The 288,358-nt window shown below is 39.1% G+C and overlaps 1 protein-coding gene across 2 annotated transcripts; it reads right to left on the bottom strand.

Moving 5' to 3' along the window:
• Positions 1 to 112,855: 112,855 nt before the first annotated feature.
• Positions 112,856 to 227,450, bottom strand: CCDC91 (coiled-coil domain containing 91). Of its 2 annotated transcripts, none has more exons than XM_066549871.1 (13): positions 227,353 to 227,450; positions 204,509 to 204,551; positions 204,325 to 204,403; positions 199,182 to 199,339; positions 196,291 to 196,458; positions 194,156 to 194,260; positions 175,384 to 175,461; positions 165,794 to 165,901; positions 152,639 to 152,731; positions 152,394 to 152,462; positions 150,546 to 150,722; positions 138,578 to 138,691; positions 112,856 to 114,060 (listed from the first exon to the last, which is right to left on the bottom strand). In XM_066549871.1, the coding sequence occupies exons 2-13, from the start codon at positions 204,536 to 204,538 to the stop codon at positions 113,941 to 113,943; spliced, it is 1,299 nt and encodes a 432-aa protein (XP_066405968.1). In that variant the 5' UTR covers positions 204,539 to 204,551; positions 227,353 to 227,450; the 3' UTR covers positions 112,856 to 113,940. The 2 variants fall into 2 exon arrangements, with proteins under 2 accessions (XP_066405968.1, XP_066405969.1); XM_066549872.1 differs by having other exon boundaries at positions 227,304 to 227,413.
• Between the last annotated feature and the right edge of the window lie 60,908 nt (positions 227,451 to 288,358).

Raw genomic sequence — 288,358 nt, 5'->3', positions numbered from 1 at the left:
ATCTGTTACAGCGTCTGGTCTGCACTAGTGGGTGGGGTAAATGAAGGTTTCATGTAGCACCAGCTGTGGGCTCCAGCAGGATTATGTTTAAACCCCTCTATGCTGTTTTCTCTACCTTCTATTGTTGCCCCACATTCTGCTGTGGTCTGCAGCAAGGCTGGGGAGGAGGGCAGGACAATTAGATGCAGAGCATTAACAATCATAATAAGAAGAAGAACTGATGCTGAATGCAATTCCCATTTCTCATTACTATGCTACTGTAGCTCTGGTTTGGCTGTCCTCCTGGCCTTGGCAAACACGATCCACTTCATCTCCTGCTTCTCCTGTTGGCCGGGCTCCCATCCTCCTCTTGGCTCCTGCAGCCAAACTCCTGGCTGGCTGCAGTAATCCCACATAATATTTCACGCAAATTTATATGAAGCCCGTTACAAAGCTCAGCAAGGAGACACTGTTTCTTTTTCTTGATACAATTAATCACTTGTAGCTCTGCTCCAAGGACCAGCCAGTCTCCTGTGTGACTGCTCCTTTCTGTCAGCTGGGCTGAGAAAGTGCAGTACCACCGAGGGCAGGGAGAAACCCAGCTCTCCCTCCCTCTCCCACAAAACCCCAGGTGAATCACTCTCCTGAAAAGGCCCCCTGCCTCTCTCCTACCTGTCTCACCCAGTGCTGGAGGGAGTGCTGGCAGAGACCCCCACCTTGTCCTGCAGCACAGCCTCCCTCCCTGCAGCCTCGGCTGCCCCTCTGCCGGCTCTACACCTTGGTGAGCACACTCCAGCTGCTCCCCTTCCTCGTCCTGTGGCTGGGAATACTGCATGGGATTGCTCTTGTCTCCTTTGGTTTCCATTGCTTCATGCTCTCTAGTTAATCTTTTGGTACACAACTCCTTCTTCATCCCTCCTTTCACTCCCTTCCTGCCCGGCTCAGTCTTTTCAAGACTCTAGTGTTGTGGCTGTTTTGGGTTTTTTTTGGCTTTTGTTTTTGGTTTGTTTTTTGTTTTTTGGGTTTTTTTTCATTTTTAAATACCCCAGAAAGTTAACCCACAGTCTAACATTTCTGTGGCTAAACAGAAGACCCAAGTCTCTGGGCTTGTCAATCCAGGACCTCACACTACTTCTGAAATTCAAAGAATCAGGAAAAGAACCAAAACTCTTTTCAGCTTGTAACTGTGGGTGTCCACTTCTTCACTTGATACTTCCTTGCCTGAGTCCATCTGACATGTCTCCCACTTTCTTGTCTTCCTCCTTGTCTCAAGTATAGCAACAAGAAAGGAATTAACAAACATATGCTTAAAAAACCCCTATATCTCCCTTTTTAGCATCAGGCCCAGAAAGCAGCTGAAAGATGCAAACTGATTTCTGCTATTCCTACAAAATTTGGGTGGTTTTTGGGTTCAATAAGATATAGTAAAGGAAAAAGTAGTTTAATTATGTGTTTAAGAATTCTTAAGACAAATGCTAGAAAAATTGTCTGTATTTATTTTTTAAGCTAAGTACCCAGAATGTCCCATTTTCTCTCCCAGAACAAACTCAGGCCATGTGTGGTAAAATAAGGGAACTAAATGAGAAGTTGCTTATTTCCCACTCCACAGATTCATTATGGGAATGTTCTCTATCCTCTGAAGCACAACCACTGATTGCTGTTAAGTGAAATACTCTTGCCCAATAGCTGTGGTTCCTGTGTTCAAAGCATATTTACAAGTTCCCAAGGAATTTGGGGAACAAATCTATTATATTCCAGAAATATTTTCCAGTTGTCACTGGCTTACCTGCCAGAGAAGTATTTCCTCTCAGCAGAGAGTTATCTTTCACTGGCTCTTCAAGTTGATGCATTTCAGGAACCTGTTTGCAGCCTGAGATTAGAACAATAACAAAACCAATGGGAAGGGAGGTTGCAGTCACATCTATCAGGCAAAATAATTTCTGGAGGTCAAATCTGCATGACAGCTTTCTCACACCTTTCTTTTTGTTTTTATGATACAGTAATTTCCTTCTAAATTGATCCAGTATCTGGATAGCTGAACAGACAGCAGTACTTGATAGCATCTATTTACAAATTATGGCATCACAGTGAATAAAACGTCAACAGAACAAACTCTGGGAGAAAGCCATGGTATGAATCTGATATTTATCCAACAGTTTGTCCTCTGCTCAGCAACTCTCCAAACCATTGGCTTCCAGAGCATGAGACTGCATACCAGTGGAAAGATCACACCTGGAAGAAATAGGCACCTGTTTCTTACACTTTTTTTTTTTTTGGTAAGTAGATAAGAATTTCCACTGCCAGAGACAAGATATGGAGCCTGAGGAACCTCTTTTGCCAGCCTCATTTTCTTATTGCCAAAGCTACAAAATCATTGTGTGTGTTGTTTCATTTTGGGTTTTGGTTTTATTTCTTTAGGTTTTTGAGAGTTGGGTTGTAGGCTGTTTGTTTTTCAGTCAGCAGCAAAATACTTTTCTGTCAGTTGCCTTTTTTTTTTTGGTTATTTGGTTTATATTTCATTCCCACCTTTTTCAAATTTTGTAAATTTACATTAAAAATAAAAGAGATAACTACTTTCCATATCTTTGTAGAGCACTATTTACCACCTTCAGGAATGGTCTACACAGGAGACTTCTCTTTGAACAGTTAAAAGTAGAGAATTGAATTTTCATAAAAGTTAAAAGTAGAGAAGTGAATTTTCATAAAAGGGGAAGGAATTGAATCTGAGATATAAAGTGTCATATATTTTCACTGAGGTGTTTCTGGAAGATAGCAATTTCTTACCACTCTTTTAGTAAGAAATACCACAATCTTTTACTTTAGACTTAGACCTGACCAAAATTGGGTTTAAAATGGTTATTACAGGACCTTGAAGCAGACAGAATTTTGAAGGAGACTTGCATGTATATTTTCCTTTTAGCAAGAATTCCCCTAGAACACCAAAAGGAATTCCAAAACTCCAGAGCTAGGGTTTATGAGAACCTAAATTAAAGCAGGGATCTTTTTACAACATAGAGAACGAAGGAGTTCAGTTAACAAATATGAAAATACAGGAATTTGACAATAATTCTCCCTGCCCATTGGAGGAGGTGATAATTTTGCTCAGGTTAGCTCGTAGCATGTCAGGATTTTGATGTGCACCACTGCTTCCTGGGATACAGCAGCTCTGTACAGGCTTCTCTGGGTCCCTGGGAACAGCTCCTCTCTTCCCATCACCTGGGAGGCCTGGCTCTGTGCCTGCTGCCTGCTCTCCTCAGCAGCCCATCATTTTCTCCCTGACTCAGAGTTGATGTTTGCTGTCCCCCTACCCCAGGATTTATCTGTTCAGATTCTCCCAGGGGAGGAGCAATATTCCCAATTTCCCTCTTGTCCAGCAGTCAGGGAAAGAAAAAGAGGCAGCTCTCCTTTCTATTGCCCAACCACTCCATCTAAAAGATATACCCCAAGGAAGACTGTCTTGTACTTGGAAATAACAAGTTGCCAACAGACAAAACCAGAAACTTCCTGTTGCAAGACAAAAGAAAGAAAAAAAAAAAGCTTATGTTTTGTTCTTCTAAAATAACACGTTCTATAGAGAACACAGCTTGATGTCCCCTCTTGCTTCCTTTAGCTTTCAACTTATGTATCCTGCTCTAAGTATCTTTGCAGGATAACTGCCTGGTAACTGTGTTATTTACTGGAAAGTTCTTCAAGTGAGAAGATGATGCCAGTGCCTGTGTTGTCTCCAGTGTTAGAGGGAAAATTACAATGACAAGCTGTGGCACCTTCATTCCTGCACCTATGCCCTGAAGCCTGCCTGAGAGCACCTTCAAAGGTGAATCACAAGAGGCCTGATCTTCCCAAAAGAATTTCAAAGATATTTTTAGGATGTCTGAGGTTTTTTCTTCTTGTGTGGTAAAGGGAGAGATAGCATTGCACAAGAATCTGTTGATCTCTCAGCTGGAATCGAGCAGTAATTGTCTTTGAACACCACGGCTGGGGCTCCCGATTCCTGCGGAGTGAGTGCTGCCAGATGTGCTTGACCTGGACAATGCACAGGGAACTGAGGAGGGGCTACTGGATCTAAACCTGCCAGTACAGTGCAAGAGGAAGTAGTTAGCCCACCCTCTATTTTTGAGCCAACTGTGTGTGATTTCAGGGCTACCCAGAGATTTAGCTTAAGTGCTCTCTTCTTCTGTACATCAAAGCTGTGAATCCTGGCTGGATGATAGAGAGAGCTGTGGCCTGCAATATGATCCTGCATCCCCTTCAGACATGCTAGGAGGCCCATCTGTTTACTTAAATTTTTTATGAAAGCAGTTGGGAGGAAGAGCTTCTATTTGGCTGGAGAGATTTATTTATTTCCTCATATCTATAAAATTAAGTACAAAAGAAGTGAAGAAATGCCACTCTTCTGGTGATAGAAGTTACCAAAAGAGCGGTCCCAGGATCAGTGACAACACCAAAACTTCCCTACAAAACATATCCCACCATTATTTGTTTCTGGTGAGTTACCTCTACAAAATGCCCTTTCTGCTTCTTTTGCCCTGAGGTCATAATATTTTTTTTCCCCAAGACAAAAGCTAAGCTGAATCAGGCTTCCAGGATGCTCATTAGCAGGATCCTGGGGAAGACTGGAAGCAGGAATACACAGTACCTCTCTGAGCAGAGGACAGCAGAGATGTGCTTTCACAAGCTCTATCTGATATCATTTGATAGTAAGGGACCATGGTAGTTCAGAAGAGGGACAGGAGTTTCAGAGGACAGTGGCTGCAGAGCAAGCACCTGTCAGGACTTTCACTAGAAAGCACATTCTAGAGCAGCTCATCACCAGCTGCACTGCTGTACTGCTGCTTTTTCAATATTCTGGGAGCCACAGGCTCTGTTGGTGAACCTCGAGCAGGTCATGTCATGCTGTAAGAATTTGCAATCCCATCTGTCTCTGGACTCTGACAGAAAACTCCCTTGGGCATAAGCTCTGGAAATTTGAGATATTACTTCTCCCATGGATGACCCATCCCAACACAGGGCATTGCTGCTCTGTGGCAGAGATAAAACAACGAGCTACAAGTTGCTTTGCATCATCTCCACCGACAATCTATTGCACCCAGGAGAAGGAAAGCTTGAATTAATTGGACCCTGCAATGAACAATCTGAGCCAGAGACATTTGTCCTGTCCCACCACGCCCTCTGCTTGGCAGCCAACCCTGCCAGATGTCCCTGGCCTGGGAAAGCCACGATGCACGTGAGTCTGTGCCTAGATAACTGAGCAGAGGCAGCTGGCTGCTGCACCAAGGACTCCACGACAGTCACAGAGCTCTAATGAAACATCACACTTCCCTGTACATCAGCACTGCTTCAAAGAGCTTTCTGGGAAAAAAACAGAGAAGGTGTTGCCATGTTTCCAGTAAGAACAGGAGTTCACATTTGTTGAGATGTTAAAGGATTTTGGCCAGAAAAGAGCCTGTAGTTATTTGCACAATTTTACTTGTACCAACTCCCAGGTATAGATACTTTCGTGGAAACTCTGGCTACATAACAGTATTAATTTTGTCTGAGTCCTAAGACTAATTTTGGGAGCTTTCAGAAACTTACAGGAAGTACCTTTCATTTTCATTTATGTATGGATTGATTGTTATTTTTATGTATTAAACAAATAAATGGAGACACTTTTACTTTGTCTCTACTAGATTTCATGCTAAGAAAGAAGGGGTGGTGGAGGGGATAAAAATCTTGGCTGAGCTAATTCAAAAACAAGGCTCATGGAAACCCAGAAGTTGAATGCTCTTTCTAGAAAACCTGGTCTTAAGAGCCATGGGCTCCTCTGAGACTGCCTGGGCTACTGCTTGTGTTGTGGCAAAGCAAACAAACAAAGTAAAGATGAGAGGGTCCACTGAGATTTGGGTCTTTCACTGTCTCTTTCATGAGTAATGAATGGGGTGACCGCACAGACTTGGAAAGCCCTGCAATGCTTGAAGCTGCTGCTGACTTTCAAACAGGCAGAGTGCAGGTTTATCTGGGATTCACTGACAGTGTTGGGGAGTCAATTTGAGGGGCTTCACGGCAAATCAGGAGGAAAAATTTAACTGCTCTTTACTCTCATCAGTGGTACATAAGCAGAAACTGGAATTATACAAGAGAGTCCTAAGAAACTCCTGGAAAGGCTCTCTCCCCATCTTGGCTGCCTGGAGACCCTTTTATGAGTATTAACTCAATTCTCAGCAGCAGTAGGGAATCTCCTGTTCAGCCTGAGGTGGCCATGTATTCCAAGGTACTTTCCTAAAAATCTGGGTCGTCTCAGCCCCCCTGAAAGGAAAACTTTCTACTGAGCAATGACACACCAGGTACAAGGAGCATGTGTTGACCAGAAAAATGACACAGGGTCTCCAAACACAAGTATTATGTGTTCCACTGCTCATGGCCCTATCTTCTGTTTTCTCCTTGAGTTCTCTCAGCCTGGTGCCTGAGATCTGTGATCATGGCTTTAAGAACTTACTGGAGCAAGTTATTCCAAGTTACATGTGGAAAAATGAGAAGAGCTGTTTACTAGGCAAAGCATATCTAGTCCTGCCCTCTATGCCTACCTGAGAAGACCAGACAAATCCTTTTGACTGCACATTGTGGCTACAGCAATGGCTCCCCTTTGCTGCCAGAAAAGTGCTTGGATATGGCCTCTCTTTTCCCATTTAAATTTTTTCCTTTCTGCTTCATTGCCTCTCCTGAGAGAGCATTAGCAAAACTTTAATGATCGTACACAGGCTTTGAATGTGTCTTTGTCTTTAATCAAGACACTCTGTTCATGAAGGTAAAATACATTATTTTTTTTTTTTTATCACATGGAAGATTATATGTTATTTGAGATACTTGTGAAGATGGAAAAGTTTCTAGAAGTGCCTTGTGTTGTAGAGTTCAAATACGTACTTTAAGGGTAGCAGAAAGAGAAAATGTCTGTCTCTGGTGCTGTCATAGTCTGGTACATTTCATGAGCAGCAAATACATTTTTCAAACCACTATGAAGAATAAAAAGTCAGAGCTGATAAACTTAAAAAAATATACCATGAAAGAAATCCAGCAGTAGAAACATGCCATGAGAGAAATTCAATTCCCTTTGAAGCAGGCAATGGTATCATAGAAGGAAAAGTATAAGAAAGATAGAGAAAACTGAAATAAGTTATTAATGACTAAAGAAAACCTAGCCCTAGAGCTGAAAAAAAAGGAGGCTGCATGCTGAAAACCGTACAAGTTAGAAGAGGAATTAAACCAAAACCAAACAATAACTTTGCAGTCTTCTCTGCTAGCACAGAGCTTGTCCTGACCACAGTGCTCTGTGCCCTGTGGGAATGCAGAACAATGGAGGGCTTTGAAGATTAGTGGTTGTTAAAGTCAGAAGGAGCTTGTTGGACTTTCCACAGATAATAAGTCACGGATCTTCGGCCAGCAAGAGGCCACAAAATGTCACTCAATACGAAGCCTAAAATATAAAGACTGAGGCCTTAGATTTGTTCTGTTTTCAACTAACTATAGGTTTCCTAAAGGAAATTAGATAGCTATATATAGGAAATATACAATATTCAGAATTGCCATTTATGAAGTGAATCATTATGACTAATCCTGAATGCAATAGGCTGGCCTTGGGTATTCTTTCCCCAGTTGCAAATGGAAAAGATGTTATGTTGTTTTGGTTTTTGTTTTGTTTTTTTCTTTTTTTTTGGGCGGGGTGTCAGAAATATTTGGCTTTCAGAAGAAAATAAAATTTGCTGACAGTCAAAAAATTTTGAGACCAAATTTTCAGACAGTTTTTTGAAGAGCTTCTTTTCCCCTAAACACATTCAACCTATAAAATCGCTGAGCTCAGATGACTATCAGCTAAATCTCTTGATAGCTTAGAGGTTGATAATTATTCATGTTTGCTGTGAAAGTAGTAGGGAATGGTGGATTTTTGCTGTGAAAATACTAAGGAATGGTGGACCTTTGCTGTGAAAATACTAAGGAACAGTGAATCTTTGCATTACTGCTGCTATTAGGAGCACCCTCTAACTTTTGAACAGGGTGATGGGATTACACAGGTGTTTTCAGTTCCCAAAGGCTTGGGAGCAAAAAGAGACTTTGCTCATTACAATTCTGAGAAAAGACAGAAGCAACTCATTAAAAAGCCCCCTCAAAGCAGCCTGATTAAAAACCTATTCACCTGGAGAAGGCCGGGATGAGCCCTGTATGAAATGCTGAGGAAAATCGCAGCTCTGTAGACACCAGGATGTGACTCCAATTCCTGCTCATCCTTCATCTGTGCTCAGCTGGAGTGGACATGGCCACCGTTCAGCTGTGCAGTGATTTCAGAGCAGCAGTTTAGTGCTGGGTGATAACGAGCAGCAGGTGATTATTGGGTGCTGTGGAGGATGAGGAGCAGGTCTAGCTGTGCCAGGCTTCCTTCCCTGCATGAGAAGCTGACACTCAGTGCTAGAAGAGGCTCAAAATGCTCCTCTCTGTCACTACTCCGAGGTCCAGGATACAGCAGAGTCACTTCTTCTGCAGTGCTTCTATGACTTCCTGCTCTCTGGATCAGGTGGATTCAGAAAAAGGATGTTTTATGTTATCTGGCATGCATCCATTTTTCTCTTCCCAGATTCCACCTCAGGTGGATGATTTTCTCTGAAAAATGGCATGTGAGTTTTACCCTGAATGAGATGCACAAGGCTGGTGTCCATAGTACACAACATTACTGCAAACTGGATAGGAAGCCAACTTTTATTTCTTAGAGCTCGCCGCCTGCCATGACATCTTGACTTGTTCCACATGTTCCTTGCACTATAAACAGAGCCCTGAGTAACCTGACACAGTGTCACAAATTAGAATAAGAAATACTGCTTTAATTAAAGCACTAGAGTGAATTTGTTCAATAATTAGCAGTTGGATTTGTCGGGGAGGTGGTGGGGTCTGCTGTGTATGTTCAGAAAGGGACCACAGGCTAAGACATACACCACCTCCCTTGAGGGCATGAAGTAAATTGATTAAACAGTGCCACAGGTCATGCTGAGATTTATAGGCCAGGTCTCTAATGTGCTTTTTGAATGAAAGAGTAAAACCCCTATGGTTTTCACTTCAAAACTTTTGGCAAGCTCCCTATTAACTCCACTCACACGCCAGCATGGTGGGCAGCACTGGGAGGGTACTTTATTCTAAGGTACTAAAAACTGTGATTAGGCAATGATTTATGGCTTTCCTTAAACTCTGAAGTGACTTTTTTTAACAGGAGTATTTTTGGCTGGGCTAATTGAACTAAAAGTTGACTGATTTATGATTTAATTTACAAAACCTTTTGCCACACCTTTAATGATGAAACCACTTTCTTTTTTTTTTTTTCCACTGAGGCATATTTTCCATTACTGCTATGCCAGTATACCATTAAAAAAGCAGTTCCATCTCAAACATCACTGAAAGGCTCCATTTCTTCATGGAAGCTATTTAAATTATATATTTAAACTCATCTCTCCTCACCTCCCTCTCTCCCCAAATGGTAAAAGAAATTATTCCTAACCCATTTTTAAAGCTTGCATGAAGCCTGAACTTCTGTCCTGCATAGAGCCAGTCAGTGAGATTAAGGCTTGTTTCATTATTTTCATTATTTTCTTTACAGAATATGTGAGCTTCTCATGCTATGATACATACCCCAAGGGGGTGAAATCACCCAAGAGCAACCTCTTTAATGCACCACTTCAAACTGCTCTAAAGGCATAACAAAACTGTTTATTGTCCTAAAACAGCTTAGCGTGGAAGCCACCAAACTTTCCATTTATTGATTTCATGGTGGTTTGTCTGAAGTGAGAGGAGAGCAAAGGCAGGAGAGCTCTTTGTCTGTTCCTTTGGCCTCCAAATTGAGCTCTGGAAAGTCAGAATTGGGATGGCAAGTGCTCTGCTGGAGAGTGACAGTGACTCATCCCTACCTGTCCTTTTTCCTGGCAGCTGAAGCAATGAAGGGTGACACAGAATGGACTCTGCAAAGGCTAAAATCTCCTGTTTCCACAATTTCAGTTGTATCAATTCTGTGTCTTGAAAAATCCACCCAAACCTTTGGAAATCTCCCCAGTTTTAATTCTGCTACGGGCATCTCGGATACCATGGAATGCAATTCTACTCTTTTTAAGACTTCTCACCATTTACTTCTTAGAGTTTCTCAAGCTTGCTGCTATAACCTTCCACATTCACCATTGAAGCAAGCAGCCACAAGGATCCACATTTTTTCAAAGTCTACCTGATTTTTTTAGTTATATTTTGTGCTCCAGTAAGATAGCACTTGAAACACATCTCAATGCTGTGTCAAATATATAATATCACCAGTGAAATTAACAGGGTAATTGAAAAGCAGAGCAACTCTGCTCCAGTCAAACTCCCTTAGGTGTATGGAGAACAGCAGATAATATTTGGAACAGCACATTAGTCTGTATATGTGAACAAAAGACATCAACTTCAAAGACACCCCCAGATGATAATCTGATTTTTTAAAGTGATCGTTTTCATGTACTCGCTGTTTTCAGTAATTTCTGGCTATTTTGTTACAGAACAATATTAAAACATGAGAAAGGGTAGGACAATCAAAAAGGTTAAAAAACAAAGCTATAAAACTTGTTGTCACTCCTCTAAGGAAAGCTCCAAAACTGTAAAAAATGTGCCTGGGGGAATGTTGAAACAGGGATTTATGTCAGAACATCTTGCAGAGCTTGTCAGAAGTCACAAAAATCAGTAAACAGATCTGTGGCACACATAATACTCCAAGGCAATGATCAGTATTTGGAGTAAGACAATAGAACTCAGAGAGATTTGACTCGCAAAGATTCACATTCATCAGATTAATTGCTCACAGCCAGAATTGACCAGGAGTCTGAAAATGATTTTTTTTTTTTATGGTTCATACAGAAAGCTGTTTTATCATTGTAATAAAATGGAACAAGGTAATAGAAACTACATATGTGAAACTATAGACATATATAGAAATTATAGATAACTCACAGTTAAGATTATGAATTAAAATTAAGTAACATCATGGAAAAAAGAACCATTTCTGATATCTCCTGGGCTAAAAAATGAATGATAAGTTACAAAAAAAAGAAATGGCTTTTTTTTTATGAGGGTGAATTTACTGAAGTAGGATAGGGAAGGTTTTCTTTGAGAAGTGTGGAGAAGAGACCACTCAGATGTCCCATGTTATGCCCCTTGTGAGTGTAAAGGAGATATAAGGAAGGTAGTGTTGCAGGCAAAGTCATTCTCTGGGGATTAGGCAAATGATGGAAGAATTTACAAAACAGATACACAAACTGGTAGAGAAATTACAAATAGCCCAAGCATGCAGTCCTCCCCATGTGTTTGGAGATGAGCCTCATGCCAAATATTTTCCTGTCTTCTGTGCCTTTCTGTGCCTGTGACTGTCCTTTGAAAATCAAAGCATCCACCTGTGTGCACAATAAGTTCCATTTTTGGACAGCACTCCTGAGGCACTGTGGCAGTAAAGCACAAAAGCCAAACTACCTGGGTACATTCCCAGAGCTGTACAGCACAAATAGAATTCATAAATGTACCAACTGCTTCTGTTGGCATGGATATCCATGCCTGAGGGAGACCTTGAAGGCATACCCAGGGATGATGGTGCAGGAATCGCTAAAACAGTGCTCCTTGGTTATTGACATGACTGGCAAAAAAATCTGGAAAATCATTAAATGTTCAATCTGATTATTAATTACTGCTTTTGTGCCATCTTCCCTGGAAAGGAGCATGTGAGGACACTCCACTGCCACAAAGCATCAGTGTGAAATTTTTGGAAGCAGCTGTGGGAGGCTCTAGCACACAAGAACAACTGCAGCTCAGACAGCGAGTGAGACTCCCAGTCTGTGTTTGCTTTGCAGGTATCCATGGATCCTTATGGTGGGTCCCTTTGCTGTGGCTGTTCTGGGCTCATTTAGAAAGGTAAAACTCAAAAACAACTGAACTGAACAACTTGAAGACCTGTCTGGCTCATCAGTGTTAGTGAGATTTAAAAATCAGATTGTCTGGTAAGAGTAGTCTTAATTACTGCACAGTTATGTGAGGAAACAAAATCAACAAATCTTCAATGCTTGTACCTTTTAATTAAAATCCTCAGAAAGTGCGTCCAGGATAAAGAACAGAAATGTCTTACTCTATGAATGTAGGTAGTTAACTCTTTTAATTTAATAATAACTGAACTATTATCTCAAACTTGGCATTATTTATAAAGCTTGACTTTAGAAAGTAACATAACTTGAAGATTTTTGCTCCAACCATTCTCAAACTTCTTCACAGAGAAAGGATAATCTCTTTTTTATCCTTTTTGTGTGTGTGTGTGTGAGAGAACTCAAGAATGAGGAATGGAAACACGTTTCTTTATAGCACGAGTAAAAGTTATGAAAATTTCAGCTTCAGAAAATAAATTTATGAGCATCTGAAAATAATAAAAGAATGAGTTGGAACTTGACCAGAGCAGATGTTCTCATCACCTGTTACATTTAACAAAACAAGATTCATTTTAAAAAATCATGTTTGCCTCCTGCTTCTCTTTAGAGATTATTCTGTGATGTTGCAGATGTAGGAGAAAAGGGGAAGTACAGAGCAGCAGATTTGTGGGTGTCAGTCAAAAAGGGCCCATGGAGTCTGTAAAAAGAAGTAGTGCTGTTGGGCAGAGAGCTTAAATTTGAACTTTGGGAAGTTAGTCCCATTACCTCTGATGCTGTTATGACTTCAGCCTTTCTTGTCAACAGCTATGCTCAGATCTCAAATTTTCAATGTAAATTTTGCCCCAGTTTGATTTGGTAATTTTGAAGGATTGTACAGGCCAATTTCATACCTGTGAAAGACTATGTAAGTCATATTTTTTAGTTCTAGAGAAACTAAGACTGATCTTTTTTTTTAAACAAAGCCCCACTTTCTATAAGGTCTAAATAAATGTTATATTTTCATCAGCCCTTTTCTAGAACAGAAATAGAATAGATAGAATATTGAAAAAGATGCATAGAGGGAGAAAAAAAGGAGAATTCTGATCACAGGATTTGTCTAGTGATGGAGAGAGAAGATGATCAGTCAATATTTTCACAGGACTTTACCTCCAGTGAGTGGAACAAATCACATATTTTCCACCCAAGTCATTTTAAGGAAAACTTTATGTCAAGTGAATAACAGTATTCATCATAGAGTCACAGTAATATTTTTTAATACATTTCTTTAAAAATGTAACTCAACAAAACTTCTGGGATGTTTGTCGAAAACATCTTAAATTTTTCTGAGAAAACAACAACAACAACAACAAATTATCTTTTATCCCCACTTTTCACAAGAGAGAGGTTATCTCTAGCAAGAGGCTCCTTGAGCATACGTGCTACCACGGTTGCATACATCTCCAACATGTACATCTGGGCAGGCACGGGCAGATTTAGCCTTGGGCAAGACACACATTCACATCTCAGAGGGCCCTGAGAATGCACAAGGCATTGGATCATGCTGCAGAGCAAGCAGCATGGCTCAAGAGCAAGTTCTGAGCAAGAATTACCCAAGTGGTAATTTTTAAAGTTTTGTCACCATGATGTTTTCTGAAAAAATCCTCTTTGCTCAGGATTTTCTCCTGAGAAGCTGAGAAGCCTCAGAGGGGAATGAAAACAATAATTATCTGATGGCTGCTCCTGTGTTTGCTGCTTTGGAATGTGGCTTGGACATTGTTTACCAACAGGTGAATGTTTGATTGGTTTCATGTGAATTGTTTTAATTTAATGACCAATCATGGTCCAGCTGTCAAGGCTCTGAGGAGTCACAGGCTTTTATTATTCATTCTTTCCTACGTAATGTAACATAACATAACATAATATAAAGCTTCTGAGAACATGGAGTCAAAAGTCTCATCTCTCACCTTGTGCTGGGGACCCTCACAAACACCACAGTGTTTGATGGCACTTTTGCTGATAAACCTTACCAGGGCCATGTTTGCCTTAGAAACTTTCTGTAGGACACAGAAACATGGAATCAACAGCACCACATCAGGCAGACCATGGCACTGAGTCTTTCTTCAGACACCTCCTAAACTCAGCAGTTTTATTCCTGTTGCTGCCACACTTTATCTGTTTGATGTGAGAATTTGAAATCTAGAACCTCCTTCTAACCTAGAAGCTAAATACTATTTATTAAAAGGTCTTGCTACTAAGAAAGTGCAAAGCTGTGTTCTCTGTTACTGCTAGTGGTAGTCCTGAGGACAGTACTCAGCCAGCCAGGCCCAAACAGGGAAATTTAATAATCTAGAAATTTTAAGATAGTTTAATTCTTACAGGGACCATTTTTCATGGTGGATAAAAGGTTTGAGGTGAACCTGATTTTGTATTTGAACAGGGAGAGCCACCTTGCTGGACTCAGAAAAGAGGAAGGAAATTGTTTCATGAATAGAAAAAATATCAAGCAGGGATGTTCTATACAGAGATAGGACAAGGGGAAATGGCTTCAACCTTACAGTTATTAGGTTTAGGTTGGATATCAGGAAGAAATTCTTCCCTGTGAGGCTGGTGAGGCCCTGGCACAGGTTTCCCAGAGAAGCTGTGGCTGCCCCATCCCTGGAAGTGCCCAAAGCCAGGCTGGACAGGACTTGGAGCAACCTGGAATAGTGGAAGGTGTCCCTGCCCATGGCAGGGGGTGGGACTGGATGATCTTTAAGGTCCCTTCCAACCCAACCCATTCTGTGGTTCTCTGAGGATTCCATGAATTCCTGTTCATAGAGGAAGGATGGCTGCGGGTAGAAATGCTTTGTCATTCCACAAACATGGCCCCAGAACCACTTCCCCATGGATTTCTGACTCAGCAAAGCATCACATCATGTTCATCACTGTACACAGATTTCACTGGTGGCCTTTGCTGTCACATGATTTATTCTTGCAGCTGAAAAAGTGAGAGACTTTTTAGTTAAAAAGATGAACACATTGCCATAGCTGTATGGAGATCAAAAGAGAAAATATTAAGAGCAATCTGTGATATCCCAATATGGCAGAGAATACTTTTGATAAAGATCTCTCCATAACAGTTCATTATTAGAAGCTCTTATTTTTTGATTCCAGTCTCAGTGACCTTTCTCATTTAATTTCTGCATCACTCTCCCCACACTCTGAAGAAAGAATTTCTGATTCCTATTTTCTAGTTGGGAGAAAGGAGAATGCCTCCAAAAGACATTCAGACTAGATTTTTCATGGGATCTTTAAGTGCTCAGTTTTGGAATTTAGATGGGCATCTTTGAAAATGTTTCTGGGCCATCTGTGCACATTTATGTGACTCTGTATGATAACCCCCCCCCAATTTGGCTTGAAATGAATTGACTGCTATTATGAAGAAAATATTAAGCAGAACAAGGCAAAAAACCAGTCTCCAAAGTCCACCACCAGTTCTTTCCTGACACTGTATTTCTCAAAGAAGCAGAACATTTAAAAACCTTTGTGTTTGTGTACCTGTGTGCCTGCATTTGTCACTGTCAGCACTACTGTTTTATAAAAATCTCTTAAGAAAATAGTAAGTCAAAAAAATCTCTGCCATACTTTATAGATCTGACTGGTTGTTCAAGGAAATAATCAGACCCAGTGAGATTCAAAACATGTATTTTTAAATAGCTTTAGGAGGTTTTTTGGGTTGATTTTTGTTTTGGTGTGTGGTGGGTTTTTTTTTCTTTGCTTGTTTTTTTTTTTTGTTTGTTTGTGTTTTTTTTTTTTTTAGTTAGTTAGTTAGTTAGTTTCCTCCAGATTTTAATACAGCTTGGAGATGTGTCAGCTTCTTGCATTTGTGCAATTTAAAGACTAAAAAGTTTCTGGGATTAGCAAGACATTCCCAGCTAGATCACAGAATCTTATTATGTGTCAAAGTTTGGAGCAGTGAGAAGAGCTAGTTGCTGAGCCTTGGCTGCATCCTGTCTATGCTCTGGGCAGTTCAGGGTGTGTGTACTTGTGTTTGTTTTATGCATGTCTGTCATAACTTGCTTTAGGGATTCAACCAACCATTTGTTTGCAACCTAGCTTGGTAATAAGTAAGTCAGAGGAAGGAGGAGGTTCAGGGGGGAAAAAAGGTAAGACCCTACAGAAAGCTGAAAAATATAAACACTAGAAGAGAAAGAAATTACTTAAAGGGTTTACACCATGGAGTAAAAAGATTAAATTCAGCTGGGAAAGACTGATGAGAAATAAGGAAAATATTGTTGCCATCAAAATGACATTTAAAAACTGCTCTGGACAAAAGTATTACTACATGTACAGAATGAAGGCAGTTTATTTAGATAGCCTGATTTTTTTATCCAGCCTTTATTATAATTATGGAGACACATATTGAAACTAAGAGATTCAAGGCCTCTTTCTTTCTCACAGTCAGACTACTGTCCTGCAGTTGTGCAATTGCTACATCATCCAGGTTTGCTTCATCATGCAGCCTTTACACATGGCATATTTGCCTGTCAATCCATCTATGGAAAAACACTGGCCAGCATCCATCTCTTACCTCACACAAAAAAGGCTCTGTGATCTAAATGTTTTCAAACATGCATAAGACATGGAGTAAGTGCCTTGCATGATTGCTCTTCAGCTTGCCCCAGGGTTTTGCAATCCATCTATCCATGCCACAGCCCCTTTTCAGCTGGGCAGCTGTGCTGTTATGGCTGCTGTTGTCCCTTTTTTAGTCCCTCTACAGTGATGGTTTTGGGGGAGAAGCAGAAAGCATGTCTGTCCTTTTTCATGAAAACATACTCCAGGATATGTTGGTGGCCAGGGTGGTCTACCCCTTTGTTCATTACCCTATGCAATATCAAATAAACCAAGAGTCTCTGTGAAGTTAGATGAACAATAGAGCAGGCACAGCAGCTTGGCCTGCTGGCTCCCTATCTTTGTCTCAGCCAGCAGTCACACTGGATGCTAGAAAGAAGAAGTAAAGTAGCTCAAAGCAGAGACACTTCTTCAGAATACTCTCCCACATCTCCAGCAGAGATGTTTCCTGAGCCAGAGGCAGTGGGGAATGCTCTCAACTTGTTCTGCAGAGACTGACAGCAGAAGCGACAGTGATACACCACAGCTCCCAGGCACCCTGATGGAAGTGAGCACTGAGTGAAGGAAGGAAGGAAGGAAGGAAGAGAAAAAAAGATGTCCTTTCCTACAGCATGCAAAATGGGAATTTCACTTAAGTACATATACATATTACAAATACATATACATAAAATTTGGGGAGGTAGATGACGGGAAAAAAAAAGTGAGAAATAGTTGAGCCTATTTGCATCTCTTGGTTCTACCATGAGATGTTTAAAATTTTTTGCATATTCATACATACAGTAATTGATGCTTTCTCTAGCCATTCTGGATGTTATGCTGTCTTTTCTGCACCTTCACACATAAGAGCTCACACACATATTTTAAACATATAGAACTTATACTTCAGTCTTCCTGCCTAAAATGTGCTTTATCTGTGTCATGGTTTTCCTCTATTTTATGATGTCACAGAGCAGAAAGAAATTTTTATTGTCTTTTGCAAATAAAACAGTGAAAACTAGACCAAAGGCAAGTGAAGGATCAGTCAGAATTACAAGGTGGAACATTGCATAGGTTCATCTCCTTCAATTACAGAAATTTCCATCTTGTCTCCAGATGGAACAGTAATGGAAAATTTCAAGTCTGGCTGATACCCTGGCTGCCTGAATGGTCCAGGACTAAACTCTGACTCTGCAGGTATGGGGAGAAAGGTGTTTCATGTCCCAGGTTTCACTTGTTATGTGTCTATTTGAAACAGAGCAAGTCAACATCTGGAATAAAACTCTTGTAAATTAATGGAAATAACTGAGAAATGATGCTGGTGTCCTCCTAACACAGGTTTATATTGTTGTGTTAGTAGACTGTGCCCTGAACTTGTAAGTTCAGCCAACCATGTCTATAAAATGCAGAAGAAGAGGCTCTACTAAATGTTTCAGTGATTAAAATGTAACCATTTTAATCAAGTGTGGAGGTAAATATTGTTGAGGAAGAAAACTAGTTATGCTCCTACAGATACGCTTGATGGCAAAACAACTGCCCCAGCTTGAAACAGAATCCTTGATATCAAGCCAAAACTCAGAGAGATTTGTCCTGATTTAGGGGTAAGTAGTTTCCAGAGCATGGCTGAGGTGGCTGTTACGTGTGGGGCAAAAGTTTTAGCGAGGTGAGCAGCAGAAAAGATGACACTTCAGCCTAGGATGCAGAGTCAGATTTAATATAGGCTTTACCTCTCTTCACAGCTTTGCTCAAAACCTTTTAATGTATCAGTTGCAGAAATGGGAAAAAGCCAAACTGTACTGCTCGTTTCTGTGTCCATTGGCTTTTTTACAGAGGGCACATTCAGTGTCATACTGGGGTAATTTCCTAAGAACTTCACACCAGACCCAGATGGTGGATTTGAGGAGGGCAAGGGGAATGAATGTCTCCTTATTCCTCCAAAGTGCCAAGAACACTTTGGTTTCTACTGCCCAATAACCAAAACAATACCTAGCAGGACCTTAGGTGTCCCAACAAGCTGCTGTAGGAACCTGGGTACACACAAAGCTTTGCTGCACAGCTCACCACGATCCAGCACCTTAGGATGACAATGCTTGAATAGCCAAACCTCATCTGGTTGACCAGCTGGACTCTATTTCTTAGCCAAGGCAAGCTCATTACCAGTCAGTGATCACTCTAGGTAAATTTTCATCATTTAAAATCAGGAACAAATGTCATGATACAATAAGAGCTATATCAGGCCCACTAGGCCTCATTCCCTAAAGCACTGTTTTCTTTGATTCCTTCTCTGAAAGAAAACTGAAGGAATTAGGGAAGATCATGATGAAACAGTGTGATTTCGTTATCTCTTGTCTAGATCAGAAGTTAAAACCTAAAGCTGCATTTATTATCTATCCAGTCCTTTTGTTTTAGGAGCTGGATGTATCGCTGCTATGAAATGTGTTTTCTTTCCAAAGAATTATTTATCCAAATATAAACAATAAAAAGGCAACAGTTTTAAAGCCTTTGATATAATAGGCAAAGTATTATCAGCTTTTTCCCCCCTAATCTTCTATCTATGATGGTGAACCTAATGAAAATCAGATAATTTATTGATGCCTCCTTCATATCCAGGGGGATAAGGAAGAAATTTTGCTATTAAAGAATGAAGTGAAATTCTTCAACCCCCCTGCATTGTACACATCCTAGATTATTTAGAGCTCTTTAAATCAAAACAAAGATATAGAGTAGTGGGTGCTTCATCATAAGCATTAAATGATTCTGTTTGCACTGCATCATTTCTTACACTGCAACAATTAAACTCTCAAAGACCTGCCCAAGCAAGCTTTGAGCTTAATTGGTAGAAAACTTGAGAGGAATTCTCTTGAGGGGCAATCGTTTGTCTCTTTGGAAGTCACTGAGGAATTAGAAGGGGATTTATTGTGAGCACTGTGCTTAGAATAGGAAATAACCACATGGTACCAATGGGCAGCCTATTTCTGAGGCACAGCCATGTCCTGGGAATGGGGAGACAGAAGGCAAGCAAGCAAGTACTCTAAAATATGGATTCCATTCTGTCAGTCCAGCCATGCTGACATCTAACTTTGGTGGTTTTCTTGTACTTCAGTACTCTGAACCAGTTTGCAAAGAGTAGAGTTAGAAGTTTATTTTTCTTTTTATTTCTTCGGTAGGGAAAGAAGGAGGGAAAAGAAAAAAGGAGGGGCAAAAAACCAGCCCAAAATGCAGTCAGGGCAAAACAGATTGGTACTTTTGGGAAATGCCTTGCTTATAAACTCGACCTTAACAGTGATACCACTTCAGTTCGAGGGACATGAAACATTGACACAGCACAATGAAGCCTTTTAAGACTGGTTCCACACTTCAGCAAGAAACCAAGGCCAAGCACCATGCATCCAACTGGTAATTTTGTGCTTCTGTGCATGTTAAAATACCCGATATGCCCCTGGCACAGGCAAAGCAGGTTTGATAGCATCCGCAGGAAGGAGGCCACTTATTTTTTCATGCGTAATTTATCACCACAGGTATTTTTGCCTACCTATGTGTCCTCTGCTTAAACTCATGGCAGCACGTACGTTTGCAGCTGGACGTGCTGTTGCTGTAGCAATCATGCTCCACCCTTCAGCTCACTGGCAGATCCTGAAACAGGATGTCAGCATGAGCTGCCTCTCTGCAGAGCTACTGTCTATCAGAAAGAAACAGTCTTGAGACACCATGTGGGGCACTTTTTGAGAGGAACAGGGGTAATTACTTAGGATATTTAAGTATAACATTAAATATTTACTTCTCCTGAGAAAACATTTAAAGTGGCAGTACTTTATACAATTCTTGCAAATGCAAACTCACAATCTTGGCCAGGACATTTTTCTCTTATTCTTCATAGAAGTAGAATTCTACCAGATACATATTCCAGATATAAATTTAATATATATCTGCATTTTCAAAGTTTATTGCTTCTCTTAAAGTTTATAGCCACCTTACCAAATTACAATTTTTGTGAAGCAAAAAGAACAATTCTGAAGCCTTCTTTTCATCCCAGTCTTGAACCTGTTTGACAAACCTCTGTGAGCTTTTGAGGGAGTTTAGCTTCTGATCGGCATGACAAGATTTTTCATTCACTTTACTTTAGATGTAGGCACACATACCCTGTAATGATGGCTGTGCAGTTGATTTTGCTTTCTCTCATTGCTTTTGCCTTGCCTTATCATGAAAGGTCATGGGATGGAGTCGTAATGATTGTTGCAAAGGAGCTGTGATGCACTTGGAACACAACTTGTGGCTCCAAGTATGTGTGCATGTGCACACACCCCTTTGCTTCAGACATAACTCACTGTTCTTTGCAAGCCTAACCAAATCTCACTGCACCCTCTTCCCACACACTCCAAGTACTTCCAGTCTGACATGTTATCTCCATACAGCTTCAGTTGTGAACAGTCCCCACCTTGTATTACAGACTTTAATACCTGGTGTCTGTGGTGAGAGGGCATGTGACAAGGAATAATGTCATAACATGCCTATTATGTACCTTCCTCCACCTAGGAAGATTTTCCTCCATCTATTATTTTGGTGATTTGGCCTGTGTGGGAAGATTCAGGGAGTGTTGAGACATGGAAAGTTAAATCTCCAATTATCCAGAGGTCGTGACAGTCAGCCAAATTGTGTGCTTCCCTTTCCACCTCTACACCCACTGCACTGTCCTGCTGCTGACCCTGAAATGGAAAGACCACCCTCCTTTGAAATGAAATGAAATCCTCAGAACTTGCTCATCCTTGGTCCTCTCCCAAAAGCTCATGCTGCCAAACATGGCTAATTTCTGCAGGAGTTTCATAACCTGGTGGGCTTCTACTCTCTTGCGACCTGAGCTGAGGTCATTGCATTCATTTCCATTTACAAAGTTGTCTTGCGATTAAATCTATGTTGTCCCAGAGGCAAATGTGTGTCTGAATTTTTCCCACTGTGTATGCACTGCCCTCCTCACACAGATGAGGTTTTTCTGGCAGCCTTCTGTCATGTTGTTATGCTTTGAATAATTATTTTTTTTTAAAACTTCTCTGGTCCAAAGTTCACTTTTTCCTCTTCTCTCATACTCTCCCCCCCTCTCTCCTTTTTGACTCCACAGCCATCCTCAACCCCTCCATTTTATCTCTGTGTTATTCTTGGCCTGTCTAGGTACCAGTTGGGAGCTAAGTTAATTTAGGTACTTGTCTGCTTGCCTGTCAGGTTCTATCAAGAGTAAAAAGAATGGCAAGTTAATAAACCCAAAATTATGTCAGGCATGAAGCAAGCTATTAACCCCTGCTGTTTATCTGGCAGCAGGTGCAAAAAAGACCAATAAAAGAGAAGAAATACAGTCTTTGACGTGCACACACACAGACACACACATGCACATGCTCTGAAAAGAGGGTGAATGGCTGCATGTTTCTGTCAAGTGGCCAGCACAGGATTAGCTGGTGGTCTTAGGCCAGACTTTATGGGGCAGGTGTCCACGTTAGAGAAACCACAAGCACCATTCACAGGCTCCTTGGCAGCTGCAGTGCGAGGCCTGAGGCGCGCTCTCAGCGCTCCAGGCGAGTCACCCGGTAGGAATTCAGGAGTGGAAGTGGGGAGGAGAAGAGGGCAAGTTTGTTGTGCCGCTGGTCAGTCACCTTTAAGAAAACACGTGGGCTCCATAGACAACAGCCTGGTTTTGCTAGGAAAAGGAGAACCATGGGGGTGGCCTGGTCCTTTGGAGAGTGTGCTGTGGACTCACGAAATTTGGAGTGAGCACTATTGTACTAGAGACAAAAATGCCAAGCAACACTACACTGGCTTCTGGTATCATGAGGATTTTGTTCAGCTCCATTATGAAAGATAAATTAAGCATTTTCCAATATATTTTAGGTAGTTCAGAACAATATGTATTGGGATCAATACTAAAAAATTAGGATGTTCTAGGATGGCAAAGTTTAGGAATAAAATGGGTTTGGAGATGTCTAGAAATCTACTCAGATTCTGATGTAAATAAGGCAGATGCACCTAAATGGGAGGAAAGCAAATCCTCCCTTATTTTCATCTTGGTTTTCTTTATTGAGCTTCACACCTGTAATTTCCCTTTCTCTTCACCATGAGAAGCGTAATGTCCTGCCTCCCAGGCTTCAGGGCATGTACTGCTCAGCCTCCTTCCCTCAGAAGATGTGTTATGGGTTTCTCTCTACTCATACCTTCCTTCTCTACTTTTGCTCCTGGAAAAGAATGGCAAACTGTGTCTTTCCTTATAGCTTTGGACAAAGTGCCCAACATGATCTTGAGTGGGACTCATACCCAAGAAAAAAGCTGTGACTTCAGGCAACCTGAAAAGCAGTGTACTTTTTGTTTCTGAGTTCTTTTCTCCTTCCAATGTCTTCCTATTTATGAGGAGTTATCCTAGGCAGCTGACTGACAAAATCAGAGCCTTGCAACTCAGTGAGAACATCTTGGTGATATCACTGCCAATGCATCCAACTTTTCAGGACTAAACTACTGAACTGCGTCAACAATCCAGATTTCCAGTGGGTTCTATGAATGCAATATCAGCATTTAACAGCTGGGTAGTTACTGGAAAATTAAGGCCCTAGTATGTGGAAAGACTTCGAAGGTTTGGCATCTGTAGTGGGTGGCAAAACACACATAATTAATTCATAGATCACAGCATGCCTTTCAGCAGCATTGCACATTATGTTTGATTATGTATTTTATCTGTGTTTATATGTGTATTTATAACCCTATAAATTAGACTTGCATAATTACGTATAATCACATACCTTTGTTTACATTCTTGACTGGGAGTTTCGAATAACCACTGCTGCACTTTTGAAGTCTCTCACTCGTTGATAAGGATATAAAAATTCCAATACTGTCTGGAAGTTTATACACAATAGCTTCCATTTAGACACTGGAGGGACCTACTGAAAACATTGCCATTTTATTTGGTGTTCAGCTGCATTTAAACCACGAAGAGTATATTTGGTGTTTATATATATTAAGCTCCTACTTATTTTTAATATTCTAATTAATTCTTAAAACCTGACAGAGGACTGATAATCACTCAAAGAGAAACCACAATCTAAAGAATTTTGTTTTTTTCAAGGTTGTTCTTCTCTTTATATTTGTTATAACTTCTTCTTAGTTGACTTCCTTGACCTTATTGGTTTTTCTTTTGTTCCTTAGTAATTTCCTATCTGGTCATGCTAATCTTGCTTTTACTGACACCATGGCTTAAAAGTGAAGAAATGTTGTTCTTAAAATTCGCCTGATTCCAAGTATTGCTGTTCAGAGTGATGACATATTTCAAGCACTTAATTAATAACACCTGTCTTGCAAAATAGGCATTTGATAAGGTGACAAAGTTTGCTCGGAAGGCAAAAGTGGTGGAGCAACTACAGTGAAGGCTGCCTTACCTCAAGAATATAAACTAGCCTGGTTTTCTAAGGAAACAGACTTCTTTACCCATCACACCTGTTGGACCATCTGCATCTTTCTGTCAACCTTTGAACCCAGGTCTGAATCCATCAAGTAAACCTTGTGACAGAGTGATAATGGTCTCATTATAGACATGATGGAACAGAAAGCTGTTATTATTTTGGAAAAAAAGTTTATATTTTGGTGACAGAAGGAAGGAAGACACCCTGATAGAGCCCTAAAGGGAGGACTCAACCTTCACTCACTGCCTCTGCTGAATGTCACAAATAAGAAGAAGCAGTCAGTCAAATGACAAGGAAAGCCATAGTACGGCACTCTCACTGTACTACCCGTCTCCTGCTGAGGTAGCAAGGCTCCCAAAAGCACGTAGGAGGTGAAAAAGGATGAAGATGACATGGGATTGGCTAGTTTGGGAAAGGTGGAATGGGTTACGATCACTTTTGGGAAAGTTTTTCCAGGCAGTGGGGAAGGTTCCTACAGTGTGAGGATGTAGGGCATACTGGGTATGCATTAATAAGAATCTTTAGGCTTCATTAGTCCTACTGCTCAGAGACCAGCTTCTGTTTCCAGGCTGCTGGGCTCCAGTTCATCACCACGCCGTGGTGGGCGATTTGTTTTATGCTGCTTAATGACAATAGTTGCAGCAGTGGGGCTGTTCACTGCTCACAGGCTTGCTGCAGAGCGGTGCTGGAGGATGGCCACAACTGACCGCAACAAAGAGCTGAGCTGTGTCCCACAGATAAAAGATATCAGTCCAACATGTGTAAACAAGCCTGGTGTCTCTTGCATTGAATTCCACTCTTGTTCAACATATCGTTTACAGCACCAGACCTCATCCCTGTGGAGTAATTTCTTTCCCACTCGGTCTGCTTCTGATTAGTGTAAGAGAATGACGTATAGAAATGACACTGTAATAAAGATGATGGATAGTCAGTGAAGCAGCTGCAGATTAGGAGAAAAGGAAGCTGACTACTGAAGACTGGCTTAGCAAAAAACAAACAAAAAAAAAAAACCCACAAACAACAATACAAGATTCCAACTGTGCATACAAAAGTCATTTGAAATTCTCCTACTGGTATTCTAATTGGCATGCCACTCAGAGCATGTAGCACAGTAATTTCCCAGTGGAAACAAACTACCCAAAATCATGTTAGGGGGCTAAATGCCTTTTAGATCTGGCCTTTAGATCAAGCACTTACCCTGAAATGCCTTCTCCTCTGAAACTCATCCTATTCACAGGGAATAGGAAAAAAAAGATGAAACAGCTTTGAAAAACCCAAACAACATTCTCTTTAGATAAAGCTGTTAGACTAGGGTATTAGTAAGTCTGTGGCTTCCTTAAGCTCATACATGGATTTTACAGACCAGGCTGAGTCAGTCTAGCGTGGGATGACTGGATGACTTTATATCCTTAATCAGATTTTTAGTGAATAGTTATTTTCCTTCTGATTGCACCTGAGGAAAAGCTTACAAGTGTTTGCACCACCTTCTAAGCAAACAAAATGAATTGGGCAGCAGCAGCCTGGAATACTTTACTGTATGACTGATTCTGTGGGGCCCTTTCCTGCTTTTGCTGTCTTTCACTAAGAGGTACCTTTCATTTCAGAAGGTGGCTCAACATGCCATTTTGAAAATGGGGAAGTGGAGTAGAAGAGAGGATGAGACAAGGGTGGGAGGGGGGCCACAGAAATTTTTACTTGATGAGTCAAGTAGCTCAGCTGTCCAAAAATTTCCCAGAAGATAATCACTGCTTATGTCTGTGTGAGCTCCTACAGAAAGGAATGGAATGTGCCATAGTTTTCCATAAAATCCTCCAAAAACAGGATTGATCCACTGCTCTGTGCAGTGTTTATCCCCTGGTTACAGCAGACTACATCAGTTTTAAGCCATAGCCTGTTTGTTTGGTTTCTTGAAGCTGACATACATTCTCATAAAAGGATTTGATATTATATTTCTTTGCAGCAGAACTGGAGATGATGGTAGCTCAGTCCAATTTTTTCACTCTTTTTAATCCTCTTCAGTGTACTGAAGTAAAACAAGATCAATCTCAATCTGCCATCTCTGGATGTACTAAAGAAGCAATTTTGTCTGACCATGCAAAGCAAAGAACCACACACCACGCTCAAAAGGAGGGCACACCCCAGGGACAGGAGGTGTCAAATTATTTTAAATAAACCTATTTGAAGAAAGCAGTTTAGTGCCTGGTAAAGAAGCTGGCTTGATGACCCAGTGATGGACATCTGATTGACAGGGCAATCAATCAGGCATTAATTTTCCAACTGCATCATGAGGGATGCTGTTGGGTAATTTGTTTCCCCTGTGAATTGTGAGTCTTTCTCCAATGGAATGACTGTAGCTAAGATGTTATCCATTCATTCTTGCACTTTCTCTTCAGATTTCTTAACACAATAGTTTATGCTAATGATATGAATGCTATATGAAGGCAAAAAAGATCTTTAAGGTGGTTGTGCCAACCTTTATTTCAGATACTTTATTGGATCGTTATCATAGATTTCTGCTTTTAAGTCATTTGTTTATCTGAACTTAATTAAAACATGTTAATTTAAGTCACTTCAACTAGTTGGCTCCTCATCCCAGAGCTGTAATAAATTTTGACATTTTACTGGGGTTTTGTGCAGTTTACAAATTTTCTGTAATTCCTTATTATGCAGCTTTAATAGTTGAGACATTGCTAAAGGTTGTTAGTGGTTTCTCTGTTATGATTTTAAAATCAAAACCAGTGCCAGCCAATGTGTCATGTGTCTCAGCACATGTAACCAGTCCCTAAAGTAAACAGATCTTCTACTGCAGCACACATGAACAGTGTTGCAACAGCCCTGGAACAGCACAGCAGCTAGGAACAACTTGCTGTTTCTGGAGCAGTGCATATGCCCCACTGAAATAAAAAGATATTTATAAATAAGACACAGATTTTTCAGTTTCAGGATTCCCAAGAGCTGTTACAGAGCAGCTGAGGGTGAAAAAATATCATTAACCATTTAATCACTAATAACTCCAAAATCCTTTTGATGATTCTGTACCTCATTAATGAGTCATTTTAATCAGTAACCTTTTGGTAGCCAAAATGTCCGTGTCATTCATGGAAATTCACCTCATGATGGTGGCTGATCAAATTTTGCTGCCATTACTGGTTTTGCTCAGATACAGAAGTGGTCAAAAGTGAAAAAAGCAGCTTACACTAACATCTTGTTTAAAAATAATGTTTGCACTACCCAGCCACTAAACATTCATTTGTTTCATTTTCTTCCTATGCAGCTGTTGCAAAAGGTCCATGGGGTGGGGAGTGCTTTTCTTCTGTGTTTTATTCTGAAAGTCTGAAGTAAAGGGAAAGTGTATCAAGGTGCCAGAGTGTGAAATTGTACTAATGATAATTGTCAAGAGGCTGCTGACTTTACTGGACTCCAGGTTTTGCCCCATGATCTAAACTGCACTCCTCTGAGGTGCTTCAAAGATCTCTTTCAGTGATCACATAGCAGGTTCCCAATACAACTTCTTAATCTACTTTTTGAGAAGCCAAAACTAGGCTTACAGATGTTCTCACAACTGACTGGAGCAGAACAAGTGGGAGAACAAAGATTGTTGAAAAAAAAACCACGTGTGCCTTTCTTTTCAGGAAAGTTTGTGTTGCATCCTTCCACCTCTGTCCTGCTCCTTAGACCAGCCTATTTTTGGAAGTGGAGGGACAAGGAAAGTTTGATGATTTTTCTGGAGCAGCTGCTGCAGAATTTGATCCTAACCTCAGGAGGTAGTTTACTCCCATAAACCATCCCACTCAGTCCTGCAGAACAAGAAAGGCTGAAAGCCTTGAATAAACTGTAAAATTGTTGAAACAAATATTTCAATGGTTCTTAAGCTCTACCTATGAATCTTTGTCAGGTCATTCATTATCACTGTTTGCCCACTTAGGAGAAGAGAATGAAATAGATCCCAGTGGCTCAGTAGAAATTATGTGAGCCTTAGTGACACACACTGTCTCATTTTCCTTCAAGGAATATCGAGTGTATCACTGGATAAGCCACAAGCACACACCATGATTTTGGAAAGTAGGCAGGATTGCTCCAGATTCCCTCTGTACCATAACATTAAAATTTTACACTGCACCTCCTGTACAGATAAAATGCTGCTGAAAACCAGGGGCGCTTATTTTAAAAAGCCACTACCTCTCTGTAAGGGAAGTCAAGGGTGTCAGAGCTAAGACCACCAGCCTGAAGTTTTCAGAGACAAGGACGGTGACACCACAGGGAAGGTGCTCAACCTGTACCAATACCTAAGTCATATCTTGTTTTTGAGATCACAGGTACCTGACAGCTTTGAGGTCACATGAAACTGCTTAAGAACCTACCTACCTGATAGTGGGGAAGCTGCTTTAGTAACTTAGGCATAGTCCTGTGCCTCATATTTTTCAAAACCTTGCCTGATGACTGTTGGCAAAAATGCTGTGCTTTCAGTAAGGGAGGTGGAGAGGGTCATAATTTGGTCATCAACATTTGATGCATCCCAGAAGAGGACCTAAAAAGGTATCCTGCTAGGAGTGATGTGTTGTTGTTGGCTGTCCTTGTCCCCAGCTGGGATTGAAATGGATTCAGCATTTTAGGAGTGAGAATAAAAAAGTAAATTGTCAAGTCCCTTAGCTGTTTTTTTAACTTGGTTTTAAAAATTATGAACTACTGCTATTTCAAGTCTGAGAAGAGACTATTTGGTATGTTTGATTGCTTTGAATAATTGTTATTGAGAATTTTTCAGTGGGAAAAAGAACATGGTAGATGCCTTATTTTGCATACTTATATTTAAATAACATAAGGCACCTTGCTGCCTTTCTGAACTTAAGCTGCTCTCCATCTAGATGTAATTTGTAGGCAGCAAAGCAGCCTAAACAATCTAAAGTGTCAAAACAGAATCCATTCTTCCCACACCTTCTAAAACCTGACCTCCCCTAAAGTTCTTCACCTTCTCTGTCTCTACAGTGCCATGTAAATAGCAGAAAGCCTTGTTTCCCTTTAGTTTCCAGTTTCTTTCTTTAAAGTTTTTTTTTAATTTTAGTGTGCTATTAATACATTATTGATGAAAGATGCCAAGTCAAGAGTGATGGACAGGCAGGTCAGTTCTCTAACAAGACCAAGTCTAGTTTTTGCATTTCAAGATGACATTCTAAAATGATGGCCTGAATATATCCCCCTTATCTCACACTTTTCCACATAAATCCATTTACCCTTTCTGTCCCCTCAGAACATATGCCCTGAAAAGGATCAGACAACTTTGTCACAGCTGTGTGCAGCCCCCAGGTCACAACCTTGCTCATGCATCTCAAAGGTGAAATATGCTACAGGGTGGCTGAGGCAGCGTGGACTGGTAAAATCAAAGGGCTACGAGTTCAGCTGGTGCAAGAAATGGACTTTTCTCAATTATTTGAAGCTAATACAGAGTAGAAACCAGGTTCATAAGTCCTTGGAAAAGTGTAAGAGACATGAGTCTGCGTTGGGGTGGCTTCAGGTCTAAAAGATGATAGTTATATTTTTTTTTCAGAAGGATAAGAATTCACTTACTTCTTGAAGTGTTGAATTGACTGATACCTCTGCACATTCACCTACCTTTGACTGTGGAACTAAAAGGAGTATGTAAAATGGTAAAAAAAAACAGTTGTGGGTTGAATTGCCTTCCCCATGTTGCCTTTCCTTCAGAGGGGTGCTGTAGCACTCCATGATACATACCTCCATGTGAAATCTCTGGGTGTAGACTCTGAGATGGACTGAAGAAGCAAACTGTTCATGTATAGGTCAAGTTTTACTGTTGTACTACTTCTTATGGCATAAATGCAGATAAATCTTAAAGAACTCCTTCTATACTTTTTTTAAAAAAACTTTTTCATTGTAGAAGTGGGCTCAGTGGGACTACATGCACTACAGAAAACTATATCTGAAGATTCAAACCAAACCTAGTTCAATTAAAACTTCAGGTCAGCTCTAGGTAGACAAATTACAATTAGAATGGTAACATCCCAAACTCTTTGATTAGAAGATGTTGTAAATTGTGGTCAGTACTTGAAATATTACATTTTAATCAAGAGAAGGAACCAACAGGAAGCTTTGTTGTCTTAATAACATCCCTGGGCATTAATGTTAGTGGTGAGTACTACCTCTCTGCCGGATGCTGTAGTTTGTTTAAAAGGTCAAATGGTGACAAACACTTGGTTTGTTAGATCTGAAGAGATTCTGCTGTGAAATAGATGCATAATAAACTGCTTTGAAATCTTTGACCTGAGTCAGAGAACAAAAATAACTGCAGTGTGAATATTATACATGGAGTGAAGACATAGAAATAACATAGAAATTTCCCACCTCATCTGTCCACCCACAAGCTCCTCCTTCTAGTGGAGAAAAGGGAAACTTATTTCCTTTTTTTCTGTGCCAGTAGTCAATCTTGTTTTCTTTGTATGACAGCAGATGTGTTGGGAAGACAGTAGCCTTGAGGAGCAGAAGCTGTGACTGTCTGTGTCCAAGATGCAAAGGCATTATCACAGCTTTTCAGCTTGGGGCTTCTTTTTAATAATTTAAATGTGCATTGGGTTATTTGGGAGTAGGAAGACTTCACATGGGCACAGGGAACATTGCTGGGTTGCATTTGGAGATTAGATTCTTCCTTTGTAACCTTGTGTACAAGGTGCAGGAAAAGTCACAGAGGAGACAACCAACTATATCACAGAGTGAGAAGTGGGTGGGATTCTTGGGGCTGCGCTGTGCAGGGCCAGGAGCTGGACTACAATGATCAATGTGGGTCCCTTCTAACTCAGGATATGATTCTATTCTATGATTCTAGGTGCTACAGAGGTTCCTGGGCAAGTACAGCCCTATTTGCATGAGAACCAGAGTCTGTTTTAAGTCTCACTCCACCACTGAAACTTGTCCAGTTTGAATTGTACCAACAAAGGAGCTCTGCTTTGCTCCCCTCCTCTATGTGCAAATTTCCCCTGCTAACCTCCTCCACCACCCGCTGTGTTTTCCATGTCTTTACTGAAAGCAAAACACCCTCAATACAGAAATAAACCAGCAGCAATCAGTGGCAACACTAGATATCTCACTGCCCATCTCTCTGCCTCTGGAAGCGTTCACTTTGCATCCCAAAGTCAGGCAAAAAAGGTCCAGAAGTTCAAAGATTGTCCTGGGAAAGGAGAGTCACAGCAAAAGACTGTGAGACACAGACTGAAAATGTGTTAGTGTACTGTCTGTGAGCAGAAGGCAGTGGTGCAGTCCAAACATGTCCTCAAATCAAGAGAACATTCTCTGGTGAAGGCATGGCATGGTAAGAATAAATGTACAGACCTCCAGCTCCTGTCAAGACAACACGATTAGGATTACCGTCCCTTTCTTAAAATTGACACAAAAATGTTGTAGGTGATGTCCCAGAATGTTAACAAATGGAAGGGGCCTTAAAGACCATCTAGTCCCAGCCCTCTCTGCACAGGCAAGGACACCTCCCACTAAACCAGGTTGCTCAAGGTTTTAGCCAACCTGATTTTGAACACTGCCAGGGATGGGACATCCACAGCCTCCCTGGGCAGCCTGTTCCAGTGCCTCACCAACCTCCCAAAAAAGAACTTATTTCTAATACCCAGCCTAAATTTCCCCCCTTTCAACTTGCATCCATTACTCCTTGTTCTCCCTCTGCAGTTCCTGATGAAGAGTCCTGTGACAGTGTTCACAGGGGTATTAGGATGAGGGAAGAGATGAGGATCTGACTCCATGTTTCAGAAGGCTTGATTTATTATTTTATGATATATATTATATTAAAACTATACTAAAAAGAATAGAAGAAAGGATTTCATCAGAAGGCTAGCTAAGAATAGAAAAAGAAGGAATGATAACAAAGGCTTGTGGCTCGGACTCTCTGTCCGAGCCAGCTGGGCTGTGATTGGCCATTATTTAGAAACAACCAACATGGGCCAATCACAGATCCACTTTTTGCATTCCACAGCAGCAGATAACCATTGTTACATTTTGTTCCTGAGGCCTCTCAGCTTCTCAGGAGGAAAAATCCTAAGGAAAGGATTTTTCATAAAAGATGTCTGTGACAGAGTCCCTCTTCAGCTTCCCTACAGGTCTCCTTCAGATACTGGATGGCTTCTATGAAGTCCCCCTGGAGATTTCTCTGCTCCAGACTGAACAGTTCCAATTCTCTCAGCCTTTCCTCACAGCAGAGCTGCTTCATCCCTCTGAACATCTTGGTGTCCCTGCTCTGGCCTGGCTCCAGCAGCTCCCTGTCCTTCCTGTGCTGGGCCCCAGAGCTGGAGGCAGCTCTGTAAGGTGGGAGGTGGTCTCACCTGAGCAGGGCAGAGGGGCAGAATCCCTCCCTCCCCTCCCCTGCTGCCCATGCTGGGGGCTCAGCCCAGGACACAGTTGATTTCTGGCCAGCTCATGGTGAGCTTTCCATCAACCATCACCCCCCAGGTCCCTCTCCCAGGGCTGCTCTCCATGACTCCTCTGCCCCGGCTGTCGGTGTGGTGGGGATTGCCCTGACTAGGTGTAGGACCTTGAATTTCACTTTGTTGAACTACAGGTGGTTCACACAGACCCACAACTCCTGCCTATCCAGGTCCCTCTGGATCCATTCCTTCCCTCCAACTTGCCCACTGCACCACACAGCTCGGTGTCATCGGAGAACCTGCTGGGGGTGCCCTGATCCCATTGTCCGCGTCACTGACAGAGCTGTGGAGCAGAATCAGCCCCAGCACCAGCCCCTGCAGGACTCCACTCATCACTGGTCTCCATGAGATGAGTTAATATCTGGAGTTACTGCCACTTCCAGTCTTTTCTGACTTTCCCATCTCTTTTCAGTAGCTTGCCTGTTTGAAGAATGCAAAGATATTAAAAAATCAGCTGCAAGTAATTTCTCCTTAATAAAAACAAACAGAAATTCTGAAATTAATCCCAAGGCAGCAGCAGGCTATGAACTAAGATCTAGTTCAAAGCCGGATCTCTATCTGCTGCTACAGCCAGTTCAGCCAAAATAAATCTTTATTTTCACCAGATGCTACATGCGGCTTAAGTATTCCCACACATCTGCACTGGAATAATGTTCAGAAAGAAGGTAAGTCCTTTCTTGGACAATGAAAATGCAACTTTTGTGAACTGGTCTTATGATGATCCTTTATTTTCCAGTCTTTTACACAATCCTCTGGCCTTTCAGGGATTAGCACATTCAACAAAGGTGGGGTCACCTCCCAGACAGGCTTGACTGTTGTGCCCAAATGATTTCTGGTCATGATCCAGACAGGTTACACTGAGCCAGCTGACATACACAAGTGCAGTTGAGTGAAGCAATGTGACAAAGCTAAGGCAAATAATTTTGGTGTGTTAGTCACATTTTTTGAAGGGCTTCATGAACTGAGACTTCTAAATTGCTCTTACTTTTTACAGAGAAAGAAAATGTTTCTGGTTTACTGGAAGGCCCAGTCCTCAGTGTTCTTTTTCTCATTATGATCTTAAATTGAACTGAGAGCATTACTCTTCAGACCACCACAGCTCAATAAATAAAAAATAGAGAAAGCCTGAAGGCATCCTTAATTGGCTTGCAACCTTAAAAAAATTAGTTCTCAGAATATATTTTCTTTAAATCACTAGTTTCTTAAGGAAGAAATGTTGCTTTCAGGACAGCAGAAATGAAGACAGAACCTGGGAAAAAATGTATTACATTTTACATTAGGAGAGGGAGTGCTGGAATAGCATTCAGATGTATTGAAAAAGAGTTTCCAAGACTTCTTGTTCATTTTGTTCTGCCCCACTACTCCAGGATTTTCCTTTCCAACATGCTGCTGGTGTTTGGTGCTTCACCCCAGGTTTAAGTATGTTAGCACTTACCTGCCATAGGGGTATGAAAGTGAAGACAATGATCTCTAATTTGATGTTGAAAGGAGGAAACAATGAAAAAATATGAGGGTGAGGTAAAAAAGATCTGACTGCCTCAAGGGACATGTCAGTACTGGAGACACTGCACAAAAGAAAGACAATAGATTTAAAAAAAAACTGTTTGAATGATGTGAACTTTGTTATGACCTTTAATTCTTTAAGTCTGTCTATTGAGAAAATCCGGAAAAAAAAAAATCCAACAAAAAAACCAGGCCAGAAAACCAGCAATTTTGACTGACAGCTTTAGCAGTGAATGAAAATTCCCAACCCTTCAGTGAGATGTGGTGACTGGAAAAAGTAAATATTAATGGAAAAGTTATAATGAAGGACTTCAGGGAAAAGAGGCAGTTGTCATCTCTCCAAAATGTCTGTTGAGTACTCTGAAAATGCAAGTTTCAGAGTCCCCAAGCAAGACTTCCAAGCCTCTGGAACAGCCCAAGCCACATGAATGTTAGGGAAGTGTACAAAACCACTGCTTTCCTTTGGCCCATGCACCTAGAGTTGTTAGAGTTTCCTGCCTAGAGAAAAAGAATCCACTACAGGGAATTCAGGAAAAATAACTGCCTGGAACCACTGTAGCTTTTTTCCCAAAACTATAATGATGCCCAATTCACAAAAAACCCAAACATGATAATGGAAGTATTTTAATCAACAGCGGGGGATTTCACTGATTCCAACACAAAAATACTGCATTTGTTAGAAAATCCTTCAGAAATAAAAATATGTCCCCACAGCAACAACAAAATATAAATGAACATTTAATTCTTTCTCGCTCATAAAATGTCATCTTTCTATGAATCACTCTTCCTGCCTGTGTTGTGTACTAGATATGAGGCCACATCCTCAAAGAAGCTCCAAGAAAAGCTGGTACTAAAAAAATGGGTAAGCACAAGGAGAGGGAAGACAGACTGCAAGAAAACAAAGTACCAAGCCCTGCATTTCTACTGAATGTGCTTATTTGCAAAGAGTTTTTGATATCAACACATTGCAGTGCCAGAGTGTTGCTGGTGAAAGCTGTTTGCAAATCACCGCGGGCAAAGAGGTGAATGGCAGCTCTGGTTTGCTGAACCCGTGTTGTCCTCGACAGCTATGAAAGCTTCCATCCCCTCCTCATCCAAAGGAGTTCAGTGAAAATGAGGTATTCAAGGGATCATCTATTGTAGAGTCACAGATTGTGCTGAGCTGGAAGGAGCACTTGCTTTAAGAATGCTTTTTTTCAGGCTTTTGTTGGTGATCCTTATTCCCTCTTCGTCATCAGATGGACAGCTGGATACTCGATGTTGCCCTGATTTTTTAAGTTTTTGTAAGCCTTCTGATGTTTACATTCTTGTAATGAACTTTCTCACACACTTTCTGTAAATAACTCATTGTTTTGCATTCTTTTATGGAGGAGGAGAAATTTGATGGACTGTTGGTTTGTCCAGTGTCATTGGAGAGGTGGCACTTTCACCCTCCAATCCTCTGTCACTTTTGGAAAACTATAAATGTTGGAGTCAGATAATAAACTTCCCTTTTTTCTTCACCTTGAGAGCAGCGGTGTGCACTTGTGTTCTTTCGTCTCCTATAGCAACACCCTATCCTCTGTTTCCTGAACTATCCCATCATGCCTGCCTCAAGCTTTCTTTCACTTTATTTAATTTCTATAATTTTCCATCTCCTCTACCGTTCCCCTCTTCCTGATGGTGTCTCTTCCAGCTTGTGCTTCATACAGGCCAGAAACTACTTTGGAAATATCCATCTATCCCTCTCCCACATGGAGTTAAACACAACACTAAAGGGAAATCTAAAATTTTTTTAAATTTAAAATTCTGTGGCCTTCTGTCTGCTTCGACCAAAGTTCTTGAGTGAAAAGTTTGTTGAGAGGATGAGAGGTAGCACGGGGATAGCTTTTGATTTCTTGCTGGGGAATGCATAAACAGGGGTTGAAATGGGAAGCTGCAAAAGTGTGGCAGCAAAAACGCGTCTCTGTGAAAATCATGTGTTCACTGATGAGAAATGAGGGGCTTGCCAGGAGGTCCCAGCAGCCTATTGATGCATTGTCAAACTTTTCACCCTCGCCCTTCCACCACACCCTATTTTAAATCCCTGCTCAGATTATTTTTATTTTTTTTCAAACAGCTCATGATTTTGTTGGGCCTACAGCTCAAGGAGATTGTGTTGCCACTAAAAACACACAGCTAAACACAAGCGGGTAGGATTCAAAGGAACAGAGCAGATATGTTTATTTATCATATATTAAAAGACTCTGAATACAGATTAATGTTCCTTATTCAATAAATTTTTTTATTGTTTCACCTGCTATACAGTGGGAATTGAAAAGGCTCTCTGGCCTCCAATCTGGCTGTAGTTGCTTGAAGTGTCTGAGGGTTCTCTGAGGAAATATAAACTAAGAAACCACCCAGAGTAACACTCCCCAGCTGCCCTCTGAAGGTCAAGGCTCCCTGTGGGGCTACTCCAGGCTCCCCCAAGTCACAAGAGAGCTGCCTCCCATGTCCCCAAAGACAACCACACCTTCTGCTGGCGTTTGCCTGCTTGGATCAGAGAAGGTGGCACAGATAGGTCATGAATTACATTAATTTTACATTAATTACAATTCATGTAATGAGCCAGGACCCTTATCCTGGACTCCCCAAAACTGCCCTTCCAAGTACTCATTATTATTTTTTTATACATGGGTGTCTTTTTTGATGCTCTGATGGATTCTCTTGCCCTTCTCCATGCTGACCATCTGGAGGCCAGAAGAAGCAAGCTCAAATATGTTTTTTTCTTTGATTCTTGCAGGCACGCAGGACAATATTTATGGAGTCCCAAGTGGTGCGTGTTGTTCAGAGTTTTCTGTTAATTATCCTCTCTTATACTATTACATCTTCCCTCCAGGCTCTCATTCCTTGTTTTTTTCCAAGTCTGTCTTTTATATGTAGTTAGCTCTTCATGGCTCCTCTATGACTTCTTTCTTTTTCCAAGGCTATTATTGAACCTCATTTTTGTAATTTCTGGGCCATCTCCCTGTTTCCAGAGCCTGTGTTGTACTATTCCTAATGCCAGAGTGAGATATACTGTATTTGGTAGAGGAATCTTTTTTAGTATAATATTAAAGGGCTCTGCATGCAGCCATTATTTTGCTTCTGTGAACTCAGCCTAAGCAGAAAAAAAAATGCAGATTCATATTTCACTCCATAGTGAAATATTTCCCACACCTAAACCACCCTGCAGACACATTGCCCATTGGGCACACATGGAGTCTGTATACTCCTTTTTTTTTTCCTGATATAAACTGCCAGTTGTCACCTGGTATCTGGCCTTGGGATTGGCTGAACATTCCTTGGCTTTATCTGGAGAAGAATAATTCATGTCATGATCAGACTTCTAATGGTGAAGGGTATTTCTAAAGTAGAATAAGGAAATTTCAGCAATTAAAATCATTAGACCTAATACTACTGAGAATGGAAGCCAGGATTTTTGTTAGAAGAAAGCAGTTTCCTTTTGCTTTTGCTCTGGGACTAAAGAATATTGAATGAGGCAAGCAGGTTTTTACAGAAAAAAAAATCAAACCATAGCACAAAAACTAATGAAATGTCACATTGGGGTTCAACATCTCTGTAACAACAGTCCTGCCCAACTGGGAAATCATATATATAAATATATATTTTTAAAATACAACGGAAAAGGAATCTCTTGTGAACTTTTGAACCTTTAAACTTTTTTTTTCAATAAAAATATCTAAATTAACAGAGGAAAAATAAAGTTTCTAAATAAAGTCTTCCCCTAGGATGGCATTTTTGTCCTGCCAAATTAAACTAACCAAAACTTTTGTTTCTCTAGCAATTTAGCTTCCCAAGAAAAATACACCTGCAGCTATCAGGAGCTTTGCTTGAACATGCAGGCCTTCTGTTTCATGAACAACATTTGAGGGCACTTCTGCATTGTGGGAGGTTTCAGCCAAAGAAAAGGACAAGCCAGACCTTCCTGGCTGAAACATCTGAATTTAGAGGCAGCCTGAGATGTGTTCCAGCCTTACTGGGTTAATAATTTGCTCTGCAGGCAGCCTCTTTGATCCTTTCAAAGCTGTTGCTGAAGCAAGGCACAACCTGCTGTGAGGGAAGTGGGACCTGGGGTTTGAGAGGCAGGTCAGTGGTCCAGAGGTGAGGCTGAGACATGGGCTCCCATCCTGCCTCCCATCCCTATGCCCCTGCACTGAGAAGATCTCACCCAGGGCTTCACTGCTTTGGTGCCTTTCAGCATCTGATGCTCTTACAGCTTCCTTTGACAAAGGCATTGAGTTACAATGTCTGCCTGAACTGATAAAAAACCCCACCGAAATCCCATCAAAACCATATTTTCAATCTGGGTGATTATAGAGGAAAACCTGGGAGAGGAGATCTAAAAATCTAGAAGTCAGAAGGTCATTGGAAGGGAGAGTGAGAACTCAGCTTATGTTGTATTTGTGGGGTGCCCTGTGGCAGGAAGGAATGATGCATCTGACTCCATGTTCTTAGAAGGCTAATTTATTATTTTAAGATACTGTATTATATAAAAGAATACTATATTAAACTATACTAAAGAATAGAGAAAGGATACAGACCGAAGACTAGAAAAATACTAAAGAAAAACTCGTGACTCTCTCTTCCAGAGTCCCGACACAGCTTGACCATAATTGGTCATAAAGCCAAAAACAATTCACATGAAACCAACAAAACAACCACCTGTTGGTAAACAACGTCCAAACACATTCCAAAGCAGCAAAACACAGGAGAAGCAAATCCAATAAGTATTGTTTTCCTTTTTCTCTGAGGCTTCTCAGCTTCCCAGGAGAAAAATCCTGGGCAAAGAGATCTTTCAGAAAATATGATGGTGACAAACTTATGTTTTTAATTTTTTTTTTAATTTCACTACTTTTAAGCCAAATTTTCTTATTTTCTTATTTTTAATTTTTTAAATTTCAATTTTTTAAAAAAATTATTAAATTTATTTATTTTTAAATTTACTTATTTTTAAATTTTCTTATTTTGGGGGTGCTCATGTTTTACGAAAGTTTCAGGTTAGCAATGCTGGCAAAAGCAAAAAAAAATCAATATAATTAAATAGCTCTAATTTATCTGAAACCCTGTAAGCAGCCTTTTCAATATATGTTTTTCTTCAATGATGTGACCTCTTTGAAAGAGATGTACAAAGGGTTCATTGAGTTAATTTTCCAGTTCTTGAGTTTATTTACCATTCTTCAAGGCCTGATCTACAGAAATGAGCTCCTGAACTCAAACTGCTGGGGGAACGCAGTTGTGATTTACTCAAAGTCTCTCTCCCCATTTCTAGGCTGGATTTCACAATATGCCTGAAGAGCAACCTTCAGTGTTTATTATTGTACAGACTAACAGGGCCAAGCCTGCTTGGTTCAGGCATCAAAATCCTGTTTGTTCTGAACCTCCCCTTTCTCACTCAGAATGCCAGAGAAATGTTGAAGGAACTGTTTGAATGTTTCCTGCCAATCTCCCTGCAGAAGTGAGGAAGTAAACAAAGATGGAACATTGATGGGCCTTTGTGAAAACAGCAGTCATTCTTTTCTGGAGTGAATGACTCTGGCTTCTTCATGGTGAGCTCCAAATTTAGACCTGGAATTCCAAGAATAAGCAATTTCTTACCAGCATTTGCTTATTACTCAAGCCATTCTCAACACTCCGCCTTCTCTCTTAACACTGCAGCTACACACAGAAATAATGGAATCACAGAATGGCCTGGATTGGAAGGAACCTTAGAGATCATCTACCTGCATCCCCTGCTGTGGGCAGGGGCACTTTTCACCAGAAGAGATTGCTCCAAGTCCTGTCCAACCTGGCCTTGGACACTCCAGGGATGAAGCAGCCACAGCTTCTGTGGGCAACCTGTGCCAGGGCTTCACCAACCTCACAAGGAACAATTTCTTCCTGATATCCAATCTGCATCTCTCCTTTTCTAGCTTAGGACTGTTCTCAGTTATCCTACCACTATGTGTACCAAGTCACTCAGGCTAGGAGCCCACACAGATTCCCAGCAGGATGTATTGTGTGATTCCCAGCAGGATGTATTGTGTAATTCCCAGCAGGATGTATTTCCATGTGTGCTGCCTCATTTGCTGTGGGGGGCTGCATCCCACCTTGTACTGCATCCATCACATAAACAGTGAGTGCAGCTTGGGGTGGGGGAGCAGCTTTCTCAATCTGTGACATTTCCTGGGCAGGGGTCCAAGCTTCACTATGGCAATGGCCATTCAGACTTAAGATTTTTCCTTTCCTAATCTTGAAGCCATCACTCCATATTTAGAAAAAATTTGTGAAGCACAGTGAAGGAGAAGTATGGAACTTCCCTCAGAAATAATAGGTCAGCTCTGAAGATGTTGCTGTCTAACTGAGACCTGCATTGACCCACATGACAGAAGTGCTACAGAAATAAGACTTGAGTCCTACAAAGGAATCGGGGCTTGTTTTGTCCAGGCACAGGAGTGAAGAACAGTCTTGTAGCTGCTGAAGCTGCCTGGTACAATGCATGCAGCTCTGAGGGAGCACAAACACTTGTGCATCTGTTCATCTCCCCCCCTCCTCCCCATTCAGAAACCTACCTGTCCCTCATCTTGGCAGCCACTCTCTTCAGGTTTCAACCATCTGATTCACGCAGCAAAAAGTCTCCCCATAGAAAACATACTGGCTGAACCACTTTGTTTTTCCTAGAGCAGTGCAAACAGTTATTGCAAGGGGAATTTCCGGAAGATTGTGCCTGGCAAGGAAAGCTCACTAAATAAATACATGATGTTAATTATCCTTTGCCTGTTTCAACTGAGCATTTCAAAGTGCTTTGCAAACCATTAATTAAGCTGCAATTTAGTACCATGTGGTAGTTAAATATTATCAACACTGTTTTCTGCAGGTGGGATGCTATGACACAGAGGGTGAAATGATCTGGATGAAGTCTGTTAGCAGAAGACCTGAGCCCCAAACCTACTAATTTTGTTCCTCCAGCTCCCTGCTCCATTAGACCTTTGTAACTGTAAAAAGATGTGGTTATCTTGCAGGCAATGATGGTTTTGAGCCCTTCCTTTGACACACCTCCCATCAGATGCTGCATTAGTTTCTATATTCTCCCACCACCTTAGCCAGCCTTCTTCCTTAGTTTAATCACCTGAAGCCTGTTCTCAGTGGAAACTCTAAATGAATGAAAGGAAAAAAAGAACTGGAAAAATTAAGGACGTTCAGCTTTGAGTATTTATTTGTCAGAGGGACATTTACAGCAAAGACAAGACCAGGTGCAAATGCTGCAGAACTCCTTGTGCATTCAGCCATCCCTCTTTTGTCCTGTTGGTTTGTACCACTCTGGGCCATATGGATATTTGGATTAACAGAGATGGGCAATATGGCAGATGGACAGATGTGGGGAGCCACTAGTGGGGCTCCAGGAGGAAGAAGACAGCTGTGGGATCCTTGACAATCCATCAGGATCGAGCTGAGCTGTGTGTTTAGTATCCTGGCCTGTGTGGGATCTTTATTGGAAAAGATCAACCATAATAGCAGCATGCAGCACCTGTGCTCTCACTAGGGGAAGAGAAGGAAGTGTGCCTTCCAAGCCAAAATGCACAGTATTTTACCTGGCAAGAAAACCCCAAAACATTGTATCCCTTCAATTGTAAACTCTGGGTGAATGTGCTTATACATTCAGAACACGAGGCAGATGGTAACAAACCACATGCTTGTGGATTATCCCACTTTTTCCACATTTGCATTCTCAAAACCACTTTTGGTGCCCGTGGTTTAACCTCTGTTTCTCTAACTTCTGTTTATGAGTTGAATGGTCACATGTCATCATGTTGAGTGGGAAAGTGTGTTCAGGGGATAAGGAGGCAGAAGTGGTTCCATATGGGGAAAGAAGAGACTATGCCAAAGTATTAAAAAACATATAGAAAGAGGGGAAAGCAAATGTAAAATCTTCTTAGGAGATCTGGAATCTCAGATGCTTGTGGCCTCCTAGGAAGAAAATAGTTGTCTGCACCCGAAAGGGAAATTTATGATTTGAAATGCTGATAGTGTAAATTTCAGTGTTTGGAGAGGAATGAATGTTAAACAGATTTACCTTTCTCTTCTCTAGGCATGGTTCAGGCTGAAGGCTGAAAGATTCCAGTCAGAGGCCACTGAGGCACTGTGAAACTACCAGCTTCAGTTCTTCCAATTTTAATCTATTGATCAGAAAAAACAAACAAACAAACAAACAAACAAAACCCACAACAACAACAACAAATACAAACAAACTGACAAAAAAAACCCCAAAAAACAAAACTCAATAAAAAGCAACCATTAAAAACTACCAAAAAAAGTTTAAAAAGTAGCTCTCTTCACAATAGCATTATAAAGTTGCTGGCATGTTATTTAGTGCATGCTTGTAGTTTCTTGAGAAAATTCTGCTAGCAGAGGAGTCTTTGTGCTTCAGGGAAAGGCAAACAAAACACAACGGATGCCCTCTATTGAGAGAGCAGCAAGGGTAAAATTTATTATAATAGTGGATAGGAAATGAAATAGCAAAAAACTATGAAAAAACCCCCAAACTAAGGAGAAATGGCTCTTTTTTGTTTGTTTGCTTTTTAAATCTGGTGTTTGAATAAAAAGCAGAAAACAGTATATTATTCTTGGGCAGGAATTTAATATTCTCTGTCCTGGCAAGGCAAGCTTCAGAACCCCTTTTGCCACCAGTTCTACTATCTTTATTTAGAAAGACCAACAAATGAAACATGATTGAAAATTCAAACCCAAATCATTCTTTTACCATATAAGCATTCATTGGCATTGTGTGCCATCAAAATTTGTTAAAAGAAAGGATATTTCAATTACCAAAAGTGTCTGAGGTAACCAAACTTTTATTAAGTGCCATGAAGCAATTTGAGAAGTCAAGATTTTTAGAAGTAGGGACCCTTCTAAAAATCAAGTGTTTCTAACAGAATTCCAGCTGGGCACCTGAATATTCAGGTCAAAGGAAAGGGCATTGGTTTTGACAACCAATTATGTAATCATAAGCCAGGCCCAAAACAGCGTTCAAAGACTGGATCAGCTGGCATTTATACAGTTAATTGCTGGTGGTCCTGAGGCTTGCAGGCTGGATTTGGGAGTGGTTTCAGAAGTGAGACTAAGAAAAGCTGCTTGTGGTTCCAAAGCACTTAGCTCTGCCTTCAAGGGGAAGCAGACTTTGCAATAGTCTTTGCCAATACAGCAGATGATGCGTAGACATCGAGCTGAAATTCCAATTTCTCTTTGCCATCAGCTTCAGTGTGGCCAGGATTCAAACCCAGTTATTTTAGGGACACATCCAATACTCATTTTATCAACTGAAAGACTCCCATTGACTTAAATGGGAGATGGATCTCAGTCTCAGAAGTCAGTAAACTCACAATGGCAGCTCAGGAAAAAGTGTGCCACTTCATTAATTCAGAAGTGGAAGTAGAGTGGATTAGACTGGAAACGGGGGAGAAAGCAGAATGATACTCACAGGTCCAGACTACTCCAGTTATCCCCAGGGTGGCAAACCCAAACTTGCTTCATCCCCACAAAAGAGAATTGGATTTCTCACAGCAGGCCTGAAACTTTCCCTGAGGCAGGTTTAAACCTGCAAATTGTGCAGAAACACTTTCCATCCAACAAGACATCCTATTACAGACCTGTTCTATATTCTGTAAAGCTGGCTGTGGGTGGCTTTCTGTTGACTTCCTCCCCACAAGCTTTGCTGCCAAGTCAGAAAGACGAAAAATCATTTATACTTGCATTCACCAAGTGATCTCCAAAGCAACTTAATACTGGTTCAAGTCTTCCTTGTCTTATAAATCGGATTCTTTCTGTAGATTGTTTACCTACCACTTCTAGTGTGTCTCCAATAAATTAAATCCTGCTGAAATGGTAAAATATATGAAAGATATACTGAATGGTCTGCAGGCTGTACAGTGGAGCCATTATTTTAAGAGGAAGTAGGAAAGGCAATCATAAAATTTTGAAAAATTATGCAATAACTTTGTAGTTATTGCCCATCTGTATTCATTACAATGATCTACTTCACAGGCGTATAAATAGAACTGGCAAGTAAAAGATGTGCTGTTTGCCTCCAGACATGGCACTAGACTTCAGCAAATGAAATTCAACTGAAGACTTCAGAAAAAGTGCTGTAAGTGTTCATCCATAGATGGAGACTAATCACCCATGTCCCCCAGCTTCCCCTCCCCTTCTCCCCCCTCCCCATTTTCCATTCCCCCACGCTCGCTCTTAGCCCCAGTCAGGACACCTTCGTAAGAAAGATGACAAAATTCAATTGCTTCATTTGCAGGGCAACCCTGATACACTACATGACTTCATTCTCACAAGGCAACAAGTCCCATAAATCACACCTACTGAGTGCACCCATTAGTGCTCCAGTATGACAACTTTATGCCTAATACTCTCCAAACAAGGACCACACAAAACTAAGACTGTAAAATTACTGTTGACTCACAGCAGCTTTTATAACATGCACTCAGCTCAAAAAGACTTAACTTATATGGGGTTTAATCATATTTGGGCATAGGAGACCTCTCACTGATTCAAGACAACATATGTTTAAAAAAGAAGAAAAAGAAGAATATATTTGGCTTAGCTCTTTCCCTTGCAGATCTCATCAGGTTAATGGAAAAATGACTGCTTTATTTTGCAATGAAAGAGGATTCTGAGAAGTGTTTCTTCCTAAAATTTGGGGGGAAAAAGGTATTTTATGCCACCATAGGTTGGGAAAGGTGTAGGAAAGGTGCTGTTTCTGGGCTGGGTGCTTCACTGGTGTGTATCTGCACAAAGCCATGGAGGCAGCAGGGGCTACACACCCTTTTAAGCAGTCCTGGTGCTACCAGGTGATGTGGCTTAATCCCAGCTGGCAGCTCAGCCCGACACAGCTGCCTGCTCCCTCCTGCTCCCCTGGGTGGGGGACACACTCAGAAGAGCAAAAGTGAGAGAACTCCTGCACTGAAATAAAGACAGTTTAATAGGTGAAACAAAAGTTGCACACACAAGCAAAGCAAAGCAAAGCAAGGAATTCATTTCCCACTTGCCATGGGCAGGCAGATGTTCAGCCATCCCCAGGAAAGCAGAGCTCCAGCACTCCAAATGCTGACTTGGGAAGATAAACTCCATCATCCCCATACCTGCTTCTTCTCCCAGCTCTGTATGCTGAGCACAATGCCATTCCAGTGGTCCGGAATGTCCTTCTGGACCACTGGGAACAGCTGTTCCACTGTGTTCCTTCCCAGCTCCTTGTGCAGCCTCAGCCTCCTCCCTGGTGGCACGGAATGAGATGCAGGAAAAGCCTTGACACTGTACAAGCCCTGCTCACCAATAATGAAAACATCCCTGAGTTACCAGCTTTGTTTCCAGCACGCATCCAAAACACAGCCCCACACCAGCTACTACAAAGAAACTTGAGTCTGTCCCAGCCAAAACCACCACAAAGGGTACATCCTGCCCCAAAAATATTTGCCCTATCAGGCCAGTGGGCAACCTCCAAGGCAATGGCCCCACTCATCCCGACTGCGTGTACACAATTGCATTGTGCAGCTGCAGCAGTGTGCTAACACCAGAGAGGAATGAGCCCTGGCTGGGGGAGCTGACTGATACTATCCACACAGTTAGAGGAACAGCTGGCCTGAAGCCCTGGGAATTCAAAAATATCCCATCCGATCAACCCCGCGAAGCCGGGAGCCTCCAGAGCAGAGGCTGTCACTGCAGCCTCCTGCGTAGACAAAGAGTGCCTGTGAGTGTATCCAAGGATTTCCATGTGCTTCAGAGCAGGGATCCCATTGCTTCCCTCCAACAATGTGACATGCGTCACTGAGAATCTCTTATTTCTTTGCACAATAGCTTTTTTTACCCCACCCTCCCTACGGCTACAGAGGAGACGGAGAGGGTGAATCTTATATCCTGTCCAACCAATTTCCTTGCATTTGGAAGGCAAAACCAAGAGGTTTACATAATCAGGGTAACATACAAACCAATTGAAATTACAATAGTACTTTAGAGTATATTCCTTGAGTATTCAAACCACAGGGAAAAAAAAATCTCTTCCACTAAACTACAAGGGACTGACTGAAACCCGCAAAAGCTGGGAAACATGGTGAGGTCTGACTGAAAGCTTGTCCTTACTTCACCCCTGAGGAAAAGAGTAGAGAGCAGAGATAATACTGGCTGCTTTCTGGTGGGCCCTAAACTTATAGCAAATTACCACAAAATAAATAGGAGGCTTGCCACCATATCCTCCTCCCATTCCCACACAACCAGACTCTAATTCACAGGCATGCAGGGCAGCTGCTTTCTCTCTGCCCAGGACTTCATTGTCACAGGCATCAGTCTTGGCTCTGCTTCCCTGTTCTGTAAGTTTCCAGTTAGCACCTGCTATGCTCTTCTGTCTCCCTGCCCTTTCTAAAAAGGGTTCTGATAGCACCAACTCCAAAGAAAACAATGCCAAAAATGTGCAAGGAGAACATCTTTGGATTCCTGGTTACCTGTGGATTCTTCCCCAGTTCCCAAATTCCCCATTCCCACCATCTTTATCCCATCCACAGCATCATTCCTGCTTCCCCTCTCCATAGTGGCACTCTGTATATCTTAGCAATAAGCTGGGGCAGTGGTCCCACCTATTTTAGGACAGTGCATGTGCTGCCTGCTCAGCTGGTTACTGCTTTTTAAATGCACAAGGAGCTAAGCTAAAATTACCATTTCCTCAGTAAAAGAATTATTCTGAATCTTCTTTCTTTATCCTGCCACCCCTTCTCATGAGAATTCACATGCACCCATCTTCACTTTCATGCCTCTGCCAAGCTGAGCTGAAATGATTAGTGACTTCAGAAGTTGTCATGAGGGGTGGATGAACACACTGTATGCTCACAGAAACCTATATCTATAGGAAACCAACCTAAAAATAGCCCCATCACACAAGCCTTTAAGACCAGTATTAAATGAACCAAAACTCTAGAGTTATGCACAGATGCCACTGCAGACACAGGGTGTTTTGTTTTCATCTAAGATTCACGTAACTAAAGCCATTCACCTGTGTAAACCTCCCCAAAGTGTCTCTGAGTCTTCTGAGATGGCTACCAGGGTGAGCAGTAAAGGAGAAATTAGGTTCCTTTGGGTTTTCCATCTAAAAATACATTAATGTATTTTTACACATGTATGAATCATGTACATGCACATGTAGAGCCCTCCTTATTTCCTTGTAATTGCAGGTTCCAAGCTCTTCAACATGTTCTGTAGTTTTTTCTTACAAACTACATTTTCTACTCTCTAAGGTGTTAAAGTACTTTTACTTCTGTTTGTCAGCTGTAGAGCTGAAAACCTTTGAAGATCAGGATCCTATAAAATAACCAGTTTCTTTGGCTTTCAGGAACATTAAATTATTTATATACATAAAATAGAGAAAAGGAGAAACTAATAGAAAAGAAAGGAGTTTCATGTAGTTCCAGATTCATCCAGCTCCAGATGAATGCCCTGGTGCCATCCTCTTCCATCCATCCCTCCTTTAATGAACTACAAAGCAATTAGCTGAGAGTGAAAAGAAAAACCCCAACCAAAATATACAGGAAAATGAGATAAAGAAAAGTTCCAATTTTACTTGTACAGTTTTCCAGTTCTTTGTTACATTTGGTCTAGATTCAGCTGTATTCTGAGGACACTTCAAATCACCGTAGTAAATTGGAGAGGTCTTGAATAAGACAAAGTAAAGAGGCCTTGGAGAAGACAAAACCTCTTTCTGCCTTCTCAACCCCTCCCGCTATTTAAAACTTACTTTTGTCTAATGAAAATCAGATTGTAAACCTCCATGAACCCCCCAGAATAACATCATTAGAATATGCTTTTTTCTATGATGCTATCTTCTGAAGGAGGGGCAACATGCTGTACAGATGGAAGCAGCTTCAAACTCTGCTTGAAGCTGCGGGAACAAAAGTCTCCCTGCAAACAAAAAATCATAAATTACATTTAAAAAACAATATTTCACTTGCTTTATGGGTTGGCATGAGCCTGCAGGCCCACAGTTTGAGTCATTGAAACCATGGGTGCACCCCATAAAAGACAACCCAAAAGTTCTGACACTGAAGCATAATGGTTAGTGCTGCTCAAATATTTCATCTGTTTTTCTCTGTTTTTAAATGACTACATGAAAAAATACTTGAGGGTTTTTGTGGTTTCTTTTTTTTTTCCCCTCAGAGCAAGAGAGTATTGTTTAGCTGTTAGACAACAGAGCTGGAAACCTAAGGACACATGGAATAAATAATACAGAAATTGGTATAAAGCCCCTTATATCACATGTGGTCTTATCTGTAATCAGCTCTGCCTCAGAAAAAGAGGCAGTTTCCAGGTTGGAAAAATTAGTGAAAAAGAAAGGGTTTCTTCATTTTAGAGAAGAAGTAAATAGCAAGGGACTAGAGACTATAGAATGTCACAGCCAGTTCAAAAAGTGAGAACAATCACATTCAGGAACGTCAAAAAGCAAGTCACTTAAATATGGTGAAAATAACCACATTTTAGCAGAACATGTGCTATGTAACTATGTGCTTGAAACAAAGAATTTAGCAAGATGAAATCAAGTTATGCCGATAAATATACCTGAATAACAGCCGTCTCGCTGTCATTTATGGATAAAAGGCTTAACAGTATAATTGTTGGGATTGGAGAGCTGGATTAACATGATTAGTTTTTCACATGTTTGGAAAATTTAAAGGTCACAAGAGATACCCCTGCATAGTGTCACTTATGGTGTCACCCCCACCCCCTCCCACTGAACACAGACACTTGAGCTGCAGAATTTCCGGTCCCAAGAGAAGGTTCTGAGCATGGTGAGGGGAGAGCAGGAGAAACTGAATTGCTGTCAGTGCCTGAGGAAGGCCCTTGCAAAGACAAGGAGGGGAGGAGTGAAACTCTTATAAAGGTGTGGCTGAAGTGCCAAACCACAAATTTAGAGTAATAGGGTTCAATCTTTTTGAGTGCATGCCCTTAAAAACGTTTGTGTGAAAGGGGACTGGGGAAAGACATGTACCAGAAATACATTATTTGCCAAAACCTCAGTGCTTACTAGGATCTAAGAAGAGTTCTCAAGAAAAGCACGTCCTGCAGGGATTTGATGCTGGTTTTTTGTGCACCATACCCAGATCTTCTGGAAGATGAGAAACAATGCTTCACATAAATCTTGCCTAAGATCCTGTTTTTTCCCTACATCCTGCCCCAATTTTTGTGTATGTTCTGTAGCTTCAGCTGATATTTTTAACTCTGCCATTAAGTGAACTGGGAAAAGAGGAAAGAAATCACCACTAATCCAGGGCATTTATGTAGAGAGGAGGAAGCACTCCACTGTGCTTGCTGTGATGCAGATGAATGTATAAATAAATGTGCCATGCCACTGTTGTTGAAACCAAAGTTTATTAAACCAGATTCCTAAATCCCAAGCCTGGCTGAAAACCAGTTTTCTCCTAAAAGTTCTTTTAATGCTGTATTTCTGTATCAGCATTACTGCTTTTTCTGTTCGAGCCTTTTGAAGTAATTTTTTCAAGCTTTTTTTTTTTGGATGAAGGACATCATGCATATAGCAACATGTAACAACAACAAAAAACAACAGAACAGATGAGGTTGGAAGCAATATTCTTGCCTAATTCTTCTAAAACAGAAACTACTTTCTGAGTGTCTGACACTGCACTTTCAGAGACCAAAGCCCTTTCCTTTGATGTATTCCAAGGAATACATCAAAAAGCAAGGGAAATACATTATTTGTCACAGTACACCCTCTTGAAATTAATTTTGTACTACTTAAAACACTACTTGTTGAAAATACTTGTTATTTAATATTTAAACCAGTTTTCATACAACCACAGTCAATCATAGAACTGTGGAATAATTTGGGACCTTGAAGATCATGCAATTCCAACTCCCCTGCCACAGACAAGGACAGTTTCCACTAGGACCTTGATGTACCTCGTACATTCTAGAAAATTCTCTTTTTTTTTTTATTATTAACTATATCACATTTTTGTTGTGTTTTGAATGCTCAGTTTATCAGCAACTTGTATTTTGGTGTATAGTTAGAAAAAGCACTTGCTTAAAAGAAATTTTGGAAAACACAGCTTGTAGGTGAGATAACTTCAGCAGCTGGTGTTACCAGTTAGGAGGTGAAATTCTCCACTTCTTTTATAACACCAGAGTTGTATTAAAATTTTAGTTTTTATAGGAGGCAACAATGGATTTATGTAATACCTTTGATCTCAAACTTCTGCTCTGAAGAGGCTAGAAGTTCTTTATAAGAAAGGATCTTTCTGTCCAAATCCTCTCAAAATTCTCTGCACATACATGTCTATGTAAACACAGTATGGGGTTTTCATGCTGCATAGAACTAGAAATAATTTTATTGTATTAGATGAATTAATTAGAAGAAATCTGTCAAGAAAATGCACCAAATTTATTTGAAAAATGAATTCAGACTTTGAACTCCACATCTTTTTCCCATTGTTTGGTATGGAATATTGAAAGTCATACCAGTGTGGAGTGCTATGGCCTTGGGCTTGTAAGGAGAAAGAGATTATAAGAATACTTATGGAAAAGTGCTGCATAATTATGATAATATCTGATCCATTAGAAAATCACATCTGAAGTGGAAGGAAATACTTGTGGGTATTTGTTGAAGGACTTGTAGACAAGTTTTAGAAACAGGAAAGTGAAAATAATGAAACCATGGGATTTGCAGGATGACTCAATGGATTGGGCAGAATACATCCCTTCGGAGGAGCACAGCTTGCTTTTAACTGCACTGCCCAGGCCAGTTGTCTCCCAGCACATCTTCCCAGCTGACAATGAGATTAATAGGTGAAAGCCAAAATTTATTTAGCAGGTAAGAGCGAAAAACTGTTGGTTTCATCCATGGAGAAGTGGTTTTCATGTTTGAACCATTGTATTGGACTTACAGGGAAAGGTTTTGGTAGATCCACCTGCAGCCCATGGAAGGCAGGAGGATGCAGAGATCCACCTGCACATGGAGGGAACACAGGTGCAGAGATCCACCTGCAGCCCATGGAGGGAACAGGGGTGCAGAGATCCACTTGCAGCCCATGGAGGAGCCCATGCTGGAGCAGAGCCATGCCCAAAGGATGCTGTGACCTGTGGGAAGCTCACTCTGGGGCAGACTTCTTCAAGATTGTGACCCTGTGAGGGACCCACTCTGGAGTGGCCTGTTCCTGAAGGACTGACCCTCTGGAACAGTTTGTGTAGGTCTGCAGCCACTGGGAAGGACTCACACTGGGGAAGTCCCTGGAGGACTGTCTCCCTTGAGAGGGATCCTGCACTGGAGCAGGGGAAGAGTGTGAGGAGTCCTTCCCCTGAGGAGAGAGGAATGGCAGAGATAATGTGTAATGGACTCACCAAAACCCTCTCTCCCTCTCCTCCTGCACCACTGTACAGGAGGAAGTAGAGAAAATTCACAGGGAAGCTGGGCCTGGGAAGAAGGGATGGGTGAAAGAAAGATGGTTTATGGTTCAAGTTTATTGCTTACTTTGCAACTCTGATTCACTTGGTAGTAAATTAAACTATTTTCTTTCTCCAGGTGCAGTCTCTTTTGCTCATGATGTTAATTTGTGAGTGCTCTTTCCCTGCCCATGAGCATTATTTTTTCTGCCCAGCTGAGGAGGGGAAATGATGGACCAACTTTGGTGGATACCTGGCATGCAGACAGGGTCAAGCCACCACAAAAATTTTCTTTGTGTTTGTGACATTCCTAATGAGAGGCTCAGAGCCATGTCACACTGTGGGAAGGGATATTGGTACATTGTATTCATTAGAAGATTTACAGCAAGACTTGCCCATTTTTCCCTTGATGTGCATTATGGCTTCATGACACTCAGGAATGAGCTTTCCCTAACCTGGCCTAACCAAGTTTGTGGTGTGCAAGGGCTGTGTTATTCTCCTTGGAGTGCTATTGGGCAGCCCAGTAATGAGCTGTGGATAGGGCCCCTTAGCAAGTCTGTCTTCCTAGACTGCTTGGGAATTTCCTTTATTTCTGACACACTCCACCTGTCCTGCCTGCCCTGGCTTGGTTGGCTCCTTCATCTGAAACAAAAAAGTCCTCTCACTTGCTTTGCTGTAGTCACTAGAGAGTTAAGAGTCACAAAAACAGGGACTGAGGTGCATTTGGAAAGCCCTTACTAAAAAAAGCTCCAAATTCCATCTGCTTCCAGTAAGTTTTGCCTCGTTGACAAGAGCAGAGAGGTGCAAGTGCCCCTTGGAGCGGGGTGACTTCTCACTCTTCCAGCAAGTGGGGGCAGGACAGTGAGAGAAGTAACTAGAATTCAACCCTGGTATTGGGAGAACCATCCTTTGAAGCATAAAAGAGCATGTTTGAAGAGGGGAAAAGGTTCTGGCAGATAAGCTTTAGGTAGGGGTAAGTTTGTAAAATAGCCCTGTAGGCAGACTGGTGAAGATTTAAAAAGAGATGGAAAAAAACCCTATTTGCAATAAACAGCTATCAAAATTTGAAAATATCCAAATGCTTACAGGACTGGTAGGTTTTTTTAATTCTCAGTCATGTCAGTGGTAGTGGGGCTGCAGAATCTGTCCCTATATGTGGGTAATAGCCTTTTTAATTCCCAGTATTTTTTAGGGGGATAGAAGAGGTTGGTCTTTCTGTCCCTGTGTAAACCTGTGATTCATCCATCATGTCAAGAGCATCTTAATAATAAATATACCACCATGGCTGGTGTTTTTCGCTGAATTTGGCAAGCCTTCTTAGAAAGAAACGAAATGAAAATTTCAGGAATTTCCAATTGGGCTTGAAAGCTGTGAAAGACGAGTGATGACTGCTATCAATGGAAAGAGTTATGAGCTGCCTAGTTCTTCTGTTTTATGGAATAGCTTAGCCATAGCACAGGACCTACTTCTCTGCCACTGTGGCCTGGGCCTGGCCATGGCCTTAATTTTTCTGAGGATGTTATTCATAAATGTTCCCTTAATCAAGCTCAGGCCCAGAGTTTTACTGTAGAGGCCAAACTAATTGCCAGGATACACGAGAAGCCAAACCCTAGAAGGTAAAGCTAAAATTTGTGTGTCCTGGCTCAGAGAACCACTATGTTTCAAACCTGAAATAAAAAGTGGGTTTTTACATTTCTTAAATAGTTGATTTTTCCACTTTAACAATTAGAACTCTGTGCTCCTCAAAGAATTTGCACTGATTAACTACATTTCCTTCATTTTTTAAATTTGACCACAACAAAATCTCACTTTTTAATTTTTTTTTTTTTTAAGAGAAAGAGGCAAGGATTTATTCCAAAATTATCCCTGGCTAGTGTGCATGGTTACCACACTGAAAGAGACAGCAGTTTTCTGGGTGGAATGGCCTTGCCCTGTGTGCCAAGACCCACAAGGAAGCTATGCCAAGGACTGTGAAGATTTTTATGTCTCTCCTGCCATCATAAACACAAATGTTATATCTCTCAACGAGACAGCTGGCATGTACCCCATTGATTACACCCTTTAATTGAGAAAGGGAGAGGTGAATGATTTTCTGTATTCTTTTCACATGTAAAAGCTTCTAGAGGATTAGCAATCTCTTAGTTCTTGATCAAAATGCAGGCTCCAATGCAAAATTCCGTAAGATTTCATAATAGCTTCTGTTCATAGTATCATGAAACCCTTCTGCTGGAATAGTCTCATCCATCCTTCAGGAGCTGAAATGCTATTCAATAACTGACATAACATCCATGGTGGAGTTTTTCAGTTCTAAATCTGCCAGCTCTCACTTCTGTGACAGTGGGAAACATTTTGCTTGGTCATCCTCAATCCCATGTGTAAGAAGAGGTGAGATGAGGAGGCATGAGGTGCATTGCCTGGACAGAGGAGGTGAGGAACCAAGAGCCTTTTCTTCTCTGTATCATCCCTTGGTTTCATAAGAGAAGGGCACAGCTCCCAGCAGACCATGCCTCAGATCTGTGGGCACCACCTCTCCATCTTGAAAAGTTTTGCTGCCTGGGCCCACGGCCATCTGGGATATGGCACATCCAAAATATCCCCTGGTTGTGAGATGGTTGTGAAAGAGCAGCTCTGGAGCAAAACTGTCTGCCTGTGTGGGGCTTCCTTTTCTTGGGAACCACTTTTATGCTCAGCCCCTTGCTGATCACTTGAGTTATGTTGCTGGTACATCACTGCCCAGTTTAACACTTTCCAAATTTTGGCCCTAATCCTGCAGATTGAATTTTCTATCTTGGTCTCACACCCATCTTGTCCCTTTGTACTTTTTGTCCAGTTTGAGCTATGAGAGTGTATGGGATTTTGTAACCTTTAATAAATGAATGCTACTGATGCAATAGGAATTCTAACCTGTCATCAGGAAAGATGCACAACTCAGGAAACCACTAGGCAGATACATTGGATAGATATTGTCATCCCAAAGGAAATATTCCTACCCACACCATTCTTCCACAAGGCAAACTTGAAATATTTCACTTGTCCTCTGGAGCTCTGAAGAAGATTCTTCTGTTCTGTGCAGATAGTTCAGGGCTCTGAAGGCTGGGTCGGATGAGGGAAAGCTGAAAGATTGCAGCCAATGAGGAAAAAAGCTGTAAAGAAACCCCACCAAAACACAGCAGAGAGCAGCAAAAAGCACTAAATCTATTTCCTTTAATATCAAAGCCAAAAGGAATTTTGCCATAGACTTGACAATGTAGAAACATGTTCTCATCAGCAGTTCTTAATTTATCCTTGCCTGTATTCCAGAGCAGTAATTTAAGATTTTGCCACTAGCTGCAGGATTGGATATGGTTTGAGTATCAGGAGCCATTTGCAGAAGGCATGAATTAGACTTTATGCATGTCAGGAGCAAGTTCTGTTGGAGTTAGATCCAAAGCATTCATGCTGGAAGTTGGGTTCTTCTACAAAAAAAGTCTACCTGAGGCACTGCTGCTTTTCACTGCCCTCTCTATCTTAAGAAGTGGTGTCCAAATTTAAAATATTAATTTTGCAGTGATCTCAGATAGATGAATCTTAACATTGCAGATACTCTTCCCACAAAAGGTCTACAGATAAGCAAAGATCAGTTTTAGTGCCTTAAAACATCTTGGCAGCACAGACAGGCTTTTGTCTTCTGCCCTTATGCTGCCACCTCAAACCCACTCTCCCACTCCTGCAGGGTCATAATGAAACCGAGGAACTAAATTAAGAAAAAGCTGTGGATTGAAAATTACCCATCAGGGAATATAAGAGTTGACTGAAAAGGATAAATCAAGGAAGTCCACAAGTAATTGTGGCCAGAACAATAGGGCAGTCAGGGAATGGAAATGAGCAGCTGGTGCTGGAAGGAAGGGAATGGAACGGCTTCAACTGATTTTCTCAATGAGAAAAATGTCTCTGGAACTGTGATGTGACGCAGTGTAAGCATCACTGACTTCAAAGCCTGCAACTTTGGGCACCATTTTCAAGATAAAGCCACAGGTCCAGGGGGTCAGAAGTGTTACTCATTTGCCACAGAAGTAAAAGTATAGATTTGAGCTCAGTATGCAAATTGAAATAAACCATTTAAACAGTCATTTTCCCTCTTTCAATTTTTTCATGATTGAATATCACAGAATCATAGAACATCCTGAATTGGAGAGGACCTACAGGGATCATCAAAAGATGCCTGAGGACAGCTTACAAAATTCTCATCTCTGCTTTAATTCAAAACATTTGTGAATATCCTCAGCAGACTGGTGCTGTTGTGGAATATTGCATGCAGTATAGATAATTTCCATGTACACTTACAATGTTAGACACTACTGGCTGCATGGTTGAATGGAAAATTGAAAAGTCACACTGCTTTTGGCTATGCAGTGAAACATTACTGTGGACAGCTCAGAATTCAAACTACAGTAAAAAGAATGTGTTTTCCATGAGAATTCTGCTGGGAAAGCTCAACCATTCAATGAAAGTGTACAATGAGGGACATGAAATGCAATTTTGAAGTTAAACAGATAGCTATATGACAGACTAAGTTTTGTTATTCATTCAAGTCTATAAACATACATGATATTATAATAAGAGATGAATAGGAGAAACATTGTGTTGTTGTTCCAGATAAGCACTCAGAACTGTCACTGCTTATCCATTTATGCGGATCATTTGGGCATGGAAAAGCTGGGTGGGGAATTGCATGAGATCAGGGAAGAAAAGAGGAAATCTCATGAGAAAAGGGCTACAAGAATTGCTGCTTCGAGAGTTTTGGCAGTTTCTCAACCCAGAAGCGCAGAGCAAATGAAAACCAGCAATAACAAACTGCCAATACTGTTGGGAATTAACCAAACTGCCGAGAACAGGGCAGCTTCTGGGACCCTACGCACAGATAGAGGAGGGCTTGTGGCATGCTATGCTCTGCTCAGTTGCTGGTATAATTGTCCAGGGATGGTGTTTACTGCCGACTCACGCTGGCAGACAAGCCTTATTTATTCCAAGCATGATACCACAGGGCTTGGAGTGTGCTGTCTGCAGCAGAGGAATCCTCCAGAGAGAGATCCAGGAGCAGTTGAGCTTGAAAAGAATAGCTGGACTCTGTCCTTACTGTGTCTGTTGAAATGACAGAAGTGAGGGGGATTGCCTCAACCTGCAGCATGCATTCTGTTCAGAAAGGCTGGGAGCTTCAGCTGCTTTACAAACACTTTCCTGAACTATATCACTCATTTCTAACAAACAGATGAATCATTTGCAAAAGCAGAGCATGCTTTTTTGCTGTCTACTCTAACCTTTTGCATCATACTAGCACTGATTTAATGAGCTTCAGTTGCTCTCCCTCTGACACATTCTCCTGTTATGTTGGAAAGGGAACTTTGAACACAAACATTCTCATGTGTTATTTGTTTTACCTTTGTCCTGCATTGAGTAGAAATTATTACAAGAACTATAGGACAAAGAAACTCAGAGTCTGAGGGTGACTCATGGCAACCTGGTAACCTTCCAGTTTGGTCTTCAGGATCTGGTGATGATCTCTTGGTAAGAATCCTTCACAGATGGAGCTGCCATGAAAGGAATTTGTCCTCACATTGGGTCTTATTCTAGAATGACATAGGTTGGCACAGCCCCAGTAAGTCTGACTCTCTGGAGAGAGACTCTTGGCAAGGGCCTGGAGTGACAGGACAAGGGAGAATGGCTTCGAAATGACAGAGAGCAGGTTTAGGTTGGATATCAGGAAGAAATTCTTCCCTGTGAGGGTGGGGAGGCCCTGGCATAGGGTACCCAGAGAAGCTCCACTTCCCCATCCCTGGAAGTGCCCAAGGCCACGCTGGATGGGGTTTGGAACAATCTGGGATAGTGGAAGGTGTCCCTGCCCATGGCAGGGGGTTGGAAACTGGATGATTTTTAAGATCCCTTCCAACCCAGAATCATTCCATGATTCTGTGATCCAACCCCAGGCAGAATTAGCAAGACAAGGCCAGCAGCAGGAGGGGAGAAGAAGCCTCCTACAGCATTCATGTAGAGTCCTGCAGCCAAGTCCTGTGAGCAACCAGGAACAGCCAGGACTGGACACATGATGGGATTAGAATTTTAAGTGGAGCTGCTGGGGAAACAGCCAGGAGGAAGATAGGCAGAAGCTTTTGGTGCTTTCAGGGTATGGATACTTGGGTTACAACAGAAGACAAATCTTTATGTGAAATTGTGATAGAAATCTTAAGCAAGCTGGCAAAAATATGCTGCTGAAAATTTGTCTCTCTAAAAAGAGCAAGATGTTCTGCCCCTAAGTTTGATGACAGGTTCATAGTTTAAAATAACTTTAGGAAAAATGGTTAATTTAAAAATTGTACACAGAGCTAAAACCACATCAGTTTCAGGGTATGTAGCACACTGCCAAGTCATCAGCACAAAAATGGCACGGAACAGCGGACAAGGACTGCACACGTTAGTCTGACCTTCCAGTGTTTCATACTTTCACAAGTACAGCCTAATGAAATAGTCACTTCATGAAACTTTACTACCATTTCTACTATTTAGATCTGAAAGGACGTGCCTTATGCTTTTGAACAGGCATTACAGTTTCTTCATATGACAGAACAATGACCTGCAGCTTCAATATCATTACCTTTAGACAGGAGTTAATTTTTTATTAAATAAAACTCCAGTTCTTTCTCATGGTATAGATTCTGACTCTCTAAGAGTCACTTGGTTTTGAATGAGAAAGATTCTCCCCATATCATCCTGGAAAGACAAAGTTTTCACAACATGTATTTCAAGCAAATGGGAACTGTCATTTATGTTGTTGCTGCAGTATTTTCAAACGAAGGAATCAAAATCAAAGGAACAAGAAGAGGGAGAAGAAGAATCTCTTAGCTAGCATTTCTGTACAAAATTGATATAAAATCATTGAAAGCATCCCTCAGAAGAACTAAATTAAATTATGTATACTGTCTGAAATAAACCTCTCAAGTATTTTGGAATATCACTTCTGCTATTGATATAGAGTGTGTGGGGTAAAGGACACTGCTGCTTTTCTTTATATTAAGGAATAAATTCATTAATTACCAGATTCAAAATTTTTCTGATGAGCTGGTGTAATTTCAAACAAAGTCTGATACTCGGCATGATTATTGTTTTGGAGACAGAGTAAATCAGGTGTAGAAACTGTTCTGTAGAAGACATTAAGATGACATCTCCTGCCCTGTAGGCATCCAGCACTGGTGTGTCTCTAGGAATACTCACAAGTGCACTTGTGGCTGTTTTCAAAAGAACTTCTGACGGAATTTTTGTGCTATTTGTAAGCCATCATCAAGCTGTGGCTTTAACTGTTCTGTTTCTCCTCAGGTGAGATGGGTACATTTCCTCCAAACATACATCTGCAAGTTTTTCCCCCCTTTGGAATAGTTCTGCTCAAACAGATTCCATCATCATTCAATACAAAAGCCAATATACCAACAATTTATGGGAAAAGAATAAAACCCATAACAGGAATTGGGTTTTATACTTTCTTTACACCATGGCAGAATTAGTGATTCATGGGTTACATAAGGTTAGCACTTCAGCCAGTTATGCGTGTGACTCCTGTTTGTTCATTGTTATAATAATATATATACATCAATGAACATAATATTATATATTATGTTCATTGATATATATATATATATATCATTATATCAATGAACAATTGGTATAATTATATATATATTAATGATATAATAATGACTTCTTAGACAGGACCAGAATACATTTGAAATATTATAAACACATTGTGTTGCTCTCCACCTATTGCATGTGAGACTATGGTGGTCAAGGTGCCTGCCACACTTAAGAGTGGAATTGGTATTGGACCTGAATTCCCCTTCCTGCTGGTGGATTTCTTTACTTCCCTTGATCACTGTGCTTTTGTGCTGCCACAAAATCTGATGAGAACAAGTTGATTTTGCCTCATAGGAATGCTTTGGAAATGTCAAGCAGTTTGCGAGTTTAAGGAAAGCCATTTCTACCCAACTTTATGTTTACCCCCAATAGGTTTTTCTCCCCATCTTACTTTGGAACTGTCATGCTTTGCATCAAGTACTGATGTGGCCTTGCCAGACACAATGACCAAGATTTCTTTGCCCTCTTTGGTTGCCAGCTGCTGCAGTTGGTTGAATTTTGTACCTCTACTGAATGCCTGGCCTAGAATCCGAAGGCTGGCTGTTATCCCTCCCCTGAGTGGAATAGATTTAATTACTAGTCCTGCAGAATAACAGGAAACCCGCAGAATTTCTTACAATAAGAAATCATAATAATTTTACCATCTGCGGAAGTTTTTTGAGCCACAGCCCTCCAAAGGCAGAATTTCTGATTTAAGTCCACCAGGTATTCACAGCTTTAATTTAATTAAAAACGGTAAAACCTTTTACTCCACTGGCCCTGGGCATGAGAAAACCTAAATTACCCATGGTTTCAAAACACAGAAAGATCAAATGAATTTCAGGTGGTCATGGAAAAAGATTGTTATTCCAATAGCAGACCTCTGTAGTTGCAGATAATTAACCTTAATTACTCTGACGTACTGTTACCAAAAATATTTGGCTGCCTATGATGCTTGCAGTGCATAGGTTTGACAATTGTGCTCACTTGGGGCTGTGTGGTTTGATAGCTAAACATATTTCACTAGCAGACCTGACACAGAAATTTGATTGTGCAGCATGATAGCACTTTAGCAGCCATGCTCAGGCCAACAGTCCACCTTCCAACATCTCTGTGTCTGAGCACACTGAGCTCTACATGTTGAGGCAAATTATTCAGAAAAAAAAAAAAAAAGTGGCAGCTTCATTTATTACTCTTGAGGGGTTTTTTTTGCCAACAAATATATGCTATGTATCACCTAATTCTTCTTCTTTACTAGCCTGGCAGAATGAGGAGGAAAGCAAGTTTTTCAAGTTCCAAATACCAACATGAAAAGCCTGGAAATCAACCCTGTATTTTACTTCAAGAATATGAAAAAAATCAATTTACTTTACAAGAATATGAAAAAAATCAATTTTGCCTTTAAAGAATACTGGGATAGTGACACAGGAACAACAAAAGTCACACTGCTCCCAGCTAAGACCAAGAGCTTTTCTATTGCCATTCTGAAGTTCTAATTTTCTTCACCCTTTTCCTCCTTTTATGAGACTCCATTTCAAAGGCTGGCATGTCGGGCTAAACCCCAAATTTTTATGGCTAGAGCAGAATTGAGATACAACTGTTATGTGAAATAAAGTGGTTTGGCAGAATACGGTTAGAAATACAATTTTAGTACTTAATTTCTTTCTTCTTGTGATGAGTGGGATCCAGTAATAGAAAGAGTTTGGGGTTCAAGTCACATTCCTGAGACTGACTTAAGACAAAAAATGGAGCACCTTCTGTTGCTTGCAGGGTATTTTAGGTGCTTGGTCTCTGTTTATGTTTTCCTCTGCTTTCTAAAATGTTCCCAGCGGCAACTGGGGTTGTGCTACATTCTGTAATTTGAGCTGAGGATATTACACCCCAGGCCACACTTACCTCTCCACCTGAGTGCCTTCATTAAATTTTTTTGTCTTTTCTTTCAAATTAAGCAGTTCTGAACCCCTCCTGGTGGGTGCCAAGAAAACTCATTCCTTCTCATGGCCACAACACAACTGTAGAACTCAGGCCCCTAAAACACCAAAACTGATACACAACTATAATCATCACAAGAAGAGGATCAGCCTTGTTTTAGAGTTCTTATCAATCTTTTCATGCGTTTAAGCACCTTCCTCAGATAATTCTCATGAATTTGCAAAGAATATGTAAGTCTCAGAATTCTGTAGTCTCAGAAAGAAGAATTCAGTAAGAATTCTGTAAGTCTCAGAAACAGATTAACTCAGGACTTTTAAAACCTGCATTATTAATATGCTATTTGGTTTATGACATTATGGTAAACCCTAGTTAAAGCTTTCAAGTTCTGAAACCAAATCAGAGAAGAATATTAGTAAGATTCTAGTAAAAGCCTTGTCTAGAGAGGAAAAGTTGCTTGCCACTCACTGTTGGCATCAAAATGAACACAGATAACAGGCTGCTGTTTAGATCAAACTGATGAGAATAAAATGTATTTGCAACCCTGTTCTGGGACAAATATTGCAAATAGCTTGCCTTTTCCTTGGCCTGCAGAGAAATTATCTTCAGTGTTGGTTGTGATGTTATTTTTTAAAAAACAAAATTTGGAAGGATAAATGATAAATAATGGTGAAAAAAATCCACCCTAACAAAAAAACTAAACAACACCCCCACCAACGAACAAACAATCAAACAAGCAAAACAAAACAACAAACCCAAAAAACCAAACCGGTGACTGGATAAGGAATAGTGGCCATAAATACAAACCCAGAAAGTTCCACCTCAATATGAGGAAGAACTTCTTTCTATGGAGGGTGGCAGAGCACTGGAACAGCTGCACAGGAGGTTGTGGGGTTCCCCCTCTGGAGACATCCCAAACCCACCTGGATGTGCTCCTGTGTCACCTACTCTGGGTGACCCTGCCTGGGCAGAGGGGTTGGACTGGATGAGCTCCAGAGGTCCCTTCCAACCTCAGGATTTTGTGATTCTGTGAAATGCGTGCAAGAAATGACGCTACTGCAGCAGTCCTCATGCTTTTTTTGGTTTGACTTTTGATACTTCCATGGGAAGGTCATGCACAGCCAATCACTCCTGTGGCTGCATTTTATCCATTGCCTGCATATTTCTTCCAGAGAAACAAATGGACTTAGAGTAGGAAGAACTGGCTGTTGAATTTGACCCTTATTCAGGGCTCCTTTCCCATGGTTCCCAATGATCTAAGCCCCAGCATGGCTTTTCAAGGTGCATTTCCAGTGGTGATCTACATCTTCATCTTATTTACAGAAAGAGGAAAAAAACGAATAATTTAAACCCTCAGGGCTGAGTTCTGCCATCAGCAAAGATGTCTCATCTTGTGATGCAAATTGTTATATAATACCAGAATATCTTAAAGTAGATGTCACTTTGAAATGAAAGTGACATCTACACATGCATTCCAGAGTAACTGATACACCTTTAAAATGGAATACTTATTTAAGGTCATTATTTATTCTAGGCCAGAATGGCTCCAAAATGGTTTTTGATACATGTCAGAGTGCGCAGCATCTTTGGGACAAAAACTTTTGTATTAATATTGTACAGTAGAAGGGAATAGCAGCTTTTGGATTATTATAAAACAGTGTGATAATTGAAACCTGAATTAAGTAGTATGCACATAAAATTATTTGTGTTGGGTACGGCAGTGCCCATTTTTGTTTCTTTCCCATGAGTGAATCATATGAACACAATTTGCTGCCACGAATACTCTCAATAAATTTTGAGGAACACTAAGAGAGCATTCATAAGATGGAAAATCCTCATTCTGACAGATTGAATGAATTCAGAATGAATTCAGAATACTCATTCAGCGCAGACCTACTTGAGACCATACAATGCCATGTGATTCATGCATGTAACTGAAACTGGAGAACAAAGATTATATTTCAATTTTTAACAGGGAGTGTCTGTCTACGACATTTATAGATGTGGCTTTACAGCACAACCAAGCAGAAGATGAATGGATAGCCATTGAAAATTCCTCATGGATGTGCCACAAAATGTAAGAGAGAGTAAATTGGGTGAATAGTGGTTGTTCACAAAGGAATAATATAGTACTTGACAGCAAGGCATTGATTCAGACAAATAGGGGAATTTGGAGGCTGAGAAAAAGGTAGAATTACGTGGAGTGATGCAAAGAAAGCCTGGCTTCCAGCAGCCTTGCGTCTCATAGTTGAATTCCTTGGTGTTTAAAGAGAGAAGGGCTCATAACCCACCCTTTCCCTCAAAAAGGCTCTTCCTAACCATTGTCAGAACACTTGGTGCAAAATTCTTATGGGTAAGACTGTGGCTGCATGTCTGTGCTCAGCTCATGGTTTCTTATCTGGATTAAAAGAGCGCCAGTAATCACAGAATCGCAGAATGGGCTGGGTTTGAAGGAACCTTAAAGATCATCTCATTCAAACCCACCTACCATGGGCAGGGACACCTTCCACTAGACCAGGTGACTTCAGAGCCACATCCAACCTGGCCTTGAACCCTTCCAGGGATGGTGCAGCCACAGCTTCTCTTGGAATCTACTGGATAAAAATATGCACTCACTTTTGTGGGGTTGGTCTCGGATGCACCAGTGAACTGTGCACAGCCCAGGAAAAACCTGGTTTAAATTCTGGAGTCATTCCTCCCAGGGATGCTGTGGGCCCAGGCAGACTCCAGCTGCTGTCAGACACATGGGATTCTTGGGATGTCCTGCAGAGGGTCAGGACCTGGAGTTGATGATCCTGATGGGTCCCTTACAACTCAGGATATTCTGTGATTTCCTTGACATGGCTCTTGTTTCTGCTGACACGCAATCATCCATGAACCCTCCACAAGTTAGTAAAAAATTGTTTTAGAAGGATAATTCGTTCTAAGAAAGAGGTGGAGAAAAAGGTATAAAAAAAATGTTTATTTCAAATGATAAACTTATGCATCCGAACTCTGAGCTGGCATCACCACGAGCCTGGGAATGAGATATTACTGCTCTTTGGAGAGACTGTGCGATTTCTGTTGGGTATTTCTAAGCATAAATGTTCCAGGCTGGAGAGATTTTCAAAGTTATTCATTAGGCTGGTTGCTTCTTGGGAGGGCAGTTAATCCCTTCCTTTACCTCTCTTCCTCTCAGCCTCCCATAGAGCTGTCTCCAAACAGCCAGGATGCCCTGCCTGGGTTTTACCACATGGAAACTCACAGAATTCCTCCACGGGCTTTCCTGTAGGTGTGGAGAAGAGCAGACACGATGGAATGGTGGCAGGATTACAGCTCTGGAGCAGTGCTGCTCATGGAGGTGATTAGAAGCATGTTTTCTACCACCTACAAGAGTCACTCCGGGTATCCTGCTGGACAGATTCCATTTTCCTTAATACATCCTTCCATAACAAATTTATAAGGCCACCAGAGGCCTGTTAGCTAGAAACAAATCTCAAATCATTAGGATGCTACAGCTATTCACTCTTTATTATGAAAATAAATCAAAAGCAGGCTTTGAGCAAAAGAAAATCCCCATGGCTGTAATAACCACTGCCAGGTCCCTGAAGATGCCAATGCCCCAATGCCTTTCACATTTCAGTGTAAGTTTGGGCCACCGGATGCTCAGTTTTTCAGTTAAGGACCAAAACTCAGCTTCGGGTAAATTTCCCAACCTAGACAATGAGATTATTGTTCTTAATGAGAAATTGTATTTAAATTTGCATTCATATTTACTTTTAGAGTGCAGTGGTGCCGGAACTGGACTGTATCATGCTTAAGAAAAAAAAATAAATATGGGAACTGGATTGATAACAGAGCAAGGGAGTCACATGAAGATGCTGACAATTATGCATCATATGCTTTTTTGTTGTCTTGCCTGTATACTAAGGAATCACATTCCCTGATCAACCCCAATCTCCAGCTACCTACAGCTTATAGGGAATATTTTTGTACCATTGTCATTGAGAATAGAGAAAAAAATAGGAGGGTCTTTTTTTTTAATCAGTCAGAAAAGTAAGTATATTCAAAAATCCACATGGGAACAGTTCTTGGACCTCATATGCTGCTCTCAGGAATAGAAAGGCTTTAGTACAGTACATAGTAAAGTTCCCAATGAAGCAAACCAGGTTTTTGCTGGTTCTGGGGTACTGAATGCAGGTCTCCTCCCTTCAGAGGAATGTTAATAGTGCACTGTGAATTGCAGACCATTTACCTACTTTTATACATTTTCAGGATGACTCTTCCAGTTCACAGAGACACCTCTGGGCCCCCTCCAAGCCTTTCCCAGTCTGCAGCAGTAAAGTTGAAACCATAACCTCCTCTTTTACCCTCTTTGTATTTAAGTCTTTTTCCAGTCATTTTTCCAGCAAGAGCTGGAAAGCTGCAATGCCAAGGGAACACTGGTCAAAAGTGAAAGAGAGAGATAAATTAATTTATTTATGATTATTATGAGAGCCCCACTGATATCAGTGGGTGTAACACTGTAGAATCAGGAAGGATTATTTTCACCTCCACTTTAAACTGAAGAAATCTGAGTATGACAGTGCTTACCAGAACAAATAGAACCACCAAAAATTGTGGGTAAGATTATGTCCTGTTTTAAAATTATGTCCTGTCAGAGCCTATTAACCCTTTATTATCTTCAAATATTCTGCCTATAAGCAAAATACTTTGCTCAGCTTTGGTAGTGAGCATTGTAAGACTTTTGTATGGGATTTCAATCCCTGCTTTGAAGCAATTATGGATATCTCAAATATTTGAACTTAAAAAGTGCAGTTGTCATTTGAAGGCACTCAGGAATTCCAGGTTCTTTACATACTTTCCACTATCCATGTGAAGAGTTCCAGTATCCATATGAAATAAATAAAGAGATTGTTGCTGTGGAGAAGTCTGTGCTAAGTGACTGGAAGTTGATGGCAACCCTGCATTTTAATACCTGGCACCAAAAGAAAATATCTGATTATCAGTGTCATTGATTGCAGATGGCTTAACAGCTACAGTTAATGAGACAGGCAGGTTAATGTGCACCTTGCTGCACTTTCAGAAACAAGAGCCTTGTGAAGAGATGTTAAGAAGGCTGAAAAATCAAAGATGCTAAAACACAGATAAGGAAGGTTGGAGTTTGGACCATACAGAAAACCTTCCTTTCAATTCAGGATATTTCAAAGGAGTAGGGGCTTGCTAAAGTTTTTAAATTATTTATATAGAATACAGATTGCACTGAAAACCACTTTTTTTTCAGAATGCTGAAGAGAATTGTGCTTAGACAGGCACCATCTACTAGACAGAAGCAGAATAATCAGTGTATCTGTGCGGTACATGTGTCTAATTATGAGGTAATTCCCTTCTCTGCTTCAGTGCTCTCTCACATCTCAAGTCATTCTAATTTTACTCATCTTTTTCATCACAGCAGCATTTTATAGGAAAAATCCCAGATAAAATTCTGTACTGTACTGAAAGATGTTTTGTATCCATAATGTGACTTCAAAGGTGAAAACTGAGAGAGGTCAAAGAAGTATTTTCATTGTGATACAGTCCCATTGGCTGTGTTAAAAACTCCACACCCAAGGGTTTAGTGCAGCTTGGACAGATCTTAACAAAAGTGATGGCAAGCAGGAATTTGCAGTCAATGAGGACAGGGAAGTGAGCATTAAACAGACTTTTATTTCCTACAGTAATTCACATTTTCTTGATATTCCACCTGAATTTTTTCAGTTTTCTGTAGGGTTTAGATTCTAAAAGCTTCAACCTTGTTTTTGGAATTTGTAAGTTTTATTTCTACAGCATATACTCCAGAAAAATATCACATACTGACTATTTTATCCTCTTTTGCTCTAATTTCCTCCATATAAACCCACGTAATTTATGTAGATATAATTCTAGTTTCTATTACAGTCTCTTTATTCTATATGATGACTTAAATCCCACAACTTTCAGAGAAACTTTATATTCCTAGTCATTGCTATAAATCATGACCCTGTTGGTTGAGTACACTGAATATATTCTGTGCAATAACTGTTGCCTGATTATTTATAATTTAACAGTAAGTCTAATTTTATGAGAAGAAAGCTCAAGAAAACAGATACAGTCTCTTTCTGAGGGTTAAATAATTTCAACTTTGTGTCATTTTCTACTCATAATCCTGATTTAGACACGTAAACATTCTGATTGTGAACAGAATTGTAGGATTTGCTGTAAAGCTATTTTTATTTTTCTGCCCTCTGAATTGTGTGACTATAATTTAGGTACCTTGGAATGATATAATTTAAATAAGGACAAAAAGAATGATAATTTAAATGAGGACAAAAAGAATGATATAATTTAACTGAGGACAAAAAGAATGATATAATTTAAATAAGGAAAAAAAAGATGAGAAAGATAAGGAAATACTCAGCATGTTCTTTAAAATAGGGGGTAATAGTAAATGTAACATTAGATGCAAGGTAGATGCAAACATTACAACTGTTTGAGTTTGGTTTGGTCTTTAGACATTTCTCAGAAGGGTGACTGACAGATAAGCAAACTCCAGAGCAAAAAACATGTTCCATACACTTCATTATGAAATTCTCACCTTTATTCCTCAGATATGAGTAGCCTCTAACAGCTCTGCTACCAGTGCCTATGAGAATGGAGCACTGCTGTTATTTACTTGGAATCTCATGCATTTGATTTGTGGTTTCCACCACTTCTCCAATCCCTCCATTTGACAGGGCAGAGAAATAAAACAGAAAGGATTGAAAGACCAAGTTAACCAAAAATTTACAGTTTAATGCTGGAGTCCAACAAATTGCTGGCCAAAATTTCAGTTTCTTTAAATAAACAAAAAATCAAAAAAAAATTACACCATCAAAGAAATGTAAAGTACTAAAGTTAATATTGAAAAGGCTGGAATTGAACAGCTAGGTGATGCAGTTGACAATATAATACTTCATTGTGTTCATTAGTGATGATAGTAGTACAAGCAGTGCTAATATTTTGATTATGGGATATAAAAAGGAGGTAACCAGGATGGGAATGCCATTATGAAACCTACTGTACAAACAGGGCAGGACACTATGACGCATGGCCTCCTGCTACTTACACTGCTCAACAAAAATTATTTTCATGCTCAGCTTCTTCTGAAAACACACTGCTGAGTGCAAGGTGCTGGCTCTGTAGGTCGAGGCATGGATTTCCAAAGCAGTGTAATTCTGAACCCACCAAATTATGAGCCCAGATTCTGCACATTTTCTCAGTGTTACGTGTTGACAGAGTGTTAAAATAGATTTTAAGCACAGAAACGAAGTGATTGTCTGGCTAGGTTTTCCACAGTAATATTGTGTCATAGATGTGAGGATACATCCTTAGACTTCACATTTTTGACTGTGGCTGAAGGTGATGAGCACACCCTGATGCCAGATTTTATGATGCACTTTAGGTCCTGCAGCCATGGGAGATTTCTTTTTTTTTCTTTTTTTTAATTATTGCATTCCTACTCCTGTTCCCCTTTCCTATTTGAATGCATCAATACTTAAGGTCAAAGAGCTAAAAGACAAGTAAAAGAATGCTAAAACATTCTTCCAATCTCATGATTCATAAGTCTATCCTGTGATTCTGGGAGGATGGACTTCTGAACTTTCAGGCACTTAGATTTAGCTAATTCCAAGAATAAGAAAAAGTGTCTGTATGTAGAAATAACATGCTGGGATGGGACACTGCATCTTTCTGCAGGCTGGAGCTTATGGTGCTAAAATGCCACAGATGCCAGAAGGGAATCTGTACCCCTTGGTAAATGCCTAGAGCTAGCTAATTATGGGAAAGTGAGCAAGCATGTATGTCTTTGTAATTATAATGGTGCATGCTGAAGCAAGTAGGTGCTTAGAGTAGGAAAGTCAAATCCATTGGGCACACAATATCTCTTAAAAATTTGCCTGGAGGAACAGTAGAGGCAACTGACTAAATAAATGTGAAAAGAACTTATAATCTGGAGAGAGAGGAAGGGTTTCTCCCTGTTATCCAGTGGCTTGCAGCTGTAGAAGACAGGACTTGGTGTCCTGCTGTGTGGTTCCTTCAGGTGGTCTATCCTATCCCATCTGACTGTGGAGTTTGGTGCTGCACCCCACTGAGTTGTAGAGGACAAAAGGCTGTTCAAAAACATCTGATAAGCAGCTTGAGTTCTGCTTCTTCTACCCATGGAGGTTTTTGTTAGGGGAGCCAAGCTGCCAGTACCCTGAGATGCAGGAGACTGGGTATTCCAGAACTGGAGCTGTGCTGGGTCTGGATTCCTGATATGAACTGTGGACTCTCTTGGTTGGCCTGATGGCCTGGCAAGTCATGGTTATGAAGAAGCTCCTTTCCAAAGAAGGCACTTCGTCCCTTGTGTATTTCTGGTACAGCTCCACGAATTCATAAGAGTATTTAAGGCCCAACACTTTCTTAAAACCTTTTTGCAGGCCAAAAGAGTGAAAGAGTGAAATCATATCAAGGGCTATCAATACAGCTATTAAATAAATGATTAAATTTATTTGAATGACTGCAATGTCCATTCATTCGGGTTTCATTGTGGACTGACAAAAGATGGCAATGGGACCAGTTGGAACTGGAAACTGTCAGCCTCCAAATATGACCAAAACCAGAAGTTTTTAAAAGAAGATTTCTTTTTTTCAAAAAAAAAAAACTAAGAGAGTACTTACATGATTTTAATTTTGTTCAGAAAAACTGCTTAAAAAAATAAATTGCTTCCCAATATCTGAAATTCAGTCCTTTGAGAAATCAAAGTGAAATCACTTCAAGCTAGTCCAAAACTAACTGTGTCGATTTTTTCTCCACTCAAATGTATGCAGATGCAAAAAAGAAGAAAAATCTCAATTAATTAAAAAAAGTAAGCTGGCTTTTAGATGGTCATGTTGGCTAATTTCAGTAGTTATTGTGATAAACAGAAGTCCTTTTTTGTTTTTCTGAGTGGCTTTGAACATGAAAGAAGGCATGGGTTGAGCCACAGCAGCACATGGACCTCACTCCAACCATGCTCTGCTCAAATGAAGCTCTGATGACTTATATTTATAATGCCTCTTACTCATTTGCATTTTGTATAAGATAAAATTCCATCTTTTGTAACAGAAAAAAAAAAGGAGAAGGAAGAGCATTTGCATGGATTTTTTTAAAACCATCCTTTTTTTACTTTGCCTGACATGAAGCCAGGTGCCTGATTACACTCTTAAGAACACATAGGCTAGCTTGGGACAGGGTTGTTCACATTTCATGTCTCTGAGGAAGAGAAAATAATTGTCTTCTGAAAGTGGGAGATATCTGTAATTCAGCAGAACTACTATTTCTTTGTCCTAATAGTTTGGGGTCAAGCAAACAGTACTGAGCCTCCCCAAAAGACCATGAACAGTGGTTCAAGCACACCTTTTTAGCTCTTTCTTGGAAGTACAGGTTGGCAGCTGTTGTAATTAATCAGTCAACAGGAACAGCACTTTAACAAAATTAGCCTCTATATTTGGCTGTTAATAGCCCAGTACCTCTGTCTCTTCATGCAAGCCAGCATCCTCTCTGGGCAGTGATGCTACACAGCACACACCCTCTCTGAAGTCACCTCTGTCATGACTTAAGTAGCTCTAAATATCGAGTTTGCACCGCTATGGAGCTCTCCCAGCAGGTTCCAGGTACTGTGAGTCACATCACACGTGGAAGGAGTAGCTTGGGTACTCATGCATAGGAATGATATCCTTGGTACAGGACTTATGAGGTTCCCAGCCAAAAAGTTCCCTTATTCCAACTAGCAACGATGCAATAATTATTGTCAACTAAAATGGAACAGCTTCTGGAGGAGGAAAGCAACAAAGGAGTAACCAAAGAGATGAGAGATTCCTCTATTAGCTGTAAATTTTCTGACACAGATACTGTGGCCAAACTGTGGGTGTACCAAGCCCCTTAATTCTTGTGTAGATTTCTATTGGATACTTGCCCTCTGTACTTCAGAAAAAAAAAAAAAAATTACTCAGACTATATGGCCAACTGAATGGATTACTTTGTCTCTTGCACTTTCACTCCATAAAAGATTGAAGTTTGGGACAGCCCTGGGAAGATTGGCACCTAGCAACATTTTATTTTGAAGTGGATAGTGAGAGAACTGAAGTCAACCCTTTAAGTGTTCTGTTTGGGATATTTTACGTGATCTCCTAGGAAACCAACTCTCATTCTACAACCATCAGTATGGAGCCTCCAAATTTTACTTTTACCTTTGGAAACATGCAGGTTGTCCCTGGAACTCTCCTTCTCATCCTCAGCACTCCCACTTTTGGTATAATTGCTCTTGAGAAATAGAATAATTTTTCAAATTACCCAATCTTTTGCTCAACTACCAGCCAATGCAGTCTGGCAGCAAGATGCACACTTCAAGTTGGAATTTTTCAAGTGTGAAAAATGAGCTCAGAAGTATTTTTTTCAGAAGTGATTTTTTTAAGTTGTTTATTTATATATATATATATATATATATATATAAATCTTGGCTATGAACCCTCTGAATAATTTCTTTAGAGGTTTTTTCTAATGTAATTATATTTGTAGAGACAAAAGAGTCATCCTTGAAGGCATTCAGGGCTGTATAACTGGATGTTCCTGCTCACAGAACACACTGTAACAGGTCTCTTTCCTTGGCCACAGATCTTGGAATGACACAAAGCAGACCTTCTTTTTTGGAACCTAGAGGGACATGTTAATTATTTATACCTTTCCTTAATGGACCACCACCATGGTAAAGCTATGAACCAAGCTGTGAAAACACCATTGACTCATATTAAACTCATGTTTAGACAGTGGAAGATGTAATTTTTAATAAGCCTCACCCTGTCTGTGTTTTTTTTTTTTATTTATGAAGGTTACTTTAGTAGCCATAAGTCTATCACTTGGAGCTGTAGAAATTGTGGTCTAAATTCAAGTGAAACACTGCCTCCACTATCAACATTTCTTAAACCATTTTTTTTTTTAAATTAGAAAGCATTTTCGAAAAAATACAAAACACGGTTGGTTATCATCTAAAAAAGCCTTCCTCTCTGGATTTATGGCTTATTCTGAGCATGAAATGGAGCTGGCACAGGCAGCACATAAGAGAAGGACAGGATGTGAAAAATCTCATTTCATTACAAATGGACTTGTCTGTCTTCTGGCTGTGGAATGCTAACAATGAGAACAATTGGGGTGCCTCTGGCCAGTTTTCAGACAGGCACAGATGAATGGAAGCAGCAAGGAATTTCTTTAGTGAGGAGGAATGAATTCATAGCTGTCAGAAAGAGGGAGTCTAAATTTGGAAATTGGAAGTATGACCTAAACACCTGTTTTCAAGCCCAAATCTCATTAAGAATGGAAGCTGGAGGGAAGCAATGAAACAAATGGGAAGAAATTCCCCTTCATGGAAACATTTTCAAAGACAAGTCCAGGATGGGAAAACTATCGAAATAAAACTTTGGCTTAGAGGAGGTCAACAATAAAAAAATCCCCTTACCTTCACTCCTGGAATATTGCCCCTCTTGGACAATTCTAGGACTGTAAGAGCTGGAACAGGGCATGCTGAGTAAAGCTTAGGCAAAAGCCTCAAAAATTCCATTATTATGAAGGGATATTAACTTAATGGCTTTACCAGACCGACCTCAGAGGAATTTTAAATTAATTTGCCTTCCCTACAGCAAAACCAATGTGTTGCAGTGGATAAGTCCCTGTACTTCCTGCAGCTGGTGTGACAAAGCAAATTTTAAAATTGGGGAATGCACTGTAACAGCCTGGATGGCAGAGGCTGCATGGAGTCAGCAGCCCAACAGGCCTTGGGTTTTGTTAACAGAAAGAAATGTTTTATTCTGTGTAGCTGAGAAGGAGTGCATCAGTTTGAGAGTTGAGAGTTCAGGGCTGAGCCTTAGCCTGAGGGTCAGACTTCAGCTCCCGTGTCCCATCTCTGAGTTTCCAAGCTGAAGTGAGAAGCCAAGGTGTGAAACCCCCAGGCAATGCCCTTCTTTGGAAAGCTGATCCTGCTAAAAGCCTGGAGAGAAGGAGCAATACCCTAAGTCTGCCACTCAGCTGGGGTGCTCTTGAGTGATACCTGGACATTAAGTGTGCAGAGGGTTGGGTTGGGTTGGGATGGGGTCAATTTTCTTCTTAGCAGCCTCTATGGTGCTACAGCTTGGCTGGGACACTCACAGTGTTGATAACACATCAGTGCTTTAGTTCTTGCTGACCAGCCCTTTCCCAGCCTCACAGCACAGTCTGTCCCCGCTCTCCATGTCCAGTGAGGAGGCTGAGGGCACACAGACAAGCAGTTGACACAAAGTGGCTGAAGGAATTGTCCATCCTATCCGACATTATGCTCAGCAATAAAACTGGGGGGCATTTTTTCCAGAGTACCTGTTGCTCCAAGGCTTTTTGGGTATGAGTCTGTTGGTGGTGACTGCTTTTGCACCTCTTGTTTCTTTGTTCACCTTTTCCCCTCACCTTTATTAAAAAAAAAACTGCTTTTCTCTTGACCCACAGGTTTGTCCCTTTTTCCCTTCTGATTCTCTCCTCCATTCTGCTTTGGAGGAATGAGAGAGACAGGGTGGGGGCTTAAACTGCCAGCTGAGGTCAATATGCCCCAAAACACAAAGTTCCTATAACCTTGTTTTTAATGGCATGGAATGAATTGGGTGTGTAAAACCTTGTTTATCTGGGCTTTTTGTTGATTTAAGGTAGGGTTAGGTGATGAGCAAAATGTCACAGACTGTAAAATGAGAAGTGCTTCAAAAGTACGTGGAGCAATTTCATCAGAAATTTACCTGTCTCTGGATTTTTGAGAATGTTTAGGAATGATTTCCATGGATGCCATTAATGATGTTATTGCTATGCACCTTGATGACCTCAGGGGCTGATGAATGATAATATTCAGTTCAAAATTCTTCCTCTCATCACAAGCTTGAAACAGTGACATTTCCAGTTTTGAGTTCCTTCATTTGAATACACATCTTGTTGAACTGGACAGCCAAGGCGCCCTTTTACTTACAGAGCTGGCAAAGCAGAGTAAAACTTATGGAATTCATCTCTTCTTTCAGTACATTTTGCTGATTACCTGAATGAAGACATTTTAAAGATGCTAGGTCAACCCCATCCATGAGGTGGAAGCAGCTTCCTCACTTGAACTGCCTGAGCCAGATGAGCAGCTCCTTACCTCATGGCCAGTCTCACAACTTGTGTGATCCCATTCAGCTTTCACCCCTTTGATATTACCAGCATTAACAACAACCTCTCCTCTTTAAACTAGAATTAAAACCTTTATTTTTGTTTTTATTTTATTTTAAGAACAACAAAGCACACGTGCCAGCAGTGGATAAGACACGGGCCAAAATCTACAGGCTTCTGGCACTGTGGCCCTGCTTCTTCCAGCTGAGGAGTAAGAATTTGACACCTTTGAAGCAGCAAGACCTCATATTCTGACAACTGCAGCCTTGTTCTACAGCTCCAAGCCATTCGAACATGTGACAAAAATCACAGTCAGCAACATCCATAGTGGATTTTTTTCCCACCTTAGCAGTTCTTTCTCTCCTCTGATGTGGGATTGGAGATATACTCTGCGGTATCACTGTTAAGCTTTTCATTTATTTTTCCACGCTTACCTACACAGAATGAAACACTCCTTTTTAGACACCAGTCCAAATTATTCAAGAATACTTTTGACAGCTGCCAAGTAATTTAGAATGATACCTTCTTGACACCTTCTCAAAACAGGCCTGACAACCCTGAAGAGTAAAATTCCCTCACTTTTAACCATTCAGTACATACTGAATTTATCAAGGCTGTCAATTTCATTGAAGCACTCTTTTTTTATTCTTCTTAGTTGGGTGAAGGGACTTCATCTGCCTCTGGGCTAAAATGTACTTTGCTATTTACAAATTATTATAGTTTTCCTCCAGTTGTCACCATGAAAATCTACAGTTTGGCTGGTGAGAACTGAACACAATGGGGAGTGTTTTAAAGGATGTATTTTCTTTCAGAGAATGTCCCCTTGAAATGCTTGATGGGTTCTGCAAAAAACAGGCAAGGTACTGAACTGATCTAACTAAAAAGTCTTGCTTTTAAGACCCTGATTGCACCACTTTTATACTTACAGTGCAGGAACTACAAAATCACCTGATTAGTTTAATTCACCTTCCTATCTGGGTTACCCCTCATTTTTATTGCATCATTCTGGAGTAATTTAAAAAAAGTAATTAAAAAAAATCTAAAAAAAAAAATGACGTGGGATGCTGGTTGATTGCTTTTGCAACCCTGAGAAGTGGTCTATGGGTAGAGCAGGAAAAACCTGGCATGTGTTCAGAATGAAGGCTGTCACAGAGGGTGGCTCACTATCAATAACTATTAATAAAACATGTAACTTCAAATGGAGCCCTCACAACGATCCTGTTAGAGGGCAAGTAGCCAGGAATGCTTTTAGGTATGTGGTCTTCTTTTAGTGCATGTGGCCATGAGCAGAAACCCTTGGGGGCATGAGTATTTGGTTCAGGAAACAACCCCAAACTGGAAAAAAAAAAAAAAAAGCTGCATCACTTACCTAAAACAATATGCCCCTGTGAAATACATGGATATATAATACCTAGGCAGCATAAACCATGTGTTCATCATTATGGATAAATACATCTCTCATCACTAGACATTTCAGAAAGTAGATTAAAAAAGAAAGCCCCAAGCAGTGTTAAAAAAAAGCTAAAATTAAACAAAGCCAAACAAAAACCCAGGAAGGACCTGTCAGTGCTGCAGCAATTAGCTCTTCTACCTTATCCCTCAATCCTAAGCCCCTAATAACCATAAGTCCAAGAAGTAGGAAAACTATATTTTTTTATACATATAGATATATGTATGTATGTAGTAATGAGGAGCAGGGCTAGGCAGGCTTAGGTTTAATTTTTTGGTGAAGGCATTGCTTATTGAGCTGGTTTCTTGAAGGAAGTTCAAGTTTCTTTGAAGGAAGCTGGGAGTTGACGTGGAGGTGTTAGGAGAGCAAGACAGCAGCTTGCACTTCAGGGCAGCCCTTGAGAGCCTCAGATCCTGCTCCCTAACAGGGACACAAGCTTTCATTATTGCAAAGGGTGTTACAACCAGAAGTGCACCCAATCCAAGCAGCACTCCCAGGCCACCAGCAGTGAGAGCTCCAGAAAGAGCAGAAAGAGGAAAATTTGGTTGCTCTGTTCGAACAGACGTGTCAGACTGATGGTGACTGCCCGTCCCCCTTCCCTGCTCCCTAAGAAGTGGAGCCATTAGAAATCATGTTTCAAGCACTTGGTGTGGCACAGGGATCTGTAAAGAGCTCTTCAGCAGCTGGAGCAGGCTGGCACCTGCCCTTCAGGGAGCAGGTGAGGCCAGGGCTGGGGTCAGCCTTGCCCCAGGTGATGCTGTCCCCTCCTCATTCAGCCCCAAGCACTTGTAGGCATGGTGGGGCCAGATGTCTCAAAGACACACAGAGATCATGGTTATCAACAAGCTGGGATATACCTCCCTATCTAATCTCACTCACAAGACAAATTTGCAATACCTAATCAGATTGCTCCTCTCATTCAAGAACTCAAGGGCCAGACCGAAGGGGCTGCTCACCACCACAGGATCCCAGGAACATTGCCTGCAGTTCCATTAAGTATTGAACTGACAAAAACCAATCCAGATCTCTTATTCTTTAATTTCATTATGACAATTTTTTTGTTTGTTTTTTGTTCCTTTCCTTTTGTTTCTTTCCTTTTCAAACTGCAAATATGAAACCTTGAGGGTACACTCTTTAGAAATACAAACATTTCTGGTTTTGTTGCCTTTGGGCAATAAATGCAGCTCACTCTTCCCATCTACAGACACCTGTCCTAGTGTATGGCTAGTGATTTCATAAAACAGAGTATAATTTTTTCTACACACATTCTTCTTTATATAGGGATGATTTCTCACACTGCCACACATACACACCAAAACCTGACACAAGGTGGTAGTGGAGAGAAGGGAAAGAGGACGGTGAAATTTAGAAGTATTGTAGGGATCAAATATTTTATGTGTTTTCCGTGTAGAAAGCTCCCAGCAGACTGGAAATTAAGAGTCCAGCAATATGAATATGATATACAACTTTTAAATTTATGTGAAAAGCTTGAAATGTTTGAACCAGAAAAAATAGCATTGATGAAGAAATAGTGTGGGAGTCAATGTTCTGGACATTCCCAAGGAGTGACTTTGGCACAGGATGAGAAGCATGATTGCAGAGAACTAGAAAATGAAATTTAAATCCTCAGAGTTGCAACTGGAATAAGAACTTAGTAATCCTAAAGTTGGAATCCCTTTGGTAAAATAGCATGGAGGAAAGAAGAGCAAGAGGGTTGAAAGAACATGCCACACCCAGCAGAAGAAGGGGAGTATCTCCTCAATGCTTTTAGAAGGTTTCCCAAACTAGTCAGCACCTTGGAACAGCTACGTGCTGTCTAAAACTGTGACACAACAAAGCACATCATCTGCACAGATATCTGGGGGAATTGTTTGGAACAGAAGCTTTGGTATTTATTTGTTTATTTGGCACCAAAGAAGAAATTTGAGAGTAGAGATACTTGAGACTGATGGTACATTTTGTAAGCTTCTTAAAAAGAAGATCAATTCATATTATAGGATCATTAAGGCTGGCAAAGACCTCTGAGATCATCATGTCCAACTTTGGACTGAACACCACCAGGTCAATTAGTCCAGAGCACTGAGTGCCATGTCCAGTTGTTTCTTGAACAATTCCAGGGATGGTGAACTTCACCACCACCATGGGCACCCCGTTCATCCTGTGCAAGCATTGCTCAGTGCTCCTCCCTCAAGGAATAGACAAAGCTGAAATAACTTACAGACTTTCTATCCTTTTATTTTTTATACACAAATGCTGTTAGAGAAGAAAGATGAAAGCAGGGAACTTTGAACCAGGAGTAGGACACAATGAAGTTAATCATCATTTTTGGTTCATGGGATGATTAATTCACTGGCTTGGGACAGGTCCCAAGAAAACTCAGTCAAGGTCCCAAGAAAACTCAGTCATTTGCTCAAAGCAGCTATTTCTGAGCAGATCTGCTGAGCAGGTGCGACCAGAACTGCTTATGGAAGGGTTGTAAGGAAGTTGTGACTACCCAGTTTGAGAGCAGCTCATGATGTTTCTCTGGCATACCAGAGCCCTGACGAGCTATCAGCAGATTCCAAAATGGTTTTGTTTGCCTTTCAAACTTTTTCACAGCCTGTGCTCCAATCCTGGCCGTTGCAGGTGCCCTGGTAGCAGCACACATGCTCACTACAGATAATTAAAGAGCAGCTATACCCATGCTTTGAAGTGAATGGTGTTAACTGGTCTCTTAGGTGCTCACTTCTTTGAATATGACTGGAAATATGTCATTTACATTACTGTAAATATATAAATATATAAATATATGAATATGTCTCCCTTGGCTGCTGAGTCAGCACTGCTGTCCTCATACTGGGTGGGACAGACACATGGGAGTCCCTGACGCAAAGAGCTCTAACAAACTTGAAGCTCCTTCCTTCAAAAGAAGACTGAACAAATGTACTGAGGAGAAGAGCTCTGTAATTAACTGGACGAAGTGCATCAGACTCAGAAGTTACCTTAAGACTGGGAGAGCATTTGGAGAGAGTGTAATACAATTTGATCTTGGCTTTGCTAGTTAAGCATGTGTTTATGGCCATTGTTGGAGGCTACTCCCTTGCTAGATGGCTTCAGATGATCCTTAGTGCAGCCATTCTTGAGCAGTCCCTTGGATTCCCTGGAAAGAGAGATAGATGTAGCATGACTTAAATGTAACATGTGTAGACAATGCTTGTGCACATGGGATTTGGCTTGAGACTGAACAGAATTTATGCAGGAATAGTCCTCAGATGCAGAATCTGACTGGCATCAAGGAACTTCACTATTTTACTACCGCCCTGTGCAAAACAGGTAAAAAATATGCTGATTAAACACTTCATGTTCTGAACTACACTAAGCAGATGGATACAGTTAATAAATTATTTAATTCTTGGTTTTGGCATCTGAAAGAAATATTTAAAATGCTTAATGGAAGTGCTTTCTACTTATGGGTAAAAACTTCTAAAAGGGCTGACTCTGAAATATTTGAGAAGTTCAGTTTGTATTAATGTTTAAAGGTTGAATTCTTACCTCAAACCTTTTGGATATTCATGGGGAGTGGATTGTATGTGAATGAGTTTTCCCATGTGGTTTGTAGGCCTTTTGTTTGGCAGTGTTAGGATTACCACAGGAAGAGCTTTTTCTCATGGCATTTTGGCTTCCGGTCACAGGCGCAGCCTGGAAGTCAGGAGGCGTGGGAAATTAAAACAAGAAGGGAAACAGTTAACCAAAATTCTGTGAAAAGCCTTTGGATTCACTGGAAATTGTGGGAAGGTCAGTCCTTATTGTATCCAGAGCCATTCTCCCATGCCTAATAAATTACAGGACTAGGACAACCCAGTTCAATGTGTAAAGAAATGCTAAAATGTCTTATGTCTCTCAGTTTGCAAGCTGAGGACTTTTCAGCCACCCTGTAGCCTCTAGACCAGCTGAGACAAATGCTTAACACCCTAATTAAGAGAATCCTTATTTTTTTCTCTTGGGAATCCATATCATAATTAAGTTTGTAGTGCCTCAATGCTTTTTTCCCCTCTGGTACTTAGCAATATTGGCTAATTATATTGTGTTTTAATCTAGTTACTCCTCTGAACTCCTTTGGGTTTTATGGATTTAGCTTGTTCTCTGTATAGTAGGAGAACATATTTTCATTCTTACAAAATCCATAAACTATGATGTGCAATAGACTACACACAGAAGCTGAGACAAATCAGGCAACAGAAGTCAGTTGCTCAGTTTTTGAACAAGTATTTTAACTCCAAGTTTATCCATGTGCTGTTGGAAGACCCAGTTTGGTCCAAACAGTTGTTCAAAACCACATGTGATTTAGAAATCATCAACCCTGCCCCACTCTCATCATTATCTAATCAGATGCTCTTGCCTTGGGAGCGTACCCTTCAATTTTCTCCTGAGAGAAGATTTGCTTTATCCTTTGTGCTGTTTTTTTGGTTGTTTTTTGGTTTTTTTTTTCTTATTTTTCCTTTTTTTTTTTTTTTTTTTTTAAAGATTGCCACAGAGCAGCTTTTCCACCAGGGCACAGATCATTCTGTGTCTTCCCTTTATGATTCCCACTTCTGCCTTTTACTGAGTATGAAAACAACCTCACAGTAGAAAGAGAGAAATAAAGGTAGCTTAACCTTCAAGTTTAATGGAAAATTGAAATAAGAAGTGTGAAAACTTCAGCTGCATAATCCAGGTCATTTGGAAAACTTGAGTTTTCTGTCTGAATTAGAAGACCTTTTCAGAAGGGATTTCTAAATTAAGTTGTCTCTTCATCAGTACCCCTTGACCTCATGGTATGGTTCTACCTTCGTTTCAATAAAATCAATCACCCAAATAAGCAAGATACCTGTTTTTGTGTGGAGGGAAGTAATTTTAGAGAGGTGAATTTTGGGTGTGCAAAAGCATAGATCTGATTTAGATGCATTTATTTCCACAAGTATGTCATCTGGAAGTCCAGCAAAGAACAATTGGTTTCACCTTCAAGCATTATCACCAATTTCATTCCATAGAGGGTAATGTTTTAGTAGTATTTGGAAAAGTAAATGATAGAGACAGTATTTTCCTCTTAAAAAAAAAATAATATTGCATATTATGTTAGGGAGAGCTAACTTATATTCAAACATCCTAAGAGTTGTTAAATAGAGGAAGTCCACCTCATATATGAGTTGAAAGAGAGTGAGGAGCATTTCAGTAGACCAGAGTTTGGGCTGTATCCAAAGGTTTCTGCTCAGCAAAATGAGTTAAAGGGATCCTGTTCAGCCCTGTTCTTCTTTCCCCATAGGAAACACGGCATCTTCCTCTTACATCCATCCCCAAGCTGTTAAAATCAGCTGTTAAAATCAGCATAAGCTCCTGGCTGCGAGATTCATTGGCCCAGAAGAAAGGGAAGTGGTGGTACAGTTACGCAATGACAGTTTGCCTTGGGAAATTTTTGGTCCTTTTGATTAAACAACTCAGCATTCGTCTGTCTCCTGGATTTATTGCAACAACTGTCTTTTAAGGAAGACTTTATGGTGATGGGATATTGCTCAAAGGAGGCAGGTGAGATAAGTGGGTCTTTGTTGGGGAAAAGGTGTGGGAGAGAGATGATTTCTAAGTGCTCTGTTTTGGTCTCAAATCCCATGGCAGCTGGAATTATTGGTGTGCAGAAATAATAGATTTTAATCAAGATTTTAATCTTTAATCTTTGACATGGAATTGACAGTTTCGGAGAGGCGTCCTTTTCAACCGATTTGCTATAAATCAAATATTCATATATGGAAATAGCATTTGTTTAGAAACTGCCTGCTTTTCCTCAGCAGACATAAGGGCTCTGGTTTCAGAGCATCTGTCTTAATATGTTTATCTTCAGAGACATCCAGAAAGTTTTACCACAGAAAAGTGATATGCAGAGATTAAATGACTCTCCCAAAGTCATATAAGAAGTCTGTGGCAGAGCAAGGAAATGAATCCACATCTCCTGAATCCTTGGCTACTATCTTAGCCACTTCTTTTTTTCCCTGCAAAACAAATTTTATGTTAGAATTTAAATTTCTGGGTGTACCTCAAGTCTCATTGGGAGTCCGACTCCATACATTTAGTAGGGTCACTGTAAACTTTATCCAAAGCTCTTCTGACTCAGAAAGTGGAAAAATAAAGTAGGTCTTTTATGTAACTGTGTCAGAGGCAACTTAGACAGCAGCCAAGCCTTTCAAGGAAAGTGGATTTCCCTTGTGTGTTCTGGCTTATAAATCCTGTCTCTTTTATTTTAGGAATATAATTGTTGCACCTTCCAAAACAACACACAAGGAGCCAACTGCAACAGTCAGTGTCTTGTGTGCCTGTAATGGTCTTGGCCAATGCAAGGAAAGACATTTAAAATTAATGAAAAGGAAAGAGAAAAACCAAAACAAGTGGGTTTAATCACTACAAATAACTCACTTTTGGCAAGACATCATCTGTTGGGTGTACATAGATGAGTCATTTTGTCTCTTGTGATCACTCTAATCAAAGGGGAGGACTGGACCCTTCCTGATGCTGATTCAGTCCTCCTGAGACAGGTTTCTAAAATAAGTGTGATGAATCATTTTCTAGCAGCTCCCATCTCCCTTCACTGACTGTTGAGCACCTTACAGTCCTTGTGTCCATGACTTGGACACAAGAGAAAAGCCAGACATTGTTTCTGTCATGTAGGTGCAGTTGCAAAGCTTGTCCTAAGTTGTAGGTAAAGCGATTAAGGCATCTTTGTATTTTTCACTCTGATTTGCTCCAGTCACAACTTCATCTGTAGGCATTGCCTAAGAAGAAAAACAAAACAAACCAAAACACAGTGAATGAAAAATGTCCAAAATCTTTAAATTATGCAGAAAACATTTGCTTATACACAAATATCCAGACTCATGTACACTTAAAATTCCTTGTGAAAGCAAAATCTGTTTAATCACTTAGCTGCATTTCTTCTTCAGTCAGTTAATGAAGGAAAGTGATAAACATGAAGTAAAATCAGAATCTATCCTGAAAAGCCACTGTGTTGTGGAATCTTTTAGTTCTCCAGGAAATCTTGTTTGTCCCTTGTCAATACAGAGAAAGAACATCAAAACTCATGAACAGATGAGCTGTTGCATCCTTTTACAAGGACATCAGTGATCAGCTGCTTCTGCTGCTTAAGGTAAATAAGTTCTTTTAGGGAAATGAAAAGAAGTACCTTCCTCTAATTTCCCTTCACTTTCCAGGCTAGCTTTCACCCATCATTATCTTTTTTAAGGTATCCATTTAGGGCATTTTTCATTTTAGAATCTTTCTTCAACCATTTGATTTGAGAAGAAATATCTTACCATTTATACTGCCTAATGTCTAGCACAACAGCACTTTGATATTTCTGAGTGCTACATATTTGTTATTAATTATTACTAATATAAAATAATATACTGGAATGGATTTAACAAATAGAAATGTTACTATTAATAAATATGCTAATAATTAATATTTTAATAAAATACAGACATAAAGGAAATGAAAAATCCAACCTAAGTGGTAGCAGTACCCACAATGCAAAAGCCCATTGCCACACCAAAACCCAGTTTCAGTCCCATGATGTTAGGAGTCTCATTCCTGCTTTGAAACTCTGTAGGTTTCTGTAGGGATCTAATATCAAATGAACCTTTGAGAAAACTTCTGCAGAAGTGCACTTAGGACAAATGTGATTCTCTCCCTTTAAGTTCTAGGAACAAAATTGGAAAAAAAAGATCATTCTTTTTCTATAATGATTGTCCAACTGCAGAACAAACACACAGTTCTTTGCTACTAGTTGTTCAAAAACCCTGTTTTCCTAGGGAGCTCTTTCTGCTTTTTTCTTTTGCATTGTTGACATTTTTGTCCTTCCTTTCCTAGCTGTTCTGCTGGTGCAGGTTCTTGCACCTGAGCAGCACTGGGAACCACCCACGCTGCCTCTGATGAACTCACCAGCCAAGCTGTTGATTCCAAAACATCCTCTGGCCTCAGGATTACCTTCTGGCAGCACAAGACCTGAGCTCACATCATTGGGCAAAGACAAAACAAGAACCCAGCTTAAAATAGCAGATGATGCCATACAGATTGTCTGGATTTTATTTTTAACTGGGCCAACCTTGTGCCAGTGGAAGTGATGGCTGAGATGTCCATTTAAAGTCATAAAGTGATCTGGGCTTGCTGGTGAGGACCATCTCCCTCCAGGCTGTGCCAGGGTAGCCCAGCCCAGAGCTACTCCCAAGCCTGACCTTCCATTCTTTCTCGTAGCTTTCTCTTAGTATCTCTCTGTATCTTTGACCATATCAGCTATTTACAGTGTGCCTCAGTCCCAGCTCATCCCTTCTGCCTGCTCTTCCTGTCCTGTCTGTCTCCCAGATCCCCTCTTCTCCCTCCTGCTAATTCTTCCTAGCACTCTGACACAACTGCAGGGAGGCACTTCCTATCCCACTTTGGAATAAATAATTCCCAGTGATTTTGTCTGCAGCACTGTTGGTTGCTTGGAGATGAAACTGAAGCATTCTAATCCCCAACGGGAAATTATCAAGCCTGGAGAAGAAAGAGCAGATGTGTACAGCACTTAGAGTGCACCTAGGTTCTCTTCATTAGGAAAGCAACAGGCTTATCCTCTTTTTCAATGAAAATAAAGTAGGTATCCTTTCTTCAGATGACAGATATTAAACTGTGCTGATTGAAGGAAAGCATAGTTTTTTCTTGCAGGAATAGATAATTTGCACTAAAGAGTATTTAAATGATTGTCCAAGGATATCTCAGAAGCCTAATTAACATTGTTTTTAAGAGAAAGTGGGGCACCAAGAAACTCTAGAGGTTTGATAAGAAACTGTTAACAGTTTAAAATTCAGTTGTGACAGGACAAGATGAGCCTGACACTGATCTTACCAAAATCACAGAGAGGCTGATATGTGACACTATCCAAAAGGAATGAAGAAATTGTAACATTAAGATGAAAATTATGCTGTCATAAAAAGCTTGTGATTGTTTTCTGATTATTTCTTTTCTTTTCAAGACTACAGGGTGGATGGTTAGAGATAATTGTGTAGACATAATTCTTTTAGTACTCCCCAAAAAATGTAATCCTGTGTGACCTGTTTTTATATCTGAAAAATCAATAAACAACGCCAGCAAAAGGGAACATCAATGTAGCTCATGCAAACACAGAAAAAGTTAACAGATTACATCAGTTTTTGTGAAAAATAGGATCATCATCCACTGCTGCTAATGCTGGTATCCCATGGGCTCCTTTTCCTTGCTGACTGCTACTTGTTTTTTTATCAGAGTTCTCAAAAGCTACAGGCAAAATAAAAAATATGTCCATTAACAGGTGTTGGAACTGCAAGTGATGCCATATTAACCTGGGAACAAATTAACAGAGATCGCAGAGCAGAGTGAGCTTACTAAAACAGGTGCATTCTAAACCCTGTGAACAAAGAGAGGTAATCATGCTTTTAAAATACCCAAATCAATGATGTGTTGAGACTGTCTTTGCTGATATAAATTTTGGTTACAAACGGAGCAGACAACTGAGTACAAAAATAAATGGAATATTACTCTTCCACCTGGCACCAGGGAGAGCTTTTTGGGAGTCATCTGCCCAGTTGGATGTCTACCCTGGCAAAAGAACATAGAAAAACTGGAAGTGTTTAGAAAGAGCTGTGACAATGACCTGAGATTACAAATACTGCTTCAGAAATACCACAGCCTGAAAGCAATTTCATGTAATAGATAGCCTTCTAATCCAGGACAGGACATAAACAAGATTCAGTGACTGGAAGCTGCAGTTAGACATAATCCAGACTAGAAATTTGCCTTTTTAACAGGGTGACAACTCAGCCATTGGGATTATGGTGCTTGTCTCTCAGTTGAGAGCTTGAAACACAGCCCAGGCCTGGACACTTGGCCTTTGTCAGCCTGAACTCTGGGCTTGAAGCAGAAATTTCTGGGAGAGATGCTGTAGCCTGTACTATGTAATAATCAGTATAATCTATAATTTTCCTGTGCAGCATTTGAGAACTCTGAGAAACCCAGTTTACTTGTTGTGGAAAACAGGACCAGAATTCTTGTGTCTTCAGGAGATAAGTGGCCATCGACTGAAGTGCACTTTGCAGAACCAGAGAAGGGGAAGAATTTTATGAGGAATGTGCCCCACTGGATTGTTTAAACTCACTGCATCTGTGGCAGACCTGAATGAGGTTTTAATATACATTAAAATGATTCCGTAGGCAGTTATATACTGTGAAGCCAAAACATTTCCTTTCCTCCCCCTTTCCCTCCTCCTAAGCCCTAAGGCTTTTGATTTACAGTAGAAAAATGGAGCCAGTAAATCTATACTGTTCTATAAACAGGGAAGGACAATGTGTGTTAAAATTCTGGGCAATTTCTTGTAATTGTATGTACTTAAGTAAAATTTACATGACCATTATGGGCTGCTCTTGGGCAATGGCTCTTTGTCAGCCTATAGTGATTAGCACATTGGTGCTGCCAGGACAAAATTCTGTCAGCACCACAAGAAGCAATTTCATCAGGTTTCTTTTTACACAGGCTTGCAGTTCGCACTGGCCCTGCAGCCTACTAGAATTTTTTTTTATTTTTTCTTTTCCCTAGCCATGCAGTCTGACTCTTCAGATGGAAATTAAAACAATTTCAAGAATGAGGAGTTCTATCCTGTTCCTAAAAATAGCCCTGATCTTCAGCAGGGGGTGTGATTCCTCAGCCATGTGCAACAAAGATGACCTCTTTGTCAGGTCTAGCCTGCAGCAGGAAGTGTCTGCTCCTGGTCTACTTTTACATGGGTTCAAAAATAAACAGGCAGTTCCTCTGGCTGGCCTCCCTCTCTGAAGGCAGGCAAGGAACATTCTGTACAAGCAAGCACTCACAATCATTCGAGGGGCCAAGCCTAATGAGGTTAATTGACGCATCAAGGACGTGTGTTAATCGTTTAACTAACATGTTCATGGGTTGCACAGCTACATATTGTGTCAGGGCACAGTAAACAAGGTGCTGTACATTTGGGATGACCTACGGACGTGAGTTGAAAGAGAATGCATTTATTTTTGCAAAATGGAGTCTTTGTGCTCAGATCTGAAACTTATGTAACATGCCAGGGACACCAGAATATATCACTTTTCTAAAAACAGTTGAGTAAACCAGAAATGTGTGTGATATTTTACAGAAAAAAAAAAAAGCGAATTTATAAAAGGGTCACTTGAGTTCTATATGAATTACATCTTTTAGAAAAACATAACAGGGAAGGGAAAATTTTAAAGTTAAAGCAACATGAAAGTCATGGCAATGTGAACATGGTGGAAAATTAACCCCTCTTTAAACAATCTTTAGTATCCAGGAATTAGAAAACTACATTACAGCAACAGGCTTGCTGGAAGAGCAAAATTTGAAGTGAAGAATGGGTGTCCAGTGTCCCATTCTGGCAATGCAAAAGAATTAGCTGGAATAAAAGAAAAACGTACATTAAAACATGAGAGAGATGCTCAGTACTCTTAGAACAGGAACCTGGGTGGGTCACTTTGACAATCATCTCCATTAAAATGAGTGGTGGCACTAAAAATATGTTGATGTGTGATCAAAGTTCATCTCCACATAGATGGAGGTGCACAAGGAGGAAAAGACAAGGAGGGGAGCCCAGGCAAAACCCTGCCATGGACGCTATCCCAGGAGACATCAGCCCCTCGGTGCCTCATCTGCACACACAGCGAGGAACAGAGTGGGAGAACCCCACAAACCTCCTCAGAGAACTGAAGAAACAAACCTCCTCAGAGAAATGAAGCCTCAGGCTGATCCCTCCGAGGGCAGGCACAGGGGACTGCCAGCCCCAGCACCCACCAGTGACACCAGGTGGGATAAAATCACCCAGAGCATCTCTCCAGGCCACCTCACAAACGGAGGGGTCACACCCTGGGGGAATGGGACACTTTACAGGATGCAGGGGAAGGGCATCTTGGGTCTGTACCAAACTTATGGGGTGTTTTGTGAAGGAAAAAAAAAGCTGGGAAAGGGAGAAATCGAGGTGGTTTGGGAAGGAGGAAGTGCGGAAATTAGGGAGGAAGCAAACAAAAGGGGCTGATGTAGGTGGTTTCTTTCCCATATTCTTCTCCATCTGTGCCCTCTACCTGGCCATCCCAGCCTGTCCTGCCTTCCCAATACACACATTGCTCCTGAGGGCTTACCTGTGTTTGGAGGTCTGAGTGGCAACCACTGAGAGGAGACCACTAGCCCAGGTCAGAGGCACTGCTTGGTGCTTCTTATGATGAGAAGCAAAATCTGCTTTCCCTGTGAGGAAAGTAGATTTTCTTCCAACAGCTTTCTTCCAACAATGTTAAAATTTAATTCAAATAATTTCAGAATTTAGTTTCCTGGAGTAATGATTGAATAAAGAACTCAAACGTGAATTTCAGTAGAAGAGACATAGAGAAGTACCCAGAAAAGTGAGTGTGACTGTAGGGACATTATTCAACGATTTTCTGGGTCTCTCTAAGTATATTTTTCTTTTAAAAAAAACCCAAAAAAACCAAACCACCCAGTGATTCTGGGTCACTTGGCACATCATATGGAAAGCATTTAGCAATAAATGTTGGTGTCATCATATAGACATTTGAACAGAGAGTGGTAGAGTGAGTCCCTCCTCTGCTGCAGTCTTCAAGTGTGAGCTTAGGTCTGCTGTTTAAATTCTTCACACTGTGGTTGTCCCATTTGTAAAGGTGAGATGTAACTCACAGTCATTTTGTTTGAGGCTAAAAGATGGTATGGGGTGAGCTGCTGAAAGCTGTGCCACTGCGAAAGACACAAGTGTGTAGGTAAAATGACAGTCTGCATAAAAAGCCAAAATCTTTACTACTGAACTCTGCAGAGGGAGGTGCTTGGACAAGCTGGACAGATAGAGAACTAGGTTCTCATTGTAGGTTGCTATTTTTATAAAGTTTTTAATTATTTTTTCTCCACTTAAACATTCTATTTATCTCCATGTTTCCCCGTTTTTTCTTTCCCATTTTTTTCTGGCACTGAAGCCACCATTAGGCATTTGAGCCAGAGAATCACAGATCTAAACTGTTTCAAAGGCTGGAAGATGAGGGATGAAAACAGAGTTTTGGCTCCTAAAATGTAAGGTCAGCTGGGGATTCAAATTCCACTGAGTTTCGGATTGTGTGATTGTGAGATTCCAGTTCAAGCCCATCTCTCTAGTCATAAGGTGGAATTCATGACATTAAAATTCTTTCCACAGCACGAAAGGGATGTCATCATAAACACTACATTATGACTTCCCTACAGGTTGCTGCAGAAGAGGAAACTAACCCAGGAACAGCAGAGACATTTAAAAAACATCATGACCTTTGAGTAACAGAAAACATGGGAAAATCTAAGTCTTAAAGAAACTAATTTGATTCTGGTTTGGCACTCTGTGCAAATCCCTGCATAAAGAGAAGTTTAGGCCAGGGATTTCTACTCTGCTGCCTCTTTAAACTTCAGGCACATTTTTGCATATAAATCTTCTAAATCTGAGGTCTTCATTTACCCTAAATCAGGCATTGATGCTTCTGAAGCGTAGCAATTAATTAGGAGAGTGTCATTGTGAGAAAGGCAACCACAGTAACACTCACGGTCTGAATCTGGACATGGAAAAAATAACAAAGCAGAAACAAAAACAAAGAAAAGAAACAGAGTCTGTGTTGGAGCCTTTCTAAAAATCATATGCAAGAATCCAGATGGAGAGAGTGCTGGCTGCTGTACATGTCTAACATGATCAGCAGATAGATGAGTGGCTTGGAGACGTGAGAAGTGGGCAAGAGAAAGTGCCAGACTGCTAGCTGGGATTTCAAGGAGTGTTTGTGGTAAGCCACAGCTCAGATCTTTTTTTTGCTGTGGCCTGAGTGCTGTCTTAGAGACCATGAATGGAAACTTAAGGACCAAATATTTTGGGCCTGGTCATGATTTCAAGATAGCGCTCCCATTTTCCAACCTGTAAGCCATTTCCCTTTTAAAATCTTGTGAGCACCACTGAATCAAAAAAACAAATCAGTTTCACTTCACCAAAATGCTTGTAGCACACAGACTACAGTATTAAGAAATAAAAGGTCTGCATAGGTATTCTCCTCTTCCCAAGTTTTAAACTTTTCTTGAAATAATCTTTCAATTTTCCTCAGCCTTAACTGCCCCAGAGTCTGGGCTGGGGAAAGTCTCTTTCTCTTTGCATCTCCCTACCCTGCTGCTATTGGCAATGCCCTCAGCCTCCCAGCTTCTTCTCCCAGTGGACATTTTATGTTTTAGTGATCACTTTCAGTCTGTGAGATTCTGTCCAGGCTTGCCCAAGTGGTTTAGACTCCTTTCTTTCCCCTTTCACCAATGCTGTTATGTAAGGAGGCAGTGAAAGACAAACCTGGTAAAATTCCTGCTGTGAGTATGTGTGGTCAGGCTTTTATGGACAAAAGTGGTGGTTTCCTATTCCCAGACTTGCTAGAGTGCAGAATAAAAAGGATGAAAGCCAAAAAGGACATGCTGTGTTTATGCCATCCAAAGCATCTCAACCCTTTGGTTGGTGGCAGGTCCATTGACCCAGCCACAGACTTTTTGTTATTTGCTCATAGAGAGAAGCTGCAGTTGCAATTTGACAGGTGATAATGTCACCTTCCTTGCTTTCTGTACTCTCTGGAATATCCAATACTGCTGGAAACATTACTTGACATTCTGATCTGCAGCAGAACCTGAACTAACCCAGAAAGTGAGGAACCAATTGGCCTACAGCCTTTGCTTTTTAATCTGCTAAAAATTCTCTACCAAATGGGAAACACGGAGAAAGGCAAGGTTCCCAGATGTTGGAATGATGTTCCAAAACCCCAGGGAAAAATAGCATTAAGGCCTGAGCATTTACTGCAGATGTCAGGTTGTTTTATAGGCTTGATTCAAAGCCCATTAAAGTCAACAAGCATCTTTATCTTGACAGGTTTTGGAAGAGGCCAATGCATGCGAAGGGGTCTAAAGTGACAGCTGGCCTGATCAGGACTGATAAAAACTCTTTAGAAAGTGTCATGGAAAGGGATTTCCAAGCAGAACACCCGTGGAGTATTTCTGTCTCTATACTCATGCCATGGGTTACTCTGATCCAGAAAAGGGCCCAGCACTCTGTGTCTCAGTACTCCAGCACCATCTACGAGCTGGATAGGGAGAAAAGCCCTTTTCCGGTTGGATTTCCCCTTCAGCACAGCTTTATGTGCCTGTATAATAGGAAACAGCCCTTTCTATTTCTGTTCAAGCTCTGGAGGCTTGGATTTTCCCCAGAATTTTTGATTAACAGCTGAGCCTAAATCAGATCTGCCTGGGGTCTCCTTTGCCTTACTTGACACATCATAATATCCTTTCATCTGCTATTCCAAGCCAGTCCCTGGTTCTGTCAGGCAGCTCACTCTCTCCAAGGGAGACCATATCAGTTCCTCTCTCTTTCTTAGACCTTCCTGAGCTGTTTCAAAGCAGGATTTCCATCACAACAGGGAAAACCTCTTTGTTTGACTGCCTCTGAACCAGACTCCAAAGGATACCGGATTATGCAGGGTGTGAGATGGATTTTGATAATCAGCTTCTGTGTACTCAGCTGCACTTCAGGCTTACCTGGGTGGCTCAGGGGCCAGCACAGTAACACCACAGCAGTGGATTTTCACAGTATCTCATGTAAATTAAAGCACTCCTGCTGCACTAGCTGGGATCTGTACATCATCCCTCTGTACATCATCTGTACATCACCATCAGTCATACAGAGAAAATCCCTCTGTGTGGTTTGAACTTGAATACATTCTTTTCTTGGAGGTGGAGGAGGCAAGGCTGAACCAAATAAAACTCACTTGCAGTTTTATATGGGCTGCCATTTAATCATCCCCGAATTAACTGAGTCACAGGATTTTTTCTGCTCTATTTCTGTAAACTTGGTACAGCTTGATAGGACTGGCAATGTAAACAGCAAAAACTGTAAAAGGTGAATGGCAAAAATGGTAAGATTACTCATGTGTGAATTGCATGAGTAGGAATGCAGCCAGGGCAAAGCCAAAGCTCAGATGGAGTTGAAGCTATCAAGGAAGGTAAGAATCAGAAAGTTTTGTGTGTACATTGGTGGAAGAAAGGGCAAAGACAGCACGAATCCATTGCCCAGTAGGTTCAGGGTCCTAGTGACAAGCTACAGGGAAAAAGATGTAATTCACAGCTTACATTTCACATGTGAGACCTGTCCTCAGGCCTCCTGAATTTCTGAGCCTCCTATTACAGTCTGCCAGTATCCACTGGAAAAAGAGCTGGGAATCCTCTCACCCAACAGAGGCAGGTCCATCACAACTCATCAGGGGCATCCCAGCCTGCTAAAGGAGCTGGCTGATGTCACTGAGGAACTCATTTCTATCCCCTTTGACAGGTTCTGGCAATGAGGGAAAATTCCTAAGGCCTGGCAAAAAGCAGGTGTTGCACTGACCCCAAAAAAGGGTAAGAATGATCCAGGGTGTTTGTAGCTGGCCATCTGTCCTGGTATTTGTAGCACAACTTCTGTCCTTGGAAAAACTGGCAGCAAATGCTCTGAGAAGCTACTTTTTAAACACATGAAGGATGAGAAAATAACTAGAGGGAGCTGGAATGGATTTACCAAGGGAATGTGTTGCCTGCCCAGCTTCATTGCTTTCTACAGTAGGGCCTAACATTGTGGGCAACGGGAAGGAGAGGAATACTGAATGCCCTGATTTTCATCAGACCCTCAAAGCAGCCTCTTGTAGAACCATAATGAGTTATGGGATATTGTGAGATACAGCTGAATGGGAAAATTGAGTAAGCTTTTACTATTACTCTTTATCCTTAGAACTCAGCATGTCAGACCCTGAAGCATTGTCTAAATGGCATAAACAGTCTGTTCCAGATTGCAAGGCAAGATGTATTCCATTACCATCTCTGTGGCAGATTATCTTTTGTCAGTGGGCAGTTTGCCTTATCTCTCTCTCTGAGTGACCACAATCACTCCTCCCTCGGGATGGGACATCTGCTGATAACAGGCCATTGAATGTCACTGCACAACTGATAAGAACTACAGCATCCCATGGTGAGATGCTCCACCCAGAGGGAGGAGCCAAGCATTCCTACCCAGATATAGTCCGGAGGTTTCTGAGACGCCAACATGGCTTTCTCCACTGGATTTCCCAGAGGAACAGCTGTCTCTTCCACTGGATCTTCAGAGGAAGACTACACCCTTCTCTACAGGATCCCTGCTCCAACAGAACCACCCCTGACACTCCAGGAGGGCTGCAGCCACATTTCCAATTGGACTGCTGCCAACACCCTGACCCACAGGGTGTCAGGTTGTGTTCTGACTCTGTCAGTGTTGTTCTAGTGTACTGCATTCTTTATTTTATCCTTTTATTTTTTCTTCCCTATTCAAGAACTGTTATTTCCTGCTACCATATTTTTGCCCGAGAGCCCCTTAATTTAAAATTTATAGCAATTCGGAGGGGTGGGGAGGGTTTACATTCTCCATTTCAGGGGAGGCTCCTGCCTTCCTTAGCAGACTCCTCTCTTTCCAAACCAAGACACAGTCATTTTGCACTATTCTTCATTGTGGGACAAGATGGACAGTGGCTGTTCTAAGGAAAGTTAAGACCTTCCCAAATACAGAACTGCCACCTAACTGGAGCCATGTGGAGACAGCAGTAGATGAGACTAGAAAGACAAGAGTGTTTAAAATGCTTTGCTTTCTGGTTATCCTCAGAGAAGACAACATATAAAAAGGAAATTTGGGCCAGAATGATTTGACAAAGCACTTATTTAAGCTGCACAAATGTCACCCAAACTCATTCCTACCTCCAAGTAAGCGCCAGTTAAAGCCAGAGGGACATAATGCTGACAGAAAACCATCTTCTTCCCGCTCTATAAACCCAAGTCCAGCATTGAGGAAAGCTCAGCCAACCCCCAAGCAGTTGTCCCCACTGAATATTCTTCCAGAATGTCACATTTATGCTTTAAATGATGCTGGCCACGTTTTCTGACTTTTTCCCCTAAGGATACACATCTGTCCATCCTGCCTCCTAATGACTCATGGAAGTTTCAGATGTTTCATTAACAAATCCATAATTGACAATTACATTGCTCCTTCTTACACAAAAAAGGGCACTCAGGTAATGACTTCAACCATAAGCTCACTCAAATTGACGGGAATGTAAACAGAGGCATGGAACAAAACTATGGAAAGGAAAAGAGAAGGAGGACATTACTGTAGCGTTAAATTTTGTCTGGTTATTTAAACAAAAATAGGGAACTTTTCCCAAAAAAATGTGTCTTCTCACTTCACATTCAACACTTTCATTACATAATGTCAAATATGTCAAAACATCTCCAAATTCCTTCATGCTGACAATCAGATTATACTTAAACAAAGTTTGTGTGTGTCCTTCTCTGGCAGATATCAATTAAACGTCACTGTTTTAAATGCTGTTTTTAGAACTGGCTTTTATTTGTTGCCAGATGAGGTCACAAACTGCTTCCTGTCAGTTTGCTAGACATTTTCCTACAACTCAGAACTGACAGCAGATGAGCTCTCTGTTGTTTGCTTGATTGCTTTAGGTAAAACGAAGGGTTTGGGGAGATGAGAAGCCATGGGACACTGGTTAAGAGGTTGGGAAATGTTCATCCTCTCAGCAGTCCCTGCAGTCCAGGAATGTAGCTGCTTTCTCTTCACAGAGAAAAGCAAGGCACAACTTCCCAAGAATATTTCTGGGACTCACATTTTCTGAACCTCAGAGAAAGAAAAACCAGTTCTTATCTCATTTAACACAGCTCCTGTGTTGTTCACAAGTAGAATGCATTGTAGAAAATTGTTTACCTGAAGGGAATTAGTAATTAGACTCTAGTGTGAGTGTTTTGATCCACTGACCAGTAGAATGCAAGTGTGTGTGTTAGGACTGTTGGCTGACAGTCACAAAATTCTGTACAGTTGAGTTGAATGCTTGTACAAATTCAGTTTAAATGTAGTGTAATATAGTATAGAATAATATAGTATAATAAAGTATAATACTCTGATAAAATAGAGTAAAATGCATCACTTTCTCTCCCCTTGTTAGGGATTACCTTTTTCCCAATACAGGAAGATTTCAGCCACTCCAAGTTCCAAGCAGACAGCTGTCTCACTCCAGGTGTGCATCTTTCAGGATGTCAGGCTGCTTTATCACTGCTTGCCACAGCACAGCCTTCATACCCCACACAAGTTCCTCACCCAGAACCACATTTCTCTATAATGCCCAATTTTTGCCCAGAGGCAAAGTACCAGAGAAAGTTCACAGTCCTGTGCTGCAAGTATGGCCTGATGATGTGACCCTGGGATACTTCCAAGGAATTCACTTCTCCCCATCCCAGCAAGACTGTAGCACCCCATCACTCTCAAGGTGGGTGTCAGGACACTTCCCAGCATTTACCCACTCATACCTTCCATGGTCTGTTCATGTGAGGACCTTCTGTTTATTCCCCAGAGTCCCTGTGTAAACTAACACTAACTCTTGATCCCCTGTGGTGCAGGCAGCCCATAACTCTCCCAGGCCTGGGAGTGAAGGCTGTGGGAACATCTGCCAGCTGAACCAGATGATATCCCCTGTCACACCCACTCTAGGACTCTGACAGACCAGGTGAAGTGTGATATTGGCATCCACTACATCTGCACAGGCTGACACAGTACTTTAAAATGTCTGAGACATCAAGATGAGACCCTAGTTGACAGCATGAAAAAAACCCCTGTTTTTAAAAACACAAGAAAAATTAATTCCTCAGCAAATTACATTCTATTCACTGGGAAAGGGAAAGTTTTTCCCCAGTACTTTACTATCTGAAAAAGGCAGTTAACCAAACACAGCTCCTGGTATAAAGTGCAGATCAAAGCTTCTCTGAAGCAGCATTTACCAGATTGATTCCATATGCAAAACAAATTCTCAATGGAAATGGCTTAAGACTGCAAGTGAATGGACATAGTACAAACTAGTTGGGTGACCAGCTGATTGCAATCAACTCATCCAGATGAGATTTTGTGGGATGCTGTAGTGAAGACAGAGGGGTTTCTATTCAGTCTTTTTGGAGAGTATGCGATCTTGAAGAAACTCTCATTGCTCGTCTCTGAGCAGGAGAGCTTAGATGGCATTGTTCTTCACTCCTGCCACAACAGTGGTCTCTGCAAGAATGAAGCTGAGGAGCTTTCAAGAAATCAAAAGTATAAAGTGATATTTATGCCGGAAGGGATAGCAATGCAGTACTTTCCTTCAGAGTGCTGTGCACACCTTTGCAGACAATTCACCTTTTTCCCAAAACAGCTATCATACCCAAGTCCATGAATTGAAGAGGAGATGATGAATCCAACCTCACTGAGGGCAAAGAGGAGGGAGATCTGGAGGGATTGCAGCAGCTGTGAGAAGTGTATGCTAGTTCTCACAGGCAGAGTCAGACTCTCAGAAGCTGCCAGCTAATTCCAACATCCAAAGGAGGCTTATGAAGATGGTGAAGGGCTAGAGGAGAAGCAATATGAGGAGTACCTGAGGTCACTTGGCTTGTTCAGATAGAGGAGATTGAGATCAGAGCTCACAACAGTTCTGCAGCTTCCTCCTGAGGGGAAGAGGAGGGGCAGGCCCTGAGCTCTGCTCTCTGGGACCAGGGACAGGAGCCAGGGAACGGCTGGAGCTGGGTCAGGGGAGGGTCAGGCTGGAGATCAGGGAAAGGTTCTTCCCCCAGAGGGTGTCGGGCACTGCCCAGGCTCCCCAGGGAATGGTCACGGCCCCAAGGCTGCCAGAGCTCCGGCAGCGTTTGGACACCGCTCTGAGGGATGCACAGGGTGGGATTGTTGGGGTGTCTGGGCAGGGATTGTTGGGGTGTCTGCAGGAATTGTCGGGGTGTCTGGGCAGGGATTGTTGGGGTGTCTGCAGGAATTGTCGGGGTGTCTGTGCAGGGATTGTTAAGGTGTCTGTGCAGGGACTGTTGGGGTGTCTGTGCAGGGATTGTCAGGGTGTCCAGGCAGGGATTGTTGGGGTGTCTGTGCAGGGCCAGGGGTTGGACTGGATGATGCTTGTTTGTGCTTTCCAACACAGGACAGTCTACAGTTCTGATTCTGTGAACCCACTACAATCCCCACCTCTGTGTGTGCCAAAGCACTTCCCATGGTTTGGTGCCTGCCATGCTGCTGAAGCTCTTCCCACTTCAAACCAGCACCGTGCACCAGCACAAGCCCCAGCTTACAGTTCCCCACCAAAAGGATTTGGCAGAGTGCACATCCTGAACTTTTAGGTCAAACACACCATTCCCACATTCCTTGCAGCTCCCCTTTGGTTCCAGGCTGTGTGGAGTTTGTGACAGGAGTGCATCAGCTGTTTATGGACCACAGTGGATAGCTGCGTAAAGATAAACCACATAGAGCTTCCTTTGTCTCACACACATACCAGGCTTTTCAAAAAGTCCACTAAAACACACTCACACATCATGAATTCGGGATTTTAGGAGTATTGGGGATTATTATGTTAATGCTCTTCACTCACTGACTCCCACAACTTCTCAGGATCTGGATCTCTCACTGAAACCTCCCCATAATCAGAAATTAATCTTTTCACGTTTTCCCAAGCAGTTTGGTTGTACTGGAAATATTTTTAAATTATGAATATACTTGACTTAAAGTTGTCTTTGTGCTCATTTCAATCACTTTTAAATCTGTCCCTGAATTCCCCTTGGAAGTGCATATGCAGTGACAGGGTGACTGGAGAAAACAGCAGTGCTGGTCTGAACATCTGTGAGATGGGAGAAAAAAGAAAAAAAGTTCAACTTACCCCTCCCAAAAGAAGTGACAGATGTGAGTAAGAGGTACCGCTCATGAGACACCTCTGTGGAGTAAACATTTTGGAATAATATTCCAGGCAACAACTACAGAGGCTCTAACAACAGATTGACCAGCCATTTATTACATTTCAAACAAAATGACTCAAAGGAAAATGTTCCAAACAGGCACCACTGGGCATTTGACTCAGCCCAAGCAGTGTTTTAACTATTTCTCTGCCACACAGCATGCACGTGTCTCCTGTAACCCACGCCCTTCTACACAGTCACAGCACATCTGAATAGTTTTCCCACCTACTTTCTAAAGCCTGTAGCCATCACAGGGTGCTGTTGTTTTCTCTCAGTGTGGGATGCCAGGTCCAAACTAATTATTTAGCCATTTTAAACATTTTTTTATTTCATTTCTTTTCTTTTCCCCCCCCCCCCTTTCTTAAATAACATTAGCATTCTGGGTTAGCTGACGAGCTAAAACCTGGTTTTAATTTAAATATAAATAAAACCAGAAGTGACTATGTGATTGTACTAAAAATAAATTGGTTTCTGTTCTAAATGTTTCACTGATCTTAAAACTGGGGGAGGAGGGAAATGGGACAGGATGTCCAACTCTTTTTTAGTCTGAGGGTGCCTCAAATCCGTGGCATTCTGTCTCTAGAGAAATGGGTCATTTCTGAGATACTATCACTTTATCTGGAAATGTATTTACCACACTTTACCAGCACATCTATTCAGAATGTGGTTCAGAAGTCATGAGGGAAATCACACACTGTTAAGACAGAGCATTCTTGAGTGAGCCCCAGTTATGGCAAATTCAGCAGCAGAAAAAGAGGCTGTGGTGAGCGCAGTTACTGAAATTTTCCAAATAAATACAGCAAACAAGTTGCTCCAGGAACAAACTCGTACCTATATGATTTATAGCAGCAGGAGCTGGGCCATGCAGGCAGGATGAACCCAATGAACCAGCAGTCACAGGCCACCCATGGGCTGCAGGGCTGCCTTCCCTCCTTGTACCCAGTCCGTGACAGAGCGGGACAGACCTCATCTGCTCCGAGGTGTGTGCGGCCTCTAGCAGGGCTCAGCAGCTCCCACTGCCTTGCAGGCTGCTGATGAGCTCCTATGTGGGTTAGTATCAACAAGGAAAAGTATAGGGATCCTATTTACAGCCTGCTGGCAGCAGATAGGTTAAAAAATAAAAAAAAAAAAAATTCCTTCTCCAAAATCAATGTTTGCTTTACTGAGGGCCTCCTTAGGTGTACATTGGAAACAATTCTGTCTGTCTTCCACCACAGTTCAGTCACCCTACAGTTTAGTGTGCCAGCCAGTAGTAGTTAGCAGTCCAGAATCAACAGGTTTCTGCTGTTTAGCAGTACCAGACCATACTGGCCAAAAGCAAATGGAAAATATTAAATGTGACATAGCACCTGATGAATGGTGATAAAGAACAAAAAGTAAAGTAGGGGCTGTGGGCACCTTGGCTTTTTTTTTTACCCTATTTGTGGCATGGCACACTGGCACACACCTCTGATGTGAAGAGTGCTTCAGCAGCAAAACTCTTCCCTGCAGCATAAATTAGCTCCTCTTCTCATTCCTTCTCATCAGCCACTCTAAGCTCAAAGGATGTCACAGGACTGATTGCCTAGTGCTGTCACTGTCACCCTGTGCAATCATTTCATCGCTGGCAAAGCCACTAAAAAAAATTGGTGTGATCTCTCAGTTAATGTCCTTTGGTAGCAGGAGCTTTACCCCTGCTGTTCAAAACCATGGCTTGCCATCCAATGCACAGAGGATGAGGAAGAAGTGCAGTCTCTGAACACAGGCTGAAAGTAGGACCTGTGTACCTTGGCCCCTTTCTGATTATCCTTTCCACACGTAGTTCTCTGTGCCTGACCCTCTGCACATGAATTTTTCATTGTGAGAGGCTCCCAAGTCCAGAAACTGTGTGTTACTAACTCTTGGCATTCTGATTAAAGGTTAAAATAATTTTAACCTTAAAATTTTCTTTTTTACCACTTTAAGTCACGTTATGGGGTTCAAGGGCTACATACTCCATGTCCATTCTGACCTCATTCTTTGGATTCTACGTGCTAATGGAAAGGTGCTATTAAGGCCCTTGCTAAGAGGTGTCTGTTTTTTCTCAGCAAGTCAGTGGAGTGACCTTTCAGATCCATAAACTCTGTCCTGTTAGATTTGCTGCCTGCTTTTCCAAGTGGCAGATGCTCCTCAGACACTGCATTCCATTACAGGAATGTGCCCCTTGTTGATGGAATCACAAAACTATCCCTTGTCCCCTCAAAAAGGAAAGCAGCCCAGAAGTTTCTCTGCTTGATTAGGTGAAAAAGGCATTTCATAGGCTTGGAGGACTTCACCTCAAACTTAAGCTAATTGGACAGGAGCCAAAAAGTCTCATTTGGGCAGTTTACTAGAAAAATAAGAGAACAAAGAAACTAATCGCTTTTGTAAGGTGTTTTACCAAGAGCAAGAGGCTCTTGCACCTAGAGCGGTTTTTTTCTGTAAGGAGTTTGTTATTTTGCCTTTTATTAAAACCTTTTTGTTTCCAACACTGCAACAGAAGCCGTCTTGCTGATTTTATACCTCCAAAGGTAGTTGAGCTATCTTGGGTGAGAAATAGACCTCCAAGAGCTAATGAGACCTGGCTTGAGAAGGCCCCTATTACTTTCTGTGACAAAGGGGTTTGTGCAGGCACGGCAATCTCTGTGTTTGCTAGCACAGCCCTACACCAGCAAACATAACCAAACAGCTCTGACCCTGCTGGAGATGTGGTGCTGTTTGGTGAGGCTGCCAGATGCAGACACAGAATGGAACAGGTGATGGATTTCTGGAGCTGGTCATGAAGCTAAGCAGCCCCGGGCAGTGAAGGCAGGGATGTGTCACAGACATCTTTTATGAAAAATCCTTTTTTTTAGGATTTTTTCCTCCTGAGAGGCCTCAAAAATAAAATGTAAACAATGATTATCTGCTGCTGTAGAATGCAACAGGTGGATCTGTGATTGGTCTCATGTGGTTGTTTCTAATTAATGGCCAATCACAGTCCAGCTGGCTCGGACTCTCTGTCTGAGACAGAAACTTTTGTTATCATTCTTTCTTTCTCTATTCTTAGCTAGCCTTCTGATGAATTCCTTTCTTCTATTCTTTTAGTATAGTTTTAATATAATATATACAATAAAATAATAAATCAAGCCTTCTGAAACATGGAGTCAGATCCTCATCTCTTCCCTCATCCTCGGACCCCTGTGAACACTGTCACAGGGATGGACTTTGATTGATGTGATTTCATTAGAGACAGAAGGAAAACCAGTTACTGGCTACCTAGAAGTTATTTTCCAGCATTAGGTCCCCTGCTGCATGGCCTTGTCTAGGGTCAGTGGAGAAAAGTGCCGTCCCAGAGACGGAGTGAAGCCAAAGGGACTCTGCACCACTCAGGTGGAGCTCATTGCAAGGTCAGGCTGCCAGTGTGGGAGGGTTTTTGTACCACTGGAATCTCGGTGTGGGAGGCTGGAACTCCAGTCCCTTGAGCAAGGAGCAACCCATGCAGTGCAAGTTGACTACAGGAGGAGAGTGTTTGGAAAAACTCCTCCCTTTCAGTGTGCCACCAAAGAAGCAAAACTGCAGGCCAGTGGACAGAGAGGCTGCGTTGCTAAAATAGTTATTTCACCTCCAGCTCACTGGTGGCACTGCACACACCTTCCCCTTGGTGCTCTGCTAACAAACAACACGCTCCTCAGGGCTTGACCTTCTCCAGGCTGGCCAGTCCTGCCAGGGCTTCGTTTACGCGCCTGGCACGAACTTCAGCGAGCCACACTGGAGCAGGAAGCTAAAATAGGCTTTTTTCTCCTCAAAAAGAGAAGAAAGGGTTTGTTGCAAATCATTCCAGTACTATCAGAACCCCTTTTCCTACCCACCCCCATGTCTTACTAAAAGGAATGTGCATGGTTATTATACCGATTCCATGTTGTCACAATTAGATCCTGAAAAGAGTGTCAAATGTGCTTTTCCACATAATTTACTGCTTCCCTGTGATTCATGAAGCCTCTTTTCACATGAATAATTGGTCACTTCTTGTTTATGTATCACCATGGTACACAGTTTCTAGCAGGCAAAAAAAATAGGAGCAAAGCTGACATTTAATCATTAGAGCCACATGCAACCTTCCCCCCACCCTCACTCCCAGCTCCTTGCTTTTTTCCTCCTCCCATAAAAAGAAAGCACAGATATTTTTTTATGGAGGAAATAGTTCCTAAAAACAAAATCCCAAAAGTTTTACCTTCCGTAGCACTCATTAGCAATTTTTTTGTTCTGTGCTTATTTTGCATTTCACATTTTCCAGTGTAAAGAAAACAACTGAAGAGTCCCTTACAAACAAAGTGAGAAAGTGGAGAAGGAGGAATGTTCTGAGTGCATGGCTGCTGGGAATGGCAGCTTTCCAAGTACCAATTTGTTTATTTCTCAGGGGAGATACAGTCAGGACATCACTTACCAATGGTCACCTGAATAAGAAAGCATCTCAACATGTTCTCAAAATAGCATTTCAGCCTCTAGACACTTTAATGACACTTAGTTTTTACAGTGCAATAAACTGAGGTACAAATTAATTTATTTACAGTGAGTCCCTGCTCAAGCAACTCCGCAGTCAAGCTTTGATTTGCAGACCTCCTCCTCTGCCTTCAACTACAGCTTTGTAAACAAGCCTGCATGATTAGCTCACTGTGACAACATCTGTGATGGGTAAGTGTGGATCTCTGTGTGTGTGGATATTGGTGCTTCCTGCGTGGAAAGTTGAGGACCACCTTGTGCAGTATTTTGACAGTATTAAAAAAAAAAATAAATGAAGAGACAAGTCTATTTATCTTGACAGCATCATACCACAGCAGGCCAAAAACAGATCAGAAAACAGGAGTCAGCAGGGACACTTAACAGCATAGGAAAAAAATATATTGGCTTAAAAATATATTGGCTGTCAATCCAGCCCAGTAGGTCATGTGATTCTACAGAATGAATGCAAAAAAACTGAATGCAAAAGAAAAGAGAATATTTGTTGAAAATATATGAGGATATTAATCTCCTTTTTACCACAAACCAAAGCAACATCAGGTTTTAAGGCTGGAGAAAAAACAAAAAAGCTAAGTGGTTTTTACCTCATATAGACATGAGACAAAACCAAAGCCTCAAGATCTGATTTTGTTAAAAAAACAGAAGGGTGAGCTGTGAGTTTTTGTTTTGCCTTTTTTTTGGCAGTCAGGTAGAAACAGAAGGGATTGAAACTTTTGTGAGTTTTGGGGGTTAGGACAGAAGAGGACAAAGGAGAGAGAAAAACAACTGCTCGGAGTTGACTTTTCTGATTCAAGTACACCTTAGCAGCACTCAGTGGAAAGCAGACTCAGAAGTGGAAAGAATTTCTGGATCCAGATCAAGACAGCAGAAATATCTTAATCTTTGCTGGGCCATAATCTCTTGAGAAGGCCTGTGAGAATTTGATCCTGTCATTCCCAAACTAGAATCTTAAAACTGATTTGGACCAGAACTATAGTTGGTTTGAAAATATTATTACTTCTTCCTGTGGAAAAAAAAAAAAAGGAACAAAAATGGAAAATAATTCAGCCAAACCCAAAGTGCATGGACTCATTACAAGCTCAGGAAATCAACTCTATTTAAATCCCTTTCAGCACCACTCTCCAACTGTAATAGTGCGTGAGTGGAAGCAAACATTACAGAGAAGTTCATCGCGGTCTCCTCCTCTCTGTCCCCATCCCAACCCGAGTTCTGCATCTCAATGGTCACTGTTTTTTCTTCCTTCTGATTAGCCTTGTCAAGCCTTTCTCTCAGCAACCACCATTTTTCATTCTTTTCGGTATTGCTCACTCCAAGGTTTCTGTGATCTTCAGTATCTCACCCTTGCACTCTTGTCTCGGTTCCTCTCCCAGCTTTGCTGATTTCCCTGGTGCCAGCTCCCGCCTCCCTGCTTTGCTGTCCCCTTACTTTGTCTTTTCTTACCCCATCTTCTGACCTTCAGGATGGAATATCTCAATGCTGGCTGAGTTCACCCCACTTTCTGTTTGTGGTTCTCCCGTGCTGCTGGGACCCCATCATCAGGAAATGTGTGCTGAGGAAGGAAGGACTTGGGAAGAAGGAGCAGCCTTTCCTCTGGCACTGGCACTGCATGCCAACCTCTTCCTCTAGACTATGCCCTTCCTCCCTGCTTCCCCTGTTTTTATTTTCCCAGCTTCTGATGGCAATAGAACAACAGTGTGAGATAATGAATGAGCTGTGGGAGACTCACATTGGTTTTCCAGCCTGGTTGGCACCACTGGGGTGAGGATCCACTTAAAGGAGCTGTCACTGAGGTTCCAGTGTCAATGAGTGTCTGGCGGATTGTCTTTGGCTGGCTCTGGATACGCACCGAGCTGCTTGCTCACTGTCCTTCCTCAACAGAACAGAGGGAGAAAATCAAGAAGAAAAAGCTCATGGGTCAAGGTACAGGGAGCTCATCTTGCTGTCAACAAATAAGGTTGATCTTAGGGAAAATGAATTTAATTTGATGGCAATTAAAATTGAGTTGGATGATGAGAAACAAATTGAAAAAGCTTCTCTCCCTGGCTTGTTTTTTTCCCCTGGGTTCAAATTCTCCTGTGGAGACACACAGGCTGTGTCTGACACAAGGCAGCCTCTGCGATTCCTCTTCACCAAAACTTTGACACCAACACCCAGCACAGGATGTGTTTTACTATTTTATTATTTTGTTATTATAATGCTCCAGGTTCCAGCATCTAGAAGCTCACCTTTTGCTCTGAATCAGCTCTAACTTCTGCAGGTGGATTCACTGATCTATGCCTCTGCATGTTGCTGAAAAGATCGAGGAGAATTTGTATAACTGCAAATTAGTAAATTTGTTTCTTTTCAGAGACTAGCAACATGTTTCTTATTTTGGTTATAAATGTGACAAAATAATGTCTTATTTTGGTTATAAATGTATTTTAATTTCATGCTTAGTGCAGTTTTCGCCTGTGCCATTTCTTGGCCTTGGACTGTCTTTATGTTTAGGCAAATTTTCCTCAGATGCTCTTCATTTCCCTTTAGTGTTTGATACTACTTTCTTTAAGGAAATAAACAGTTTAAACTAGCCCTGAAAGTTGATAGCCCCTGTATGTTGATAACTAAAAATCACTTTTTGCAATAATTGGGTTTTTTTTCTGTGCCTGACAGGTAACTCTCAGATACTAAATTCACTTTGAAAAGAGCGAACGTCATGCATGAGTAGAACCCACATGGCTCAGAATCGTCACAGCAATCCATGGTCTGATCTGGAACTGGTGAAAACACCTTTCCCAGGGAACAGTGAAACCCTGACTACCCTGAGCAAGTTTACCTAGTTGTTTTTCAATTTTCCCCTAAGCTAATGATGATGATGATGAGCCATTTGATCCACCTTCCTTTTGCTCCCTGCAGTGCTGCTGTCCTTGGGAAATGCATAGCAGCAAACCCACTTCAAAGGACAAGACTTTCCAGCATGACCATTTATTCATATTTTCCATTATCTTACATGTCAAATATTGCAGCATTGGAAAAAAGAATATTCATATTTCGCATTATTAACTCAGTCCACTAATAAATCATTATTTACCTACAGTACTAAATTAAATCTGTTTACACTGTTGATGGATCATTATTCTTCCACCATTTTTCCTTTTTTTCCATTGAAAGACACAAGCTGCCTTTTGGTATTGATTTGTACAATGGGAACCAGTAATTTCCTACTACTTTTCCAGTCAATTCAGGGTGTGAATTGCATGCTCTGGATGCTCTAATGAGTCAAAGTTCATTGCATTGTCTTTGCCTTAATGAACTTTAAAAGGGTACAGTAATCTTTGAAAATTTCTGTCTATGTCTGCTGAGAACCTGTGATTAGCCACTTTTATTTATGTTCTTTGTTTTTAACCTTAGTTTAGCTATCCATAGGGTAACCAACAGGGAAAAGGATTACTGCTTTTCCTTAGCAGTACCAAGCTTTCCTTCTATTAATTGCCAATCATATTTGAAACACAATTGCTGCGATTTAAGTCATAGATCCTTATATTTTGACCACTTTATCTCTACACATTTTATCTTGTTTCATTGTGTACTGGAATGAGGTAAGACTTGGAATTTCTAATGTGTAGAAACCTTCCCTTAACAGGACCATTGACAGAAATCTGACACGTGGAGCACTTGTCAGTTCCCATGTTTTTGCTTTACCTGCATCCAAGCTGCCTAGCAGCCTGTCAGCTTTGTATGGAATGAGCTAGACAACATGGGAGTGATTAATTCAGGGTCTGCACGATTTTATTCACATTTGTGGCCGACCATCAACTGGTACTAGTGAGGACTCCACGCTCCAAACACAAAGGCTGCTGGTCCAGAAGCTGCAGCAGAAGCAACTGGACAATTTTCTACGCAAAGTTAAGTCCCTCTGTTTTCTAGTGTATCCTACAGCAGCAACATTTGTGACATTTTCTTCTGCATAATCTTAGTAAAAAAATGTTTGCTCAGAGTTTTGAGGTTGTATGATGTAGGACAACTTGACAGAGTGGCACATTGCTATTGCTTGTGCTGTCTCATTAGTACCAGAAGGCTGCAGGATCTGAAATGAAGATGTTGTTAGTGGAAAGCCACTGTGCAAATTAGCCCCAAGCCCTCAGCCTGAGGGGCAGGTGAAGTTATGGCCACATAACTGAAGGACAGGAGAAGCAGGACAGAAGTGTGACAGCTTCCTTCAGGAGAGCCACATTCCAGCCATGGCTACTCACCTGGTGATTTTATCACAGAATTTATAACATTTGATGTTTTCTGTAACACCACACCTCTTGCAATCCCGGACATCTCAGATCCCAATAAGGGGGAAAAGACACTTTACAGTACTTACATTCCCAGTGGAAAGCTTGAATATTAAGGAGTTCAGAACCACAAAGCACAATAAAAAAGCAAGATTATTTATTATTAAAATGACTAAAGCCACTCTGTGACTTTTAAAAAATACATTAAGATCTTGTTGGCATATTTCATGATAATGTTTGACGGGGATTTTCTAGCATTGTCAAGCATATATATATTGGAGCACTAGTTTACAGGCCATTTAATGAGAGGAAAATACAAGATAGAAAGCGAGCAATTCCTCAGATCTGTCAAAAGAACTCCACTAATACACCACCTTGCTACCAAATCTGAACCTAAAGTTGAATGATATGTGATACCATTTCTGCAAAAACCAAATCCCAAATTCCTAAATTGAGGAGGAAGCATTCTGTCCCATCAGACAATTTTAAGCATTAAGGACAAAGGACTTGTGTTTGAAGATGTGCAGTAAGATCCACACCGTACCTGTCACTAGAAGAATGACAAAAGTCTTGCAGTACTGACAACCTCCTCCTTCTCTGTGCAAAGACATGTCGGAAATTTTCACTAATAAAAAAGAACAGAAAATTCAAGAGTTTTCCAAGTTTTCATTCATTATAGTATCTAAAGTGAGTTTAACACAATGCACAACAGGCAGCTACAGAAAATTCAACATTAAAAGGCCAAGACAGTAGCAGAGCATCTCAGTAAGCACTGCTGTGTACTAGATGTATCCTCACTGTGCAATTGTGCTAAAAATCTTCCCTCTGAGACTGAGAACACCATAACCTATGCAAAGTGGGGGAGTTGCCCCTGCAAATTTGGAGTACAATGACAGATTTGGCTAGAGAAGTTGACAGAATTGTGTCTTTGGAGATGGAAGCACCATGTTCCCAGCTGGACTCTAGGCTGCAATACTTTTCAGTGGTTTTGTTCATCAGAGAGTCCTTTCTGAGGGTGGTATAGCTGACTTTCCCTCAAAGCTCCATTGTGAAGAAGGCAAAGCATTAGCTAGAAACAATGAGCAAAATCCTGGCCTTGGTATTTAACAGCAGGAGTAAAATCCACCAGCAAACTTGGACTTGTAAAGTCAGTACACACATCTGTTCTGGTCATTTTCTGGATGCTTTCATAACAGTATGTATTCTTTTCAGAGCAGAGTTTCTTTTTGTGAGAAACACAACTCACCAACAGGCTTTCTTGATTAATAAAACCAAACCAGTTGGCACTCCAGTTCTGCCTTCTTTAAAGGAAAAATGCTTCTCATGGAGCTCAACAACAGGAAGTCTACAAAGTGTGGATCAACTCTTGCTATAAGACAGAAAAGCTTTTTTAAAGTTATTAACTGAAATTTCTAAGCTGTGTCCTGGAGATGGTCGTGAATAAATTTTGCATAATACCAAGAGTATATGAGGGACATAAAAGACTTTAATCCACTTAGCAGTTTAACCAAGAGGAAAAATTTGATCAAAACATATAAGTGCTACAGACAACTGAGTTACATGATTCCTCTGTAAAAACCAGCATGAAATTCTGGATGCGTATAATTCAAAATAAATATCAACATTTGGTCCCAACATACAATCAATCAATCAATCAATCATCCTTTTGAATATTTCTTAAATGTTGCGGAGAATGACTGTGTCATCCCTGCCTTCAACTCACCTGTTCTTCGAAAAATTTGTTGAAGAAAAATCGTGTTGAAAATGTGCACACACATTGTGACTATGACATTTATATTACCTATTGATATGGCCAGATTGAGTGAAACTTGATGCTCACCCTGCTTGTGATAATTCCTATTCTTCTGAGTAGTCTTGTCATTCCTGTGACACCATCAGTACCTTCTGCACTTGCTGTCTGGAGCTTACAGGAATTTCCAATCTGTGCAAGTGAAATATTATTTAATCTGAGAAGCAAACGTATTTCTGATTCCCAAGAAGATTATTAGATGATACATTATCTTATGACACAACATCTGGATCCTCTTCCATTTTATTTGGCAGACACATAAAGACTTCTCTATTGTGTATACAACTTTGTTTTTAATACTAGTGTGGCAATCAAGCAAGAAGATGTTCATCATCCTGATTCAGCTCCATAGAAGCTCCTAAAACATTCTGCTCAGGATGCTCAGGAAATCATTAACATTTGTCAGACTAATGTATTTCAGTGCCAACCTTGCAATGCTTCCAAGTTTTAAAAAGAATAAACTACCATTTTTAAAATTGATTTAATTTAATTTAAATTATTTTCATTTTATTTTGAGGTTTTGGATGTAATTTTGAAGTACAAATTCTCATGTCATATTATTTTATGACCAGTAGTGTAGTAATAATGACACACAAGTTTTTCCCTCACCAACATCTCCAGCCAACACCATCAACAGAAAAAGTGTTGACATTTTCTTCAAAGAACTGATCACAAAATCTGCTCTTAATTTCTTGGTATATTACCAGAACCATACAAAGACAGAACTGTATGCATTATATTCATCAAGGTCACAATTGCAAGAAATGTGGAAGACATTTGAGCTGTAAATAACCACCAGCAGAATTCCTGCTGACTTCCTGGGAGCCAGTGCTTCCCAATCATGCTCTAAATATGTAATCTATGATCATAATAAAAGACTGGGATGTTCAAGTAATGGAATATTTAAAATTATTGCTGCAAAAATAGAGACTGACCATATATCACTATGACCAGCCATCTTCTGGAAAATTTATGCAGCAACATCGACGTGAACACTTAACCAGTGCCCTAATTTGGTAGTAGCACAAGAACTGGAATATCTTTCAAAGTTCATTCATCAAAAACAGTTCTGTTTCTCCCTGGATTAAAGAGCCAGCATTGTGCAGAGGGGGCCAGTTAGAACAAGTTTCTTTTTAAATGCAGAGAGGCATTTGATGAACATCAATGGGCCACTGCTGAAAAAAGAATGCCATCTGCTTTGGCTTTTGAGAGAAGACAAAATATTTTAACATGAAGAAAGAGACCAAATACCAATGATTTGACTTCTGACAGTGTTCTATACCTATTACTACAGATTCATTATCAAATCTGAAAAAAAAAGAGATCAATTTCTAGCAATTTTTTGGCAATAATATTTTTAGGATATGTGTATTTATAAACATCTCATTGTTTTACTAGTGTTCACTGCTGCACTGTTCAAAATTGTCATCTGAAAAAAAAAGAATATTTTGAGTGTATTCAGTAATAGTTTGTGCATTGTATTATTCATTCCAGATAATGGAAAACATCTAAAAATGCTGGTTGTGTAAGTCTGAAATGTGAGGAATTACAGGCAATATAAGCTAGTGTGAATCTTTGATGCATATTAAAATGGTTACAATTACACAGCATTTAAGACATGGATAAAACATCAATACCACATCTACTACAGAAAAACATTGTTGCTATTATTGCTACTATCATAGGATAATAACCATAATTATAATTATTATCACAAGAATGATATATCATGAATGGTGAACCAAATACAAAACCTGAGCAACTCAGCAAACACAAAACTTGATAGTGCAACTTGGGTGGTTTTCCTGTGATGTTCTGCTGTTCAAATATGACTCTAATTCAGAAGCAGGACTATTAGCTTTATGTAGGCTTTAAAATTAATAAACAATGAAAACAATGGTAGCAGATGAATCTTCTTGAAGCCTCAAAAGAACAATATTCTTGGACAGAGCACAGAAAAGAAAACTTTTTTTTTGTCAATTCCCACAAGAACATTAAATTGAATGCAAGGCATGAATTGTGCCCATGTAAAAAGTGTTTTCCAGCGTTTCTTTGGCACATTTATGGACCATTGATGAAAAAAGCATGCGAATGACACAGATGTTATAAAATCTTTCTATACAGCATTCAGGATGTCCACATAAAAAAAAAAAATTAAGACAATCTCATCCACACATTATGTCACTCCTGCAATGGAGTTTCCAGTACCTAAACTAAGCCCATTTGATAACTGCAAGGACACTGTATGTGATCTAAAAGTGAGCATAAATTCTATGAGTCTCCCTGATAAACAATTTATATTGGTGGCTAAGTCCTTCCAGGAAATAAGACCAAATCTTACTCATATTCCCTTCATCAAAGGAGTAGAGAAAAATCTGTAAGCTCAAGCGTGGGCACAGGAAATAGAGGAAGAGCAGGGTCTTGAGTGTTGTAAGGGAGTTTTGGTGTGAAAAGGAATTAGGCTCTCTAAGGTCATGTCTGCATGGATGATTCCAGACAGTTGGGAATTAACCTCACCATTTACTGAGCTGGCAGGACATGACACACTTCTGGTAAGAAGCCAATGTAAAGATGCATAAAAAATTCAAAATACTAAAGTGACCTCAGCCTCTGGAATGATTACTGCTTCTTCTTTGTTCTGCCACCTAATGATGGAAGTGAAGGAATTCAATGCTTCAAGGAATTCAAGGGTAATTTGTCAATGAGATTCTTACAGCAAGGCAAAAATTCAAATATTCCTGTATTGACAGTATACAAAAACATTGCCCATTATTCACTTTTGTGCATGACTTTCACACACATGGTCTCAGAGCCAATCTAGAATCCTGCAGTGGAAGCAGAGAAGGAGACAACAGAAATCCACAGAAATATAACACAAATGCGTTGGACTGTATGATGCCACAATGTTCAGTATTAACTCTGTGTAAACTACTGGCTACAAATCACACAAATCACAAAGTCTAGAACTGCTCAGTTCTACACTATGGAGTAAAAGTGTTAAAATAGAGAGTGACCCTGACTAACCTCAAGGAAAGACAGCATTCTAAACACTAGATCTACTGTTGCCCTGCTTTTTAAGTCACTTCTAATACACGCTGTCCAACACGTCTTTATATAACAAGATTTATTGTTTATTTCTAATATCAAGTATATGACCATAAAGATAAAATGTTTATTATTTGAGGTTTGTTGATGTTCTAGTTCTTGCATTTTGGTTCTGAGGATTCATTCCAGGGTTTCTTGTTCCTCACAGTACAGTCTTGCCAATATTTAATACTACAGCCAACCAGGCCTCAGAGGCAGATGAAGTTCTACCCTACAGACATACAACATGGTATTTTCTCTTTCATGTCATTCTCCAGTCTGTATGTAGGATAAAGAAAGAATTAAAAAAAAAAAAAAAGAAAAAGATTGGATTTTGCAAACTTGCTCCTGGCTTTAAACTGAAAGAAAGCATGTTCACATTGGATATTAGGAAAGAATTACTTTCTGTGAGGGTGGTGATGACCTGGCACAGGTTGCTCAGAGAAGCTGTGGCTGCCCCACCCCTGAAAGTGTCCAAGGCCAGGTTGGACAGGGCTTGGAGCAACCTGTGATAATGGAAGGTGTCCCTGCCTATGGCAGGGGGTTGGAACTCGAAGATCTTTAAGACCTCTTCCAATCCAGGCAATTCTGTGATTCTGATTCCCTTCTCCCATATTTCCACAAACTGCACTCTCTTATGGTTAGACAGAAATAATGAAAAATATCCCTAAGTTTTAAAGCTTTGGATGAGGTATGGAGAAGGTGGAAGTTATTGTATGCTGCAAAGCTCACCTACTGAATAGGTCTGGTTTTGCTGTATATTTGCTCTCTGAGACTTGGAGTTTTGAATGTAATTTCAGCTCCCAATCTGGTCTTGCACATCTGTGGTCTAGTCTGTAACTTAGCTTGCAGGATAGAGAGGAAAATAAAAGGACTAAAACTGTCAGAGGTAAGGAAAAAATACATACAGTTCTGTGTGACCATCACAATATTCAAGAGCTGAAATTAAATAACACATTCAAGAGCTGAAATTAAATAACACATGATCTAATGGGAAAGATGCACCACAGTTGCCAGTGAAATCTTACTGACTCCAATCATAAGCTTCTTCAAAAAAGTGCTTTTACAAAGTGTAGCAAGTCAGAATACAAATCTCTCCTAATTAGGAAAAGGCTGATAAACATGGCTTTGAAGGGGAACACTTGGATGTGTTTAGTAAAAAAGGAATACTTTTTCCTGTACAGGCCTAGAACAAAAACATTAAGTTCATTTAGGAATCTGCTCATACCACATTCCCACAAATAAACACACATTGGGAGAAAGCACTGGTCAATCAATTTCCTTTTACAGTACCTCAACATTCAAAAAATCCCATGGGGACATCTATGTCATCTTTGGTGCAGTTACAGAAACAAAAATTTCACTGGTTTAGGAACAGAAAATGAGTAGGTAACTTGTTAACTTGTTAACTACAGGATTTTCCTGTCAGCCAGAAAAAGTGCAAACTGATCAGTCAATCAAGTATCAAATAGAAGACTGGATTTTAATCCGTTTGCACGGTAAGGTCATCATCTAGTAAAACCAGCACTGGTTACTTCTTCAGTGAACCCTTGTGTATACAAAAGACAAAACCTTTGGGTTTGATTACAAAAATGAAACACAGAAAAAGACTTAAATAAAAACCTTAACTCTCTGCAGTACATATTTCATATTGTCAATACACGTGCAACCATTTGGTGTTCCTTATTATTGTAAGAAAGCAATTTGTGAATGGTGCTGATGAAAAAAATCAGCTTAACAAAAAACCCCAAAACACCTCCAAATAAGAAGAACCACACTTCAAAAATATCCATAAGCTCAGCGTAAGAGAGATCGTTCTTAGTTTATTTATGTACCTAAGCATGAACATTTATTTTCCTCTATTTCATTCAGAGCTCTTTTACAGCTAAGGCCCCAGTTCTACAATCAATAGAGTGTAGGCACAGAAATTCCATTCCATCTATTGTCAGCAGGACTAGAAAGACCTATGAGTGATCCAAAGTCCAGTAATGTCAGTGGGGAATTTTTCTACTTCCTGCGATGCACTTAGAAAGGGCATGTGAGGTCAGCAGGCTGCACTCCTTGTTCTGTCAGAAATTCCACTGAGGCAGTGCAGCATCAGTCTCCACATAATTACATACATCTTCTTCCTGAAACTGAGGTCAGTCACATTAATCGTAATTTCATGAGAAAATGACTTTTGGAATTGAACTAGCTCTGTAAAACAGAAATAAAATACATACTATACATTGGTCATGGCAATTTTTTATGCTACGCTAAACAGATGTACTGTTTAGTTTTTAAATTTTTCTGTTCCTAGAGGTGGATTTGTTTATAAATGACTTAAAAAATGCCTGACAACACTCTTATGTTTCAGTATTGATTCTTCTGTTCTACATCAAAAGCAGTAAGAAATAATAAGCTACTCAGGTTCACCTGAGGCAATGGACTTGGGTAGATATTTTGGAAATAGAGATGGATTTGTACCTATAACCAACTAAATGTTTGTCTCCATTTTTTAAAATATCAAAAATAATGGTGAATCACATTAACACATGGTGCCAAATTTAAAACAGACATAACAGGGAAATGTTAAAATTTCAGACATAACACAGAAAATTTTGACATGGGCTACTAGAAAATGTAATGAAAGCAAAGCTAAATAAAACAAATCCTAAATAAACCAATTTTCATTCCAAGGATTTTTTTCCCTCTCATATTTGCTATCTGATAATAGTAGTAAAATAAATAAATAAATAGAAGAACATGATCCACAAACATTTCTATCAAGAATTTCAGATCAATCTTGACTCAACGATACAATCCAAAAAGATTGGAATATATTCATCATTTGCTAGATGAAGATTTGCAGCTTCACAAATCACACTGTATCATCAGCACTGAGAATGTTAGTCTCTGTTTTCTGCTGGGGTTGGCTCTTCCTTTAATAAAACATTTAACTGTTTCTGTGCACATGAAAGGAAAAGTTCCAAACTATGCAGATTTCTCTGACGGACAACTTCATCAAGCTGTTGAAATAAAAGAAAAAATAATAAGATCAATCAACTTTAAGAAAACCTGGAAGCAAGTGCTAGGGTTTGTCAGCAAAAAACCAACCATATTAAACAACAAAAATTCAACAACTAAAGAACCTAAGTAATTTCAATGTGCATAATTTAATAACAACTTTTCAGTGGAGTATTTGATTTTCTCCAAAATAAAATGTACACAAGGCTAAAAGTAACTTTAAAGCTGTCAAATTCTACACAATCTATTTGAGAATGCTAAACAGTCTAACTGCCATACTAGGTAAATCCCCATGGAAATTACAGCTGTTGCTTTTATAGAAACACTGCTTTGGGTTTAAAGTGATCACTACATATGACTGCACATTCAAAATTTCAAAGCCTACTTGTAATTTAAATGGCAGCATATGAAAGTAGTTCCCAGAGGAAAACTTCAACATATTTGCTATTTACTTTGCTTGTTCCTACATTTTATCCCCTAATGTCAAACAATGTGAACTACATATATATAAAAATATACCCTTTCTGTATAGACAATCTTCCCCACCAAAAAAGTTAAGAACACCATAGCAAGATTTGGCGGAGTTTATCACATAAATGACAAAAATATGGTTTACTGAAAAGCATTTGAATTTTTTAAAGATTAATTAATAAATAAAATGCACTGCAAAATTCCTTCCGTTTGAATGTTGAAGTTCAGACATCTAACAAATATTATCACAACTGAGGGAGGTTTTCAATCTGACGATCCTTTAATCGGCCCAAATTCAACTAAATACCCATATAATGACAACACAGGGTGAGACTGAAAAGTAGTGGTGCAAGGCTAACGTGGCATAAAAATTATGCCCCTCAAGGGAAAGGAAGTAATGGAATTTTGAAGAAGTCAGCACTTCTGCCAGATTATTTTGCACAGGTTCATATGCAATGGAAAATGGAAAGTTTTTCAAAAAATGTATCCTGACTCATATATTTTGGACTCACAGCTTTAATTACAGCTTTCAACTAAAACTGATCTGTTTATCAATCAGCAGTCCTGTTAATTGCTCTAACAGTCACTCGAATGCCCATTTCGTTTTACAGCAGATAGCCTTTTTTAAAAAACATCAACACATCAATGCAAGGCAAGGATAGTGACAGCTTCCCACTTCACTTTGAAAATGCACTCAGGAAAAAGTTGCAGCGCTGTGATTTAATACACAAAGGGAAACATTTTTATGACCCTTTGCTTTTCTGCTCCACAAGTTCCTCTAATTTATGCAAAACTGGGTAGTTAGAATATTTTGGCAATTTCTTTCAACAGAGATGAATGTATCAAATCCAGTCACCAGCAGAAAACACACGTATTTTCTAAACACCACACAATCATAAAACTCTCCCCTTAAGTAATAGAAGCATAGAATCACAGGATGGTTTGGGTTGGAAAGGACCTTAAAGATCATCCAGTTCCAACCCCCTGTCATGGGCAGGGGCACCTCCCACTGGAATCGGTTGCTCAGAGCCCCATCCCACCCAGTCTGCCTGTGTTTCTACTTCTGCTGTTCAAAATTCTGCATCTCTCTGCAAAAGCAGGCATGAGGGCTCCATACACAGCCTGATAAGAACCTGGCCCACTGATTTACAACAGATTTTAAAGCAGATCTAGTTCAAATAAATGTAAAAAAAGTCTGTTCTTCATCTATTCAACTAACAGCTGCTACTGACAAGAAAATAGAAGAAACAGCAAACTAATCTCTAAAGAAGCTGTATCTGTAAGAGTGTGGAGCAATGGAACAAAAAACCCTCACTCTGATGTGCTGGTGCATTTTCTCTGATTTGAAAAGTGTCTTGCCTCCTTTGTATCTTCTGGACCAAAACATTTTGCTTGGGAAAGCTTGCAGATTTTTATTTCTGCTTGTGATCCAAATTTCTTTGGGGAATGAATGGACAGATACAGCACAGTTCACATAATATCATCTGTCACATGTTAAGAAAGAACATGAGATACCTCTTTCTCCAATTAATATAATTCTCACATGATGTCATCAGATTCTCTTGCTTCTGGCAGGTATATCAATTGGAGAAGCTCAGCATGAAACTGAATTTTGGTGGTTTCCTTTTATTGCATGTTATATCATTATACTCCTAGACAATTCTTTCTTGAGCTTTGACCAAACTCTCCATTTTCTTTTCATGCAGCCTTTCCTTGCAAATTCTGCTTTAAAGGGACCAGAGTAGCTCACCAGATGTGTGTTCTGATATGCTGCTGTTCAATTTTTTTACCTGCAATCTCAAAATGTATAGGATTAAATTTATTTCACCAAGTACTAAAGTAAATGTTTAATGTGTGTAGTGATTGGCTGCAGCATGAACAAACCAGAATTTCCTCAGGCTTGAGCAAGATTTTAAAAGTCTCAAATGAATTAAGTACACATTTGAGGAGCCTTTGTTGAACTCAAGTGGTTAGTTGGCAGTTTCCATTTGTGCATAAGAAAAGTTTATTGCTTGTTAAACATTTATGTAAATGCAATAACATAAATCTTGAGAATTTAGTTCCCCCTTGTTTGCTCAGTTTATGAATATGCATTGCCTTGAGCAGAGCATATAAAAATCTTCAATGCTACAGTAAAGACAAAACAACCCAGAAAGACATGGGATCTTCACGTAACACAAAAAGAGAAGTAATGATTCTGTCTTTGAAAATGGTACATTTGAATCTGTTCAGAAGGAGAACATGCTTGTTCATGGGAAAATTGGCTTGGCTGGGAAATAGAAACAATGAAGCTTTGTTATATAATATATTGTTGAATGAACTGTTAGCAATGGACACAGCTTTCTCGAAGAGTACCTCCACATTGCTGTGCTCCTGCTTGCATAACATACCACAAAATGGGAAAATTTATAAGATAGTTTAAATCTCACTTTTCCAAACAGTCTTCTCTCGGTATTTTTAGCTTCTGCTCCTTTCATGGAATGACCTCATGATTTAAACAAACATAGACGGACATCTGGCAAATTCAAATGTGACTTTTATGCAAATGTAATTGGTATAAATAACATATTTGGGCTGGAGCATTCACACAACCAAACCAACCCAACTGTTCTGATTCTATGCATCAAGTTGGTTCAAATCTGCCAAGAAAGGGCATTTTCCTATACCATACTGTCACTGTTGTCATTGCTAGTCAATATTTCTCTCTCACTCTATGAAATCTATTAGTTCAAAGTTCTCAAATTATTTAGACTCTGTCTAGTTGATGGAGCTTTAATTTGCTCAAAGCTTTAATGTTCCAGAACTTCATCATTTTAAGTTACCCAACAGTATATTTTAATTCTGTACAGATTTTTTTTCCTTAAGAGCCAGAAGTTGTCTCTCTAGGCACTAGTATGGATCCTGCTGAGAAAGTGGATGTATGAGATTTGGAAAAAAACCCTTCTTGAATTCCACTCCTCACATTCCCACTATCCTTCAGATGTTTCATTTACCAAAAATGGCCAGAGTCTTTCAGGACCATCCAACACACTCAGTACTGTTTGTTCCCCTCTCTTTAAAGCTTCAGTCCACTTTTCAGATCTAAGTGCATTTCCACACTGCTTCTGGCCAAAGGTGCCTGGATGGGACACCCTCAGATGTGGGTCTCACCTCAGTCACATCCACAGGCCAGCCAGGATTCTGTACCTTAGGGCCATGCATGACCTGAAGGCACAAACCCCAGCAGAACTCCTGAGCAGATGCAAGAATTGGACTTGGGAAATGGAAAAAAAAAAAAAAAAGAAGAAAGAAAAGGTACTGTGTTACCACCAGGAGAACGCTTCTACCCCAGCCTGCTCTATTTCACTTTAAGTCAACCCATCCCTCGAAGTTCCCCTGCATCACTTCAGCCACCCATAGCTCAAAGCAAACCACGGTTAACCACCATTCTTAGCTCTAAATTTTCTTAAATTTACCTTACCTTTCAAATTCTCTGTGAAACAGGAAAAAAGTCTACATGTGTAATGCCTAAAGTAGAAATTAGTTTCTTACACAAACAACTGAGCATGCACATCCTTCATCCCTTCCCCTACTTGCAAATAGGTTTGTTTTTCATACTTAGCTTCCTCTATTAAATACTCACCAACTTTTTTAAATGCTTCAAATTACTAGAGGAGAAACCCAGTCAGAACTCTATAAATAATTCCTGTATGTCAGAATAATACTCTCCCTTTCTAGTAATGAACAAAATAGCACATGGAAAATATAACTTTAGATTGAACACTGAAAGATATGAGATGAAATCCTGATCTCACCACAGTAAAGGTAGATTTTATTATTAATCTCACTATGGCCTGAAGTTCACCCAGAAAAGTGAAGAAAACCAAATTAACGTTAAATATGGCTCTTCAGTTTTCCTGTCTGTATAAATATGACTGTTTAAAAAAGTGTATTTTTCAAAATTATCTCTCAGATAACACAACTTCCCAATATCAAATATATTTTCAGCTGTAGGAATTTATTCAAACACACATTGAAAAATTTACCTATACTTCAAATGAAAATTAGAGGATTAATGTATTCAGTAGCAGCAGCTCACTACACTGGCTCTGTGATACTAACATGAGTAAAAACTGCAATCTTCTTTTTATCATGAAATTCAACAAATACCATGACCAAACATTAAAAAAAAAGAGGAAAGATGTTGAAGAAGAAAATTTTTAATTGTACTTTTATTACTGGTGTTTTTGTAGTTGACCACACACAAAATAAATAAAAAGTTATGCCATTATATTGTAATGAAGCAGAGCAATTTCCCTAAGATAATAAAATCAAAAATAAGTTTTTGAGTCCTGTTATTTTTCCAGGAAAAATGCAAAGAAGTTAATAAATAAACTATTCCAGTAGTGATATTTACACTTATGTTCATCCATACAGGAGGAAGGGGCAGTGGGGGACTTAAAATCCTCAAAAATATCCTTGTTACTCAAAGAAAATATTGTTCATGCAAAGATGGAAAAATTCAAATGCAAAATGAATGTTTTGGAGACTTGAAAACATGGATATGGATGTGTGAAGAGAATAGGTTCTGAAGGTGGATTTAAGGGACTGATAATAAGGATTTTCATTTATTTAGTGTTTACAAGTAGCTGCTGGTTGGCTCTTGAAGAGGATTCATCACCAAGGTATTTCTTTGAAGTTAAATATTTATTAGCCACGGGTAATTATTCATAGACAACAGTCTGGCATAATTTCATATTTTCCAAAGGACTTACAGTATAAGCATTCTTATATATTTTCTGTCCCCTCTCTGATGAATGTTCAATAGAAAGGGGACATTTTGACATCAGAGGTAAAACAATTGAAGCTTTGTTTTAATAATCAGTAAAGTAGTTTACCTTAGTTAATTTAGTCTTAATTTCTCTAGGTATTTTTACTGCTGATAAATATACTAAAGCTTTGTCTCTTTGCTGTTTGCAAACAAACTGATTTCCATTTGCTATTATTCTGTATGGTTTTGTATTATATAAATTTACTAATTAAAAATTTTCTCTCTAAAAAAAAGAAAATAGAAATTGAAGAATGATGACAGGCATACTTCAGACTATGTTTTTTTATAATTTAGTTAAATATCTTTGTGGAAGAAAATTAATATAAGACTAAACTAACAGTTCCTATTTTTACTTGAAACGACTCTGGAATAATTTTTCATTTTATTCTATGGTTCTAACTTAGCACTGTTTGATCAACACTTAGATGTGTCCATGGAGAGCAGAACACTAGTAAAAAGTGCTGATGATGACAGATTGCTTTTCTAAATACTTCTATATTTACTTATTAAGGACTAGAGAAACAAATTTAACTCTCTTTGAAATCAGTGAGATCAGGAATATACATTACTTAAGTATAAGGCACAAATTATAGTGATGCTTGATTTGTTCATGTATATAAATATTTTACTAAAAAATGTTGTCAGTGGCACTTCTTCCTGTGTGCAGGGACTTGCTTGAAAACAACAACAGGTAAAAATACCCTGGGTTGCTCCTGGAGCAGGGAATCCAGATGTAACACAACTTCTTGCTTAGAGCTAATCATTGATGTTGCAACTGAATTTGCCTTTAGGTATTTCTGTTTCTCCTAATTACCTGTACATCTGTACCTAACAATAATTACCTAACAATAGGTAATTATTTTAAATTGATTTTGGCATCAGTCTGAGCTATAAATTACAGTTATGGTCTTTCTGAACAATGGTCTGAACTTCAATTCTAAGTGAATAAATCGTTGCATTTTAAATATGTGATACTTTCTAAATATTTTTAGAGACAAAGTATTTTTGGAAAAATAATGGCTTTTCATGTATGATCAAAACCTTAACTTTTGCAGGCTCCTGCTGGCCCAGTTGATGGTGAAAAGCACTACTGCACCTTAGTGCTAAGATTCCACTGTGCTGGATATTGGCCAACAAACACAGTCCAACAGATCCTTGCAGTGTAATTAAACACTCATCAGTGTCTTTTCACTGCTTGATTGGTCCATGCTCCTCTTCGAGGAAAATTCAAAGACAAGGGCTTTGCTTTGTACAATTTTTATGATATATGGACAGGTTTTGCTTGGGTTTTTTTCCCCACCACAATTAACCCGCTCCAGTGAATGAGCCTGACACGATTCTGAGTAGAAATTCAGAAATTCAGCCACATGCTAATATTTTCTAGTAGAACTATGGGTTCAGAACTCTCTCTCGGTGCACTAACATGAACTTCTCCCCACAGATTCAACAGAAGGCTTTAAAAAAATTCCCTAGCACATTAAACAGACCATAAAGAAAAATTATTACCTTGAGGAACCTGCAAATCTGAGAGTTGGATGAGGAAACAATGAACTACTTCCTCTCATTTCTATAATGGATGAGAAGGAAAACAGATCCATATGGTACATATGTGCAGCAGAGCTTATTTTAGAGTTAATCCCAGGACAGGACATTTTTGTCTGTCCACCTGTGAATTTCTACTATTGATAACACTTACTAAGTATATAAAAACAAGGTTCTTCATGGCTGTAATTTATACAGTATCTTCTACACATTAGAAAGTCATCAGTGTTCAAGACAACCTCTAGGAAACAGTGATGTTTAATAAATTATATTGCCATGTGAAAATGTTTTGGTTTTTTCCCCCCTTTAAATAAATAATGCTGCAACTTGTAAACCTTAAGGATTTTACACTTGGAATTTGATCATTAAAATAATACCATATGTTGGACACATCTTTAAAACAGATTTGCCTAGTTTGCTGAAGGTGGTGGGAAAACAGCCTGTCAAACCTCTCAGAATCTCCACTGTCTCCCAGCTGGACCCAGGAATGTAAGAAAATACTAACTTTTCTTCATATAAATACAAGAAATTTGCTTTCAATCAGGGAAATTAGATCAAGTGCAAAAAGAACTAAAAACCATTGCAGCATCTGCTCAGACTTCTGTAGAAGGTGAAAAAATATGCATTTTCTAAGCCCACAAAAATAATAATGAATATTTATGTGCATTAGCACATGAAACATCTCTGTAGTGACCTACCTACTTAACAGGTTACAAACATGGGGTTTCTTCTTCTCTAAAAATTATTTATAGACTATTGCCATACACTAAAAAAAGGAGTTACCATAATTGCTACTATAATTGCTGATTGGTCCAGCAATCTGATTGTTGTGGTTTTAAGTCACGGGTTCAAGATTCTTAAAGCAAACATACAGAAACACATGCAAACAGTGTCTTCAAAATCTCTGACTGACTAATAGTGAATATTTGGCCCTGGTAAATGCCTACACAGCTTCTGAAACACAATGGATTTCAGTCTTGACAAGGCAGGCATGAGCAGAAGACTAACCACAATGTGGCCTAATTCATCACATCACTTGCTCTGATATGAAAAAAGAGAACTAGAACTTTACAACAGCATGTAAATAAAAGATTTATAAGTGACTCGGACTGATTTCTATCCAGGCTTGTCAGAGCCTGAATGCTCACAGAGTGTAGAAGTCCTTAATAGTTTTCTCCTAATCTCCAACTGTTTTGAGTAACCAAATCAGTCTTGGGCACTATCACATCCTGTTTTAATACAGCTACAAATGACTTGGCAGAGATTACACAGGGCTTCTGTGGAGCTTCATAAACCCAAATTGCCACCTTTCCAGGAAAATGCCTGAAGACTATCAGACTGTGCTTCCTGAAAAGCCCTGAGTGCAGGGCTGGGTGATAGATCTGGTATCAAAGATCTGTTTCATTTGTCAGTATGCAAACATGTTCCAAATTAATCCACAGTAACCGCTCTTGGTTAAAAGCAGCAACAATCTTCCTACACATAAAAATTGCTATTGTTATCCAGCCAAATAAAAAAATGTTATCTGATGGGCTCATGTTGAGTCATGCTCACAGAATTGCCTTACAGTACCCAGATGGTATCTACAGAACTGGATTAATTAAGCCTAACTGAAAAGCAAACAGCAAACACAGGCATTAATAAGAACAGTATTTTTGTTACTGTGAATATGTATTTTGCATTTTCTGTGAATAAGTATGTGAAATAGAAATAATCATTGCATCACAAGTGTTTGCAGTGCATACAAATTGGGAAAAAAATACCCTAATAATGTGCATGACTGTGAAACCACAGTTGTATAACTGCTACTCCATTGCCATGGGTGCTTTCTAAACATCTCTTCATGAACAGAAGGCTCAGCAGGAGCACAACTTCTTTGCCTCTAAGAAGGGTAACAGGTGGTTGATAACACACATGGCAGAGAATCACTCCTTTAGGCTGGGAGGTGAAAAGACTGTTATATGGAAAGCTGAAGCTAAAAATAGCATAATGAGTCAGACTGTAATTAATCTGCCTAGATATCAAGGAGACTGCAGTTGCATCATGGTTATCTGAAGGTTCCTGTGACATTTTGACACTATCTGCCACAAGCTCTAAAGCAAAGTGTCCCCTAACAACATGCTGGAATTTGGTAAATAGAAGCAGCAGGAGAAAAATCCCACCTCTTGGTTCTGAGGAACACTTGGTTTAACAGCCAGGTTTTCATTTTAATGAAACTTTAAGATGTGACAGGATGAAACAGGACATTCTAGAAGTCATGGGCAAAGGTGATATCACATGAAATACAGGTATCTTTCTAAAATTACCATTGTAAGTTACAGATGATGGATTCACATGAAGAAATGAAATGGGGAAAAACAGCCTGAAGCAGATCTGTGATAAATTTAGCATTAAATCTGTGGCAATATACATGCATTAGGACAAGCAATTATACATTAAGGTTCAGGGAATAAAAAATAATGTCCTACTATTCAGACAGAAATTTTTGAGCCCGCATTTACTACTGGACTTCTTCAGTATTGAGAAGATTGAACACAATGTTTTTTACTGACAGTAACATTTTACTGGAAAACTCAGTTTGGAGTTTGAAGCCAAGCTACTGCAGCAAAATTCAGGGCAGCTGCTGGCAAAACAGCTCATAAAGTTGCAGCTGCAACACTGTCATCAAAGGCAAGACCTCCTTGTTTCAAAACACACTCAGATTGAGTACCCAGGCTCTCAGCACGTCATCACTTACAACACCACAGGCAGGAGGATTCCAAAGGAGGAGGGAGAAATAAACAGCAGGACACGATAATCTGCAGGTTTTCTGCTCCATGCTGCTCCAAATCCTTCCTGCAACTGCCAGCCAGTGGAGACTCCTCAAGAGCAGGGATAGAGGGCATTGCCCAAAGCAGTTTCCTTTGGGAACCTGCCTGGCTGTTCTGCTGCTTTTCCAGATGCAAGGCTTTGCTGAGAAATTACACCCAGAACATAAAATTGTTGTAGGTCACAATACAAAGCAACACTCCATTTTCAGAAGGCCTCAAGCCCTGTTTTATTATAGCATGCATGCTTTTGGTACATTCCTACAGAACTCCTAAGTTTTCACTTTACTCATTGATCAGGAAAGACCAACAAAGTGCTCATTGGAATAGACAGCTGCAGATTTCTCTTATTTATCCTTTTTACTTTCTTGATTTCTATGTCAATGACCTTGATAGAAAATTCTTTCAGGGATAAACATGGATCCTCTTATCAAACTTCTCTCTGGCTCACAGAAGTTGCTGTAAAACCTCTTTCACATACAACCACAAAGAGAACAGCAGTTTTTCACATCAGCAATATCATGTTTCACATTAGTAAAAAAAAAAAAAAAAAAAGGCAAAACAAAAAGAAGAAACTGCTGTTCCTTAGCAGGCTGGGGTGGAGGGAAAGGGCAAGGGAGAGAAAAATATACTTGACCAAATTATATGAGTCAGTAGCCTGCAGCCAAAGCAGAAAAATAACATACATACATATTAACTATAAGTCATTGAAGCATCTTGCTGAATTTCTAACACATAGGTAAATATTTGAATGCAAAAAATAAACAGGAAACCACATCCTTTTGCTTCATCTATCCAATCTTCCTATTGCTGTAGGTAAGAAAATTTATTTCTTTACACATTTCTCTAGCTTCATAGACAACTCAATTAAGTCTCAAATTTTGATCCCACTGGCTTTGCTGTAGAAATTCAATTGCAGGAAATAATTATAGAAAAGATTCATCAAAACACATATGGTAAGGCCAACTTGTCCATTTACTTTTTAAAGATCTGAGTTCAGCAAAAAACATACCTGAAAAAAAAAAAGAGCAAAGAAGCTGCAAAATTTGGGGTAAAAATACTCTGAATTTTCCTGCATATAACCAACTACGAAAAGTCTCAAATAATTCCCCAGCTAAAGGAGTAAGCAGATAAAACTATTGAACTTCAAGTATCTCCACATAAAAGGACTTGGGTGTAAATGAGAAGCAGCACAAAAACCCCAAACAAACCCTGAACTATGAATATTCCTCAGCTGTAGGAAAACACAGCTCAGAACGTAATAAACCATCCTTATACACAAAGTTATCTACTCATTTTACTTGTGCAGTGAACAAGAGAAAAAAATAATTTGCCCTCAAAACTCTACAGCCAAGACAATCTGCCAAGTAATGTGACTTTGTGGTGGTTCTGCAAGAACTCTGGGCTTATCCTATCCTGACACATGGACAGAGAAATTCTACAGAGCACCTTGTTAAAATGACTGTGATTTCTGGATCATTGCAACACAAACACAGAGACCACAAAACTGCCCCTGCATGTCATGGAAACAATGGAGAAAGGGGGCTTCTGTCTTCTGTCTTTGTCTCTTTGGGCCTCAATTCATCAATTGATAATTGAATTCCAGTGTAATTAAAATGGTATCACAAAAATCTAGCGATGGAAGAGACAGTGATCCAACTTCTGACCTCTGCACTGGGAACTTATAATAAAATCAATCAGAGTGGAACAATTGCCTCTTCTCTTTTTGCAGTGTGACAGCCTTGCAGGTGCATGCCAAAAAGCCTTTGCTGAGCACGGCCATCATTAACTTTCATGACTCTTTAGGATCCCCTTGGTGCTAAAAGAATGGTACAGCAGGGACTTGGAAAAAGCCAAGAAGTTGACCTATGACTAAGAAAATAAAACTGCAGATGATATTCTTAGCTTTAATTAATCCAAGTGATCATATTGAAATGATTAAACTTTCCATCTAGTACAAAGCAATGTAAGAAAATTACACCAACTGAAAGATCAAATATATAATTGCTGTTATGTTACAAAAATACCTAGTTATACATTCTCATAAATTCTGAATCAAGAAATGGCAGTGAAAAACAAATACGGTTACAAGCATATGGCTGAATTTGAAAGACAAAGACAGCAAATAATTAAGGTTTTATTTTCATAGGAATGACAAAAAAGTCCCCAAAGTCCTCCTCCTTCTCCTCAAAACATTCACTTACTCAGTCCAATAGAATATTAAATGTTTAAGCTTCAAAATTCAGCTGACCTAACTTCCTCACTAGGATGGCAAGATAAGGGTATTCATGTTCATTTGCACACATGGATGCCTAGATTTTTCTGGGGTTTGTTGTTCTTGTTCTTTTTTTTTTCTTTAAATTACCTACTCTTGGTTAATCAAAATATCTCTTGAAAATGCCCCTGGACAAGAGTCACAAGTTCCACTAAAAATGGTTAATCCCACACACACCTAATCAAGAACTTTGAAGTTTTTTCTCTACTCAGTAGCAAAACCTATTTTGAGAAAGTCATACAGAACACAAAACAACCGATCTTCAAACAGATGATCTGGTTACAATTCTCACATTTCCAGAAGTACACCATGAAACTCTAACACTGAGGGATGGATCAGGAGTAACACAGGAGAGCCTCACTTGCAGGGGGCCAGAGGTGTGTAAGGATGCCTCGCTTTCTCCTGTCACACAAATCCTTCCTAATGGACCACAGAGGCATTTGGGAGCCTCCTCTGCCTTCTTATCAAATACTTGCAGAACAGAGGGATCCTGGATGTCAGGTCTTGCCTTTCCCTGGACCTCAGGTGGTGCCCAAACACCTGATGATGAGAAAACCACACCACTCTCCACTGACAGATAGATCTGGGTGACATTAGCACAGCGCACACTGCAAGTCTTTATTCCTGTGAATACTCTGTATCCACAGAGCCAGATGAATAATTATGTGTTTGCAGAGCAAATCCAAAGTTACTCTTACAGTAATTAAGATGATACACATTGGATTAAAAACACAATACATCTCAATCACAAGAGTAGCTTTGAAGTAGTGGAGCATCCAGTCATCTCATTGCTGAACATTATAATTCATCCTGTTATTTTTTTCCCTTTTTGGCTTTGATAGCACAATATTTTCTCAGTAATAACACCACTTGATTTCAGTTTCAGCTGGAATCTCGCCTGACTAAAGAGTACAGGCATAATCTCAGCCTTTGTAGATTAATACACTGTGGCACAAAAGGATATATGAAACAGTTTTAACTTAAGTAAAGAATTTCAAACTCTGGCAATTTTACACTGAAGTAATTGCAGAAAACCTACAATAGGCTATGATGTAGTTTCAACTAAATTGCTTTCATCAGCATAAATGATCACTCAAAGAGTTTGGAAATTATAATTTTGGTTATTTAACAATTTTCTTTGTATTTCAATGAAACTAAGTGGCATAGAATTGTATTTTTTCCCCCTTTCCATTTGTTAAAACCAGAGCACTATAATTTCCAGGAAAATAAACATTTACTTGAATGCATTATGTTTTGCTATTGAAAAATGGCAGAAAAATGCCAAAATGTCCTCTGAAGAAAAATGCCTGATAGGCTCAATCATTAGAAATACTGCATTCCTCCACAGGAGACTATAATTTCCTTTTAATATCAATCAATAGAAATACTACATTCCTCCACAGGAGACTACAATTTCCTTTTAATATTTGGAAACAATAATTTCAAAGCTTATAAAGACCTAAAAGTTGAGGAAGAAATGCCAGGCTCACTTCTGTATCCCCTGCAGATACATCAGACTGCTCCAGGACCCTTATCCACAGAGGAGAAAAGGAGAGCCAGGTGCACCACACTCATCTTACACTACAACTTCCCATAAATCCCAGGCTTAATCCTTTGGATTTATACTGCTCTTTGAGCTGGGTAAAGGAGCAGCGTGAAAATGCTCCTAAAACATCAATGTTAATATTTCTTTAATCCTATTAAAGCCACAAAACAGGCCCAGCTGAAGGAGCAGGAAACTGAGCTGAGGAACTCTCAGTGACCCCATCACTGGAGTCCTCTTGGCACTGACCTGTTGGTCACAAGTTCAGCCTGGGCATGGCACAGATGCCCTGACATCAGGTGGATTCAGGACATCACCGTGGGGACCCCTAGGACACACGGGATGGGGCTGAGCTCTGCAGTAACACAAAGTTTTGCACTGGTACCTTGCAGCAGCTGAGTTATTAAAATAGCTGATGCACAAACAGAAGATAGGACTAGATATTTTTGAATTCTTGTTGCTTTACGCAGAAATTTATGTTCCCCAAACACAACACTGAATTCAGCCCAAAATGATACAACTTCATTGCTTTTCTTTAAAAGTCAGAAGAAAGGGGAAAAGTTGAAAGAAAAATACTCAAGGTGACACCACACTTTAAAAACTGGGAAACTGGTCTGTTAAAATGTGTTGGTGGTAACGTTTAGGGTTTGGACTCCCATTAATGGGGCCCCAGGGAAAATATAAACACTCTTTCTGAAATTAAATCTTGAGTTTGCCCACCGCAGTCTTGTTTTCAGCTTCAGCTGTTGGCACGTCAGCCTGCAATTGAGGCCTTGCATCAAATGCCAAGCCAAACATTCAGCAACAAGAATGGTAATGACACCCTATTTTGTTCTAAGGCACATTAAAATATAGCAAGTATTATAAAAAAAAAGGCAAAAAAATCACTCATTTGAGATTAATAACATAAAAGAAACTGATTTTTGTAACCTCTCTCACTTGCACTTGTCTTCAAATAATAAACCTTCAGAAGAAAGCTGTGCTTGACTCTTGAAATCAAGCACACTTGCAAAACAGTAACACATATCAAAGTTCAGATAATAACTGCCTTAGGGCATAAGCTTCACCTACAAGAGTTCAAAACTAAATTCCCTTGTTTTGATGCACGATTTTGCAAGTGACTTAACAGGAATGGACCAATAAATGGAAGTCACTAATTTGTAACATAAGTTTCTCAGGTGGGATCATTCCTATCCACAGAGATATGACATACTAATATCAGAACTCTGTTACTGGAACACCTCCTACCAGCATCTCTTTAAGTTATCTCTTACATTCCCACATTCTTTTCCTAAACACTGGGTCAAGGTGAGAGTGTGTTGCTCCAGCTATTAGGTTTCCCTTTCTCTCTCTCTCTCTCCCAAATCTCCAGCCTTCTGCAATCTCTCCATGTAGATGGATCTGGAGTAAGGGATGCAGTGTAAAATACAGCCCCCTGTTCCAGGTGAGGGATTGGGATCTCTTGCCCAAGAAGGGAACAGTCAGCCCTGCCCATCCTAATCCCAGCTCCTGTGATGTCTCATGATGCATAGGAACTGTCTCCTACATGCAAGAAAAATTGCAGTTTGGATCTACAAGGGATATATGGAGCTTCTAATACAAACACTGCTCTAAGACACTCAATCCCTGATGTGAATCTGGGTTGGAAATGGATCTGACTCAGAGAGCAGACTGTACCCATGACTCAAACCAGGGATTAACAATAATTTACCTGTCATGGGTAGGGAATTTGAAGAAGCTGCCAATTTACCAAGGAGACAGAGGAGAGGGTGCACCAGGAATTGGTACAGGGACTTGTTCCACCACTAATATACAGTGTTAACTTGAATAATATAAGATACAACATACTGTAGCCTGCTACCCAATAAATGGAGTGAATGCCAAGCTTTCTCCTTAAAATCAGCCCCTCAATGTGAATAACAAAGTGGTACCAAGCAGGTGTCAATTCATGGCCTAACCAACAGCACTGTTATTTGCAGACCAAATGGATTTCTTTAATCAGAGGGTGGTGAGACACTGGAGCAGGTTGTCCAGAGAATTTGTGGATGCTCCATGCCTGGAAGTGTTCAAGGCAGGGTTGGATGGTGCCCTGGGTCCTCCAGTGAGAGGTGTCCCTGCCCATGGTGGGGGGGTTGACGCCCAACATGACCTTCCAGGTCCCTTCCAAAACAAACCACCGTGATTCCATGATTCAGGTCTGAAAGCAGCAGATTTGTGTGTTTGTCTGCCTCCCTGGAGTAAGGAATTAGAAAGAGGGCAGAGCCTTATGATAGTTCTAAGCCAGAGCCAAAAATGGTTGCAGCAGACACATTTAAAGCATGCAAGCACATCAGTCCTCGACAGGAATCACATCAGCACTCCTGCTGGAACCATAAAGTCAACCATAAATTTAAAAAAAACTGAATATTAGATGTAATAACCTGCAGTAACTACAATACCAGTCCAGTTACTGAAGTTAATGTTGTACTATATGGGAACAGCTCTTTTCTGTTCAAGACATTTGTAGGTAATTTAGAAGCCTTCCAAAGCAATAGTTTCACATTCACATGGAGTACTTTTCTGAAAGGCAGGTATAGGGGTTTCCTATTTTATTTCCATTCATCATCATGTCAGTTGTGTAACTATCTACTTTATTAGAAATAATTTAGCAAATTTACTTAAAAGAAAATGAATACTGGATGTGCACAGTTGAAAAAAATTAGGCAATTTAAGTAAAGCAAAAGCACTAATTTCTAATCCAAATGAGATTAGCACCCGAAGAATCTGAGCTATTGGGTTTAAAGCTACATTAGGATTCATTTTTCAAAGGAGATTTTGTGGAGTTGCAATGGTTACTGCCAGTAGATGTATCACAGAAAGAGTTACCATCATGTATGGAAGCATAGAGAGGAAAGCAAAGGTGCAGTCAACAACAGAAGGTTCAAGGACTTCTCATCTAAATACAGATGTTACCCATATAATGAAAGCCTAGAAAGCATCCAATTCAATAATTTCAGGAAAGACAAAATATAGATAACCAGTAGTTGAACTCTGTGTATGTCAATTCTTAGTTGGACAGAAAGCCAAACTGCTGTTTAAACTACTTTTTAATTTTAAAAATTTGCTTTGATTGCAGTTAGGACAGTAAGCATGAAGATTGGTGTATGGGTAAGATGAAAATGGGTCCAGCCTCCTAACACTTCCTCAGTGGCAGAAACACCAATTACATATAGAGATTTTTCTACAATGATAAAGTCTCGTTTGGATGTAGGAAATTAAAAATCAATAGCAAGAAAAAACATGGGGTATTTTTCTGTCTGATAAGAGGGGCCAATAAGCCACAGTTATTTCCAATTAAACTGATGTTTGAAGGTGTTTTCTGGTAGTAATATTGTTTTCAAATCCTTCTTTACAATCATAACCAGTTTCAGCCACCAGAAAGACATCTTATTTCTCTTCTACTGACCTTCCTCATTAGTTTGATCTAATTCTTACTACAAAAAGGGTTATAAATTACAAGGTCTTTATAATGACTATATGACCTATATGATAACTAAGGCATTTATGCCAATATTGTAAAGAACTAAAATGTTATTTCAAGTGCAGCGCTTGAAATGTAAAGGGAGAACTTTCAGTCAGGTTTGTTTAAGAAAAACTTAAGAAAATTGACCATTTTCTGTGACGGTTCTGATGGATGAATAACAGAGTAACTATGTAGAAGTGCACACATCTTCTCATGAGGTCAGATTTCAAGAGTGAATTACAGACAATTCCTCAGACAATTTGAAAACCCAAATGAATTTGCAGCAGCCTCTCCTCCACAAGGTGGATAAATCTAACTTGAGCTTCATGCATTCTTTTTCAGTCTTTACCTTACAGAATTAAATGTAAGACATTAGTTTTCGCCAGAAAATCTTCTCTTAAAATATCAAAGAATGAGGAAATTGCACAGAAAATATTTCACATTTTAAGGAAAAAAAAAACTACATAGATAACAGGGGTGATAAAAATTGTAAAATAGATCATCTTCCACAATCTGTATTGGTAAAGGTGCTTTCACAATAGATTTAAACAGGCTTTGCTGATAAATGAAAAAATCAAACATAAAACCCCCCAAGAAGTTGTAAAAGTGAATTCATGATAAATCAGATCTGTGTGAATATAGTTAATTATGAAACATAGCACATGCCACTTAAAAAAACCTGGAATAGGATTTTTTGTACCATAGCCAACCCCAAAAGTCAGAGTATCAGTTAGAAGCCTACTCAAAAGGTGGAAACAAAGGTTTACTTGTTTCCTTCAGACAAAACAAGCATACAAAATACACTCCAAAAACACAGCATGCTATTAGAAATAACCCTGAAAAACAAGGATAACCATGGAGGAAATCAGCAGTTTTAATTTGAATTACTGTCAGATTGTGTCAGGTATGTCCTGCTGTCTTGGATATAACTGGATCACTATTCTTCTTCCCTTCAAAAGCATTGTGACTACACCGCATCTGTGCACTGAATGAAATGCACAGTTCCCCTTTCAAGGGGTAAATACTTGTTGCACTGCAGAATAATCCCACTGAAAGTGGGGAAAGGTATGACTTGCTCTTGGCTGGAATAGGCTGACCTTCTATAAAGGTGTTTTATCAGGGTAAAACAGCATTTTCCAAATATTCCACGTCTTTTTCAGAAAAGAGCAAAAATGACTCTGGTTCTTCTGGTTATGTGGCAAAGAGCCAAGCTGCCTGTCCTGGCACATCCCACACATCCCTGAGATGAGTCTGGAATTCTGTTTTCCAAAAGCACCTGCATTATTACCAAACTAAAGGGGTAATTCCTCTATGCAAAATCAAAAGAGAAACTTGTTGGATTTTTTTTGCTTCCCTGTGAGACAGACATGGCTTATATCAGCTTGCCAGTGATTCTTAAATATAAATACTGTGGTTGAAATAGGCCCTTATTTTCTGTAGTATCAGAAAAAATTATCTATTAAACACAAAAGTATCTCCAAAAGTATCTCTCTGGCTATTCTCAATTCTGCAGTATTTTGGTAAACATTTGTCAGAGAAATGTTTAGTTCTGTTTTCTTCTAAAGGTTATGAGGCACAGCTGCAGAAATCATATGGGAGCACACAGTAGTACAGAGAGTTTTGTTATAATGGTCACATCTCTGCTCTCAGAATCCGACCCTTAAATCAGGATGGGAGTGCATTTATGGCAAGTGTCTGACCTTCAGGGAAACAGGGGCTGCATTAAAAACAGATCTGTCATTCCAGTGTTACTCAGGCCCTAACATGTAGTTTTTTCCTGACAGACCAAAATATGTCCTTTAAAGCCAACAAGAACTGTGTACAATTAGCAGACAAAAGGTGACTGATTAATGTCCTCCCCTTTGCTGTCAGAAAACAAGCAGAAGATTTTCCTGAGGGGAGATGAATGTCAATGTAATTAGGAAAAATTAAAATTTGCTTGTTGGCTAGCTACTCACCTCATGAAGTGAATCTTTGTGATTTAGAGAAGTTCTTTAACTTTTCCTCTTGTAACTTACTCTCTCCTTTGTATACCAACTTCAAGAATTATTTTTTATCTCTATACAGCTAATGGTCACAAAAATTAATTAGGCACAATAACGCTAGATCACTTTTTTGGTCTGCTATAAATACATAATAAATAAATAAAACATATTGAATTAATATTTTAAGCAATCAATTGGAGTGAATAGGCAGTCAATTACTGAACTATGACATTTATAAACAACTTGCAACCTGCACCACAGGCAAAATACCTGAATATTATAACAGAATACTTTTTTAAACCTCTATTCTACAAGACTTCCTAACATTTGTGTGATTTTAGAATTAACAAGGCTTAGTTTTAAACAAAGAGTTTTGTTGAAAGTTTTTAACATTTGCAGATTATGTTCAAGAAGTCAGAACACTGTCCAAGTATGAAAAAATAAGAAGCAGAGCACAGAATTTCTTGACCTTTCTAACAACAAATAATTGGATACACAATCTTAGTTTGAAGTACAGTAGTGACCAATCAATTGCCTTGATCATCAGAATTTTTATGAGACACCTGGAAATATAAAGCTCTACCAGAATTCTCTGGGTGACATTCTGGTCTGTATAGATGTCCCCTGACAAACAGAAATATTTGCTTAAGTCAGTATTACATAGCTTTCAATATTTTCATTCAGTTATTAAAAAAAGTATAAAGTTTGTTTGTGTCTTTTACCTCCTATCTGCAAATTGATTTAAAAAGTAGTAAAAGTAGTCTCAGCCAGTCATATAAAATGTAAATATATTTCAGGAATTGTCTTCATAAAACAGCAGGAGTTACAGAGAACTGCACAACATCTGTAGGTTCACAGTATGAATGCAAAGAAAAGGCCAGCACACAGCCTCAAAATAAGATTAAGAAGCAAGGAGATTAATACATTGCAATACTGATATTATTCTATTCAGATTTTGCTTAGCTGCTATTTTACTATTTATTTTCAAGCTTATTTTCAGTTCAGAGATGAAGCATTACTCTCTTAAGTCAGCTGGCTCTGCTTCTCTCAGACCAGTGGATTCTCAAAATTCACCTTACTACCTTAGAGCAATTCTTGTCTTTCACTCTCCATCTCCCTGGGCCATCAGGTGCAGACAGCACCTCCTTCACATCCTGGACCAGGGAGAGGAGACAAAGTGCAACCAGAGGATGAGGGAAAAGCTGTGATCTGGGCCCCCTTTACACAAGCAATTATCACACTTCTCCTTTGCTCACATATGCTTGCAGCACACCTCCAAAATTTCAGTCGACCTTGGAACCGCAAACAACAAATGTGAAAGTTCCTTGGAGCTCTTACAAATTGCAAATTGAGAAAAAGCTTTGTTTATATCCACTTACTTCAGCATCAGCCAACTGAAGCAAACTGTTTTAGCAAATGGGCCAAAGCCCCACGTGAACTCCATAAAAAGTGGAGCAGGGATAGGCCCAGCCTATCTTTTTACTCCTAACAGAGGAGCATGTAAACATTAATCAGATTTTAACCAAAAATATTACAGAAGCAATGCAGTTGTACAGGTCAGGGAAGGGCACTGCTATGCTTCTGCTGTGCAGCCCAGGGATCAGGGTTTGGGAGCTCTACTCCTAAACCAGAATTTACAGGACATTAGGCTCTACTCCTTGCTGTGATGCCCAGGTAACAAACACAAGCTTGGATGTACACACCTACACATGAGAGCCTATGTACAGACATGTACATATATCCCACCATATCAGCAAGATGTTTCAGCAAAATAAAACTATTAATCCTTTAAAAATACTAGTGTTTGTTTTTATACTGAACGCTTGTGGAGGTATTTCCTTATATGAGGTAGTTCAGCTCTGGGTTTTTTTTAAGGATTAATAGTTAACAATTAATGCAAAAAGCTGGCAAACACTTCCTGCACTCACTAAGGCACAGCCTGAGGGGCTGGAATGTGGCAATTAGTGCATCTTGGGGCAATTAATATGCTGGGGTTCCTCACAGGGCTGGGTGCTTCCAGAGCACTCAGGTGATCAGAAACCACAATGCAGAGCCAGAGCTTACAGCATGGTGAACATGAGGCAACAAAAGACAATACTGATAAATAGGTCAGTGAATCTTGAGTTTACATCAAAACAGATGGACTTTGGACACTCAAAGACAAGTGCTTCTTTACTCAATTCTAACCAAATTGAAAGATTTTGCTTCCCTCTACATCTGCATTTCAGACAGAGCTCTATAGCACATGATATGCATTGAATCCAAACCAAAAATAACATTTATTTGTATGACAGAAGTGCAAGCAGTAGCTTGCCACTTAGCCCCACTTCAGTGCTGTCCTGGATTGCCAAGCAAATTGTATTCTATTTGCCATCTGTATGGCAGCTGTCCTCTGTTAATTGGGCAGTTTTTTCTTTATCTCTTCCACAACCACTCCTTCCTCTGGGGAGACACCTGCTGATAACAGCTATTGAATGTCACTGCATGGCTGATAAGAACTACAGCATCCCACTGGGAGATGCTCCGCCCAGAGGGAGGAGCCGAGCATTCCTACCTGGATATAATCTGGAGATTCTGCAACACCAGCACTGTTCCTCCACTGGATTTCCCAGAGGAACAGCTGCCTCTTCCACTGGGTCTTCAGAGGAAGACTCCACCCTTCTACAGGACCCCCTGCTCCAACAGAACCACACCTGACACTCCAGGAGGGCTGCAGCCACATTTCCAATTGGACTGCTGCCAACACCCTGACCAACAGGGTGTCAGGCTGGGTTCTGACTCTGTCAGTGTTGTTTTGTATTACTGCATTGTTTATTTTATTTTTTTATTTTCTTCCCTAATAAAGAAATGTTATTCCTGCTCCCATATTTTTTGCCTGAGAGCCCCTTAATTTAAAATTTATAACAATTTGGAGGGAGAGGGTTTACATTTTCCATTTCAGGGGAGGCTGCTGCCTTCCTTGGCAGACACCTGTCTTTCCAAACCAAGCCAAGTGCCTTTCTATCTGTGTGCTACCCTTCACCTCTGTCCCCTCATTGTCCACTCCACCAGCAATAAGTTGAAACATTGTTTTGCCTTCCTGATATTTATTGCAGATGAAGGCAAAGCAAGACTACACATTCAAATATACCTTCAGGCAATTTATAAAGCTAACTTTTTGGACATAGTGTGGATGGACCTTTGCTAGGGAAAAAAATTCTGGCTAATGTGCATTTGAATTTGATTCAGACAGATTCTTCAAGGTGTTACAAATATTCAAATAAATCTCTACAAGTTCGATAGCTATGAAAAATGTCTCTGAACAGACAGGACAGCCTGACTCCAGCTCAGTTTTGATGCCTGCTTTGGAATGGTGGTGGCTATGACATAATCATGATATAACAAAGAGTTAAGTTCCTGATTGACATTTCCTTCACATCTCAGATATCCACATTCCTAAGGTGTTAGCTGTGGAAACATTAAAAAAAAAAAAAACCAACATTTTTCTACTATAAGAATCTTCATTTATTATAGAACAGAGAAAATAAAACTAATGCTGCAGTATATAATTAGAACTGCTGCCAACATAGTGCTATGTATCTGTAAAAACCTGGGTTCATATGGCACAATTACAATGCATGCCACATCTTCCTTTATTGTATGAAAATACCTGTTTCAATCAGGATTTTTTTTCTTTTTTTTTCTCTCTTTATTTTAGCTTTAGTGTTCTTTTTTTGAAGGTGGAAAGACATGCTAAAAAATTCTCCCCTAGTTTTGGTGACTTTTTTGCCTTCAATACAGAAGAAGTTACATTTGTTCTTGTCAGCATGATGCTATTGTTGCTTTTTGTTAAGCAACTTTTTACTAATTCAAATAATCCCCTGCTAACCAACTACAAATACTGCTGTGCCCATGGTTTGAAGGGTTCTACAGATTGTCAAACAGATTTTCAAAACAATCACGACACAGATGCAAGTTGGTACCTGGGATGCCCTGTCAATCTAAAAAACCCCAAAAAACTCTCCAAATCCTAGACAAGGCAATTTACTTGAGTTCTTTTTAGGAATTCCTTACATAAGCTGCTACTTAGCACAGTCCATAAAGTATATTTATACTCTTACAGGTATGAGTTTTGACCATTTCCTCTGTCTCTTATGCAATTATATAAAAGCTATTATGCTACATGATTTGGAGTTAAACAAGTCTTTCACTTCCAACCTGAGTACAGGCAGTCTTTATAAATCTTATGCCAGAAATATCTAGTTCTCCTTATGTATGATTTTTTTTTTAAATTAATGGGTATGTATCAACTGATCAAAAAAAAAAAAGGTTGGCTGAAAAATTTGAATATGCTCTATGAAATGAAAGGAATTTATGCTCCTACCAGATAAATCAAAGATTTTGTTTCTTTGAAGGTGATATTTTCATATATATCTGCACTGGAGGCCTTACTGACCCATTCATTTATGACACTTATGATAAGTTATGATAAGTTATTTTAATAGCAGAGCTACTTTCACCTTCCCCACAGCTTATACTTCATAAACAACTGACTTCAGATATGCTCAAACATCCTTATGATCATGTTTTGCACTGGATTCTGTTTAAATTGTCTTTCCAAATAAAACAAATCCTGCTAAAAGGAAATGTCTCCATACACAGCATAATGGAAGGAACTCACCCAGCTGCAATCCTAACTAGTAGCAGAGTGAAACTTCTGAAGGTAAATCCTATTTCCCATAGTATTATTAAACATATAAAAGCAGAGAATACAGAAGCAGAGGCCAAACTCATTATTTCTACTTCTATCTCAGGACAACATTCCCCATTAGATTCAAGCTGAGTGATTTTGTTTATTGAGAATACTGAATTTTGATCTCAGGCTGCTACTGCCATATGAAAGAGGTTTTTAAAAATTATTTTTTGCTTATGTTTTCATAAAGAGCTTCAAAGGGGAGAAGCGTGTTATTTTTTTCTCCTCCTACTGAAAGCAAATCAAAGTCTCTTGAGCTACATTTTACTGTTTATACACAAGCATTAAACTGCCAGGATATAGCATGAATAGAAGATCTGAAAACAACTTTCAGAACATGGCAACATTTCATAACAAGACCAATGCACTGACTATAAATCACACTTAATAGAATACCAGTACATCTTCAGGTTCTCAGATAATATGAGTAGAGAGGAAAAAATTAATGGCCTTTGTGTGCATAAAAACTGCACAATAAAGTTCATTTGTGAACATAAAATAGCACCTGTTATTTGTACTGAAATGTTTTCTATGATCTGAGCTCAGATCACAATTTAAACGTGATAGAGAGCATTTATGCCCCATCTTTATGTTACTTTATGTAATAAGAAATGCTATAAATTTTAACTGAACCATTACTGTCTGCTTTTCAGCTTGTAATGGACTTAAAAGTCTGCAAATATACAGGAAGAAAGGTATCATAATAACAAATTGTTTGAAAAAATGAGTGAAAGATTTGAAGACCTAACTCCTGATTCTGTTTTCCTGTGAATTTTAAGAGAGGTCTGAGGTTTAGCAAACTTTATCAATTTCTCAGTTCATGATGAAACCCATTATCCACTGGTAACTCACCCTCTTCTGCTCTTTCATATATTCCATCAGTTCCTCTGTTGTCCTTTTCACTGCTTCTTCAATTGCTTTTTCACTTCGTTTCTGCTCCTCCATTAATGCTTCCTTGACAATTTCCTTTCCAAAAGAAAAGCATGTAAGTTTACATGAAAAAAAAAAAAAGTCACAAATGTGATAAAAGGTCATCCCATTTGCTCCTGCTAATATTTATTGCCTCTTATTGCCACTCTTTTCCCAGTTATAGTTATCCTAAATGTATGCAGTAGCTTTATAAAAATCAATAAATTTAGTACTAAAGGGTAAATAAGAGAGAGAGAAAAAAAAAGAGCGAAATAATCACTTTAAAGCTACATTAATAGAAATACAATGTTCCCTGAGAGCAGAAAATAATTCAGGTTTTACCTTCCATCAGGAGCAGGGATGGCAGGGATTTACCAGTTGCTGTTATCAGGCCAGACAACTTCAGCTGGAAGAGACCTACAAGATCATCTGCTCCAGCTGCCTGGGCCCTTCAGGGCTGCCCAGGAATTAAATTATTAAGGGATTCTCACAAGCCTCTGAAACACTGACAGTCTTAGGCCATGACCAGCTTTCTGGAAGCCTCTCCCAGTGAGGAGACCACCCTCTCCTAAAGGAGAGCTTCACAATGTCCAGTCTGAACCTCCCCTGATGCAGTTTTGAGCCATTGCCACAACACCAACCTCAGTTTCTAATTATCAAAGCTTTGTGTAAACTTATACAAAAACTTGCCAAAATCGTTAATTTGCTTCCAAACTTTGGGAATTGCCAGGGACATTCTGTACACAGCAGTAAAGAGCAGCAAAAGATACCCAAACCCCACCCCCTAAATTAGCATTACTCTACATCAAATGCATTACAGCAGAGAAAGCCAAGAACCACTTCTTAAAACATCCCTCTATCACCTGCAGTATTTGGTTAAGGAAACAAATTTCTGGGCTAAAGTCACAAAACTGTCCCAAAACTGAAGTCCCAGCTTCCCAAGGCCACTCATGGAATAGGCAGTGACATTATTAATCTAAGTGTTCTGTTTCCATGATTCAGGAGAACAAAATGACAAGACTCAGCTTCCTTTAAATCCTGAAAATGCAACATTTTCAGAAAGCAAAAAAAGCACTCAGTAAAAGCAATCACATGATCTTAAATGATTTTTCAGGGAGATCAAGAGGAAGATGGAGAGTGCTTCAGAAATCAGAGAAAAATTGGCAATTCCTATATATTTGTTCTAGACATTCCAAATTGGAAGAAACAGAAGCACTAGTGGTGCACCTGAAGAATTACGCAGAAAATGGAAAAAAAACCTCAGTGGTTCAAACAGGAACACAACATGACTTCTAGTGTATTTATTCACATGCATGATTTATGATTTTTTTTTTAATTTTTAAATCAAAACTTTTAGAAAATCAAAGGTAAATATAAATGGATCCCTTATTACTCTTCACTGGTTAGACATAACACTGCACTACCCACAGATTTGTTTACAGGCTTGCTTGACTGCAGAGCAATACAGACATTTTATGATACATATTTACAACTTGGATTTGGGGGAGTGGGGAAGGTTGGCTGGAGGACAGGTGGACTTCTAAGGTTTTGGAAATACAAGATATTTGTGAAGTTGCATAATTCATCTGTATATTTCACAATCTGCTATTAGTGTACAAAATTAATAATTCACCAAATTGGATCAAACTAATTTTTTTTAAAGTCCTTTCAGTGGAAGTTATTCAACTGAAAAAGAAGGCTCTATTTCTTACCTTTAGTTGTTTGCTCTATTTCAGCCAAAATGGAATAGTTTCTGCAAAACTACACTTTTGCTATTTTTATAACAGAAAATGTCTAAAATCCCAAATTTAAAATGTGTAACTTTGTAGTCCCCACTGTTCTGGAATGCAGTACACATGAAAATCAGTTGTGAAAAGTGATTATGATTTTTTCTTTTTTAATTCAGTTTACCAGAGAAAAATCCCAAGAAAAAGGTTTCTTTCACTACAGAACTCTGGCAAGACTAACAGAAAAAGTAGCAGAAAATTACATATTACAGAAATATGCTGTCCTTATAATTATAGTCTCATGCCAGTTTAATTTGTCAAAAGGTCCCAAAATACTGTCTTGTGTTAGAATGAAAAAAAAAATCCCATAATCTATCCCATTAAACTCTTCAAAACAAATTACAGAATTGATAAAGTGCTATATCTTAATATCTAGAAAATTTTACACCCATAAAATACTTACAATCAATTGATGTTAAGTATCCTTAATACAATACTTGAAACACTACATAATCCAAAAAAGTATTTGGACTATAAAGTCCAAATAAAAACACAATTAAATTCTACAAGTCTATTAATAAAATGCAAGAAAACAGAAACCACTAGCAATACCCTTATGGAACACTAGTTCATTACACTGACATTAAAACAGTAAAAGTAAAATTGGAAAGAATTCTTTTTCATTTCCCCTGGAATTGGCACAAGTCCCCAGGGCTGTGGTTAAATCACCATCCCTGGAAGAATTTAAAAAATGTGTAGGTGTGGCACTTGGGGACATGAGTTAGTGGTGGCCTTGGCAGTGAGGTTAATAGAGGGACTCAATGATCTTAAGGGTCTTTTCCAACCTAAGTGATTCTGTGATTCATCCGCCACATTCTAGTTATCCAAATTAAGTGCTGATGTATCTTCCCAATTTATAAACAATTCTCTCAGTGTTTCAGACACTGATCACCTCCTGTTACCACCTTAAAGTCACCTCAACACTTACTGTCACCAGAGAGGTCCTGTGGCCACCAGACAGGCCAATCTCATGTGACTGCACAACAAGACTCCTGCTTTAGTGGGCTTCATCCCAACGTTTGGATTTACCAGACTGCTGGCAGCTGTCCACAACACTTTTGATTTGTTGGGGTTTTTCTGTGATTATTCACAGGATGAATCATACAGATCTGTTTTCTCTGAGATCCCAATAGCTGTTTCTCATCTGAGCTGAAATGTTACCCTGCTGACTGGATTCAAGAGAAATCAAACAGTTCCATAAAACACACAGCTTTTTGCACAGGTTATGTCTTAAAAAATATAACCCTACAACCTCTGACCATGCTCCTGAACTGGCTGATGTGGTTTGCACTGTCCCATGCCTGCAGTTCAAAATGGTCAAACTTAGAGTCCTGTGAAACAATGACACTCCAAAAGACAGCTTTGCTGTGATATCAATAAATGGAAAGAAAACTCTTTTATCCCTTTCACTCAGTTCAGAAGTCTTCAAAGAGCAAACACTGCACAACAGTTCCCTAGTCAACTCAGTAGTTTCCTTTTGATCTCATCATTTATATTAGTTTTTCCTTCTGTGACAAGAATCCTCACTTCTTTGATATGACCTTCCACTAAGTTCTCTCCTCTAGGTACTCAGTCACTGCCTGTCTTTGCGCTATTTCTGTCATTAGAGTAAATTATCAACTAATATAAAGGTATTTAAATTCAGCTATTACCTATTACTGTTGAACAAAGCCTTAGCAGCAGGTACATTCTCTCAGCATGTGTCTACCTTTCCCTCATCTCTTTGCTCTTTCCTCTAATGCTATATCTACCTTTAGATTCTAGCCTAACTTAGATTTTGGTTGCAAAGGTAAAAATTGTCCCTTATTTATTCTTTAACTAGAAAGGGTAGAGTGGTATCTGAGCCTCTTAGTGCTGTTTTAATAGACTCAAGAAAATGGAAAAACCCAGTTTCCTGTAAGAAGGTAAGGAAGAACACTCCATAAAATGGCACTTGAGGTGCAATTTCTCTCTCTCCTCCCTTTATTTTTTACATATTTGATCAGTGGCTGGAGTACCAAATTAGAGTCACAAAGTTGTCTTCGTTGCATGACTCACTGCACATGTGCTTGACATGACACCAGTTAGAAGATTAAGAATACCTAATCAAAAATAAAATACTGATATTCAAATACTCAATTGACAAATCACAGTCAACCCTGTATTAGAAATGACAACCACACAATCACAACATATAAATCTGTATGAAGACAGAAAGAAAAAGCAGTGTACTTGATACACCAGAGAACTCCAGACAGTATTTAAAAAATAAAACAAGCCATATGTTGCTTTGCAATTTTATAGGAAAATTCTTTTGTTTCCACACAAGGATCAGGTGGCAGCACTAAACTTTATCTAGGAAATGCAACCACAGACTGCAATGTTAGTGGTTTTTCAGAAAATAGTAACCCTCAAATTATAATGTCTGTGGTTACAAACTACTACAATCTACTTCTGAACTCAGACATGGTTAAGGTCTGTATGCTGTGAACTATTCCTTTTCCAGACTTTGCTAGCATATTAAAAATAAACTCATCTAATGGCAGGGATCTCTTTCCACTCAGCCCTACTGAGCTGTGTCCTTCCTCACACATTCAAGATTACACAGAATTTTCTTCTAATGTGTCTCTGCAAACACTGGCTATACTAAAGTTTCTGCAAGATGGTGGAAAAACAAAAATGTAAAACTGAAAATAGTGGTTTGCTGCATTCTTGAGAGAAATATAAGCACACACTCCCACTGGAAGCTGAACAATAAAGGCAAGAGGAAGAGGAAAAGAGGCCCTTTGAAGAGCAAGTTCCTCTCCAGCACATTGTGTGATACCATGTTATCAATTGACTATTCAGTTAGGAATTGGGAAATAGAGGAAAAAACACCAACAACTTCTTGTATGAGTCCACAAAATGCTGAACATAAAGAGCAGTGTTACCACAGTCCAGGCCTGCTACTGAAAAACCATTTTATCTTCCAAAAATTAGCACTGAACCAATCAAAATCCTATGGAGTCGTAAAAAGTTATTTCTGAAATTATATTTAAAAATATGCCACTTTGCTAAGTGCTTCAGAAACACAATAGAGGGAATATTTCAAATTCAGACTCCTCCACAGGACTCTGCAACCCTTGTAAAAGATGAAGAAAATAACAAGTGGACAAAGAGAGTTGATAAACGTAATAGTTTGTATTCTCTTAACTGATAATGCACACAAAGCTCTGTATATCATAAACACTAAACAAAGAGCTTTGAGGATAAAGAAATTAAACTTCAAGGAAGTTAAATTATCATTGCATCATGTTAAAATCCTCCCTAGTAAAAAAAAAAAAATCATAAAAGAAGGGCAAGCAATGCCAATATAGGTAAAAGTTGATCTTCTGGTAACAAACACTATAAACAGAGTGATTAAGAAACAGGAAAAAGAAACAACAGCAAACCTGAAACAGAGGCAAAAAGCAGTTTATAGCCTGTTTAACAGAGAAAGTGTGATGGAGTAAAGGGCTGGAAACTTGCAACAGTAATTATAGCAGTATTTACAAAGGAGAGGAAAAAATGCATTAATAAAAATAAAGGAAAAGTGGGAGCTTTGAATATTGAATCTTGTTTGAAGATCGTATCTTTCTTTTTAGATATGATATTTTATTTCTTACAGATAAGATGCCAAATACATGTTGTAAACAAAAAAATTATATTTACAATTAGATCTGAAACAAAACCATGATTCAGTTCAGAGCAACAAGCAACAGGGTTGTTCTTGAAGATGCAAAAATTATTTTGGAAGTGGGAAAGGAAAAAAGAAAGACTAAGAAACCTTAGAGTGATAGTGGTGCATTTATAAAGAGACATCACAGAGATTTATCAGGGTTTTCATTGTGTACAGAAATAGCTCACAAAGGGGCCATGGAGGAAAAAGTCAGTTAGGCTTCCAAATTTGATATGAACAAGAGGCAATCTTGCACAGAACAAATTTATTGGACAATGAAAAGACAAGACAGATGTATAATCCCCATATATTTCCTCTTTTCCCCTTATAATGTCCACCAAAAAATTCCTTCAATACCTACTCATGTGATGCATGAGAAAAAGTGAATTGTTTTTTTACAGATTACAGGGCTAAGAAAAAGCCATTCAATAGCTAATAAATCTGACTGAAAGCTACAGTGGGAAATAACCTTTTAGAAAACCTTTTTTCCTTCTTAGTCCTTACAACTTTTTCAAATGCAGGCCAGTGGGGAAAAATATTTAGACAAACAGTAATTTTCAACAAGAATTTAACAGCTATTTTAGCACTTGTAGAAAAGAAATAAAAGCCACATCCTTGGGAACAAAGGCAACAGCTCCATGTTTTTATTTACATATCTTTTGTTCCCTTACACATCACTGGGTATGGAAATCCTTGAGAATTTCAATACCAAATTCCTTCAGGCTTGCCAAACTACCAGCAAAAGCACTCCCTCAAGTCGATGAGAACCAAAAAAGTTTTGATAATATAGAAGGTTTTATCTAAGCAATGGCATATGCTGATATTCATAAATCCACGGAAATTCATTAAAAACCATATAAATAATAAAAAATTCTTTTTCAACTATCTAGATGTTTGCCAGTAAAATTGCATTAATGCTTTCTAAGACCATAGATTACAAATTTATTACTCTGCAAAGAACACCACAACATGAACCTTCAGAAATGTGAACATACTCAATTGTCTTTAATTCTTAAAGACTTACTCAGCAAAGACCACTGAAAAGTTCCTTTTTTTCTTTTATTTTTTGGTAAGTGTTTCAGTTAGCTTCTCTTGCAAAAATATTTTTTCTTTGTATATCTCAGTATATCTCAGTTGTGGCTTGGCTGAATGAGACACCACAGCCTCAGTTTTCCTGAAATACTTTCCCATTGGTAAGATAATTTTGCCTTACTGCTTTTCCTCATGTCCAAGAGGAAGTAGAGTTTATGTTAGTTCTTTTAATAAATTAAAGGTTTTTTTTTTTTTCTTTTCTTTCCTAAATATTTTCAGCTTTCAGAACACTTGAGCACTTGATTCTCTAATGGATCTGCTGTGTGGATTATGGCAGAGATGAACTCAGGCTCTTTTTCCCTGGAGAATTAGGGTAAACTACACTAGAATATATACAGTATTTTAAATTTAAGCCTTCAGGAAATGACAAAGGTGATTCTTTGTTTCAAATTCCTTAGCAGAATTATTTATTTCAAGCTATGAGATGGATTTAAATTTCCAGGGCTCATCCTGCAGCTGCTGGCTTTCCTTTTACTTTTAATGAATTTATTTTAAAACAAAAATAGTGGTGCATAAATTCTCTTCGGTTTCTTTTGTCAATTCTCTTCCACACCACCATGGATTTCACCTCCTTTGTGTAGCTGATTATTTGGCTCTGTAAAATGATAACAACTGCCATGCAGAGAGCTCTGTGCATTATAGCTATGGGAGCTACTCTTCCTTCCCCACTAATTATAAATTTCATACAGCAGCCTTTATTCAGAATTGTATGGATATCACCATCCTATATCCCCAAAGAATTTTTTGACTTTTGACTCAGTTTTTTTCAATGAGTAAAAATAAGTATAAAGAAGGATAGAGAGAATTGTCCATTGTTTTTTTTTCAGTTTAGAGTTGTACCCCAGGAGCTCCACTGCAATTTTGGATTCTGGGGTAGAAAGCTTCTCCCTCAGCCAAACAACCTCTTACATTTTCTCCATACCTAGAGGAAGACCACTTTTATTTAAATAGGTGTTCTAGAAAAAAAAAATTCTAGTGGAGGAATTTCACCACTCTCAACACTGACAACTACCAGACATTAAACTCCCCTTGCAGGGAAGATGCCACTGTAAAAAACACCAGGAAAAATAGAAAAGAAAATACTGGAGACATGCCAAGCTACATCTAGTCTGTTAAACAGATGAGTTCCCAATCTATGATGAGTTTTCAATGCGTTGAAAGAGGATCACGAGGTCCTGTGCAAATGAATAATATCTTTAATCAAAAGACTACTAGATCTTTTCTAGGAGAGCTTGTTCTTCCTGATTTAAAATGCAAGTCTGCTCTTCCCCCAAACTGAGAATGCTCTTCTAAAGTAAAAAAAAATAACAAACAACCAAAAAACCACAAAAAACTCTTATAAAAGAATGAAGCACCTGAAAAACACAATTATAAAATCTGAAGATGCTGCCAGTCTCAACCAAAATGGAAGTCATCTGGACTTTTACTACTTCACAACCTCAAAAGCATGCTCTAAAAACATTTTTCCATTTCCTTAGTGATGTAAAATATCTTATTTATCCCTTTATAGTTGTAAGGCTTCAAAAAATAATACCTTTAAGTACAAATACCATGTCTCTAAGTAAAGACCCCAAGTCACTGGAACAGTCAAAGCTTTCATGAAAAGTTTTCATTAAAAAAAACCCAAAACAATATTCGTGTTACTGTAATCCTTGAATTTCTTAAAGACAAAGCAAAGAAGGTGGTATGTCAAGGTTGCTCCATCAAGTTGAACTATTAACTCAGTATGTTTTAGTTCCTACTTTCACTGTAAGTTTATCTTTACCTGGCTGTTTCATATTTGGTAACAAAATATTTGATATTAAATGTGATTTATTTATTAAACTGTCCCTAAATCTCCCCATTTTTCTCTGGCAATGTTAAATTAGTATAATAAATTTTAAATTGAAGTAGTATTTCCTTATCTGCAGACTTGACAACAATTGGACTGAGGATAAACATCTTTTTTAGGACAAAGGTTTGTCAAGCATGAATTTCTCACAAGTAGAAGGCATCTGCATAAACCGTCCAGATTTGGATCCCCTCTGGGTCTCCTTCCTGGCCACTCTGGAACAACATCCCCAAAAAAGTCTAAAACAATACCTGGATCATCCCTGCAAAGGAAACACTCATCTTTTCTTCTTTTAAACAAAATTTAAGTGATGAAGGAAAATTTCACTGCCTAATTCAGCACAAGTGTGATCTTCAAACCTTTATTGTTCTTCTGCTAAAACTGCCTAACCAATGAAGTGTAAACAACCCATACTTTAATGGTTTTTCCATTTGCTTTCTTATATATAGTCATATAACTTCTAATGCATGTGTTTAAAAACTGGTGGAAAAAAACAACATATTTTATTTTAATAAAGAAAATGAATGGATGGCAAATTACTCTTTTAAACCAACAAATCAAAACTCCTAATCATGTTTCTCTGGTCTAGAGGGTAAAGGAGAAGTCAACAAATTCATTCCACTTTTACATGGAAATTTATTTTGCCTCACCTTCATAACCTAAATGTTTTACAGATACACAGTGGTGCTACAGTGTTTAAAATACATCTTTTCTAAACCATGCAGATGAAAATGCTCTTTCCTCTATGGATTTGCATCTTGAAGAAAATAATAACATTTTCAATGTTTTTGAATTTTTCCAATTATTATTCCTAGAGTTACTTGTGGCACTTTGACTGTAAGCCATTCTTCCTCACCTATTTGCAGAAGACCAGACTGACCCTTTGTGATCTTCCAATTTCACAGATTTAATGCATCAGTGAAGGAAAACTCCTTCCCTTTAATACTATGCTGATTTTCTTTTTTAGTTCACATCAATGAAACAAATATCTTTAAAATAATTTACAGCAAAATAAGATTTTATTCTAGGATTTTTTATATTTCATTGTCTAAAATGTTAGACTCTTGTGTTTGCATTTTGGCCTCTACAGAGCTGACTTAATATATTGCCTAAACAATAACTACAAGAGAGTCAAGACTGAAGTTATAGCTTTTGTAAGACAAATCTTACAGAAAATAAAACACAAATAAAAAACAAGTCTGCGTGGAAGGCTCTACACAGAAAAAATTACTGCCCACACACTAAGTGCCTTGTAGGCCCAAGTGTTTTTCATTGTCAAACCAAAGCTGTATCTGACACCACATATAAGTTATCATTTGGCACATTAGCTCTGCAGGACTTCTTTTGCTGACAGAAAATTTCTGTACTTTGTGTATGCTTATAATGACAACGGCCTAAAGGACATATGCAAGTTCTTGGCATAGGAAGAAGGGAAAATTTCTCCAAGAAACCAATTTCTCCATGAAAATCCATCCTCCCCAGGGAATTTGCACTCATTAATTAGAGAATAAAGAGTGTAACTTCATCTATACCATAGATATATGTGATAGAACTTTGGAAATCTCAAGAAAAATCTGCATTTTTCCTTAATTAAAAATAGATCAGGTGTTTGAAAAATGAACCAGACATGAAGGTGAAATAATCATGTTATAACCAGGTAAGAGAGATTATTCCTGTTACAATTAAAGTTGTCAGAGCTGTTTGGTATTAAAATAAGTGCAATTAACTAATGATACTACTAAAGGATATTTACAACAGAATTAATCTCAAGGGCCTCCAACACCTCAGTGCTGCTCACCATCACAACAAATACATCACTAGGTACTTCCACACTAGGAATTATTTAATCAAAAAGAAGTTTGAGTGGAAAAACCTGTCCCTTGGAGAGGCCTGAATTGCTTCCTCAGGGAAATGCAGACACAGCAGCAGATTTAGGGCTTTATCAAAGAATTTATGCATCCAAATAAAACTCTTCTAATGTCATCCTGTCTTGTGACAACTTCAAAGGCAAGATCAACCATGAGAGAGTCTGCAGCACCCTGTAGAGTGAAGGCAAACCTGCCTCAAGCCACTGGCCCAGCTCAGCCCACAGCTCTCCCACGCCCAGGACACCCAGTGCCCCCAAATCCAGGAACACAGAACCCTGGCTGAACTCCAGCACCCAGCCACAAGAATCTTCCACCCAAATCCGCAGCATCCATCAAAACCCTTCCCAAACTTCGTTACCATTGTCCTCCTCCTCCTCCCAATCTCTTCATGTTCCACAAGCTACTGTTAATTCAATTTCTTTTAATACCAAGCATTGCTGTCTTTACTCCAGTAAATGAACTCTTTACCACTCTCCTTTCCAGGGACAGACTCTACACCACTGGCACCAGTTCTCCTTCTGGATAGTCTGAATGATTTGTTTCTAACTAAAGCCCAAGCAATTGTTCTCAGCTTGAATTCAGCTTTGAACTCAGCTGTTAATCCTTCTGTTCTGAAGAAGAGTTTGACTGCCTGAAGGCCCGCTGGAAGTCTTGAAAAGTGACGTTTCACCATTTGATACTTTACATTTGAAAGAAGTAAAGAAGATATAAAAAATAAAATCATTCTATTTACATTAGGAATTCAGGCAATGCAGAGTATGATAATGGCATAGCATCAAAACTTTTTTTTGTAGCTGATTAGGCATATTAATTTTGTTACTAATTTTGTTCAACTCTGGAAAGGGAAATGATGTCTGTTTCCAAAGAGTACTTTTATTTTACTTCAAATTCTTACTTTTTTTTTTCTTATGCAGCACATAAAAAAAAATACAGCAATATCAAATTACAACACACCAATGAAATATATACTCCTTAAATTTCTGAAGACTATAACATTCAAATATGCCACCAAGAAATCAGTGAAGTCACAGGCTGTCCCTCCAAATATTTCCAGCATCACAGACCACAAAATGCAACTTTTAGAAGAGCAATTTACTTGCAACTTCAACACTTTTAATTTGAATTTGTAGAAATACTAAAGGCACTGTTGGGAATGTCTCTCTCAATTTGTGTTAAGTGACATACATTTTTTGTTATAGAAGCACCTCTCCAATGATTGGAAACATTTCTGGTCATTACTGGTTTATGTTTCCCGTTTTTATAACTCCCTCTTTATTTTGTACCTGTTCTATAAGGAAGAAATGTAACATCTTTAGTCTCCCACAGGTATGGAAGTCATCTGAACCGTTTACAGCATAAATGCCACTCTCTGATCTGCTCATCCTGGGCTCCTTTGAAGTCAGAGGAACAAAACCAGGCATGGTTTATATCTAAATATATGTAATATATGTACCTTTAAAGGTCACAGGAGCTCTGTTCTGTATGTGCCAGCCTCTCCATACACACAGCCTAGGTGAAGATAAACTGCTTGCTGTGCATTGCAAATATCAACTAAGTGACAGATGTCACAGGAAAATCTACAACAACAACAGAAGACATACAAAAGTAAAACCAAAACCACACAAACCAGGTGCTTGGAAGGGTAAAACATACTAACCTGATTCTGCTTTCTTTGCTCTTGCATGGCTTCTGAAACAGCCTGGGCAATCTTCTCTTTATGACTATCACGTTCTGCTTCCCACAGTTTTCTTTCTTCTGCATGAATCTTCTCCATATTTCTCCTCTCCTCCTCTACTGCTTTCAGAACAGCTTCCTGCACTACCTCTTTTTCAGCCTTTGAAACAGACCAGGCACAATTAGATGAGCAACACATCCAACCTGAATGACTCATATTTATCACCTTCACAAGATATGGGATGTGAATATTTCCACTTCTGAACTATGAGGTTCAATTTATCTTAGAGTGCTACCAAGCAGGTATTACCTCTTGGCAATGACTTATGTAGTTACAGAAAGCAAAAAGGAAGTTACAGGAAGGCTCTTAAATTCCACCTACTGAAAACACAGGCATTCATAACTACTTTGCTTAATTAAAAAAAAAAAAAAAAAAGCAGCAAAACCCGTGCTAGAGTAGGCACATCATGGGCTTCTCTTGATATCCCCATGAAAGAGATATTCCTGCTCTTATCTGCAAATATCTGAAGAGCAAAAACTGTCTGAGTCTTTTCTGTAGAAAATAAGCCAATATACATTTGTTAAAACAAATGTCTTCCCTTCCAAAGCTCCTTAGACATGCTACAAGAAGTACTGTTTTATTCCTCTTATTATTTATTATTATTTTATTAATTTTTTATTTATTATTTTATACTGTTTTCTCCCCAATCATTATATTCAACCATTATCTGAAATAACTGAGAATTTGAAGCCAACAGCTCCACACATATGTAGCCACATTAATATATTTATCAGCAAGACAACCTCTGCATAATATCTACAAATAAAAAATGACAAACTGAAGTTCAAAATAAGCAAACATGGGCTAAGCAAACTTAATCACAAATCCCTCAGCTTAAAAATACTGTATTCATCAGATACCTACACTTCTAACTAAAGCTGTTTCTTACCATTCACTAAGACTTGATTTTCTACTTAGATATTAAAAATACAATAATTAAATTAGGATGTTTTATTATACACACATTTTCCTGTAGATATCAATCACATAAGAAATGTTTGTGCTACTACTGAGTGCTATTCAGTGAGGTGCTCAGCCAGTGTTCATATATTACACAAGAAGGACATACAGAAAATTATAATATAGCCTGATTCCAGGTAATACACACCACTAGCTTCCCCAGATCATTACATGCAACTGAACTTTTGTACTGGATTCTACACCAGTATTAGAAATTAATTCCAGGTTAAAATTTACAAAATTGTTCTCCTAACACCAATGCACTTAATAGTGAAATAGGCAGGAGAAATCATATTTAAAAACTGAATAGTTACTTTTAGCCAAACATCAGTTTATATAAAATAATTCAAAACCTGTTAAACTGTCTCTGTTTGTATATGATTTTAATAATAGTTCTCTCCTCTGATGATGGCCATACTCAATGAAAGTTAAATAAGACATGATTGTTTTTTTAAGTTCATCAGTTGACCCTGAGACCTAGTTCTTCAAATCAAGATGCACTGATGTCAAAGGACCACAAGAACAAATATTAGGTAACAGCAGTAACTGAACTGCAATTTTGTGACTTCTTGTTATCTTGTTATAAGCAATTCAGAGGTTATTGTCCAAGAGAAGGCTGTTAATCTCTGCATCAAGGCATGTGATATAGCAGATATGTTCATCTTCAGTAGAATCAGCTTCTTCTAAGCACAGATGAGAACTCAGATCTTGATAAATATAGTTATGACACAAAAGTGAGTGTCTGAGCTTGGCATTTCTAATGACACACATGGAATCCACACGGCATGACCACTAATTGATGAGAGATACCTTTGCAGCAGCTGCCAGTGCCTCCTTGCTTCTCTGTCTTTCTTCATCCAAACACTTGTCCAGCACTTCCTGCAAATGTTATGAAAAATTAAACGGCAATAGACAATAAAGGAGTGGCTGAAAATAATTTCAAACAGTCAAAGTGCTTAAGAAAACTTCCTCCTCCTGTCAGTGACTGTGACAGGATCATTCCCAATAAACTCCATGATGCTGGAGTCTTATTTTTTGGTAAACAAAAGCAGTACCTTGTGCCTTTGCGACTGCTGCATCATAGCTTCTTCTATTTTCTCTGACAACACCTCTTTTTCTGCTTCCAAAATGTCAAGAAGTCGCTGGTGCTAAAGGGAGAAAACTTTCATATTTTACTAACCATGGCCAGTGAGTAAAACAGACAAAAATAATTCATCCAAGACACTTAGACTTGTCAGTTACTCACAAAATTACTTCAAATGTAGATTTAGTTAAATTACATTCACAGCACTCCTTTAAGTGATTTCATGTCATGGAAAAATTCCAATAATAAGAAATATTTCATTTCCTGAATAATTAATATTTCCTTTCAGTCTAAAAAGTATTGTGAAAGAAGTTGAAAAATTAATCACTACATAAAAACAACACTTACACAATTGATAAAGATGGCCTAAGCAGCACCACACTTCATTTCACTTAAACAGTTGCAGAATTTAAATTAGTCTTGCACTACCTCAGTTGTATGTACAGAGAGTAGAAGGCAAATGTATTTCTTTCAACCATTTGTGATATCAAACCCTGGAGAGCCAGGAAACGTGAACAAATGAGAATTCTGCTTTTTTGTCAATTTTTTGTCATCCTAAACATTTTTTTCAGGAAGAAAATGAACTCTGAAGTGACCACATATTCTATATGCAGACATAGAACTATTGATAATCACATCAATTTTTTTTCTCTGTATCAAGTAAAGAATTTGCAGGACGTGGGTTTTGTCTCTAAGAGCTAAGCGGTTTCCCAAAACCAAAAAATTACTGCTGGAAGGTATTGATGCTGCATTTTTGTCATCATATAATAGCTAGCAAGTCATTACAATTTTTAACAAGTTATTCAAGAGATGATCTATTATAACCTGAAAGTACAGCCTCAATGCAATAACATTTTACAAGATCACCAAGAGGAAAGTTACAGTAGAGTTTTTTATTAGTGTAAGTGCATATAGCAAACATAATTTTTTTACACATACAGTTAAGCAGGCAAATCCCTCCCTTCTTTCTAAGAAACAGGAATTTCTGTTTCACAAATTTTATTATGTTTTAATTTCAAGTATCTCGAATGGCAGCTAGAAATACATTACCAAACTGCAATACTATGTTCTGAAAAATATTTTTTCATTTGAAGAATAGAAAACTTTTAAACTGCTTTATGAAGCAAAACACCTATCTGCCCTTCCAGGATAAACACGTAAAGAGGCATTTCCTTGTGAATTTACTTAAAATAGGTCTGAATGTGGTAGACATATTCTAATGGAAAACACCTGTGGAAGGAGTAGCAAAATTCACATCATGTTTATACTTAATGATGTGTAACTCACTTTTCTTGTGTTTTCAGACATCAGCTTTAACTATCAGGACACTTACAGAAATTACATTTTCCCAGTAACGCAAGGATGAAACAATAAATGGATTTTATTAGTTAAATGCTCTCCATGACTCTTCACTTGACTAACTGCACAGGTTACAAATATGTTATTTCACAATGACACAATATAAAACAAAAATATGCAAATATTTTTGCAGACATATGCACAAATCCAAGCTCACTAATCATGCCAAGCAAAACACTGAATCTTTATTTTGCTTGTTGAGAAGCAGCACAGGAGATTCTAAGGAGAGTTCCTCAGAGAAAACCACCTCTATCTTGAAAACACCTGCAATAAAATTTGCAATAAAAGTCAGTTTGTTCAGTGAGATGAGACTTTCTAGCTTACACCTGGCAGGCAGAGAATTCCAGCTTGACTCTGGCCATCTGATTTCCAGGTTTTATATGAAGACTGTCCATCAGATTTCTGGGTTACCTGTATCACATTTCAAGCTGCCACAACAGGCCAGCTACCAGATGTATTTCACACCATTCTCAGTGGGACCAAAATTTTCAGCTTCTAAACTCCAGAAGAGTTTTAAAATTTTATTTTCCATGTATGTATGAAAAGGCATTCAAGCCCACCCTGGAAGCTCAGAAATGCAGATATTTGCATTAATACAATATAGAACATGTACACATGGCCAGTGGAGAAAATCAATGTCAGTCCCCCCTGATGGTGAAACAGTATGATGACCAGAGTGCTTCACATAATCTAAACCTCCATGCAGAGTTAAAGTTAATTTCTCATTAACCTGTCAGGAACCTGCGATTCTGCAATTTTTTTCAGGATAAATACAAATATCACAGATATCACAATCAAAACTCTAACTCTAGAAAAGTTGCCTAGTAAGTCAACAATTCCAAAACCCTGAAGGCTGCTGTGACTGAAGTGTGATTACTTTGATTAAGCTAGGCTCTCCTATTTCCTTGGTGGACTAGAAAATCTATATGGTATTGCATTTGGAGTTTTATGGAATTCACAGAAACTCAGCAAGAACTTCATGAAGAATTGCATCTGTTTATAAAAACGTGTTAGTTCATATTTTACAAGATACCAGAGGCAAGTATTTTTAAAGGGAATTTAGAATGCTTTCTAAATGTCCTTACAAATAAAAACCCTAAATACAAACCCTATTAGCTTTCAAAATAGAAGCTAATAACTTCTGTCATAATTCAATACAACTTATTTTATAAAATACAACTTACAAAATAGTATCATTACTTCTCATGGAAATACAGAATTTATAATTTCAATACTGTAAGTCTCTTGTGAATAGCTAGGTATGTCCTTTCCTGTTGTAATATAAATGCTTATTCATGTGGAATAATCCTCCCATAGATGATTACTTTCATATCTGATCTTCCAAAAGATAATTTATCATCACAAACATTGCAACAGCTGTCCATTAAACCCAGTAAAGCAAATTCTCTTGTATTAGTCCCAGAGAAATACCTTGGAGAACTGTTTATTTGGCTTCAGAATCTATATTGGGTCACTCTTGTTTTTCAGAGAGAGACATATCTTAAGCTATTGCATTACATAAATTATATGGAAAAAAAAAGGAAATGGAAATGGAAAAAACAGAATAAAATATTATGTGAACTGCTTCTCCCTCAAACAGATCTTAAGTCCAGAAAACTCATATGAAATAATTTGTATGGGTACCACATGAAAGCTTCCATTCTGCATATAATTAATATGCAATTTAATTACTAATAAAGAATGTCTTGGTTTTCTCCACACACTATGCCCCACAAGCAGTGTTAGTCCTCATAGAGAGGCATGGAATGTCCTGGAAATATGTGCTTATTAAAATGATGTGGAATTATTGGTGGTATTATTAATCCATTTTCTAGACAAGAATGTACCCAAATGCATTCTGAATTCCTTATTTCATAAGCACAGATCTTTCAAAGGCATATTCAGGGGTCTTGGTTATGCCTATCACTTGAGCAGGAAATCTTGGAATCTATGGATAGTAAAGGCTTCTGTCAACAAAAAAGTTTTAGTTCTTTCTGTATAATGACAGTGCTCAGACAGACTTTGGAAAAAAAAAAAAAAAAAGAAGAAGTAGTAATTCAAAGAAAGTTATTAACAATTACATCAAAAGAATTCCAAGCTGTTAGTTTCAATGGCTCTGCATCACAAGCTATTCTAAGCCTTTTGGAACTATTCTTTAGTCTGGGCAGCTAGGTTGGTATTTCAGATTTTAAAATAATCCCTACACCCTTTTAAGTAGAAATTATTATAGAGAAGCATTTGGTACATTGAATTTCTAGACATGCAGAATGACTTTAGAGTCTGGTACCAAATACTCCCAGTGAACTTTACATACAATCAGTGCTTCCTCAGTTGGTCCTTCAGACAAATTTATTAAAGAGAGTTGAAGGTTAAAAACAAACAGAAGGTATGAGTTTCACTTCAGCACTTCCACATCTGAGAGCTTTCAAGTGTCCTTGTATTTTTAGTTAACAGGAGATTACAAGAAGTTTTATGTTCATTTATTTGGCTTGTAGATTTTTGTTCTGCTATGGTAAAGGCCTCTGAACAATAGACCACTGCAGAATTAAAGATCTCTTGAGTTAAATGGCTACAGCTAAGCAGCTTTATCTCCCAAACCCTCCCTTTCTCACCAGGAATTAAAGCCAGACAAAGGGTGGGAGTTGAATGAATCTCATTCAGCATTTGCAGTTTCCACAGGTAAGAGTTATCAACATGTTCCTCTCTCTCTCTCAAACAGTATTAAAGGAATAATGGAAGAGTTTTGAGACTTCAGGTACCACTCTGAGCTATATATACCCTGAACTCTAATTCCCAAGCAATGGAGAGGGCACTTTCTCCTGGTAATTGTACCTGTCAAGAACACACTGCCCATGCTTCAAACAGTAAACGGAATAAAAGCTTTCAAGGCAGAGTGATCTGTCTCCTCTAAGTAGGATATAATGAGTTCATCAGACCTAACAGTCCTGTGAAAAGTAACTAAGTGTCTCCCAGGTTTCCTGTAAAAGTTAGGATGGTGATTTACAAAGGAAGCCTTAAATTTGGAAAAAAAGCAATTAACCCCCGCAAAGGCCCATGAAGTTTTTAAACAGAAGTTGAGGTGATGGTTTCTTGTAATAATCAACAACCTCAGAAGCAGAAAAAAGGTAAAAAACCAATCTAACATGTTGGAACTTTGAATCCAATTATCCAACTGTTAATAAACAAATATACCTTAGTGAGTTTCTGGAATGATGAGTAAAGATAGTAACTTACAAAAAGTGATGGCTACAGAACTGGAAATATGGTGCATGAATCGGTGAGGGACAAAAATAAAATGTCAGTGAAAGCTGCCCTTTGTAGCACCAGGGAAGTTTTCACCCAGTGTAAGTTTCCTAGGCTGCACATTCACACTGTGTGTGTTACCTATAAGGCACAGCAGAGAGTTGAACACAACATAGAGACATCCAGAGAGAGCTAAAGGAACTTTATCTTAGGTACAACAAATACTGCAGCTCTTCAATCTATCACTTTACCTGGTTTCCATAGCCCAGCACTCTCACTTCTTTCCAACAAAGCCATAATTTACCTTCTTTTATTCCTTAGACAGTGAGTTTAGGGTTAAGAGTGCAAAATTCTGAGTTGTAGAAATTCTGAAGAGCAAATTGTCTTATGACATGATGGCCCAGTAAAACATAGGAAAGAGATTTCAAAAAAAAATAGAAGAAAACCCCCAAACTTTTCTAAGACGTTGTATTCCACAATGGAGAGAAATACTAGAATTTCTACCCTACCCTCTGGAAAGTAGCATGAGAGGGTCAAGAAGAGTCTTGTGAAAATCAGCTTAAAACAAAAGGCATTCAAAAATAGGTTAAAATGTTTTCCTCCCTGCAAGAAGTTCTCTAGGCAATGGTTCCAAATGAAAATCTTTTGATGTAGATTCAAATATAAATACAGAGGTCCTGTGGTTTTTTCTTGATTCCTGTAAAAAAGAAATCAAAAAAATCTTTCTTTTTTTCCTGGAATGTGAGTCAGAGAAGACATTGTAAACAGATTTAATCACAATAGCAACTAGTCCATCTTTTTTATTATTTTTATATATTAAATTTATTTCTGAAGAATCCTGAAATTTTTCTTCCAGGTAAGCATAATTTGAAGGATTACATAGAAGATATTGCACTAACTTATGGGGTGAATTAAATAAGGCATGAGATGAGCTCCTTTTCAGCTAAAATGATGCATTAAAGCTATCAATAACTAATTATAACTTAGTACAGTTATAATTCCTTGCATATTCCTATTAATCCTAAACTTCAAATTTAAAGTAAAAAGAAAAAATTTGGTGTCTTGCATGAACTGGAATGCTTTTTTAAAAAAATAGCTTCTTTCTGAGTCCTGTACTGCTTCATTTAAAATTAAATGTGTTCAGGATTTAATCCATAAAGAAAAATGTATTTTTTTGCTATAGTAATGGACATCCAATTTATGTTTCTTCAGATTGGTTCCTTCTCAAAATTGACTAAATCATCATGCAAGGATCACCAAATTTGGTACGGATTAGTTAATTTTGTCAGCTGCTATTCATAGTTTATGTAAAAGTAGCCAGTTATATAATAATCCACAAATAAAACAGCAAAGAACATCACAGAACAACCAAAGTCAATATGACTATCCTAAAACTAAACAGGAAAGAGTCCTTGCATCGATTGGTGTATCACTACAACAAGTTATTGGTGCTTCCCTCTTCCACAGATTTAAGGAAACAATTGTCATACACTAAAGAAATGATACTTAGAAACTTATTTTAATGCCTTCATTACCAACACCAGTATGAGACATTCATATGTCTAATTCACCCTCAGTGAAAGATCAGTTTTCCTCTTAACGAGTATCTACTGATTTTTTTAATCTAATGAAGCTGCATTGTAGTTAATTGTTTAATAGAGAAAAACAAAATAATGTCATCTGCAATACTGCAGGGGCTTTTTTGTACCTTCATAATATATGGACCATCCTCCTCCCTCAAGACTTGGGGAAAATTATCTTCAGGAATATTTAGTAAATGTTCCAGCACTTCATTCACCAGCATGGAAAATAAAACACTGAATGAGGCTTTTCAAGAATTCAACACTTCAAATCTGTTCACCTATTTTAAAAGAAACCTTAACTCACTAAGTTCTACTTTTATTTTTGTCTCCCATGAAGGGATCTAACAGTAGGAAGAAATAACACAGGTCATGGGAAACATTATTATCTATGTGAGAGGAAGGTGATGTAACAAAAACACATCATGACTTTGTAATGTTATCGAAATATTCCCATTTCTACACCCTATTCAAAATATTATCCTGAGGGAAAAAGGCAACCTTATTAAAATACTAGTAACTGTTTTTTGGTCCTTTAAACAAGGCTGTCTACATTTAATAGCATTTTCTTTTATACTGCACCTTTTCTTCAGCACTGCTAAGCTCTGCCTAAGTCAAATGACAAGGACTGGTAATTGTAAGTGGTTTCTTACCCTGTCCTCACTATCTGTGGCATCTCAAGTGTTTGGCAGTGCAAGGTGGAAAATCTGTCTGCAGAATTCCAACATCTGGTACATATTTCCACTTCCTCAAATTATAACTTATTACTGCATGGTTGAACTGCATCTTTTTTGCCAGTTTGAGGTCCAAGTGTCTACTAAAGCAGCAGAGCTTTTCCAAGAGACAGCTCAGGAAACAGCAAAACATTATTATGTGAGAAAAGCTAAAACAATGTAAATATAAAGAAAAAGTCTAATAGAGGTAATAAAATAACTGAGATGGGTTTCTACTCAGGGTTCCACTCAGCAGCATACAGTGAGTGCACAAACTCTATCATTTGAGCCACATCTGAGGATGAAATTAGGTTTAAAACATTTTGCTGCATAAGTACTTCATAGTTTTTATAAATAACGTAGGAAGATATATAAAGACATCTAATAATGAAAATACTTTTCTTGGAAAGTGTACATAGTAATAGAGATCATTAAAAACCCAACACACTTCAAGCTCCTGGGGATACAGAGATAAGCAACTTATCAAAAATGTGACAATAATAAAAAAGTATCAATGACCTCTTCTATTTTTTGATCTAATTCATTTCCCATATGAGCTCTCCACAAATTGCTCCATTTATCAGGAAGAAATAAAGGAAATGAACTCCTTAAACATGACCAATGTAAACAGTGAAATATTCAATAATGAAAGACAGCAAAACAGAAAAAAAACAAATTTTTTGTTCAACTACAGCTGACAGAAAAATAACTGAGGAGAAAAATCATTCTGTATTGCTTGGCTGTTCAGGGTTTCAACAAGAGTTGAGGGTGTAAATTCCTAACAATTAGTGAATGTTTGAAGATAACAAGTTATATAAACAAAAGAGAGAAAGGGAAAAAAATCACTCTAAAGAGCTGCTTTCAAGTGCCACTTGACAAATTCAAGGAAGCAAATGTAATTTCCAAATAAGATTTTTGGTGGGGACAATAAAAGTATCCTGGATGACTTAACAGTGCAAAGGGACTGCAAAATCGACCTCCAGCTAGCATGTGAGAGTGGGTATATTGAAATTGGGTTAGTAAACTCTGGTAAGGGTTTATATTAAAAAAAACCAACTACCAAACAGTTCTGCCTGTCACCAGGTTTTTTCATGGAAGGACAGAATCTCAGAATGGGTCAAGCTGGAAGGGAGCACAGTGGGCCATCTGGTCCCACTTCCCTTCTCAAGCAGGATAAATCCTGAAAAAATTTCAGAATTAGGAAAAAAAAGCAAGGAAACAAATAAAAAGCCATCCCAGCATAGGAAAAGCTGATTCTTGCTCTTTTCATTTTGATTCTTTCTATATACATGGAAATCAAGTATTACCAAGGAGGTATCAGGAATTCAGAAATACATTTCTGAAACTTGCCACAGCATATTAATCAATCCTTGTTTTTTGCTCCTTTAAGTTCTGAGAAAGTGTAACTTCACTCTTGGCAAAAGAGCAGCAGACCTGAAAACACACAACTAGATGAATTATGTGAAGGTGAATTACATGAAAATGTAACAGGAAGGATTGATTGGAAGTACTTGGTTTCGAAGGGAATGAATAAACAAATATTTCTACAGCAGCAAATGACAAGATTTCTGGGAATTGAGAGGAAATGCTCAAAGAAGGGGACATGGTAAATACTCTAAATAATTTCCAAACCTATCATAGTTGGAATTATTGAACTAGAAAGGTTATGCCCACCGCAGCGTTAGTATTTTCAGTCTGCAAGTCTTTAGCATTACTACTCTCACTGCAAAAATTTGGCCAATGACTCCTAAAAATGCAAATATTCACAAGACTCTCAGAATTTGGTTTGCATATGGCCCCTTCAAGATCATGCATTAAAAAATTTCACAATTACTACCATTAGATGGGGAAAATACAGAGCCTCTTTCAAGAGAAGAAAAACATAAAGTTCATAAAATAAGCATTATTAGAGAAACACGAGGCACATTTTGAGTAGCTATAAAAGCAATTATTTGGAATCAGAGAAAATTATATCTCCTGTGAAACTAAGTTTCCAATGGAAGTAAACATTTTCCCTGGCACACAAACAATTGCTGTAAGAGAACTGTCATTCTACATTCTAGGAGTTGTTGGGAGACACAGTGGTACTTTTCACAAAAGGTTATGCAAAACACATCAAAATGAATCATCCAAATATGGAGAAGATAAGATACCTATCACATTCCAGCAGCTCATGACTATTGTCACACCAGTTTCTTGATTGGCCACAGGCTGTTCCTGAAAGCATCACACACTTTAAAAGATGGGCTCCAGCCAGTGGAATTTTTATTCTGACTGACCCTTCAGCAGTTGTTTTCATATTGAAGATAAACCAGTACTTCTCTGAGTGAGTCTCAAAGAGACAAAACATTTCATGCAAGAGATTTTGAACTACTATTTATCATACAAATGACAGCCAACATCATGATAAAGCATTGGAAAAAGCATTAAAGACATGGGGGTAACTCTAGTTGTCTTAAATGCTGCTGCATTTACAAATGTGAGACATGTTTCAGACACATAAAATCATCGTGAAAAATAACTGCTTTAGGTATTTAAGATTTTATTTTGATACACAGATCATTTACTGTTTTAAGAAGAATAAAAATATATACCCTGCTATAGATACATTTTAACACCATCTGCTTTGATTGAATAGTATGACAAATTTCTGAGTATTAAAAAAATCTATTAAAAATTTGTTGATTATGTTTTATGTTTTTCACCATGTGTTTTCACACAGCACATGAGTAAAACCACAAGATCACAGCTGATGTTCATTTCCAGAAGACATCAAAATTTTATGTCTCAGAAAATTATGAGTATGGAATTTGTGATTTTCCAACTTGTAAAGAACTGATATGGTATTTTCTGATGTCATCAAACTCTAGAAAAGTAAAACTGACAATCACAGCTTTCCTAAATATTCAGTATATGACATGACTGATTTCTGGCACAGATAAAAAGAGTTCTCTTTGTCCTGTTCATTGATGGAGGATACCATGACACTGGTGTCCCTGAATGTGCCACAAGAATGTGCCTGGTTTGCTTTGTGAAATGTTGGCATCATGGAATCACAGAATGGCCTGGGTTGGAAGGGGCCTTGGAGGTGATTGGGTTCCAACCCCCTGCCATGGGCAGGGACACCTTCCACTATCCCAGCTTGCTCAGAGCCCCATCCACCCTGGCCTTGGGCACTTCCAGGGATGGAGCAGCCACAGCTTCTCTGGGCACCCTGTGCCAGGGCCTCACCACCCTCACAGGGAAAAATTCCTTCCTGACATCCAATCTAAACCTGCTCTCTGTCAGTGTGAAGCCATTCCCCCTTGTCCTGTCACTCCAGGCCCTTGTCAAGAGTCTCTCTCCATCTTTCCTGAGGGCTCCCTTCAGGCACTGGAAGGCCACAATGAGGTCACCCCAAAGCCTTCTCTTCTCCAGGCTGAAAAATCCTAATTCCCTCAGCCTTTCCTCCCAGCAGAGCTGCTCCATCCCTCTGATCCCCTTGGTGTCCCTGCGCTGGCCTGGCTCCAGCAGCTCCCTGTGCTTCCTGTGCTGGGATCCCAGGGCTGGAGGCAGCTCTGCAGGGAGGGCTCAGCAGAGCAGAGAGGCAGAGGAGCAGAATCCCCCCTCCCCTGCTCCCCACACCACTTTGGATATGGGAATGTATTTCCTTGGGAAAACCAGCAGCCCCAAAGGCTGTCACATGGGAAGGAACCATTCCAGTGATCATCACCCAGGATGCTTCCTGCAGAGAGCCAGTTTGCTGACAATCCTGACACATAATCACCAAATATCAACTGCAGGCAGTTTTCCATTTGGAAACTGGAATAGGACCATGCAATGAGGTCTTTCACTTCTTTCCCCATCCTGGAAAACACAACCTTGTACACTGAACAGTATCAGCAGGACAGCTCCTCTCTGGACAGGATTTTAACCTGCACCTCCACCTCTGATGTAATTAAACCTCAAAATCAGAAACTTCAATAAACTTTAACAAAAGGTTAAGGACAAACAGAGAAAAACAGCTTTTCTTCCATCTCAAAGAGACTTTTGTGAGGGAGGGGCATGGGAATTTAGGGGGGAAATGAGAGTAAGTAGAAGGCATGACAAAAGAGTCATCATGAGATAATCTTGTTTGTATGGAACTAGAAATAAAACAGCAGAAAATTTAAAAGGAATGGCAAATGAGCTCAAAAAACTATGTGGTTTGACAGTTTTACACAGGCTTAAAACTTTCAAGGCAAAATACTGCTTGTAAGGCACAAATATTGGAAGGGAACCAAAAAATGGAAACGATTTTTGTGTTGAGTGTATACTTGCACTGTGTGATTACTGCTGCACCAAAAAAATTCTTTACAGTGATACAAACACTCATAGATCATCATGTAAAGGTGGTTATGCATGTACAATCCCATAACACAAAACAGCAATGAAATCTTTGTATAAATATCAGCAGTCATTTCATCAAACTCAACTTCTGTTATGTTAGCACATAACAAAATCATTTGAAGAAAAAGAAGTGTGAAAATAAACATGAGAACATACATTTAAGAATAGATGTGTTCAAAAAGAAGAAAAAAAACATGCCACCCATTTCTCAGATCTTTCAACAAAGTTTTATGAGTGAATAAAATCCGCCAGTATAAATCATATTTAATTAAACCTGATAGCTCAACCACAAGCACCCACACTTGTCTATTTGATTAGGCTTCAAAATCCCAGTGTTACATTACAATGAGAGGTGAAAAACCTTAATTGTATTGAATAAGAAATGACTTGGAAATTAGTGAACAAAATTTACACTTTTTCTGGGATACAAAGGGGCGTTAAATGCAGACATGATGTGAACTGGGCACTGTGTTTTGTCATAACCACTCTCTGTCCTACGGCCAAGAACAGTTTTTCACATTGTTGGGTTCTCCCCAGGTAAATCTGAACCTCTTCAGCATGTTTCCACACTTCTATCCCGCTTTTGGGGTTTTGATGCACATCTGACTGATCACAGGTGCAAGTCATTGCTCAGTCTGTAAGAACAATCTCAAAAAATCTTCCTGAGAAATTTCTGTATTTCATGCAGTTCATTCCTTTTTAACATTCAGAAAGTGGTATCAAGTTCGCAAACAATGTGTTCCTTTCAAAAACACAAAACATTTTTTTAAAAAATTCATTTTACTTGTTCATAGAGCTTTAAAGCAAGTACTAAATAACTGCAATTCTGTGCAATAACCTCACTTATGATACAATCAGTTTCTCCACATTATGACATCTTTCCTTCATACTTTTGACACAGATGCTTATGTATTTAATACACATTTTGCACTAGGTGTTAATTGATATGGTTAGCACAGTCAAATGGTCATAAAACACTTCTGGAAATAGTGGAGTCCTTCAAAGGGACTTTTGATGTATTTAGGACTAAGATACTCCAAGAAAATTTTTAAAAAGTGATCCTTGGTATTTTTTGCAGAATTGTTGCTAACAGTACTTAAAAGGTAACTTAGTTGCAATATAAACGACTCCAGAGGGCTACTAACAAATTAACTTCTTGGATTTTAGACTTTCATGCTCATGGTCATTTTGATTCAAGAGCTGCACTTCAGTCAAACCAAGATCTTATTGATAACAAACCAGGTTGACACTATTCAGAGACATCTCTAATTGCTCTGATCTCAAATACTTGCTCTGCAGTGTGCTTTTACTCAAGTCATGCTAAATGAGCCAATTTAGGCCAATAATGTATACATATATTTCTGGATATTATGTAACTCCTCACAGCCTTTTATTTTTAGGTAGGATTTCTATGAAATAACAGTAGGTGTGGACAACACATGTTTTCATCTACCATCTAAGAATCATCTCAAAATTTGGACCAAAGATTCATGCAAATCCCACACAATCAAATCCTTCATTTATCTACATAAATGAAAAATATTTGAATGGTTTTTCCAAGACCACATAAAATGGCAGCTGTTAAGAAGTATTAAGTTGCTCTGAGACTTTTTCTCAATGCTACACTCTCCTTGAATCTGTTCCAAGCAGGCTCCAGTGTTATAGAACATTTTTGATCCCAACAGATGAAGAGTCTCTATTTATATAGCATTTTTAAATACTTGTGTTTAGTGGCATGCTGAGGAAACAAGGTGAGAGATGGATCATTTTTTTGGGGATCATATGTGTTAATATTTTTTTCAAACAGGAAAGAATTGGCACTAAAAGAAAATCATGGAAATTCTTGCATGTGCACATCCATACCTGAGCATCAAGGAGCTCTTGACATTTGTGAGAATGCTTTTCAATGGCTAATATATACTGTTTTTCAATAGCTGCTTCTTGCTGCTGAACTGTAGATTGTAGCAGTGCCTGCAAAAAAAAAGGCACAAAATACTCAACAAAGATATAACTGGGATGTTTATTGGTAACTGCAGATCCACTAAGGCTCATCTACAACCAGAATGTGGAATGCTGTTATAAAATTTGGAATGTGCAATGATTAAAGTACCTTTCTGTGTAACACTACCTTGTTTTCACTCATAACTAACATTTTTTGTATCTCAGATTTCTTATACAGTCTGCCTAAAAGACAGCAGCACACAGAAGATAGAGAGGGAGAGTATTTCTGTTAAATATACTCAGTTTAGTGGGACCACACAAGAAGAGGAGCATATGAAAGCTGCTGAAGAGAAGAAAAAAAAAAAAAAAAAAAAAGAAAAAGCCAGACATATTTCCCTGGCTGACAAAACTCCACATCCTCTCGGCACTGTGTAAGATCCCATGGGCCAAGCATGATCTTCACAACCACAAGTCAAGTAAAAGCAGATGGAAATTCTGAGTAACATAAAACATGAAAGAATGCCCCCCCAGGATGTTCACACTTGAATGTGAAGCAGTGGAAGTCGAAGTGTGGAAAGTCAAAGCACCAAGGCAGTAACCAGCAGCTGATGGGAGCAGGAGCTGTGAGTGTGCAAGCGCGTGTTTGTGCACAACGCCTGAACTCACACACGCTCGGCTCAGCCCTGCAAAACCTCCACCATCTGAATGCAGAAACAGAGACAAAAAACTGGAAGATACATGAAGAAATCAAATTATCATTTGGAGAATTACGCTCAAGTTTCCCTAAACAATGATGGCAGCTAAACATTTACCTGGCTCATGTTGATTTAAGTCTTTTTCCCTGGTAGTATAAAGTCTTTTGGCCACTTTCCAAATATTCATTGGACTATTTATACACAGTGTACCAAACTATTCTTAACTAGTAATCAATATATTGAAATAGTTAAAATGACTGGGTAAGTTAAAACAGACATGACTTTTACAGAAAACAGACCTTTGGCTCAAATGCAGACAAAGAAAAAAATCCCCATCTTTCAAACAGTCTTTATTTTAGGGATACATTTACTTCATGGAACATAACACACACATCAAATAAAATTCTGAATACTTTAAAAAAACACCCAAGCATGTATAAAAAAGATAAAATCTTCTGACAATTTTTCAATTACCTTTCCAAATTTTTCACTAACTATCCTCTTATGCCAAAATCGCTGTTCTTCAGTAATGCTGTACCATGGTAGCAGTTCTCAGCACAAGCTCAGTGATTAAAAAGGTTAAAACTTGTGCTTAATCAAAGTGTAAGAATACATTGACTGGTGTTTGCAAGGTACTTATCAAACTGTAAGTTTACTTTCAAAAAAGCCAATTTATTGCTTACTAAATTAAATTCTTTCATTCATAGAAATTTGAGCTGAGCATTGAAATTTTTCTGAGCACTCAGAAAAACTGAACTCTCAAAGAAGTGTAACCTCTGTACATGAATCTTTATACTCTGCCTGAATTAGAATAGCCACATATCACTGGCAAAAATTAAGCCTGGACCTTGGGGTTTGGGTTCTTTCTTTTGCCTAAATTATTGTAGCAAGGGATGTTTCATGTAACCAGTACAAAAGAAAACAAAATAATCCTGCTCTTAGGGAACACAGTAACAGAATGGTCATTAGGCTGCCATGGCATTTCTCAGACAGATCTTGCTCATGCCAAGGGTTGAGTCACCTTATACACTTTGCTGTGCAGCCTCCACTGGCAACTGCTAAAATCCTATTAAATGGTATAAAGAACTTTCAGTTTTCAATGAAATAAATATTATTCATTGGATGGCATATAGAGTCTGTTAATTTTTTTAATTAAGCTATTATTACTATTTTTCTTTGGAAAATACATAAAATTCCACATTTGGAAACAAGAGCCTTCCTTTTCTGTCATACTCACTATTAACACAGTTTAAATAGTACCACAGGGTTGATGCTGTATTTGATTGTTCCACTGGTTGGCCAAGTGAGGAGAAAGAGAAAAATTTCCCTACATAGCACAATACTACAGGTTTCTCTGTGGGAAATACAGCATAGGTGTGTGACACCCATCCAAATCTCTGGCAAATTTCAAGATAATCAGCTACTCAAATTAAAAATATCATTTACCAATTAGCTGATTTGCTAAACTGAAACACACATTTGGCTGCTTGATGGCCAGTATCTCTAATGTTATAGTTACAATGATAATGACACTAAAATTCTTTTGATTAATTGCTATCCTGGGCATATACTCTTATCACTACTGAAACACCACTTTCTTCCTTAATTAGTTAAGGAGGAGTTATTAATTATACAGCTGGGCTGACATTCCATAAATCTACAGCCAATGACCTAATACCAAGCTGGCATTCTTGAAACAGTCTCCTTTTAATGGAATCATTTCAAGTAAGGTTACAGCAGAACGAGGCCTATGGCACCTGTTGCATGAAGTCAAGGGTAGGATTTCAATATGAGTGCTCTCGTTAATTTATTTTTCCTTCTATATATGGTGCAATCAACTTCCTTGACACTGGTTGGGAAGGATCATCATAGAATCACAGGATCATAGGATTTTAAGGGTTGGAAGGGACTTTAAAGATCAAAACTCTCTGCTACAGGCAGGGATACCTTCCACTAGACCGGGTGGCCCAGAGCCCCATCCAACCTTGGCTTCTTCCCCACTTTCTGATCTCTCTACTAACCCAAAAACAGTCAGAGAATTGATACTGCTTTTCCTTCAATACCAAAACATCATGGTGGCTTCTTCTCTATAGTCTTCATTTTAGTTTAATATGGGCTGCGTTATAAAAATCACAGAAAAAAACATTATTTCCTCAAACCATTATAAAAATCTTCACACATCTAAATGACTGAACAAAACATTTTTAAATTAAATGAGGTAAACTAAGTAAATTAGTCTGAACCCTTGTTTGAGCTCAGATAAAGAACTAACCTTAGCTTTAAGTTTCATACATTGAAATAATTTTAGAAGACCTTGAGCTGAAAGGAAATTCAAATATCATAAGAACCATGATCACTGGTCAGAGAATTTAGTCCTGGAACTGACAGCTCACTACCTGTGTGGTGGGAATCCTGGAGAACGGCACCCATACTAGGGACTGAAAAACTGCACTGTGCCCAATATGAGAAGAAAAGCTTAAAACCACCAATGATCACAACACTTCATCCTGTATTTCTACAGTGTGTTATGTACTGAGTACCAGATTATCTCTAAAATTTCTCCTCTTACTTAAAAAGGCAAAAGTGCAGGAACTATGGTTTTGCTAAAAGTGGACACCCCAGCCTATTTTTAATACAAACCTACTTGCACAGCCCTAGTGCTTAATGTGTTCATTCCACTGGCAATAGAAACCACAGCTACTTGCCCAGACAGAATTTATTCTAAGGCCAGAAGCTAGAATTTATGAGAAACCCTCTTGAATTAAATAGCCAAAATAGGACCATTATCCCAACTCTTCACAAATTCCCTAAGAGTAGCAAATTAGCAAACCCCTTTCTTTCAACTCTTTTTACTACAGGAAAAAGTTAGTCAGGATAAAGGCAACAGGAAAAACAAAGCAGAGGTCATTATCCTCTCCTATCTCTTTTGAAAAAAAAAAAAAAATTAAAAGCAATTCTGACCCATGCAAAACACAGGCTTCCCAGACACATAGCATTGTGTGAAAATGTTAAACCTACTCATATGTGACATCAGTATGAAATACAAATCATGGTGTACACGTTGCTGGGTTATGTTTTAGAATGTTCCTTAAAAGCACTGCATCAAAAGCCACAGTCAACCCAAAAGAATATCCTGCTCAAGCATCATTGGCTTGTTTAACTAGCTAAATGGAAGTCAGTACATAAAACCACTTCTTTACTTCAAAATTGCTGAGTCAGGATGACCAAAACAAGTAATCTTTAAAAATAAAAGTTACAAATGAGAAGTTACCACACTGCTTCAAACATGCGAACTGCATTAAATACAGCAATAGTACTTTGGAATTTTTATGCTTTATAGCATTAGACAATGATTCATCTAATTCAGCACACTGTCTCCACCATTTAATAACTTGCTGCTACTTAATTTGAGGGTGAAATGCAATTAACCAATTGCTGAACAAAAAAACAGAGCAGAGGACAATGCAAATTCTTTCCTAACCCGTGGAAAAGATGCATTAACTCAATAAAATGCAGTATTTGGCTAGTTGGGTTTTAATTCAGCTATTAGCTAAGACAGAGATGATACAAATAAAACTATTTAGAAGAAGTATTTTTTGCAGTGATATAAAAAAATTAATTTTTTATTTGTTGAATATTTGTGGATATTTGTTGAATATCCACAAGGACATTCAACTGCTTGTGGTTGAAACTGTGTTGATCCATACCAGTAAGGATCAACAACTTACAGTTTGAATACTATGCTGGGTTTATCTAGATAGCTCAGTTTTACTGGTATGTGAGGGCAAAGGATTTATATTCCACAAAACAATGTTCTCACAGACTCCTGCCAGAAACAAACTGCAAACTCACTCTTAATCTTCTATTAACCTTCCAATTTTTATAATATTTAATACTCTATTTATTATTCCATAGTGAGAAGCACATACAAAATTCATCCTTACTAGAAGGGGACGGTGAGATTCCTTGCAATTTTTATAATTGCTTTCAAAATGTACAGGTCATTTAATCAATGCTAAAATATTTTTGATAGCCAGATCTCTGAAAGTATGAGATTGATTCCACCTTGCTTTTATTGGAATTCTGTAGAGAGACTTCCATGGTAGCATCATTGTTGTACAGAAGTACTCTTATACTGTAAAATACCAAGGAATCTCTCCAGCCACCAGCTCTCCATGAGAAAAAACGATGTTGTTTTATATTCTAGGTTCACTTGAATTCTAGTGTCACACAATTCTAGTGTGACTTGCACATGAACAAGCATAGAAGTTGGAAGTGAAATACAAGCCCTCGCAACAATTTTGGATTTGTCCTTTTATTCATGTGTCAGGCCTTTCTGAGCCAGGATGTCAACTTGGAAACTTAATAAGCTAAGCTGATGTTTAAAAGAGCTGAAAACTGGCCACATTTCAGAGCTTTCTCTCACTAGGGATAAACCATGTCTAAAAAAAGATACCCTGATTCTAGATTAACTTCTTTTGTAATGAAATCCTTTAAAATTTCCTTTGTTTATTAGAGGGTAACCTTTCAGTTCAGAGGTGTATTATTGGCACAAATATTTTTGAAAGAAAATCTGATGGCCCCCACATATTCCATGCTTTGAAAATCTGTCTGTTCTTACATTCTGAAAATCTGAAAAAACCCCACCACCTTACACTGAAAACTGGTGGACAAAACTCTTACTGCAGCAAGGGCTGGGAAGAGCTTTGCACCTTGAAGTTCATTTCCCTAAAGGTAAGACACCTCTGATTCATGCAGGTTGTCTTTTACAACCCTGTTGATTGCATAAAATAATCTAAGGAAATAAAACCCATCTAATAAACAGACCTACCTGTAACCTCATATTCTTTAAAGCTTACATTAGAGGATAGTTCATAGGATGAGAAATAAAACAGATTAAAACTATTAACTCATCTATTTACAGAACTGTGACAATTTCAGAACAAAAGCTTGACTAAACAAGCACAGGAGAAACTCTTATGTTGCTTGTGGTAAATATCTTCAGATGTGATGTGATCCCACAAGCAAAACTTCCAAGATCTACATTTACTTTTCTTTACCGTGGTTAATTACCAGGGATAAAAGTTTAAAACAACAATGACGTGAAAGACAGAAATTAAACAAAATTAGGTAAACATGAGAAGGGGAAACTTGGCCTACACAGAACACTGAGTTAATTTTTAATTTGCTTTCCTGTGGTCTTTAATACAAATTTCGTGACTGTGTTGTGGATGGTTTATTTGTTGTAAGGAAGATTAGAATGTGAGATGCTTAACAATGGCCAAGGCTTTTGAGGGTTTGTGCTACAAAGCATCTAATGGTCTCTATTAATGGATTTCCAAACACATTCAACAAGTGAACATTCCAAAGATAACTGAATTTAATTCTAAGGGCTTTGGTATATCCAGGTCCTTGAAAATAGGTCATCCAATATTTGGCTTCTCGTGTAAGCTGCATTTTCAGCACTGCTGCCATATTAAGGACCAGTCAGGAGTAGGAATCGAGGGGGTTTGTCCTCAAACTTGAGTACCTGGTCTGCTCAGGGACACCACACTAGTGAATGATCCATGTGGAGAAATACTGTCCCTTTCACAACAAATAAGTCCCCAAAATACAGGAAAGGGGCTTGAAGGAAGTGTAACACATTTGGAAGTACAGGAAGATACACCAACAACAACAGAGGTCTGCAGCAGCACATCTGGAAGGAGTGGACTTAGCTCTGAATGAAAGAAAACTGTGTTTTTCTGGTTACCAAAATGGCAACTCTCTTTTCCATTGTAAACCAAAAGGAAGGCACATTCACAAATCCACCAGCAATAACACTTACCTATGCCAGGAACACAGAAAAGACAAGTCAGCCAACTTTCTTCCACTGTTGTTCCACTCAAGGTTTCAATACCTGAGTTACAGGATTTGGGGTTTGAGGCATTCTGGGGATTATTTCCTGGGGCTAAGGATGAACTGCTCATATTTTCACAAGCTATCCTTAAACAACCCATGTTGGCCATTATAAGTTGTGCTGCTGCTCTGCTTGGAGCAGCACCACAGAATTATAATTGAATTGGTTTCAGAGAGGATTAGTCAGAATTACAACACTTTTGACTGCAACAAAACCTAATTAGGGCCTGAGCAATCCCCTGATTAGAAAAGTCCTCATCAGTTCACCTTATTAAATCCCCAGGAATGCAAAATAAGCCTGTTTTCATCACAAACAAGATTTTCCTTCTCATGCCTTTTTTAAATGACCCATAGACTTGTTTAGGTGAATTTCCACACTCAAGGTAACACGGGGATTAATAAGAGAGCACTTACAAAAAACCTACTGAAAATGGAAGTTACTTCTGCATATAAACAATATGTATTAGAGTAACACAGTCTAAATTCTAAAGAAGACATATTTCAGAACAAAATTAAGTCTGGCTAGTCATGACTAAATTAAAAGAGTTAATAAATCTCACGATTCTGTCTTTCACTAAAAGGAGTAATCAGATTTACTTTACATCCCTAAAAAAATGCTACATTAGGAACCCTTATTTGGTTATCTAATTGCCACCATATCTGAAAAGTAGAATAAACTCCTAAGGATCTGAGCAGTTAAAAAGCCCCAAGAATGTAAGACACTACTTCTATAATTACAAAACCACATTTCACTTGCCTACTTAAGAAAAAATAAATCTTAGCCCTGTTTCATATTGAAATATTAACAATGAATTAATATTTTAAAAGAATCCATGAGATAATTTTCTCAAGCAAAACTACAGAACAGATTTTGTCTCCACTGATGATACAGTGTTACTTTTTTATTTAAAGTACATGGCAAAGGATTACAAGAAAGGTATTAAACAACCAACCAAAAAATGCTTGGGTTTTTTTAAAAACCCTGATGAATAAGTCACCTCATGTTTGCAGACAGGGTTGATTGCAGTAATTTACTCAGAGCTTGGCATATCTGATATTATTTCTCATCAGAGTGTTCAACTAGAGGCAACAGGAAGGCTTGTATGAGGCATTTTCATGTCATGGTTCCATGGTATTAAAGAGTGACTTTATATAACTTGAATATAAACATTCTATGAGAAATAATACACTAAATATAAACATTGTTTAGAAACACAGGGTTCAATTAACTCCCTAATCTTTTGTGCCAAATCACTGAAACTGATAAACATAAATCTTATTTTCCAGAAGGCGTGTCAGATCTACCCAGCTGCTGCTGACTGGTAAAACAGCTTTCAAAAGTTATTATAGCACATAAATGTATCCCTTTACCCAACTATGCAGGAAGAAATTATTCTTTTAAAGGGCCAATATAACCCATGCAGAGCTCTCCTTTAGTTCACACAAATCCATTAAAATGGTGAAAAATTACACCTCAAAAACATTCAAAACTTTCATTCAATACCATAAAATTGTTGGATTTTACAATTTGCCTATATTTTCAGAACTAAAAAGAAGGAAACATAAGTGCAGCAATTACCAAAAGCTCACAAGCTTTTTCAAATATAAGTCCACACAGGAAGAGACAGACATTGTACACGTATCTAGAACAAAACTGAAACTAAAAATGCTGCCATTGAAGATGTTCAGTGGCACATCCAAAGGTGCACACTCCACATAAAATTCCCTTTTGAGAATTTCTAAGGCAAAGGGGTCCTCAAAGAATTAAGGGAAGAGGAGCAAAATTCTCCCCCAGAAGTGAAATGAGGGAGGCATGGAGAAGTGGGACACCACCAGTGGCCATGTTTAAGTTTTCTCAGGAATGGAAACTTTTGAAATGTTTTTCTTGACAGGTTCAGAATCAAATTACTGTAAGTCATATTGATGGAGACAGACACATTTCTACAGAGAGCCAATTTCAATATTAGTTAGAACACTACTAAAAGTTACTAGCAAGATTATTAAAAGGCTTTCTTATTATCATAAAATCATTAATATTGGAAATGATTGCTAAAATCATCATGTCCAACCCCTAACCCAGCATTGTCAAGCCCACCACTACATCTTCCTGCCCTCCATGCCAGGTCATTCTTTGGTTACAATTTACTGCTACCAAACAGTTAAAATCTGAAATTCCCCTTCACTAACTACATTGTCAGATTTGTGTACTTAGCTCACAGTTGCCTACCAGATCTTAAGTTTCCCTTTTCATTTTCAAAACCAGCCTTAATTTCCATTCCCTATTATCACAATTTTAAGTCTAACTAGAATTCTTAGCTTTACCTTCTCCTCCTAACTTGATTCAATTTTTGTCCTTTGTGAGTTTCTTACCCAACAGTTTCCATAACAGAACAAAAGACACGGATTTATGCTCCATGGCAACATCCAGTTCTTCCATTTTACAAGCTGGCAGGAACTAAAACAGCATGAAAGAAGAACTACAGATTCAGCTTTATTTCATCCATAACTCCCTCCCTTAGTGCTGTGTGGATCAAAACCTGCTGAACTGCTCTGTGATGATGCTTTCCTGCAAGTGCAGCTCTGGAGACTGAAGAGGTCCAAAACGTGGATTTGTGATAAACAATCCAACCCAAAGTTTACCACAACTGACTGAGAATTTTGGGTTTGTTCTGGTTTTAAGTTTCCTTACTGAAAATGGCTAACCAACTCTATCTGAAGTTTTCCAAAGTGCAGACTGGGAAAACATGTCATGCAAAATTTCAAACCAAACAATCTAAATTGAAAGCAACAGAAAAGACAGTGAGAGAGGTCGAGCAATCAGCACAAGCAATACTAATAATTGTGCACTGCAGGCACTCATCCTGTTCACTACTACAATAACACCATTTGGAAATTGTGTTAGCTTGGCAACTCATTTACCTTGAATTCTTCAACAATAATAGTTAAGGCTTCATGTCCGGCTTTTCTCATGTCTTCTAATTCCTGCTTATGCTTTTCCTGTACAAAAATACAGAAAACATTAGGCACATGACATAACAATTTTAATTCAGGAGAATGAATAAATAAATAAATAATTAAAAATTATTTTCCTGTTTTGGTATCTTTCATGAAGAAATGCACACAGCTTGATCCTTTAGATATTATATATATAATGTATATGAATATATATATGTGTATATACATATAGATGCTAAATTCAAGTAGGCTCCAGTATGAAAATTATTTTTATTTCTTTATTTTACTTTATAGACCACAGATGGTTCTAAATGTTCTCCAAGTTTTGGGGTTTTTTTCTTGTTTTCAGAACTTTCTTTATTTTTTGGTATACCTGTGGATGGCGGCACGTCCCAAATCACCTTAGTAAATGTTATTTACTGCCTCAACATGTGGTTACATCATTTTAATCCCACTGTGATGCAATAATGTATCACTGATAACACAAATCATTGAAACTCTGATATTATACAGGTTAAAAACCCCAATTGTTTTGACTGAGGAAGTAAGATATCCTATTTTGATAGAAAGCACAGTGCCTGTCACTCACAATACCAGGCAAAGCAAAACACAGAACAAAAAATGCCATTTGTCCCTTTACAATCAATTCCTCAAGTTTTTAGAACCAGTGACTTGTTCAAGGTCATGTCCTAAAGATGTGAGCTGGTAACACAAGTTGAAGTGTTGACACCAAGGCATTCCTGTAACACCTGTAAACATTCTTCTATTCCTGCAGGAAATGTTCAGGGCAGGTATCTGAGCTGCTGCTGCCTGCCTGCCTTCTGTCAGGCTGTGGTACCCTCAGGGTAGGTAGCTGCCAGTCTGAGCCAGTATCTCAGAAAGTTATGCACTCTCTTCCCTCTCCATTCCTGCACTCAGGCAAGAAGGCAAACTGTAGCTCCCTGCTACAGTTCAACTGAAGTGGAAGACAAATTTCAAATCCATCTTAGGCAGCTTTGCTTTACACAATTACATCATTAAAAGTCCTCCATAGTGGAGTCATTGCACCAAGATTTTTGTCTCCATAAAATCAATTCTTAAGATCATCATTTAAAAAATTACAAATAACATTTAGCATCATAATGCGTCTGTTAAGTTCTTATTTGAAGATATAAATATTTCCTTCAATTCACCCAAGTGCAGAGAAAAAATAATAGTAATACTGAATGCAAAGGAGAAATTGAGGTAAACATGATGAAAACTAATGAGAAACTGAGGTAAACATGATGAGAATCAGTCCATAATTGCTAATTAATATACACACTAGAGTGTGCTATTGTGTATAAAATAGAGATTGGTCACTGCTTCTGTTCATGTGAAATGAGAATGTGAGCTCTACAGAACTAAGACACGGGAGCATCTCCAACTCTCTAGCAAAGCAAGTATTTCCACTTTGGTCCTATCATCAACATCCTAGTGAAAGATGCAGCTAAGAACCTAAAGATAAGGAAAAATACAGGGAGGAGAGAAAGATTTCAGATATCCCAAGATAACCAAAAACCCCCACATTGTACACAATCTTAAGCTCACCACAGGAAGCAAGGAGACACTGATTTATTTCATACAAGTAAACATAACTTGTACCTCAAGCATAACAATGGAAGACTCTGAGGTGAAAAATGAAGTGAGGTAGCAAATAAACTTTCACAAGCAACTGCCTAACATCGTGGTGGTGAGGACATTTCCTGCTGAGTTAGAAATGAGTTGAGCCAGAGTTGAGTGAGTGTGAACAGAGCAGCCTGCTGGGAATATTGTGACTGATTAAATGTGAAAAACTATGCAAAGGAAATAGTATGGAAGAGCCTGCACATGCCCCACACTGAAGCAGAATTACAGTTCCCACACCACTCTCTGAGTATTTGAGGGGTATAATAAGGATCGCCTCCCTATCATATTTAAGACATTAATATTTTGTGAAGAACAATTATATTATATCTGCTCTTTCTTCTTCCCTACAGGATGTGCATACAGAGACCCTCCACTGAAGAGGACATTAAACAATAAAAAGAAGTGCTAAAGATAAGTATTGTTAGTATGAAAGCACATTTTACTACCAAAACTGCATGATATGGTAAATAGCACCTACACTTGGCCCAGGAATCCTTCTCTGGCTGCCCTGAGGTTTTGAAAATATTACACAGATAGTTCTTTGGGATGAAGCTAAAAATGTGCCAGGGCAACTTATGTCCTGGATACTTTCCTACTTCCCCACATAATCTAAATGGTGGGACAGGATGGCAAGAGGAAGCAAGGAAGGAGGAGTGAACAGGAGAACAATGCCAGCGAAGCTGACAAGAAGAGAACATTTCCATTAAACAACACAACAAGTATAAAAGGAATTCTGAGCTTCATAAGGATATTATTATATCTCTTGTCTCAAAAGCATCAGTCTTCAGATCAAATTAAATTCCACCACTGTCCATAAAGAACAAAATATTAATTTGGAAAGGGCTGCCAGGTGTCATCACTGGCTACTGATACTGAAGCCAGTTGTAACACCCAACACAACTTTACACAGTGCATGTATTTAAAAATCCATCTGTATTTATTTACTGTATTATAATATCATAATTTTAATTATAATTAAATAATTATCATTAATTACTGATCATAATATATCAGTATTTCTTTACTGTAGTACACTTCACAACACAGATAGATACATATGAAAAAACTACACTAGGAGAGTTTTCCTTCTTTCCATAGACAGGAGACTGACCTGCACATAGCAAGGGTCTGGAAAAAGGGCAGCTTAAGGAAAGAGGATCATGTTAGGAAATACTTAAGCAAGTAGGACCCAATTAAGTCCGTGATGCCTGACAGGATGACCCCACAAGTGCTGAGGGAGCTGGCAGATGTAATTGTGAGGCTCCACTCAATACCTGTGGCTGATCACAATGTCTGGAGAACTGTCTAAGAACTGGATAATGTCATCCCCATAAATGTCATCCCTGCCTTCATGATGACAAGAAACCACAAGGAGCTACAGGCTAGGCAGTCCCAACTCAGGACCTGGGAAGGTAATTGTGCCAGTTTTTCCTGCAACAGAGGGAAGTTTTTCACAGTAGGGGGCTATGTTTTGTATTTGTGCTGGAAGAAGTATCCATAACTCATGGGTATTTTAGTTACTGCTGCCTTTTGACACTTCTGTAAAATCCTCATGGGGAAGCTGCCTAAGTGTGGTCAGGAGCAGCTGAAAGAGAGGTGGATTGAAAACTGGCTGAACTGCCACACCGCAAAGGTGTCCCAGGGGACAAGAAGCTGAACATGAGGCCAACAATCCTGGACTGCATCAGGCTAAACATTGCCCCCAGGTCACAAAAGGTGATTTTACCCCTCCACTCAGCACTGTTAGGGCCATTCCTGTGTCCAGCTCTGGGCTCCCCAGTAAAAAAACCCACATGGGCATACGGGAGAGAGACCAGCAAAGGGACACAAAGATGATGATAGGTCTGGGTCATCCTTCACATAAAGAGAGACTGAGAGAGTTAACTGTTAGGTCTGGAGAAGGTTCAGGGGGATCTTATCAATGTATATAAATACCTGAAGGGATGATAGAAAGAGAGCAGAGTCAGGCTCTGGAATGGGCTGCCCAGGGAGGTGGTGGAATCACTGTCCCTGGAGGTGTTTGAAGGAAGACTGGATGTGGCACTCAGTTTAGTTGATAAGGTGCTGTTAGGCCATAGGCTGGACTTGATGATCGCCAAGGTCTTTGCCAACTTAGCTGACTCTGTAATTGCTTTCACCAAGACCTGATACACTGGGTAGGAATTCTGAGGCTACTTGGTTTTTCTCAAAACCTTTCCACAGAAAGCACTAAAAAAGATCTTACAAAGCAAACAACAGTGGAGTGCTGCATATTTATCACAGGTGAGCCCTTCCAAAGGACCCACTGCATACAGCTCACTACAGTACACATGCTGTTTTCCAATATTTATTCTGGATACAATCTTTTATTACCAGTTTCAAACATATGAAATGTCAAATGTCAAAACTAATAGTAATCAAACCCACAATTTATATCAACAAATCTTTAACTAGATTTGTTATGCACCTTATGCACCTAAAATTGCTAACCGTTCCATCTGCAGCTCTGTTAACCTTTGAGAAGTAACTAAAATATGCTTTAGAAATATAAGTATTTGAAAGAATGTATATTGAATTTTCATAGAGTTGTACCATTCATAACACATAATGATGTTCACAGCACATTCCTAGAGCATACCTTCAGTCTTTTCATGGATGTTTAAAAACCCAAGACGACTACAAAGAAACTTGACACTCAGTCAAGCAGCTTCAAAAGCATGCAGGAATAAATTTCACTTCAGCATGAGTAAAAACCTTCCAAGATTTACTTCTAGAAGATATAAAAAAGGAACTCATAGCATCATTATACGTAAATACTCTAATAATTTTATGTCGAGCTGTAAGATCACTGTATCTTTGTAATTTTTCCAGTGTAATAAAAAACCTAATTGTTTTCTTCCTTGTTTTTGAAGTATAGAAAATAAGTTCCATTATAACATAAACAATCATACTTAGCACAAAATCAACAGAAAGATAAGTTACATCTTTACATTTGAATATCTTTTTCATTTTCAGTATGTAAACTATTTTCTTTGTCTGCCTCTTTAATTGAAATTCTGGGAGCAAACAATGGTGATTTACTTATCTCTTCTTTCAATCTTAACTCCTTTTCTCATTTGTAAATATATTTTGGGACACTAAAAGCATTCCAAAGCAGACATACTATATGAAAACTAGCTGATCCACAGCTATTTTCCCATCAAAGTACAAGCAAAGCAGCCTCATCCCAAATTGTTGCCATGCTCATACTGGGCTACAAACACATTTTTGTTTGTTGCTTTCCAGAAGACAAATGATGATGTGCAAGTTGAACAAAACTCAGAGAATTCACTGGACAACCAGAGACACAAGTATCCATCTTTGCATCAACTTGCTGTATTTGTTTCCTAAGAAAATTTACAAGAATTTAGATCAAAAAATGAAATAACCATCAGCTTGGGAAATTGAGCATCAAATGAAAGAGTTTGGGATGAAGTAAATGCCAAGAAATACAGGCAATGAAGATGACAATACAGCCTTTTAAATTCTTTCTTAGCTGAAGATCTGCATGAAAAGCTTCTCTTGACTGTGTTGTTTTAGAGAAAAGATGGATATGAAATAAAATCAGATGCTCGTCAGTTAGACTATACTGTCCAAACCAGACCACAAACATCATCTGCAACTGAACTCCCAAAATTTTCTTCCATCAGAGAACTGCTATCAAGCTGTAAACATCAAGATTAACTTGTTGGTTATTTGTTGTACTTCCTGAAAAAGCCAAAAATAGTCTCAGCATGAAGGAGGAAAAAAAAAATCCAAAGAGATAGAAGTTACACCTTTACCAGAGAAAACGAAGAAGTACATAAAGAAAAGAAGAAAACTAACTACTGCTCGCTTATTTTAAGATACTGCTATGAATTCTGCAAGAAAGGGATTTTTGCCTAACCTCAGAAAAATTCCAGCTGGAAGGAAGCATCTCCCACAGTCTAGAAAAAGGTATCCAAATCACAGATACAGAGATTTTATAAGAACACTTCCAGTGTATCTTAGGGAACTTGTAATGCAGCTGAACAACTCTATTTTGCTTCCTGTAAAACCTCACACTGAACATGGATAGGTTTCATAGTACAAGCTCCTATTCTTACATGGCAGATACACTGAAAACCACCAAAAATGTTATATTCCATACAACAATTATTTAAGTTTACAGTAACTGATATTTTGACTAGTTTACCATTTCAAATACTGCATTAATCAGATTTTTGGTTCAGGCATTCCTGACCCTGCCCTTAATTGGCAATGAGGTAGGCCAGATTGGAGTAAAATATTCCAAATAATTCAGCCTGGGGAATATCCCCTGGACTGGACTTATAACTTTAGTGACTGGGAGTAGGCTATTTATTTTTCTCAGTTTGTGACCAAAGTATTAAATCAGAAAATCACACAATCATTCAGGTTGGAAGGAACCTCTGGAGGTCATCTAGCTTAACCTCCTGCTGAAAGCAAGATCAACACTGAATTCAAACCAGATTGTTCAGATCCTTGTCCAGTGAGATCTTGAAAAACTCTGAAGATGGGGATTTCACAACATCACTGGCTAAGACATCCTAATACTTATCTTCATCACAAAATACTTTTTTCCTTATAACAAGTTGCAACTTCCCATGCTTCAGTCTACCACACTTTCCTGCTACACACCTCTGCAGAACGTGCCTGGCTCCATTTTTCTGACAACTTTGTAGGTATTGACCGTCTGCTATTGGGTTTCCTCTAAGCCTTCTCTTCTCCAGACTGAGTCAGTGTAAATCTTCTCATCCAAAATCTAGGAGTTTCACCACAGAAGGCAATCAGGCATAATTTGTCTTTTGGTAAATCCATGTTGGCCATTTCCAATCACCTTGTTCATGTGCTTGGAAATGGCTGCCAAGAGCACCTACACCATGATATTCCCAAAGAGGCTGGTGTGCCTGGATCCATCATCCATCCATCATCCTTCCTGTCTCTTTCCAACAACCAGCAGCTTCCCCCAGTCTCTGAGTGGATGCAGAACTCTCTCACAGCCAACTCCCTCATCACTCCTGAGCTCTGTGGGCTGAAGCTGCTCATTTTTACAAACGACACCTCTTCTCTCCCATTCCTTTTTGCTGAGCTGGTGAAGCTCAGGTTCTGCTTGCTTCCCAGACATCGTGTATTGGTATGTGTACATTTGGCATGGGTCCCCAGAATCCAGTCAATTGTTGTGCTGGTTGAAGCATGAGAGCCTGGTTTGGGTTATTTCTTTCACCACCTCCCACCTCTGAGGTGACTAAACCCCCACTTACAAACAGATGCCAAATTCACACGTGGGAGGAGAAAGAAAGCCTTGCTTTGCTCTTTTACAAGCAACACATAAGATGGACAAATCAAGATGACAGTACTTATTTCTCAAGAATGTGTTAAAGAACTTGGGCTTGATTAGCAAAGATGATGACAACATCCTGACATCATCAAATTGCCTGACATAATGAAGTTCCAATTCTACAGTATTTGTAACAAACAAACAAACAAACAACGCCCCGACATCTCCCACAAAACCCCCTTATACTTTGGAGCCTAGATATAAAACTAGGCATCTAAAGAGCAACCAACGGCGGGTGAAAACTACAACACACATTTACTACTGTCTCTATTTTAATTACTGTGAAACGCTGATGGTACTGAACTAACCACAAAACTAGTTACTTCAGAGAAGAAAAGTTATGTTTGAGGATGTGGGGCAGGTAGTAAATCTAATCAATCTCTTAAAAAAAAAGATAAATTTAACCTAACCTCTTCCTCAAAGCAAAGCAGTCTCACAAAAATCACTAAACCAAAGTCAAAATCAATTTTTTTTCCTACGTTAAGCCAGAGAACATCAGATGGAACATTCAGAAAGAAACAGCAGTGATTGACGCCACATTAAGTTTCCGAGAGGTAACTAAAAGCTAATGTTGGGTTTTAATTGGTCTTTGTTTTTTTGTTTTTTTTTTTTTTAAATTAAACTGTGATTTAAAAAACACAGACCTATTAAATTTTAAAAATGAGAGATAACATTAAGCTACGTCAACTAATTTATTTTTAATATGTATTACTATTGACCACAAAAAGCAAATGGATTCCTATAGAAAAATATTCAGAATTCTACAGGTACAGTGAAATTAACAAAAATAGACATATACCTGTGCTTTTCAAAATATAGTCTAAGAGTAATATAACTCAAGATTCTTGATATTTTTATACACTCCATTTACTTCTTCATCTTGATGACATTAACACAAACAAAATTTAAAGAAATATTCTTTGATAAGTGCATAAATATGAAGCAGGAACTATCTTTCCCATTACTGTATCTGACAGTCATTCACTCTCCAGATCTTTTCCTTGTTGCCTTTTCCCTGTTTCTAGAACACCCCTCACTTTCTTCCACCCCTCACTCTGTCTTTCCCTCCAGCGATGTTAAAACCACGATTCTCATATTTGAATTTTTTATTTTGAATTACAGTAATTCCACAGCTCCCTCTTTAATCTATTCAATATGCTGCAGTTAAGAACAAAAAGGCAATCTCCCCCTTTCCCCCCTTAAAAAAACCCCAAAACCAAAAAAGCCCACCAAATATCCCACAGCAGCCAAAACTTTCCCTCCCCAGTAAGAACCCTCTTGTTGCTGAAAGAATGAGAGGGAGAAGCAGAGGGATTCTAATTTGGACACAAATATTGTTTCCTCTAGCTCCACGAACCCAGACCATAAAAATGCTGCCCCTTTCGAAGTCCCTCAGTTCCTTTCTCCAAGCCAACTGGCAAGGAGGCAAAAACAAGCTCACTCTTCCTTTGTTGTACATGAGAAATTAAAATGTAAATACGTTTTAAAAAGCTGTAGCATTAGGACTGAATTTGATAGAAATCTTGAGCTGTGTTTTAGGTTGGTTTGAAACTTCTTGGTATTTTACACTACGTCAGACCTCCCACAAATTGGCTTACCCAGATGAGAAAAATCATGATTAAGACACGTTCTTGTTCTGAGCAGCTCCCCTCTTCAGAGGGGCACAAACATTGCTTACAGTAAGGCTCTTGGCTAAAAGTGTTTGCAAAAAAGAAAGCAAATCCTGCTGTAATATAGCCTTCTCAACTGGATATATGCAGATTTATTAAGCATATATAAAGGTATTTAAAGGACTGGAGGCCACATTTAAAAATGTAAAGTAGTGCAGCAGCAGTTAAAAATACAAAATATCGTAAAAATGAATAAAAAATTGTATTATTCCCTAAAAATTACTACTGCGTTTCTGTTGTGCAATGGAAGATTCATCAGCCATGTCAGTGACTGGTACAGGAGAAGGTAATTTAATTGGTGGTGACAGAATGGGACTGTGCTGAAAGTTGATAAAATATTGTCACAAGAGTTGCAACACGCTTCAAAGAACTGCTATCTTTATTTAACAAATAATCATTTCTCAAAAAAATGTGAAAGTAAAGACAGACAAATTTGATGTAAACAGGATGGCAAGTGCCACCAGACCCCCATTCATGAGAGAACTCTCTAATGAAAATATTATGCGAAATATGAGATCTTTTTAAACTATTCCTGCAGTCTTTGTTAGCTACAATATCCCCTTTCTTCTGGCATGGGAGATGTCCACTGCATTTCTGGCTGAATTCCATAAAGCCCTGAATAATTTTCCTCAGCTGACAACTGTCACCACATTTATAGAAAATAACAGCATAGGGTTTCTAAGACAAATCTATCTTAAACCACCACTGAACGTGTTGGAGTGACACAGAGTTGAAATGTGTCTTCATAAGCAGTGAGTCCAAGTCCCAGGGACTCAGGGAACTCCCCAACAGCCCAGCTGAATGCAGCTGTTCTCCCACTGGGAATTCTGTGCAGGTAATGGAACTCCCAAGGGGCAGATGTAATCACACTCCATAAGAAACCCCAGAATTGTTCCCTCTACTGACCCTTCTCTGGTTTTTTTTTCTTTGTTTTATTTACTCTTTTAAACAAAGTACTTCACAAAAGCATTTCACAAAGTATTTTCAAAAAAGCAGGCATCACACACTGTCTGGAATTAGGTTTTAGCTATAAAAGATGGAAATGGATCTTCTCTTCTGCTGATCACCAACAAGAAGGCTCTTCAAGCATAAAAAGTACCTTTCCAGTTATAAAGTTTGAATATAAGGGAGCTTCAGAACATTTTGCACTCTTTGTTGCTTATGAGCTCAATAGGTGCTTTCCTTGAAGTCCCTGAAGTTATCAAGACTTATTGCAAATTCTCTGCCTAGAGAGTGGAGTCCAAGTCAATGCAAATTTGCTTTTCAATGACACACTCACTTCTTACTTATCTCAAAAGCCAGACAAACACAGCCCTTTGAAAGCCTAGCACCGAAACTTTACATTCTCCCTACATAAACATGAAGTACATTAAGCAGAGACTTACTGGCTGAAATTACTCTTAAAATATATTTTAAAAATATAACAACTGAAGAAATTCAGAATTTCTCTCAGTCCTTCATCGCAATGCTTTGGATTTTTTTTAAGCATTCTTCAGACCTTCATTTTCATAATTGCATTTTGTCATTATGGTACTCACTTCTGGAAATTAATGCTGATCATCCTAACCAATTATGTGCCTGAGAACGGTTTAATTTGTAATGCATATCCAAAACCAAAACACTGCATTGTGTTTAAAAATACCTTCAGATAATGTAGGTTTATTTTTAAGGAATTGCATAGAACTGGGAAAATCTGCTTTATCTCAATATCCTCCAGGTTTAAGAACAGATGTTCTGGTTTTCATTAATATCAGCTTTCTTTCAGTGATAAAAGTTTTGCCAAGAATAGTAAAAAAGTTCTCAGTAGTTTAAGTACATGATTATTTTAAATGTCACATGCCCTTCTGGATCTTTTAAGTCTTTAGTGAGGAAAAAAACCTTATACAAGCATCAGCAGCAAAATGCTATTTATTTATTTATTTAAGAGCAGCAACAATAAAGTAGCCAATACTTTATCTCTGGAAGTGCTTTCTCAATATCAAAAGTTATACAGAAGTGACCTGATACACACCTTTACTAGTAGTTTAAAATAGTAGCTATTTGTTGACACTTTGCCTACATATTAACATTTTGGCAGTTCACTCGAATTAAAAAATGTATAGCCATAATTAATAAGGAAATTTCCAAGGAAACTTAGAAGGGATGAATAAATTCAACTTTGATATGTAAATCACATGAGTTTCTTGGCTATAACTTCCAGTGTGTGAATTAGTTAGATTAGAACACATTTATACAAATAAATTTGCTTAATACATGGCAAATTATACATTTCAGCTGGGTTTAGAAACACAAGTAAACTGTGTTTCAACACCAAGTGTATATTACAGATGAATAAAATTTAACACAGACTGAAAAAATAAATTTAAAGGTGTAGCAGGGTAATTTAGCAATACAAGCTTCAATAATGTATTAAGCTACATTCTGCAGTCATTCAGAGTTTATTAACGAATTATAAACCAAATAGGATGATTTAACAGATAAAGGACAATAAGGGGACAATCCTTCAAATTTCTCCCCAAAACATCATCCTGACATTTGCTGCGCATCTTATGCCTCCACGTGTATAAACAGGAAGTACAAATTCTTTTAAAATACTGACTAATATTGGCCAATATTGGCTAGGATTTACTATTTTGTGAGTTGTGCTCAGGTACTCACAATAATTAACCCGTCTCAGATGCCTCACACTGAACACAAACAGGACTGGAGTGGACCCATAGACATGGAGATGCTTTGGCACAATTCCCCACATTTTTTAAGGAGGTGCATGCCAAGTAACAGGTAACTGTCCTGCAAGCATTGCCACATTTCCCTCTAGCTGCTAAATCAGCTTTTCTGGTTCATAGTTCATTAATAAACTATGAGAGGCTGCAGATTGCTGAAAATTTTATAGCTCATTGACCTGCTACACCTTTAAACCTTTTCAGTCTTTATTACATTTTATTCATGTAACAAATAACTGGCCTTAAGTATTGTCTTAGCAATATAGCTACCCAAGTTCCTTTCTACACAGGTTTGTTTTTAGATAAATTTTGCACATTTTCATTATTCCCTCAAAAATCCAACAAGATACTACTCCTATCTACAAAAGAAAAATCTTGATGTGAAAATCTTGATGAAACAAGACTGGTGGTAAAGAATTCCAATCAACAAGTGCTAAATATATCTGGGCATTTCACAACCTTCTTAAGTAGAATTTCCATATCAAGTAGGAGAAAAAGTAAAAGATGAATCCCTCTGAATGTACTCGCTGTGAGTGTGCAAATGAAGATGTGCAGCAGGTGTCACAGACTTCAACGCACTGAACATAAATCAGTAAAGGCACTCAAATCCAGGATGCATTGGCAAAAAGCAGATCAGGACACACACAAAGCAGTCAGGACACAAAATTGGTTTAAAAAAAACCTGTTTTGCTACCACCTACTTGCACACTAGGAAAGTGAACATTATTTAAGGACAATTTTTTGAATACGTTTAAAATCAGGGAGGCAAAGGAGGCACATAAGTGTAAAAAAAAAAGCTTTTCATGCCCTAGGACTGAATATCAGATTATAAGGCAAGTTGGGCATCTCAAAGCTGTTGAATAACAGCACAACAGCATAAGAGAGGTACATTTTTAAAACAAAATTAGAATGCTTATTCTTACATCCACTTTTCTTATTAATAACCCATAACAAGACAACAAAGTAATAAAAGAATTGAAGTTTAAAAGGAAAACATAAGGCAAAAGAGCAGAATCTTCTGTAATACAAATAAAAAGTTATTTTTCCTCACGAATGGAAAAATAATTTAGAGGAAATAAGACATCAAAACTGGGAGGGGAGAGGGGGGCACTGAAGGCAGGGGGGAAACAGGCCAAAATGTAAACAGCTCTGAAATTATTAATAAATAAAGACTTTGAATAAAAATGAGTGTCTGAAAGAAGAGTACAGAGAGTAACATTAAAAAAAATTAAAGGTGAATAAATAAACGTGAGGTATCTGGCACTCACTTGAAAAAGAGGTGGGCAAGGGATTGTTGCCATATCCATAAATACCTTTAGCAGTTCAGCAAAAAGATGCACTGCTATCTGTTAAAGTGTCTTTTCTGAAATTCCCCCTTTTTTTCCATATTCCATAATTTTAAACCCTGCTGTGACCCATGAAATTTCCTGGAATTTCATTTATAAATTTGTTTTCAGGTACAGTACATAAACTTTTTTTTCACACCTATTTTTTTTTTTGTTATTAACATTCTGTCTCCTCTATGTCTGCACCTAAAACCAACCTAAATATTTTCTTAGAAGATAGTGTTTAACAGGATGTAAGTCATATATTAGTTTTGTAAGAAAACATACATTTTCTAGTACTCCAGCCATAAAAACCACCTACCTCCAAGACCTGTTTCCAGCCTCCAGCAGGACACCTTTTCCAGGACCATAAATGCACTCTCCTGGAAGGAAAGGCCAGGAAGGCGATGACAGGGTGTGCGAGGAAGGAGCTGGAATGTGTGGAGCTCTGTCTTGGGCTAGGGGATCAGTGAGGGATTTGGGGGTCAGGATTAGCAGGCAGGGCCAGCAAAGTGGGAATTGCTGTGCCAGACAGTCTCCAGAAGGATGAGGGCAGGTGAGACCTTCTCCAGACAACAGGAGGGAGCCTCATGTGATTCCTCACAAGGAATGTGTCCAACCCTGTAGCATCCCATGAACTCTCCCGCCTTGGCCAATTCCCAAGCCCCCAGCCCTGGAGACAGCAGTAACTACTGACCATAGGGTTAGCCCTCCTCCTGGGGGGAAAAAACAGACTCCCTCATGGACTTCTGTGTCACAACTTCCCCTAGTTTCTCCTCTCCCTGTCCCCTGACTGGCTTAGCATCCCTGGTGGCCTCCCCCCTTCCCCTGGAGGCCAGTCCCCTCTGCCCAACCCTTAGCTCTGCCTCCCACCCTGTCCTAAGTTAACTATACAATGCTTTTATCACCAATTGTCTGCTGTTTTGCACCTTTAAGGCTTGTGGGTGGCAGACAGAGGCAGGGAGATAAATCAGCAGCTACCTCACTCACTCAGGCTGCAGCCAACACCCCAGCCACTCAGGCTGTAGCTAAATCAGACAGTGAGCCTAAGCCACTGGCAGTTCTCTCCCAAATTTGCCCTAAACCAAAGCAAATACATACCCCTTCCCCTCCTTAAGCTGCCTGCTCCACGTAGATCCTCCTCTTTCTCCTTGGGTTCCCCTTCAGCTGCATGAGACCCTGCTGGAATAAAACCTTGCACAAGAGCCTTTCTTGCCTCTGTTGCTGAGCCAGTTGTGGTGAGTGTTGAGTGGAGGTTTGACTGCATTGCCCAAATGTTAACTCAACTTGCTTTTCACCAGGAGAGGTTTGTTGGGGACAAGAAACAGGCAGCAGCACCTACCATTCTGACACCTGCATTTTTATAACCTCAGAATCTGCCAGTGGGACACCACAGTGATCCAGGAGACTCCTGGGGCATGCAGATAACAAGCCCTGGAACATAAGGCAGCTGAGGAACAATCCACAGGGCACTCTGCTAAACCAAAGACTTCAAAACATGGGAGGACTCTGTAAGGATGTGAAGATCTGCCCTGACAGCAGTGACCATGAGATGGTGAGTTCAGGAGAAGGACAAAACCAAGGATCACAACACTGGACTGGAGGGAAGAAGGCTTTGGCCTCTTTGGGATCTGCCTGGGACATGGGACACCACCCTAAAGAGAGAGCTCCAAAGGAGCTGGTTCCTGCTCAGGGATTATCTCCTCCAAACCCTAGAATGGTCCATAGGGACAAGCTGGAAGTCAAGCACAGGCAGCAGGAGGCCTGCATGGATGAACATCACGAAACCCTGACATAAAAGGGAAGTGGAAGCACTAACTTCAAAAACGAGGAGACAGACACCACCAAATATGCACCCTGGTTCATGTGAATTTGTGTGATATATGGATCTAATATATAAAAACCTCCAAAATAACAAGAGATATTAATCAAAATAAAAATAAAGTCATCCTTCAGAATTAAGAGGGAACAACCTGGCCCAAAATCTCAGGTTTACCATTTTCTATCTTTTAGAACTGCGTTGAAAGACTTTTCCTCATAATTTGAAGCTGTATAATTTAAATGTAACATTTGTACAGGTACTCAAATGAAAAATCTCCCAAAACATCAACAGCCATGGAAATACATAAATGAAACAACACCTAACACCTGTAATAATTGAAATTAGGTTATTGCTACTTTTAATCCCAGCTAAGTGTTACTGCATGACCTAGTGAACTTGCTTTGGATCATTCTGTACTATTCTGTCAATGTTTTCCTTAGGATAATCTTCCTCTCCTGCCCTTCTGAAAAACCACTCAAACAAGGAGCCTATCTGACCTGCTTTCTTAAACACAAAAATGTTACATAAAGTGAAGTCACACTAGCAACCCACTCATTTCCAATCACGATTCTTTGCAATAACAGTAATACTGCTACATAAAACAAGCATAATTAAGTCCCTTTTAAAATAAAAATTTCTAAGATGCTCCCTAAAGAAAGATGGAACAGAAACAATGGTTTCCAAAAGAAAAAAAAAAACTGTAGGTGTTTTCATAACAACTACAGGTTTGATAAGTTGGAAGAAGTCTGTTGTCAAAAGATAAAAAAGAAGTTTATTTCAAAAAGAAAGGTCACACCACAGCAACTATATTGTTCTTTAGAAAAACAGCCTGCTTAACTTCCAGAAACGGATGATGATGGGAAAAAATGTGTAAAACCGCAACGAGAATTTTCCAGTAGCAATGCAGCACTTCAAATGTGAGTGTGTGGTAAATCAAACAAATAGCAGTGAAAAGTATGATCCAGTTCTCAGTGAATCATCAAAACCAGTTGTCTGTAGACACACCAAACATCAGGGGCCTTATCAGCTAAGCAATCTGTCCCAAGAATTAAGTTCCTGTTCAGAGCAGTGGAAACCAGGCACTACTTTCCCTTCTCAAATTAAGTGTTCCCTCAGTGATTTGTGAACAAGAGAACATCACCTACTGAACAGAAATGTTAATTTTGCTACTGATGGTTTTCACTGTATTACAAATTGGAGTTTGGTAGTTTTAAAATTCAGCCTTTGCTTATCTCCATAACTTATTGTAATGTGGCTACAGCAAAATTTTAGATTTCTAGGATTAAGTGACCACTAAATCTGCATTATCTTCAAAACCTTGTATGACTTACTGGCCCCAAATGGCTTTAAAATATACAGTAACTCACACCTAAGGAAGAGCTGAAGTTAAAAGTTGAGATGATTATATAAACTCTGATCAAAAAAGGGAAAAATATAAAACTGACATACCAACCAAGAAAATTAAAAATCAGACATATATTTGCACCTGTTTCTCTGCTGTGTAAAATAAGCAAGGAATTATAAGGCAAAGTTTGCAACTTTATGGTTGCAACACTGCACACAAGTCAAAACCCCTAAAACTACACTTCCCACAGCAATTTTAACTCAGTTCAAATTTGCAAGTAAAGAAGTTAGAAATATACTATGCTATTCTGCCTCTTAAATACTACAAACACTGAAGCAGGAATGTGGGAATCATAACTTTAATTTTATTAGCTTATATGAATTCAAGATCTCAAAGAGACTATTGCATTAAATATCCAAACAAGTCTATAATACTAGTTAATAGTAATTTGTTTATTCTGTTTATGAACCCACTGCTGGCCCTTTACTGTCTCTGGTTGTTGCAGTTACATATGGAAATAATGTTAAGAATGTGAAAATACTACATGGTCTGTTCAATCTTGATTTCTTTTTTTTTTCAAAGCTAATTTTATTTAGATGAAACACAGAACTTTTTACTTTCTGGTTTTACACAATGATAAATGTGGTGTGATAACTCTATCGTCATCCATTGGTTAAATGTTAACACTACAGCAAAGATTTGGAAGTCTGCTTCTCATGCTTAGGAAGAGTGATTATCACTAGCCTTCAATTCTTCAATTTTTCAGAACTATTAAATTCAGTTTAGGGCTTTTTTGCACACCTATGATGAAAGTTTGTGACTAGTCCAGAACAAAACTTGATTCATTAGAATGATAACCCAGCTTAGGGAAAATATTTTTATGTTCCCGCCTTGCCTTTCAAAGTTATTTTTTTCTATATCAAGAAACCTAAAACATATTTAATTGATGCAATTTTGTGAGAACAAAACTGTGGTAACATAACTGTCACCCTTGACTGAGGCAGAAACCAATAGGAAAAGATGTAAAAAAAAAATTAGATTAGTGACTTAGTTGACAAAGATCACTTAAATCTTCTCTCAGAACCAAGCACAGTAACTTCTTCTTCAAAAAAAAAAGAGTCTTCTCTAAATATCACCTTGTTAAAGCAAGGTTTTAACAGATTAACTGACTGGATTTGTCATATCTAGAACAGCTTTTGAGAATTCCCTACCACAAGTGCCAGAAGCCAGTAAATTAGGAAATATAAAGGTGCACGAAACAGTACATTTTCATGTAAAAGGCAGTCAGAAAAGTCTCCTGAGGCATTGGTTTTATACTTTTTACTCAAACATTAACACAGCAATTTCATTTAAAAGGATTTAAGTCAATGCACACCTACCGCTTTGGACGCTGGCATCGGTTCGCTTGGAAATCTCATCCAGAGAGTTCCCAAGGCTGTGCCAGAGGCACCACTGCAGTCTGCTTTAAAGCTCTTCAGGTCAACAGCACTGATAACCAGCACTGATAACCAGCACTAATAACCAGCACTAATAACCAATGGAAAAGGCAGAGCCAGGGACAGACATCTGTCCTCTGGAGCTGCCAGCCCTGCTCCGTGTGTGACCAAAGGTGGTGACCCTGGTGCTGCAGGAGCCAGAGGAGACTGACAAAGGAAACTGGAAGCTGTAGTAACAGAAGGCATCCACAATTCAAGTCTCATGAAAGTAACTTTAACAGGCAGCTCTTAGAAACATGACTCACTTTCCTCCTCTGGTATTGATTCTGGTTGTAGCCAGAAGATATCAAGAGAAAGCACATGAGCATTTCTACCAGGTTAAAGGTTATGACACTTTTATTGCCATTTTTGAAACCTGCAGCACCTGACTCAAAGAGTTATGATATAGGCTGATAGCTGAAAACCTCAGTAGCATTTCCACTATTCAAATTCACAGTGATCTTCAAGCACAGGTAAGTATTAACAACATGAAATCCACCCATTCTATTGTTTAGGATAACCAATAACTTTAACCACTGCAGGACTCTAGAAATCACAAGGGTTTTAAGTTAAACTTCCTTTTATATCATGGTTAAGCAACATTTCTTTCATTGAGTAAAGTGTTACACACAAAAAGGAAAAAAAACCCCAGTATTAGATTATTATATTACTGTAAATTCCAGAATGTACTGCTATCAGGAATTCAAAACAAATTACTACAGCAACCCTTTAAATAAAAATGAGAAACAATGCAATAGCTATTGAAGACCATCCACAGGAGCAAAAAAATTAAGTGAAGCTGAGTTACAGACACAAGTTTCTGAAATGCTGAAACATAGTTTGCTTTGCTCTAACACTGGAAGATGACTGAAAACTTCAATGCAAATTTTGTCTGGAATGAGAAACTTTATACATGTATTTAATGGAAGGTGTTAACTTTTACAATGCAAATAATTCTAATTCCTCTATCATCTAATACACGTAACAGATTTTTACTGTGCAGCATGAATTACTCCATATTGAAGCTAGGTAAAACAGCACAAACAGTTGGCCACAGCACTCTAAACATGCCAAGTCATGCTGTTAAACACAACCACTGAGCAAAGTGGTTTCCTTTTCATCTGTTCTATGAAATAGGTCCTAACAAGGAAGAGTGTTCTGAGTTACAAAAATGTAGTTAGGCAAGTGGGATATTAAACTTACATTCCTGCTAATGTAAAAAATCAGGCTCTGATCTAAAAACCTTAAAAATTCTTTAAATTCAAAAAGCTTTGGAGCAGGCCCACAGATGCCAAAAAGAATATTTGTTGGACATTAATATACTCTATAAAAAATCCTCCTGAAAAACAAAGATACTACAAAAAAGAAATTACCTGGAGTGTCTTGTAATGATCTTGATGTGGAAGCACTTTTTCTTTTTTCTCCTTCAAGAAATTCATTTCTAGCACACTATGTTTTTCCAGCAAATATTCCAATTCCTATAAAGTTTGTAAAATAAAACACTTGAAATTACAAACATTTGCAAATTGTGAAAATACAAATTCATTAAACCATTCAAACTAATTTAACTTCTGATAACTGTGATATTTGCTCTATTAATTGTCCCAGAGATAAAGTGTTTTGCAAGAAAAATCTGACTGCAGTCTTTAAATTGGCACAGTATTTTCAAGTGTGAGGTATTTAAAACCCAAGGCATGTCTCATGTATAAGGAATGACCTATGTGAAGTGGCCAAGGTGCCCTTAATAACATCCTCTAACTTCTTCTGAACCCTGAAGGGTTCAGGCAGCTGGACCTGTAGTTACAGGTCCCTTCCAACTGGAACTATTCTACTCTGTTCCAGTTATTTTCTTTTTTTTTAGTATCTTGCTTTGCCTTTCTGCTCTTGAAAAGCAGCATATTAAATGTACTGTCAGCAAATGTTTTCACTGAAAAGGCAGGAATCCTATGACATCTATGCATGTATAAAATGATCTCTATCTACACCCCCAAAATGAATAAAATCTTAAAATATTCTGGGATCTTGCAGAGAGCCACCCTGGAAGCCTGCCCAATATGAACCTATAGAGAGAAAGGAGAATAGCACCACTGACAATAAACTTCAAAATTATTTGCTGCACAAAGAGCCTAAAGATTTTTATTTTCCCTTAATGCAGCCATTGCTGTTGTACATTGCTGGCACCCTTTCAGTTGCTCAAGAGCAATTATTTCTCCAAGCCATGCAGGAAGCCAGTATAGAAACAAATGACCTGCCAGGTCACTGCACAGCTATTCAAACAAAGGCACGACTGGGAAGGTCATGAGGAGGACAGAAAAAGCAGGTCTTCTTAGTTCAACCCTGCTTTTGGACAAAATAGTCAAAAGAGTTTGAGTGACTTCACTGGTGAGACAGAAACACCAATCTAAAGCCTCTCTCTCAACCTGTCTCCTCTTCCAGCCTGGATTCCTGCTTCCCTTCAACCTTTCCTTCACCCCCTTAGCAAAACCAGCCCATTGCAGACTTCCTCATCCTTGGCTCCAGTTATTCACCCTCATTTTCATCTCCAAAAAGCTGTTTTCTCCTTCCCCAGCACAGCTTGAGGCCTCCCAAGAAAAAGTATTAAGAATAACAGAAGTTTAACTCACTCTCCCATGCCTCAGTGACCTTTTGCTAATTCAGATGTGTAACTGCAGGCACAGCCCTGCTTGGTGCTCATATTGTATTCAGGTCAGAAGGAATATGAAGAATTTAGCTACTAGAACTCCCACCCCAAAAAAATTCAAAACAAAGCTCATGCTGAGAAACCTTGTATCTTCTTTTTTTTGTCCCTTTTTTTTAATCAGTTAGGCTAAAAAAGTTGTGCGTTTGTTGGTTTTTCTTTTTTTTTTTCCTGACAGTTTATGAAAATTCAGCCTAAAATAGACACCAGACCTAAAAAAAAAAAAGTATTTCAGCTAAATTGAGTGGTGTGCCCAGTTCTGGCCAGTCTCTAGAGAGCATCCAGAAAAGGATAATGGCGATGGGGAAGGATTTGGAGCACAAATCTGATGAGAAGAGGCTGAGGAAAAACAAAGACTCAAGGTGACCTTATCTCCTGTAGCCAGGTGGGGGTCAGGCTCTGCTCCCAGGACAAAGGGACAGGACAAGAGGAAATGGCCTCAAGCTGTGCCAGGGGAGGTTCAGGCTGGAAATCAAGAGGAATTTCTCCATGGAAAAGGGAGTCAGGCCCTGGAAGGGAGTGCCCAGGGAGGTGGTGGAGTCCCCATCTCTGGAAGTGTCCAGGGAATGCCAGGATGTGGCACTCAGTGCTCTGTGCTGGTGACAAGGTGGGGATCTGGCACAGGTTGAACTTGATAGTCTTGGAAGTCATGGGAGTCTTTGATTCTAAATTTGGCCAGTTTCTCTGGAATTTGGCTAATTTCTATGAAAAAAAATGAATTTCAAATTAATTTTAAACTTCTGCCAGCTCCCCCTATACTTAATTCCTATATAAATGCCAAATGTTTTCCTTCAAAATGACTATTCGTACCTTTTTGATTTTTAGTTTTTCTTCTTCAGCACTGCAAAGCTTGATTTCAAGGTTTGCAACAGCTTGTTGAAGGCAGCTCTTGGGTTCATTTGTTCTCTTTGTCTCAACATCAGCTAAAGTCTTGTCTTCAGTTACATTTGAAGAGGCAACTGGAACATCTGCTTGAGCCTAGTTCAGAGGAGAAAAGTGGAACTGAATCATCTCTCTCAATGCCTCAGGGAAGCAAACTCTCCTTGGATTAGTCGTTCCATGTATTCACTGAGTGCACACTGCAATCAGTGGTCACAGAGAGGGAATACAAAGGGTTTGTGCTAAAATAAATATCTCATCCTTAGGCTAGACTAACAGAATGAAAGTAATCCAGACATCTCTAAACATTTAGTGACTGTTGTTTCAGTAAACTGTGGAAGTACAGAAAACAGGTGAAACACTGATGGTAAACCCACACTTTCAGAAATAAAGTTGTTTAAGATGTTTAAAACATTTTGTGGTATAGATAAACAAAATTCGAAGCTTTATTTCTCCCCTGAAAAAAAACTGGAGGATGGGGCAAAAACTTGTTCTTTTGCCACAAAAGAACTCCAAGGAAAGAACAATTAAAGTACATTAATTCAGCTGCCACTTTTTCAACAACCTGAAAGCCAAGCATGTGGCTTTGAGATTTGGGTGGTGAAAGGAACATCTCAGTGTCTTTATTGAAGAGAGGTTTGACTGATCATCCACCTCATCCACCCCCTAGCACCTTTTATTCCAAACATGCATTTAGAAAATGCATGGTCTTTCCCATAAATATCTCTCAAATTATTCAAATAAAGTAACAAACAAAGCTGAGATCTTGACTGTACATGGATATATAAGATACAGTTGACAAAACAGAGAGAAAACTGCAGTTTGTGCTCTGAACTCTCCTGTAAGAAGCAAAGAGAAGCCATATGTGCCAATTCCATTTCTGAGTACTACTCAAGATCAGAGTCTGGCACCACCAAAAACTGTGAGTATGGAACCTATAGCAGGGAAGGATTTTTTTACCTGAAACCTCAAGAGGCTCTGGAGATAGAATTATAAAATTCAGTTCTACTAACACCACGCTCTAATGGGTATAATGCCCACCATTTTCCTTTCGTTTACTCCTCAGTGCAAAGTCAGCTCCATTTCAAAATAATGTTAAAGGACCTGCTCTCAACTCCCTTCAGCAGGACTCACTAATAAAGTTTTTTAATCTGGACTATTTCCTGCATTACAGAGAATTTATAGAATGATGGGTCTCTCAGTAGCTGAACAGAAGATGAGAAAAGCTGAAACATGAACCACAACTAGAATTTGCACACACACTTAGTCTAAAGTAACAAAGTGTATTTTTTATTTTTCTGAAAATTACCTAACTAAATGACTTTATAGTTTTAAAAAATACCCCTAAGCCTTAGTGTTCTGGAATAACCCAGGTTCTCTTTCCAGAGAATACAAAAGCTAAAATTGCTGGCCTAGCTCAAACAAGAAAGGTTGAAGGTTATTCACTGTTAGCCAAAATTTAAAAAGGCAGGATCTGTGGTGGCTGAAGAAAATCACTTTTTGATCATGCTTCCAGTAAAAGAAATTTACTTATCAAAACTTTGTCAGAGAGCCTGATGAAGAGCTTCAACACAGAAAAGCCTGGCATCAGTCAAAAAAGAAAACAAACACTCCTCCCTCTCAAGAAACAGAAACCCATAACTTTTGGATTTATACATTTCTTTGATATTATTTGCATTTGTTCAGATCTCTTCTTCACTTTTTATAGGCTTTCCACACTCCATTAGCCTGGGAACAAACACAAAATGGTAACTTATTAACTAATTAATTCACAATTTGAACCACACTCTTTCTGGAAGTGTGAACATACAGATGCCCCTCAAAGGAAAAAGATAAGGCTCTGTTAAACCAAAACCTGTATTTTGTGAATTTTGTTTAAATAGCTCTAAAGAAATGCATTTAAATGATCAGAAAATGAAAATCTGACTTAATCATGAAATTCAGCTTTCACCAGGATCAGCCTTAAGACTTGATAAGTCTACCTGAAGAAGAAAAAAACAAGGAGCTGCTGAAAACAGGAGAGTTGAAAAATAGCCCAAAAACACTGATTGCTACACAGTGAGAAAGAGCCTTTTCTAATTGAAGCATGTACTACCCCATATCCTGAAACAAGGAAGTTTACAATGAATCAACAAGTTCAAAAGGGGGTCACTGCAATTAATGGCAGTAAAAAACTCGTAAGGGTAAATCTATTTAAGTCTCATCTGCAGCAGCTCTTGTGATTCTGATAGAATTCTTATGATAATCCCCAGGCAGAAAGGCTTTTTCCTTCCTTCCCCCCTAAAATTAATATAATTATAATTAGATAAAGATTAAACATTAATTCTTTAATCATAGAATGTTTTGGATTGGAAGGGACCTTGAAGATCATCTTGTTCCAATGCCCTGGCATGGGCAGGGATGGGATGCCTTTCACTACACCAGGTTGCTCAGAGCCCCATCCTTGAAAATCCTAAAAACCTAGTTGAGAAAACATACAAGTACGACAAGCTTTAACAGTAGCCAGGTTTTTGAGAGAACCTTCCTGCTGATATTTCCTTCATGCCTGGAAGGAAATCAGCATGGAAATCACCATCAGCATGCCTTTAACTTTAAATAACTCCAATACAGTTATCTCTCTTGCAGCTCAGATCAAAGTAGTATGGTTTCTATCAGTTATAGGTTTCATAAACAATCTAAAAATCATTTTACTTCAAACTCTGCATCACAGAAATCCAAGAACCTTTTGCCCTTAAAAAGCATTTCAACCTAAACGTGCACAAAAACGATGCAACACTGATATTTAATACACTGAGTTCTCACACTGAAGACCAAAACTTTACCTGTTCTTCAGGAACAGCTGGATTTATCACACCCTTGCGTGTTTGAATAACTGTTGCCACATTATCACTTGATAAAATGAAAGGGTCAGAAGGAAGCAGGCAGGAAGAAGGCACAGAGTGCTCCAGGAGAACATCAGGAGATCTATGGACTTCAGGTACTAAAAAACAGAAAACACACACAATATGGAGAAACACCCAAAAATTAGTTTTGTTTCTGGAATCCATGCCTAGAAAAACCCATCACTAGTCTAGTCATACCAATGTAAGCTTATGTACCTCTTATAATTCAATTGCACTGAAAAGTAATTCACTTAAAGTGCCTGAGATTTTCAGTAGTATCAACTTAAGGACAATCAAAATCATAATAAATTTAGACTTACACAATAAATTCAGTCACAATAAATTTAGACTTTCAATTTACACAGAGGTTTTACAAAACAACAGCTCTCAAAAGGATCAGTTTTAACTCTGTCTCCTCTGATTCACACTTACAGACTTACAGCTTCAGCATGATCTGTAATCAGTTTCAGTCAATGGGAAAACTATATTCATAATTTCCCAAGTTTTATACATTCTGAAGTTAAAAAAATCCACAAGTGTCTTAGAAGCCACATACAGTTTGCCAAGGCACACAATAAAATAGCTTTATATTTTTTAAGAGATAAAAATACAACAAAGTACATAACTTTCTAGCTAATAAGCTTGAAGTGGAATCAACCCTGGACTGAGAGCTCTTCTATACCAAACTACAGTTATACCATAAAAAGCTTCAATAGTGGATCAGCATTACCAACCCAGCACAACCGAAAATATTGGTTTTAAAAAAATATATAAACTAAACAAACTAAATAAAAAGAAAGAAAAAGAGAAAGCTTTGCACACATTTTTAATTTAACAGCAAAGTCCTGCAAACTTTTGACACTGTCATTTCCAGGTGTGTCATTGCAATAGGCAAAAAAGCACATCCAATTGTTTCAGAAAAAGCAGCTCCCATTATTATTACAACTGTTGCAACATGTAAAAGATGCCAGTAGCCTGGAGCAAGGCTCAGCCTCTGGATATCCTGTTCCACACTGCACAAGTACTCAGTACAAACCAGAGTGTACAACTGGCCTCGAGGCATTTAAAACTCACACTAACCCTCGAATCCAGGCACTCTCTGTCCCATCTTCTTCAGCTGCCAGTTCTAGGATTCAGGTATAACACAGAGGAACATGCAAACCACATTGAATGGAAAGAAGAAAGAAAATAGACCATGAGGCAGAAAAGTATCAGTAGGGTAACTGCAATGATAGTAGATCTGGATGTGGCCAAAAAAATAGAAAAAAAAAAAAAAAATCACAGCTCAGCAGAAGATGGAAACTTGGCTGAAAAGCCTAGAGAAGAGTATTTCAGCAAACAAAACAGGAACCAGTTTAGGTAACTGCATTTTAATAGTTAACTCTTCTCCACAACTGGAAACAGGACTTTTTTGGCTTTCTTTTAAATACCTTAAGATAAAACTCCCCTTCCACTCCAAATGTCTCCTTTCAAATGCAGCTTCCAATAACAATTACCTACTCTGTTAGTTCAAGTAGCAGTGAAGTGACATAGAAAATGATCTTTTTGTATCTAAACAAACCTTAGAGTCTCAGCTTTATGCTATCACTTAATGGCATGAGTCTCAGTTTTAAATCAATTTCCATCTGATTGAAAAACAGCTAAAATAATATACCAGGCAACTTTTGACCAAGCAGGCAAGTGGCTCCCTTACTAAAACTGTCAGCTCACATGGAAAAACTGACCATGATCCTTGTGATGAGAGTGTTCAACCATAGCACAGGCATAGTTCAAATATAAATAATTTATCACCAAAGTAAAAACATCCATGGAGACTGGGCACCTATGAGGAGAGCAGACTTGCTGAGATTAGAGCTTTAGATATTCACATATTTTGGGGTGTCCAATCCTAGAGACAAAACTCCATTTTTCAGGTAGTAGAGTTTTATGTGGAATCTTCTACAATCAGGTGGAGCTTTCAGTAGTTTAATTATAGTAATGAATGCTTTGCATCTTGAAGGGGAGGAAAAACCAAACCAGAAACAAAATCCCCACTCCTTAAGTTGTCAAAATGAAGCCTAGGAAATGAGGAGCAACCACTGGTGAGCACTTCTGAACATTTTGGTTTAAAGTTTTCAACTAAACACTTGACCTTGCAGAAGACAAGAAAAGGTGGCAACTCTCCAAGGTATCATTCAAACATCTTTTTTTACAAAACCTTCTTTTCACTTTTCAGCAATGCTAAAGATTCATAAATTAGACATTCCTAGAACTGCATGTGCTATGTCTGTAATTCAAGCTCTCTTAATTCATTCCTCTTGTGTATATACTGGTGAAATTGCACTTAATTCAGCTCAAAATTCGCTTATAAAGAGAACTCCTAAATCATTCCTGCTTACCATTCCTTAGTTGCCATAATGGAACAGTTTCACAACCCCTGAAACAAAAACTTGCCTCTGTTGAAACTACTTGACCTGACTTCAACAGGCTAAGTCTGATGAATTTTCAAATAAATTTATTGTTCAATGATCAGAGCTGCAGCACTATAGAGAAAAGAAGCATTCACTCAATCACAGGTATATCAAAAGTCATACACCTGAAAAGGCTGAAATAAGATGCAGATATAAGTTATTGCCAGAACTGTACTTTAAAAGTATCTAATAATTTCTGAAGACCAGGCTTCCCAAAATTAAGAATATTCTGACATAAGTTTTCATGTAAGGACTGCCAGAACCATGCAGTTTGTTAATAGCAGCAGAGAGCAGGGACAGCCTGCAACCTTGCTAATGCAAGGAAAATTCCGTGTCTTTTAGCTGGTAATGAAGCTTAAACAATTATTACAATTCCCTGGGGGATCAGAAATTCTGAAAACAAAAGCAAATGGATGAACATGAGCTGTTAAATCAACATTCCAATTGAGTCCCATCCTTCCTACTGAGTTTTAGAATGAAGACATCAAATATCAAATGTATCACATGGGTAATATTTACTAACTGGATGTTAGTTATATCTAGCAATTAAGAAGTAATATGACAGCAGAGCTCTGAGCAAAACACCATATAAAAATTATTTGACATATTTTTGTAGAATGTTGCAAACTACTTCTAGCACAGTTCCCCTACATGTAGATTTCAGCTGTTAAAAATAAAAAAAAAAAAAAACAGAAACAAAATTAAATTTCCTTCTTCAACTCCCCTTTCTTGACATTACAATTCAAGGACACTTTCAGTTAATCTGCATACACTGAAAACTCTATCCCTGGACATTTTCATTAAAAGTAACATTCAGGTAGAAAGTTTAAAACTGGTTTTGTGACCACAGTGGGAAAAACCACTCTGATGCACCCTCAAGATGATTTCTGGTAACTCACAGCACAAAGCTCTTCCCAACATTTTATTCCTCCAAAGCCAAACTATTCTAGAAAAAAAAGAATTGCATCTACTATCCTAACATTTTAAATCTAAAGCCATGTGGTCCATACTACCAAAAAACAGTAAGAAGCCCAAGACCAACTTCAAGGGCAAAATTGCAATGAAGTCACCATTGAGGCCTTAGAAACAATTTCTGAATTCTGCCTGCACACTGAAAAATACAGCTACAGGCTTCAGTGTTTTGTTTTATAACTTCCAAACAGCAGACATGGAGGAAATTCACAAGATGAGTAACTCCTCCTCTGGAAAGTTTATCAAACCTTGGGTGCATACAAAGTTATCACCCCCCAGATTTATCAAAATCACCCCAATAGCACCATAATACATTTGAATTTTTCAGCTAGCCTTACTAAGAAATTTCTAGGGTAAGACAGGAACATGTTTATAGATAGATAACATAGGGCAGACAATTCAGTTATTTCTGTTACTAAAAACATCCACCTAGAAGTCAACGCCCAAGAAGCACTTGGACAATACAATTAAAACCTTGCCTATTGCAATAAACTAATTTATTCACAGCAATATTTGCATGAAAAAGTCACGTAAAGATTTTACAGTAACAAAATATCCAGAATACAGGAGTTTTCTTTTAATTTTGAAATGTTTAAAATACCTTGGTATAACTTATCCCAGGACTTCTGTGTCACTTAAAATCATACAAAAAACTTCTGTGTTATGTATAAATAATTTCAATCCTACACACTTTACAGGATTTTACTGACAGACACTGCACAGCTCTATTTGATTTAATTTATTAAACACATTAAAACATGCTACTGAATTTCAGCAGTAATTTTAAAAACCAGTCAAAATGAAAAGATGAATAATAAAGTTATTTGGAAAAATATTGTTTCCTTAGTATTTGTTTCTGTCTGTTTCAATGACAAATAAAACTAATTATTCTGTAAGAGATAAAAGCAAGAAATAAATTAATAAAAACATTTTAAGAACATGATTTATAGAGAGCTCATGTTAAGAAAAATCCCTGCCTTATTTTGTATCATTTATTCCTCATAACAATACAACAGTTATGTTGTTGGTCATTGTTTCCTGGTGCAGCAAAAGTGCTGTTCTGTTTTGTGAAATCTAGACCACAACAAAATCAGTAAGACCTCCATAATATTTTTTGTTCTACTGATAATATACATTTATCAATAAACTTTTATCAATTTCCTAAAATCCAGACAGGCACCAGGCACTTGTATAAATTAATACAACAGTTCCCTAATGTTTCTGCTTCTGCTTGACAAAAAGAATGTGTAATATATTTTTCAATTATATAAAAGGCTCAAGTAAAAACGATTATTCTCTTCTCCAAAGCAAGTAAAACACTTCATCACAATCCCATTTTTAACTTTTTCTGTTTTCCTACAATTTGCAACAAATCTTCCACATTCAGTAGAAAAGAATATCCTTTGAATTAAGAACTTTCATTCCTTTTCTACTGTATAAACTGAATTTCTCTTTCATTCCTCAATAAAGTATAACTTTGAGAAGTGCAGCTTCCTAAAATAATTGCTCAGGAACATTCTTATGCTCAAGCTTTGACTGCTGGCTATTCTTTTATTGTCCATTATTTTGTTGTATACACCCTTCTAAGCCCTGATTTTTACAGTGAGTACATAATGACAGGAATAGAATATTAAGATTTTTTACAGTCATTCTGTCAATACCTGTAGGAAATGCCGCCCAAGCAATAGCAGGAGATGTGGTCTGCTTTTCACCATTTCCAAACTCATAACTCTCTGCTGCCTGGAAACAAGAAGAAACTGTTACATATTTTACAAAATGCTATAAATGTCCATAAAATAGTTGAAAGTTGTTAAATTTCAAAGCAAAGTTATCCAAACAGCTTACCTCAAATCCTCCAAAGTCATCATCATCCATCCTTCAGCAGGCACTAGAACACAAAAGAAATCTTGATTTTAAAACATTTTCACAACCTCATCCCTCACTCGCTCAGAAATGAGCATTAAGTCCTTCCCTCCAGTCTCATCTGCACATCCCACCTGAAGTCTCCATCATTTTTAAGTCCAAAAACAGATAAAGGGGCCTAAATGAGAACTTTTTCACACAGAGGATGCAAGGCCAAGAACTGCAAGATCTCGCTTAAGAAGCGCTTTTTTATTGATCGAGTTAAATACAAAACATTGGGTGTTTTACAACAGAACTTGGATAACTTCAGGGGAAAACATAAGCACTGCCCATCAACATAGTCCAAGATCTTTTGAAAGCAAAAATGCAGGAAAAGCTTCCTCATAGAGGAAAATATGAAGATGTCACCTAAATGTTATATCTAAATATTTCAGGTATAGCAAACTGGTCCCCGGTACCTCTACAAATGGTACAACAACCATCAAATAATCTAGTCTGGATATATATATATATATATATATATATATATATATATATATATATATATATATATATATATATATATATATTTATATAAAATAAACAGATAAATACATAAATATGTATAAGAAATAGGATTTCTGACCACTAGATTCCAAATTGAAGGGTTATCTTTACTCATAAGGAAAACAATCTATCTTAATGCAGTCGTGATCTACTATCGACCTTGTATAGTTTTGTGTTTATGATTTAAAGCATAAAAAATATTTTCCATTGTTAAGTTGCTTTTCCAAATCAGCACTGTGATTAAATCCAAAAAGATTTCCTGCTTTTCCCATATCTTCTTAGCTGTCTGGCAACATCAGAACAAACTGCAGCTTGGAAAAAGACTGTGGTGAATTTCTGGAAATTTTTCTGCTACCACAGAGGTCCGTCCCTAGGTTTCATGGAGGGACTGATTAAGATTTTACAAACTGATCAGCATTTTTGACTTGCAGCCCTGAATTTTGTGGCATTTGGATATATTTATAGTTAAATTGCAGTTCCTTTTAAAAAAAAAAAAAAGCAGGCTAAGTTACTCAGCCAATGAAACTAACTCAAGATATACAAAGCTGTTGAAAGAAAGGTATTATGTATTAATAAAATATATATCTGTAATTCTGAGAAGTAAATGAAGGAAGGATGATCCAAAAAACCTATATGGTCTTTTTAGTATGTTAAAATGTTTATAAAGCTAACCGACTTCAGTTAACACAGTCTATAGGCTGGATAAACTTTCATTACTGCAGAAAAGATGGAAAGGGACTGTTTACAAGAGAGTAGGTTCAGACTGGATGTTAGGAAGAAATCCTTTCCTGTGAGGGTGGTGAGGCCCTGGCACAGGGTGCCCAGAGAAGCTGTGGCTGCCCCATCCCTGGAAGTGCCCAAGGACAGGTTGGGCAGGGCTTGGAGCAACCTGGGATAGTGGAAGATGCCCCTGCCATGGGACTGGGTGATCTTTAAGGTCCCTTCCAACCCAAACCACTCTGTGATTCAATGATAAATCATCACTATCACAGTGTAACTAGAAATATTTGTCTAAACTGACGTATTGTTCAATAGTCTCATGTGGTATAAGAACTTCTAGGGACTAGGAGGTGCTTTGTTGGCTCTGTGTCAGTTGGGTTTTGTGCTGGTTCATTTTCCAAGAGAGAAAGAAGGTAATTGGGTATTTTTCCAATCAGTGTTAAGGTTAATTGGTCAAACATAGCATGCAGTCCATTAACATTCAGAGCTTTAACACACAGCTCAAGAATGCAGCACATGTGTGTACAAATGATGGGTGGATATTGTGTGGACAACACAGGACTGCAGATGAAGACAGCACAAACTGAGAATGACACTGTATTCATGCCACATTCTGGGAAAAACCACCCAAAACCAGACTGAGGATTGACACAATCGCTGCACAACCCAGTGTTCAGGCACCAGGCAGAGCAGCCAGCTGGAGAAAGTGAGCCTTTAGAAAGGCAAACAGGTATTTTATCTGTGATACATTCTGTATCACATCAACAGGTCTTACAGGCTCTACACAAAGTTCCTTCAAGGCAGATTTTCTCCACAAAATGCATGAGACATTATTCCCATCATCTCAGAACTGGCTCTGTCTCAACCAGAGAAATTACATTCAGCACTGTATTTTAAAAACACATACTGGAACGAGTTCAGAGGAGTTCAACAAGAATTAAAGCAACTTTGGAAAGGCATGCTAAAATGGAGAGTCTCTAAAAAAAAAAAGGCAAACAAAAAGAGAAAATATGTAAAATCATGTTCTAAGAAGTGATTAACTACTTTGATTTCTCTTCAAATACAACACTGACCTGAGGCAGTAAAGACAGAAAGCCCTGTAAGGAAAACATGTGAGGATTTCCATTTCTCCTTCAAGAGCATTTATAAGAAACTATGCATAAATAAAACAGAACTTTTGATAGAGAAAAAGAATGTAGGGCAGAAGAAAAACTGGAGAGCAACCTCTTATTGAATCCATCATCTTTTTTACTGCATTTCATATACAGTTTTTTAAGCCTGGTAACAATCCCAGGACTATTCTGACCTAAGATTACCTTTACCCCACAAATTTGAAACACAGACATTTTGTGGCTGTAACAGCATGAATAATTTACGAATTATTCCACACATCACTCCAATGAAACAAAAGATAAACAAATCCCCAGCAAGTCTCTGTAGTACAAATGGTATTTTCACACCTAGATGCTAATCCTCCAATTTCCAGTTCTTCAGAAATCCCACAGGAATGACAGGCCAAGTGATTCTCCCCCAGGTGAGAGAATTCTAGGTCTCTTTGCTCTTTGGGTGCGTATAATATATATTCATACATGTATGTGCACCTCTGTTTCAAAAGGAAATCCTGATTTGTTTCCATGCTTTGATTGCTGTGGACAAAAAAAAAATCTAAAAACACCAATAAATTGGCAAACTCAACGTGGGTCATAAATATGCAGGCAGCAGATTAGGATAGAAAGCATGGAATAAATCCTGAGGGATGCTGATGTAAGGCACCTCAAAAACTCAAAGGCTGAGGTTCTCTTCAAAGAGTGCTGGTGCAAGAGTTCTTATTAGGTGATGTATTTCCCAAAATGTGATCTCTTCTTGCATAAAAAGGGAGCCTTCTGCAGGGAAAAGGGCCACATCAATGTTACAGGAAATGTTTAGAAAAAGAAATAAGAGACATTCACAGTCTTCAAAGTACATGTGCATTTAGCTCTAAAAAATGTATTAATAATTAATTATAAATTTAACTGATAACAATGCTGAAAATTTGACCAAATACAAAATTTCTCAATTCTATTCCTTATTCTCATTATGAAAATGCATTTCTGGTACAAATAAATAACAGAAGTAGCCTAACACCTCTCCTTAGAACTGCAACAAATCTGGGAGCAAGTTCTTTAAATCAACCATTTATTCCAAAATGGGGAATCAGACTTTTCTTTCCTCACTGGGTAGGAAATTATTTGTGGCACCAGGATAGGAAAGAATACATTAAGTGCTGACAATCTCCAGGATTTGGAAAATAACAGAAAAAGACAAAACAACCCACACAGTCTTACCATGACTAAATGTGGTCTCTTGAAATATGCCCGATACTGGAATTAAGTAACTGTAAAATTGGGCAACAAGAAGTCAACCTCAAAATTACAGAGTCATAGAAATTATGGTTGGAAAAGACACAGTAGGTCATCCAGCCCAGGTCATTTCCAAAACATTGCAGTTCTCAGACAGTCATGTCCTAAAAGGCTTGAGAAGCTCTCCAGTCACATGCCATGAAAGGAAGGAAACTTTCCATGGACAACGAATATGCAAGCCACTGAATTTTGAGAAGGTTTTATCAACAAGTCTGAATCCACCAAATGGAACAGTAAATTCTGCCAAAATTCAGACCAGCAGGTCATCCAACCCAAGCTCCTGCTCAAAGCAGGGTCAACACTGCATTTCAGAGGAGGTTGCTCAAGGCTTTCTCCTGCATGGCTGGTAAGGCTGCGTGATGGATTTATTCAGATTGATGTGCATCCCTGAGAAGCTCACAAGATTTCCTGCACCAAATCCAGTCACCAAAGCCTGGCCAGCAGCTTAAAACAGCTCATGAGAACTTTGTGAAATGTGCTTACCTAACAGACATGCCAAAAGCATGTTTTTATACACAGGAAGAACAAGAGCCATTCCCAAGAAATAAGGCAGGAAAATGTAAGCTGGGGAAAAAAAAGCCCCTCTTTCCCATTCCAACAGTTAGGGGGAAAACGAACGTTGTAATCCCACCAGAAATCCTGGTATTCTTCATATGCAAAAGGCAAAAGTGATGGAAAGAGCAAATGGTCAATTAGGAAGAATTTCTCATTCACATCTACCTCTGGTTAGTGAGAATTCAAATTATTCAAGTCTTGATAGTCTAAATTTGTCTAGGTAATAGAGATCTGATTCTGCCAGGTACAATCAAGTGACTTCTGTACAACCTGGCCTGGAAGTTTGAGTTTGTGGCCATATTTTGTACATTTTAATGGAACACCTGACAGACTATGCTGTTTTTTGTTTTGTCAGAATGGTGTGTGTGGAGCTGCCTGAGGGTGGGGCTGCTGCATTTGTATTTCTGGCAAACCTCAGGGTAACTTCCTATCTGCGACAACCTAACAGTTTTATTTTCATTCTTATGTTTCCTAAACGCCTCATCCAATGTGTTCAGTCCAGGCAGGTTATTAGCTGTCCCTTGACTGGATATAACATAGGCCACAGCATTTGAAGAATAAATCTTTGGCCAAAACTGCAGATTCCAAAAAGTCTGCTCAGGATAAGTATGAGATGTTAAAAAAAAAAAAAAAAAGAAAAAAAGAAAAAGAAAACAAAAAGAAAACAAACAAACAAACAAAAAAAAAACACCAATAAAACAAAACTAAAGACGCGTAATTTAGAAAGCATGTACAGTGATTGGATATCAGGGAAAATTTTTTCACCAGAAATGTTGTCAAGCATTGGAACAGGCTGCCCAGGGCTGTGGTGAAATCACAGTCCCTGGAGGTATTTAAAAGACATGTAGATGAGGCACTTGGGGATGTGGTTCAGGGGTGGACTTGGCAGTGGGAGGTTAATGGTTGGACTCCATGATCCTAAAGGTCTTTTCTAACCTAAATTTTATGCTCTGATTTCACTTCCAGTAGTGACTCAATAAACACTTAGTACATTAAGTAATGTTAAAACTTTTCTAATAGAAAAAAAAAAAAAACAAAAAACAAAAAAGTCAGCAGTTGCACATCCACCTATTTTGCAGTAGTAGTTGCTTATATTACAATTAATTCCTCTCAAATGTATGGTACTTTTAAGAAAAAATTAAAGCCTGGCCCATTGTAATGAATTTTCTTCCACATCCCAAATAAAGCAGCTCAACATTAAAGCAATCAGAATTTAGTTTGCAAAGCCTCTCAGAATGACTGATGCAACCCAACCTGAAAGCAAGGCCAGCTGTGGCACTGCCTAAAGCCACACACAGTCAAGTTCAGAATATCTGCAAGGACTGAGACTTTGGTCTGAGAAGCAGCAGCAGTCAAGCACTGGAGAAAACACCCAGAGAATTTTCTTTTCCTATTCACCTTTCAGGTCTACCCATTGATCCATTTAGTCTGAAGAGTTTCCAGAAGGTTTCAATGCTTAGAGGTGAGAACAGCACATTAAGGAATGAGACAATAAAAGTCAAGGATTAATTTAGACAAAATAGAATTTATAATTAGATGGCAATGCCTAAAATTATTCTATCAATTCCTTCAGTGAATTTGAGAGAAGAATGAAGGGAAGGGAAGGGAAGGGAAGGGAAGGGAAGGGAAGGGAAGGGAAGGGAAGGGAAGGGAAGGGAAGGGAAGGGAAGGGAAGGGAAGGGAAGGGAAGGGAAGGGAAGGGAAGGGAAGGGAAGGGAAGGGAAGGGAAGGGAAGGGAAGGGAAGGGAAGGGAAGGGAAGGGAAGGGAAGGGAAGGGAAGGGAAGGGAAGGGAAGGGAAGGGAAGGGAAGGGAAGGGAAGGGAAGGGAAGGGAAGGGAAGGGAAGGGAAGGGAAGGGAAGGGAAGGGAAGGGAGGAACTTTTTTTGCCCCTTAGTCTTTTTGTCAGGAGACCCCTTGAAGTGAAAGATTCAGATCCTGCAAAAAGCATGTAAGATTCCATATCCTGTGATGTGATGTTCCACACCTAGCATCATCAATAATTTTGAAATAACTCTACTTTCACATGCCAATGCTGCAAGGAACAAAACAGTTACAGAAAAAGCTGTAGCATTTGTATCAGCTTCATGTACCAAGACCATCTCACACGATTTGTAAGACTTCCATAATTGCCTTTCCCAGTGTTAAAAGCCTTTTTAGAAGGAAAAAGAACCACATTGTATAAATAAACACCTTAGCTTCATATAGCCTTTATTTAAGAAACTTGAATAATCATTAGAAATAAAATTCTCATCTTCAAGACGCTGAATTTGAATGACAAAAAACCTCAGAAACTCCACAAAAACTGGTATTAAGACAATCTACAAAATCAATTCCAAAAAAATTTGTGGTTTAGAATTTGAGGGCACTATTCTTCAGTATATAGCTTTTGGCTTTTTTAAACAGTGAGCATAGCATGAAAAAGCAATTGAAGCACAAATTTAAAGTCCATTTCACTTCCATAATTCAAACAACCACACAAAAAGAAAGTAAGAATTCCACTTTTACCCATAAGAGAAAAATGAGCTCTGAGAGCTCCTACAGAGAGGGCAAGTACTGTTTTTCAAATTCACTTATGACATAGGAGGAGGGGGAAAAAACAACCCACAGCACCACAGCCTTGTGTGGAAAATGTATTCAAGAACTGTCAATTTCTCAACCATATTCTAGAAGAAACTAACAGAGAAAACTGGGAAACCCATGTTCCATGAAATTTCCCCCAACTTTGACAATCATCTACTTAAAAAATACCAGCTTCTTCTCTCTAGATATTGAAAGATGATTTCAAGTAATACATTACCTACTCCAGCAGAAGTATTAAAATACAGTATTATTCAGCATATTTCAATACCTGCAGAACCTATCTTTCCCAAGACTTAATTCTAACAATTTCAGGAACTCAAGGGTTAGAGCTTCAGTCTTCACCTTCTTAGATCTTCAGTCTTCCCTATAATTGGTTTCTTGTGACCAGAACATGGAAATGCTAGGTTTTGTTTTATAAAAATAAGAAATCACACAGTTAACCATTTTTTCACATTTCTCTATTGGCCTTCTCTAAGCTTTCCCTATCACAAATATCCTTTTACTTCAAAAGCCACACATTTTTACAAAAAGGCACATAAACTTCTGCGAGAATTCTGACCAAGTGGATACAATTCAAACATACTGTGCTTTGGAGGAAATCCCCCCAGCCAGGCAATATGTATAATTAATCAACATCAAGTCCAGAACAACAATCTCTGAAACCTGATTCAGATTCATGACAATCAGAAGGTCTGGAATCTAGTTTGTAGTCTACAACAACAACAAAAAAACAAACAAAACAAAACAAAAAATAAAAAAAAAAAAAGAGAAAGGTGAGAAAAGCCTGACTTGTCATCTGCTAATTAGGTCACAAAGGTCAGACACCATGAGTCCCACAAATGCTTGAGAAAAAGTGACCATGGTAGACTAAAAAGTCTCATACTTAAAGTATTCTAATTTTACTGGAACCCATAAATTGACAGAGCCAGGCTGTTCTCAGAGCTGCACTGGGATTAGAACACAACCCTTAGGACAGAAGCTGGAATAGTGAAAATTGAGACCAGATATTGGAACAGGCTGCCCACAAACATGTTGGACCTGAGGATAATCACAAGGAATTACCCTGAAGAATTACCCTCCCACAAAGAATTATTCCTGAGGATAATCACAAAGAGTTTGACTGGACATGGCCCTGACCCACCTGTTCTAACCAGATCTGCTCTACATAGTGGCTTGGATTAGAAAACTTCCAAATGCACCTTCCATGGATGGTCTGTGTTGCAATGTATTCTGTTTAATCCACAACAGTATCATTAAAATAAAAAGTGAATCCACTTTTGCCGTTGTTCTTCAGCTGAACTGTACTCATAACTATCAATATCTGTCCAAGATCATTTATGACTGGGTTTGCTGATGACAGAAGAACCAACCCCAAGAGAGGAGCATGAAAGGGAAAGAGTAGCCCTAGAATCTTCATTGCTGTAGGAGGAATAAAAGGAGTGAAAGCCTAATGAAATAGGGAGCCCACAGGAAGATGGAGACAGACTATTGACAAGAGCCTGGAGTGACAGGACAAAGGGGAATGGGTTCACACTGACAAAGTTTAGATGGGATATCAGGGAAAACAAAACAATTCTTCCCTGTGAGGGTGGTGAGGCCCTGGCACAGGGTGCCCAGAGAAGCTGTGGCTGCCCCATCCCTGGCAGTGCCCAAGGCCAGGTTGGATGGGGCTCTGAGCAAGCTGGGATAGTGGAAGGTGTCCCTGCCCATGGCAGAGGTTAGAAATGAATGAGCTTTGACATCACTTCCAACCCAAACCATTCTATGATTTTATGTTTTAACAAGTATTTTCATCACGAGTTCAAAGAAAAAATGTCTTACATAAATCTTTGTACCCAACAGAAATGTTTCTTGAAAAAGGCTGAGGTGCATTTTTGGCATTAAGGAAAAACATCCTGACAAGAAAGCAAATCTGCATGGGGATGCTTCTTCTTTGGAAGTAATAAATTACTTTGTTAATTCATTACTTTATTCAAAAGCTTTCCTAGGAATCATTACATTGTACTATTTGATCATGAACATGGCAAGATAATTACAAATAACAACTCTTTTTCTCAAAAAGAAAAGTCTAACGCTTCATAATGAATCAATGGCTCTTTGAGCCAGGTTCAGTAGTCTCAGCCTTCATCTTCCTCTCAGCCTTTGAACAGACACAGTGCTTTGCAATTCAGGGCTTCCCTCTCAAGACAAGAGCTGATATCAGTTCCAAGAATTTCACACATCCAGTCACTCCAACTATATGTTTGATTTTTCTACTGTGATTTAGGAAAACAATCTTTTTACTTACAAGCAAATAGAGAGTACAGAAACACCTCATGTTAAGAGTTTGGGAATGCTGGAACAAACTGTGGCCTTTCTTCTACAGTTCATGTCTGATAAACTTAAGAAATGGAGGGTTTAAAAGCAAAAAGAAAGGGTCACATGTTTCAAATGCATTCCCACTTAAAATATTATTGAGCTTCAAGAACTCAGATTGATAACTGAAATTCTCCTGCTTCTCCATGTTACTGTCAATAAGCAGCACTAGCAAATGCAATAAATTCTTTTTACCTGCAAATCACAGTAATGTGCTTTAAAAAAACTTAAAAAGAGGTGCCTGCACAATGGGGAAGCTTTCCAAGAGTAAAAGGCACCAAGTTCTGCCTCAAGGGAACTTTGTCACAGAACAGGTATGTGAAAATAGAAGGTTTGACACAATCTTAGTAACAGTAAGAGCATCACAGCAACACAATTTAATATAACAACATGTCAAACAAAAATCTAGGTCTTTGAATGCATGCTCGTATGGATGTGTGGTAACTTGCACTAATAAATGTCATTAATGTTATGAAAAGAGTGCTCAAGACCTTTCACACTAAAAAGGAATATATGCTTCACAGGAAAATAAAAAGTAGAAAAAAACAACTAAACAAAACCAAACCCAGGGTAATACCAGGTTTTGGCACCATGCACTGCCTAGGAAAATCTGGTGCTGAGTGAATCACTTATTCTAAAAACCAACACTCCTTCACTAGGAGAATCTTTAAAGTAAAAAAAGAAAAAAAATAATCTTTAAAAATTCTGTAGATCATCTTGTTATGCACTTAAAAATGAGGCTTTTTTCTCTTAATTAAAATTAAAATAAGATAGTAAAGGTCTAAATATAAAAGATAATCAGTACACCTGATAGTTAAATATTATGAAAAAGATACTCTCTAACTTACATATAGGCAATTCACAAAAACTGTGAAATGTCAGCGTGTACAGGTCATCATTCTAATCTTCTGCCAAAAAAGCTGACATGTGACCATGGATACTTAAAAAAAACCAAAACAAAAAACCCAAAGAACCAAAAAACCCCACAAAATCAGCAGCACATGGTAAAATAAGATTATACTAAAGAAATACATCATTTAAGATAGGATTGTACTAAATAAAATAAAATACACAGCATTCTTTTATCATTCTCCTATGTCTCCTAATGGACTGGAAGACTCACTTTTCCAATTAATAAAAGAACTCCCCTCAGCTTCCTCCAAACCCTGAAAGTACAGCACCTCTCACAGGAAAGGGCACCCATTTCAGGCAAGAAACAAGACACTAATCTATTTCTCTGACGTTATGAGATTATGTCTCAGATTTTCAAGTCCTTCTGATTTTATAGGACTCAGTTGCTGGTCTTGAAAAAGAAAACCTTAAATAACGCTGATAATATTCACTTCACCCCAATCACCTATTAGAAATTCAGATTTTATGGAAGTTTAATGCAAAAACTGAAATACAACACAACTGCTCATTTAAAAAACCCTTTTAATCCTTTGTTTGCAAGCTCTAGATACACTTTAAGAAGCAGATAAAGGCCAGATATTACTCTCCCTCCCACACAGAAAGAAGAATGTATCATCATTGCACCTTTTGCTCCCTTTACTAATACCTAAAAAGAAGACTTGATGACTTTTTGTTCACATATTAAGCAGATTAACTTGATTTTCCCTGCTCTACAAAGAGATGGTCCAGTTCATGAAGAAGCAACTCATAATGTGACTTAAAATTCCTTTTCATATGACTCTTATGAAGCAAACTGGAGACGTTTCACATTGTCCAACTCCCAACTCATAAACAAGCAAAATCAAAATGCTAATGTGCTTTCCAACAGAAAACACTGCTGCCAGAATGTCTCTGCACATTATCCTTCCTTTTTTCATCTTCATTTTTGGTCTGCTCCTAAGCACACAACACAACACTTTTCATCACATGACCTTTGACCAAATGGATATTATCATAATTGTATATTCTCTGTTACAATCAAAAACACAAAATATTTATTTCTCACAAAAAGGGCTGATTGCCATCAATGCCTTAGTAATATGCTGAGGGAGCTGCAAACAGAGATTCCAGATTAGGCCAGAGCGAAATCAGGATTTGAGTTCAACACCTACATGCTTTTCTTTCAATCAGATCACAATACTTTAAAATAATTTATCACTTCAGGTTGATTCTTTATGCCTACCATGCGTTTCTAGAAAACAGCTCTTCTCTAGGCCCAAAGCTTTTGACAAAGATTTGTCAGAACTACCAGGCCCTTTTCAGAAAGACGGAGATGTTTCCTAAGAGGTTCCATACTCAGCAAGTTACTGAGATGTTTCCTAAGAGGTTTCATACTCAGCAAGGACATTTAAGGACCAATTAAGTGAGAAGGGAACATACCAAGAATATCACATATCAGTTAACAATTAAGCAAAAATTATTTCTCATTCAAGAAGAGTTAAAGCTCCTCCCCAGCCCCAAACAAACAGACAAAACCAAAATGCTCCACATCTTCCCGGTTTAAAAGAAACCAATTGTTCCTTCTCCCAGCTAAATTATTTTAAACCACAATTTTGTAAGTCCTCTAAGACTTTTGCTAAACTGGAAGTAAATGCATGCCTAACAGATATTCATCCTAAAGTATAAAACTTCCAGGTATGTAGAATACATGTACAAGAACAAAACAGTAACAAGTTGTAGTGGAGAGTTATTTATACAAGCACACAGTGAAATTAGAAATAATATACTTGAGAATTGGTGGATTATTTAAGGTAACAAGGGCCTTATATATTCACAGAGCCTAATGGCTTTTGACACCAGCACTGTTTAAAGAGAACTACTGAAATTTATTCAAATTACTATGCAAAAGTATCCCTTCTGGCAGTGCTGCGAAAATGACAGAACGTTTGGGTTCCAAAGTGCAAACTACACACTACATGTAGAGTGATATCTTTTAACCATGTTAATTACTGGGCAATTACACAGTCTTCAGTCAGCAAAATTCCCAATGAAAACAAGTTCTGCTTGACTAAAGTCAGCAAGAATAAACTTGAATATCACAACAACAACCATTAATGCCCTACACTTACACTCAATAGTAATTAAGAAAAAAACCCAACTTATTTAGCAATTTAAAGTTTCAGGTGATAACTATAATCTTCTGTAAAGGCTTTGACAAAGAAATGTATGTGAATGGCCAATCTCAAACTAATCCAGCCATCTTCTAAAATATATGATTGTTAAAAAAAAAATCAACTGAAAACTCACAACTATCTTCCTTCACTCATAATTAATAGGTCATTCCTATCATCAAACAACTACTTTCCCCAGGACAAATATTGCACACTGCACAACTTACACAGAAAATTAATATTGTAAAGCATTTCACTAAATAGGAACAAAGAAAAAACCCTTTTAAATGCCAAAATAATTTTAAGAAATTCAAACCCAGTGCACTTCATGAGAGCAGCTGCTCAGGAGGGAGCCTGGGTGGCTGGCGCTAGAATTCTGACCAGGAGCCTGCCTGTTCTAGTCTGCCTAAGACTAGAACTAAACTCAACTCTGAGACTGCTGGTCTCCTTTCAGCCTTCCCTCACTTTTTTATTTGGTGTGTAGGTTTATAATTCAAACCCTCTGGATTAATAAGCAAAAACTAATCATTAGCCCCTGCTGTACCAAAGACATGTCAGTGTTCCATCCTTTGTTAGCTTTACCAACCTCACATGTTCTGCAGTCATGTAGAGTTAAACCAGGTTAAATACACATAATTTTTTAATACAATAATTTTTCCCTGGGATTCAATGTTGACATAAAATTTAACATAAAAAATCTTTTTTAAAAAACCCCCACAAAACCCTTATGTATTAACTAGAGACTCTAATCAGATTATGGTGTATTTTACACCATGAGGAAATTGGAAAGATTTTAGTATAGATGATACTGGAAGACAACCATTTAAAATCAAAATGTATTCTGTTTTTGCAGCAACTTTGCTAACTTTTTTCCTTTTTTTTTAAAGAAAAAAATATTCAAATATGTTAGAAGGAGAATTACTTCATTTCCAAGTGTGTTTTACAAATACTACATCTAGATCATAGCTTTTAAAAAGTGATTTACATTTTTGTAACTATTACTATTTGTAACAACTACTCTTGCTACTCAGTATTCAAGTCTTTTACTAAAAACATGTCTTTAATAAAGTTCACATCACAATAACTCAATAAATTAACCTCTTCCATCTTTCCTTAACACACTCTGGAATACATTAGGGCAATTTAGCAAGCCAGTATCTTGTAAAAACATTTTGAAACCTTTTACTGACAAGTTGTTTTTTAACAGTATTATCTCGGTCCCCCATAAATGAATTACAAAGGTGGTAACTTCTAAAGGTATGCTCTGAAAATACTAGGGATTTACACTACATTATTTCAGCTTGCTATAATAAAAAAAAAGAGAGAAAAAAAAACAAACCACAAAACAAAACCCAAAGAAACAACTACTAACTTTGTTCAACTGTGAAAATACCACTGGGGCAATACAGGTGTGTGTTCCTAGATATAGGTGTGTGTATACATATATTAGGAGAAAGACAAAGAACACAGTTATTTTCAGATAGTTAAACAAAAGGATCTATGTATAGTAAAGTCTTCAGGGCACACAGTCAATTTAAATGAAATAGTTCCAAAATAGAAGTATAATTTGACTCAGTTTTTGAAATTTTCAAGCATATTAGTGCTTGTCTCTTCTCCACTTAAAGATTCTTAAACCAATATTGTTCTTTCAACGCCAACAAGAAGGCAAGTCCAGCCTCTTTATAAACATTAAAGGCAGTTCATAAGTGCATTTGTAAGGATAATTTAACTAAATCCCAGGTACATTCAATATTGATGGAAGTTAAATAGCTGCATCACACACTTTTTGAGCACTCTTTAATTAGAAAAACTATTTACGAAAGTCCTAAAGCAGAACCTATTTTTTAGCTCCTAATAATAAATTTCATCTGTTTTGGAGTATCAGTATCTCATTTTATCATTCATCACACCATGATTAACCCTAAATTTCTGTAAGAATATTTTTTTAAGTGGATTAAACAGAAGTGGTTTTAAAGTTCTCAGTTTCTGAGACCCCTCCCAGAGTCAGTTTACAGTGCTACTGTCCATCACTGCTAAACAAATGTGCAGGAACTTGTCCAGAGGAAAAGAAAAAAAAAAAAGAAAAAATGGGAAAGGGGGCAGAAATTTTGGGTAAAAATCAGGGGAGAGGTGACCAAGGCAGATATCCCAGTGGAAGTGTGTTACAGCCCACCCAACCAGGATGGAGACAGATGAAATATTCTCTAAAGGACTTGGAGAAGTCTCACAATTGCTGGCCCTTTTAGTGGGTGTCTGCTAGAAATCCAACCCAGCAGAGGAGAAACAGGACTGCAAGGAGGGCATGAGGTTCTGCAGGGAGGAATTCAAGAGGGCCCAAGCCCAACTAAAATTTAACCTGGCTACCACCATAAAAGACAATACAAAAATGATTTTATAAATACAACAACAAGAAAAGGACGGCTAAATCTCCATCCTCACTGGATGCAGTGGAAAATAATAGTGAGGAAGAATGAGGAAAAGGCTGGGGTACTTAGTGCTGTCTTGGCCTCAGTCTTCAGTACCAAGACCAGGTGTCCCCAGGGTAGCCAGGCCTGAGCTGGAAGAGAGGGAGAGGGAGCAGAATGAACCCCACATTGCAGAAGATGATGGTGCTGTGCCTCTCAGACACACACAGATCCACAGGGCTGGCTGGGATCCACCTGAGGGTGCTGAGCAAGCTGCTGAGAGAGCCCACAGAGCCACTTCCAACCATGCACCAGCAGTCCTGCCTATTTAGGCAGGTACCAGTTGGTTGGACATTAGAAAGTATTCCTCCCACCTACAAACAGAGAGGGAAGGAGGATCTGACCTGATCTCCTGTGACAAGGTGACTCACATTTTTGATGAGGGAAAGGCTTTGGATTTTTTTTACCTGGACTTTAGTAGAACTTAGCTTTTTTCAATGTCTTCACGTGGAGAAACTGGCTGCTCCTGGCTTGAACTTGTGCAGTCTTTGCTGGGTAAAATAAATGGCTGGGTGAACAGGCCCGGAGAGTTGTGAACAGAGTGGCTGAGGGAGCTGGGAATGTTTGGTCTGGAGAAAAGGATGCTTGAGGGGGACCTTTGGGCTCTCCACAACTCAGGAGAGTTCAGCCAGATGGGGGTCAGGCTCTGCTCCCAGGGAACAAGGGACAGGAAAAGGGGAAAGAGCCTCAAGCTGCACCAGGAGATGTTTAGATGGAATATTGGGAAAAAAAAAACTTCCACAAAAGGGTGGTCAAGCACTGGAAAAGGCTGCCCAGGGCAGTGGTGGAGCCACCAGCCCTGGAGGGATTTGAAAGTCGTGTGGATGTGAGACCTGGGGACACGGGTCAGTGGTGAACTTGGCAGTGTCAGGTTAATGGCTGGACCCGACCATCTTGAAGGTCTTTTCCAACCTTAACAATTCCATGATTTCAAACTAAGTACAACTTTTCTTCAGTCTGTAGTGGATCAGGCCAAGATACTGATTTTTCACTGCGGCAGTTTGTGAACTAAAAGCAAGCTGACTGTGGCATGTGCATCATGTGGAAACCTCTTCAGAAACTCACTATTGCACTATTTCAGAAGCTGCACCCCATGGAAAGTCCTTTTAAAAGCTTAACTGGCAAATGCATGCTAAAATATTTTGGTTTCCATCTAAATCTACACTAAATTCCAATCCTCAGAGACAGGATTTCCACTTTATTTCTCTCTATACACACACACTAAGCTCAAGAACTGTAACACAGTAATGTGTTGTTAAAATTTTGAAAAAAGTAAGCCTAGCACAAAGAACTTGACTGTAGGTCTCTCTTCCTCAGAAATTTCTTAAAAAATCCCAAACATTACTGTATTCTGCAATAAACAGAAGATACTTATATGAAAGCATAGGTATTTAATATGAATGGATACTAAAACAAATTCAAAGTAGAGCAATTCCATCTTTCTGTAAACCCACCTCAAGATAAAAAAAATTCTAGCAGTGGGTTCAGGCAAAGTATTTAGGAATAAAGAACTACAAGACCAAGTTTTCACAACAATACACAGAATACTGGATAGCTTTTGCCTGCATTCACTTTATTCAGAAACCTTAAGGAGACACAGAATAAACATTAAGGAAACACAGACTGAACTCATAATATTTAGTACATTTATTTATTTACAATCTAACGGAAGTTTAGATAACAAAATAATTTCTAAACCTTTGGAAGTTTTGTATTGCTAATATTTAAATTTTATGTGGAATCATTTCACTTGAAGAAGACAAGAAAATTACTTATGAGCTTCTAATTTTAAGGCTTATAAGGTTGTTACAAAGAATCCTTTCATAATCTTGTATATTGAGATCAAATTGCTTATGAATTGATGTAATGGATTGTTAGTTTCTGCTTCCCAGATGAAGGGGGTTTGTTCAGCTGGGTTTTTAAATGTTAAACTACTTCCAGCACTAGGTTAGCTCCTGTTTTGCTGCAGGAGATTAGATTCTCTTTTTGTGAGCATGGTTATTAACTGATGAAGCACCCTTATATCTGTTCACCTTCTTCCAGATTTCTTCTGCCTCCAGCTGATGTGCCCAGCACATGGTGCAACACCAAGGATGTCTACAGCAGTGATTTTCTTGAAATGCCCACAGCTTAGGGCAAGCATCTGTCATCCCTTTCAGCTCGTATTTATTCAATGTCCTCTCCCACAGCAGCATCCCCTCCCCAGAGCGTTCACAGAATAGTTCCAGCTACAACAGACCTACAACAATCATCTGGCCCAACAGCCTGAGCCCTCACCAAGAAGGGCATTGTCCAAGTGCCTCCAAGACACGGACACGCCTGGGGCGCCGACCTGGGAGCCTCTGCCCCGCCTGGCCACCCTCGTGGAGGGCACCCCTCAGTCTCCCTCTCTCCAAACTGGACAAACCCAAAGTCCTTGGCTGCTCCTCACAAGGACATGCCTTGTATCATATCCATACTGAAGTATGGAATGTCCACTCCATTATCATGCACATTCGCCGTCACTTGAAAGAGATGATTGCCATTTGTGAATTTTTCGTCTTCTACTCAGAACAAAAGATGCAGTGCTTTGGTGTGCTGAGAGCTCTCATGAATGCCATGGTTCATGGACAGAGTGCAATTCTCCAGGATGTAGAGAAATGAAACCCAATCAGTTCAAACGAAACCCAGCACGCTCAAACACTGATAGCAATGTCCCTGTGAACTGCTTTTCTATAAATAATACAGCACATTAAATTCCTTTTTAAAGTCCTTTGTTGAAGGAAAAGCAACAGCTCTAGTAACAGATCCTAGGCTACAGCCTTGAAATTACTAGTTTTCACACTGGAATGAGTTTGGATGTTTTACACTTCAAAATGTCCTTGCACATCCTAAATCCTTCATTTCCAAAGATACCAAGTTTTAAATACTGTCAGCCCTTAGTGCCAGATTCCAACTGTATTCCTGCAAGCAACCTACCCTCAGCAGAGATTGCTTTGATTGATCTGCTACAGCCAGAGGAAAGATGCAGAGAAGCAAAAGTCTCAATTTGGAACCACCTCTGCTATCAGCATCAAACATTTTAATTACTTTTTCTGAAAGGAAACAAACAGACCCAACCATTACTGTTGCACAGGCATCTAAAATCAATTTATGTATGGGCACAAAAATTTGCCATCTTTTCCAGGACTGCACTAAAATGACAGGAATATTCCTGGAGTCTATGGAAGAATGGGTCTGAACCTGACTTATTTTTCAGTGCAAGTGAAGATTTGCCTGACTATTTGAGTATTATGATGCCATATGTTATCAGATAAAGAGGTTCAAATTTAGTCCTTTAATGCTGGATAGGTGAAAACTCTACATTCTAAAACTTACCACAGTTGTTCATGGGAGCCCTAAAAATCAGGATTTAGCACTATATCATTTTCACTGAGTGGAAGGTTTTTAAAGACCTCAGAGTTCTACACACTGCCTGAGATTTTACGTCTCTTTTTTTTTCCTTGTACTAAATTAGCACTGTAGTTTAGACATGCTTGATTTTCTTAAAACTAAAACCTAGAACTTCTGCAAATATAACACAAGACATATTTTTAAGCTAAATCCATTTCCAAATTCTTCTCTGAAAGACATTCAAATGAATGAATTTTTATCATTCCAATGACAAATACAAACACCTGCTTTTTTCTTACGGGCATTATATAAGTATGATAAATATTTCTCTTTCTGAGGATCCAAAATAACTTTATATATATTATGCCCATTCCTCTAGCTGTGATTCAAAGGATGGGAACATTTACTAGGCAGTGTCTGTAACAAGGTGGTCACAGGAAATTTCAGCCTCATGAGTGCCAACAAACTTAAGGCAGACACAGATGTCAAATAAATCTGATGGGAAACTGCAGAAAAACTCAATAAAAAGTACATCCCTGAAAACCACTTGAGGAACATCCATTGCCACTTCTATGTGTAAGTAAAAAATCTTAATTCACTTTTTCTTAATTCAGAAAGTCCTCTGTGATTACTTAGAAAGAAATTTATGGGTGCATAATTCTGTTTCTCCAACCACTCCCTAGAATGGAATTTACATTTTTAATGGTTTAATTGAAAGAGTGGACAGAACCCCCAGAATTCATTTCAGTCACACCTAAAATAAATCTGCCAACTGAACAATGAAAAGGAAAAAAAGCCTGCTATGTCAGAAAAGCAAAATTCTTCACACTGGTCAATCCCCTTTATTTCCAGGATGAAGTAATATAAATCCTACTGTATACCAAGAAAGTTTAGATAATATAATTCTACAATAAGAAAATTACAAAGCACTTTATTTTTATATGTAAAAATAGTACTACTTCTGAAGATACAGGTCTAGAGAGCAGATACCTTTGTTTAAAGGATGCAAAGCAATGAGGGAAGATTAGGGTTGCAAGAGGCCTTATCAGAAAAGATAAATCCAACCTTCAAATTTAAGGTATTTATTTTTACTAACACCAGCAGGGGTTATTTCCACATAAGTCTTAAGTCTTTAGAAATACGAGGTAGAAAAAAGAAAAACAAGTCCTGCATTTTGAACTTCTGATGTATTCTTACATTTACAAATATCAAAGTAATGAAGTAATGAAACATAAGAGATGTTAAAATACAGTGCCTGAAAGTCACCTTGAAACACTTTTCAGATGATCTGCCACTTACACTGCAGTTAAAAGCAGATTTAGTCCACATGACTTAAAATTTAGAGTCTGTAGCCTGAGACTTGGGAGTGTACTGAGGGGAAAGCCCTACACAAAAAGCAAACAAACAAACAAAAAAACCCAACTGTAAAAGTTCTGAGTATCAAGACTGGTTTAACAAGAATTTTTCTCATTCATTATTATAACCAAATAAGTATTCCTTGAGCAGAAAGAACTTCCCTGTAAGGGCACTTGAGCACGAAGCACTGCACAGATGGACAGCAGCAGTTTCCACCACACATGAGGATGTGGGGCCCTGCACACACAAACCACACCTCCAGTACCTGAACACGGGCAGGAAGGCACTGTGAACTTTACATTTAAGGACTCACAGAAAGTGGGTTTCCATCATACCACAAACCTTTTCCCATTTGGCTTTCCTGGAAGCTGGGTTTTTAACAGGGCCTCAGAGAGACACCACGCTCAGGTGTCTGTCTCAGCAGTTCTGTAAAGGGGATTTGGGGAGTTATTGCCCTTAAGATTGCAATCCAATTGTTCCTCTGGAGCAGAAGTATGCTTCATAGCATGACTGCATCTTGGCATCTCTAAATCTGTGTGGTTGCCATCAGCCTGACACCACAGAAGCAGCTAACAGTACCTAGACAGCAGATAGTCTTCACCAAGCTCTGGCAGCAGCTGTGCCACTTGGAAAGAAATGTGAAGGAGCTGGCCCAACAGCCCATGGTTGTTTTCAAAGACATGCAGAAAACAGTCAAGGAGCTCCTAACCAATTGCAGAAGGACTAAAACTGCACTGGGAGCTCTAGTGAGGCACGGTCTGATCACTGTCTCCAAATCCTCATGGAGGTCTCTGTGTGAACACGACAGAAGCAAATGTTTCATCTGGTATGCTCAGTTTTCGACCACTCTGGGTAGAATCAAACTAATAGGAAGCCTTAAACTTAATTATAACAATGGTCAGACAGAGATTTGGATGAAAACAAATCCAAAGGCAACAGACCCTGTTTTAATGCCAATTGTCTCAATCTGGTGTGCACATGACCAACCCACCCCCTCAGCTGAGCTACAGTAAAAAACCATCTCAGCTTCAGTGTCCCACACTAACAGCAGAAAGTGGTGGAACAATTCACACAGACACACTGAGGCACAGAGCACATAAACTTATCTCCTGATTTTAACTGTCTTCAAAATACACTGAAGAATCTCTTTAAGAAGCTCTGAAAAAAGGCTCTGGGATTATCTACCCTTCTTTGAGCTTCCAAGCATCACCTGTTTGAATGCTACTGTGATTTTCTTCTTTCAGATCCTACCAGTGTGAGGGCCACTACTGCACTCAACAGACACTGTCTGCCCTGCAGTCTGTGTTTGAGGATGGTCAGCAGTTTGCTTCCAGTATTAGGGAGTGAGAAACTGATAGCCCCTGAAGGAAAAACAAGGAAGTAATTACAACACTTGCATCAACATTTACTTTAGACAGTCAAGCCATGGATGTGGAGGCGCTCAGATCATGGTCATATATTCAAAAAATATATGGGGAAGAGCAAAATCTGAAGAACAGGAAGGCAAGCAGCCAGGAAGTGCTGAGAACAAAAACTATTAAGCAGGTCTACTGAAACAGGTGTTCAAGCACTGTGACAAACACTACTCAAATTCCACTAAAAGGCTGCAGCAAGGTGGCAGAAGATGAGTTCACAGTGTGCAATTGACTGGCAAAAGAATTGCTAGGAGAGAAAAGAAAAACTGCTTATGAAATAAAGTAGAGTCTACTGACAAGAACCAAAGCTGCAGCAGAGCTCATCATGACAATACCCTAGAGCAGAAGGGTGGGCTCGGGCGCTGAGGTATCAAGAGGACACAACCAACCCTGTTACACAGATCAGAAGCCTCAAAACTCCCAAAATATTTAAAGATCAGATTTACAGAAAGTGGTTTAGATGCCTGAAGATTCTGAGAGATTTTCAGGAATACTTCAACACCTAACTCGTTTACAGTAACAGATACTAGGCGCCCACGCACCTCTGAAAACACACAGGCTATTTCACAACTGAAAGATTCTGGACAATGTTTGAAAACTTGGCCATGAACAGTTTGGCCTTGGAAGCACACGAACAAAGAACTCATAGCCAGGATTTCCAAACCTCTGGGCTAGAGAACTACTCCAAGGGTTCTCCCATTGACATTTTCTGGGGCAGAGAAGGAAAGCACAGGGAAGGAAGGCAGGCCTCTGCTGCTCATCTGAAGTAATTCACAAATCCCCTTTTGTAGCGATCCTTATGCCCTGTGAAAAATGCATGTATTTTATAATTGGCTTTTTGCAAACATTAAAATGAATATTATATGTGTTGTGTTCGAAAGTAATGCTGTATTAATTCTCTTAAGTAGCGTGTTAAATATAGTTTTAGGTTATAAAAAAAATGTTAAAATAGAAACTATGCTATGGAGGATATTTTTAAAGAAAGGACTCGCACTGAGACAGCAGCCCCAGGACACCTAAATCTTTCAGAGAAAAAGAATTTATTGCCCTCTTATCAGAAGAAACTAACATCTTCCTGCCTCGAAGGCACTGTTAGGAGTCAGAGGAAGAAGCTGAGGATGACCAGACAGAATCCTGTGTTTGAATGGAATTTATGCATCATGTATGAAGTGTATGAATATACAACAGGCTATTGTTTTCAAAGGTTAATCCTTTGTTAACGGGGGTCCTTTTGCGGGCTCGTGCTGCCCAGAAAAAGGTACCTGGCCATCCGTAACTCTTTGTCTTTATTGTCTCATATTGTCCTAATTCAAATTGTCCAAATTATTATTACTCTAATTGTATTACTATTTTTATAACCATTTTATTACTATATAAGTTTTACAATTTTAAAAACAAGTGATTGGCGTTTTTCACGTGCCCCATCATTAAGGGCATCACCAGCGCCACACACGGTGTCAGTGCTGCGGCACAGAGAGGGCTCCACAGGGCAAGCAGGTGAGGGGGCAGATGAAGGAAAGAGAAGGCAGGTGCAAGTAAGAAAAGGCAGGAAAGGGTAGGAAAGGGCAGGAGAAGTCAGGTGCTGGCAGGAGGAGACCGGTGAGGGCAAGTGAAGGCAGGTGGAAGCAGGTGGAGGCAGGAGGAAACAGATGAAGCTGCCAGCAGCTGGAGGCAGGAGAATGGCGGCAGGTGGAGCCGGACCTCGAAGGGCCCATCCCTGCAGCCACGCTCCGGCCGGGCTCTGCCGCCCGCTCGGCCAGCGCAGCTCCTGGCTGTGACTCGGGGCTGGCAGGGCTCGGACCCGGCTCCGACCCAGAGCTGGTAGGGCTGCGAGCCAGCCGGGACCAGCGCCGCTGCTGCCGGCCTGCCCCAGCCCGTCCCCGCTCCCCGCCGGCGCGGCCTCACCCGGATGTGGATCCGGCCGCCCCCCCGCTCCCCGCGGCCGAGGTCACCTTGATGCCTCCGAGCTGAATTGTCTGTCCCCAGGCTGGGCTGTCTCACCTGGTGTAAACGCAACTGATGGCGTCAGATAACTTCTACAATACGAGTTGCTTAATGAAGGAAACAACCTTGTGTTTGTAGCATTGCGTAAGATTGCATCACCGGATAAATATGCATTAGGTAGGCGGAGAGCGTGGATTAGATAGGCGGGTCCATGTGAGTTGTGCTTTACAAAGGATTGCGAGTTATTACCACCTGAGCCGTGGTTTGTGGTAAGCCCCACTGTGCGCCCTTTAGAGAATAAACAGTATTCATTCTGTAAACTCTCTAGACTGCTCTGTTTGTGTTTAGGGAGCTCCTGAAGTCGGGAACAGCCCCCGCAGCGCCGGGCGCTGCTGCTCATCCCAGCCAGGCTCGGGTCCGCCCCCGCCGCTCACTGATCCTGCCGGGCAGCTGCTACAGTCACGGCTGGAATCACAGCTGGCTGGAATCATGGCTGGAATCAACCCCGGCATCACCCCGGCCCTCGATGGAGCCTCTGCCCCTTGCCCTTTGGTTCCCGGTCCTTGTTCGCTCACCCAGCCCGACTGTAGGCTCGGTGAGTGGCAGAGCACCAGCGGTGTCTCTTCAGTGTCATCCCAGAATCGCAGCATCCCGAGGGTTGGAAGGGACATCTGCAGATCATCCAGTCCAACCTCTGTGCCAGAACAGGGTCACGCAGAGCAGGGCACAGAGGTGGGTTTGGAATGTCTCCAGAGCGGGAGTATCCACACCCTCCCTGGGCAGCTGTCCCAGTGCTCTGCCATCCTCAATGGGAAGGAGCCCTTCCTCGTGTTAAAAAGAAACTTCTCGTGTTTTACTTTATGGCCTCTGCTCCTCATCCTTTCAGTGGGTACCACTGGAAAGAGTTTGGTCCCTGCTCTCGGCACTCCTTTGAGATACTTATCTGCATTAATGAGGTCCCCTCTCAGAACTCTCTTCTCCAGAATGAACAGCCCCAGCTCCCGCAGTCTCTCCTCAGCAGAGACCTGCTCATCACTTATCACCTTTGTGGCCCTTCTCCTTGTCTTTCTTGTGCTGAGAAGCATGGAAATGAATCAGGAACTGGCAGGACAGTGGGGATCACGCCAGCCCTGGGCCGGGCAGGAGGAAATAACCCTTTGTACCATTCTATGAAAGGACATGGAATAAAGAGGCCAAAGGAAGGGCAAGCAGCTGAGCTGTGAATGACACATTGTGATGAACTGGGAAAACAACTCATTAATTTCACTACAAACCTCTTTTGTGAACAGAACTGTGTCAGTATCAAGTAGAAAGATACTTAATGAACAGTACATTAAAGATCATGGAATGAAAAAGATGTAACATTATGCCACTGGAGCAGTACCTTGCAGCAGTTCCCTGTTCCATACTACATGAAGAAACATAAGATCACAGAATTACAGACTGGTTTGGCTTCCAAGGGACCTTAAAGCTCATCCAGTTCCACCCCTGCCATGGGCAGGGACACCTTCCCACTATCCCAAACTGCTCCAAGCCCTGTCCAGCCTGGCCTTGGATGTTTCCAGGGATGGGGCAGCCACAGCTTTTCTGGGCAACCTGTGCCAGGGCCTCACCAAAATATTACTAAAATGAAGAGATGTTATGGTGTAGGTTTTGTGTCCCATTATACCTGACTGCAGTGTTCATGAAGGTAGCTATAGGACATGATTTTTTGGAGGGCTAAATAGCATACAACTTTATCAGTCTTCTAAGACACACCATGGGAAAAAAAGCTTGTGCCTGTGTGCTGAGCACTATAAAATTTGACAGTTTGATAGAAGTTTCTGAAATCATTCATACTCAGCAGACAAAAGCAGCAGTTAAGGGCTTGTTTTCTGCATTAGTTAAACTTCTACTGCAGTGTTATCCCAGCTGAAGACCATTATATCAGTCAGATGGTAGAATTTCTTCTTGGATGTAAAGGGGGGAAAAAAATCTTCCTAAAAACACCTTCTCAATATTCTATATAAATGTTGGTACATTCAATTAGGTTTTATAAAGTTTTAGTCAGTAGTTATTTGGTTGGTTTCTGTAATTCTAAAAGTGAACATTTAGATTCTCAGGACTTCAGAAGGTTCTTTCCAGGGTGGTATTCAAACCTGCTCTGAGGCTTGGAGTGCCTGCTCCTGTTTTGTCAATAAATTGAAGATTTCACTTATTTTTACTATCAAATTTTACCATATTATTCTCTTTGTACAGATCAATGTAAATTTGGATTACTGAAGGCAGTAATCCACAAGTATGTTACATTTATCATCAATGTGTTCTTGTATTGCATCTCTAGCATGTTCCTTTTCTGTTTTAGAATTTGCTATACTGTTTTTTAAAGAAGGGATAAATGTATTCTGGGCAAAAAGCCAAGAAAAAGTAGCTCTTACCAAGCCAAATTAGATAATTACCATTTCACTCTGTCTTTAAAGCACAGCTGTCCCTTTTGGGTTGTGAAAATTATTATTTAATACATGTAACCTTACACTTTTGTTCTTATTGAAAGAAAAATGTCCCCTCAAAATGTAGACTCCTCTAATTAGCTTATTTTCTCAATTTTGAAATTTAATAGAAGTAAATCTATTCCTTGTTACAATTTATTATTATTATTATTATTATTATTAGTCCTAATTTTATTTTATCTTTTTATGACCAATACCAGATTTCTCTTACTTTTTTTTTCCATGTCAGAATTTCGTAGATGAGAAAAATGAAAGCACTTTTGTTTTGATTTTCCACTGAAGCAGCTGCATTAATTTTGTCTCTTCTATCCTTAATTTATATACCAGGAGCACAAGAGGAAAGTGTGCCTAGTATACTAGAATTGTTCCAAAAAAGGATTCAAATATTAAGGGTTTTTTTGTGTATGATTATATTTAGCTTGTCCAAAAATCCATTTCAACATCTCTTCCACACAATTTAGATCTTTGTAGCACAGGCCTCTATCTCTGGTTGGGATTTTTTGTTTACTTGTATATTTGGGGTTTTTAGGCTATATTTTTCAAAATATCTGTATTTTTGGTTTCCTTGGGGTGTGATGTGGTTTTGTTTTGATAATCATCTTCCTATCTTCCCTACTGATTTGCCACATTGTAGTCCTTGAAATCAGCTGCTCTTGGGGAATCTACTTCAATTTTTACTTCATCTGACCTGTCTCAAGGCACCCATGAGCTCACTTTGAAAATCTCCCTGGATAATGCCCCTCATATTTTAGGAGTATTTCTTGTTGTAGCAAGCCCTGAGGAAATAGAGCCAAAATTTTATTACTGTCCTGCGCTGCATTTCATTGAATACCTCGGTTTGGTCAGACTGTCTGTATAAATTGTTGGCATTTTTTCCAAAGTAGTATTGATTCTCAACAGCCACTGTATTTTGGGAAAGTGAAGGGCAAAGAAGCAAAATGGAAACAAGAAAATCCATTTGTCTCAGCCTCAGACTCATTCCTTGAAGTGGACAATTTATTAAGTGCAAATTCAGCAAGTAGAGAAAAAAGTAAGAGGAGGAAAGACATTGCAAATTATCCACTGATCACAGCTTTTAGAAGGAATCAGGAAGAAGAAGCTGTACGGGAGGCTTGTATTTTGGCTTAAGGTTGCATGTAGTAAATAGCAAAAGGTTGATTGTTTATATTTTTTAGCTGTACTCAGCTTTAAACTGTGTTTCTCTCTAAAGCTTTATGAAATATGAAAAAGACCTTTCATAATACTTAAAAACAGAAGGTCCAGCATAATTGCACCCAAAATAGTTTGAACCAATCCAAGACCAAAAAACATCTTAATTTGGGCTGAATGTTATTGTTTTGTCTCCTAGAGAGCAAAGTTTATAGAGATTCCTGTCAGTTCTGGAACTTTTTTTTTATTTTTAATTCATTCAGCCTTACATGGTAGCACTGGGTAGTTATAAATAGGTGGATGATACCCCCCTTCATTTGAGCATTTTTGTGTGGTATGAAGCCAGTCATATTTGTGGGTCTTCCAAAGCAAACAATGTTTGTAATGCTGTTGGACGGGAGGCTTTTTTTAAATCCTAGTAGAGAAATAAGCAAAACTGCTAAACAAGCATGATTTTTAAAGTCGATATGGATTGATTTACCACTATTAAATGCCATCATTAACCTACAGGGCTGACTTCCATACTGAGGGAAGCTGGTGATAGAGCACAACAAAATGAAGTATTTACTTTTCTTACCCTGAAGCAGATGGAGACAATGGGGCGTGGGACAGTGAGATGCTTTATATGAAAGTTAACCACTATTTTTTTTTTTCTTTCAAATACAGCCAAGCTTTGGGAATCTAAAGTCTTTATGATGCACTGTTTGGTGATCAGCAGGGAAGAATGGACCAAGTTCATTTTGTTGCAAAACTGCCATTTCCACAACAAGAACCAACATGCTCTCTCATTCTTGTGACCACTATTAGGAGCAATGCCCAGTCAGCTTGAAAGGGCAGGAGAAGAAAATGCTGTCAAAGTAGCCATCATGTGTAGGATAATTTAGTCTGTTTCAGCTTAAATCTCTGATTTTTATCCTACTGAGGTACTCACATACTAAAGACCTCACAATTGGCAGTAAAGCAAAAAGTGTATTTGTTGCTAGACCACAATCCAGCTTAGCAAAATTCTGCCACCCTTTTCTACCCGCTAAAAAACCCACAGTCAAGGCACACCATACTTGTTTCCCTTTTAGGGTTTTCTAGGAAAAAACATAGTATAGAAGTCATTGTCATTTCCTTTCAAGAAAATTTACTAAAAGTAGACAGTTAAAAAACTCTTGCTGTAAAACAAAAACCACTATAGAGTAACGTTTCTCCTCTACCTATTAAAATATATTTCTTCTCTTTGATGACAGTAGCAGAACCCAGAGGCCACATTCTAAAGTGTTGGTTTTTGGTTTGGGGTTTTTCTTCACCATTTATAGAATCTGTTTATTGGCAGAAATGCCAAGGTTTCTGCAGCTTCACCAAGAATCATTCTGGTAACATGTTGTACTGTACCTGCCATCTCGAGTCATGCAGTCTTGTCCTTGCAGTCCATTACTAGTATCTGCCTAACTAACCTTCTATAATTATCACAGCTTTTGTGCATCTAAATAAACACTGTCTTTTTGGTCTTTTTCTGGATTGGGTGTTCTTGTTTTAAATACTGGATCCTGCTGTTTGTTAAATCCTGTGGAAGTACTTTTGAGTTTGTAATCAGTGATCTATTTTTCAACTACCTTTTTTCCTGGTTTAATTGATTTATATGTTAAGTGCATTTGTATCAGCAGCAATGCTACACTGGAGACATCTTTTTGAAATCACGTTAAAAGGTTTAAGACAGATTTTTGGGTCACAAGCACAATTCTTTTTAAATCAGCTTTTGCTTACATCTGCAAGAGCAATTATGAACAGTGCTTTTACTTCAGGTAGTAATTTCTTACAGTATTTTAGCTCCCCTTATTTAATGTCAAAATATATAAATATTTGAGTTCCCAGAAACTCCAGTGTAAACAATATGGCGCAAAGAGGTCACCTAAAAATCACAGAAAACTGCACAAGTGCTGGGAGAATGGTTTAGCTGTGAGGGAAATGTCCAAGTAGTTCTTTTAAAAGCCATTAAGAACATACTTGGAGCACTTAAAATCAGCCAGCCCTCACCAGCAAGAAGTAGGGCTGGATTCTTCAGCTGGCAGCTAATGTACACGTGTTTTGTGGGTATTTGAAAGAGTGGACAAACAAGGTCCATAAATTCTCTCAACACCTAGGCTAAGAACTCCCAGAAGAAATTGTTTTGGAGGACAAAAGTATTGCCACTTGAAAACAATTCTCTTTTCACACTTGGCTTTCTTAGAGCTTCAGTATTCAAGATTTCTATGGATTGGATTCAAACACAACTGTATTTATAACATCATCAGTATCTTCTCCACAATGTTGCCAAAATTCATGAAGTTAAGCATATGTTTTGGGTTAATGTCCAGTAGCAGAGAAATTCAATGGACCAAAAGATTTTGCTCCTCTTTAAGTTTTTGCTGTGTTGTTATTCTTCTGCATTTATTTTAATTTTTAATAAATAGTTGAAAAGAAAATTACAGGCTTTGCAGCACTATTGGATTTGTCCTATCGATGCAGTTTTGTGGAGACTAACTCAAGAAATGAGAAAGGTAAATCATGCCACTTCCTTACATTTAGTTCCTCTGCTCAGAGTACCTGAGCAGAGTACCTATTTGAAAGATAGATCTTTATCATAGGAATTTTGGTTGTTTATTATTATTTTGCTGAAATTACTGAGAAAATTTATAATAATAAGTTTGCAGTTCATAGTAATGACTTGAAACAGACATTAGGTAATCTAGGAAATCATGCAGTCCATCCTAAACTTCCCTTAAGCAGGAACTAGCAGTTTCCTCCAAGCTGTGGAAACCCAGAGCTGAATATCAGAATTTCTAGAATCTCGGAAATGTCAGGTAAATGATCCATCAGCTAAAAGGCTGGCTGTAAAATATTACAGAGAACTTGCATGAGCAACTATTCCAGTTACTCAGAGGACAAGCTGAAGCCCCAAAGAAGGACAAATACTATTGTTTTGGAACAGCTGCTTGGAATTGTCTGTCCTACTGTGCAAAGCATGACTCCAGTGCAGTAGCTGAACCAGATGCAGTGCCACATTATTCAGTCCTGGAATCCTCTCTGACCAAACTTGCTGGAACCAGGTACTGCCTCAGATTGTTCAGCATATTAGCATGTAATTCCTTATGGGTGTCTTAATATCCACTGTTAAAAATAGCTTGTGGTAAGACCTAAAAATCTTCAGACTGAGCGTCTGAATGCAATCCTGGAGTTATTTATAACCACCTATGAATTTGTTATGTTTGAGACAGACTCAGGCAAACAGCCAGAAAGGTTCTGGAATTAAAAAACCCCTCAATTAGTTCTCGTTGTAAAAAGTGTGCACCTTTTTGTGGGAGCTGGACTTTGTCAGCAGCAGTGGCTGCAGCCATCCCTGTTGGACAGCTCTTAGCCAGGGAATGGCATTCCTTCCACTGGCAGTCAGAGGGGACTGACCATTCCTTTCTCCAGCAGTAATCCAGCAGTGCTGGGCCATTGCACTGCCAGGAATGTCATATCCATGTCTACATATAGTCAAAGACTGAGCTTGAAATTACAGAGCTAAAAGGAATACGTGTTCCTGTTCCACTTCTCTTTCCTGAATGAAGACATTTTGCCATCTCTTCTTGGTAAATTTTAGGGAGAATGATTAACCATATTGTCCTTTTTGGGGGGATAATATCCTAGTAATAACTGTCAAGCAAATAGATGATCAGTATTCTGATCCTGATTATTCATTCATATACTAGAGTTTGTTTTTCTACTTGAAACACTTCCAAGTAGTTAAGCTGCTAGGCGAGAGTTTAATTAAGACCATAAAAAGATAGTTTGATGAGATATTTTCATTGAAAATCGATAAATGTTTGCTAATGTGCAAGTGTATCAGAGAAACCTCCTGTCAAGCAAAAAATTACAAGTAGCATTGGAGACTTTTGGTACTCATAAATTACATTGTTACACAGGGAAAATAAGTGAAAAAGACACCCCTAATGATTATTTTTTTAAAAAAAGGTTTTTTGGGCAAACCCAGAAATTACTAAGCAGGTTCTAAGTGCTAGCAACTCTTACTGTTTTTAGAGGGAAAATCTTCTGTTGATGCAGCAATCAAGATATTGCCACTTCAAAAAAAACCCATATAACATAAAACCCTGTTAACCATTTAGCAAGTATTTTAATTACAAAAGAAGAAGTAAACTATTTACTATGCTATAAACTAAGATTCTTGCATCTAATCCTCAAAAATACCATTATAACATTAGAAATTAACCTCTACTCATGATCTGCCAGTGGTACTTGAAATGCTCGGCAATTCAAGTACAAGCAATTTAAAAAAATGGATTGTTGGCTTTCTGGTGATATATTTCAGTGGGCAAATTGTGATGGCTACTGCTGTTGGTGGTTTTCATGAACCAAAATTTTCATTTCACAGTGAGCAAAAGAATATTCCTGTTGGGAACGCTACAGATAAATTCATGGCACCAGAAAGTTGGGTCCCAATGTTTTGTAGTTTTGTACCCATTAAGATCATAGAATCATTGAATGGTTTGGGTTGGAAGGGACCTTAAAACTCATTCATTTCCAAACCCTCTGCCATGGGCCATATTAATTGCATAGAATTACTTTGGGCAATCAAGAATTTTTGAGAAAGTATTGAACATCTGACATGCCCTGAAATGTTACAATCTCTGTTTACTTACAAGATGTTTGTAAGACAACTTATGCATATAAGCAAAATTTGCATTTTTCAGTTGTACAAAAGATTTTTAAGCTTTTAAAGTAATTGAAACATCTGTCTTTTTGAAAATATGTATTAAGAAATGTGTCCACATGTTAAAAAAATTAGGATGAATGCTTGCAAAATTACTCGGGAGAATTTTGACCTTAATCCGTTGATCCACATTTTAGTACACTACATATTTTAGAAATAACATTATTTATTAGCATATTAGAATGGAATATCACACCAGTATATTGTTTGCATGAGTGAAGAAAGCAAAAATGTGTTTCCAAACTTGAAGATTTCATGATTTAAACAAGCGTCTTGGAGAAGCAGTTGTGCTAGAAAAGTCTTGGAAGCTCTGGTGGACAACAAATTGAACATAAGCCAGCAGTAGGCTCTTGTGGCAGGAATCTCAGTTTCTAGTGTAGCAAATATTTTACTTTCTCTTTTGTAATTAAAATACTTGCTTAATGGTCAGCAGGGTTTTTTCTTCGGTTTGGGTTTGGTTTGGTTTGGTTTGGTTTGGTTTGGTTTGGTTTGTTGGGTTTTTTTCAGTGCCAATAGATTGATAGGTGCATCAAGTGCTTACTAGCAACTGGGTATGGCCAGCGGCTTGGGGGATGCTTCCTCACAGATCTGGTTTTATTAGTTGGGATCAATGGAATCACTGGGAAGTTTCATGTGGGAGAGATCTCAGACCATGAAAAAGGACTGTGCTAGCTGCTCCTGCTGACACTCAGCAGGTCCTTTTCTGTTCTGGGGATTATGAGCTAAGTATTAGGGCAACCATGAGCCCCATTCATTGTGTCAAAACACTGCTTTCTTTGCAGCTGTGTATAGAAGATTTCTTCTTCCAATGCCCCAAAGCAAATAATCCAGCACAGTGGTTTTGTGGCCTATAGCTGAGATGGAAACAAGACTTGAGTGTTAAATACAAGAGAATCAGATCTTGTAACACATAATCACCTCAAATACTCAGTTACTATCATATGTCTGTGTATTGCTAAAGGAAGGGGATTTCTGCTCGTTTGTTAGAGAATGAATGAATGACTCTATTGTTAATTAGAATCAGATTGCAAAAAGTGTTTGCATTTCTGTGAACAAACTTCAGTTTGAAAAGTGGCTGTTCAGTCTTGCCCACGGTTTTGTGCACATACTTTCTGAAGTCAGCAAGTGTTGGCGAGCTCTGCAGTGCATAAATGACACTTACATGTGTGTCTCATGTGAGATTGACCCCACAGGCTGTAGGGCTTGCCTCCACCTAACCCTTCACATTCCACAGGCACTGCAGATAAACCCAGCTCACTCTCATAAAAGTGCCTGTACTTTTAAAAGTTCATTGTTAATAAAGTTCTTCTACAGAGCTTTACACCTATTTTTGAAGCAAGGTGTGATATCCCAGGTAATGTGCATTTTCTGTTCACTCAGGTTTACTTTGTGATGGTTTCCAATTTATCACACTATTCTAACTAGGTTTGTAGAGAATTCATTTTTAGTCATCCCAAGGAAATTAGGAAATGTATGTAGGATAAGAATTTTCACCAGATAATTGTTTAAATACCTGTTTTCTATAGTATGATAGCTATTCTCTTGTACTTTGCCCTTCTAGTATGTCCATATTTTTGTGTTTCACAGAGATATGAAAGATCTGAAAGGTGCAGCCCTCCAAGTTGTGCACAGACTGTCCCCACAGCTTGTTTACTCAACCTAGGATCAACCACTTAGAAAATGTCCACAACAGAATTTTATATTCCCCAGTTTTTCCATATGTGCTGCACCTTTCATGACAGACCTCACACCTGTGCTCAGCCCTGCAAACATCTGCATTACACCTGTGCAATAACAGGGCTTGCTCTACAGGACCTGCAGTGATGGTCTGCAGCTGAGGCGTGTGTAGGATCCACAGCTGTGGCAGTGGGATTTCCAAATCCACCTTGTTAGGGTCTGGTGCCCTGTGCTCTCACATTTTGAGTGCATCGTGGGGATATGGCCTAACTTACCTGTTCCACTTGTGGTCCTGCCATTGAATTACAGGGACTCAAAAATGAAATCGTGTGGGTTATATACACCCTGCTGTCCATGGAACAGGCATGTGTGTCCCTGCAGGGCTAGTTGATATTGAGGATCTGTATGAACAAATATTAAATTCTTCATTTTTTAGTCTTGTATTGTATTCTCCTGTTGCATCCAGATCAGAATTATATTCCCTCTGTGGCCTTCTTTGTTTTGCGGTTAGAGGAAAACTTTTTCTTCCTTTAAATATTTTCAAAAAATTTATTTTTCTCCTAGGCTCACATAATTCTCTTCTATATTGTAATTCACTAAACTGCTTCATGTAAGAGCTACGTAATCCCATAAAGACTCCCTCAGGAGGCACAAGTGTGTTTCATGCCTAACAGATTTTTAATAGAATTCTGAGATTTTGTTGCTATTGAGTCATGGTGGAAGGACATGGCAAGCTGGTATGGTTTTTTGAGGACTGGAGCCAGGACAAATGAATTCAGCCATGCCCATTGCGTTCTGTAACAATAGAGCTGAATCATAAATCACATCCCAATCCTCTGATCGTGTTCCTTCTCCAGCACAGAGTTTCCAGCCAGTGAGCATGGTGGTATATGCTGAAGCTGAGTCTGAACATGCATTTACACACAGACAATAAAGCTGTTGCAGAAAGGACATTTTAAGCTTGAGATTGTGCACATGGCAGTGCAGGTCTATCCCGAGGAACCAGGAGATTTTATGCCCTGGTACAGGGCCTGCTGACAGAAAACATCCTTTATTCAGGAGGCAGCTGTCATTCTGGAGTCCACTGACACATTTCAGGTCTACTGCTCTTTTCTAGCAGGCATTGTAAGAAGCTATGAGAGTAATTATGTGGTACTGATAGAATCTATCCAGCTTCAGGAACACAGGACCGAACCTGTTCTTCGTTTTGGGTAGGGATTCATTCTCAGGGATTCCATTTTGTTTAGGGTGGGTTGGTTTTGGCTTTACTCCAGCATATATCCTGAGGTTTGACTCAAGTCAAAATTTACTTTTTTTTTTTTTTTAAAAAGCACATTCATTAAGTACATTCTTTTGAAACAAATGTTAAGACTTACATCAACACTGCCAGTTATGATTCTTTTGTGCAGCAAATATGAAATGAGAGAAGAAAACCCCCATGAATGATGTGTAGACAGCGTCTGGTTGTGACAGACTGGCAGTGGCAGTCATGGCTTCTTATCAGGGATTTGAAAGGAAGGGTACTGTCAATAATCATACCAAGGACCTCTCCAAATAACATTCAAAGGCAGGGGTTTTAGTGGGAAAGTGCTTATGGGTTCCAGAAATGAGTAATAACTTACTCGACTGAAACTGGAGAATCTTGAAATTATTCATGTCCTGTATTTTTACTGATATTGAATTTTTACTTTTTTTTTCTCATTTTTTGTTTTTATTTTTGTTTTTTAAAGCTGAGTAGTTGAAAGAGGCCTTTTCCTTCACAGAAAATCAAATATCCTGCCCACAAAATCCCACAAAATATGCTTTTCTTCTATATAAAGACAATAAATAGAGCAGGGCATTTGTGAGACAGGCAAGTGGCAGACACTGTTTTTCTATACTTGCTTTGTCTTACCATCATGGAACTTGGGTATTATTAATTATGATTAATTACTGGTCACATGATTATGCTGCCCTGATCAACCTGAACCATTAGTGGTTTAGCAGTAAATAGCATGGTGCTGTAATAATAATGATTATATCTACCTAAAGTTCACGACATTTATTTACTGTATCTTTCCCTTACAAATTACTTTTAAGTCAATGCCATTCTCACAGACAGCTAGAAAAGGAAACATTTAATGTGTGGCTATGGGTGTGCCATAATAAAGATACTTTATATTGTTGGACCATTCTCTAAGTAAACCTCAGGGGTTTTGAGCTTAATAACAGTAGATAATAAAATAGGTTGCCACAACACTAGTGAAATACCTTCATTTTTTTTAAGGTGGAAGGGAAATATTCTCATGCTAAAAAGAGGTATACTGTTATTCATACTGCATTTAACTTCATTTGTTTATAATTGCTTTCCTTGATTGCTCCTACAAGGCTTTCAGAGAGCAGTAAAAGAGAAGAGCACTATCAAAACATGGTTATGAATCATTATATTTAAGTACTAGTATTTCTAGTTCATTCTAGAAACACATTGAATTTCATTCAGTTTTGCACATGGTGCATTTAGATTTTTGTTTCCTCTGGAAAACAAAATAATCAGTCAGTTTGTGAAATGTTTTAAAACAAATCTGAATTGCAGTTTCCTTTTCTGAACCCATTTGTATTTTCAGTGTTATCAAGTTACATTTCATTTTGGATGCATGAAAACAAATTTAGCAACTACTTTCTACCAAAATAAACAGCAGTAGAGGTGATTTGTCATGGAATTATCTACTTAGCCCACACTGTTATCTGTGTAGAAGATGTGTCTGAATGGCTTCCGTAGAGCTTGAGAATGCAGCATTTGTCTGCAAATATTTTAGTTGGGGTTTTAATTGAATATAAACATGAACTGCATGAACTTTGGCACTTGAAGGACTCCTGAGAAAAAGCTACCACCAGGAATATAGAAGTGTAAGTACTCATATATTGTAAGGATATTGCATCAAAGCTGTCGCTTGGTAAGCAGATCAGCCTTTCACTTCTGTCTCAGAAACCAACAGGATGCTATCTAAGTGTGTTTAGCCAGCTGAAAGCTATCAGAGAGTTCCTCCAAACAAACGTTGTTTGAATTAATATGTTATTTCCAAACCAGTTACATTGGCAAGGTATAAGGTAACATGTGGTTTAGAAAAATAAACCTAAATAAAATGAAAACAGAAGCAGCAGAAACTCTGTTTGAGTCTTCTATGAACTGTGTGTGGATTTCGTCTCATATGGCAAATGGCCGAAAATTAGAAGCAATATGCTGAGGAGAAAAGGTCAAAACACACAGGGAAAATTTGAATATAGTGGAAGCACCCATTAAGTCTAGTTAAGTGTGGAAGTGTACACTTGGTAATGTGTCTGTGAAATTGCTATACCTTATTATACAGGTATTTTTCAGTTCTCATGGTTTAAACAAGCCACCTGTTTAAACAGATTTCCCTTACGTCTGAGATGTGATCCAAAGACCAGCAACGTCCATGGGTCATTTCTGTGATTTCTAATGGCCAAAGGTGAAGATTTGGAGAAGCTGAGAGTATTGTTTATAGACCAAGGATGACTGGCAGTCAGGCTAGACTACAGACACCTGGGTTCCCTGCAGGTTCTCCAGTCCTGCCTTCTTCAGCTTTGGTTCAAGGTGTTCTCTGATAAAGCACTTGTTGATCAGACACTTCTCATGCCAGTAGCCCTGAGTTATGAATAAAACAGGATTGTGACAATTACAAGAAATTCTCTAAATGCAGATTACAGTTAGTTTTGTTTTTGTTTTGTTTTGTTTTGTTTTGTTTTGTTTTATTTTTTTAACTTGAAAACATGGTGAGGATGGTGATAGGGGAGGTTTAGGGATAACTGGGGAACGAATCTATAAGGCCACATTTCTTTCAAGACACTTTTTCTATACAGGTGTAGCTCATTCAGAATGATCTGAGCTTTGAAGCTGCAGCTTGAAGGATCAAACCAGTAAATAGAGCAAGAATGGGAGATGAAAAACAGGAGACACCTCCCTTTCTTATATAAAAGAATATTAATGTGGGAGTGGTTAATGGAACAAGAACTTTTTACTGGATTTAACTGATTTTCTGTTTGCGTGTGAACTCCTGTTGATAGTAAACATTAATTTCTAAAATCTGTACAAATAAATTTTGAAAGGTTTACTGAAAAATAATTCATATTCTCTAAATTTGCTACTTTTTTAAAAATAAATCACGTTACTTTAGTATTTTTCATTTGGTGGAATCTGTCAGTTAAAGACATGATATCTTTAGCATTCATTAGATTCCAGAGCTCAGTGGCTGATAAATGCATAAAAGCATGTTTGTCAAGAACAAGGCGCTGTGTGGTTTTCAGGACTTTTTTGGATTTTAATTATTTCTATTAAGGTACAAAGTTTTCCTGTTCTCCATTTCATTATGAATTACATTTCTTTTCATGGCCATGAAAGTAGACAGTACAGGTGGACCCTCAAAATGATCTGTAAGAAACCATTTGTTAAAGAGAAAGAATAGTCTTTTGTGTTCTTAATCACAGACATGCACAAACCAAATGGATATTTATTGTTTTTTAAAACACCCTAATCTTCTCCATATATCATCTCCTACCACAACACTATTTCCAGAAATTATTTGGATCCCTTGATGAAAGATTGTGCTTTAACATTCTTAAAATATTAAAATCTATTGTAGTATGTTTAGTCTTAATATGTTGAATTAAAACATGTTTCTTTCCACTAACAAGAAATCAGATCAGGGAAAATATGTTTTATTTTGTTCTGGTTTGTTTCTGAATAATCTTCCTTGTTTAATGACGGCACAAACTAGTAAAGGATTAGGGAAAAAAGGCTGAGAAAGCAATTAAAATAAAGGAAGAGGTGTAAATTGTGTTTTACCCAATTTCCTTCAAGTTGTTCAAACACTGCTATGCCCCTTTAGGTCTATTTTGAATTACACAGCAGGTACTAGAGAGGAACTGATCCCTCAGTTTCTGATTTGATCTAACCTTTATTCTGAACCAAAGTCTAGAGGGACCTCAAGTTTTGTTTGAATCTATCTGTATTTATCTAAAGAGTCTCTTACTGTCCAGGCTGTAGGCATGCCACTTCCTTTCCATGAAGCATTTCTCCCCCTGGAATCAGAGGAGTTCAAATTCACTGGCTAGAAATATGTGTTCAATAAATTTTCAATGGAGCTGTCCTTGGGAAAAATAGTAGTGTAAATTACTACCAGAGGGTTAAGGGAATATATTTCCAGTGTCCCCTTACCCTTCCAGATCTTGCCTCCTTTATTTTTTTGGATTTCTAGTCTTAAAAGAGCTCTCTTGTACAGCATAGATAGGATGATCTCCTGAGGAAGCCAATGATACAAGATGAGAAAACCCAGGAAATGACAAAGAAAGTTGTTCCTTGACAATGCTGTAATTATTTATCCAAGCCTTATAGGCATGATTGTATGTCCATGCAGGTTTTACATACCACTGTTTTTACACTGACTTTTTGAGAATTTAAGAATTCTTTGGGATATCATTTGAATAATTTATCAAGCATGGCACTTTTATGAAATCTCTTTTCCATTTTGGCTCGTATTTAGTGTTTATTCAATTTCATCATCTGCTAAAAGATATATTTTGGAGAAATTTAGATCAACCAGTGAAAGTTTAAGTTTCCAGCATCTTCCCTCTAGACCTCATTTTGATACTGTTGCATATTTTAATCTTCCTTTAGTTACTATGAGTGCATAGGTAATTCCATGTCATCCATTACATGTACAGTGCTAAGGCAAATTGTTTTGTCAAATGCTTCTTCTGCATTTCAAGAGGTTGAAATGGCCTTGGAACAAATGACTGGATTTGTTAGACTTGTACTCAGCAGCAAAAATGGCAGCCAATCTTTATTTTGTAGTCAAAAACTGAGACAGCTTCAGTCTGAATGTGATGTTTGACTGCTGTGTCTTGCTCTCCACAGCACTGGTTTGAGTTGTATCTTCCTTTTTTTGGACAAGTAAAACCTATTGAATGTTGGAATCCACATATTTAAGCATATTGCTGCCATCATATGGCTACATACTTATTTGTCAGAATGGTATCATGGAAGCAGCTCTGCATCTGAAAAGAAAGGTTTTTACATAAGGGAGCACAAAGCTGCATAGAGAAGCAGGATTGAGTGTTATGATGTTTCTAATCCTTTTTCATGTTTAGGCTGTTACAACTGTGCCTGTCTCAGAGTGTGAAATACTTGTCTCCTGAAGCTAAATGAGTAAGATCTGTGTGATCCATAACAAGGTGACATGGAGATAATGTACATAAATATTAGTCAGACCGTGGGAGAGAAGTTAGTGGGAGTTTTGCCTGAATAATGAGTGAATAAAAACCAGGAAAAGCTGTCAGAACTCATCCCAGGTTGTTACAAAAGTAGTTGTGTCAGTGTATTACAGTAATTTAAATCAAATTCACTCTTATTCCTTTTGTCTCTGATCATCCCCTTTTTTTGGAGCTTCTCATGAAACTTCCATCAATTCATATGTTGGCAGTCTTTGATTTAAAAAAATGAAATAAATTGTCTTTCCAATCTCAGGCCTATATTTGTGCTGGCAGGCACAAGTCATGTTGAAGCAAACTCTATTTCCTTTCTCCTTATTTGTCCCATAAAGGTGATAAGCACAGCCAATCTGGCAAATGCAGTAACAGTGTGGCCAGTAAGGAAAAACAGAAAGGATGGGGACAGGAATGGAAGAGTCTACCCTTATGAATTTGTTATATAAAAATTTTACTTGGGGTAGGGAAAACTAGTTCCAAAATTAATGCAATTTTTGAATGTTTTTTGGAAATAATAACTATCAGTATGATGAAAACGGTCAGTAAAAAATTGCTTTTTATCTTTTAACTTCCAGTAGTATAAAATTTCACATGACCAGACCTGTTCCATTTACCTCAAATCATCTACCCTGCATTAATTTTTACCACATATTATTGTGTATTTTGAAATAATTCCATAGGAAGTGACAGACTTAGGATTAAACTAGATGGTTCATAGGGTTGTGTGAAATATATCCAAGACAACTTACTCAGCCATCATATTATGGATTCGGACTCTATAATCATATTAGAGGAAAACAGTAGAAGAAAAATGATAGGAAGGACAATAATTAAATATTCTAGTCCATCAGTGTAATGAACTTTAAAAAGTTCAGAAAGACATTTATGTAACATAAGGATCTATCATTTCCACTTGAGCTTTTTTGGATTGGTCCAAAATTCCAGATCAACAGAACAGTGCATTCAAAGGGGATTTAAATCCCAAATAAAACTGCCAGACTGAAGCAGACAACAAAGATAAGCCCAGCTCTCACATATATTGGAAACAGATGTTGAAAGGATGTAACAATTTTATAAACATGAGTTTGGAATTGCTACATTGCTCATAAGTGATGAAATAACAAGTGCAGATTCTCATAAGTTTGCAGGGTTTTATTGGTCCAAAGAAAGGAATGACAGAAATAAAAACCATCTCTGTGATGGTGTTCTCTGCCTACAGAAGGATTTCCTTCACCTTTTTTTTCTTTTTTTAATTCATGGGCTTGAAATCTGAAACTGGTTCTGCATCTTCCATTGCCCGAGGACGCTCATGTAGTGGCACATGCCAGGCACCTTCTGTGTCCCAGGTATCTTCAACATTTGTGTTTAATGAGACTTACAGGAAAGCACAAGAGGAAGGCTGTATATCCTCTGGCGGTCCCTGCCATATATCATAGGAATATGATCCCAAATCTCCCCCAAAATCCCACTCCTGTGGCAGCCAGCTGAGTACTTCTGGCATGCAGTGGGGGCCAGGAGGAGAGCAGAGTGGGTCCTTCCCAAGCTGAGGAGTGACAGCAGAGGATACTCCATGGATAACCTACTGTCCTTCAAGTCCAGAGAGATTTTCCAAGGATATTTCCACTGAGATGATATTTCCCGCCTTTGGTGACTTAGGTCAAAAACACACAGTGTGTCTACTCAGGCCGTGAGAACCCAGGTCCTCGGGACTCACAACCAACACCTTACAGCCAAAATCAAGCTCTTATATTCCAGCTAGGAATCATTCCACAGCAGGGAGCATCAGGGGCACATATTGATCTGCTAACAGCCACAGATCTTCCTCGGGTGCTGTGTTTTCCAGGATTTTGGGTTGCACTCAGTGTAGTTTACTTTGAGGTAGTCCAGTTGTGAAGTATGAAAGCAAGGATCCTAACAGGAAATTCCACAGTTAAAGGTAATTTTTCAAGCATAGGCAATGCAGCATTTTGGTATCTTCTGCTCTATGATCAGAGAGCAGCTGCTATCCATCAAAATCACAGGTTTACAAAAATAGTGAAAGAAATAGTGAAACAATGAAAGATATAGGGGTTTTACAAATTCAGCTGCAATGCCCAACCATGCCATCAATTTAATCCCTGTTGCACTGGATGCATCAGCAGATTTCACCCTTCTGCATTTTGCCCAGACTTTTGGCAAGGCACTACTGCCCTGATGGTTGGAGGAGCGATAAAATTGTGATAACACCCTAGAAGCAATACCTGGATCCTAGGTACCTCCCTCTCACCCAACAGTCTCAAATACACACTGGACAGGAAAGATGACAATGCAGATCTCCAGGGCAGTCCCTCCTCAGAGAGCCTTCAGGCAAAGGAAATGAATTTTGCATGAGGTGTTCTGGGAAGAACAAATCAGGGGAGAAAAAGCAATTCCAAAGAAATGTTCACCACTGTTGTGTAATATGAAAGCTAGTGAAATGTGGAAGAGAAGCCTTGCAGTGTTACTGTAGCCATGAAGTCATAATTCCGTCTCAGACTGATGGAGCCAATGCAATTTCCATCCCAAACCTGCACAAATAAAGGGACTGAGAAGGATCATGGGGCTATGACATAGAGAGGTCTTTGAGAATTTTCTTTGATGTGATTTTAATGTAAAATAGGGTGCAAATACTAGATGGGTAGTTAATCAAGTCACTCAACATTGTGTCCATCTTTCTTTGTTACAAAAGAACAGTTTTTGCATATCGTCACACATAGGTAAAATTGAGTTAAAAGCCTTAAAAGTTATTATAGTATGATGAAATCATAAGGTACTTAGACTGTCAGAATTTTGTGTTGCCTTTTGTTTATCCATTGAGATTGTGAGATTGAAGACCATATTGGTTTTTATTTTCTCCAGGGAATCTCTCTCTCATTGAGGACAGAGGGTGGAGAGACTTCAGTTAATGAACAGGCATCTTTAATACAGGGTTTTCTTCAGGATGTGATTTAGTGCCCTGTTTATTGCAAGCCTTTGAATCCCTGATGTAAACCCAGAATTGTTCCTTTCTCCCTGGCCTGGTTTGTTTAATATTCATGCCTACATTTTATGAATGCTTCACAAATATTTCTGGTATAATTTTCACAAGACAGTCTCATGGAACACAGTATTATGGGTAGAGAAGCACAAAGGTCTCAAGGTCAAAAGTTTTCACTTATTGTGGGTTGGATCTTGCATGCCTAGAAATCAATCTTTTCAGAACTATCCACCACTTCATGTGCTCAAAGCACAAGTTCCACACATACCCAATGTGGTCTTGAGCAGCAGGCATTTCTGTAAACCAAGCAGACACCTAAAAAATGGAGAACACACTTGCAGATCATCTGGGAAAGACAAATTTAAGTCAGCTGTCTGATATTCTATGGGAAGTACCAGAGTCTAGAAGAGAATCCTCCAGGCTACTATCTGATAGTCATTAGGACATTCTCTTTAACTGTTTTCTCTGCCTTATGACTCCCTTTGCCTTGGACTTCTGCTGTAGCTAAAGTTTCCTTCATTTTACTGAAAAAAAATCTGGTATCTTGTGTATAAATAACTTTTCAAGTATGTAATTAAATATGATATTGCAACCCTGCATATGGTGGCCAAATGAAGGTTGCATAAATAATTCTAGTTTGGGCTTTTCATAAATGTTAACAGTTGACATTATGACCCTAGTGCATAATTGCCATGTAATGTTTTATTTCTTCCTAAATTTTTAAGAAATGAATTGGAAAAAAGTACTGTATTCTGGCAGCATGTGAAATGTCAGCAGGATTGGAACCCAAATCCACTGCACTGCTTTGCCCTACATGAACTGACAAGAGTGATTGATTGCAGGATGACTAACCATTGTCTAGGTGAACCAGCATAAACAGAAATAATACTTTTTTTTTTTCTACCAAAGTAAGAACATGATGCCTGATAAATCCTGATTCCATTCAGGACCAGTCTCTTTGCTTCCCCTGGGTTTTTGGTTTTTTTTCTTTGATCCAGATTGACTTTCTTTGTACAGCTACTGAGAGGGCCAGCAGATATTCACTGGACAGTTGTCCAGTTCTTTCTCCTCTCACTCACGCGTGCGTGCATCCAGCACACTGGGAATGTCTATGTCCAGCTTTCCTTTAGCTGGAATTTCAGGCAGTTCCAGTTCCAGGTTGATGGGAATGACTGCTTATCAATCCCTTCCTCTGCTGTGCCCAGACCTCACCAATATCTCCCATGAGATGACCTTTCTTCCTGTCAAAGGCCGGTTCAGGACTATTCCCTCCTCCAGTCTTCCACAGCTTAGCCCCTCTTCTTCTCCTCACCATGTATTCAAGCATCCTCCTTCCCTCTCCCTGCCTTTCCTTACTAAAGGGACAAAATATTTTGAAATGTGCCTCCAGGTTACCTAAGCCTGGCCTCTACGGCTAGCACAAAACAATCCTGGCAAATCAATGTGGCCACTGGTTCTTTTTCCAGTACATCCCTGTTTCCCACAGTTTCTGTAAATAGATAATTCTGGGGTTTGGGTTGCTTGGGGTTTTTTTCCTCCCCTCTATGCATTTTGATCAGCTGCTTTCTTGTTTTACACCTCCAGTCAGCATTATTTTGGCTTATCTGTTGTCAGACATGTACAGGACACTTAGCGTGCTGTGAAGTGGAGTAAAAATGCACTCTCAACTAGATATAATCAAAGTTTGATCTCTGCCTCATGCTATAAGTTTGAGCAGGACTGGTTCTATCAGTCCTTCTTGTCCCCACCTTCCCTGCAAAGAGAATGAGATTTTACATGTAGAATAATAGTGTGTAATTTTGAGGCAGGGGAATATATTGCCATTATGGGATTATGCTTATAATGAGGTGCAAAAACCTCCCACAGACAAAATCTGGTGATTAATTGGGTATTGTGGGTGCTTGATGTTTTTAATTTAGGCTTTCAGAAGTTCATGAGCCCTGCTGCCCTGGGGTGGACATCTTTCTTCGTCACAGCATAGTAAGTATTCACAGCTTTTGAGCCTGCAGACTACTGAGTTATGGAATTTTAAAAAAAGAAATGTTGATCTCTGTATTTGGGAACATTAGCCCTTGCATTCAGACCAATTTTCAACAAAACTACATTGAAAACTCTGCTTACTTGATTTTTCTGTTATTATTTTGAGGTGAATGGGGTGTTATTCATCTGTTTTGAAATCCTGTATCTTATTAAATGACTGCATTTCGGTGGGCTTGCTTTACGAACTCAGCTTCTTTCCAACAGCAAAAAGCCTGGGAACAGCTGCTCTACAGCCACAGGAAGGCCTTTTGGAGAGAGCTGGGGGCAGAGGAGGGGAGGCAATGTCAAAGGTGCTCAAGGTTTTCCTCTCCTGCGGGGGAGCAGCCAGCTCATCCTGAAATTGCGCAGCAGAGTGAGAACATGTCCCCACTTACTGCACATCCTGGGCAGGCTTGGCCAGAGCAGGTTCACTGGGACCCCACCCCTCTCTCTAGTTGTGGTAACTTTTCATATGCTTTTGATTGCCTTTCCACATTAAGCAGATGTTTTTATTAAGCTCTCCAAGGTGACACATGGGTCATTTTTTTGGGTGGTTACTGTTAATTCAAAATTCAACAATGTGTGTTAGTAATATCCTTCCAACACACCTTATTTTGAATTTTCCATCATGAACTTCCTCTGCCATTGTGCTGCCTAATTGCCTAGGTTTGTCTTGACTAACTTAAATAACTGCTCAGTTAAATAATTGTTCCTTGTTATAAAAACAGTCCCATGGCAAATCATGCCGCCATGCTGATTAAGGCCTTTTCCAGGACAGCCATGAATACACTGAAGTTCTGTCAGTGCTCTGCTGCTAACCACTGCCTGAAAATTGAGCTTTTTATTCCATTCTGTTCTCTTCCAGCTAGCTTGTGATCAACACACAACTACAACTCCCACCTCACAACCTCTCAGTTTCCTTACTAGCCTCTTGTGAGGTATATTGTCAAAAGTGCTTTAAAAATCCCAATAAATTATGTCAGTGAAACAATTCTTGTTCCTCGTCCAGCTGAATTCTTTCAAATGTTCTCTGAAAACTCAAAATGCACTAATCTAATTCAGAAAAAGAGTCAGGAATGCTAGTAAATTATGGTTGACTTGCTTGTTTTTAGTAGTTGGCAGCAACTCTATTGATGCTGTGACTGGCTCCAAGCCATTTAGATTCCTGTCAGAAAAATTAGTAGCATTAATTGTTGCTCTGGGATTCTGCTGAATCCCAAACAATTTCCGGTACCAGAGGGAGGCACAGAACTCACTGCACACCTGGTCTGTCTGGGAACTCTGTGTTCTGGGCAGTAGCAGCAGTGGAGATGCTGGGCTGGAGGTCGGGGAGCACTTTCAGAGACTGGATGAGGTCAAAACTCTGTGTGAAGTGAGTCCCATCACATCCCACAGTGTCTGCCTTCCCACTGCCAGGAAGCCTTAATTGCTTCCATGGAAACCTCTCACAGCTGACCCAACTCCTCACTGCCAGCTCCCTCTGTCTAGGGGACAGGAAGTGTTTTTGGCAGGGAGAAGACAGAGAACATGATGAAGGTACTACAGAGAAAGTGCAGTCAAAAAGGGCTGAAATTATTTTTGGGGAGTTGTTAAACTGATGGTGGGGCTAAGGGAAAGTAACCTGGTTCTATAAAAGATAAGACGTGAGATAGGAGTGATGGTATCATCTTTATTTCTAAGAGATACAGTAATCTTTAGGGAGAATTCTTACTGTCTATGGGACTGAGTTCCACTGAGCCTTTCAATTTGCAGTGTTGAATTGACATTGCACATCTCCCCTCAAAGATCTGGCCTGGTATGTCTGCATTGTGTCAAAGTGGTCTGAAGAAACAGTCTCAGCTCTTTTAAAATTTCATTGTCACTCATCCGTATGCACATTTGCTCAATAAACTTCTCTAGCTCCACCAAATACATATATTTGAAGCAAACCTCAAAAGGGAATAACTTAATATCATGGAAATAATTACCAGGAAGTCATGTTATGCTTCCTGCCAGTTCACAAGAAGGCTATTTTTCCAAAATGTGAATGTTATATTGCTGCTTAATAGACTCTAAACTTCAAAAGAAATGGTGAAAATCTTTTATCTTGGCAGAGAAGAAAGGCAGCTCTGCCATGCTCCCCAGCCTCAATCTAGAACTGCTTTAAACTGAGTATATGATCCAAACATTGTTAAAAACTGGAAGGTGAAAATTGTCTAGACTGTCCTTCTGTATACCTTTAGTTTTGGTGATATCAAGGAACACTGCTCTCACATTTCATATATTTGCAGTTACTATTAAGTCAATTTTCCTACAGAGAGAAATTTATCTTTTTTTTAATGTATATATAGATGATACACTACTCGAGTTTCATCTCTTTGGTTTCTTCCAGCACACCACTGAAGCCTCCTAGAAGCAGTTAAAAATGTGGGGGTTGAAGCCTGGCCTCTCATGCTGAGGGGAGTTGCACCATCAACAATTTCTTTTGAAATGTGATTTATCAAAGGATCAGGCAGTGAGTGGTTCTGGTGCAGTGATGTAAAGCAGGAGCAATGCCACTGAGGTTCTTCACACAGTGCCAAAGCAAAGTGGATGGAAACCACTGCAAGGCTCAGCTGTTGGCTCAGTGGCATTTGTTTTTCTTTGCAAAGGCATCTGCAGTTTTGTCAATAAGGGGCAAGATGAATTAGTGTTTGTTGAAATATTTGCTGCCCTCTATTACACATTGCTGGCAGAGAAGCTGAAGTGCCACTGGTGCTCGCAGCAGAGCTGCTCCAAACTAGCTTGGGAACATCCCTGTCGTGCTACAGGCAAGGGCTGTGATGGATTGTCCTTTACCTCTTTTATTCTTGTTTTAACGTAGAGGTTTTTTTCATAGTCCACAGATGGCACCTGAAAGTACAGTATGTGTTCCAAAAGAAATTCCAGGCTCTTTTTTTTTCCCCTCATCTTCTTCCAAGAGAAAAAAGTACACATACTTTTTTGTGTGTTATGGCCTTCTGTGGGACACCACCCTCAACCTCACCCTTTTTTCCCCTTCCATGGATAATCTTTTCACAGGGTGGAGAGGGGATGGGATAGGATGGGAAAGAAAAAGTTGCTTTCATGTTTTCTAGCAATGATTTTGTCTACAACTATTTCCTTCTTGACTTCTTACTCACTGTTTATAAAATCTCCCTGTACTTTAACAATAGTATTGTTGCCACAGCTGCACTCATTATATTTCTCTAACTTCTCTCATTTTGGGGCTTGGAATCAGTGTGGTTTGTTTTCATACATGGTAACTTGGAACAGCCTATAATAACATTACAGAAAGCCTTGATAATATAATTGTAATGTGCACACACACTACTTTCTCTGCTTTTTTGTCTCCAGGATCAAATATCTAATTTGTTGGGGTTTTTTTTTAATACTCTGCCTACAACAAAAAAGTGAAGAGTTGATTCCAGATAGGGAAAAATGTAGAGTTTTGACAAGTATATTAATAAGGGGTCAGTGAATGTTTCAAGTGTTTCATTGCATAGCCATGTAGCCATATACAGCCATTCATGATACATATCTATGTATCTATCTCCACATGTGAGATTTATGTTGGTTGGGGTTTTTTTTTGTTTTGTTTTTGGTTTTTTTTGTTGGTTTGGTTTGGTTTTTTTTTGTTTTTTTTTTTTTGTTTGTTTGGGTTTTTTTGTGGAGGTGGGCTATCTATTTATTTATTTTAATCTCCTATATCCATTCTCCTCTTCAAGAGAACAAGAGAATAATAAAAATAATACCAAGAAAACCATTAAAATGTGTAATATATTTTAATTAGTTTTATTTTAGGTTATAAAAAAATCTTGTTCCTCCAAAGGTCTTACTCAAAATGAAGGTATGCTTATTGTTTGTACTGAAAACCTGCATGAGAACCTTTGCAAGACAAAGGATCCTGATGGTGCAAGGTTCCTCCCCACATGGTTGAAGTTCAACCTTTGAACTTCAGGACAAGTGCCCCTTTGCTGGAACACCTCTCAGGGTTCTTGATATCCTTATCTTGATTCTTACCTTAAATAAGAAGCATGTATATTAAATATTTAGGATTAGAAAGGCCTTCACTTGCTATATTATGACCTGGAGGTGTGGAGGTGTAAGAACCTCACGAATAGCTGGTGCAATCAGCAGCTCCCCAGCACAAAAATATGGCTTATGGGACATTCATTTAGACATGTTAGGTAATGCAGCAGGTCTGCCTCCCTTTCAGATTGCATCAGATACCTGTGCAAGTCTTAACACACTGAATTCCCCTTTGTTTTGGGGCTGATTAGTGCTGACAGACGAGGGCTCGCTGGCAGTCAGGGACACAGCGTTTCCTTAACCTGCAAAGCCCAGGCAGGGTGAGAGGAAGTCAGGGCATCCCCCTCCTGTCCTGCTTTGCTGCACAGATACTCTCAGAGAGTTCTAAGGAGCGGGGTGCACGTGTTCTGAGCTGCCCTGCTGCAAACCAGCCTCTGGGGTGGGCACTCAGGGACTAAAACCTGGAACAAGCTGGGCAGGCACCTTGTCACCTACAGGTGAGACAGAAGGAAATATCTTCCAGCACTCTCCTCCATTTAAAATCTCACTCCTGAACACTGATTTCACCTAGAAAAGCAAGAGGAATTGGACACTAATGGTCTTCCATTGTTACCACTGAATCAACCAGTCTCAAACAAATATCTTAGAAGCAAAGCAGACTGGCGGTTTTTTAAATTATTCCTTCAATTATTCCATTCCTCATGTTTTATATAATCCATCCCAATTACAATATTTTTCCTAGCATGTGGGATATAAATAAGGTAGTTATTAAATCCACAGTTGATGAATAGCTTTAAATGCTGGCTTGGCACCATTTGCTTTTAGAGATGCTCCCCATATGACGACTTCTAATGAGCTAGAATTGCAGAATTCACAGTTGCTTTTTCTGGTGTCACTGCAAATATTTAGCTGATAAGAAGCAGGAGGCAGCATGCTCAGATTCCTGGTACATTAAAGGAGAAAGTGAATTCAAAATCCATAAGGCAAGTTTTTCTGCCTCTTGCTAGTAATTGCTTTTTGGCAAATTCTGTTTGAAAGAAGAGCCAAAAACTCTTTAGAACCAAGCCTGTGAAACAAGCATGTTTCCAGGTTAATCGATGGATCAAATCACCAAATGCTCTCAGGCACTGTCTAGCAGATTCCAAAAACCCTTAACACAATTAAAAATCTGGATTGTCTGCACAGGCCATGATAGATTTTGCTCTCAAATAAGTAGCTGGTTAAAAAAAAAAACTAAATTAGTGTCTGATGTTGAAAGAAAACATTTGCACTGAACGAATTAGAGAGGTCATCAGTCAAGACTCTTTAATACAAGTCAAAATATCACTATTGCAATAAACTGGCAAACTGAACATCAGTTTGAGTTATCTCTTGTTGTAAGCACACAGGTTTTATGTGCCTAAGGGAATCTGTTGCAACTTGCATATACTTAAATCTGTTTCAAATGATGTTTTAATTTTATTTTATGAGCAGAGTTTTCTATTTCTCTCCCCTTCACAGGCTGGGTTGCTAGTTACCTTATTGAAGGTGTTTGGGAAGTACAAGATGCACATTTGCAGAGAAGCCTGGTGACTGCAAGCTAAGGCCAAATTATAAACCTGCTGTGAAATCAATGTATTTCTTAGGAATACCTTACACAAAATTACTTGATTTTTATTGAAGTCAAGAGCTTTCTCTTAATAATGGCATTGAAGTTTACAATGCCCCTTGGATGCACTGCTGTTGTTACTCCAGTGGAAAAAATCCCAAGAACCATATGTATGTTACACTTGGGATTTAAATATCAACCAATTGTCACAGGGTTTGAGCACAGCCTCAGTTCACCTAGGAGCTCTGAGCAATTCATTTCCACAATTCCCTGGCTGATCCCTGCTTTTGCAAGCATCCGTGCTTCCTGCTTTCATCCAGTATTAGAAGCAGGAATCCTGATACACACTGAAACAGCTCAGGGAGGAAATCATGCTGATTTTTCCCTCCCCCCACTAAAATTTCAAAACTGCATGCCCAAGAAATCTGGGCAATGTGTACTTGCTTAAGGGCTTTCCTGAGCATAAGCTACCAAACCTTTCAGTACTGAACAGTTTTGATATTGTAAAGGGAATTCTTCCAGAAGTGGCACCCTGGCAGAGGTTAATGTATAGGTCAAGGGGCATGAAGTGCTTTTTCTTCCTCTTCAGTCCTTTTTCTTCCTCTTCTGATGTTCTGAAGAGAAGGACCTATGGCATCCCTAGGCTGTGTTCTGTAACCCTGATACTGACAACTCGGGGGAACTATTGCAAAATTAGGTCCTTCTCAGTGTTAATGAAAGGGCACCAGGAGGTTTCTCATTTTTTCAAGGCATCCCAGAGCTTTGATTCAGTGTAAATTAGACCTTGGTCCCTTTGGTACTCCCTCTAGAAATTTGGAGTAACTAAACCACTTAAAAGAAAACACTGACACCTCAGACTTTGGGGCTGTAAATGTTTCTGCAGATGCTCAGCTTTGAGCACATGAATTGATTCTTTTATGTTACCCAATCCCAGATGCAGCAACTCAGAGGTTTATGTAAAAATATAAATATTTGCAGGGCAGAAATTTTATTTTCCCAAAATCAAATAACATTCAAGGCATTTTGGAGGATGCTGGGAGCTATGGATCCCTTTGCAGCCTTCTTAAGGTGTGATGTGATCAATATTCACAGAAGCAACATCATTTGGTGTAGCTCTTACAGGCAGGATTCAAATTTGAACTCAGAGGTTCTGAATGAAAAGATAACAGCTTCTGCTTCTGCTACTCTGTGCTTCTGCTTAATGGGAAAAAATTTGTGTTCATTTATACCCTCATTTGGTGAAGAAGACCCAGCCTAAAAGGAAAATTCTCTGTATTTGTCTCTTTTGCTATTTGAATATATAAAAATATTAATTAATATATTAATTAATTAATATATTAATTAATATATTAATTAATATATTAATTAATATATATTAATTAATATATTAATTGCCACATTATTTCCAGTTTTAGAATGAAAATGGCTACTGTAGGCCTGGGAACAAAAATCCTTTTTAACCCATATTAACCCTGTCTCTGATCTGTGGCAGAGGATGTCCCTTATGTTCATGTAAATGACTTGGGTAGGAAAATATTCTCCTGCTCACATTACCAATGTTTACCAAAAAGAGAAAGGAAAGGTCACTTAATATGCCATTTGAAGATCAAGTCAAGATGTTCCAAGTGTATAGATTTTTTTTTACCATTGGAAAAGGATTCTGACTTATTGGACCAATATCACTGCCTATGCTGTTTTGGCAGTTTCTCCAGTATTAGATGCACATTTTGTTTTCTCCAGAAAATACATTTATAGATTTTAGATCTGTTTCCCTTCTAGATGTAAAAGTTGCACAGCTTGACTTTGTAAAACAGTGAAGTGGTGCTGTGCATCTTTTAGGCCTTTACTTCTGTACCTGAAGGTACCCTTAGGAAAAACAATTCTGCTGTCTACATTCCTGCAATTCTGTCTAATTGGAAAGAAGCAGTATAATGCTTATTTTAAAAAGATATTACAAAAATTGTGGTATTATTTTTTGAAGCACAATCAGAGAGAGGCTGGAATTATTATTTTTCAATTATGAAGACAGGAAATTACATTTTCCTTAAGAGATGGGCTTAGATTTCCCATGAATACTCTGAAATGTGGAAATTGCCACCAAAAGCTTCGGCCTTAAGAAGCAGTCACAATGAGTAATCTGCTTTGCAAAACACAGGGAAGCAGGTGATGTTCATAAAGCCCCCTGTGAGAGAGGGTAATTTTGCATTTTAGAGAAGTTTGTGTGGAAAAAAGGAAGATCTGACCTGGTTTTGTTGCGTTGCCTTTGGGAGGGCAGTGCAGCTACTGCAGGCAGCCTGTGGGGAGCCTGGCAGTCCCTTGATCACCTTCCCTCTGTGTTTCACTGCTCAGACATCCAGGCTTTGTCAGGAGAATGTTATGACTCCTTTGCTCCATCATTGCCATTTACCTTTGCCAGACTTTGCTCTATCAAGCTATCTGTCTTCTATTTCACGCTGCAGGAAGACAAAAGCCAGGGATGAGTCTCGTCACTCGAAATCTATCTCACTAATCTCCAGCTTGTTTCAACAGGAATCTGCTTTCCAATAATGTTACCAGTGGGGCTGGTTTTTTCACATCACTTGTCTTGCCTGTAGCAAAGAACACACTAGAATTTAGACATGCCACAGAGGTAGGTCTCCCAGAGCAGCTTGCGCCGCACTAAATCACAAAATAATCTGGAGGGACTACTCCAGAGCATGCTTCTTTTTGGAGAAAAACATCCCTCTTCTGTGCTGCCTCGATGAAGTTAAGGACTGCAGAGCCTACTGGTGTTTTGATAGCTATATTTTTTCCTTCTTTGTCCAAAACAACATGGTTAAAAGTTCCAGCTTTCTTCCATCTTTCCCTCAGTTATAAAAGAGCACCGGGGGATTGTGAGTGGTCAGGCAGGGAAGTGATTATATTTTCATATGCCATCAGTAAGCATTAGGGGTTTTTTTTCTGTAAAAAGAGACATGGTGAATATTGGAGATGTCAAGAATATTTGAATACTTTTGTAGCACTGAAAGGTCTCCTCAGACATGCTGGATCTAAAAAACATATGAAGAAAGGGGACTACACAGCCCAAACGTTAGCAGCCTGTCTGCTGCCTTGCAGAGAGGTCTCAGCATCAATGAGGGAGGGCTTGGCTCTCTTCTGAAGCCATCAGTTACCATTACACATGGGTGGGAATGTTGCTAAATAAATGGGCTTAATGATTTTTTTCCTACCTGGATAAATGATTAGGAAGAAGGGGAAGTGCCTCTGAGGGCTTTTGGTGCCTACCCCAAAAGGGTTTGAACAGAGCCATTGAGAGACCTGAACTCTTCCACAAGCACATCCTCCCCACCCTGTATCTGGTGCGGATCTCACCACAGATGGCCACGACAAGCAGATGTAAGGGGAAAGAAGACACAGGACTGTATCTGCTTCACTCTTTGTTCTGATCTAACTGATTACCTCCTATGTTTTTATTTTTAACTCCAGTTCTAGTTCAACTATGTTCATAAGAGTGATGGAGTGGGGTAAAATCTTGCTAAGAGACTTCCCTTTGTTTCCACATCTCCTGGCTCTGATGAGATTTTCATTGGCTCCTGTTCCAGCATGGTCAACATTGGCACCACCTTCAAGGGTTTTTTTTAAGTCCTTTTTATGCCTTCATGATGATCATGGAATATACTGCTCGTTCTGAGGGAGGAAGATAAAATCACAACAATGAAGACTGGAGTGATATGGAAACAAAGATGGAATCTATAGAGTGAGGAGGAAAGGTGGAGCAAATGTTGAGTTTAAGAAACTTTCACAGCGGAGTGGGATATCTGTGGGTTCACAAGAAACGACTTCAAAAATAAAGTTTTGAATATTCAAAGACATATTAAACTATATGCTAATAATTACCCTAAGGAAAAAAAAAAAAACAAATGGGGGAGAAAAAACCCAACAAACAATACAACAACCAGAACAACCCCACTCTCCCCCCAAAAAACCAGCAAAGACAAATAACACAGTGAGAGCAGGTTATTTGTAGCTGTCCTGCCATGTTAGTCATGCATGACCTTACTTTGCATTTAATATTTAATAAATAGCGCTAGTTTCTAACCCACAACAACTTCTTCTGTTGTTTCAAGGGGGTGAATATTGTATGGCTTCTCATCACTTAAGATCTGAATTCTTTTTGAACAGTATCAAAAATAATAGTGAAAATCATAGATTTTCTGACACTTGCTTAGAGTTCTAAGGTAAACTAAACCACTTTTTTTGTATGCAAACTTTACTTTTCCCACATAACTTCTAAATTTAATTGAGGATAATCAACATCCCTGGTAAGAACTCACCTCCTTTTTTGGCTGCAGATATTAACATTTTTCATTGCTCATTATGTTACAGCAGTTTTCCGATGGCCCTTTCTGCGAGACACATTTCATGAACACAGAGCCCTTGTCTTGAACAGCTTCCAATCACTGGATGTTTGGACTGACCCCAAGTAACAAGGAAATAAAGCCACCACTTACAACACTGAAGAAATTCAGGGTGGGAGCACTGGTACTGAGTCATTAAAAGATTTTGCCCCAAGCCTGCACACATATCCAGAGTTACTTTTAAATAATCCTAAATTCTATTAATTTCTAGAAAATAAAATCTGAGAGGAACCTTTTTTTTTCCCAAATGGAATCAGGAACCATCCAATACTGCCATGTCTGGCATGCCTGGATCTTGACAAGTATCTTTCATGATTGGTGTGCAAAAATAGAGCTTTCATGTTACTCAAAGCACCTTAAACAAGGGGGACATCAGAAAATAATAGTAGACTTGTTCATATTAGGGCAGAATGTATAAACCACAGTATCTCTGTGAGGAAATAGACTTCCTGTCTGCTGGTTTTGTGTGTCTAATTAAGTACAGATTTTTTGGCTACTAAAACATTTTTCCAGAGCTACCAAGAAATAAAACCTAAAGAAGTCCGGTAAAGCCATGAATGGATAAATACTGTGGGAGTCTTTCACAGTAAACCTTGAAACCCCCACATGCAGGTGAGCCCAGTTCTCCCACCATGGCTATTTTTTAGTCATGGTATTTCTAACAAGCTCTTACTTAGCTCTCGTGGGAGAACCATCTCTAAGCAAGTGTTATTTGCTCAATAAAATCAGTGTAACTCACCTTTTGATCCTGCAACTGCCTCCATTTAAAAATAAATGCTTCTACCAAGCAGACAATCGTGCAAGTGTCTTCCAATCCACCTAGAAGATAAAATTTAAAAAGGGGTAGAAATGGGCAGAGGGAATGGGTGGAGGAGAGAATTAGGATTCCTAGTAATGAAGATTGAGGTTCTGCCCCCACCTTGTGGACCCCTAGGCTCCATGGAAGGAACTACACTAGTGTTTGCCCCTTTAGATGACTGACATCACATAGAACAGGGCTGTACTCCCTGACTCTTACAAGAGCTCTGGAGGGTGAAATGTTGCCTGGAAAACCCTCCAGGCCCCTGTGCACTTTTGACAGGATGACTTTCACTGCACACCACGCTCCTACAGTACTTCTGCACATGTGTTCTGATCCATCAGTGAGGAAAATCACACAACTTCACAGCAGAGCTTTATGCAAGTCTTTCCCTCCCAGGAGATATTCCTGTGGCCCTCCAGGCACATCTGACTTACAGATGAGGCTGGAGAGTACATGAAAAGGCTTTCAGTGAAGAGAAAATGGCAGTGTTGGGAAGCAGTGGGGTTTCCAAAAAAGCATAGCTGACATAAATCAAAGGAAACAATTTACAGACATTTTGAGAGTATTATGGAAATGGGGAACTCTGATCACAGTCCTGACCACTGTCCTGTAGCAACTTATCTGTTCAATTAGACAGACATAGGCTGGTTGTGCAACAGGTAGAGGCTCCCTTTTCTGGCTCACCAGGAAAGGGTAACCACCTTCTCTCCCTTTAAAATATTTTAAATGCTTTTTGTACTGTTTTCTTTGCCCTCTTGTCATGCAGCAAGGACACCTGAAGAAAGAAAAACTCACTAAAAGGTCTTCAAAAGCTGATTACCACCATTGGCTGATGGGAGTATTTTTGCAGAAGGAAACAAAGCACCAAACTGTCTCAGAAAACATCTGAAGTGATTTGTGCCTTTTCTAGGAACTCCCACAGAACCCAAAGCAAAAAGGCTTAAAATGCTGCTAATGACAGCAGAAAGCCCAATCTTGGGAGATTCTCACCAAAGTTATGAAGGGAAGAGGCTTCTTACCAGTGATGTCAGACTTGATTTTACAGAGGCATGTGGGAAGGGACACACAGAGAACCTCAGACAGCTGACAGATTTCTTTAATCCAAATAATTCTTATAAGTTTATGCAAACTGATGGGGCGGGGGGGCACTTAGTGCTTAAGATAAGAAGTCAAAGGATGCTGTCCTAAATGAGGAAATGATAAAAAGCTCCTTTTCTGGCTGGTTATCCACCTTTCAGTGCTCTGGGACATCCTTGCAGCAGCAGCACGGGGCTTCATGCACTTGCACAGTTTCACAAAGGGTCAGGTCCTATTTTGCTCCTTAATGAAATAACAAGTAGCTGCTCATTAACTCTTCCATTTCCATATCCAATGTCTTCAGAGTACAATGGACCTTAAAATGAGGCATTTTCTTACTTTTGTAAGATATTCACTATTGGCTAGGGAGCAAGTTCTCAGGTGGAAGTTTGCCTCACTTACTCTACTGATGGACTGAGAACTTCATCGAATCTCCAGCTCTCGGTTTTTACAAATGGGAAAACTGTAAACAAATATCTTATCCTGAAACTTGGAATTTATCTATTCTGCATCCAGACAACATCAACAGAAGACTAGTCATAACAGTCAAGCTACTAATTTCATTTTCAGATAGGAGTAAGTTGAGAACTTGGATGCAAAAACATGGGATTTTGAGTATGTGTGGTTAGTGCAAGAGTGAAATAAGATGAAAGATTCATCTTATTCATCTTAATAAATGCAGGGAAAGCCACAAATAGTATTCTCATGTTCTTTTGTTTTTGAGCCATGGGCCTAAAGGGTATTTTTAATGCAGGGGAACGTAACCATGCTTGTCCAATGTATTTTCCATCAGCTTGAAGCTGTATATCATTGTGCACATTTACATGTATTCAATCTTCCTGCTGTATCTTTGTGGCTGGTAGCCAGTGGGATTAATGGAATGTACAAAATAGCAGAGAAGCTGTGTAGATTGAGTCCCAAAAACAAAAGCTAAAAGGCAGGGTGGTCCTCTGAGTTCAGTTTTCACTTAATCTACTGAGTCATTTGGTGACCTTGGACAAGCAAGCTGACCTCTTGGCACTGTGGTAAGGCCAAGTGTAAAGCAGGGTAAAACCAAACAGGGAGGATTAATTGCTGCAAAAAGAACTGAGTCAGTATGGCAGGATAGCACCCTTAAAGCACCCCTCCTGCTCATCAGAGAAATCTTAGATAAGGCAACATACCAGTTTGTGTTTGCTTGTGTCTGTAGTGATCAAATTTGAAAAAACAGTTATTCTTTGAAAGAACTTGCCAAGCCTTACAGAGCTGCTTCCTCTCTCTGCGCTGTTTCTTTTCTAGAGCTCTTCATTGCCAGATTGAGTTATAGGCTCAATGAAAAAAAGAGGAAAAGATACATATCTGCCACCAGGCCTTTTGATGATCCCAATTTTCCAAACTTGGGAATCAGAAAAGCTGTTTCAGAGGAAGCTAATCACTAGCTTCTGAAAGCAAAATTTTGAGGTTTGAGGGGTCCCTCTGCTTTTACTTGTTTTTGGTTTTGATTCTTAATGTCTGTGAGGTGAGCCCAAGGCCAGACTGAGGATTGCATCAGGAAAATGGAAAGATGAAGAAAAGAGAGAAAGAATGGCCTCAGCCCTAAAATAGCACTGTAAAGGGCGTTTTACTTGGAACTTTCTTCAGCTGACATCAGTCAGAGCAAGAAAAAGATATTAGTTCAAAAGTGTAAAGCTAAAACAGAGATTCAAGGCTGGAGGTAATGCTCATATCTATTTGGTGTTGTGGGAAGAAAAAAAAAGATGTTCCACCTGGACCATAAAGATGTTCCACCTGGACCAGAAGCTTAATGTTTTTTTAACTTCAGAAACATTTGTTTTGTTTGGATGTCTTTGACCCTGGACTAGACAAAGGCAGCACGCACATAAAGATATTCAGAAAAACAAGAGGAACTGAAGTGCAACAGAAGCTATTAGCTTTTTTTTTTCTTTTCTTTCTTTTTTTTTTTTTTTTTCTTCATTCCTGGTGAGCTGGAAATTTCAGGAAAAGCTAGTTTAGAACAGGAGGTTTTCAAGCCAGGCTTCTGATAATCTCTGATGTCCAAAGTCAATGCCAGTGAGATTTTTCTATCAAAGCCAACAACGCTGAAATTTTTTTAGTGTAATATATAAACAAGAAACTATTTTCTTTTTGTCCAAAAACTACAGTTTCATCTGTGGAGCTCCTTCAGCCATGACTTGTAAACCAAAGTGGGTTTTTAATACATATTTTCACTAGGCAAGTCAACATAGCAGGCCTGGGAGCCACTGTGGCTGCGCTCCTCAGCAGGAAATAGGTTTGTTTGAATCAATATTTGCAATGATGCCTCTAAGGTCTACCCCATGCTCAGAAAATGGAATAAAACTATCATGTTACCCAGACAAAATAATCCCTTTCTTCCACCAAATTGTGTGTCACAGAGTCAGATTGTAGTGGATAAAACTGACAGCAAGAAAGATGCATGTGAAATCTCACCTAAACCTCAGCAGTGAACAGCCTCCATCCACCTGGAGCAATGGGTGGGAAAAACAATGCCAGCAGCATGTTCCTAATGGGAAAAACAACAGCAGGATCGTGGGCCAAGAGATGAGACCCCTCAGTGATGAGGAACGAGAGGATTTGTGGCTGTTCATTCCATTGTTTTGTGTTTCTCATATGGTTTTATGCACCTAGAGGTGCTTTTCAACCCTGAATAGCTCTCGATGGGCAAACCCCAACTGCAAAGGAATGCTGGAAGAAGTGTTCTCAAAACAGTGTCATCTCCTTATTGTAAAACATCTACTTTCAAAAATTAATGCTATCTCCGAGAGATTGGTTTCTTTAATGGGGATGACTTATGTGGATAAAGTGGTCCCCTGACAAGTGAACAGATTGAGAATCTGCTGATCAAAATTCTAACAGTTGTGCTACTCCTTCTGTGTTTCATTTTTCGTACTAACATTAAACAGAAAAAAAGGGGTGAGGGAAAAGGAAAAAAAAGTCTTTTCTTAAGGCAGGTTTGTACATGTTTAGCCAGCTCTTCTGTTCTGGTTTTAGGGCAAAAGAAAAAAAAAAAAAGCACTGAAACATAAAGCAGTGTGGATTGTATGGAAAATTTGACTCAGATCAAGTGCCTGGCCAACACCACAAAATGGACTGGAGACAAATCTGATAATTAGAAAAAGCAGTGAATAACAAAATATTTTTGACTCATGCCATATCAGGCAGCCTCTGAGAATTCCCAGAGGCAAGAAAACAGGATTTAATTCCCTGCAGCTTATTGCAGTTTTATGTTAGAGCAATGCCACTGATTTCACAGGCATTATGCTGGTGTAATACTGGAGCTGGCAGGTAAGCCAAAATTCACCTTATTCTTCCATGACAGTTGATTTTGACAGCAAATTGCCCAGACTGCACAAACAGCCAGGTAAACCAGGAGGGACCATACTTACGTCAGCTGGGTACAGCTGACACAAACAAGGTCAGAAACACTCCTATTGTATTAATCTAATTTACAGGGCCTGAGGTTTGTTTTTGGTTTATTTTTACACCAAGTGGCCAGGGAAAACACATATGCTGACCAGTCCACAGCAAGGGTGGGATAAACATAGTGACCATCACACCAGGGATGCCATATAGGGGTAAGAATGCCTGATGCCTGTTTTCCATCTCGTGCTGCTGCCACTGCCTCTGCCAAGTCCAGCAGGTAGTGAGGGCTGGAAGGCACAGTGATAAGAGCTAGAAAAGGCAAAAGTCTTGCCAGAAAACAGTCAAATAGGAGCAAGAGAAGAGTAATGCCTGAGAAAGAGCCAGCACACACAGCAAGGACAACACAAGGAAATAGCTGGACAAGGCAATAAAGTGAAGAGATGAGGAAAGCCTCCTGGAGAAGCCAGAGCTTAGAGGAGATGAAGCAGGAGGAGGTGTGAAAGGGGAGAAGAAATGCCTGAAATCAGGTAAAAGGATGCACAACATCATCTTGTCACAGCTGTTGCACACTGCCTTAACTCCACTCAGGAAAGCAAGATGAGAGTAGCTGTCCTTACCTGGGTGCTTGAAATGGCTACAGAAGATTAAGGTCAGTCTCTAGAAAGGAGTTCTGTGTGTTTCTGCTTGAAGAGAGTCAGAAAAATCCAGCATGGTCTCATGTGGCACTGTTTTTTATTTGGAAATATATTAGGAAAATCAGGTAAGCAGAGAGTGAATTTATGCTGTCCCTCTCATCAGCATTTTTTTAATTTTATAGGATTTTCAATTGGATTTTCTCACTTTCCTATATATTAGTGAGCAATCAATGCTGGAGATGAAGGAGGAGGAAGAGGAGGAGGAGGAGGAGAAAGAGGAGGTGCTTTAGGCAGCAGACAAGAGATTCTGCTGAAGACTGGGAAAAAGACCACAGAGGAGCAGATAATCACCGAGCTGATGGAAAGGACCCTGTTGGAGCAGATTTCCATGCTGCAGTTCAGGAAGGATGCCATGCCCCCTTTCACTATCCCAGGGGTAAGGGGAAGGAGATAGAGAAACTGGGACTGAAGGACAGAAGTTGTGACTGAAAAGAGAAAATAAGGGGGGTGTTGGTGTTAATTTTTTGTGTTTTTTCTGCAATAAATTAATTTTTCTCTGTTGAGTCTGTTTTGCCTATTGTCGGTAGCTGGGAAGTGCTCTCTGTATTTACCTCAACCCATAAGCTTTTCCACCCTGGGGATGGGTAGGGAGAAAGCCTCTGGATGGCACCTGGCTGGCAGACAAGGTCAGCCCACCACAGTGATACACATTCTTGTTTTGCCCCTCCCTTCTTCATCTCATGTTCTTTACCTTCAGTATTGCTCTGAAGGACTACTGAATCCTAATAAAGAGAGGTACCTCATGCTGTAGTGCCCACAAAGCATCAGGTAACCTGGAACAAAGAGCTCAGTATGTAAAACCTGATCAAGATTTTGACTAAGAGACGACTTTCTAAAATAACACATAAAGCAGAAAATTACAAAGTCTGAACAAAACTTCCCCTTTGTGATTTGTGTCCTTGTGATTCTAGTGTTGGATGAAAGGGAAGGACTTTTTCCAAGTGAGGCACAACTAAACAGTCACCTGCCAAGAGCTGAGTACTCACTACTTGGGAATGCTCACTTGCAAAGCAAGTGAAGGAGATCTAGAAATGCTCTTCACCTTCATGTGCTGTTCTGCCATCTACATACATCACACATGGAAGCAGCAATGCCAAATTTGAAGAGAGTTTTGCCTCACAATTATTAAAAAAAACCAAATTAAACTGTATATGAAATCCAGTAGATGGAATGAAATTAGATCCTTCTGAAGATCTACTTCAGCTGTCAGTGCTGAAGCCTTTCTATGACCGGTCTTTCCAAAGAATTTGTGGTGCTGAGAAAGTACCCGCAGGAATCAGGAAATTCCAGACCTTCTGGGTGCTGGATATGTCCATGGCACTGAAGCTGTTGGAGGTCCACTAGACTAGAAGGCATTTAGATGTAAATTTTGGTGTCAGCTTGTAAGAGCTGGTAATTCCCATCCATTCCCATCCATTTCCAGCCATTCCCATCTGCCCTACATGCATTCGTGTGACTGTGATCCATGACTCCTTCAAGATTTCAGCTCACGGCATGATGTGCCTACAACCACATTAGGCTTCTTTTACCTGGACCCCCTTGAAGTCTGTATTTCTATCAAATTAACTGATTACCGGGTGGTTGCCACTAAAAAACTAAAAGTCTCTATCAACTTCCATGAAAGGATATTAGAAATGCATTTTTACTTCTACTTGCAATTATTCCCAATTGTATGGCAGTGCTGTTGTATGTAATTTTCTTCTGTAAGATTGCTGTAGATATTCTAGATAGTGACTAGAGAATGCTGAATCATAAATTTAGAGAAATAAATTAATTCATATCTCCGTTTACAAATATAATTTCCATTTCTCTATAATATTATCTACTAACTTCCTTAGATTGCCCAAAGATTTATGGCTGAAAAGCTGATTAAACAGAATATGCCTGTGGTGTTTTATTCATGGAGGCTCCCCTCAAATGTTGCAAACACCTTCTGAAATCTTTAAATTCACTATCCAGAGGCTGGCCTGATACAGGCACATTCTAAACCAAATACTTTTTCTTGTCACTCTCTGTTATCCAGGAGTACACCTAGGAATGTTTAACAAGTGAGAGGAATCTGCAAATGAGGCACAATGTTTGTTAGAATACCTTGTGCCATGAAAACAAATTGAAAACTCTTTAGCAAGCAGCTATTCCATTTAAATAAAACTGGTTAACTTCAAAATAAGTCTAATCTTTTCATAATTTGTGGGTTTGATCTTTTTTGAATTTCTATTGACTCTTCAATAAGGGATTAACAAAATTAAGAAATTTAAATTAACATTAATAGGTCAAGTCTTGATGTTTTTGTATTTTCTGCATTTTAGTGTAGTAATTTATTTAGTGAGTCATAATTTCAATTTGTCCAGTGTCTGTATCTTGGATGACCTTGGTTTCTTGATGTGTGGTAGTTCTTTACATCAGACTGACAAAATTACCAGTATCATAAAATTATCAAGGCTTTTTGACTTCATTCTGATTTGGATGAGAAACTAAACATGTCAAAATTCTGTGTAAAATGGAAAAAAACTACAAAAAAAGATTATTGGAAAAAAAGTAAAGTTTTAAATCCAAGAATCCTGTCTGAATGATATCTGTCCAGTTTTATGCAATGAATGTTACTCATGCAGCATCCAGATCTCGCTGAAGTCACTGAAGTGATGGGAGTTTTTTCACTTATGTCACTGAAATTTGGATGACACCCATAACACTTTATTAGCATCTATAAAATGCTTTAAAAATAAATGAGGTAAGGAAAATTGTCAGTTATGGAGATTTTCCTTCTCATACTTTGTGTCAGAAGCAAAGAATGTATTTCTGTGTTGGGAAGTGTTTTATTAGCATATGTGAGGGGTAGATGGAACAAAGGTTTTAAAAAGCAAAGGGGTTTTACTATTCTCAAATCAGGGATTAGGGTACAGAAAGTGATTTCTTTGTGACTGGATGGACAAGTTGCACTAAATGGTATAAAGAAGGTCTGGTTCACTATGAAAAAACCAGTAAAATTAGGTTAATTACCACTTTTGACTTGGCATTATGGCACGTTTCAAGGTCATAGGATCTTCTGAAAGATAAAGCATTTTGCAAATTTTCCTGTACCATTCATCTTCTTGAAATATTCCAGCCTTCTACATGTTCAGTTGTATATTCCCAATACAGAAAACTTTCTAGTCTATGTCTACTGCTACAGAAAAGGTAAAACAGAAGATAGAAAAGAATGGATTTTTTTAGACCCCTTAACCCTGGAAAGCCATAGCTTTCTGCTATGATCTAAATGCTGAGAGGGCAGTCATGCCTGCAAAAGGCATTCTTCAGATTTAAAGGCAGAAAACAGGAGAGCAGAAATTGATGAAGACCTTTCCTTGTCCTTCCTTGGCTCCTGGCTTCCTCATCTGTCATTTTTTATCCTCGAGCCAGCTGTAAATATGTGGGTGAAGTAATTCATCCAGCCTGTGAGCTCCTTGTGTCACCTGGTGGCCCCGCACAAGTAGTGCCAACCATGTTCTAGGGGGAGAACGCTCCTTCATCCAGGTCCTCTGGCCACAGAAGCTGAATACTGTTTACAATAACCTCTGCTGTGATTGCTTCAAATAAATGGAAAGAGATAAAATCAGCAATCCTGCCCTGAATTTTCTGTTCTACTTCAGTGGAGACAAGTCTTTGTAGGAACATTATTCTTGGGGCACTTGCACGCCATGCAGACTTTGAGGGCTTTTTAGAGAGCAGATGGAGTTAGGTCAAAAATATCTGGGCTTTTTAAGGTATGTCAAGTATATAAAGAAGCTGCTGAATTCTGATCTGTGGCACTTCTGCTGTTCTAATATTTAATCCTCATATGGCTTTGCTAAAGCATCGTAATTTTAACCAACAAATCAGCTGCCATTGAGGAGGCCAATTCCACCTGTGGATTCTCAGATGGTTCTTACATTATAAAGGAAAACCATGCAGTTTATACCAAAATATATCTATCTGACCCATATTACTACTAGGTTTTTTTTCTGCACTTTGTTTTTGCTGCTTGCTGCCACTTGGATTGTGATTCCATGATCTGCTTTGAGGTGATGGTTCCATGTGCCCTGCTGTGACAGAGTTATAGTGTTACAGAAATGGAACCACTTACCTCTCCAAAAATCTGTTAAAATTATCAGGCGTGACTTTTTTTTTTCCTAATACTAGATGTTTGTTAAAAGTCAAAACAATACACTTTAAAAAATAGCAAAAAAACCCCAATTTTTCACTTTCAAACATTGCCACAAGGAAGACAGCAGGAAAAAAAAAACAAAACCCTGAGGGTCTGTGTCACCTCCTACAAGATTTATGAGAGTAAAATAATATCATCAAGATGTGTTTCAAGTTCACCTTCCTTGCTCCTTTAGCTGCCATTCTATTTCACTAACACCCAGCATTTACTGAATATGTTAGAAATTATATCTAATTACAAAATACAAGATATTAAAGTTGTTTACATTGCATTATTTACAGATGGGAATGTGACTGAAAGTGACAGCTTTGATGATGTATAAAGCTGAAGCTGGTAAAATGGGAAACAAAAAGCTGAACATTTTTATATATATTTGCACAACCTCTCTTCCTACTAGTTGTTTCCAAGTTCTGGTCAAAGCACTTATTTTTATTTCAACTGAAGACTGGCCCTTTTCCTGTACAGGCATTGCCAAATGTGACAAACCATAAACTGTTTGTCAGCAATTTAGAACATGGTGAACACAGGGCTCCATGCTGAGTTTATGGGTGAGTTATGCTGACTGCTCTATTAAAGAAGTCTGTACTCAATCATTTAATCAATTGAAAAGAGAAACACTTTCAATTTTCATGTGATCAAGCCCACAGTTATGTCAGACTGACAGCAATGTTTGGCAAAAAACTCTTTTTCCCTTTGGAGAACTGTAAAGGAAGAATGAAGTAAGTTAGAGAGCAGGGCTTTTTGCATTGTCAGGGAACAATGGCAAAATAAAGGTGAATTCTATGCCTGAGGTACAAAAATGACCATCAGGGAGTTTGAGCTGAAGATGCTTGCCTCAGCTGAGACTGGAAATGAATTCCTAAATAATGGATTAAAAATCTATTTCTGACCTAGTGTATGTGGAGACCACAGGAGATGCCATCCATGAAGGACCTCACTGCAATCCTTATATTGACTCTGGTGGCAGCTTGGACCACTCAGGACAGACACAACCAGGAGCATTGAGATACCAGACCTCTGTGAGCTGGTTTAAGGACACTCCCACAACTGGTACCCTTGAAGCAAGCAGCTTCAGTTTGTTTCCTGACACAATGCTAGGTTGCATAAGCACAGCTGCTTTCCTGCAAAGCAAAAAGGAGTCTGGAGAAGTCTTGGAATAAAACACCCTGGAGCTGAAAACCTTTCATCAGTTTGCAGCAATATTTTATACTGATACTCTTAAAGTATTTATGTTTACCTATCCAGTTTTTCACATTTTCCCACAATGCCCTTGCAACTGCCTTTCATTTGATGTTCGCAGTTATGCTCTGAGGGCAGAGCCTGATTTATTAGCTTGCCCTAAATAAAAATTGAAAACGTTTGGTGGCTGGAGCCTGCCATATTTATGCTGCAGAGTTGTGGAATCAGCCGCTTGTTTATATCCGGAAATCAGAGTCCGATTCAGTTTTTGAATCAAAACTGAAGAGGCGTGTTTGCTGCTGGTTTTAATTAGCTCATATCTGTGAAGTTTGCTGGGATTCGTTCTGAATGATGGTGCAAAAAAATTGTGGTGAAGGATCATCACCTTCTTTTAATGATTAGGGCATTGTCAGACCTGTGAAAACGCAGAGCAATACAGAAATCTCAACCATTTATTTGCATTAAGTTTATTTTATGCAGGAGGAGGTAGTAAAACGAGATACAAGTATTCTAATGCATAAAAGTTCCATGAAATATGGCCCCTAAGTACATAGATGGAAAAGTTTCTGTAATTCTGGGTCATTCTGACACAAAATTAGCCCGCCTTTACAAATAAAACCAATATATCAAACCTTAGCAAAACCTTGCCCTAGATTCTTATCTTCTTGTTAACTATCTCTGCTCCTGCTGAATTCTCTCCTCAGAAGATTTCCTGGCCCTTTACTTTTCTCCTCAGCCTCCCTGGTTTTCTCTCAGTACAGAAATCAAGTAGCATTTGTGTTGGTGCAGAATTAAATAGTATTGAACGGCTGGAAAGTCTCATCTGTGAACCTAATCTGGGCAAGCACTGGCTTGAAATTTCAGCATCAAGCTTGAATTTAGTAAAAATTGGCCTTTTTTATTATTATTTTAGAATTGCTCCATCCTTATTAGGGGATGATCCTCTGCATGTGGGACTCGGTGGCTTTCAGAGGAGCAGACAAGAGGGAAAGAGCAGCAGGGTTACTTCATGCCATTGGAGAGAAAATGAGTTGTAAAATACATGTCCAAGGACAGCTAAAAAAAGGACCAAGCAGTGATAGAGAATAATCACTCTTTCTGCTGTGGAAGGGAATCCCCACCCAGCTTTGCAATTGCTGCCAGGGACTTGCCCTGAGCTCCCTGCTTCTTGTAAGAGGGGAAGTAGAGAAGCAGTGAATGACTAATTCCAATAAGGTGTTTACCTCCATTTCTGCTAACACATTTCCAGGCAGTAAAGCCAAACCAAAACTTTTCTCACAGGGTAATATACTTCTCTCTAGGTCCTTTTCAATGCAGCATTTTTTAAAGAATAAAAATTCTTGTGCCCCTTTCTGAAAGTTGCCCCTCAAAAGAAGAGTGATTAGAGCTAACAGAGAGCAATGTGAAATAGAAATAACATAAATAGAAGTAACATAAAAAACATGATGAAAGAAACAGCTGTCACTGGGCTAGACTAAGTCCTTTCAAAACAGCCTCAGGCAGGCATTACTGGGAGTATATGAGGGTATAAACTGAGCTCACTGAATTCCCTTAACTACCCTTTCCTTCTCCACGAGAGAAATTGCCCATGACAATCTCCATCTGAGGGCAGCTGGTGGGAAAAGCAGGATGAGAAAGGAGCTCCTTCAACATGTCCATCAGGTACTTTTGCCAAGGTCAAGACTTCAGCTTTTCATCCCAGTGCACTTTTTTTTCAGCTGAAGAGAACAAACTTCATTGTTCCCAGGCTCTCCCTTAGGCTTGGTTCAAAGACAAAGTTTTTGTTTTCAAAATATTTAAAGCTCTGTAGGCTATGAAAGAAAAAAATCACTCTTGAATGCTGATGCCATCTCCTCATGCAGAAGGCAATTGCTACAAATGCCACAGAAGTCTAGCCAGGACTAAAAACAGCAAAAAAGGAAAAAGAAATCTCTCACAGCCTACTACATATTTCCAAGCCACCCATTCATTCACCAGAGGTGTGTTTATTTCCACCCTCCTGTCTCAACAAGACCTACAGAAAAAAGCTGAATGAGACTGTAGGAATGCTGGAAGCATTTACTCATGGAAGACCTTTGTGGGAAACCTTTTACAAAGAGAAAAAAAAAAATCTGATGGGAGATGTTCTGGACTGAGCCATGTTCTGTTTTCACTGAGCTCTGCGTGCAGCCAGACCCAGCTGGTAAGGTCAGAGAACCACAAAGTGTGTGCTGTTGTTCCAAGATGCCAGGAGCAATGGCAGAAGTACATCTTCTTCCCAAGGAGCCATGATAGACAGGTGTTTATGAGAGATTTTCGAGTGCAACATGCATGCCCTGTTTCCTAATAGGCACTGCCAGTTCCTCAAGAACAGCAGAAGTCAGAGAAAGGGCAACAATGTCATTTCAGAGAAATCTATGGAAAAGTCTCCTGAGCTTTGCCTTTCCCTCCATCATTTTGGGCCATGAGCTTTTGGGAGGTGAAGAAGCAGCTTTCATCTGCTTGTAGCAACTTCAGCTCACTCTCTCATAGGGGTGATGATCCTCCTAACACTGGTCACATGTCTGACATAAGCAAACCATGTTGAAACCATGTGGAAATTAGTGTGTATCTATTGTTGGGCACAATGTGTGTGTATAATATATAATATATATATTGTGTGTGCAATATATAAGCAAATATACATGAAACTCTTGATAATGGGCTTCTGGACTGCTGTGAGCTGTGGCAAGGCAAAAAGCAGATGCAAAAAGCAGAAGGCAGGTCTTTGATTTGGCATCCTGGGGAATGAGACAACAGAGTAGTTAATCCCTTTGTCCCTTCTTGCCCTAAGCTTGCTGCAGTGAGAAGGGTGTGCAGATTCAGGCATGTTATGATTCATTCTCTATGTGTCATCTGGTAGAACTTAGCTGTAAATGCAGCAGTCCAAATTACCACACAGTTTATAACATGGCCTCAAGTGCTGACCTACACTACTTCTCCCCTGCTTTTCCCCCCTTATGGCTTGTTATAGGATTTGTCAGGAGTCAGAGGAAACCAGGTGATCCCTAAGCCTTCTGGGAGGAGGTGAGAACTACAGGCATGGGCATCACACCACTCATGACTACCTGACACAGCCCCAGTTTGTTTCCCACCAAGGACAGCAAAGATATAAAACCAGATCAAAGATCTCTCAAAGGAACAGATGAATGCCCCGCCCTAATTCATCACAGGAAAATTACCCTGTCTAATACTTCCTGTCATTCTCTTTCTCAAGGTTGTTGAAAAACAGCAGCAGTCAGTCTGCCAAGGCAGAGTACCTGTAGGAGAAGAAAGAAAATTATTCATCACCACACTCAATGAGCTCCTAAGGACCTTGTGAACCTGATCCAAACTCCATGGAAAGGAACAAAATCCTTTCCATGACTTGCTGGACCATATTTACATTCTCTCCAAAATCTGGTTCTTACTGGAGAAACAGAATAATAGCAAAATACTTGAACAAACTACTGCACCAAGCACAGTGCAAGTGTGCCACTGACAGCCTCCCAAAGGCTGCAGTTCACCTCAGCTGCTGCCTTCAGACATGCCCTCAAACAAACCAGGAGCTTGTTCTGCTGTGGCTTGCTTTGAGGTCTCTGAGTTTGGCCTCACTTCCCACTATCTGGGGTTCATTAGCAAGGATCAAAGAGCTGCTCTTTTCAGCCTGAGCTTTGGGAACCACAACGTAACCACAGGTAAACTTTGAAGCAGACCACATTGTTCCCCAGCTAGCTGGTGCTTCAAGCCTTCACTCTTTGATTTTGGCTCCTCCTGTACTTTCAGACTTTGGCTTTTGACACCAGACTCAGGTGCTTTTTGATTCCTGCCTCATTTGTTCCACTTCCAAAGAGCAGCAATGGACCTGGTGAAGGGTGTGGAGCACAAGTCCCTTGAGGAGTGGCTGAGGGAGCTGTGGGGGCTCAGCCTGGAGAAAAGGAGGCTCAGGAGTGACATTATTGCTTTCTACAGCTCCCTGACAGGAGGGTGTAACAAAGTGGTGTGATGGTGTTCACAGGGGTCTTAGGATGAGGGAAGAGACGAGGATCTGACTCCATGTTTCAGAAGGCTTGATTTTTTATTTTATGATATATATATATATTATATTAAAACTATACTAAAAGAATAGAAGAAAGGATTTCATCAGAGGGCTAGCTAAGAATAGAAAAAGAAAGAATGATAACAAAGGCTTGTGTCTCACACAGAGAGTCTGAGACAGCTGGACTGTGATTGGCCATTAATTAGAAACAACCACATGAGACCAATCACAGATCCACCTGTTGCATTCCACAGTAGTAGATAAATATTGTTTACATTTTGTTCCTGAGGCCTCTCAGCTTCTCAGGAGAAAAAATCCTAAGGAAACGATTTTTCGTAAAAGATGTCTGTGACAGAGTGGGTGTCAATCTCTATTCCCAAGTGACAAGTGACAGGACAAGAGGAATTGGCCTAATTTTGCACCAGGAAAGGTTTAGATTGGATGTAAGGAAAAATTTCTCTGCAGAAAGAGGTGTCATGCTTTGAAACAGGCTTCCCAGGGAAGCAGTTGGGTCACCAACCCTGAAAGGATTCAAAAGATGTCTAGATATGGCACTTGGGAACGTGCTTTAGTGGTGGACTTGGCAGTGTGATGGTAATAGCTGGACTTAGAGGTCTTTTCCAACCTAAACAATTCTATGACTCTATGACACCATGATTTTTTATTTCTGTCTTGGCTCTGGCCCTAGATATTGTGCATTAAAAGGTTCTTCTTCCTTTAATGAGTGGTTTCTGCTGTTTTCCTTTCAGGTGACCCTTTCATGTGTGTGTTTCAATATTTCAGATCAGGTGTTTGGTGTTTGCCAGCAGCCTTGGAAAGGCACTGTATTAGTAGAAGACTTTTCATTAAAGCACTCTGGCACAGCAGTGCCAGCAGGCTCAAGCTGTATTTTTATTGACTAACAGATATCCCCTGAGTAGGGAAACAGTGAGACTCAGATTCCCTTAGGGAGACTCTTTCAGCAATGCTATCCACTTTAGAGAGCAGAGATTGGCAATTTGAGCACTGATATTCCCGTGGGTTTTGCTAGAGAAAAATGAATCTGTTTCCCAGTGAGAGAAGAAAATCTGAGAAGTCCCAAGAGTGAACATCTCTGTATGCTCACAGGAGCTGTGTGACACAGGGACATGTGAGCATACACTCATCACTCCATCAACTTTATTTAGACATACACTCCATCAACTTTATTTAGACAGTGCAGCTGAAATTTGCCTGGACAAACCATATCTAAAGAGTAATTTATTCCCCTCATTCATTAAATCATTAATTTCTCTGAAGCTGCCTGAGGAAAAACTAGCCCGTTTCATCATGGATCATTTTATTAATGGTAGAGAGAGCCTTCTACTAGAAATTGAATAAATTCTTACAGGCTTCCAAACAGCTGGGAAGTGTTTGGCATGAGAAAGAAGAGCATCAAAACAGAGCTGAAAACACTCTGGTCTTTTGATAGACATGATATTCCATCATTTTCTAATATGGAAAATCTAAAATGCTGTTTTAGATACCTTTCCTCTTTGTATTTGCAATCACACTGCTATTAAATGGTTATTAAGTTGGATGGACATTTTAGTTGGATGATCTAAATCTGAAATGCTTCAGCTCTCTTCTTTAAGAGTGCAGTGCTCAGCATCTCTGCAATGGTTTCATGAACTTCTAGAAAATTGATTTGAGTCTGGTTCCTGTCTCTATTTGTGTGTCCTGATAAAGAAAAGTTGTTTACAATAAGTCAGTAATGGCCAAGCACTTGTTTAAGTGATCTGGAATTGGTTAGAAGTCAAGATCTGCCTGCACATGGATGTGACAGGAACGTGAGTTTACAAGGAGCACTTGAAGCTTATAAAGATGCTGCTTCCAAAGGGCAACATCTTTCCCTGTTTCATTTTGAAACGTGATCACTCAGTCACGTGGCCTCACGAGGAAGTGAGGCAGAAGTAGGCTCTTGAAAAGTTATTGCTTATGTTGTTTCCAACAGGGTAAAGTCAGGGCTGAGGTGTGTCTCTAGCAGCTGTGGGGATGGCTTTGACTGGTAGGACTAACAACAGCTTTTTAAGCAGAAAGTGCCCTTTCCTGTCTCATAACTAACTCATATTCTTCCATTCCCTCTCAAATCACAGTATAGAACAAACCTCTTATTTCTGATTGCACACAGAAATTTTCCCCTCCCTATTAAATCTTCCTATTGGTTTTCTGCAGAGATTTTTGTGGCAATATTTTTAATGGATTTTTGTATAAAAATAAAAAGTACCTTTTTGGTGTTTTCAGCTTAAACCTCAAACCATTTTATAATGATATTATGAGTTAGCATGAATAAGCAAGTCTAGTTATAATTGTTTCTACTGTTGACAATAATGTGCGGTTTACACATCCTGAAATAAAATAGTATATATTGCTTCAAGGACTCATGGCAAGCACAAAAGTAAATTGTGTCACCCTTTTAGCCACAGTGGTTCCAAGAAAGCACTTTTATGGATTTAACTTATGTGTCTAATTACCAGAAAAGAGCCCTGAAGGCCTGTGTGTCTAATAAACCCCAACCATTCTGCTTTAAAACTGAGTGCCATAAAAATGGCACAATATCCCATACCTTGTATAGATTGTACTTAAAGAATGATTTCATATTAAGAATCCAGCCTATGCCGAATAATCTAATAAAAAAATCCCTGATATTTCTTTCAAAATACAAGTACTTAAAGGTCAGAACCACCTCTCTTCTGACCCTCTCTGGTTTTTCCCCAAGGATATGAAGTCCTTGCAAGGTCTTACACTGAGTATATCTTTTACAGCCACCTTCTTCCATTGCTCAAAACAAGGCACAGTCTGGTGCATTTTTGAAAGATTAAAAAAAGTATTGAAAGATTATTTTTGAGCTGTTAAAAAAAACTATGTATGTAGAACTGGGTAAAACAATGGTGTAGTAACAGTCTGTGAATAGTCAGAAATTTATGAACAAGGTCAAAGATGTAGCTGCTGTTTCTAGGATCTGAATGGTGCATGAAATACCTTGTTTCTAATCTGTTGACGGGTACTTGAATTCTCCAAATGTGAGGTTGTTTTCATTGGAGAGAGGAATATTCTAAATTTGGAAGAAGTGAAGATATAAAAGAGGGAGATGGGGAATTCCCAAAGAACTGTGTGGCAGTAACCGAGGGCCACTTCCATAGACTCACAGGACAGCTGAGGTTGGAAGCAACCTCTGGAAGTCTCTAGAGTAACCTCCTACCATTTGTTTTGGAAATAAATTCAGTGGCTGAGTTTTAAAGATTTAAGGACATCCAACAGGCTCTGTGGGTACCTTTTCCAGTGTTGTGCCTCTCTCAAGTGAATACATTTTTCTTATGTCTAAGCAGGACCTCCTGAAATCTGTTGCATTTCACTGCACAAGTTTGGGGAGAGTTTTGTGTTCTCTGTAATCCTTCTCTAGGTGCTTGAAGACAAAAAGGAAAAGCCCTCCCATCCTCAACTCAGCCTTTTCATCTTCAAGGAGAGCAACTCCAGCTCTCACTGCCCCTTTCATAGCTCCATGGACTGACTGCAATATGCCAACATTTTTCTGGCATGGGAAGCCCAAAAATGGACCCAGTAGGGCAGAAGTCACCTCACACGGGCTGGGCAGAGGGGAGGAATCACCCACTGGCAACACTCCTGCTCACACACCCCTGGATGTGTTCAGCCTTTGTCATCTCAAGGACTTCAGCCACGGTGGTACCACCCCAGATTTGGTATGGGGATGGCAGGCAATGGTGAGATACCTGATAAGAGATAAATATTTGGTTTGTTCTATTGCTTGGAAAATTTGAGGCATGGAGATCTAAGACCTCTGTCACAGACCTGTCAGCACACCTTTATCTTTCAGGGCAGAAAGAACAATTTCTCCTATCAAGTCAAACTGTACAACAATGAAGAGAGATGTCTTTTCTTGAGACACATGGGCATGTCTTCCTTCTGGGACAGATCTATTTAAGATAGAGATTCCTCCAGTAACAGGAGGTAAGAGTTAAATTCATTAATACCCTTCATGAGTTCCCTTTCCCCATATGAATTATTTGTGCTGAGTCTGGTTATTCCATCCAAGAGTAAACCTTGAATTAGATAACTGAAACTCAGGGAGGATGATTATCCCAGGCCACAAAAATAAACATTTCCAGCTTTATTGTTTTCAAACTTAACTCTGAGCTTTTTAAACACAAACACAATAGCCCTGAGAGGCCATATCTGACCTATAAACTAAAGGCTGTAGTGAATTAAGTGTATTTTCTTTGTTCTGCAGATTGCCCACAAAATATGACAGGTTCAGTTAATTTTATCTTAGACAAATGTAATGAGCATCTGTTTTGATTTTTCTCAGTCACTGATACTATTCCTTTTGAACTTGATACCAGTTGGTTTACACAAGTGTGCAAAAGTTGTAAGCAGCCAAGGATGAAGCTATTCCAGTGCTGAGGAACATTTATTCATTCCACTGCTATACTAATAAATATAATACCAAATTAATAAGAAAAAAGAAAAAGCCAGGAGTACTTCAAAACACAGCAGGACATGTATCTCTAAATAGGGTCCTGTTTGCAGAAGTGTTTTATGTGTCTTTGTAAATATTATATACAGCATGTGCATAAATGTATTTGTGGTGTTATCCTCCCAGTGAGATAAAGTGAAGAACCATGCACTACATAATATTTATAACATGGCTCCACAATTTATTATGTGCTTCTGCAAACCTCATCTGCTCTTTCCCTACTCACCTCCCTCTCCTGGGACTATTTCTACCATTCCACACTTCTTGGCACCTTCCAACAGCTGTTCTCTTCTCTCTGGGTAACCCACAGCAAAAAGGTGGGGTTTTTCCTCAGAATATCCCTCTGTAAAATTGGGATTCTTGCCTCTCAGCTCGCTGAGGTGGGACAAGCAGGTGGCACCACCAATCTCTCTGCAGGTTTCCTGAGCCCAAGTGCCAGCACAGCCCATGTCTCTCATCACTCCTCCCCTCACACAGAGGTGGGATTTGAGTGTCATCCCCACTGCTGGATCCCTGTCAGCACTCCACAGCACACACACACACAGAAGGAAATGGAGGGGCTGCTTTTCATGCAGCCACAGAGTCTGGACTCTGCTAAATCATGGCTGTGAAACACCACAATGCTTTGTGCTACTGAATGTAGGGTTTGGACCTGTTTCCAATGCCTCCCCTAAAAAAAAAAAACAAAAAAAAAAAAACAACCCAAACCTCCTATACTATTCAAATTGTGGGCTGAGAAATGTCTGTTCCACAATTATGAATCAACCAAATGTAAGCTTACATTGTTGGAACCCACAAAAGGCACCTCCCTAAGCTGGGATTTGTCCTTCCAGGAAATTTTCAATCATACAGTGAGTGATAGAAATATTAGGATGATAAAAAAGGGATGAGTTTATGTGTGCTTGCAGGCATGAAGGTGCAACAGTAAATACCACTCTTCTGACAACAAACACAGTGGGGAGAAGAGCACTAAATGTCTTCCCAATGACTTGTGATGCAACATCAGCTCTGACATTAGATACTGCATTTGTTTGCCTAGCATTTCAAAAGCTCCTGGCTAGAAATCCTGACCACATGGCAATTTTCAATCCCTTTGTTCCATATCTTTGGGGTAAGGAGGGCTCATTCAGTTTGCTTGAATGCACTCAGCTCCTGTGAAGGGGAACCATTTTTCTCCCCCCCTATTCAAATTCCAGTGGATCTTGAGAACAGCTCAGAGGGAAAGTGAAAGATAAAGAAAAGACAGGGAGATTGACAAGTAGCATGTAGATGAACGGAATAGAGAGGGAGATAAACCTGTAATTCAGAATTTCACTCCTGTATTTTGTAAAGATTGTAGACACTGAAATATTCTTGTTTAACATTAGTGACAATACACGATGAAGCCACTGATCCCCAGGGAATGTATCAATGCCTATTAAGGTCTTATCATTCTTGCTGTGACCCTCAATGGATGAAGAGGCTCTGTGCTTGATTTCTCCTTGGAAAATAATAGAAATAGACCCAGATACTTCACAAGCGAAATTTTTCTGTTGCATAATAAAATGTCTTTAAAAGCTGCATTTTTAGAGCTACTCTTTCTAATTATAGATTAAACCTCTTTTGCAAAGGTGCTGCTTGCTTTCTTTGCTTTCCTTGCTTTCCTTGTTTCCCTTCCAAACCAGCGCAAGGGAAGGTGTTATGATTGTTTTAAATTGTCTAGAAATGGCTTCCTCCTTTGAAGTTAATAGCCATAATTGAGACTTTGTTTATTTAGTGGATTATCATGCTCTCAGTTTCCTCCAGTAGAGGTAGGTTTTCTTCAGCATGTTTATTGCATATGGCATGGATTTTTGTTTATTTGGGACATAGGGAGGCAATCTGTACAGATGATGGATCAAAGGGAGAAGATTGTGCAGTATTTATTTGTGTTTTTCTTTAATTTAATTGCTATGGCATTCCTTTCAATCTTTCTATTCCTTTCAATTCCTTTCAATTTCCTTTCTATTAAGCTGGGTGTGTTATGGCTGCCATCTGTATCAGCCACAACTTGGCCCAGTAATTGTGCATTTTGCTGATGAACAATAATTATATAGATTGAAATATCAACAGGTGTCCTGGCACAGATTAACTACCTGAAAAGGCTGTGGTGCTTTCTTCTTTAAGGACAGTTGGAACAAAAAAAAATAATGAAATAATCCTATACAGTGTGCAGTACATAATATATAATCATCTCCATATAGGACAACAAACTAACACTCTCAGTACTCAATTTCATGTGTCAGTGTAACCAACTTAGATTCTCAAGGGAGAAATTAATATTTGTTTGTGATTATGTCCCAGACAGTAACTCCTCAGAAGTTTTATAGGTAAGTATTTCTTTCTTCCCTAAGAAAGCTTTATTCTTTAACTGGAGGAGTCTTGTAAATGGTCCTGTGTGATTACAGGGTGATATCCCTATTAACTGGTTGTATACTTGAAACCTGTGGAGTGAACCTTCATTTTGGTAAAAAATGTAAACACAAGTAGCTGAACCAAGATCCCAGCCCTGCAATCAGATCTCTGCAGGTGGTCAGGTGAATGCAACTTGGAAAGGCAACCTAGAATGCAACAATGGGGAAAAAAAAAAAAAGGTGGCTTTGCCATTCACGGTAAAACGTCTCTCTAGACAAAGAAAATATTTGTTAAAGAATACCAATATGTGATCATATCTTCTTCTCAGAAGCAAGACAATTTTTCAATGTGTTTCATGTCATCTCTCGCTGATATGGAACAAAAGAATATATCTTGATTCTATTTGAACCATTCTTAAGATTAATAAACGTTACTCTGATGGAAAAGCCTTTCATGACTTGTTTAGGGACATATTCCCTCACTTTTCTCAGCCTTCTGAAATAGCTCTGACAAATCAAAAATTTCCAGTTAACAACCAGATCAATGAAAATGCTGGAAGCAAAAAGGGCTCTGTTTTACTCACTGGCCACTGCTACCTGTAAACCCCATAAAGCCTTACAGCTGTTAGAGCAGACCCATGTTACCCCAGCTCTTTAGGATTTATCACTCAGTCCCACTCCCAGAACAGCCCACTTGTTTCAGTGAAATGCTGCTTTCAGTTTCATACTGTAAAGCAATCAGCCTCTTCTATAAATTACCCATTTTTCTGGAGTAGAAACCTGCATTTCTTACACAGGGTGTGCTGAAGGAGACATATCTGGAAAAGGCGTTCTCTTCCTGTTAGGGGCACTGCTTCTGTGGAGTTAGTAAGAATGTAAATCTTTAGGCAAGTTTAGCAAGCATTTTCCACTTCTTTGCATCAATCTTCAGTAGCTGATAAAAAATAAATGCTGTAATATTGATGTTTTAAATAGCCATGTGAAATGAGGAATGAGACAGCAATCTACACCTCTCTGTCTTTGTAGGGATTTTTGATTGCTATCTGATGATTTACACAACTCCATGGAAATCCATGGAAATCTTTGATACACTGTTTCCAAAATTCACACTCCATTTCCAGGATTCATTCATTCACATTCAGCTTAATCACATTAAGATCCTGTCTTCTGGAGCATGTTCTCTTATTAGCATATTTCTCCTTTCCAATTAGGTGCATATAATCTGCTAACAAGTCTTTCCATGTCATCCTTTTTGTTAAACTGAGCATTAGGAGATCCTTTCAGTTAACCATTTATCATTCATCATTCTTCTGTCTCCTCTGTGAAACATCTGATTTATCAACTTAACATTTGTATTTTCTGGCCCAGATGTGGTGGCTGTGTCTGCTCTCTTCTGCTACAGGCTCTGCTCAAGACAGGGTTTTGCAGCAAATCCTCTGTCTGGTAGGACTGACTCCACCTTGGTGTCATGGCCCTGTGACTTGCTTCTGCCTCACCTCCAGAGCCCTTTTTCACCTTCTCCTGCCCCCCTGCAAATTTCCCTAAGCTTCTCCAAACTTGATCCTCCCTTGCCACAATGTTGGGAAGCAGGTTATCTGCCCTGCTCATGCCAGAGTTCCATGCTTCCTTTATCAAAATTACATGTGGTTTCAAAAACACTTGTCCCTTCTTGGGCTATTAATGTTTGAATTAAACTGGAGGAAATGGTTTTACTTCTCACTGCCATCCCCAGCTTAGAGAATGTGCTTGACAACATGTCACATTGACACCCAAAATATTCAGCTTATCCCACCAGTGTAATTCCTTCCTATCCCAGTGTAATTCTTTCAGACATGCCTTCCTGGTAGCCATAACCATGGATAGAGGAAGGAAAAGCCATGGTCTGATCCATGTTTAACATTCCACAAGATAGGTAGAATCTTACATATCTGCCAGATAATAAAATCATTCCAGAGAAGATACTCTCATCCTGTTCTCGGTCGCATAGAATTTGCATATTAATTAACTTTGCTTCTTATTTGAAAACAAAGTGATATATATTAATACTTTCAATATATTTTCAATTGTGTGGTTAGATCAACATGTGTTACCATTCCTTAATATTCCTTTGAAAAGAGGTGTGATGAAAGTGGCCACATTGTACAACTTCTGCTATTGTACAATGAAGTTTTTGTATATTGCCTTATAATGTATACAAATGTGCTCAGTTTTAGGCACTAAGGTCCTGTTAAGTCCTAAGAAACACTAACAGTTGTAGGGCAGATCTTTCTTGCAACCCTCTTTCTGGATGACAATATAAACATTTCCAAAGAAAAACACATTTTGTAAGAGTCAATACTATTCATTTGCCATTAAGCAACACAATAATTATTATAATAAAGTGTAGCTTACACCAAGTGACATTGTGGTTCTTAAATGTCTGCCTGGCTTTAGTAGTTAGAGCCAAATTTTGCTGCCCCTCAAATCAATGGGGAATTCTGGAAAGTTCAATCAGAAAGAGGCTAGAACTTCCATCAGCTGCCAAAGCTTCTTTGTCTCTTCAAGAACCATCGCTTTCAGTTGTATGCATCTGCAAACTTGTAGCTTTCTTAACCTTAGCCAAGCACAAAAAGCTTCCTAAAGATGCCTATTGAAATTATCTTCACTGTACTTTTACTCCTGAAGCAAATTTGAACCCCTGAATGGCTCATAGTGCACTTTTGAGGTCTTTTATTGTGGGTTAGCGGCAACATCTAACTCTCAGTTCTTACCTGCTGCCCTTTGCTGATTTCTTCTCTAACACTGAGTTATTCACTGAAAGAGCCAAACTTTCATACTCTACCTGATGTGAAACAGAGGGGACTTTATTTCTGGAGAGATGGCCCAAATTCAAGTATCCCAACAGCAGCCCCTCTCTGCTGCCCTCCCCAAGGAATGATGATGGGATGCATGTCAGCGCTGAGTTACACAACAAGTGCCCAAAAAACGTTTCTGCATTCTGTGCTTTCCCTGCATTAATGAGAGGGTGATGATAAGGTGTTACAACACACGTGTGCAAGACTGGGCACTGCTTGTTATGACAGAAGGACTAGCTAGGTTCATTGGAAACAATCTAACCTCTCCCTACCAGAAGAGTGAATTCTTAATTAGCACAATGGGCCCAAGTTTCAGTCACCACCTTGGAGATTTACAGACCCTGATGCTTGTGCAGGTACAGCACTAATTAATGATCCGGGCTTGCAAGCTGGGTAGTGTAACAAAGCCACACCACCTACATATTGGCCATAAAAGGAAATTTGTAGCACAAGGCTACCAAAAGTAGACATCCAGTTTGTTTTATCATCTGGAGGTGGAGCTAACCTTTCTGTGTGCTCGTCTTTGTTTTCAACACCAGACAAAAATGAACTGGAATGTATTTCTGTTGAAATAAGATGTGTTTGCATGCAAGGCCATTTTGTTATTTCTTACTCCTCAAGGGATTCGAGGGAGGGTTGGTAGCATCATGTAAAGTTTTGGATTTTATGATGGTAAAGATTTAAGTTAAAGACCTAAGGTGGTAAAGCTCTTTTTTTTTCACACTGTGATTAGCTTTGCCAAACCTCTGACTCTGGAATGTGAATCAGCACATTGGTACCATTTTCAACCCTTTCATGACTGATTCCAGATCAGCTTTGTCACCATGCAGTCTAGGCACAGCACTGGCACTTAGCACACCACAATCTTGCCAATGACCCTAAAGGCTCTTTCTTTGTAAGAGGTGTTGCCACGAGGCCACAGGGGCACATCAGAAAAATTCCCATCTGCTCCTCCTGCAGGTGCATTCACCACGTGTGAGCAAAAAGAAATTGTGTAAAAAATCTGGTGAGGATGAGGGACTAAAGCCTCTGAGCCAAGAAGCTTTTGTGTGAAAGAGGAAGCAGGGAGCAATGGAGGGGAGGAGCACGGAATCCAGACGTTACCTCAGGCATTAACACCCTGAGGGCTCGTGAGAGATATGTTGGTGTGTTTATAGAGACAGATTAAAATCAGATTTCACACATAGATATCTAGCACACCAAGGGTTATGAAAATCCTCCTTGACTGGTGAAAGAACAATAGAATCGTGGTTGGTTGCCCAGCAAACCTGAGGAAGCTTGGCTCTGCTCCATGCCAACAGACAATACAGAAACCACACAATGAACAATTGCTTCTGTACTGAGCTGAGGAAATCTCAAGTGAAGGAGGACAAGATCTGAAAGGTAAGCTTGTAGGTACACAAATCCACCCTATCTTTTACGTGCACCTCAGTAAACCATTACTCAGCCTGTGAAACCATGCATTCACCTCCTGTGCCTTTTCACAGCAGTGTCACACACACTCAACCGCTTCTTTAAACCTTTGAGCAACCCCTTTTTTTTTTTTTTGCTTTTCCCAACATCCTAAGCTGACATGGTGGGAATGCTGACATGCCATTTGGTCTGCAGGCCAGGGCCAGCATTACATGTGCCTTGAGCAGCTGCCAGCCCAGCATGCTGGCTGTCCCAGCTGCCCAGAGCAGAGGCAGCCAGTGACCAGAGTGTGGTCAGTGCTGAGCACAGCTCAGGCTGCCGGGCCAAAGATAACAACACTTCTCTCCCAGCTGAGCTCATCTAAGATCCATGGTGGCTCATTCAGTGGCCCAAACAGACTCCTGTCAGCATGGAAAATACCATGTAGATAAAGCCAGAGCAGCTTTCAGAGGAGGCAAGGAATGTGCGTGCTCAGGGGTGGAAGAACAAGGACCTCACGTGCCGCCTGGATCTCCAAAAGCATTCAGCAGGTGTGATGCACACCAAGTCACTAGGTCTGAGCTCTGTCCTGCTCCAGCAGTCATGTATTTCCTGTTATTCACTGCATTTAAAACACTCCAGCAGGCAGACTTGAGGACTCTCAGTGAATCTATTTTTACTGTCTGCATGTCAATTACACAGCCTATCTACACTCATAACTGAAAATAATGTCGGACTTGGTTACCACATGATACCAGAAGGACTTTTTCATGCTAAAAAGTTAGGAAAAAAGAGGGTTTAGCATGTGTCCTGCCTCCCAAAGCTACAAGAGTTGAAGCCATACACACTTATTTTTCAGCCCTAGAAACTTACTTGGTAAAATTAGCCATTTCAGGGCTGTCTCCCAAAGGAGCACTTCTGGATGTTTTCCATTAAATAAAATGAAAAGGCAATATTTCTCATTTATGTTTTTATGTCATTTCACCTCAAGGAAACTCATGATCATGAGTCCCACTGGGGCCAAGAAGCAGGTATGACAATGTCTTGAGCTTTAGGGACAATATTCATGTCCCACAGGCAAGAAAAAAGAGCATGTTCCTGAGAGCTAACAAAACCATGTACTCATGGAGATGCATTTATAGACAGTCAAATCACAAAGCTTAACTCACCTTAAGCTTAGGGAACATCAGTAAGGCCAAGGGAAGCACTTACATATGGTTAGATGAACTGGAACACTGTGTCACAGCTATAAACTATCTGACTACACTTCAGCCAAAGTTTTATTATTAAGACAGCATCTTAACCAACTTCCTCTCCTGTTTTTGTGCTTTGCATAATCACAGATATTAAACTCACTCTATATTGTCTTTATGGACACAGAACCTTTGTGAAAAAAATACAACAGGTCCAAGAGTAGAAATTTGCATATCTCTGGAATATTAAATATGGGTCCTAGAAGAGTGATTCTGCATAATCTCACTACCTGGGACCAAATCTCTGTAAAACTCTTTATGGAAAAATTGTCAGGGGATCACATGTCAAAATGTCAGTAAAGTCATACAGAACAGTCCTGGAAGGGGCTGGGTGGGTTATGGAGTATTTCCTGCTGCCCAGAACAGGGCCAAGCAACTTCAGCTCAGCTGAGCCATCTCCAGTCTCTTCTCACAGTCAATTAACTCCAGAAGTAACTCTTCCTAACATTAGGAAGTTGTTTTTTTTTTCTCTAGCATCCAACTTAAACACTTGCCCTTCGAGTTTGCCCTACTTTAGTCCTATCCAGTAAAGACATATGAAAATAACTTATTCCCTTTGTCTTTATAGAAATTTTTCTATATATCAAGATGAGCTGCCTCATTTTCTTTTCTGTAGACTATTCATGCATACTTCATTCAATTTTTCTCTGCATTATCTTTTTCCTAAGCCTCCAATCATTTTTGCAGCTGTCCTGCTGACTTTTTCAGCCTGTGAAAAATCAGAGTTGGAAATGGTTCACACAGCCTAGTAGGAATTTTGACCTTTTTGAAATTGTATTATTATTGACTTTTTTCAATTTGTAACCTCTTACCTATAGTGCCTGTGTGATCCTTCCAAATACCAACTTTATCTCATTCTTCAGAAGAAATTCTGAAAATTTTCTCCTTTGTTTTGGAAGGGGTTGCAAAAGAGTAATTAACTTTCAGCCACATAATTTGCTTCTAACACACTAATGCATCTTCTTTAATATAGGAGATGGAAACCACAAAAGAATATGATATTCTTGCAGGAGGCTTAGCTTGGGCAGGGTTCTGTCACAGGCCACAGCTTTTGTACCTACATGTACAAATATATATATAAACAGGTAATTATCTTAAAGTCTGATAAATTGAAGCCCTCCAGGGTTAGATAAGGGAACTTTATATCTTTTGGAAGAGAGAATTTCCCAGCATCCCAGTGGAACACACAACTGTTGCTTCTAGCTATGTCAGAGCCCAAAATAAAACTAATTAAACACGAAGACCAGTGTAGGTAAATTTCTTCTAAAAAATAGCCAAAAATAGCCTGGCCTGGAAGATCTGTGCTATTTTATTCTGCTCTTGAGTTTCACATGTATTTACAATAGATAGGATATTATATGCTCAAAAAAGAAGGAAAACATATACTTAAAAGCTTTCTAAAAATTATTTTTTTAAATTTGTGCACGTATTTGCATTTTTTAAAATTACACATCTGAGTTTATCTCCACATTTACTATTGCTTATTCTCCCTGATCCAACCTTAGATTTTACCCATCAACTTGATCACCACATATATGCAAATATTTAAATATTCAGACATACAATTGATGCACAGGGAATTGCTGTGCTATGGGTGAAAATTTCTGAATTGTTCAACATGAAATTTTGAATATTTCAAAAACATAATCCAATAATTTTCAACATGTGCATGCTCAAGTAGCACTTCTTTGTGGACTGATTCTTCTGGAAGCCTTACAACTAAATGTATTGGCTTTTTAACCTGCCTCATGCCAGAATAAGTATAAAGTCTTTCCCATTTTTGGGATATGCCGTCTTCATAATTGGTTTTAGTGTGATCTGGGCCATTTCTGTGTGGGCATTACTTATTCATACAGGTACAAAAGTAATTAAAAATTACAATTAAGCATTTCAGCTTCGTACTGATCTGATCTTTACCTCTGTGACATTTTAGGTCTTTACTTTCCACCTCCTTTTCCTCCCAAGGTAACATTAGCAATTTGTAGAGTAGAGCTAACAATT

Source organism: Molothrus aeneus, chromosome 5, assembly GCF_037042795.1.
Source record: "Molothrus aeneus isolate 106 chromosome 5, BPBGC_Maene_1.0, whole genome shotgun sequence".
NCBI lineage: Eukaryota > Metazoa > Chordata > Aves > Passeriformes > Icteridae > Molothrus > Molothrus aeneus.
The sequence above is the reverse complement of the archived record's forward strand: the minus strand, read 5'-3'. Positions and strand labels throughout refer to the sequence as shown.

Coding starts and splice junctions, on each gene's coding strand:
- CCDC91 (XM_066549871.1), bottom strand. CDS start 204,538: ATGGATGATGATGACTTTGGAGGATTTGAG. Junction 152,732..165,793: donor AAGAGCTCCTTGATGCTCAG/GTATGGATGTGC, acceptor TTCTCCCTTTAG/CACCAGCGACTTCTTGACAT. Junction 138,692..150,545: donor AGCAAAGAAAGCAGAATCAG/GTTAGTATGTTT, acceptor TCTTTTGGAAAG/GAAATTGTCAAGGAAGCATT.